This window comes from Astatotilapia calliptera, chromosome 16 (assembly GCF_900246225.1).
Source record: "Astatotilapia calliptera chromosome 16, fAstCal1.2, whole genome shotgun sequence".
Classification (NCBI taxonomy): Eukaryota; Metazoa; Chordata; class Actinopteri; order Cichliformes; family Cichlidae; genus Astatotilapia; species Astatotilapia calliptera.
Window position 1 is genome coordinate 6,603,068 of NC_039317.1, and position 288,358 is coordinate 6,891,425.

Below are 288,358 nucleotides of genomic sequence, written 5' to 3' on the forward strand. Positions count from 1 at the left end.
TCTCACTAACACCACGGTGCAGTAAATACACAATGTAACTGAAGAGTCAGTTGACAAATCTATTCACACAGAAAACCAAATTATGTTATGAGTGCCTCGTAATTAGGTTTAATGTGATATTACGGCTCTTGTGCCAAAGACAAATTCAAATGAAAAAGCGCCAATTCTTTGATAACAGATAAAACAGCAAATAAGCTAACGGCTCTTTTTTAGCATGTTACATGGCGGCACTTTAGACGTTTAACTACATTTGGCTGAAATATGGTAAATATTAATTCAAAAAATCAAGACATACCAAAAAACGTAGAGTTGGCTGCTCGACTTGACTGAGATGGATGCATTTTTTAAACCACGATCCAAAGCCCGCGAGATGAAATCACGCGTGGTTTCACGAGATTTAACGTTGCTATCTTATTGACTTACTTCACCTGAACATGATATAAACAATTTAATACACCCTTTCTGCATATCATGTAGTTTTTACACTATATAGTTACATTTATCTTTAAAACATGAGGCAATTGTGTTAAATACATGCAAGATGCTTACATAAATCCAAGAGATGGCCAGTCCCTTTTTTTCAGTGTATGAGTACCATAAAAAGCTGTAAAAACTAAACTAGTAAGTGTGTTCCCAACTAAATTTGCCCAAATTTGTAGATGCAGAAACACTTTATCATCTGTATCTTAAAGAGAAACTTAACAGAGATGCCACCTGTCAGAAAATTGAGCTCTTTCAAGGTTACTGCTGAATCTAATGAATCAAAAATTAATGCTATGATAAAGCCAGTTAGACTGGTTGTAGACCGGTGTATTGGTATACAATATACACAGAATAACAATAGATTTCTTATCCTTAAATGATTTATACTCCCTATTGAACTCCTGAAAATTAGGAATATCTTAGTAGGATGGCTCATATAAATGCCTTTATTTAAGATAAAAGTACTTATAATATATATGTTGTGGGTGGTTTTAATGCTCATCTTTCGCACAGCAATTCTCGGTCTGCTATCCACTTAATCTGGTTTGGGGAAGATAATGATCTTATTCTGTCAAGCGAAGAGTTACCACTCCAAGACAGCTACACATATGTAAGTGAAGCTTGGCATGCTACATTATGGCTAAATCACTGCATATGTACAGATGTTGGGCAGCATTAGGAAACATGACTATGAAGTATGGGCAGTGTTGGGAAGGTTACTTTTAAAATGTATTCCACTACAGATTACAGAATGCATGCCCTAAAATATATTCTGTAACGTATTCCGTTACGTTACTCAATGAGAGTAACGTATTCTGATTACTTAACATATTATCATGCATTTTACAACTACGTGAATGTACTATTGCTGTGATTTATTACTATTACTGAAGGTCCGCGGCTCCGAACCGTAGTAAAGGGACCTCTGACTAATACGGTTCCGTGTTGGGCTCGTAGCCGAAAAATAGCTTTACTTTGTTGTGAGGGTCAACTCTGCTTGCGAGAGACAGAGTTGCTCCAACGGAACTTATTGTTTCGGAGGAAAACACGAACACAGCGTACAGTCGAGTCTTAATAGCTTACTTACAACTGGGCTCGTCAGGCACTCTTCTTGGCTGAAGTGGTTATTATTATATTTACATGCTTCCAGCTCCCGTTTCTGCTCGATGACAGCTCGTACTTTTCCACTCTCATTTTTCTCCCTCCTCGCGCTCACAGACACATAACGAGTATGGCAGTCCATTCTCCCTACAGCACGGACTACACTGCCCATGATGCTACATTCTGAATTCTGCCTATTAGCTTAGCACAACAACAACAACAAAAAGGCGCTCTCTCACCCAGGAAACGCAGAGCGAGAGTGTCACCCTGTAACCATGGCAACTGCAACGCTGCCGCCTGGAACTACAGAACGTAGCTGTCAAACAAAAACCAAACAGTCCTGACCCGCCACAATATGAAACAGGAAAGTACCGCCGTGTAATCCACAAAGTAACTGTATTCCAAATACCACCTTTTTAAATGGTACCTGTAACGGAATACAGTTACTCATATTTTGTATTTTAAATACATAACAGTGGTACATGTATTCCGTTACTCCCCAACACTGAGTATGGGGTAGCTGTGTCAGACAATATACCTGTTACTTTTACTGTAAATGTGTAACAATTGCCAGCAACAATTGGAAATAATCATGTAACTAATAATGCTACCAGTGTAAAATGGTCAGAATTTAGTGAAGATGGCGTATTGGCCTATTATAATAATACAGATAAATATTTAAACAACATTTATTTGCCTAAAGAAGCTATTTTGTGCAAAGGTGTCAAATGTAAGAATCTTGAGCATAAACATAAACTTTGTTCCATGTATGATGATATTGTGACTGCTTTGTATGAAAGTGGTAAACCATTTGATGTACAATGCAAGGATAATATGAAACCTAATATCAGGCCTGGTTGGGAAGAACACGTAGCCATGTATCAGGATGAAGCGCATGTAGCTTAAAAACTTTTGGGCTGGAAGACCTAAGAAAGGCCCAGAGTTTGAACAGAAAAGGCTTGCAAATGCCAGATATAAGTATACTGTTTTTACACCTAAAGGTGAGCAGGTTGTGAAAGCAGATTTGAAAATGGAGAACAATAATGTCACAGATTTTTGGAAAGTGGTAAAAATTCTTAATAATTGTTAAATAACTCTCCCGTGCACAGTTGAAGGTTTTTCTTGGACAGATAATATAGCAGCATTATGGAGACAGCATTGCAGTACATTGTTCACTTGTATAAAAAGTGAACCATATGTGGATGATTCTGACATTGCTGATAAACCTATAAGGATACACATACACATGAGGTATATGAAACCATTCATAAATGATTTAATAATAAAGGCTGCAGTTTGGGTCACATTACTGCAGAACATCTAAAAAATGCTAGTTTAAGGCTAGCTCCTCTTTTAGTGCTCTGTTTCACTGGTTTTATCATCCATGTAATATTACCAGACTCGATGTTGTGTATTTTGCTTGTCCCAGTTATTAAGGACAAAGCTGGAAAAGTAAGCTGTTTGGATAATTATAAGCCAGTATTTCATCTAAGGTTCTAGAAAGAATCCTATTGGATAGAGTCAGTGTGTATATCTCTTCCCTGGGTAATCAGTTTGGCTTCAAGCGAAACATGGTATATACACACTTGAGGAAATGGTGAACTTGTATGGGGCAAAAATTCATCAGTCTTCATGTGTTTTATTGATGCTTCTGATCCAGTAAACCACAGGAAACTTTTTGTTAAATTAAAACGACAGTGACTTCCTGGGTACATTACTGGAATGCTCATCAGAAGATGCAGGTTAGATGGGAATGCAGTATTCCTGCCCCATTGGTGTTAGCAATGGTGTCAGACAGGGTGGGATTTTGTCTCCAGATTTATTTAATTTATATGTTGCAGATGACCTGGTGGTCTTCAGTCCAAGTAGTGCTGGTTTACAGCAGCTCCTTAATATATGCACTGAATAAGGTGTGCAATGTGGTATAAAGTACAATGCAGGTGAAAGTGCTATTTTGCTATGTAGAGCCAAGCAGGATTAAAAAAGTTACATTTTCCAGTGTTTAAACTGTCAAACAATGTTTTTGAAGTTTATAAAAAGGTGAAATACCCTGGTCGTTTTATTACTGATCAAATGAATGATGATGATGATGATGATGATATATACAGACAATGCTGTAAGCTCTATGCTCAGGCAAACACAACTGCACTGTTTCTGAACCAGTAAAAGTGGCATGTTTAAAGCATATTGCACACCGCTCTATGCTGCCCCCTGTGGTCATCTTAAAGAGGGGGAGTGCCAGTCAGATGTGTGTAACTGCAGGTATTTGTACTTTTAAAGCACTTTTAAGGAAGTTAATGTTCACTTTTTTCCTTTATATGCTGTGCTTTTTCTGTGCAATCGTGGAATTATGTGTGTTAATAAAGCTTGATTTCGATACAGCAGATGAACAGTATCTTAAAGTCATGTCCTTAAGAAATGAGAAGAAAGTCCCAGTCAGACCTGACACAGGACCTGAGAGTCAACTGCTCCTTCAGTTCATTCAGTGTTCATCACAAATATATTGAGCTATGATAAATGACATAAGAACTGGACTGAAAATCAGTGACAATGATGAATCCATATTTTACTTTTTTTTTTTACACAACAATGGATTTATGAATATAGAAGAGTACTATCAGTTTTTTTTTTATCTGAAAAACATCTGATTGGCAAGATAATCATTTTTCAGTATGATAATGACCCCAAACAGACTGCAATGCAGTAAAATTATTCATTTTTGAACTGTTAGCTTTTTACTCACAACTTAAGGGTGCATTGATCTGTTATTTGGATCTGATATCGACCCAGCACTGACCCAAAATCGGATACATTTCTTTAAAAAAACAAACAAAAAAAACCTACCCCTTAATATCTAATCTCTAAAAAAGGTCCATCTTTATTTTAGTTATTTTTTTTTTTACTTCATGATCCACCAGCCTAAGAACTAACAAAGCACAGAGAAAGCTTTGCAAGAATTTCAAGCTTTCTACTCCATCAGCTTTTCCAGGTATACTTGGGGTAGTTTTTTAATATATATTAGTATTCAGAAAAGACTCTCACACAGCTGAAATGAAACTAAAGTAAAGAAGGTGAATAAGTGTGAATACCTTCTTTCTCTCATTTTGATTTCATTTATGTTGGTCCTGTTGTCAGGTGTTATTTTACTATGACATACCAGTTCAGTACATTTATATCCTTGCACTGGGATAAACACCCCTCAACCATGCTACAAGTGTTGACATTGCATAGTTTGTCCATCAGGGGGCACATCCATCCATCCATCCATCTTCATCCGCTTTGTCCAGGGCCGGGTCGCGGGGCAGCAGCCTAAGCAAAGAGGCCCAGACCTCCCTCTCCCCAGCCACCTCCTCCAGCTTATCCGGGGGAATACCAAGGCGTTCCCAGGCCAGCCGAGAGATATAATCTCTCCAGCGTGTCCTGGGTCTGCCCCGGGGCCTCCTCCCGGTGGGACATGCCTGGAACACCTCACCCAGGAGGCGCCCAGGGGGCATCCTTGTCAGATGCCCGAACCACCTCAGCTGGCTCCTTTCGATGTGGAGCAGCAGCTGCTCTACTCTGAGCCCCTCCCGGATGGCCGAACTTCTCACCCTATCTCTAAGGGAGAGGCCAGCCACCCTTCGGAGGAAGCTCATTTCTGCCGCTTGTATCCGCGATCTCGTTCTTTCGGTCACTACCCACAGCTCGTGGCCATAGGTGAGGGTAGGGACTTAGATCGACCGGTAAATTGAGAGCTTCGCTTTTACACTCAGCTCCCTCTTCACCACGACGGACCGGTGCAGCGTCCGCATTACTGCAGCTGCAGCCCCAATCCGTCTGTCGATCTCCGGCTCCCTTCTCCCATCACTCGCGAACAAGACCCCGAAATACTTGAACTCCTCCACTTGGGGCAGGAACTCATCCCCGACCCGGAGTGGGCACTCCACCCTTTTCCGGCTGAGAACCATGGCCTCAGATTTGGAGGTGCTGATCCTCATTCCCGCTGCTTCACACTCGGCTGCGAACCGTTCCAGTGCGAGCTGGAGGCCCTCACCCGATGAAGCCAACAGAACCACATCATCTGCAAAAATCAGAGATGAGATTCTGAGGCCACCAAAGCGAAAGCCCTCCGCTACTTGGCTGCGCCTAGAAATCCTGTCCATAAAAATTATGAACAGAACCGATCAGGGGGCACATACTCCACAAATACAACAACCAGACCATTAATGAGTAATTGATGTTGCAATGATACAAAAAAATAAGTTTGTCCTAGTAAGGACTCATAAATAACTACATATAATGAATGCTATGGAAATCTATTTGTTTTGTGTGCCTAAAGAAAAAATATAGATTGATTTATCACCAAATATTGGCACCTATATAAGCTGGGCTATAATATTTTATTAAATACACTTATTTGTTATACTGTATTTGTTTAACTCAAGAAAACAGTGTTTAAATCAACCTTTGATTTTTCCTTAATACATAAATAAATGATTCTCCGTCTCTTGCCAAGAGTGACGAATACAGCATATTAATCTAATCAAAGGAGCTTGCAAAGAAAAGCGTCTGGACTTCTTTAAGTTACTTGAAGACGTTTCACCTCTCATCCGAGAAGCTTCTTCAGTTCTAAGGTCAAATGGTGGGGAGTCCCAGATATAAACCTAGTGGAAGTTTCCCCCCACAGAGGGACAAAAGGACCCCTGATGATCCTCTAATCGCCTGAGCCAAGGTGTGAAACTGGGCGTGGGTCCCAATCAGCCAGAGTTTCGGGTGTGTTCATTGTGAAACCTGGCCCCACCTTATCATGCAAATTCCTGAGATCAGATGGCCCAGGATGTGAGTGGGCGTTAAGGCGTCTGGGAAGGGATCTCAAAACTGGATTATAGATGGCAGAGAGTTGGTGTCATAAACCCCCGCCTCTGTTCAAAGATGGTCGCTCACAGTGGACATAGATGGCTTCTTTCACTCCTCTTTCAAACCATCTGTCCTCTCTGTCCAAAATGTGAACATTGGCATCCTCGAAAGAGTGTCCTTTATCCTTAAGATGCAGATGGACAGCTGAGTCTTGTCCTGTGGAGGTGGCTCTTCTGTGTTGTGCCATGCGCTTGTGAAGTGGCTGTTTGGTCTCTCCAATGTAGAGATCTGGGCATTCCTCGCTGCACTGTACAGCATACACCACATTGTTAAGTCTGTGTTTTGGCGTTTTGTCTTTCGGGTGAACCAGTTTTTGTCTGAGCGTGTTGCTGGGTCTGAAAAGCACCGGGATGTCATGCTTGGAGAAAACTCTCCTGAGTTTTTCTGATACACCGGCTACATAGGGGATGACAATGTTGTTGTAACAATGTGGTGTATGCTGTACAGTGCAGCGAGGAATGCCCAGACCTCTACATTGGAGAGACCAAACAGCCATTTCACAAGCGCATGGCACAACACAGAAGAGCCACCTCCACAGGACAAGACTCAGCTGTCCATCTGCATCTTAAGGATAAAGGACACTCTTTCGAGGATGCCAATGTTCACATTTTGGACAGAGAGGACAGATGGTTTGAAAGAGGAGTGAAAGAAACCATCTATGTCCACTGTGAGCGACCATCTTTGAACAGAGGCGGGGGTTTACGACACCAACTCTCTGCCATCTATAATCCAGTTTTGAGATCCCTTCCCAGACGCCTTAACGCCCACTCACATCCTGGGCCATCTGATCTCAGGAATTCGCATGATAAGGTGGGGCCAGGTTTCACAATGAACACACCCGAAACTCTGGCTGATTGGGACCCACACCCAGTTTCACACCTTGGCTCAGTGGATTAGAGGATCATCAGGGGGTCCTTTTGTCCCTCTGTGGGGGGAAACTCCCACTAGGTTTATATCTGGGACTCTCCACCATTTGACCTTAGAACTGAAGAAGCTTCTCGGATGAGAGGTGAAACGTCTTCAAGTAACTTAAAGAAGTCCAGACGCTTTTCTTTGCAAGCTCCTTTGACTACGATGACCTGGATGACTGAGAACCTTCACAGACATATTAATCTAACACTACAATAGAATCATCACATCTGTGCTGGAAAAGGGTGCATCTCTAATTTAAGTATATCAAACAAATGCTAAAAAAAAAAATTGAGGTGAAGGATTGGACCATAATTTGCACAAATGTAGTATCATGCACGCTGCAGCTGTTTTTCAGTTTTACAGAGGTGAATCATAGGGACGAAGAATCTAGCCCTCTAGCAGGCTGGGGTGTGTGCCATTGTTGGTGTGCCTTTTTTTTACATACAGAACAGTAATTCTGCCCAGCGAAATTGTCAGACGGTCCCTAACTCGGGTAGGCAGAGTAGTTGATGCTGAATCGCCGAGCAGCAGCAGCTCGCACTCAGTCCGTCGCTGCAGTCCAACAGAGCGACCGGTTATCAACATCCTCTCCGCGGAGCTGTAACGCTATGTGGGTCTGAGCTGATGGTCAGCGGTTCAGCCACGGCACGACACCACGGTGTTTCATTTGTGGACATGAGGACACCTGCTACAGCGACTCCTTTCAAAACGTGGACCGGGAATCCCGACAGGCATCGATTTTCGACGAGCATATGAGAAAGGTGGTGATGCAGCAGAGTGGCTTCCACACAAGAGACCGCCTCTGTCAATTCGCAGCCAGCCAGCTAGCTAGTGCTAGCCTTGTAGCCAAATAGCTAGCACCTGGGCAGGCTGAGGGTTTTAAAGCTCTGTCTTTACAACCTCCGGGGTAGCTCAAATGTCAACGGACCGAAACGCGTATGTCGGGCTATTTGTATTTATTGTGTGGGTTTCCCCCTGAGCGTTGACAGGAACTTTATTTTCCTTTTTTCTTTCCATTGCTAGCCAGTATTAGCCGGGTAAGTTAGCGCATTTGCTTGTTAGCTAGCGTTTTGTATTGGCTAATCACCTCACACAGGCTGGCACTGTCACAGAATGAACTTGGTATTCTGCGTGGAGACGCAGCTCCATACCAACATGATGGAAAAGTACAGGAAAAACAGGGCTCTGTTAACACTGTCTAGCGCCAACCCCGCAGGCTTTAGTACGAATAGCAATGTTTGTCTTTAAAGGGGTACTTGCTTCATTTCCATCCATCCTTTACATTCGCACTTGGAGCAGCTGCTGAGCCGAATGAGACATTTGCCCCACGTCTTCTTTCCACATCTGCCGGCACGAGGGAATAAAACCCTTATCTTTTCCAGTATAGCCCACGGGTGTTTAATAGGTGGGTTGATATTCAGATGTAGTACAGCACAGAAAACAGGCATGCAATGTACTTAGAAAGCGCGGCTTACTCCCTTTTTTTGGCTAGAGTTTGGAACACAACTGTGCATTGTGTGTTACTTTTGTGCTTTTTATCATGATACATGTGTGGTAGCAAGAAATACACCACTGCAATAAGATGAAACTGTAGAAAGAAAGCTGTGCTCACTCTGCGGTGGCACTAAAGCCAGTATGCGTAAAGGACACTTGATCGAACAGATACTACACAAACTCTTGATACCTTAAGCCTCTTGGAAAATCTATCATTTTTCTCATGGCCAAAGGATTAAGTCTTTTGTGTGTGTTTGTGGAAAGAGAAAGAGAGTGAGAGACTATTTTCCAGATGACATGTTGTTAAAATCACCATAGCAAGCCAAAAGGATTGTTTATTACTCTAATATATCAGCTCTTGCTTGATATAAGACATGCCATTTACTTGAGCTGTCACTTTGCTTTTGATTGTAATTCAGAGCTGTTTGGCTCAGAAGCCTGTCAGGGAGAGTGCATGGTGAGAGGATACTAGTGGTTACAAAAGACATGCTGCCAAGGTGGAGAAATGACAACTGAAGGAAAGACTATAAAGGACATCAACTCGTCTATCCTGCCAGTGCATAGAGAGCATTGACTATCTAAAAAAAATGGTAAAAAATGAAGGAAGGAAAAGGCAAGGTTTTTCTACAGTGGTGTTTAGTCTGTTAAATATGCTCTCATTTGATTTTTTTTGTCTCCTAACTGAATGCCTCTGTGTACTTTTTTTCAGAACTATCATGGCCATGTTCCTGCTGACAAGTCACCCTGTTACTGAGGGATCTCTGCCTCTTTTGGTTTCTGGACCTACCAAAGCAGGGATGAGATAATAAAGTTAACTAGTCGGTGCATGCCGCTACAGCAACCCGTGGCACCTGTGAAACCCACCTTACCCCATCCCTAGTAAAGTCAATTTCAAACGGTCAAAAGATGACAACGCCGGCTCTACTACCGCTGTCGGGCCGCAGGATACCCACTCTGTCGCCGGGTGCCTCCTCCTTCCCGCACCATAGGGCCACGTTGAGGCTCTCTGAGAAGTTCATCCTCCTCCTCATCCTCAGTGCCTTCATCACCTTATGCTTTGGGGCCTTCTTTTTCCTCCCAGATAATTCCAAGCACAAGCGCTTTGACCTGGGCTTGGAGGATGTGCTTATCCCTCATATTGACACACCCAAGGAGGGCAAGCACGCCTCAGGACAGGTGATCATACATGGACAGGGAGGACACGATGAGCACAGACACAGGTAAGGGCCCACAGATGTATTGTTAAGTGTAGAAAAGAAAGAGCTAGCGTGTCTTCATTTAAATAAGTATATGTATATATATATATATATATATATATATATATTCTGTGTGTATTTGACAGTGAATAAGGAGATCAGAAACAACTGGTTTTCTTACATATTAGTAAGTACTTAGTTTATCTTTGGTTCTTTACATAGCTTATGTCATTCAAACAGGTGTCTTGACACGTTTTTTCAAACAATCTGACGCCTCTGGATGTGTGTTACTGTTTGCCAAGTGATACACGTCAGCACAAATGCTCCTTTCATTTTGTTCCGTATTCCTTTGCACAGCTGAGTGTGCTCTGTGCTCTCTCGCCCTTTGTTTCTCCACTAGGTCTAATGGTTTTAGTTCTTTAACAGCAGGCATTTTATCACCTTGGCCTGAGTTTTGCTGTTTTGTCCCGCAGGCAGACATTGTTGAACTTGATGATCTAGAACACACAGGCTGTTTGAAAAGCCTTAGTGACTGCTTAAACAGGCTTGGAAATTAGTGTCAGCAGTGAGCTACATACTGGTCACTTTGGGCTTCAGTGTTGACATTTATCATTTGTTCTGTCCAGCTATCGTTCTGAGGCGCTTTCTCCCTCCTAAATCAGGGTCAGTGTTTGGTATCTCTAATAGTGTTGTGCCTTTTGGAATGCAGTGCTCTGCACAAGGTTCATGTGCATCTATCAAATGATATCTCAACTGACTCTGGAACACTGACAGAAACATTTACTTTTTTTAAAATCAGTATTTAAATGATAGAAAAGAAACTAAACCTTGTATTTACCTAATTTGTACTGCTGTGTTCATTTCAGAGCAGTGTGAGTGCCTCTGCTGCATTCATTTCTAGTCACGCCAGGTTCTCTCATAATTTCTCTCTGTTACCAGGCTGCAATCTGTGGGTTTCACTGTGTACGTGTACATATGAGGTGGGAAGGGTGGAGTAGAACACGTAGTGCAACACCAGAAGTGAAGATGGAGTTAGTCAGGTTAATGACAAGTGGTTTTCCAAGTGTTTCCCAACAAGTGTTCATCCAACTAACATGGAAAAACACCATAGAACACTAAATGTATGTAGATCTCATGGCAGGCTTGATCTCATGAGAGTACTAGCATTTCTTCTGCTGAGTTCCAGCTAAATTACCCAACAAGCACAGCTGTGATCCTCCTTTACTGAATAACATGCTAAAATGGACAGAAAACACAAGCTAGTGAAAATGCACAGATTCATTTTTAACATGCTGTTTCAAAATTACACTACACCGAACAACTGTCTAACAGTTGTAGGCAGTTTCCACTGCACATGCTGCAACGGTGCATTTTCACTGTTTCAATCAAAGTGGCTACACCGTGCGTAAGATTAGTGTGTAAGAAGTGGGAATATGCTGCGGAGATCTATTTAGCAATCACAAAATCAGACCGGTCTGAGGAATTGACACCAAAATCCAGTTAACAGCCAGTAGATAGTGACAGTTCCACAGTGCTGTGCTGTTTTCAAAAGCTAAAAACACAACAGAACCCATGAAATAAATCCTCAAGTCTTGTTTTCCTGTTAACTAACATAATCTTAAGTAGAACGTGCTCTTCAGGTGTATCTACTAACAAGCTCTGCTACACACATGTTCCACAAACATTACTGTGCTTTCAGTGTAGCCAAAGAACTAACAGTAGTTATTGTCCTTCTATTGGAGTGGTCTTTCGCTGGCATAACTCATTCACGTATGAATCATTCAAGCACATGCATATTATTTTGCAGCCACAAAATATTTATGACATGCATGAGTGCCAAAGGGCAGGTGAGAAGAACAATTTCATAGAAAAGGTCATCTGCAAGCTAGTAACGGACGTCATTAGTTTATCTGAAATCTTGGCAGGGTATTACCAAGCAGTTTCTCCCACAGTTTCAACGTTGCATTTTGCCTCCTTATTCCCTGTGATGCCCGTTCATATTTTCATTCTGAAAGCCTTTCTTTCAATGCTGCCTGCTTGAAATAACGTAATTGCTGTTGTCCAACGACTCAGACAAACAGAAGAGGCAGTGCTGGGCTCAAATGGTGCTGCGTATTATCAAGTTTTTTTTGTTTTTTTTAAATGTCGAGGTGGGAAACTTGGAGTTATTCTTGCTTCACCATAAGTGGCAGTCATGTTTTGCTTCAAATACTTCTACTCTACTCGTCACTGAGGTCTTCTCGACTCTACTCCTATATTTCATTTCTGGGCACGTCCAAAACAAAATGGTCCCCAGGATGTTCCTGGGGACTAATTTACAAGTCATTTGAACGAGACAGGAAAAAAAATCAGACTAGTTAACTAGTGTAAAAGGCAGAAGATGCTGGGCGCAATCTAACAGACAAGGATAAACACTGACCTTAGAATAGCTGTGTATGAATTTAGGAGTCATTTGAGACCATTAACGGATTCCTCAACATTCAAATCTTGTTATGAATGTTGGTGAAATGTGCAGCACTTTGTGCCGTGTGTACCGCTGGGGCCACACAGTGTCAGATTAGTTTGATAAATGTTTGCTAGCAGCAGTAGCCTCTTTCATGGCAGGCTAGCATCCACGTCTGTGCATAATGTGGTTACAAATTACTTGGACCACTTCAGTGTGGTTATATGCCAGTTTTCTCTCACACAGCCAACATACAAAAGTTCATTTTCTTCATCAATGTACTGCAGAGCTGTGGTGTTTCACGCAGCTGTCATCTTCTTACTTTCAATCTGTTTCATTTCAAGTTCCCTCACAGAGAGCGAGGGGGTCTCAGGCATTTGTCAGGGCTGCAGCACTAGTTGGTCTCAGGTGGCGTTGTAACATCTTTGAACCAACAGGTAACTTAGTAAAACAACAATAATAGATTTAACCGACTAGTATTTCTGGTGCCTACTAGCAAGAGTAGCAGTGTATAAATGTCTTGTTGACCGTGCACATGCCTAGTGTGAACGCAGTTAGTCTTGTGAACTGTGTCACTATAAAGCTGGAACATGGGAGTTTTACATATAATTAAACGTGCGTTACATTTAGGCCTTTCCTAATTTGAACTAGTAGATGGATAGTTCAAATTTCATCACCTTGGAGTATGTTATACATATCAGTATGTTTTAGTAAATCAGAATTTGAAATCTGATGTCTGCTTAAACACTTCCTCACTGGTGTGTCGAACTGGATGAATTTTAAATCAGCTGCGAGCGATTGGTTTTCCAGAGCTACAGAGGAACGTGACGTAGCATCAGACACACACAGCAGTATACTAACTGAGGTTATCGTCATGGGGGATAAACTTAGCTTCTGAGAAAGTCAGATAGAAAAAGAAACTTGACATTCGCAGGAAGAATTATAGCCTTCAAAAAATGGATTGATATGCATTACAAGGGCTCGGCAACATTGCTTTAAACTTCCATGCTGCAGGCTTGAAATAAATCCCATTCAACGTACTCTTCATGTTTTGGGTAAGCTGTTTAAATGAGATTCCAGTAGGTTCAGTGTGCAGTCACAGATGGCAGAAGGCATTTCTTCTTCTTCTTAATGAACTGAATACTTTTTTTTATATTTCTTTATTTTTTTATAGCCTTTTTCAGCTTTGTATTCAGATTCATGGATTTTTAATTGCTTAGTGAGCAACTCCTTGGAATTAATAACATGGCTGTGAGCGGGGGGGAAAAAAGCTACACAGTTATGAGCATCTTCACTGCCGTCCATTTTCAAGGATATACCAAGGACAGAAAAAATATAAATACGTTGCTTCACATTTGACGGAAATTAAGAGGAGTATATGAAATGTGATTAAAATACAGCCACTGAGATGTCACTGTGTTTTACAGAGGAAAAGTAATCGTAACCTTCCTGTCTGGAAATTAGTTTTATGCAAATTCAAAGTCAGGAATATGTGCTCCGTGTATTTTAACCTTACACAAGCATTCATGTGAGGTGTTTTTATCCTCTCCACCCCTTCTTATAACAGCTTATTGAAATCTGTTCAGTTTGCTTGTTGGTATAGCTGCCTCAGCTGTTCTTAAAGTGGTTATTGTGTGCTCCAGAGGACTCTGGGTTCAAACAGCCTCAGGAAAATGAGGTGTGCTAGCATTTAAAGAGACCCGCAGGAACCCAAACACGCTCATAATAATTTCACCTTTGCTTTATTCGGCCGCAGAAACCCCCACAGAACCAGTTCTTTGTTCACGAGCTCAACCTGTTAATAGTCCTGTAAAGCTTATGAGGGAGAAAAGGTTATTAATCTATGCTGGTATCCAGCCATTGAATTTTTGGAGAAACGAAATGTAACGGGGAAGAGGTATGTGTAGCCTTGCTCACATGGTGCCGGACTGAACATTGAGTGTTGGTTTTTGTAAACACCCAGGAGGAGTTGCGCTGCTTCCAGGGTTTCCCTTGGTTTCTGTGGGCTTATTCAAAAAGAAGTTAACTTTTAGTTTACTTGATGTTTTTCGCTTTGGTAGTTACATAGCATGACCAGTAGGTGGGTTTGCAGGTTAAATTGGTTTATCTGGACCCTTATGTGACTGATGAGCAATGACATGCCTGAGTTTATTGTAGAGACATAAGAAGAACTTGTTAAGCTTCTAACATTTTGAAAATAAAAACAGCCCATAATAAAATAACCCACTTAAGAGTTGAAAGTTGCCCTGTTGCTGTAAATACGTGTCACTGAATATAATGCAAGGCATCGTAACCTTCCTGTCTGCAAGGCATTATTTTCTGGTCAAGCATCTGTATTTTGGCTAGTATGATGCTTCGGTGATTATTTAGCATCTTTCAGCATAATTTTGAGTTTTCTACCTGAACAGTAGAGGGTGTTTCTCTGCTGAGGTTTTCAGATCAGCACTGAAATAGTTGGCTTTTAAAACTGAAGATATTTTAGATCTTCCACCCATTATCTTATTAAAACTATGCTGAAGACAAGTAACAAGATGCTTAACAGACATTAAAGAATGGAGTTGTTAGATTGGTGGAACATTCAAGGAAGTTCTTTGCATTTCTGTTCTGACTTATACCATGGCTGCTTATTATATTGGCTTATTATATTGATGCCATAATACCTGAGAATTAAATCTTTCGCCTTATGTAAAGATCCTTTTGGTAAATAGACATTTAAAATCAGAATGGATGTTTACAAGTTTAAGTCTTAGGCTTTGCTGTTTGAATGCTCGGCTATAAAGCCCAGTTGAGCTCAACATACTGTGAGGCCAGTAATGATCCTGCCTTGGGTTTGTTCTGTTCTGGCTCAAACAACATAGGACTAGCCAGGTGCAGCACTGTAATCTGTAAAAGGGGCAAGAGGGCATGTTGGCAGAAGCAGTGACATTTTATCAGCTACAGTAGAAATGTAGAAGTCAGAGAAAAATGATCCTTATTCTAACCCTTTATGATCACATATACAGACATCCTGGTTGGTATTTAGTGTTGACTGGATGGATAGTGGTTTTAGGTATTACAAGACAAATTTAAAATGTGTTTGGACTTTAAAGAGGTGGTTGAATAACAAAGCAGACTGAAAATATTGCAGAAGGGATCAAGAAACTGTGATGACATTTTAGATGAAACCATTTATAATGAAAAATAATGAATTGTCATTTTGTGCCTTATTGTTTTGTTGTTGTTGTTTTTTAGTTATTATTATTATTATTATTATTATTATTATTACATATGATCAGTTTAAACCTTATTGGCCATCCCAATCCAACAAATCTATTCATTTATTCTTGGTGTGAGTAATAATATAATTGTGTTGTCCTGGTTTGGACATGAACATTCATACTGGATACTTGCCAGGGTGTCCAGTGGGGTTTGACAGAAATGCCATCTGCCACCAATTTTAACCTCTATTTGGCTGTGGTCTTCTCCTTTTTAGTGACATTTATGAGGAAAAATGTTTATAATGTGTATCTATATTTTCTTAGAGCAACACATTTTCTTTCAACTGGACAAAAAGGCATCTTTTTATATTATAATGAAGATTTGAATTCTGCCTGGTCCATCCAGGCCTCCTGTAGTTTGGGAATTACCGAAGTCAATACTGCAATAACCTGTCCTCTGAATGATTATTTGCCTTTATTGTCCGGTAAATATCAGATCATCTATCAGTAGCTCCTTCTGTGGTTCAGTGAACCTGCCTCGGCATCCACATGCATTTTGGCACCTTCCTGTCTTTTTCCATAAAGTGTTATATAAAAACTAATAAAAAGGGCTTGTGTCTGGAGGTATTAGGTGCACCATCTGTGTAGACTATTTCAATCTCCCTCTCCCGCAGTGGAAGATGTCATTTCTTTACTAATCTCACATCATGAGTGTCATATCCCCATGTCACCAAACACGGTTGCAAGAAAAAGTTTCTGTACACTTTGGAATTATTGGGTTTTAAGATTTAATTTCTCTTAAATTGTGATGTAATCTTCACCTTCAAGTCTCAAATATAGACAGATGCAGTCAGACTGAATTCATAACACACTAATAGGGCACACTTCAAAACACTGATAAAATTATGCGACCTTGTTATGTGAATTTAGTAACTCACAGAACCTTCTGCAACACTTCTGGACCACTCCTTACAAAACTTACAAAACTTTATTATTAATATTACCGATTGAACAGCATTTTCAAACAATCGAAAAGCATCTCAGTTGGGTTAAATGGTATATCCAAAACATGAACTTTATTTTTTGTCCAATCATACCATTATTGTTGATGTCATTTTGTGCTTTGGATCATTGTACATTGCACCAAAGCTTTCCAGTTTATTAAATTTTGGACTGCTGCTTTGACATTCTGCTTTAAAATGTCTTCATACAGCTATGACCTGTTCATTTCTTTTTCTCAATGATTTTAAAATGTACTGGTCATGACATAACAAATCACCCACAAACCATGATGCTCCCTTCACCATGCTTTAGAGTTGGGTAACTGGGTGGGCTGAGGCCATTTGATCAAATTCGGTCCAGAAAAGGCTGTAGCTTGTTTAATTTAGTTTCTGAAAAGATAGGTTAAATAAAAATTTTTTACCTCAAAATCTGTAAATAATAAGGCTAAATGATGCTAAGAGGTTGGATACCCATATTAACAAAAGGTATTGAGATTACATTTTTTGCTATAATCGGCAGGCCTATTGGCAAGGATATTAAAAAACAAACAAAACAAAAATTATTTACAAAATGCAGAAGAGTCTTTGTACATTTCAGATGTATTGCCTTAAATCTTTAATATAAAGTATTTTTTTTCCATAGAGGACAGAAAACCAGTGGTTACAACGGCTGTAGAAGTTCCTGCAGGTGTTTGGCTCTTCTTCACCTCATTTAAGAGGTCAAATTGTTCTCTTCCTGTGATCTTTGCAGGACTCCGACCCCTGAGGAGAGCAGTGTGCCTGCTGATTTTCCTTTGTTTCCACAGTTTGTCTTATTGTGGCTTTATAAACACCTCATTGGTCAACTGTCATTCATTCCCTGTCAGCTTCATCCTCTTTTGTTTTGTTTTATTTTTCTGTTTTGGACTACAATTTACAATGTTCCTTTTTCAGTGAATAATCCCTTAAGGACATCAGGAAAGAGTTTATTAAAGTCACAGAGCAAAGGGAGCTGATGGTCATTTTCCCATAAACTTCTATACTGGAAGTCTCTTTTGCAGCCAGCAGAAGTAAAATGTAAGGTATTTCCTTATTAGATTCTGGAACTGGAAGCATTGTCTGTTCTTGTGCACTGTCTGAAATGATCAGGCTTTGTGAATAACCAAACTTTGTAGAAACAGGAGTACGTGCCTTCAACCTCAGAATCCCCACTTGTATCACTGAAGCTAACTTTCAGTGAAGTTGTACTTTCTGGAGTCAGGATTGTTTATTGATTAGAGTAAATACTTTTATTATACAACTACAATTATTAGTATATTATAGGTACATAAACCTTTTCATGCAACTGAAGCTAAAAGCAAAGTTCAGAATGATTTGTATTAGATCAGCGGTCTCCAACCCCCGGGCCTCGGACCGGTACCGGTCCGTGAGTCGTTTGGTACCAGGCCGCGAGAGTTGAGGTTTAGGTGTGAAATGTATAGTTTTCAGGGTTTTTATCGGTTTTCAGCGTTATTTTGTTATCGTTTACTCGGTTTTCCTGGGTCTTTTCACGTGTGTTATGAATAAATCTTCTTTTTTTCGGTACCGGTACTAGTAGGGATGGGTACTGGTTCTGACATAAACGGTAGTAACCAGATCGAAAAGCAGCGCACATTTTGGTGCTTTATTTCGGTGCTTTTTTTTCCTGAGCTGTGATACACTTCTAGCCAATCATTTTACGTTTCCGAGGATAGTAGGCGGGGTCAGGTACGTACGTTCTTTTAGAGCAGAGCTACAGATTAAAAATGCCCAAGGCGAAGCGGTCAAAAGTCTGGCTGTACTTCACAGCAAAAGATGCAAACTCAGCAGCCTGCAACAAGTGCTTTAAGCTGATACTGTGATACTGTCAAAGGAGGTAGCACCTCGAATCCGATGAAACACCTGGCGACGCATAGCGTTTGTTTTTTTTTTAAAAGCCGAGAAATGCGCCGTATTTGATAGCTTGCTGCGAGACCTCACACCGAGCACATCTACTGCGGGTGTGGTGTCTGTTATCGGACCCAGAGTTAGCAACATCCCCAAAAACACGAAGAGGAGAGTCCTGGCCCCTAGCCCTGCCAGTGTAGCAGAAATGATGAGGATGATGATGCAGCAGCAGCCGTTCTTCTCTGCGTGAGTAGCTTAATGTTGTTCGTGTGTAATTTACGTTGAGTAGGCTACCCACGTTATTACATTAATGCATGTAAGGTGAACTAGCAAACATCATCATAGGTACATGCGGCTGTCTTCTTGTTTGATGGCAGATACTCCCTTCACCCTGGCCAAAAAGGCTAAAATGACCAAAGAAAAAGAGGGAAACGGCTAAACATGAGAGGTATCGGATAAAACCTAAACGATACCCATCCCTAGGTACTAGTTTTATTTTGTTGTATTTATCCGCGACACCTTAAAGGCTGGTCCATGAAAATATTGTCGGGCATAAACCGGTCCGTGGCGCAAAAAAGGTTGGGGACCGCTGCTCTTAATTGTTGTGACACTTGTTCGAAATGCAGAGAGGTGCGCTGGATTTGCCACACAGAGCAGCGCGAGAGTAAAGCACGAGGGAGAGGCTAATAATCGGCTCAGTCATTTTAAATGATCGTTGAAAGCCCAGATCGTAATCGTGATTAAAATTCGATTAATTGAGCAGCCCTAGTGTTATGCATCAGTTTCTGTTTCAATTCTTCAAATGAAATAGTACAACAATACAAGTACAACACAAGTAGTTTAATTTTGAACAGTGTTATGAGACAAGTGAGTTTATGATTCAGACACACCTGTAAGTAGCAAAATCTACAGGTACAACCTTTTTGTACTGCATCCCTCCAATGGATTTTAGTCATGTGACCACTAGTACCTTGGTTTTGCTACTTATTACATTGCCAGTTATTGTTAGTGTTGCAGGGCCGTAACTTTGCTTTTGCACTATGATAGGGCCATAAATCAACATAGCAGCGCAGCAGATCATATTTAAGGTCCAAGCCAACATAGGAGCACCTTTATTTATCACATTTAGTGTGATATCATTCCTGTGTCTTCATGTTTAATTTCCCTGTCAGCTGCAAAGTAAATCTCTGTAGTTTTATTTATTAATTTTTCTTGTGTTTGTGTGTATGTGTGCGTGTGTTTATGCCTGGTGATAATCAAGGCGTGCTTGTTTGTATTTGCAGGCCCACCTATCACAGAAGCTCGTGAAACCATCCGTACTGTTTAGTGGATTTAACAGGGGTGAAGCTATTTAATAGTGGCTTCTGTTGTTCAGAGCTAAAAGGAAAGCAAAGTACCTTGCCAAGACAAAATGGGTTTTTTACGCGTCAGCAAACAATGTAGAACAGTTATAAAAGTTAGATCTAAAGCAAGTCGATGGGGCTTCAAGTTTTGAAGCTAAAAATGGATCTATAATGGCCTTAAGCCTTTAACAACAGTGTAATTTTCCAATATTTTGATTGCTTTAAGAAGTCTAACAACCGTAGCTGAATGATGGTCAGAAATTCAGCTGCAAACGGCCCTGCTTGTTTTGCAAATAGATGAAAGAATTGATTTTGTTTTGGCCTATCAGTTATGTTAGAAGCTGTTATATATGGTTAGAGCAGCTGCTAATTCTGCCTTTCTGTCTAAAATTATAGTTGTCAAAAAAAATGTCTCTCAGATACTATGTAAGCTGATGATAGCCACTTAAAACATTAGAAATTACGTGATAGTCACAACCCCAGCCTTAAGGGGTCACAGGCTAGTGTACTCCTAGTGCTATCTCAAGTCCAGACAATTGGAAGGTTTCTGTCAGGAAGTACATCTTTCTAATCTTTATTTTTTTTTTAAAGTCATTTGTTGGCCTCATTGTGGTCCCCCCCCAGGTGTTGGTATTAAGCTTTAACTCTAGTATTATTTAGTATACTGTAAACCAGTATATTAGGGTGTGAGTACCCTCTTGACTGTTTTCTCAGTCTAAGTGTGGTTGTGGTGTGTACTGCCTTTTTTAAAAGTAATGATCACTGCAGTAGCATTTGCCTTGCAGCCAGTATATTTGATTTCCAGTAACTCCAACATGCTCTCAAATTCCAGCTTGCTAGATTCAACATTTTCAAATACATTGACAATGTTTAATTTCCCTTATATAAAAAAAACTGTTGGTGCATATAAGATGAAATTAAAAATTAAAGTTACAATTAAATAACTGAATGTCTGAATTGTTTTACAGTATCAAATGTGCCTTCAAGAAAGTCAAGAAAATACTTTAAACCCATACACCCGTCTGCTTACAGGTTCTTGTTACTATTCCCCTTTAATGTTTTCACGCTGTTGCTTTCAGAATAGATTTCAAAACATGCAGAATACTTTATCAAATGTAAGTCCATCCTTGAGATCCATGTTGACGAATGCTGATGCCAAATGATTTGTCTGTTGTCCATAGATTTCATCTGCTAGTTGTATTAAGAAGTGACTAGACTGCAGAAATACAATGGACTTCCATCAAACATGACACTGTTGCTTTGGAAAAGGAAAACAGTCAGACTTGCTTAGTGTAAATTACATTTTCTGTCTTTGTTTCTTTTTTTAATTTTCCATTTTTCATATCATCGTAATGGTATTTTGTTTGTAGACGACAGCTGCAGCCCTTCAGATTGACTGAAGTGTAAAGTCTGGGTGTGTGAAACAGAGATTTCAGGCCTTGTTTCTGTATTGTTTGTTAAACCAGTTTTTCCATATAACTTTTTAGCAATACGTGCCAAAAACACAGCGTGTGGTTTCTTTGTGTAGTATCCCTTAAGTTAACAGGAGGAGCAAGTCGGTGAATACATGCATTTACTCACCGGCATAGGTTGAGTATTAAGAAATATGAAATAAATGGTTAGTCATATTAAAATGATTCCATCACGTATCACTCAATTGCAGTAACAAATGAGATGATTTTGCACTGTATTATTTATTTTATCTGGTGTTCAAAATGTCTGAATCCATAAACTTTGAACCTTTTATGTATTTTGTAATATTTAATAGTAATTTCTGAATGGAAAAAACAAGGCGTTTTTCTTGCTAAATTGAGCTTTTGATTTAAGCCTCATATTGGCAAGAGTAAGTCATACAAGGTGCATTTAAAAAAATGCACCTTTTAATAAATCAAAACAGAGGAATTCAGGAGAAGTAAGAAGTGTGTTTTAAGTTGGGGCTGAATGTCTCTTAGCTAACGGTAGACTGTTATACACCCCACATGGATGTTTATATGATTATTCTGTAATAACAGCATGGCATTAGCCTTTACGTGTGTGTGTGTCTCTGAATCACACACCAGGTAAAATTGATTTATAGTCTGACTGATACAGTCTAGTTGACTCACAAATGACAATTCTCTCTTCACCACCTCTGTTAGTGGCATTTTCAATGGATTGCATTTATATAGCGCTTTTCGAGAACCTCAAAGCGCTGTACAATTCCACTATTCATTCACTCTCACATTCACACACTGGTGGAGGCAAGCTACAGTTGTAGCCACAGCTGCCCTGGGGCAGGCTGACAGAAGCGAGGCTGCCATATCGCGGCATCGGCCCCTCTGGCCATCACCAGTAGGCGGTAGGTGAAGTGTCTTGCCCAAGGACACAACGACCAAGACTGTCCGAGTCGGGGCTCGAACCAGCAACCTTCCGGTTACAAGACGAACTGCCAACTCTTTGAGCCACGATCGTCCCATTTTCAACATTTCTTTAAGTGATACAGATAGTGTATGGGCTAGATTTTTTTTTTTTTCTTCTGTTTTTTTTTTTTCGACCAGTTTCTACATTTCTTGGTGGCTCTCATGTAGCCGATGCTGCACAAAGTCAACATGATAACAACGACATTTGATCACTAACAGGCAGTTCAACTGTTGATGGCTCTGTTCTAGATTTTTCCTGGAATAACTCCCAGACTGAATCTGGGAAATCACTGGAAATTAGCAGCAAGCCATCATCTTTGATAAGTGTGTGCATCCAGTGTAACTGCATGGCTCCCTACGTTAAGAAACGGGCTGCTTTACAAAGGGTGGATTAGGTGTCCTCTTAGAAAATCTCCGTATGGCAAGTATAGATCTGTGTGTGAGTGTACTTCTGGAGCTGGTTAGGTAAAAATGATAAATTTAATTATAAGCTTTTGGTTTTGAGTTTTGAATGTGTTTTTAAAAAAATGGAGAAAATGGGGGGGGTTGATGCCTAAAGACAGACTGGCGATTATTGCTGTTATTAATTGCAGCTCAGCATCACAGTGGGGCAGTGATTACTAGGGGTGGGAATTGATAAGAATCTATTTGGATTAAATTATCAATATCACTTATCAGTTCGATTTGGTATCGATTCTCACTGGCTCCGCTTTGAGAGTCATCGCTGAGTGAGGGAATCAAAGACATTACTTACTGCTAATTGATTGCATGATGTGTGGTCAAATGTTTGTGCATGTTGGAGGTCTTTCCAGATATTTCTTTGATGTGATCAGTGTTAATTGCTCAAAATAATTCAAGAGCTGCATTACTTCTTGGTAGGGGTGGGGGAAAAATCGATACTGTGTAGTATCGTGATATTTTGTTTGCTAATAATGTATCGATACAGGGACAGCAGAAATCGATATTTTGTTACAAAAAAGTTTTTGTGGGCTCTGACTTCAGAGCCTGTTGATCAGCTCCTTTTTCTGAGCAAGAATCCTGACATTCCTTCACTGTCAAAATGTGTTTAACTTTTTTTTTGGGCAGCAATAAACATGACAGTTAACTTATTTTAATTTAAGACATGTTTTATTTTAATTAAGTTTAAAACTTTTTTATTTAATGTAAAATTATATTTTGTTTTCATTTACTTTCAAATTCTTCAGTTGCTGAAGGGGCTGCATAGTTTTCACAAATTGCATAGTTCAGAATAGCTATAATTGTACCAGATGGTTGCATTCAGTTAAGTTGGACTAGACTGTAATACAAACCGTTCAGTTTGTCAACAATAAAACGGACTGAAACGAGAGAAAGACTGAGTGCGAGACTTTGACATTAGATAAAATGAATATTGATAAAGTTTACCTTTATGTACAGAATCTGAATATCGCAAAATATTTTAAAAAATTGCAATAATATCGTATCGTGCATTAAGTATTGTGATAATATCGTATTGTGGGATGTATGGTGATTCCCACCTCTACTTCTTGGGTCAGTTCCCCATCAATGGATATCAATTCAAGTTTGTTCTTAAATTACATTATTCGTGTGTCTTTTAATGATGTATTATAATGATTTACAAGTCTTCTCACCCCCGCCCCCTTAAAAAAACAAAACAAAACAACATCAATAAAAAGTTATATATATATATATATATATATAGTGGCAGTCAGACGTTGTGTTATTTTCCAGTGCTTGAAAGCCATCCCAAAGGTACAGCTTCTATTAAAAACATGTCTTTGACTTTGATCAGCAAGATCTTTAATGCAGTATTTATCACTGGGCAAGTATCACTGGTTCCAATAGCATCTTAATAATGCAGACACACTTTTCGTTCCCCAACTTCTTAGCTGCGCTGATATGTTTGTGGCCAGTGGACCTACATTTATGTCCTAACAGGGGAACTCTGCTACAGGTGCCGTCTTTCTTTTTGAATTAAAGGAGAGTTTGCAGTGACGAGTCAGATAGCTTCTAGGTTATCTGTTGCTGTGACATGAAAAGTTCTGCCTTCCTCCAGTAAACGTGGTACAAAAGCCTAAAATTTCCAGGCATCTGGGCTAAAGCTGGAGTGGCCATTTTAATGTTGTGGACATTATGTTGTAGTGATATAACTTAAACCTGTGCAGATAAGTTGTAATCTGACATATAGACTTCACATGGTTGGGCCTCATGAGTACAAGAATGGCCCATCAAGTACATTTGTGGACTTATTTTAGCCTTTAAAAAAAGAGAGAGAAGGAGAAGAGCGGTGTCTGTTAATTTGATTGTGAATGTTTCTTGTCACCTTTATTATAAAAGTTCAATCAGTGCTAATAACTAGCCCTGCCCATCTCATGTTAATTTTCCTGCCAGTTAATTTTCCTTTTGGCCAAGTTGCTGTTGTAGCTGTCCATTCAGCCGCTTTCTCAGTGTCTCTTCACACTCTCACATAGTCCCCCATTTTGGACTTAAACTGCTGACGGTAGTCCTCATTCCTCTCTGGAGAACTGTTGGGAGGAGCAGGATAGCCAGTCTTAAGGAGCACCCACATAGGAAGAGAGTAGCAGCAGTGTAACGATACGATACCACAGAGTGTCAGTGAAATTTTATACCTGTAGTGATGACGCAAGCGATAATGGGGTGGGTGGGTGCTGACGTAACTTTGAGGCTTTTTAATAATTCATTAAAGAAATCCTCCTGTTGTGAACACACACTAGTATACTTCCTTTTCCCAAACACAGATAGAATCCAAGTCGTTGGGAAAGCTATAGTTAGTAGCTGTTTGAGGTTGGTGTTTGTTTCTGGTTGTCAGTCTGTTGTGAATCCCCCCGCGAAATAATATTGTGTACCCACAAGATAAAGTCTGGATTGCTTACTGTATATTATGAGTCTAGACAGACCATAATATAAGCTACAACTTGACTAATGGGCAGGAGTATGCAACTGCAGGGAGGCATTTCTAGTTTATCCCTAATCTATACAGAAGTCATCGTTTTTGCACTGTCATTTCCCGAGACTCAGCAGAAGATCGCAAACACTCATCAATCATGCATGCATACCTTCCTGAAAAGAAATTAGGAGTTTAGTAATTTATTATTTATTTTTCCTCCTGTAACAGTTCAAAAAACAGCTTTAGTTTTTCTTTGTTAAAGAGTATGTTAACAGTGTGGGTTTTCACTGCTGTGACGCAGCAAACTGTAATGTGAACTCCTGACTTATAATTTCACCGTGTGTGTGTGAAAGAGATGTAGAAATGTCTTCTTGCAGTATCATTTACTCTTTGAAGCCACTCTGTGATCGCTCGGAGGCAATGCAACCGAGGGAGACCTTTTCAGATTTCTGAAAGTTATTGCGGATGTTGAAAGGCGTAACGGGAGAAAGCAAGCTGTTATGAATCACTACTCTGGGTAAAATTACTTTTCAGGACGAGGTACCTCTACTATAAATACCAATCTGCATGGATAGCAGCTTGGTATTTGTCTAAAGTGATGACTTTTACACATTGTTATTGATGTGTAGCATGAATAATATAATTTAAGAACAAACTTGAATTGATATCCACTGATGGGGAACAGACCCAAGAAGTAATACAGCTGTTGAGATGCATTGGTGTGCTGGTTGCTGTAGTTGCATGGTAACTTGTAAGTGAATGGAGGAAGTACTTTGGAATGAAAGGGGGACAAAATGTTAAAGTAGTGCTGAAAATAGGTAATTAAAATAAGAAAAAGTTAGATGAAGTGTTGTCTTTGTTGCCAAGGAATGCCAGTGGAGTGTGCCTAACTCTGTCTCACATTTATTGTCACTTTGGAGTGTGGCAGTGGTGACAAGCCCTCTTGAAAGACAAAAGAAAGACACTTGTTTGAATTGTTTTTCATGAGTGCAGCACAGCAGGTTAGTAAAGAGAGAGGAGGGGGAAAAAAACCCAAAATACAAAAGTACGTAAAGAGGGAGAATGAGTCCTTGTAGTTGTGGCCATGTTTACTACAAAGCTTCTCACCAAGTCCAATTCTTGCCAAACACTGGAGTGGCAGCCCTGTTCCACAATCCTTGTCAGTTTCAGCAATGCGATCAAAGTGGGATCACTTTATGCCAAATTAAGATTTGGCACTCAGGTTTCCAAAGGCTTGAATTTCAAAAAGACCGTTCTGAATTAAAATGTGATTTTAGCCCCCCCCCCCCCCCCAAAAAAAAAAACCCCTGCAAAACTCAGCTTGCTGTATCAAAACCGTACCAGCTTGATAATAATGTGCTGTGCCCTGTAACAGAGCTCCCGGATTTATGATCTGCCTCGGGATGGGGAATGTAATCTCTGCTCTAAAGGTGATTTCTGAGTCAGTGCAGATTTGCTGGAAAACCTTGATATTGTCCTAAATTTGGACAGAACCAGGAGCAATAAGGGAGCTTAGACCCCTCCTTTTTTATTTTTAACTTCTATTTTTTTTTTAAACTAGCACAGAGTCTTATAAGGGTTTGAAGTTGCATGGAAATTAGAAACATCTTTTTGTTTGTGCAGCGTGTATTTTTACAGCACGAAGAAGACCAAGGGAAAAATGGAGGCTGTAGCTGTTCCATAGCAGACCAATAATAAAATTAATTTGGCTCCCATTTTCTCTTACTGTAATGCTACTTTCAGATTGTCCTGATTTCATTTTATTATCATCTCTACCTTTTAGTGCACTGTAAACAGAATGACAGTAATGCAACACCATTTATCTGTTATTGTTGACAAAATTGCTGTTGTGCATTCGTTTTTACAGGAAAAATAAGAGTCCATGTTTTCAAAGGCTTGGTGATTGAACTTTGCATCACTTGCATCATCACACTTTTTCACACCAAAGAAGTCCGTGTCTCACAGGGCTCATGCAACCATTTGTAGTGTTTGCTTCCTGTGCAGCTGAGGTGGAGACGGGGACCTGTGTTTCATATAGCGATATGAGTCAGACAGACACAATGCAGGTCATCAAAGGTAGAGCTAGAGCGCCCAGGTGTTCACCTGATGCAGTTACTATCAAGAATACATCATAACTGCGCAGACATTTATGGGAGGGAGGGAGTTATGCAGAAATAAGACGACGAGAGAAAGGAGAATAAGAACATGCATTCAGGCAGATAAATGCCATAGCACGAACGTAACTGAACACTAATTGATACAACACTTGACACGGGGGAGGAAAATGAGGAGGATGGAAAAAAGGCTAGGATAGTCAAAGATGGCTGATATGAGCAAGAGCAGCAGAAAGAGAATATGAATATATTTAAGGAAATAAAGGCTGTGTGCGTGTGTGTGTGTGCTCACATGTTTGCAGCTGAGAGATTGTAGCTATTGTGATATGGTTGTTAGGGCAGAGAGAGAATTTGAAGAGTAAGAGAGGGAGAGGATGCTATTACAAACCCACAGTTAAGCTTAGGATAGCAGTTACATATACAGCCTCCATTTGAGCCAAGTGGGTCATGGGAAAAACCAGGACAAGTAAAGTGTGTATGTATGTTTATGTTGAAGGAAAACTGGGGAGAAACAAAAATTCAGCTGCCGTACCACAAGCTCCCAACAGCTGTCTCTCAGGTAGAAGTGTCATTTGAAGCTCACAGGCACTGTTCCCATGAGGACTCTGGTGTAGTAATACTTGAAAAGAAGTGTGTTCTCTATACTCTTGCGTCCAAGATGGACAAATGCTTTACTGGAGAAATGAAGAGATTCTTGACTTGAATTGCCCACACAAAGTGTTAACTTTGATCTAAGCCCACTGTTACTGTTTGTCCCGTGTAGGATGTGTTCAGTGGCAGGGATTCAGTCAAGCCTTTCCCTTGGATGGAGTAAAGCTTGGAAAACTACTTGCAGAGTTATAAAAATGCAGGGTTAAGGAAGCTGAAGTAACTATTTGAAATTCCTTCGGTCCGGACTTGTCTTAGTGCTGCTAATTGGATGCACTTTTCTATTCAGGGTGCATATCATGTGAAATGACTGCATATTATAAGATATGTGTTCTGAGTCGGTGTATCGCTTTAAGACTTTTTCTGCTTTTAAGTGAGCTCCTTGGTGAATGGCAAAAACGGATTTAGGTCTACTCCTATACACCCAGAGCAGATATTTGTTGGGTTAATACAAAAGGGAAACTAGAGGTTATTTGTTTGACTTACCTGGAAGTTGGTTGAAGTGAAATATCATATAATTTCTTCTTTTGAAACTTTCTGTCTGTAGATATGTGTGCACCTCTAGCTACCAGGGCATCTCAACATTTTTAAAAACATCCCTCCCCAAAACTGCTTCCTATTCATCTTCTCTCCTTTGATGAATAGATATGACTCTTAATATGTGCAGATGGCACTGACACCATTCTCTGTGCACACAGGAGACTGATGCAGATGAGTGACTAGCTTAGCTACTATTGTGGAATCTCTGATCTCTAGCAGCCAGCAGTTGATTTAGATTTTCCTTGGGTTGTCAGGTAGCTAACACCTATGTGAACAGAAGGGGGGCTTGTTAGATTGAATTATTCATCAGAGGCCTCGGCTCTGGTGTCTTTGTGATCCTCTGGGAGCACATTAGTGCATGTATCTTAGTAAGGCCAACATTTTGACAGGACTGTATTAACTGTAGATGCATGAAAATACTTTTGGTAAACTAGGTTAACTTTTTTGCAAAAAGGCCAGGAGGGAATGGTCACTTATTGACTTTATAAAGACTATTTCAGAAGTATTTCTTTTATGCTTATAGCGATGGGTGACAATTAAAAGGAAAAAACAGAACCATTGGTTTGGCTCAGCGTGACCCTTTAGAGGCATGGGTCCCTACAAATCAAAATAAAGTTGTTCTGAGTGATTACTTTTTATGATTTGAAATATTTCTATCCTGATGGGTGTGGTCTATTCCAGAACGACAGTATACCCTATCTGTAGAAAATGTCACTTCCCTGCTTTCATTGTAACAGACTGGCGACCTGTCCAGGATGTACTCCACCTCTCACCCTATGGCAGCTGAAATAGGCTCCAGCCCCTCTGCTATCCTGAATTTGATAAGTGGAAGAGGAGCGATGGATGGATAGATGGCACATCATATTCTCTTCTTTTCATGCTGTCTTATTTACAAGGGACTATGAAAACGTGATTAGCTCTGTGTTTGGTCTGGCAAAATGTGAGTGAGAACTCATTACTCATTGTCAGGTGACCTCTATAAGTCACATGATACGGAGACAAGGTCTCACACTGGTTTCACCCTAAACCTGTGTTGGTAATGACACATACCGCTTTTCCTTACTATGGCTTATATGATGTGGCACATGGTTAATAGTGGGTCAACGCTCACTTGGGTTTAAATTAGTGCTGTCAGCGTTAATCTTGTTAAAGTGACATTAACGCCATAACCGCATTAACGCGGCAAATCTCCATTAGCAAGGTAGTGCGGATCGCCCCGTGCGTGGGGCTGCACGGCGCTAACGCGTTAACAAGCTACCCGCTCTAATGAGTTAACTCGCTAACGGAGATTTGCTGTGTTAATGCGGTTATGGCGTTAATGTCACTTTAACGAGATTAACGTAATTTTAACGAGATTAACGCTGACAGCACTAGTTTAAATAGCTTAAACTCTCCACCATTTGGTTTCAGAACTTAACAATTAGAGACTAAGGATGAGAGGTGAAACATCTTTAAAAAAAAATAAAGATGTTCTGTGGCCTCCTTTCCCAAGCTCCTTAGTCTACCATGACCTGGATGACTGAGAACCTACACAAAGACCTTGTCTAAAAGAAATCAGGCAAGGTTTCACAACAAGGAATAAAGGTGATCGTACCAAATGTTGAATTTCAAGAATGTTAAAATTCTAAAAACTCACAATACTTTGCACATTACTGTACAGTCTCATTTAACTTTTTTATTGTAATAAAAAAGACTCATTTGATTCTCTGATTAACACAGGGCTCCCTGACTTTACTATATGGTCTATGGAAAGCTGACATAGTTTACCTAAGTGGAATCATGTATTGTTAGTGGAGTTGTGTGATAGTGCAGTTGTGCACACTCAGTGCTTTCTTTAGTTGTTTTTTCTCTAGCAATACAGAACTAGGCTTTCCAGGCAGTTGAACTTCCTGTGTGCTTTATTTGATATCTAATGCAGTGCAATATTTTTTATCAGTGATGTGTGTGGCACTAAAGGTGGAGCCTTCAGTTTCTGCACAGTGATTACTGAAGAGTTATCTGTGCTGCAGTCTCACATGAAAGGGATGAACTGTAGGATGAACACGAGCTGACATAGAGCAGGTCACGCTCGGTGAAAGAGGTCAAACTGTCTTCTCATAGACAGTTTGACCTCCTTCACAATGTCACTCTCTGGCTCCAGTGACAGAGATTCATTCAACACCATTAAATTAATCTCTGTCACTGTAGCCAGCTAAGAGGATTTCAGTTTTGCTTGTAGCGTTCTTGTTTTTCAGCAAGTGGCACACATACTGTTTGCATATTTTGCAGTTGCTGCTTTTTTGGGGGGGGAATTACTTGAATACATGTGATTTAACTAATTCATATTATCAATATACACGGCTAGGTGTGAGAGGGAAAAGTATCTGGGACTGTAAAGTCTAGTGTTGTGTGTGTGCTTTGCATTTTACAAAGGTGGCATAACTTCAGATGATAAAAAGTATTGTTTTTTGGTTTTCCTAATCAGGAAAAGAGATTTCATTATAATTATTTTTATTGTTTTATTGCCCAGACGTATCAATACATAATCTATTGCTCTGATAAGGTAAAATCTGACTTGATTATAAACAGTGTTGGGACTAACGCGTTATTAAGTAACGCGTTACGGTAACTACATTATTATTGTGGTAACGAGCACGGTAACTAGTTATTATGCCAAAATCAGGAACGCGTTACTCGTTACTGGGATTTAGATAGGGTCGTTACTCGTTACTTCGTGTGGTGGCATCGCGGAGTTTCCACAGATTCAGTAACATTAGCAAGTGGTGGAGGCAGCAGGTGGATGAAGGAAAAGGGACGCAGAAGGAAAAGAGACGCGAGGCAGCCGCCGGTCCAAGTGTGAACTGAACTTCAGGTAAGAAGTTATGACCTGCAGTCTCTCTGGGTCAGATATAAACCAAGCTTAGGTGGAGTTTATTTTTGTTATTCTGACTTTTTCCGTACTGCGTGCTAGCTAGCACGACAGAGTTTCTACACAGCTGGGTGGGTGCTATGAAGTTAATGATGTTGAACCTTATTTTGTTCATAAGTTATTAGAGTTGCCAGCCGTCCCGTCTGGTATTCAGAGAAAATATTACGCGTTTCTTATTGAGGTGAAAAGGAACAGTTTGTCCCGTAATTCAGCTACAATGGAAAAGACACAAAGCTGGAGTTATTCTGTGTTTACGCTGCACAGCTGCCTCTTCTTCTCTCATTCTCCCCCCTCCCTCTCCCGTTTCTACTTCAATCATGAAACTGATCAATGATCAGCTGATCGGCTCTCTTGTTTGTTTATCGCCCACTTTGCGCCAAAAGAGGAAACCAGCGGATGTCGCGCTAAACAACAGCAGCACGTTTAAGCTTGATCAGCTGTTGTTAGAATTTATTTAATATTAATTTCTAGTATCAGCTGATGTTTGCTGGAGCCACAGCTGTAAAAAAAAGCTGCTGGTCATGATATGGTTTGGTTATCTGGTGAGAGGGAAACATGAAGATGAAACCAGGAGATGTCCTTACTGGATCATCAGAGCTGAGCAGGTGATGGAGAAACAGGTTTATCTTTTAGGTGACATGAATGAGTTGAAGGGAAGTTATGAACTGTTTCTGAGAGACAAATAACCCCAGGATCCTTTTTTAGGTAGCTGACAGCTGGTAACTGTGCAGGGGCGGGTCTAGCAAAGTGTGGCCAAGGGGGCATGTAGGGCATTAACAGGGAGAGGGGGGCACAAAGAAATACTTTTCTTTCTTATTCTCATTTAAAATGTCTAGCTTTTAAAAAATAATTATCTGAATCTTACAACAAACGATTGATAGATTGATGCATATATACCATCAAAACAGTGCACATCACTGTCACAACAGTGTTTGTTTTCATTCAAAGGCTTTATGATTTTTCCTATAATGGTGGGCCAGTTTCTAGTCAAAATGCCCGGGCCAATTTTCTGTCCCAGTCCAGCCCTGTATGCAGCTCATCTGCAGTCTGGTGTTACCTACATCTTCCTATTCAGAAGGCAGAATTTCTGAGTTCTGAGTACAATCGACAGCACCACGACTGCAGTTTTTGTGTTGGATGTAAAAGGCGCACATGACGCTGTGACGTAGGCTAGAATCATGGCAGCAGTCAATGACGGTCCAGGCGTGGGATTTCACTCGTGGAAATATGCACGTTATCATATCCTTTCTATTGGTAGGTGGCACAGTGCACTTGTGGCAAGTAAGCAAGCTAGAAGACTGGCAAAGTTATGGAAGAAACACATTAACAAGAGAATTCTGAGTAAAACCAAAGTTACTTTCCCTAGTAACTAGTTACTTTGAAAGTAACGAGTAACTTGAAGTAACTGAGTTACTTTTGAGAGAAGTAACTAGTAATGTAACTAAGTTACTATTTTAAAGTAACTTACCCAACACTGATTATAAACCCCTGCAACTCTTAATTGTCCTTTTAAAAGCAGTCTTCATATTTATTTCTCCCCCTGCAGCTGCACAGACACTGTGCAGTCACTAATAGCCCAGCAGTCTTAGTCCCATGAATAAATGAGTCAATTAAGTAATTAAGTGTTGACTTGCTGTCTGTGGTGTGTGTGTGTGTTACTATGGAAACATGGCTTGTAGCCTGTACTGCTTTCCCCAGAACCTTGTCTTTCCTCAGTTTAAAAAGAAAATAAATAAAAAAACTTGTCCTAGATACCCCACCAGGCAGTTGGACAACTGCTGCTTCTCTTCAGTTGCCATGGAAAAGGATGCTGAGCAGCAGATTTCATGAAGCCACTGAAGATTAACTTTCAGTGACAGCAAGGAAGGTTGATGATATATGGAAGTGATTAGGCTGACATGAGCGCAACAGCTGATCAGGGAGGTGGGGCCTGCCTTCATTCATTCATATTTTAAGGCGTTGGGGTGAGAAACATGAGCAGATGAGTAAAACTATAGGCGAGGCACAGCACAGTCACTTGGGTACACAGTATCTTCAGTCCGTGCTTGTCTTTCTCAAGGTAATTGAGGTTATTGAGTCAGGCAGTTGTTGATTTGATCTTAATTGCATGTTTGACATTATATGAGACTCAAAGGGATTCACTCAGAACAAGTGAGTCTTGATAATGGCTCAGGAAGAGGAAAGAGTGGCGTGAGAGGAAATTTGGAGGAGAAGGAGGGGTATGCACAGGGAAGGAAAAGAGTTTGCAGGAGGCTTATGTCTGTGTTGGAGGAATTCAGCAGAAGTGGTGGTGTGCACTGGTCTGTAATTTTTGGTGTTTGTGCCTCAGGGGACAGCATTCTGACTTTCTGTGTTTGCAAATGCATGGAGCAGAATCTTACTCCAACAGATGTGGTGCCAGTTTAAACAGAGACTTATAGGAGGGAGATGTCTCATCAAAGAATGCTAAATAGAAACTGTATGGGTAATGGCAAAGATGATGGTTGTCCTGCCCCAGGTTCACACTGAGCCCTCGGCCTCTGATCCATGTGTACATCTGAAGTTCACAACAGATTCTTCTGTGAGGTAATTTCTTACCTACTAGTTATAGTAAAGAAGTAGGTATGTGTAGGTATTTTTTCTGGGCTAACTATGTCGATAACATGAGTTAGCATGTAGTGCTGTGGTTGGAGTAGTCAGAGACTGATCATGCTGCACTGAAATCGTAATGCTATGCAATTTTACATATGCGTGGTCGTAGAACATGCTAATGAACACATTTATTTTTGTCTTTTGTCTTATAGTCTTATTTTTGTCTTATTGGACAAATACATCTCAACAGTCTTACGTACAAGATTTTCCTCCCTCAAATTGCCTGCAGTTGGTACGTTTGAGAAGTCCCAAAATGATTCTTTACCGTAAAAACTTTTCTTTGACTTTGATGGAAAACATCATGAGATCAAGGAAAAGGAAAAATTATGAGGACTTAGGAAATGACAAATCTGATTCACAGAGAATCCAACTGTACTTGGAGAAAACTCCTTAACGCCACGCTTAAGCTTGTTGAAACTACAATGTCTAGAAGACGGAGTACAAAATGTGAAACTTACTTCACCTTAGCTTTATTTGACCTTGTTTTATGCAGAACAGAACAACTCGTTTAAAAAAAAAAAACATCTCATTGCAAAAGTTGGAATTTTAAAGGAGGAACATATTAGGTCTGTTCTCATTTTGAGTGTTTAGAGCTGAGATCTACATAATTCTGCTCCTCGATGATACTGGTGATGAAACAGGGCTGAACTGAACTCTTTTCTCATCAATATGTATGGACTGAATAAGTTTTCACCTGTTTCTGGTATCAGATCTGTTATAAACCAAATTGAAATGCCTCTCAAACCTCAGTGAGGACCACACAGTCTGCGGCAATTTCCTTATTAGCATGATTTTCATAGTTATCCTGTGTGTTTAATGGGTTTACAGTAGTAGTAGATGTGTAATATATTGCATGAAGTGGAAAATGCAAGTAGCATTTGCATGTCCTCGACTACTTTGTCAGTTATGTTGATGGTTTTCATGAATGTTCGGATAGTGCTTTGCTGTGAATTGAGGAATGGCATTATCTTGACTCTTTTCATAACGGATGGCACACTGTATCTTCAGCTAAAGAAGGCAATAAAGGAGCCACCGAAGCACTTTTCCTTATTATTTGGAGATTTTCTGGCCATTTGATACAAACACTTGAAAAAACCCATATAAAAAATGCTACCACAATCCTGAGAGAGAGGCAAACTTTTCTTTGTGTGCAGGAAAACCTTGTACTATTGACTATACTGTCATCCATTTGGCTGTACGTGCACTCAAAATCCAAATCCAAGAGTGCAGGCTCTGTAACACTGAGACCTAATCAAAGAGCCCAAAATAGAGGAAGCAGATGTGCACGCATACACCCACACAAATCACAGATAATATAGTGACACACAGGCAGGATTATAGTCTGTACAAGAACAATACATACATGAAATCCCTACAAAGCAAAAGCAGCACATTTGAAGCATCCCTAACGATGTGAACATTCACCTGCATTCACAGTAAATGCCATGTTGTTTCGAAATGTGTTTTCTATCAATTAAAGTCAAGACATGCTGAGTTGCAATAATGAATATTTATGAGTTGTTTCCAGGGCGATGTTGCATAACTTGGAGCTGTTTATTTTGGTCTCTGCTGGCCACACATCCAGCATCATGACAGACTTAGAAAATGGATGCACACTGTGCCGTTTGAAGGATAATTAGTATAAAACATATTCTTTTCTGTCACACACTCTTATGCTTTCCTTCACACTTTGTTTGCTTGTTATTGTTCTACATATCTTTTGCACCTTTTCCCCCTCCTACCCACACAGTGGGATATACTGAACTGGCCAGGGTTTAACCAGTCTGTTGTGCAGCTTCGGAAAGGTTGCACTTCCAGTCAAACATAAACAGGTTAAGTAGTGTAACGGGAAAAATGGGCGGTGATCAAACACAGCCCCTATCCAGCCTTGTCTTATAGCCCTGTTCTTTTTCCTATGTAATTTTTCACCTGCCTATTTTCTTAACTGTTTGTCCAATTAAGACTCCCTGGACAGGTCAGCAGTCCATCACAGGGTTAATACATTTGTTCTGTTTTTTGGCAGCTTTTTACTGCCTTTATTCCATGTCCATCTGATCTTTCAGCTTTGGCTCAATTTTGTTTTGTGTCCATAGATGTAGGCAGTCTATTCTCTTGCGTGCAGTGAGGCATGCAACTCGTATGTGCACATCCATATTTGACACTCAGTCTTTGAAGCAGCAGTTTATTTGCAGCGGGTAGCAGAGTCAAAAATTTGTTTAACATCTAGTTTAACAACCTGTGTATGCGCTGCTCTTGTTCATGTTTGTGCTGTTTTGGTCCTTTAGCTTAGCCCCAGAAACGGGGAAGACGGGGATCCCTTTGTAGTGGAGTGAAACCTAACGCTGAAAACAGTTAAAACGGTCAGCCACTGTCTGCACTTCTCATTAGGCATTGCATTCTGCACAGGTGGAGGAAAAAAGGCTGCTGGTGCTAGCACTGCTGACATTTGCCTCCTTAGCAGACTAATGTGACATTTGTGTGTCTGTGTGAGATTAATGCTTAGAAATAACCTAAGCTCATCCATGAAGCAACCCTACCACTTGTCAGTAGTTTTTTTCTTTTCTTTTTTTCTGTTCTTTTAAAATCTTTGGTATGGATGCAAAACAAGGAGCAGAAGTCTGGCTTCATGCAGTATGGCGGCTCTCATACAGGAGCAAAACCTAAACATTATTCTCTTTCCTTATATTGCTCTTGTGGGTCTGGACAGGCTTCCTCTCTTTGTGAAGTTAGCTCGCGTTATATCATCACCTTTTATCAACCAGGTGTACATAAAGACATCTGCTCTAATGCAGGCTGTCTCACACCTCACTCTGCTAACCATTTCGTTCTTTTCCTGATTAGCAGTAATTTTAGTCTCAGGCTGAGAATGGATGTACACGCCAGCATGTAAACGTGCATGAAAAACACCTGAACAGAGGGAAAAATACCCAAGTCATGACCGGATATTGATAACGAATAAGAAACCACACAGGCTAAGAACTGGACGCTGAAACATTACAAGTTAATAAATAAGTAAATTAATGAGCACACGCAGGTCTACAAGAACAAAACCGCATATAGAACATTTAGGTTTTTATTTTTCTCTTGTTCGTGACCTATTTGTATTCATGGCCTAACTGCTGATATAGAAAACACTAAAAATCATTCTACAAACACTTAAGAAAATTCTTTGGCATCCTCTGTGCTAAACGCTGTTCACCAGGATTTTAAGTAAAGTAACGTTGTCATTGTAGAATAGCTGCAGCACTTTACAGGATTATTGATTTTATTTGAAATTAAACTAATACATAGTGTAGTGTTGAAGGCTCAAGGTTTATTTTTTTTAATATGCATGTTTCAATGATAGGGAAACACACACATGGGCACGCACACACACACACACCCAGTGAGTTGTTTTTCTCATCTTCTTAGAGATGTTGAACTGTAACTCCGGGGAGACTTGCAGCTGAGTCCACATGGAGCTCAGCAGGTTATCAGTTCCTCCCACATTTCCTGTGTTTGTTACACTGTATGTAGTGTTCTGTTGCAGAGTGTAGCAACTCCGATCAAACACCAAGCTAAACCTCTGTCAATGAATACACGAGTACAAGTAGAGTTGACTTTTTACTCAGAATCTTCATTTGACAAGCGGTGAAAACTGTAGTTGAAAAGAAATACAGAATAGAAAAAATGATCGTTTACATAAATATTGCATCACGAAATAACTCAAAATGTGACCTTACACCTTCGTGTTAGCTTTAGCAACAGTAATGATCATCAAAACTGCCTTTTTTAACATGTACAAATCAACCTCCATGAATCACAAATAAAATATAATTTTTCACAAATACCACTATTTATGCCTTTTTAACACCTTCGTGAAATATATACACTTACGGCGTTGCCTGAACAATGTTCCCAAGTGGATGGCTGTGGATAAGCCTCAGAGCAAGACCACATGTCACTCTCCCTCTTAGAGAACCAGGAAGAGCAATTAAACAGGAAATGAAGCAATACAGGTAACCCACCAGGAAGTGAGTTTATTAGCAAGTTCACCTTCAAAATTAAAGCTTCTTAACATTTTTAACTCTTTTTACTGTTCTTTCTAACTTAAATACATACAAAAGAATTACTTTAAGCAAACATTAAAGATAAATGAAATAAATGCCTTTGAGGCATCACACTGTAGGTCATTAATAAACAGTCGCATGTGTTTGCAGTCAGATGAAGTGCAAGCTTGAAGATTCCTCATTTATTGTGTTTTTTTTTTTTTGTTTTTTTTAAAAAAGCATTTAGGACACTGACAACTAAAGCAGTGCATCAAGGAGTAATGAAAATATTAGAGACAAGTGTCAAGGCAGTGAGTCTGTAGTGTGTGTCCTATGTGCAGATATATATTTTTTTTAGTTTTGATTTAAAGATGGGTCAGATCTCTTTCATATTTGATAAGTAGTATGTAATTTGGTAAAATAAAAATCAAATAATGTAGCATATAAAGGGAAAAAGCTGTTTTTAAGCTAGAATTTACTGTAATGAAATTTGTTATTTCAAATGTAAGAAATATACTTTTGTATTCATAAATGTAATGGTGGTTAGTTATTTCCAGCTGAACTGGTCATTAATTTTGTCTTCATTTGTCAGCAGCTGAAAGAGCTAATCTCTGCTGCGTATCAGCTGACATGTGGCTGAAATTATATTTGTGCAAACCCGGATCAGGGCAGGGAGAGATTCAAAGAGATTCTTTCAGTTTCTCCTTACTTCAGTGACCACAGAAGAGCAGCAAAGTGTCGTCGGCCTCCTGTCACCTTTGCTTCAGCTCCCCACTATGTTTGTTTTTCATTACTGAAGCACATCCTCGCGGGGTAGAGCCTTGTCAACACCCCTAGGGTTTGTACCGTCATGTGGAACCACAGATGATGTTTGTCATTCTGCCATCGCTGGTCTCCTCATTGTGTTCCTCCACACCTGTCCCATTTCCTGGAGCTGATGTAACTGCAGATTAATGGGGTTGGGGTTAGGTTTCTCCTGAGAAAATGTTTTTTTTTGTGTTTTCATTATCATCTGAGTAAAATGGTTTCCTGCAGATGTTTGTTGCAGTGATCCTCAACCTGCTGACCTAAAGAAATTCAATAGTTTATTAAATATCAATGTAAAAAAGGTAAACAGTAAATATTTTAGTTTTATTTTCCAAAAATAATGAAATATCAACTTCCTAGTGGGTCAGAGTTTGTTTGTAATGCCCATCTTTAATTAATTTCAAGCACAAGTCTCTCTGTACACCTTTCTTCACCAAATGTTTTTTGTGTGCGTGTTAGCTATGGTTACAGTAACCCTTCTAATTTCACTGTGGGGATAAGCAACCGACTTGTGAGGTCTAATGGAAATCAAAGCAGAGCATAAAGAAGTAAAGCTTATCTTATTCCTTCCTCCTGTAGGGAAGAGGAGGAGAGCCTGCGGGATAAGATCCGTGCAGACCACGAGCGAGCACTGCAGGAGGCAAAGGAGAAGCTGCGAAAGTCACGTGAGGAGCTCAAGGCCGAGATTCAGACGGAGAAGAACAAAGTGATGGAGGACCTGAAAAAGAAGGACGTAGGGCCCAAACCGTTGCCGCCGGTACCCATGCCTAAGGTGGTGGGCGTGAGCGACGGCGAGCCCCCAGAACCCGACGTCAAAGAGAAACGAGACAAGATAAGAGAGGTAACGTGATCAGTCTCTTCTTGCTTTTCTTGATTTGATTCATTTTAAATAAGAAGTCAATCTCTGTTTGTCAACCCCCCAGTGAGGGCAAAAACAAAAATGGCCCTCCCACGCAGGAAAGGTGAAAAAAAAATTAAAGTGCACATCAGTGATCTAGAAATTCAGATGAAAACAATTTCAAGCCCTTTTGCTTTGATATGGTTATGTTAATGCAGCAAGAAGAAAGAGCTCGTTTTCATATTCATAGCTTATTAGACTCAGCTGTTACATACAGTTAGTGCTTGTTTTCAGTTCTTTGACAGCAGCGCTGCAAAACATTTGCACTTTTAATCACATATTACCATTTTAAGCAAATACATCTTATCTTAGTTTTTGCTAAAGATTTTATTTGCAGGAAATGGAGATTTGTTGGTGTGTTAAGAAACGCAGGTGCCATTGTATGCGTTTGCCAGCATGGGACCAACAGTATAATACCACTTATGATATTATATCCTTTCACTGTGGCAGCTTTGGTTAACATAGTTAAATCAGTGCCATTAAATCCCATGAAGCCCAGTCTTGCAGTAAAGTGCAGGATTGGTGTGTGGTGTATGTGCGGCCCAGTGAGTCCTCCTCTGTACTGTATATTTGAATACTTTTTCTGTTGCCTGTCTGCATGAGCTCCAGCTTTTATTGAAAGCAACAGCGAGCCAGACGGACAGTGCACGTGCAGAATGCAGATGGTGCTATCTGGTCCCGCTCTCTATGCCAGGCCCAGCGTATCTCCCTCTCCGTGCTCCTCTTCCTTTCTCACCCCCTGCAAGTTCTCCTGCATAATTGCCTCGTATCGTCTCCCATGAAACAGCACTTGGAGTCAAAACACTCATGGCGTATGGGAGCAGGGCCCATTCACTCCAAACCCGCCTTTGTCTGCAAAGGCCCCTTTTTGTTCCTTTCATAATTACCATTCAGAGAGAATGCCGAACACTCCCAAATGAGCAAGAAAGTAGCAGCTGTATGGGCTACGGCACAGTACACTACCCTTTTCCTGATTGCCTTGTGATTCCAAGGAGAAAGTCTAATCACACTCTGCAAAACAATTGCGGCTGCGAAGCTGGAGCTTTTTCTTTTTTCCTCTTTTAAATCCCGGCTAGAGGCAGCCTATTGGCCTGCATTTTGCTGCCATGAATTCAAGTCCAAAGGGATGTTTCAGCATCCATCTTCTTGTCATTGTTCATTTTGTATGTAGACAGTCAGCAGCCTGTTACCACCCAGATTACATGGCGTTATTTCAACCGCCTGACTTTTTTTCTGACAGTGTTTCTCCTGCATCAGTTTTGAAGTTATTTTGATTTGCTTCAAATTGACATCTGCGCTCAGTCCGTGGCTGCGAAGGATCACTGATTGCAAATGATTGTTTCCGGTTGTATAATCAGTTTGGATTGTTTGCTGGGTAAGAAGTTTTCTGGTGGTCTCAAAACTCAAGCAACCACTTGTAAGAAAATAAAAGTTTCTTATTTTGTAGTTTAAATATATATTTGTTGAAAATGTTACGTAAAGAAGTTTTACCCCGGTTCTTTTTTTATTCCTCAGGCCTCCAGAGACTGCACCGGACTCAGTAGTCATTTCACAAAACCTTTATTCATCTTCAGTTGCACATGCACCTTCTAAAGGGGAGATGTGCAAGGCCAGTGTCCCTCTGCAGATCTTCACTTCTTTGTTTGTTACAACCAGTTTTATAGAAGCGACCCCATCGTAAAACCCACATGGTGTGTTGTAAACCCTGTGTTTGTGCGTACCTGTGTGTGTATGTGAGTGAGTGTGAGTGTGTGACTTCTTGTCGGTCATAAAAGTCCATCTCCCCTCACCCAAGCTACACCAAATTCCTCTGCAAAACATAGAAAACATATTACAAGCACTGAGACCCCCACTGAGACCCCCACAAGAGGCCAATGGCCACTGGGCCATTGGCCTCTTGTCATCTTACTTTTACAGCTAAGCATGTGGACAGTCTCCTGCAAACCTACTTCTAAGTTATGACAGTTATTAGGGCAGGGCGATATGGCCAAAAATATTTATCACGATATATATTTGAAAATTTGCGATAACGATATAATTTCTGCGAGACAAAATACAACTCCACAACTTTACTAGCGCAAAAAAAACCCCCATCCATTTATTTTCACTTAAAACAAGCAGCTGTTTTTTTTTATTTTTATGTGCATTAAAGTTATATAAACATTTAACAGTGCAAATGCAAATTCCTTGCTGAAAGTTTAACCAAAGGGCATCTCTAGTAGAAATGGGCTGACATATCCTGAGCATAACCATGTATAATATCCACTGAAGTTAAAAAGAGGTGCTTTGCTACATTAAACTGCAGTGTGCCAAATAAAAAAGTCAAATATGTATTTTTTGGACCATAAGGTGCACAGGATTATAAGGCAACAAAACACTCAGATAAATCAAACTTCATTCAACTCATTCTTCTTTCTTCCTCCACTTCTGTATCATTGATTCATTAATGCTGTATTCTATCACAGATGCTCTATTCCCATGTTGTTGCAGTATATTAATGACTAACCTTGTATTGTGGATGGATTTTCTCAGTTGTTCTCCTGACTGAAGTTTGGTCCATTTACAGCATCCTGCCATGCGATTGCATTTGTCTCTAACCATCAGGAACCCTCACGTTAACTTTTATCGAGGGGGAAAGTGTTACCGTTCATCCTCCAGCTTCACAGTTTATGTTATGCTAACATAGCTGTGTCGCTAGCGATCATGTAGCACATCATTATATACCAGATAGCCCGAAAAAAATATTGTAACTGAATTTCAGTTACAAAATATTGTAACTGAATTTCAGTTACAATATTTTTTTTCGGTTTCAATATTTTTTTTCGGTTTCGTTTCAAGGTGGCATCGTTCTGATTCCATATTTAACTCTCAGTGATGCTGCAGTGTTGTTTGACCTGAAGAATACAGAGTTTAGGACCCAGATTACGCCCAGATTTACGAGCACCTTAGTCCGACAAATACGACAATAATGACGGCCGCTTGCATGTTCTACAAAAAAATGTGCTTTGTTGTGTATCTGACGGACAAACACCAAACCAGTTAAGTTGCACCATTTTTTACCTATTCACCGGTTATCTGTCCACTTATAAAAGTAAACTAAATCATTTGCTGTATTTAAATGTACTTATAGGTTGCAGTGCTCTCCCTCTGCTCTATATTGACAGGCGACAGCTTTCCTAGATGGAACGTGCTCATTTTCAGTTTTTTGTTGTTTTTGGCTCTCCATAGCTGTTGCCACACTTATAATTCATCAGCAGGTGCTGTATTATGGATTTGTGTTTTGTTAATTGCTGGTCTTGACAAAAATGTTTAAGATTTAAGACAGACTAAAGCTGAAGGTTAATATTATTTGGTGCTTCATTGCACAGGAATACCTGATTATCAAAACCAAATCTAATAGACGAGAAAGGGTACTTTTTAAAAATGCAAATAATGGATCTTTATAATTTCCATGAGCACTGCAATTTGGAAATGACATGGTGTTTACTGGGACCTTACTGCTAAAGACTACAATTTTGAGCTTTTGCTATATCTATAGTATAATCTATAGTACTGTAGATGAGAGATGGGCACAGATGTGAGTTCCAGTTGTTAAGTGATGTTAACATGTTGTCACAGTGTCTATGTGCTGAGATGTTACTGTTAAAGAGTTGCTAACACATTGCTCAACATACAAAGGCTTTACAGTATCTTACATTTAGGCCTGTAAGTATTTGGACAATGGATTTGATATCAAAAAATTAAAATGTGATTGAAGCGCAGACATCCAGGCTTGAAGTCCAGTGCAAAGCGTTTAGGAATTCTGCCCATTTTAATACAGGTTCTATATTCAGAAGCTCTAATTTAAGTGGACAATAGATTAAACATGAAAACGTTCAGTCAATAATGCAGTATTTTTGGATCATCAGCATACACTGTACTGTCTGAGGGGCACAGAAGCGATTGGCGACTTGGCTTAGCAGTCGCTCAAATGTGACTGCAGAGCAAAAGCAAACGATTACAGATTTGTAGCTGATATTGGAGGTAGCACCTGTGTGTGTTTCCCTACAGAGCTATGGACTGCGGCTGTAAAGCCCAGATAAATCAATGACCAAAGCAGCCCTCTTTAAGTGCTGTCTAAAAGGTGCCGCTATCCAGGTGCATCGGCCCATAAAGACACAGAAAAGGTTTCCGATGGAGATGTGAAAAATCTGCAATTGAACCCATGAGTGTCCTCTCCTCCATCTCTTGTGTCAAATCTTTCTTTCTCACAGGTGTCCTCCCCCAGTCGTGTTTTCGAAGGCCTGATAGTGTTTGGCAGATGGCCTCATATGTTGTCTGCACACCGGGTCTATACTGCAAGTGTGTGTGTTTGTAGCACAGTTGCCTCCGGGGTAGGGCACAGCTTAGCTTTCATCATTCTGTTTCACACTCTCTCTGGCTCTCCAAGTCTTCCCCTCCTCTTGCTCTTAGCCCTCATTCTCTCTTTCTATTTTGATCTTATCATTCTTTTCAATTATTTTTGTTTCCACCTCAGTCTCTTTCTTACTATTAAATCCTTCCCCTCAACTCTCAGCTCCTTTATTCAGCATTATTTAAAAGTCGCCTCGAAGGATTCTCCCTCATTGGTAGCTACAAGTCTTAATAAAATCATAAGGATTTCCATATTGATTTGCTGAACAACGGGCACTTCTCATCTTCAGACAACACTGTGTATTATTTGTATCTAACACAACAAGTAGGCTACAGGGAAAGAGAATCTACACAATATAAACAGGCTTTGTGTTATCTGAGTTTTACTTCCTTTAGAGCATGTATTGTGTATTGGGGCTGAGCTACAAGCGTTGTTTTTTTGTTTGTTTGTTTGTTTTCTTTGAGGCAATCATGTTTGGTTGTGTAAGGCTTAATGCTTTCTTGTAACCAGCCTTTTGCAGCACGAGGTTAAGTGGTGACATTTGACAATCCATCCCTTCAGGAGAAGGCAACAATATCCACACGATATGTGCGAGCAAATAATAAGGGCAGAAGAAAGGTTCTGAAAAACAGAACACTAATCCAGAGGGGAGAGTGTTGATCATTAAAGCCATTTGTCTTCTATAAATGAAACATAGTAAAACATAAAATCTAAATTCCCCAGTCGCAGAATCATCTCCTGTCAGGACAATGGAAGCAAGCGTCTGGAAAGCAGAGCTCATTAGCAAGAAACATTTATATTATAAGTCACAGCATAGATTATTTCAACAGCACAATGTTAGCACTGGAGGTAACCATCTTGGAATATAGACGAATGCTCCCAGGCTGGAATAATTAGAGCTTTTTCCCTGCTTCGTTATCTGGATGTTACTGCGATGAACCTTATTAGCAGTAAGTGTTGGAGGTCATAGCTGAAGGCAACTCTAAACACGCAGGTGGACATGCCTTTGAGAAATAGAAATGGAGGAAAGGTTCTGCCTATTTTTATTTTTTTTATTTTTTTATTTAAGGCCAAAGATTCTGTCAAACTGTTTCAGGGACAGGGGAGTGTGCATGTCTCAGCATTCTGACTTTTGTCTCAGCATTCTGGAAAAGAAGAAAAAAAGACATGCCCACTTTTTTCTTCAGTGGCTCTAATCCTCTTCCATATATTTCTGATGTTTTATCCTGGAAAAAAGTCCTCCTTCCTATCTCATGTCTTCATAGTATTTGCTTACATAAAGTTCCTCAATCACATGAGAAGTTCAAGTTCTCAAACTTTGTCTGTTGTGCTTCATTTTGAAGCACGCTAAAAGGTAATACCCTCAACACAATTTGTTTTAGTCTATTATTAAAAATAAAAAAAGGCTCTGAAATGTATGTCTGCACAATAGTGTCCTTCAGTTTAGTTTCACTCCATGTTTTCTGTTGGTAGTCCATGCTCCACCATGGGGCTCTATTCTCCACCAACGGGACCCTCTCCTAGTTTGAGGAACAGAGATCTGATGAGACAGCAGTATTTTATCACAGCTTGTGTCAAATGTGTTGAGGTCCAGTCACTGATATCACAGTGCAACAATGCAAGTAAAGGTTTAGTCTTAAATATTAATACTGGTTGAATTGCTTTTCCGCCCCATTAGTAGAGAAAATGCTTTGTTTGCTCGCAGTATGCCGTAATGTTTTTACATATTAATAAATACTAACCATGATAGGAGAGCTGTAATGGCGTATCAGTGTTAGATTACTCAAAGCATTTGAATATCATTACAAGTCACCATTGAAGTTTGGAAAAAGACAACTTTCTTTATTAGAGGTAGAAATCAGAGTAACTCGATGATGATAACTACACAGTGATTTTGTCGTACATTGCAGAACAGTCATCTATCATACATTAGAGTGTCTGTAAATTGGAATTGATTGTCTGTTACATTTAAAGCCCTTCATGACTTGGCTCCAGGTTGCCTATAGGAATTGCTATGTTGTCACACCTAGATCATCAAGTTACAAACCCCTGACCACAAACCTTTGTTGGGTACTAGCCAACGTTTGTTTTTCAAAGGCTTTTCTTTCTTCAGTAATTAAAAATATCATACAGGTATGTCTACATACTGTGCATGTACACAGAATAGTTTAGAGTACTGTACCTTACTGAAAAAATGAAGAGTAACCATGACGATCCCTGACGATGTCCTTGTTTTCTTCCTTCCAGCTCCACTTGTCAGTATTGCTTTGCTCTAACTTGTACGTGTTCACTGTCCTACTACCAGATGAGTGTGAAAAGAATAATTTAAAGTAGTAAGATAAAGCTCAGAGAGTTTTTGTCAAGAAAGTGTACTTTTGAGATTTGTTCACATATAGAAAAGGAAAAAAAATCTACCGGTACTGCTGCACCACATCTATGTTGCTACTTCATAACTAAAGTTTCCACTCACCAGTAATAGTCTTTTATCGCAAAGCAGTTGTAGCCTTAACCTACAGAGTGAACATTCAGAACATTCAGATGTTGTCTCAACAGCTTTAAAGTTATTGGCCATGTTGTCATGTGCCCTGTCATCCTAAACTGGTTGAATAAAAATTAAGTGTGTGTGTTTGTGTTTTCCTCTGTCATTTGTTAATCTCACTTGTACTTGTTTTTTGGTAAGTTCTGGTAAATTGTTTGTTCCCTCCTCTACCCTCCATTCCCTCTCCATCCTATTGGATGGAGACCCAACAGTGCGTCCCAGTGCATTGCCTGAGCTCCTCGGACAGGAACCTGATAACTTACACTTAAAATCTAAACACAACCAGGCTTTTGCAGTTTGGGCTCCTCGGTTTTGGTCTGTTATTTACCTTACACGGAGTTTTTCGTTCTTTCTTTTGGGTTGCTAATCTGCTATAAACTGTTTTGCTGAAGAAGGTTAAATGGAAGTGTAGGAGTAGCCAATGCTGGTAGTGTATGTTCCGCGTTGCTGATTCATTAGCTGATACCTCTGGAAATATCTGATGGTAGAGCATGTCTGTCAGCCAAAACTAAGAGCTTAACTGCACTTTGCTGGAGAGCTGGTGTCGAATACCTTTATCGGGTGAAAGGCAGAGAGCGTCCTGATTGTTTTAAGTACAGGACAGGCATAATGAGCCTCAATTACACCTCAGGTGATGGAGAGAGAGAGACATTGAAAGTGGCAGAGGACAGGCTCGACTTACAATGGTCATCTATCCCTTTGGGCTGCTGCCACAGTACAACAGCTCTATCTCTAATATTTTTTTCCTGTCATTTAAACAATAGAAAAGTCTAAATGACAGCAGTTTAATCTTTTCATCTCTTCCCTTCCAGTAAAATCACAGGGCTGACAGTGAAATCTGTTTTTCACTGTCAGTCATGTGATTTTCCCCCCTCCTTATCTTGTCTGTTTACAAAATATCTGCCTGCCTTGTGTATGTGTGTAACTCTGTTTGATCACTTGTCTTTGTGTGGATATCTTGTGCTTTTACGGATGAGCGTCATACATCAAACTGTATTTCCCTCCCTAAGAGTGAGCAAGAATGGCAAAAAACTTTTTTTTGTACTTTCAGGAAACTGTCTGACATTTCAGAGCTGGCTCAATTGACGAAAGAGAGAAAGCTGCAATTGGACTGCAGTTTCTGTCTCAAAGTGCTTTCTCATGGTGGAATTATGTGGTTCTCCTCTATGTAAAAGATTGAATTCGGTTGTGTTTCTTCAGTCCTTCTCCAAGCTTAGCAATCAGAGAAACATGAATGGAAAAATCAGACTGTTTTCCTTCAAGCTCCGGTGTCAGCTGTAATCAAGTGTGCACCTGAATCCAGGGCAAACTACCACATCTATGTTGCTACTTCATAATTAAAGTTTCCACTCACCAGTAATTGTCTTTTATCGCAAAGCAATTGTAGTCTTATATTGGCTTTGTTCACAATAATATTGACTTCATACTCTCTTGGGGATAGAAATAGCACTACAAGGTTGCTAGTACACATCAAACCTATAACATAAATTTACAGCAAGTGGCATTTTATGGATTTTTTTCCCCAAGAAATATTAGATCTTTCTTACTGCTCAAGCGAAGGAAAGTATGTTTTTTCCCAAAACAACCTTTCTGCAGTGGATGCTTTATTTGATGAATATTTTATATAAACTTTGCACAAAAAGTAAGAAAATTTGTGTTTGGATAACTTCTGTGTTACTTCTGTAACAATGCTTCTTCTCCTTAATTGGTGCCACATTTGTAAGAAAAATGCATTTGTGGGGTAGTTAACAGATTATTCTGTCATTGACTCTTGTTTTGATTTTCTATATCCCAGGTGCTGACTATTAGGTGCCTGATTAGCGCCTGATTAGCAGCACCTGTGAGCATGAACCCTGCCACGTTTGACTGATCTTAATATGGCCCATAGGGCAACTTCAGCCCGGAGTTTTGCAAAACCAAGACACGCAGCATTATTTGGAGTGAGAGCTAGTATCATCTACAAATTGAAAGCCAAGTTCCATATAATGGAGGATCTACAATAAGTTGACAACATAAGAAAACAGTTTCCTCATTCTGTCTGCACTTAAGAAGTGTAGGTAGTCGTCTACAGATCTACTATCAAGGTTTGCAGGATGATATGGCTCTCTACCCAGAGAATCCAGAACAGACTGCACACAGCCAGGGCTACCAGGAGGCCTGGCATGACTTTCTGTTCACCGTCAGACCCAATTGCGCTTGTTTCAGCAACATGTGCACTGGAATCTGAACATGTGGAGGAACATTATGTTCGGTGATTTGTCCAAATTCTGCCTACAGCAGATGGCTTGTAAGAGTGGCTTAAACACAAGTATGGAGACAGCACAGAGAACGCCATGCTGTTTGCTGCACCATTAGGGTAACGGCTTGGTGGAGGCAGCATGATGGTGTGGAGCAGCATCTCAGTCATGGGAAAAACGAGGCCTGTCATCATTGGAGACAATCTCAATGCTGAGAGAGATCAGAATGAGATTCCACAAAGAGTGGCAGTCCCATATCTCCACAGTCTGGGGCCAAACTCTGTCCTTCAAGATGAAAACGTTTGCTTACACACAACAGGGTTTATCGGAGACTACCTCCAGAATTTGGGAGTGGAAAGGATGGAACGGCCTGCCTGCAGTCCTGACCTCAGCCCCATTGAACTCTTGTGGGATCAGCCGGATTGTTCTGTTCGTGCCAGCGTGACCAGAACAATCACATTGGCATACTTGTGACAAATGCCAGGCTGTTGTGGCTGTGGATGATTCTGGTTATCAAATAAATAAACTGTTAAATTGCCAATTGTTTTTTTTTTTTTTTCAATCTTTAATCATTCAGTCCAGTAAATGGCACCAAACAAGAGCCAATAGCAGAATAAGCTGTTTGGCATCGAAAGAGAAGATTTGGCAAGTTTTTCTTGGGCACAACTTGCATACTCAACTCTGTTGCTCAACCCACAAATGCAAATGTGACACCATTTAAGGGGAGATGACAGGCTTTCCAGCGCTACAACATTTATTGCCAAGGATTGTTACAGCAAAGAAATAGTCAATAAAACACAAATTTCCTTACTTTTTGTGCTAAGTTTAGTAGTTGTGCTTATCACAGCAGCTACAAATCACTCAGTAGACAGATGAAATACAGATTGAAAGCCATTATCCAAGTCATTGTTACAATACACTATGCAGATCATTATACATTCAAGGGCCTCGCTGCATTGGGTGTGCAGACATCTGCTTACATGGACAAAGCTCCAGAGTGCAAGTGATTACCTGAACTTTCATATTTATTCAGCAGTTCTGCTCTTTAAGAACACTTTGTAAGCACTGCATTTAAATGTGAACAGGATGATGATTCAACATTTCCAGTGCAAAGTGCATTCTTGCCCATAACACTAAACCAAAACAGAGCCCACTTTAAAAGACTTTCAGCCACCTGCTCCCAAAACCATGATGAGTAATGAATCACCAGGTTTCGAGTCGCAAGGAAATGAAATTCTAAGTCAATACAAAAACACAAAGCAGAGATATTAAAATGCTGTGAACTGGTATTGAATCATGAGCAACAAGTCCATGACTGACCTTCTGTGTGATGTACATTCAAGTTGATTAGTCTGAATCAAATCAAATCACTTTTATTGTCACATCACATGTGCAGGTACATTGGTACAGCACATGCGAGTGAAATTCTTGTGTGCGAGCTTCACAAGCAACAGAGTCTGAGATACTGATTGCAGGCTTTTTATTCTTGCTAAAGACACTCTTAAATAAAGAGTGTCTTTTCACTGTATTTTCATACATTTATTCAGAGACTGAAGGCTACAGCTCGATTTCATGTATCCACCTGGAAAACACTTTATGTCAGCAGCAATGTTCCCTCTAATTTTTCATGTGTCTGAGCGAACGCACAAACTCCCTGAGCGATCCCTCGGACCACTGTGAGCAGCAGCAGACGTGTGCACTGTGGTCACGCTGGCCAGCATCAAGTCCATCCAAGTTACATGGTTTATTAAAATAATCAAATTACAGCATTTACATTTATGTTAGATGACTTTTAATTAACTGCTTTAGCCCACTTACAATGAAAATTTAAAAAAATTGTTCATGACCTGTGTAGTATGTTCACACTATTGGAAGTAAAAATAACATGAAGTCCAATTTTGAAAACACAACTTTCTTTCTTTTTTTAAAATAAAGCTCTGACTTGTCTTATGAGTCTGTGGTCTGGGAGTCCTGTAACTCTGTCTGAATAAAATGCAGTATATAAAGACCAATGTTGGGCAAAGAATTATATAGTTACTTCTTCAAAAAAGTAACTGAGTTTAGCAAAGAACAGGTTTTTGTTTTTTTTCAACATTTCAAACTATTTACAGAACAATCAGCTGTTCTGCATCAAATTTGATGCCACACAAATTATTTGTGCCACTCCAAAAAATAATTTGTCCACTAAGAGATAAAGGAGAACAACAGCCTGATACCTGCAGGCCTGACAACATGAGATGTATCACTCCTGTAACACCTGTAACATTCAGTAGTCGCCTCATTGTTCTGACACACACAACAAAACTATTGACTACACTACACACTAACTACACAAGATTTGCGCTAAACGTCGCAAATCTCTCACATCTCGGAGATGTGTCACTCCCAAAACTTCCCCCTTGATTGGTTGACATGGTACATTTTTCCACCAATAGGAAAGGCTGGGTTTTTTGGTGTTGTTTTTGCTTGTGTTGAGTGCTTTCAAGCGTTTTCTTTATAAAATGCAGTTTTTACCGTTTCTTCCTGCAGTAAATATAAACAACGACAGTATTCAGGAAGAAAACCAAAGATTGCAGATATTTTTATCATAACTGTGGTTTTACGTGGCCTATCAGCACAATTTAAAAACTGGTGTAAAGTCCACACTTTTTCAATTGTTCCGTCTGTCCTGCTCACATCTCCAATGATTCTACACGTTGTCATTAACGTGGCTTCACTCCACATCAGCCACGCCGCTTTGCTAGCTAAAACAACGGTGTCGGCACATAAGGACGCTGTCATAGTCTGTCAACGACGTTGATTAGCTGCGTATATGTGAATCGCATCATTGGCTGGACTATGAGATAAGGTGGTATCGTTCTAATCCCATACGGGAGCAGCCAGTCACTCACTGACTAACACTGCAAAACAGAATTGTTAAAGTTTTAATTTTAATTTCAATTCAGGTTAGATTTTTTTGGGGGCACAATGCAGATTTTCTGTGCGCAGAGACAGTGCCAGCAGTGTGCAATCGCAAACGTGCGCAGCTTAGAGGGAACATTGGTCAGCAGTATGTAGTAAATATTTTGGATGTGAAAACAAGCTGCATGTTCAAATAGTGAAAAATGTTTACCTACAAGTTTATTATAAATGGTCACAGTGTCAAGTTCACTTACAGTTCTTTTCCAAGTTTGATGCGGTAAAGCTTAGGCTTGTTTAGCTTGTGTACTTAGTTGATTTAAAAAAAAAAATGCAAAAATGGTTAGATAATGTAAAAAGTCCTGATTTATTTGTCTAATATTTACTCTATTCTGCACTTATGGGTGAGTCATCCTCTCCCCTTTAAAACATCTCACTGGAAAATATAGTCTTCTTGGTTCTCACTTCTAATCTTAGTCATTTTCTTCTAGTTCAGCTTTGATAAAAATTATCAGTATAAAATCCATAAGCATTGCAGCTTCTTTATGACTTGAAAATGTCAATATGATGCATTACCTTTGAAACTGTGAGTTCTTTCATATGTTTAGTTATTTATAGGCCATTACTCATTGGTAGTTTCATATGCAATTGTTAGTCACAACATTAAAACTAGCTGCCTAATAATTTGTACTTTGCTATTATGTCTTGAAACTACAACTCGTGGACAAAGAACCTTTGTGGTTAACCTGAGGTGCTGAGCCTCTGTGATTTGGACTTTTCTAGTGTATTTTTTGGATGTTTGCTTAGATCCAGATGTTTGGAGTTTGGCAAGATCAGCACCTTAATCTGTTCAGGAAAAGCTTTTGGATTGTCGCTTGTTGTTCTGTTGAGGGAGGCTGCTGCTGTGAGAGGGTGCCATTGTCTTCCCGGTGGACCTGGAAGCCTTACTCTCGCTGATAGTCATTTAATTCACTATAATAAGAGTTTAGTAATCTCTACTTGTTGATAAATGCCTTTAATAACTTGCAATCACCATTTGGATTAAAATCTGGCTTCTGAGACATGCTCATTGTCTCCTGGAAACATGGCGCCCGTTGATTTTTGTCCAGAGATTGATAGGATTGTCGTCATGATGGGGGGAATTGTTTGATTTGGATGGAGGTTCCATACATAACACAGAGGTAACCATATTATGAGCCACCATCTCTTGAACTCTTGGCTTCAGAGCTGCTTGAAAACAGCCTATCTTGACTTTTTTACTGCCTCAATTTCATGGGGAATTTATTGCCACCCTCTGCTTAAGTGCCATGAATGTATTTACTGCAAGAGGCAATTCAGATGTCACACTCTTACCACCCTAATGCGTCTTCTGAAAGGACTTCCGTTAAGCCAGATACGAGGCCTCCATGGGGTGAGTTGGAAGGAGATGAGAAAGATGAGGGCAGGCAGACGGGTGCTTTAAATCAGTCAGACTGACTCTGGAGGTCACTCTAAGCAGCACATAACTCTCCAGCTCCCCAAACCTCCAAAAGCTTGTCATTGTGTCCCACTTCTGTGTGAGCTGAGCTGATTTTTTTTTTTAAAATAATTTATTTTGTATTATTTTTTTAATATACATTATTTTTTTCTCGAGTAATGGCCTTGGTTGCAGCCGCTGGCTAGAGAGAGATTTACGAATATTTCATTGCCCTGTGGTTGTCCATGACTGTACATTGTAATTGTGTTTGTGTGTATGAGACTGCGGCACATGAGCCATAAAGGGTGTCTGAATGATGGCTGCTGGTACTTTGGGTAAGAAATGGCCACGGGCACATTGTGCTTCTTGTGTAGGGCAGGCACAAACAGCCTACCAGGTTGCCATTGTGAAGGTCATAGTTTTTAACACATTGTGTAGACCCATGAAGATGGAGCCAAACCTGCCTTTTTGACTAAGACAGCTAATTGTCTTGATTTAGGGAGTTGGATTCTGTGAATAAAGAACATTTAAGAAGACATCGTGTCTTTGGGATAAATTTACAATTTTATGTCTATGTAAGAATACAGATTGGTTGCCGACTGTTTTCACACATTTCAGTCTTAATAATGCCCATTTACCATGAGATCAGGGTTTTATTTTGCATTCTTGACTCTGGAGCAGCATTAAATGCATTACATATTGAGAGATTCATACAAAGCTGCAGTAATTTATTACATACACTACCAGTCAAATGTTTGGACAGACTTTCTCATTTAATGGTTTCCCTTTATTTTTATGACTATTTACATTGTAGATTCTCACTGAAGGCATCAAAACTATGAATGAATACATACAGAATTATGTAGTGAAAAAAGTGGGACATTTCTCCAAACATGTTTTATATTTTAGATTCTTCAAAATAGCCACCCTTTGCTTTGTTTACTGCTTTGCACACTCTTGGCATTCTCTTGATGACCTTCATGAGGTCGTCGCCTGAAATAGTTTTCAACAGTCTTGAAGGAGTTCGCAGGGATGCTGAGCACTTGTCGGCCCTTTTGCCTTCACTCTGTGGTCCATCTCATCCCAAACCATCTTGTTTAGGTCAGGTGACTGTGGAGGCCACTCTCCTTCTTGGTCAAATAGCCCTTACACAGTCTGGAGGTGTGTTTGGGGTTATTGTCGTATTGAAAATAAATGTTGGTCCAACTAAACGCAAACCGGATGGGATGGCATGTCGCTGCAGGATGCTGTTGTAGCCATGCTGTATAAATCCCCAACAGTGTCACTAGCAAAGCACCCCCACACCATCACACGTCCTCATCCATTCTTCACGGTGGGAACCATGCGTGTAGAGAGTATCCGTTCACCTTTTCTGCGTCCCACAAAGGCAGCTGGAACCAAAGATCTCAAATTTGGACTCATCAGACCAAAGCACAGGTCTTCCATCAGGTTTTCATCACATGTCCATTCCTCATGTTTCTTGGTCCAAACAAACTCTTCTGCTTGTTGCTTTTCCTTAGTCGTGGTTTATTAGCAGCTGTTTGAACATAAAGGCCTGATTTGCACCAGTCTCCTCATTCAAAGTTTTAGCAATTTTCCAGACTGACTGACCTTCATTTCCTAAAGTAATGATGGACTGTTGTTTCTCTTTACTTAGCTGATTGGTTTTTGCCATAATATGAAATCTAACATTCGTCAAAAAGGGCTGTTAGCTGTGCACCAACCTGACTTCTGCACAACACAACTGATGCTCCCAACCCCATTAAGAAGGCAAGAAATAAGCTCTGACAAGGCACACCTGTGAAGTGAAACCATTTCAGGTGACTACATCATGAAGCTTACTGACAGAAGGCCAAGGGTTTGCAGCGCTGTCAACAAAGCAAAGGGTGGCTACTTTCAGGAATCTAAAACATAGGACATATTGAGAGTTATTTAGCATTTTTTTCTTTGCATATATCTTTCTTCTTATACTTGATGTCTTCAGTATGTATCTACAATGTAGAAAGTAGTAAAAATAAAGAAAAACCATTAAATTAGAAGGTTTTGACTGGTAGTGTATCTCACAGTGGAACATTTTCTCACTATTTGCTTTAACCTTATACTTTTACACTTCGGACTGCTTTTTACATTTTTTTTTTTCCTCAACCAAAATGGAAAGACAAATCTTTTTTGTGGGCTGGCCAAATAAATTCCTCAAATGAGAAATACCACTGCCTTTTCCATTGGACCCTGCACCGTGTGTGAGACTTCACTTTTTACTTTCAAGCTCATCAGTTGATAAGGTGTGGGAGGGAAAGAGAGGTTTTTAATCTCTCTCTGGCTCTGACCTTAATAACACAGGGCCACTCTTGGGCTGCCAGTTCATTCCAGAGTGAGCTGGAGTGTATAATGTTGCATGATTAATACTTTTGCAGTTGCAGTATAGAAACTGGGAAGCATGAAAATAAGCAAAACACTGTAGAGGGCGATAATAAAAACCTTCAGTCACAGGTTTCCCGATCCTTAGGCACAGAACACACAACAAGACACGATTTTATTAAGTTGGTCTTCAGACACTGAAACCATGTGTGAATGTGTTTCATTATGCAGTTGAAATGGGGACAGGCTGCCTTACTGAGACGAGTGTGCTGATTGATGATGATCCAGTTTATGACTAATGACTTTTTAATTTTTAAAAAATGGCCTGGATTTGGAAAAATAAGGAGAAATTCCCAGGAGATTGTTTCTAAAAATTCTCTATACTACAAGTGAGCGCTTCGATCACTGGCTAATGTAGCCATTCAGAAATAATGGTTACAAAACAAAAGATGCCTATGAACATACAGACATATTCATATTTCTTGACAGTGCTACTGTCTCCCTTTATTGGTGTTCTGGATTGACGTGCCATATCTTGATACATGTCAAGGGATGCTGATACACCAAATATCAGTATTTCAAAAAATACATTTAAATAGTTGAATGAATACTATGAACAAGAGGGCTCATCCCATGCACAGTCATCCTGAGATGACGTTAGTTGAACAGACTTGCATGAAACCGGCTCGACTCAAAGAGCATCCAACACTGGGCACACTTAGCTTCAACGAGTTATCAGTTAATTGCTGCATTATCAGAAACAGATTGCACATAATTCCCAGCTTGACCTCATTAGTTGCAGACTGTGACAAACATTTATGGCAGGTTTTGGTTGCAGTATTGGTATACTTGCTAATGCCATTTTGTTGCAAAAAAAATAACCAAGTAAGATAACATTATGTTTATTTTATCGGATAAACAAAATTTTGACAGTCTAACTTTGAGGACATAATTTACAGCTTAAAAAGATGATAAATGTATGTTGTTGCAATACTCAGCATTTCGCCAAAATCGCAATAATAATTCATCGTGAGTGAAGACATTTTCTGATGAGCTGTTTCCAAACGCGAAACATTTTCCTCCTCGTCTCTAAACTCTCTTAGAAAAAGAGATTTTTAATCTGTGAGATGTATACTTGGACAGATAACGGATATAAATAAATAAATAAAACGCTTATGTACTACCTCTTGCATCATATTGCAGCTTTCAGTTTTCGGTCTTCAGCAGAAAAAAGAAAAAACAATGCAACAACAAACACATCAGGCTGTTATACCTGGATAAATGCTATATTTTTCTGCATTTTCTGAAGTAGTTTGTTCTTCAGACCTGGCAGAACAAAAAAGCAGTAGGATGTTTACCAAGTCATGACAAGTACTAATGAGGCAGGATCTGGTAGACTTGCAGATAGTAAGATTCAGCCTAGACTCCAAATGAGAAAGCTACAAATTTATACTTTTTTTTAGGGGGAAAAATCCTCTTATCTTGTAAGTAATGGTTTAAACAAATTGCCATTGTCCAACAAAAAAAACTTAGGAAAACATTAGCTTGTCCATTCGTTGCAGTTCAAATCGAAGGGTTGGAGGGGGGGAAAATGCAAAATAGCATAGAAGTGGGATTTTAAAACTAAAAGTATATGCAAGATAATAGTATAAGTATAAGCAGCTGCCACAGAAAAGATGAATCATGTGAAACGACAGCGTTGTGTTTCTACTGGTGCTTCTCTGAAGAGTTGAACAGGCTCCCCTTATCCTACACCACAAGCTGTTGGATGTCTCCACACTCCGAGATGTAGTAATTCACAGTGGGTACTAACTGAAAAGAGAAGTAATCACCAGCAGCACTGACTAGAGGTAAAGGCGTGTGTCACGGCACGTTTTGTGGAGGAATCTTTGGTGCAGTGTGGGTGGGAACACGGTTTATTAACTTAAACATACCCTTTGTTGCACAGTTTATCACGGTGTTAGATGCTTTGTGTTCAGTTTGGCTTAAACACAAAACGTTTTCATTTTTTCCGTTATGAAATTGGTATTTCAAGTTCTTATGAAGGTGTCCATGAACAGATTAATTCCAGCAACACTTGAAGTGTGGAACAAGAACATGGATAATTTAACAGAATTTCCTGCTCCCTACTCTGAACTACATAGTACAACATAAAGCCAAATAATAATAATAATAATATCTTTGGTGCTAATAGCCACCTTCTAGCATCCTGCAGTGCCCTTTCATAGGGATATTGATGAATACAGGTCACAGGAGTGTTCATTTTGGCTGCTATTTCCTCTCTGCAGCAAATTACTGAGGAGCTTTACTTCTGATTGTAGAGTGCATCAGCCACTGGGTCAGTGCAAGCCCATCCACCCCCTTCCCCCCAATCCTTTGCATGTATCTCCCAAGATACTGTGATGGCAAGCGGTAGCTGTCAGAATCAATCACTGAATTTTGTAGCCTAATGTCCAATTAGTATTCCAAGGTCCTTTAAATAAGCAGTTTGTCAACATTGTCAAGCTCCCCGCACTGCAGCGCTTGTCCTTGGCATATGAGCCAATCAGAATTTGATGAAGCGTCCAATCAACACATATCAGAGGGAGTCAGCCAACGTTTAAGTGTCCATGTCCCGGTGCGTATTAATTTGATTTATAATCCTCGGTGCGTGAACAGAGTGCGTCATGGAAAGCCACGAAGCCAAGAACACAATGAAACTTCTGGCCCTTGTCTTTATTAGCTTGGCTGCATGCCTGCTCCAAGGAGAGAGAAAGTTGGAAGAGGATTTGGATGCTCATGGTGGCATAAAGAGGCAGGCTGTTGGACAGAGAGGGAAACTGGTGTAGCTTGGTGGCCGTAAAATGACAGGTCTATATTTTATGGGCCAGAGATGCACTTTGTCATTTTTGTAAATTTTGTAGCTTGTAGTTGGGGAAACCCCAACTTTCAATTGGTATTGGGAAGAGCTCTACATCTTAGTCACTTTGTCAAAACCGAGATCATCATTAACCAGAAATGATGATGAGGTAACAGTCATGTAGACAGACTGCAACAGAGGGCAAGAAATCAGCAGATATCCATATAAATGAGACTGTGATATACAATACACGGCCACATGAACAGGAAATGTGCCTTCTTCTTTTTTCTGTTGTCGATGCCACATGTGTAAGAGTTGCGAAGGGGAGGAGGTGTTTTGAAATGGATAGAGAGCAGCACTGATTCAGTAAAAGCTGGCACTCTTTCCTCCCTTGGCTGTGTCATCTTCTCTGTTTGCCCTGGAGCGCCTCTTCACAGCATCAGCCTCCATGTCAGGGCTCATCTCCCAATCTCTTGCTCTTTTTATCCTCCTTCCCTCCCCGAGTCTCCTCTTTTCCAGCCTCTTTTCAAAGCTCATATGAAAAGTAGAGTCTTATTCTTCTCTGTTCAGTGGACCGATGTCTGTATGATTGGTTGAAAGGAAGTAATGCAATATAATGATATATATAGAGAGAAGACGAGGCTTTGCCATTGGGCCTGTGTGTAGAAAAACACTATTGTTTTGCATTGAATTGATTGGTGGATTTCACGTTCCTATGACAACTAACCCAGGCTACAACAGCTGCTGTAAATAAACCAATGTAATGCTCAAATGAAAATTATATCAGTGCAACTTGAAATCATACCACCATGATGACTGTATGATTGTGTCCCTTTTGTTTTTTCTGACAGTGATGTCACACGTGTCAAAGGACTTTGCTTCTTCTAACATACTGTTTTTTTTGTTTGTTTGTTTTTTTTAGATGATGAAACATGCCTGGGACAGCTACAGACAGTACGGCTGGGGTCACAACGAGCTAAAGCCCATCGCCAAGAAAGGACATTCCACAAATATCTTTGGTAAGCCAGATACTGCCGCCTTTACCCATCGGCAGTTTGCTCACACACTCATAAGTCGCACTTGGATGCATGCGTGATGTGCACACACACACACCATCTTCCTAACACTCAGACAAACACACACGGCTCCTTCTCTTGTGGACAAGGTCATGCGATAGTGCCTCCAGCAGGATGCATATCACATTAGGGGAAAAAAATGTTTGCAAACACGAGCATAGGCTCGCTGAGGCTGCAACAAGAGGATGCACGTGACGAACAGGAGAAATCTAAATGTATTTGAGATACTGCAGATATTTAACAAGTCTTTATTTAGTGCATAGATCTGCACTTTGTTAGTGAGCAATAAACACTCAAATAATCTCACTGTTGGGCTAACACTCCAATGTGTCAGCCTTATCACAGTAAAGTTGTAGTGTTAGGTTTAAAATTAGACAGTGTAGCTGATAATGCTTGGTGAGAAATTATTTTTTGTACAAGGAGAGACAATCGGGAATTGTTTATTGGTATGCACCTCTTTATCTGCCATCTATGATGATCACAATGATCCAGCCACTACACTCGTTGTAGTTGAACATTTTGTACATTTTCAAAACATTAACAACATTACCTGCTGTTCAAATTAAATATGTTTTACAGAAACGATTCATATAAAATGTTAAAATGACTGAATTATAGCTTAAACTATCTATCTCTATCTATATATCTATATGTTTGGAAGTCTGTGAAGTCTTTCTTTTTTGGTCTCTGCCAGCACTTGTACAAAACTATCTGGCTCTTCAGCAGCTGATGCTCCACTCTGCCTGTCTGCTGCTTGCTGTGTAGTCTGAAGTGTACAGAGGCTTTTTAGAACTTATTGACTGAGAAGGACCGCCCACTAAGAACTGCGCCAATTAACCAAAACACTAAAGTTGCAGGCTAGACAGGCTATGCAGGGGGCTAAAACTCACTGCAAAGCTCCTTTGGGCAAATGGGAGCTGATAAATTTTGGCTGTGAATAGTCTGCAAGTTCATAACTATGCAAACTTTAAGTGCTCGTATTATGCTCAGTTGCAGATTTATCATTTTATTTTGGGATATGTTTGGATGCTTGTTCAGAATTTTTTTTTTTTTTTTTTACTTCTGTTATCTGTTGCAATAGCTCTTCATATCCTGTACCAGAAATGCTCAGTTTTAGCTTCTGTCTCTTAAAAACCTCCCCCCTAAAAGCACAGATTGCTTTGATTGGCCGGGTTGCCTGGCTAATTTGACCTGTTGGTTATACACTGTAAATCTATTAGTACGAGTGCAGCCCAGCTAACTGAGTCCTCAGTTCCCCGAGAGCTCAGAGAGCACAAAGGTTCTTGAGTTCATTCTTGTAACAAATACAATATTTATACCTGGCTTAGCTCGTGCCTGAGGCATTTTAAAAAACAGAAGCTGCTGAAGTGAAGAAATAATAGTAGTTTTAAATAACCAGTGCCCAGTTAAGACGGAATTTTTGTCAGCAAGGTTGTCCAAATTTCTGATATAGAAAATGTTACTGGTATCTTTATGAACCAAAAGTTCTGAAAATAGTTCTCTTAATTGATAAATGGGCAAAATGATTGCGCTAGCAAAGCTGTTTTTCATACGTGCTCATGTTTGATGTTGCTGTAAGGCATTTGTACATTTGTGAATCCTTTGGAGCTATGAAGATCTCTCATTTTATTACGTATAAAAATGGTCAGATCTTCATGTGAGTCAGATCATGGTGGATCCCGGAAAAGTAGTTTGTGTACTATGGGTGCCCCCGAGCTTTTTTGATGCAGTGTGTAATTCAGTGTTCTCTTCAGTGCTGAAAGCCAACCAAGCTCAGAGTCAGCAAATCAAACCCAAGCCTCTGCCATGCTTTAGAAATGAAATATGCTTCTGTTGCAGCCAGAATGTTAGAAATATACGTGTAGCATTTTCAGGCTTCTTGCATCTCTACAGTTTTGCTTTGGCCACTTCAAACTGCCTGTGTGCTATTAGTTCAGATGGTGCATATCCACAGTTGTCTTAGGTGGTCACATTCTGTCAGTAATCAATAGAGAAATCCAGGTTATTTCAAAGCGTTCCCAAGCTTTTTCTTGTACCTCCTTGTGTTATTAGTCAATTGCATGTCTTCATCTGTGGTCTATGGCTTTCAGAGTTGATGAAGTAGGCACACAGCTATCCAGAGCTATCCAGCCCTCTGTCACAGCTTTGTAAAGAAGACGCAATTAGCACATAACCTGCTAAACAATAGCTGGATGGAATGACTGTGTAGGCTGCAGCCTTTGCCTTTGTGTCGTGTTTGATTCATTTGAATTACGAAAGTAAATGGTGAAAAGATGAGGAGAGCTATGGTTAATATCGATAGATGTGTTAGTAATAATCACTGCCAATAATGATTTAACTCATTGGATACTGTGAGCTTATACCTGTGAAAATGTGGCTTTGTGCTTGTTTATCTGTTTGAGTTGCCAGCTTGACTTGTGTGTTTATGCTAATGTTGCTGGATGTGTGCGTTTATGTGCGTGTGTGTGTGGTGTGAGGGTGCATGCTTATGAGGCGTTTGTGTCAAATTGGAACGTTCCGTCTGGCAAATTGGCCGGAGGCGCCTCTGTTATTTTATGAGCTGCTGCTAAATGGTAGATAGATGCTGCTTGTGTGTGTGTGCGCACTTCCATTTGTTAGTATTCATGTGTGTCTGACTGTTCATCTGCAGCATGTCCTTTTGTGTTTTATCATTGTGTCTGTCTGGGTGGTTTTCCCCTGCCGCCTTGTAATAGCTGACTCTGGATAGATGCTGTTATTATTCACTGGGTGGCCAATAAAATACAAGCAAGACACAAGGCAAAATCAAGCATTGCGCTCCTCACAAAACACACTTCCATTATTGATGAGGCGTATCCTGTCTTCTTACAGGCGGTATTGATTGTGTTTTGGTGTGATTTGGAGAGAGTGCAGAATGCAGAAAGAAAAAGCAGTATTTGAGAGATGCAGTGGACCTCCTGCTGTGTTAGCTATTACTGACATTGACTGCTTTTAACACGGGGGACTCAGACATCCAAAAGTCTGGCTGACTGGATGAAAATAGTGCGAGTTATGGATTTAAACCACGTTCATATTTTGCTAGACCCTGATGCACTGCACGTTGGGATAAAAAGTATCCCTTTGCATTTCTTTAAACTTGAATTCTGAACCTGACTTCTTGACTGGAGGGCAATGTGGAAAGATTTCTCATCTCCGACCAAGCGAGCGCGGCATCGTCCCGTTTCAGGCTAGAACTGAGAAGCGTTCTGTTCCCGACAAAAGCATTACATACATAACAGTTTGTATACAGCTAGCTTCTATTTAACATGCCCTCCATGCAGCTGTTAAAAAAGAAAATGCGTAAAGCTCTTTGTGCTCACTGCATGCCTTCCAGCTCAGCCTTAATCTGTCCTGAGAGAAGAGGGCTGGCCAGAATGGTAACAAGTGGACCAGGGCTCCCATTGTGCCTCAGATAACCTTGTCTCCTCTGCCTCGCGCTGATGCCGATGCATTTATTTTTCCACCCTATTCTGTTGAGATGAGCTGAGTTGATTTTTGACTTCAGATCCAAACACATCCTTTGTCTACACAGTTCAAGCCACTATAACTCATGACCTTTCTGTAAGACAAAAGTAGCAAATACACTGGATTTTTTTAAAACTAGTATATGCCTGTGCCTAATACTACTAAAACAGAACAAAACAGAATTAGAAATGATGATGCGGTAACAGTCATGTAGACAATTAATTTTTTTTCCGTCCTCGTGCTTTGCGTTTGCAGTGCGATCTTTTTCATTCGTTTTGACTCCAGTCTTGGCAGACGATGGAGGCGATACTGCCCCCATAGCTTCCTGTAGTGTATTGCAGTTACAAACATGCATTTACGTGGTATTAGTATACGACACATTGACAATGTAAATGTCGACTATTTGTTGTAGTCGACGTCATCGATGATGCCAGCGAATCGTTGTAGCCCTACTTGCAGTAGAAATTGAGGAGTGTTGTTTCTTAGGGTTGCTACTTTCTATAGATTTAATTTGTGGCTTTTTGAAGTAATTTCAGCGGCTTTAGTCTCGTTTCGCGACACGCGAGGGAGTTCAGTGGTGAGTCTGAGGCCTGCCATCCATACTCTGTCTAGTGGCTGTTATTGCTTTATTGGTTTTGCAGTCCAGCGATTTTCATCTAAACCTGCAAGTGGAGATTTGCTCATATCTCATCCCCATGGCTTTTCCCCAGCGGCAGTTTGACACGCTCACAGTAAATGATATTACAGACAGCCTCAGGCATGTTGTTGCTAGAGGCCTGTTAGGTTGGAGGCGATGGGGATGATGCAAAGCGGGGATGAGGCTTGGACACCTGGATCCACTGTCAGCTCAGTACTGGAGAGAGCTGCCTCATTATTCATAGCATGCTTTTTCCATTACAAGATTACTTTGGTTGTTTGCCCACAGAGATGATCTGTCACTTTAAACTCAGTTTTCAACAACACATTCTCGGTTGTAATCTCAAAAGCATTTGATGCTGTTTCTTTGTTTTGCTGCTTTTCTTAATGGCATTAAAGCTCATAAATTACTGCATTCAAGTAAAGCAAAAAGAATTATTACAGGATTTTCAGTATACGAGTCATTTGGGGGTGGGGGGTTTAGAAGACTATCTACAGGCCCTCTGTGTACCAGTAGGTTCTCTTTGGCTTCAGTCACTTTCAGAGTCCTGTAAAAATACCAGATCAAACCCTACTTTGATTTCAAGCTTTGCTAATCAGTAGACTCAGCCATGTAATCTTCTGTAGAGCTACTGGATTTTCATTCCTTCTCACATTATCTCTGCTGGGTTTGTGTGGATGATGTAATGACCACTTTCACTCAGTGTCATGTAACTTTACTTGACCCTGTTGCTTACATGCCTTTATGTGATGGCTTCATGATCAGTAAGCAAAATAACATGTTTATGTGCAGATATTAAATAAGTAATATCTAGTGCCATAAACTGAGTTCTTGTACCAAAGTGTGCCTTGACTGTTTGGCTATGAGGTCAGTTCCTTGATCATTAATATGGAAATTGTCATGACCATTGATCAACCACCAATCAAAGTGCGTTGATCATTAATCAAAGATCATTGATCAGCGGCCATGAGTACTGTTTATAAGGTTGGGGAAGCCTGCAGTCAGCTGAACGTTTCTCCCACTATAAACACTACGTCCAAATGAACTGAATACACCTTTTGGGGTATTCGTGATATGTTAGAGTATTTGTGCATGTCCATAAAGTCTCTGTATACAAACAAAAGCAATGCGATGCATCTTGTGCTGCTCTGGGTGTATTGTCAGCATTGATCGCAAGATATTGAATAACCCACAGAGCCTACTTCTAGTACTTCCTTAGTTATCTTTTTATGGATGCAGCATGCTGTCAGCTGTAAGCTATTATCCAAAACTCCTCACTGTTGTTGCCTTTTTCATGAGGGTTGATTCCAGAAATCTTATGGCACTATTACCATGGTCTTAGTTTGGTGCTCGTAAGTGTAAAACGGTGTCAGCCAAACCCTTACTGTTCATAGGCGAGTCGCCGAACTTAGATCTGTTTTGCATACATAAATACCTTCCTAACATTTCACCTGACAGGGTGTCATTATCACTCACCTTCTACATTTTATTTGCAGACACATCTCTCGTGTACAGGTAAAACTGATGAGACACTATCAGTTTTACCTCCAAACAACCACAGTTTAGCTAGGTTACTTTGTTCACGGGCATGTGTGCTTCAAGTAGGAAAATTTACTTGACAGTGCCGAGAGTTTATAACACAAGCTTTTTAAAAAAAAAATTATTCTGTTTGTTTGTAAAAGGAAACTCTTACTCATCTCATATTTTGGAAATAATGGGAAACTAATATTCTGTTGGTTAATACTTAGTAACAGAAGTGATTTTCCATGTTGGATGAGAAGCCATGCATGTTTAACTGAAGGCATTTCACTCCCAAAGCTTGCACGTTGTATGCTTGGATGTGTTGATGACTGAGACAGTAAGAAAGAGTGGAGTGGGGTGAAAGGTTTGCCTGATGATTGCTTCCTAATGATGGCCCAAAGACTCGAGACTGCTTTCTGCAGCAGAATAGGAAGCAGAGGAAGAGCGTGAAGCAGAGATCAGGGATTGTGGAGGGGAAGACAGAGAGAAATCCAGCTGATGCTTCACTAAGCTCCATGCCTCTTAGTTACTGTTGCCATGCTTGTCTGCACATTTCAGGTTCACAGTGGTAACGGTGGCAAATTTGCTCACTGAAATTCTTAGTGTTTCTGGAATCACAGGTTCATGATGTCAGGCTGTAGTTAGAGCAGTAACCATCACTATATTCCATTGCCGAGTTGGAAGTAAGTTATTAGTAAGTTATTGGATATATTGTAATCTGATAGCAGTGAAACATAACCATGAAAACAAATGGAAATTCTTACATTAGTGGTTAAGGTTAAATGCATTTTTTATGGCTTCTAAAAATGTATTATTAGTAATTGTAACCTCTTGACACCACTTCAGATCTGATCTGTACCTGCTAGAATTAATTGGTACTTCTATTTATGACTGAGCTTGTTACATAATTCCTACCCTGACAGGCTTTGGAACAGTTACAATGTGAAAAGAGAGTGAAGAGTAAGACCTGAATTCTGCTCCCAAACAAGGCATCAAATCTTCTTCAGAACATTAATGTGAGCCTCCCTTTCAGATTAAACTTTCAGCAGGGCTGCCAGTGCCGAGTTGGACAGCAGGAAACAGAAGGATTTGCCTGCTGCTGAGTCCAGCAGGAATGTGCATAAGCCTCTCAAACAGAGAAGAAAAAGGGGAAGGTTCTTAAACAAAACATCACCTTGTAGGTTTGTACCCACAGGCTTTGGCATTTTTATTGTCTGCCATCAATGTGAGCAGATGATGATCAAGGTTGTATAACTGCTGCTGAATAATTGGTTTGGGCTCATTGGAACCAGTCGGGTTGTTACTTTTTGTTAAAGGGATCTGATTCAGTACAGTGCAGGGAGGTTTGGTGGCAGTGCAAAGCTGTGAAAAAGTTGTACTCGGCGGCCCAGTTGTTTTGATGTGAATTTGTTTCAGATAAATTGGTTGTATAGTTCTGTCTCCCAGAAAATTTCATGTGCATACCATTTAGATTTTGTAGGAGTTGCTGACCTTTTATTTAACTAAAATACTTCAGGAAAGGTCACACTCCTCTTTCCTCCCCATTGCCCACACTTACACATCTTGGCCAACGTTCTCTTTTCATACAGATGACTTTCCTCAGCTTTGTTGGGGTTTTTTTTGTTTTTTTTTGTCTGTCAGTGACAAAGACCCACATTTGACATTATGCTTTGTGTTTTAAACAAAGGAGACTTTGACTCACGAAACATAAATTGAGCTTTTGAAAGGCTAGATTGCAGTAACTTTGTACAAGAAAGGCTGCGATAATTGCCCTAGTAACCCGCTTAACGCCCATATCAGAATCAGAATCAGAATACTTTATTGATCCCTGGGGGAAATTATTTTTTGTTACAGTGCTCCATTTTAAACCAACATTAAGACAAGACAGACAATACGCTAACTAAGAATAGTACAATATATACATATATATACATACATACATAAGTCACTTATAAATAAATAGCTGGAAAAGAAACATGTGTAGTTGTAGCAGCAAACAGTGTGTTAAGTGGATGCGTTGTACAGGGAGATGGCCACAGGCAGGAATGATTTCCTGTGTCGTTCAGTGGTGCTTTTCGGTAATCTCAGTCTCTCACTGAACGAGCTCCTGTGACTGACCAACATGTCATGGAGTGGGTGGGAGGTGTTATCCAACATTGTCTTTATCTTGGACAGCATCCGCCTCTCCGACACCACCTTGAGGGAGTCCAGCTCCATCCCCACAACATTGCTGGCCTTACGGATCAGTTTATTAAGTCTGTTGGCATCTGCGACCCTCAGCCTGCTCCCCCAGCATGCAACAGCATAGAGGATCGCACTGGCCACCACAGACTCATAGAAAATCCTCAGCATTTTCTGGCAGATGTTGAAGGACCTCAGTCGCCTCAAAAAATAGAGACGACTCTGGCCCTTCCTGTAAAGTGCTGTGGTGTTTTTAGCCCAGTCCAGTTTATTGTCAATGTGTACTCCAAGGTATTTATAGTCCTCCACAATGTCAACACTGACCCCCTGGATTGAAACAGGGGTCAAGTGTTTCCTGGTCTTCCTGAAGTCCACGATCAGTTCCTTGGTCTTTGCCACGTTGAGCTGCAGATGATTCTGCTCACACCACGTGACAAAGGAGTCGACCACAGCCCGGTACTCTGTCTCATCATCCCTGCTGATGCATCCAACCACCGCAGAGTCATCAGAAAACTTCTGAAGATGGCAGGTCTCTGTGCAGTGGCTGAAGTCTGTGGTGTAGAGGGTTGAGCAGATGGATCATTTAGATGACCTTTTTAGTCATTAAGATTTAATAAAATGGAGTGATGAAAAATACGCTTTGCAGATGTTTTTCTGGTTCCATTGTCCTTGTGGGCGATTATTACCTCTTGACAAGAAGACATTTTTTTTTAACTTGATTGCAGTGCTAAGGAACATTGTTCACATCTCACATCTCTTATTTTATTACCTTTTTAAATTATTTTTCACAAAGATTAGCACAGTCACCAAAAGAGCATAGACACCTATCTAAACTTTGTATAACTTGTCTGTTGGATATGGAAAATGTAGTGTAGATCAAATTTGCTGAATCTGTTTTCTTCTTTCTTCTGAGTTAATATTCAGTTCTGAGTCGTGTTCTTTTAGACAGACCTGTAGTGTTCTGTCCATGACAGGCCAGGCCAAATTACAGAAAATAATACCAGCAATTTTATTACAACTTTGTATTCAAACTAGGCTCAAGGGTGGAAAAACAAACACTCACAGTAGCCATGTGGGGATATATATGTGATATAGGGATTCACAGTAACCCTATAATCCTAGCTCCGCCCGTAGTGCAGGAGAGTTGCACATATTGTCATATAATCACATAATGGTGGCCTATCTAATTCGATTGTGTCATCATTAACTGAGCTGAAATCCTTTGACCATTCAACTCTTCATTTGCAAACACAAGCGACACTGTTGTCAAAGCTATTTGTTTAATTTTCTTTGCACATGGGGCAAGGGGATGCCAGCAAATACCTTTACACTCAGACCAGTGCCGACTGAGGCTCTTTGGCACCGAGCCTGGAAACGGGCATCCGGGCTGAGGTTTAGCCAGGGAGCTCATGTAGAGCTGAAAAGCCCAGACTGACCAGTAACACTCTGAGGCAGAAAACAGAACACAGCAGATGTTTAATTCTGCTGCCAAATAAGTTGGTAACCAGTTACTCATCGCCAGCCAGGCTAGTCTGAATTGTCTTGGGGAGTTTGATTTGGCTTCATTAATTGCCACTGGGTATATTACAGGACAGGCTGCAGGGCCACACAGGACCTGGGTCCATAGAAGAGGACAAACGGTCCAGAACTGTGCAGGACGCTTTAACTGTGCTTGCTAAATTTGTTGGAACAAAGGTTCACTTTAAAGCAAAAGGCATCATGGTAATCTTGACTTTGGTGACTCCAGCTCATTTTATTTCACGTCTCCCAAAATTGCACCACATATATGTTAGGAATTATTTTTTCTGCTGGTAACAGCTGCAGCATTTGTGAAGAAACGATGCCATTTATGATCGAGTTAGATAGTAGATTAAATCCCTGTGACACTAATAGAGATGGCACGATACCACTTTTTTATGTCCGATACCGATACCGATATCATAAATTTGGATATCTGCCGATACCGATATGAATCCGATATAGTGTTTTTTAATCAACAAAACTGTTTTTTAAAATATCTTGCTGCATTTTGCAAGTCTGCAAGTTCATACTCAAGTTTAAAACAACAACTACACTAAAGCTATTCTGTTATACCTGTATACAAAAAAAATATTTCATAGTTCAGCAATACTGATCAATCTAATAAACTTAGACCTACACCATCCTCCCTATTCTGGTATTTTAAAGAGTACTTAGCGTAAATATTAAGCAACCTAACTAATAGGGTTCCAACTCCCAGCAACAACAAAAATAAATAAATAAAAAATAGGGAACCACCCCTCACGCTCCACCTCATGATGCTTAATCAACGTAATCAACCTTAATTTGATGCAGTGTGAAAAAAAATGCACAGAAATCAATTATTTTTCAAGAAATATTAAATAGATTCAACATCTTTCTTCAACAAAATTGCAGACTGCACAGATGGTACCTTCCCAAAGGAAAAAGTACTATAGCTTACTAGGGTATATATATTAGACTTAATAGTCACTATATACAGTAATTGACTTCTATTCATTTTACATCAAATTAAAACTTTGGGTGTCAGATAATTATTTATTAAAAGCTAGACATTTTAAATGAGAATAAGAAAGAAAAGTATGTCTTTGTGCCCCCTTTTCCCAGTTAATGCCCTATCGGCCCCCCTGGCTAAACTTTGCTAGATCCGCCCCTGCACAGTTACCAGCCGTCAGCTACGTAGAAAAAGATCCTCGAGTAGAAAGTAATATTAAATAAATTGTAACAACAGCTGATCAAGCTTAAACGTGCTGCTGTTGTTCAGCCGCTGGTTTCCTCTTTCTGGCGCAAAGTGGACCAAAAACAAACAAGAGAGACTCACAACAGAAAAGCCGATCAGCTGATCATTTAAGCAGTTTCACGATTGAAGTAGCAGCCGGAGAGCGAGAGGCAGTCGCTCGTTAAGCTTAACGTGGGAATGCTTTACAAACATTCAGAGATGGACTTACACACTTGCTTTACTTCTCTCGGGATAACTTTGTCGGAGATGAAATGCCAGGTTGCTAGCGAAGCTCCAAATGCTGACACTGAACCGCTGCAACTCGCTTACGTTCATGCTTCGACATAGGCGAACTGAGTTTTCCATATTTTGGTATCCTGCCGAACGACTCCAGATTGTAAATCACGCGATAGATTATATCGGATTTCTTAGACACTAACTGAACTCGGCTACTTTGTTAAAGTCGAACTGGAGTATTTCCAGGTATCCTGAACACTCCAGAGAAAATACTGTTTCTTTAAATGGAGCAGGGTTGTCATGATACTTTCAAATTCAATACTGATACCCAGGAAAATGCTTGATTTTCAATATCATTTTTTAAACCACTGGAAAGATTTTGGCCCCATCCTGCAACAACAGACGTAGTGGCAACAAAAGGCATTTCCTGTAAATGTAAAATTGTTCATTTTACATAACTTTTTACAATAATTTCCAAATTATAAGTTAGATTTAAAACACTGGTATTTAAGATTAAGTTTAGAGGATTTATTCATTTTACAAATCAGAAAAGTTAAAGTTTCTGATTTTGTCTACGTCTGCCTGCAACCTCTCACTGTTCACACTGATCCACCTCATTCTGCAGCTCTTCACATCTTCATCTCTGCTCTTCAGTCCTGAAACCGGCATAATCCTGCTGCTCTGCTCTTAATTTTACTCTTTATTTGCTCGGATTAGTTCTCCACACTCTAGACTCTCTATTCAGTTCACCCATAGTTCCCCCAGTGCTCTGTTTGCACAGCCTGCCTCGTTCTACATGTGGCTGCATTCGGCACTTCCACGGCTTAATATTTCATGACCTGCACTTCTCTAGCTGCAATGTTAATTAAAATAGATGGCTGATGTGTCCATCTATCTTAATGAGTTCCTGGAATAACAAGCACCTATAACACGTGTTATTTAGATTCAGCAGTGTGGAACACTAGACACATTTCCTGTTTGTTGTAGTAGTAGGAGTAGCTCTTCCTCAGTTTGCATTTAGAATTTTAAAAACTTTTTCCGACATTTAAATGTACCAGGCTTCGAGCAGCATGGTACGTTGTCAGCTTGTTCTGTTTGGATCAGCTCTTCTCTACTGAAGGGAGGAAGGGTCTCATAATTTGGCAAGAACCAGACCCTTATTTACTTTCTTGTAGGTCAGTAAACGCAGCATCATACAGAGATTTGTTAAAGGGAACGGCTCTTCTGGTAACACTTAAACCTCAGATTTCAGCTTCATCACACGTCCTCAAACACACTGCAACTTAAATGTGGGATCTCTGACTTCAGCTTTCGGAGGGCAGCCCTGGATGTTAGGGAGAAATAGTCTGTACAGGAGTAAGAAGAGTAGACTTGCAACTAGACCTGCATGTCCACAGAGTTGTGTAGAGGTCATGATAAGAAACACAAGGCACGACACGGACGCTTGAAACACAAATGCTTTGTATGTATCTCCACACATCACCTCTACACTTTCTTCCATTTTCATTCGATTCAGAGCCAAACCAAGCGAATTTATGCATGACACGCACAAACACACACACCTGAGCTCTCAATCATCTCCCACTCTCCCTGAGCCGACAGTTTACAAGACAGGGAGAATGGAGACTGAATAATGGCATCACGTTTTCGTGCCTCGTGTGAATTCATGCCTCTGAAACCTGTCGTCTAATGAAACCGGCACGGAGCCTGGGACGGAGAGTGTGAGTGTTCGAGAGAGGGAGAGAGAGATAATGGAGGGGGAGAGGGAGAGAGAGGTGTGTGAAATTGTGATAGATGGAGAGAGCATGTTGAAGAGTGGGGGGTGGAGTTCAGTTGAAGTAGTGAGAAGCTGTGTGGTGTATCAAAGGGAAGGGAGAGTACATGAATCTATGTTAAAAGAGCAGGAGACCTGATGAGAGTGTGTGTTGGTTTGCAGCTGGCGAGGTCTGTGTGCACGAGGCAGTGGCAATAATTCCCTGAATAAATAAACGTCATCCCGGCCAATTTGTCTCTGATAAGCAGCGCCTGGCAACCCTAAAATCAACTCCTGGAAGCACCAATTCAACTTCATGTGATGCCTTTGGTGTTGTTTATATCAAGGCTGCAGAGCAGTCAGGTCGTGAAAACCCATGGCAACAGGACATGACAGAGATGATACAGGAAGATGCATGGTGACCGTTCGTAGGGAAAGATGTTGAGTCAAATTAACAAAAAATAAATTTTTTAATGAGATGTATATGTAAAAAAGCGTGAATGGATTGTTCGCGAATCTGGGTTCTGAATGGAGCGATCAAGGAAAGATTAGGGAGAACGCAGCAAGACAGTGATGAATGAGCACAAGCAGATGGTTCGGTATACGAGGGAGGGGCAGACGAAAAGATGGAGGCTGAGCTGGAGAGAGAAACTTTCCAGGTGTGATAACAAGGTTATTTCCAAAGATGAGAGCGAGCAGAATTTCTCAAGGTTAGAGAAACGCACCCAGAAGAGTCCGGCGGATACGCATAAGTAATCTGCACATTTAAATTTTCTTTTGCTTTGAATTTGGAGTTGGGATTAGAAGATGGAGGGTGATTCATTTGATGAGCTTGTTGCTAGATTGGATTGGCCAAAGAAATGCTCCGCTGTCATTGGTTTTCATGTTGGCGGACGAGGTGAAAAACCCAGAGAACACCTTCACTACGTGAGAAGTTGGAGTTTTTAAAAATGAACAAAGAAAAAAGCCTTTCGCTAAGATCTTCTGCTCTACATACAGAAGGGCAATTTGTCCCCAATCAGTTAATCCAGTCCAATCCTTTTTGTTTATATGTTACCAATTCACAGCAACAGTCACCTCAAGGTGCTTTATATTGTAAGGTAAAGACTCTACAGTATTTCCAGTTCTTTGAAGTATCACTTGCAGGTTTTGTCATGAACATAAGGATTGAATAATCACTTACAGAGGATTTTAAGGGCTATTTTATTTCTATTTGGATCAATACCCAAATTGTTATCTTCAAATCCAAGACATTTTAACACAACATACGTTGTCTGGGATGTCTTCTGTTCAAGATGTTTGATAAACACCAAAACTCCTTTTGGTATTAAAATCCTCTTTTCTGGACCATAGACAAGAGGTTTGATACCCTTTTGTTGTTTTAGAAGAAAACAGGTCCGTATATAAAATGTTAGTGTCACATTTCATTTGCTTCACAACACAACAGTGTTAATGATTGACAGAGCAGAGGTGTCATTGTTGTGAACACATAGGAAGCACTGCATTTAGGAGCTATTGCACAAGACCTTTAGAGGAGTATTCTGAGACGGTATCTTTGACAGGCCTCTGTCTTTGCGTCAGCAGTGTCACATTGCTATGGGAGCCTCAAGCGTACCTGTAGGTGATGAAAGTGACAGAAGGGAGGGAGATGGGGGTTGTGTGGTGCAGCAGAGGGGCTCTGCTATACCAACGGTCGCGCCAATCTGTCAAGATCCGGCAGGCAGCCAGGGCATCTTGCTATCAGCTCCGCCCGCCTGACTGCAGTGTATTTTTAGAGTGATTTAGAGGTTCCTGTCTATGATGATAATAACACTGCAGCTCCTGCATGAAGCCAGACACTCTCCTTTTGAATGGATTCATAGATAAGAAGGGATGGCGAGCAGACTCAGGAATTCTAGCTGTTCACGCAGCTTCTGATATGAAATGGGGACGGCTTTAAAGGGCAGTGCCACTGACTTTTACCTCTGAAATATGGTGGTAATGTATGCAAACCGAACTAAAGCAAACTGGAAGGCAATAGTAGAAAGGGTGTAGATGATCTGATGAAATAGTCATTTTGATGATATTTCCTATAATATCCTATAACTCCTTTTTTCACTTTAATTTCTAAGGAGGGTTTTGATTTACATAAAGTTGAACCTTATAGGCACAAAGTCAGTTTTAATAACTTATAATAAGCAGTTCCCTGTTCCTGTAATGTCTTATGATTACTAGTCTCCTCCTCAGAATGGAAAAGGCAATGAAATGTGGCAATGTGTTTGAATTAGTCCTACTGTGACATGCTTTATATGAACACACATTAGCAAAGGAAAAACATTTTAAAATGTCACTGAATAACAGACAAACACACAGAGCTGCTCCTGTGGCTGCAAACTGATCATTTTTTATGGTTGCTACCATTCGCCTTGGCTGAATGCTTTTGCCCATTGATTGGCCACTCCATATCTTTCTGAAAATATTAATTCAACAGTTTTAAGTTCTGTTTTTTTTATTTTCCTTCTTTCTTTTCTTTTTTTTATTAGAAATGCACTGATTGCAGCTTCCTTGGCTTCTTGGTATTTTTTTTTTTTTAACTGTCTACTTTTTGCTGATTTCAATGATCTGAGTTCTGATTAGCTTTAAAAGATCCATCTTGAACTGCGTGAGAGGGATTTTTTTTTTATTGGTTTGTTGTTCAGAATGTTTATGTGGTGGTGTGTCAATGTCACAAGCTATTGTCATGTTAGCTTGTGGCTGTAAATGCGCATCCGACTATTTATTTGAAGTATTATAAACATTTTAAATGTAACTGCTGTCTGGGTTGATGTAATTATGTCCAATGATTTGATTTAAAGCTGTACATTTACAGCAGCAGCAAGCCTGTTCTGTATTCACAGTAAATTGAGCAAAAATGTAAGCATACTTTAAGTAATAAATTAATTATATTAAAGTTAAACACACTAATTTACAGTATAAGTAACGTAAGCGAGAGTAGAGTGTGTAATTGTAGCTATATTTGACAAATTTCAGTTAACGCCACACACACAGTTTTTCTAAAAGCCACCAGACACACAAATTGTTAGTACTTTGGAAAAAGGAAAGCTACAGGGTTTGGTGCTAATAAAGACAAACCCATTGAGCGAGCCTGAAGAACAATGCTAATGCCAAATGAGACGGTGGCTAATCAGAGAGAAAATTATCTTGACCATGTGATCAGTGAATGTCCTGTCAAAGACGTACACAGGCTTACACTCCAAAAACACAAAATAATCAGTAAAGCAAGTTTAAAGTGGACTGGATGAACTGTTGTCAACAGAGGCAAAGAACAGCAACACACATGCAGGCCTCTTGGACTGAGTAGTGCGATATGTGACGTGCTTATCCTCAGGTTAGGGGTAAATCATCGTTGTTGGAGCGATAACGCTGCACAGACTAAATCTTTGTAGAAAATAGATCCAACTGTTATCTGCACTGACTTTTCACTTTCTCTTAATAAGTTCAGTGCATCTCTTGCACTGTGTACAGTTTGCAGCTTTTTCCATGCATGCGTCTTTGGGAGAGCCTCTGATGGATGTAAAACCAATGTCACTGTTAATTGCATAAATAAATATTCATATGAGCAATAACTGATGGAAGAATTTCAATTGTTTGATCTTGTGTGTTGTACAGGTAGTTCTCAACTGGGGGCAACCATCGTGGATGCAGTAGATACTCTGTACATCATGGGTCTGCACGAGGAGTTCAAGGATGGCCAGGAGTGGATTGAACAGAATCTGGACTTCAGTGTGGTGTGTACCCACCTTCCCTCTCTACACATAAAATACCCAAGAACACTTGGGTATAATTAAGCCTTCCATTAATATCTTAATGATGGTCTCCAGCTTGTCCACATAATGCTCTTAATGTGCTGCTGTCATAAGAGATGACTTGCACTTAAATAAATATCACCGGAGTGCTCATTGATCTGATGCATGCTTTCTTGACATGATTTTTCATCAGCCCATCAGCACTATTAGACCATAAATAATATGCAAACATTACTCAAAATCCCTGTGAATGTTGGCACTGAATTGTCACCAATTAATTCATCTAGATTGTATCGCTCCAGTGTTGCTGTTGGAAACTATTAGACTAGAGAATATTTTCAGTATTTATCCTCATATCGAGCATTATAGTAATAATGATTTCAAACATTGCTTCATTCAGGCTGTGTTTTGCAGTCACAATCGTGACTTTGTCCTCTCTATCCATTTTCTTCTCCCTTCCTGTCCTCACAGCCTTTTCTGTTGAGTGTTTCTCATTTCCATGTCTTGTCCATCAGTTCAGCAGCTCCCCTCATTTATTTCCTCTGCTTCAGTCTCCCATCACCAGCTTTTCTTTCCTTCCTTTCAGATGTCAATCACCTCTTTTTTTTTTAAATAATAATAATAATAATAATAATAATAATAATAATAATAATAATAATAATAATAATAATAATGGATTGCATTTATATAGCACTTTTCGGGGCCCTCAAAGCGCTTTACAATTCCATTATTCATTCACTCTCACATTCACACACTCTTGGAGGCAGCTACAGTTGTAGCCACAGCTGCCCTGGGCCAGACTGACAGAAGCGAGGCTGCCATATCGCACCATCGCCCCCTCTGGCCATCACCAGTAGGCGGTAGGTGAAGTGTCTTGCCCAAGGACACAACGACCGAGACTGTGCTGCTTGCTAGGGCCGCAGCTGTTGATTATTTTAGTAATTAAGTAATGTATCGATAATTCCATCGATTAACCGAGTAATCGGATAAGAAATGCTGTTCTCTTATTAATGAACACACAGGTTTTTCAAAATGAACTACTCGTTGGTTTCCATTTTTAGAAATTGCAGTTTTTTAGAGCAAACAGCTGTCGAAAACAAAAAGAAAACAACTTAACCCTTTAAAATGGCACGTAAATACAATCAAATTACATTTTTTAAAGAAAATATTTTCTTAAATGCAAAAATATATAAATAATCTCAAATAGAGCCAAAGTCAAAATAAAATAAGATATACATGGAATCTAACCTAAGGCATATCAATTGACCTTCAGTGGTGATCACAGGAACAGTGCTGCTGTTTAGGACGCTAGAACCATGTTTTCTTTCACTCAGTCTTGGTGATGGCGCCGCCGCCGCCGCCGCTTTGCTCTTCACGGTGTGTAAACAGACTCTGGCTCCACGTTAAACTTTGACACCATCATCATCATCATCTCTGCTGTTGTGTTATCAGTGTGTTTGCCCTTAATGTCAAAGTTTTATTGTCACGCTGCTCCTAAATGCGTTTATATTGCAGGGGTGTTTTAGCTGCAAACGTGTCTCCATGGTGACGCTACGGAGCCATGTGTTAAAGGAAGCATCGAAGCAGAGAATTTGTGTTGAGAATTATTTTGCAATTGAAGTATTCAAATTATGCAATGAATTGTTGCAGCCCTTCTCCTCCTATATACTCCATTATTAGCATTTTCTGCTCTTAAGCGTGCTTCATACAACTCGCCTCATTCACCCATTTACACACATTGACATAAACACTTTTTTTCTATGCTTTCCTACCTAAGTGTTTACTATCTAACATTCGTACATAACCCCCGAAGTTGGAAAACAACTTGGGAGTTAGTATCTTGCTGAAGATATTTGGCATGCAGCCTGAAGCAGGAATTGACCAACCTTCCGATTAGTAGATGAGCTGCTCTACCTCCTGAGCCAAAGCAGCTCACTCATTCCCCATCTTTCACTACTCACTCGCTCCTCAGTGCATTCTCAGCCTTTAAAAGTGCCTCTGTATTTCTAAATAATGTGGCTTTACATGTAGTCTTGTTTATTCTAATCAGTTTTCCCTAAATTCAATTCAGTTCTTCTGTCCACATTCTGGCAATCCTCTTCTCTTTTTATTCCTGTCTTTATACCGGCACCAAACTCTGGTGCCCAAGCTTCTTACTACACCTACTGAGCCAATCACAGGACACCAAGCAGGGGATCTAACAGCCTGACACTTGGAGGGCTAATTAACCTCGGGATCACTGGGGTTCTGCAGAGAAGAGGAATGGAGAGAGTGAGAGGAGAAAGGAGTGAGAGGAGAAAGGCTTAGATTGCATGGAGGACATGGGTGAAATTGGGTTAGGAGAAATGCAACTGGGAGAGAAACTGAAACTGGTCAAGATCAGTCACAGTTTAGTTGAATGGAAGGAGGAAGATTAGGGGGGAGGGCAAAATGGCAAAATGGCCGCAATATGGGTAAAATAGATGGGCAAGGGAAAGAGGAAAAATAAAGGTTAAGAAAAGAAAAGATGGGGAGAAAAGACAATTATACATACAGTGGGGCAAAAAAGTATTTAGTCAGCCACCGATTGTGCAAGTTCCCCCACCTAAAATGATGACAGAGGTCAGTAATTTGCACCAGAGGTACACTTCAACTGTGAGAGACAGAATGTGAAAAAAAAATCCATGAATCCACATGGTAGGATTTGTAAAGAATTTATTCGTAAATCAGGGTGGAAAATAAGTATTTGGTCAATAACAAAAACACAACTCAATACTTTGTAACATAACCTTTGTTGGCAATAACAGAGGTCAAACGTTTACTATAGGTCTTTACCAGGTTTGCACACACAGTAGCTGGTATTTTGGCCCATTCCTCCATGCAGATCTTCTCGAGAGCAGTGATGTTTTGGGGCTGTCGCCGAGCAACACGGACTTTCAACTCCCGCCACAGATTTTCTATGGGGTTGAGGTCTGGAGACTGGCTAGGCCACTCCAGGACTTTCAAATGCTTCTTACGGAGCCACTCCTTTGTTGCCCGGGCGGTGTGTTTTGGATCATTGTCATGTTGGAAGACCCAGCCTCGTTTCATCTTCAAAGTTCTCACTGATGGAAGGAGGTTTTGGCTCAAAATCTCACGATACATGGCCCCATTCATTCTGTCCTTAACACGGATCAGTCGTCCTGTCCCCTTGGCAGAAAAACAGCCCCATAGCATGATGTTTCCACCCCCATGCTTCACAGTAGGTATGGTGTTCTTGGGATGCAACTCAGTATTCTTCTTCCTCCAAACACGACGAGTTGAGTTTATACCAAAAAGTTCTACTTTGGTTTCATCTGACCACATGACATTCTCCCAATCCTCTGCTGTATCATCCATGTGCTCTCTGGCAAACTTCAGACGGGCCTGGACATGCACTGGCTTCAGCAGCGGAACACGTCTGGCACTGCGGGATTTGATTCCCTGCCGTTGTAGTGTGTTACTGATGGTGACCTTTGTTACTTTGGTCCCAGCTCTGGTGCAAATTACTGACCTCTGTCATCATTTTAGGTGGGGGAACTTGCACAATCGGTGGCTGACTAAATACTTTTTTGCCCCACTGTAAAGATATAGTAGTGACTCTGTACAAGTAAATACAAATCAGACCCGTATAAAACAAACTATTTCAAGCTCTATGGATAGGCGTTGGGTTGAGAGTCACTTGGCCTCACCTCTGCTAAATTAAATGACTGAACTGGGCCTGTTCACTGTGCTGTTGCCTTTTGGACCATATTTAATGGAACTACATAGTACAATTTATTTACAGTCCATGAGGGCAACTCGTTTATATAAAGCATTTTTAAGAGAATTTAGAGACATTCATCAGCAGTTGACATGGCAGGTACGTGATAGAAGTATGAATGATTAAATATAGGCATCATATACAGGAATAAGAAGGGTGGATATTTGTGAAGTGAAAAGGACAGAGGAAAAGAGAGAGAGATACACCGGAAGATTTTATAGTTTTTAACCCTGAGAAAACAGTAAAAGGATACAGAAAGAGATGAAAATTGGCACAGTCATCTTACAATTGTCCCATTTGGATTCATTAAATAAAAGTAGCAGTGTCTTCTCCAGCACAGTGATATCCAAAATACCCACTGGAGCAGCTAATGTAATAAAAGTTCCCTTAGCAGCATGAGTATGAGATTTGTGCCTTACGAAAAAGATGGAGAATTATTAAATGTAAAACAAATGCAATGACAGTGACATGGAGATAAGAGCGTGAGGAAACAAAATTGCGAATATGCTCGTGTGAAGTAATAAAAATCAGGCAGGAGAGGAGAGCCCTCTGGTTACTTAGGAGGGAGAGGAGAGTGGAGATTAGAGGGAGGAGAAGAAGAGAGAGGATGAGATTTGAAGCTGCTGTTAACAAGTGAGAGGAGGAGGGAGGCGTGTCGCTGTGTTTTCATTAATAGCCTGGTTTGATGCTCTTATACCTGTGTGCATTAGGCAGGGGATTCAGGCATAAGCTTCCAGCTATACTATAACATTCAGGAAAGGTTTAGCTAGCTTAGGCTAAACCTTAGAAATATGGTCATGGCATTACTCTGGCTTTTGCATGGGCCTTTTACAAAACAGGTAATATCCCAGCTTGGAGTGAGCCATATTTTTCTTCCTGGCAGTGTAATTGGCAGCAAAAGTGTTATTAAACTTGGCCCTTGTGAATATCAAAGATTTGTTCAACCTAAAGAGAGCAGCTGTACCCAGCTTCCCCAGTCAGAGCACTGAGGCTGGAACCAGGCCATAGTCTGCATTTCCATTTGGGAGATTAAATACATCACTCTTAGTCGAGTTTAATCACTTTCCGGTGCATATAGGAGTGCAAGTTGCCCAATATTACATTGAGGTTAGCTGCTTCTGTGTGTGCACCATCATTGTACTATAGTACTACAAGTACTATAAGCTACTTGTAGACGTGTGCACATCCTTAAACCAGTATTTTATTGAGGCACCTTTTGGTTTAATCTCGGCATTCAGTCTTCTTGGATAGGTGTGTGTGTGTGTGTGTGTGTGTGTGTGTGTGTGTGTGTGTGTGTGTGTGTGTGTGTGTGTGTGTGTGTGTGTGTGTGTGTGTGTGTGTGTGTGTGTGTGTGTGTGTGTGTGTGTGTGTACACACAGTATTTATTGGCTTGGCAATATTTGGCCACTCTTCCTCGCAGAAGCACTCCAAATCTGTCAGCTACAGAGGGCATCTTCTGTGCACAGTCCTGTGCAGGTCAGTCCACAGATTGTTCTGCTGGATTTAGGTCTGATCCAAATGACTGATTTGGATGTGTACTCTGTGTCATTGTCCTGTTGGATGGTATAAGTCCTCTTCATCTGCAGCATTCTGGCACTTTTGCTGTTTGATTGGTATTTGACTGGTATAATTTCATCCACTTAAGGAGGGGATTATATGGGACTAAAGCCCCAGTTCCAGCTGAAGAAGAGCATCCTGAAAGTGTAAGAACAAAAAGTGTTGTTTTTGGACAAAAGTACCTTTTGGAATTGTGGCCAAAAATTCAGTCTCACACATTTTCCTTCATGCTTTTGGGAGAATTTATGCTTACGTTTGTTTGTTTTGGGGGTTTGGGTTTTTTTGTTTTGTTTTTTTTGCAAATTGTACTTGGGTTTGGATTAGAGCTGGGCAATAGAACGATAGCGATATGTATTGTGAAATAACTTTTTCTCGATAGAAAAATTAAACTATTGTGATAGGCCTCATCGCTCTTGTCCTCTTAAAAAAAACAACAGCCAATCCAAATTAAGTAGTGCAGAGCCGAACCAATCACAGCCGCAGCGTCGCGTCACGTGACTTGTTACGTACAGCACAAGTGCCAAGCCGCACATGTGTATTTGTTTTGGGAAGCAGCCAGCCGCCGTGCCGCCCGGTAATGGAGGAAATGAGTGTGCCGACTAGAGAAAAATCGACCGAGAGCGTGACCGAAGGTTACCGAAGAGAAAACAGATGATGGTTCCAATGCCGGAGAGATTGTTGAGCGGAAGAGCCATAGAAGTTCCGTAATGTGAAGGTATTTCAGCTATTTCAAGTCTGACAAAAAACAGAGTAGCGTGCACTGTAAATTGTGCCGAAAGCAAGTCTGGTAATACAATAAAGCGGCGCAGCTCAATCTCTGACTGGAAGCGCTAATTCGTCATTCGGCTTTTGTCAGACTAAAGTAACTGTTAAAACCGTTTGAAAAGCTCAGCTATACAACAAGGAGAGATTGAGAATTTCCTTTTAGTTCTCAGTTTATTTGATATTGACAAAAGTTAGTCAGTTTTGTCTGTTATTCTGTAAAACAAACTAAGATTTATTTTTAGAATTAATATTTTGTTTCTAAGTGGAATTGACAATTTAGTCTGTTTCGTTTATTCTATTTTGAAACTTAAACGCTTTAGCGGCTGCCTTTTGTGTAGTTTGCAATATTTGCCTTTATTTATCTGAAAAAGTCTCATGTTCCTTAAGTACATCTACCCTGTTGAACTTATTATGGGAAATAAATATTTAAATAAAAACAAGCTGCTGATTATTTCACATTTTACTTGTGAGCAACGGCACATTTAAATCTTACAAATATAGTTATTTGGCTTATATCGTGATAGATATCGTTATCGACTGAAATGAAAAAAAACATATCGTGATATGAAAAAATCTTATATCGCCCAGCTCTAGTTTGGATGCTTTTCTTTGCCAGAAAGGCTTCCGTCTTGCAATCCTGCCCCATAGTCCAGACAAATGGAAAATACATATTGAGATTGTTGTTACATAGTACACAACTGGTGCTTTCCAGAAATTCCTGCAGCTCCTTTAGTGTTACTCTAGATCCTCTGATAGGCTCCCGAGCTAGTTTTCACCTTGTCTTTTCATCAGTTTTTGGGGGACATCCAGTTCTTTGCGGTGTCAGTTTTTGATGACTGTCTTCACTGTGTTCCTGGTATATTCAGTGCAGTGGAAACTTTGGTACCTTTCTTCTGACTGATACCTTTCAACAGTGAAATCTCTTTGATGCTTTGTAAGCGGTCTGTGAACCAAAGCTTTTGATGCAGCAGGCAACTAAGTAAATGTCAGGAAGGTCCTGCTAGGACCGCTGAACTGTATTTGGGGTTAATCAGTCTCTTTAATTGATAGCAGGTGTGTACACAAGAAGACAGAACGCTGTCTGCTGCTTCAACAGCGTATTCCTTTAAAGGTGTGCCGACTAACAGATTTGTTTGTTGAAATAATTGAATTGCTTTGAAATCATTGTCAGTGAGTTATTGTGGTCTCATTTTTTTTTTAACCTCACTAAAACCTGGTATTTAAAGAGGTATGTGTACACCCTTTATAGCCACTGTACTAAGAATAGTTGCTATTCATCATTCCATAGCATTCATTAAAGTAGTTCCTGCAACTCCAAATTCATCCGAATATGTTGTCTTCCATTTTTTCTTAGTTTAGTTTGATATGCGGGGGAGAAGAATTCAGTGCATCATGCAACAATACACAGGAACATGTGCCTGTGGCATCAAAGCTAGTGGATGGTTCAGTTCTAACTGTAATCTTTAGTCTTTTAGAAATATGTAGAGTGTAATTTACCATTTTGTTTCTTGTTGAATGACCTGACATCTTTGTAGCATGTTGCCCCGTTCCTAGAACCCAGTTAGTTGAGTGAGCAATAAAGTCATTAGCCTAAACAATGAAAATAAGATCCAAGTTATCAAAAACTCCAGCTGAATTGTGCTGTAAGCTGTTTTGAAGTGGACTGCGAACCATACATGAGAAAATAACAAGTATTTTTGAAATATGTGATTGCAGAGTCGTGACATTATTTCCCTCGTCTTCATCTTGCATAAACATAGTAAATTGGTCTCTCTCTCTGTGTGTACACACAGTATTTATTGCTTAAAAGTAACTGTGCGGTTCTTGTGTGCTTTTAGCAAATTTATGCACATTTTTATTGCATATGTTACACCTGCGCTCGTCTACCTCTCAATTCAGCCACCCACTTGCCACCAACACATCCTCCAGCTCCAGCTTTACCACTAATGAATGATTAAATAGCTGCCATGTCAGTTTGAGCCAAGCAGTGAGTCATTGTTGGACTCTCTAGTGTCCTGGTTAGACCCCCGCATTGCAGCTTGCCCTCAGATGATGGATGTGTCGGCATGCGAACTGCATCTATGCTAGGCCCAAACATCCAGCAAACTAATAGACTTTGTTAACTAATGCATTAATGACCCCAATCAAAATGAGGATTTGATCTGATCCCATGCAGCAAGGAGATTGAAATACTGATTAATTCTAGCTGTTGTTTGAGCCCAGTCTGATTTCCTGGATTCATTTGAGTTCTTTATTCAGATTTCTTTCCTAGCATATGATGTTTCTGGCAATAAGAAATGCAGACACATGATTCACAGTCTTTGACAAGGTAGAAAAGGCCATTCTGCTGTTAAAATTTTTATACCATTGCTGAGCTTTTGTGGTCCTGCTCACTTTAAGCTGTCATGTTTGGCATGATTAGACACATCTTCTCCCATCAGTTTCCTTCTTCTAGAAGCCTTTTTACTGAAGGTGAAAGCAGTGACTTACTGTGTTGGCTCCTCTCGTGTCATTTCCAATGACAGACGTTAATATTTTAACTGAATCGTCTGGATGACATGTTTATCAAATTTGAAGGTCTGTCATCAGATTTGTTGGGATACTTCAGTGAAATCACACACTGTGAACCAAACAAACAAAAAGATGCATTCTCACCAGCTGTTGAGATCCCAGGTTTTAATATGAATATTCTTTTGTAAATTGATTTTTTTTTAAAATTACATTGTAAAATGTTATTGTTGAGCTTTTAAAACATAATGTTTTCAAATATGTTGTTTCATGCAAGTATCTTACACCAGGGATGTTTTAACATCATATAAAGCTCTGGGAATAAACAGCAATTAGGGTTGGGAGAGATGTTAAAATCGACAGTCTACAAATATACATTCAAGGAGGTGTGAAACATTAACCTGTGTGTCTCTTACCTTTTATTGTTAACATAATGATTAAAATCCAGCTAACACAGAACCTTTCAGAATCAGCTTTATTGACAAGTATGTGTGAACTGGGCTCCGGCTATTTCTTTGCTTTCAGTGTACAGAACAGAGTAGACGGCAGACAATACTGAGAACATGACACCAACACGTGTAGCATGTTCATGTTGCGTTTACAGAGTTGATGGCACTGTTGATTATAAAGGGTTTAATAATTCCCATATTGACACATGTGGGCACACATGCCTATTCGCTTTAATGTACAGTTAGGTCAGTAAATATTTGGACACAGACAATATTTTTTCTAATTTTGATTCCATACATTACCACAATGAATTTTAAAGGAAATAACTTCAATGCGGTTGAAGTGCAGGCTTTGAGTAGGTTGAAAAAGATTGCATAAAAATGTGATGAACTAAAGCATTTTTACCACAATACCTTTAATTCAGGGGCTCAAATGTCATTGGAAAAATTCAGTAACTAAAAATAAAATCTTCATTTCTAATATTTGGTTGAAACCTTTTGCTGGCAATGGGTCTAGTCTTCAACAAGCGAAATGCATGCTATATTATGTATCTGTATTATGAAACACTGCCCAATAAATTTGACTGCATTTAGCTGGATTTGAGCTGACAGTACGTCTCTGACCACCTCAGATTTCATTCGACTCCTTCTGTCCTGTGTCACATCATCAAGTACTAGCGTCCCAGTGCCACTGGCAGCCATGCACGCCCAAGCCATCACACGGCTTCCACTGTGTTTTATAGTTGATTTGGTACGCTTTGGATCAGGAGCTGTTCTGCGCCTTTTCCATAGGTTGATCTTGGTTTTATCTTTCCAAAGAATGTTTTCTCCAGAGCTGTGCTGGCTTTTTGATTTTCTTTTCTTTTTTTCTTTGTTTTTTCTTTTTTTTGAATAGAAAGTCCAATCTAACCTTTCTATTCTTGAGGCTTATCAGTGGCTTGCACTCATTTAAAACAAACCTTCATTATCAATAACAGAAAATGGCACAAAAAATAAATGCTGACAGAGAGCTGACAGATCTGTTTGTACTGATACATGTTGGATATAAATAGAGGGGGGAGTGAGTGTTGTTAAGAGTGTTAAAATAGAAGATCATATAATGAAGTGACCCTGATGTTCTGTTTAGTAGCTCCATGACAAAATACATGATTTCAGTCCAACCGTATATTCCTGTGCTGCTCTCAAGCCTCACTGCACAACCTGTGTAACTCCGGCTACGTCCACACGTACACGGGTATTTTTTGAAAGCGGAGATTTTCTGTTTTCGTTTGTAAAAAAAAATCCCGTCCACACGTAAAAGCCAAAAACGAAGGAAAACGCTGCCGGGAACATGCCAAAGCAGCAGGTAGCGATATATTCCTGACCGTGTAGAAATGTTGGCCAATCAGAAGTCTAGAAGCCTGGGTGGGAAAGAGTAAACAAAGATGGCGCATAGAAGCAGCACTGAGTCCTATGTGTGGAGGACTCAGTGCTGTGTGTGTATATGTAAGCATTTAAACACTGCAGAGAGGAAAAATGAACAGTAACGTTATTTTGTCTAAGTCCGCCATGGTAGAAATTCATTTCACCGAAACAATAACCTAGCGCACAGTGTGACGTCAAACTGTAGAAACAGTCATTGGTCCACACGTAAACGCAAAAACTGAGTTTTCGAAAATATCCACCCTGGCAGGAGTTTTTAAAAAATCTCCATTTTCAGTGACCGAAAACGCTGTTTACATGTGGACAAAAGGTGCAAACGCATAGAAAAATCTGCGTTTTCAAAAATACCCGGGTACGTGCGGACGTAGCCTCCCACTTCCCCCTCTGTGCTCACCTCAGGCTTTTTTGTTTTTGTTTTGTTTTTGTTTGTTTTTTTTAAATCAGGGTTGTTTTGTCCCTGCTTTTCATTGGGCTTAGTACTTCTAAACTGCAGCTGTAAATGGCTAACAAGTAAAGGCTGACTCATGCTGTAGACCATAGGTGTCAAACTCTGGCCCCCGGGCCAAATTTGGCCCGCAGCCTAATTACATGTGGCCCGCGAAGCCATACCAAATTATTATTAGAGCTGGCCTACTGGTATTATACAGCTAATATATATATTGCTTAGTATTAAGCTTTGCTTGTTCCATATTCAGTTTTTTAGCAAAACTTGTTTGAGTCCATAAGAAAAGATTCATTCTTATATCTGGAGGAAGATTTTTTTTTCCAATAAATATTAATGTTAGCCCAGTTTTGAATTTTGGCCCACTGTGTATTTGAGTTTTACACAATCCTGCTTTAGACGGATGCCAGCCTTCGGCTGGATGAGAGCTTCCCAGTCGCCACCTTTCATCAGGTTTAACACAAACCTGTAGCTCGTCTTGCCTTTCAGTGGGTTTTGTTGAAGTGCTGATTGTGTGCCGGTAAAAATGAAAACCTTTTTAGTTGGGCTTAGTCTGAAAACTTTGGGTGCAGAGAGAAAATATGTGCAAGTTGAAAATAGGTTTATGCAGGCAGTATTCAACACTTTCCCCTTCCAGCACTAATCCACACATGGGATCTGAGGCAGGAAGCAACTCTGGTACTTTAAGACACATTCAAACAGCTTGCAAAATAAAAATTAACTCAACATCGAGTGTACGGCTGCTACATTCTCTCGCTCTCTCTCCTTTTTTTTTTTTGCTTATACTCAAGTGAAAGCCTCAACAATGATAGGGCTTCACTATTTCAGGAGCAAATCAGACCTGTTATATCTGAGAGGTCAAAATCCACCCTGCTGCGAACAGCCCATAGATCAAGAGATACTATAGAGATTGTGGGGTTTACCTTCAAAAGATGCTCAGATTTTCAGACATGAACCACAGTATTGTACAGCTAGATGTAACACTGTATGCCTCTGTAGATAAGAAAAGCATTCTTTAGGGAAATGTGCCTGTGGGGGAAGGCATGCCAAGAAGGCTCACTGTTCCCTGTATAGCTCTATTGAAAAGACTTCCCAGCAGAAGCATTATCTGACAGGTTATGGCAGCTCTTTGCACTGAAGGAAATGCAAGAAGCCAAGAGAGGCTCTTGAATGAATTAAGTGGATTAGATGAAGCTAGACTGACATCAGGGCCAGGTTTGCGCTAATGTGAGTACCGGTGCTGACCAGTGTTCAGGCCTGAGCATCACAACCAGTCTTTGAATGTTCTTGTTCACATGTGCTCCTGACTCCAGGTTAGAGTTACCTCATCAGGTTACAGAAGAGAGTGCTGTAAACTGTGAGTACTGTAATCAGTAAGGCTCAATCATAAATATTTGATGTATTTATTTGAACCATGCTGTGGCTGATCTTAACATGTTATAGCCACACAATGTTCCTGCACTCCTCCGCTTCTTTCTCCTATTCATTTACTGTAAACAGAGGTCATTCAGCCTGCACTTTAAAAAATGTGTAGGCAGAGTTCTCTCATCTTTGGTACGTTTTCATTTCTAATGTGAAAATATCAGCGCAAGGTCATGTTGTAAATTGCAAGAAGCTCTCAGCATTTGAATGTACGGGACCAAAAAGGCGTTCCAGGTGAATAACATTTCTGCATCACAGTCGCTGTGTCATCAACCATGTTGTCAGTCACAGTCTTCCAATTTCCCAAACACGAGGAATGCTGTGGTTTGAAGGAAGCTGCAAGGCCAGCAGTACAAGCATTGCACAGAGTGAAATCAGTCAAGTGTGCACATGAAAGTCTTAATTAGGTTCTCCTTTGGAGGCACATTAATTGGGATGAGCAGCCAACTAATTCGAATTAGCAAACAATAACCATGGTAACAACTTTAGACCCAAATAATGTGCGAAATCACCTTAACCACTTCGTGTACTCGTGGTGGCTTTAGTTCAGTGTTTAATCCTCAAGACGTCTTTTCTCTCCTGTCGCTCTCACACGTTCCACTTCATATCTGCTGGCAGGTTACTGCCTTGTTGCTCAGCGCTAATGATTCAAAGATTTTTGTTTCACTTGGACAGCTTTTACTGTCTGATCTGTCTGAAAGTACCTTTCCACTTTGCATCTTTTCCTGCGTGACATGCAAATCAGCAATAACATTAAGAAGCCATTGATCTTAGTGTTTTGTTATACAGCACCACTGGGCTTCACCAAAGCCAGAAATTAATACTGTTCACAGTTATGTATCCAGTGTCACCAGAGAATAGAGCCAATAGGGGAGTGCTGTTTTGCCTGTTCTGTTTAGATATTGGGTATTAGTGATTACTTTGTAGCAAGCTGCTTTATTTAATGATTTTTGTGCTGTCTTAATTTTCCAGAATGCTGAGGTGTCAGTGTTTGAGGTCAACATTCGGTTCATAGGAGGATTGCTGGCTGCCTACTACCTCTCTGGACAGGAAGTAAGTACTTATTTGCTTGTGTGTGTTGTATATGAGAGTGTAAGAATTTTTTAGTGTTATTTTTTTCTACATTGGACAGAAAATTGATGAAAAATAGATGTTAGTTCAAATCACCTGGGCTATAATCCTCAAAAATGATCTTCATGTCTCCTTGTTTCATCTCTCCTCTCCTCTCCTATTAAATCCAACAGGCAAATTTTGCTTCTTGGTTTAAGGAGCTGGTGAACATTAAATCCAACCATCCATATTTCTTTTTCTGTTCTTTCCCACCTCTTCTCTGTCCATCCAATCCGCTCCAACTTTCATGCCCAGCCGAGCAGTGCTCCCTCTATAATAGGAGCAAATACATCAAACTCGCCCAGCACAACCTCCACGACTACTGTGCTCCCAAGAATTTATATGGGGGGGGGGGGTTACTGCCCGCCAACAGATCTCGAAAGAAATCAGTGCTTTTCTTAGCCTTTTCACTTCACCACAAATACAGCTCTGACACAGTTGCTAACTTTCAATATTGTCTCCTGTAAATCCTGATTTCCCTTCCTTTAGTCTTTGTTTCTCAAACCACAGCTGTCAGAAATGCCTACAAGTACACCCTGAAGATACAGAAATCAAGCGGTGTTTTTTGCGAGTAGACAGCCAGTGAAGTTCTCAAAATAAACCACGATGGGCTGAGTAGGCATTTTGCTTTGATTATAGGGCCACACCTTTAGATGAAGGCTGCTGTGGTTCATCTAAAGGTGAAGGTTGTTTTTGTAAAGACAAATCTATTGTCTTGTCCTGTCACTAATATTGTTCTCTTCATACCTTTCATGTACATCAAGAAGTAGTCTGAAAAAAAAAAATTTCCGGTCTTTTAAGTGACATTTGTGAAAAATATGATCAGTTTAGTAGCAGACACCCCATTCACATTAACTTGATGCTAGTGGTCAAGACTTTTGTGGCATTTTCTTGCCCTTTATGCTTTGCTCATTCTGGGAAACCATCAGCTTATTCTGCTGTCCTAATGTCTAAAGAGCACATTTTTGCAGTGAAGCCATCTGGTCAGAGAATGTGTGTGGGGTGAGCCAGTCATTTAACTGCTAAGACGAAAGCTCAATCGGATGATAGCCAGTGGTTTTAAAATGCATTTAAATAACCGCAGTTATTCATTTGCTCTTGATAAAGGCTTTGTACCTGCTATAGATTGCATATAAATGATAGATCAGAGGCAGGGTTGCTAATTTGTCAGCTAGTTAAATTGTTTTTAAACTGTATGGCTCTAATAAACATAATCATTAACTGTACCATGTAGCAGAGACATCAGAACTATTGTTTGTACCAGGCTGTTAGTGGACTTTTTAATGCTGCAAGGTTGGGCTTTTGTATTATGGGAGGCTGTGCACATGGACTCACTTTTAGAGCTGGACTCAAGTAGCGATTTAAAAAGTGATGGCAGTTCCACATTGGCCTCATTTCAGACATGGAGTCTTTGACTTGGTTGCTTGCATGTCGCCAAGCGTCCTTACATAAGTTCAATAGATGAAGATAATATCACAGAGGTAAGGCAGCAGGCCCACTTAAGTTTAAAGTGGGCTGTATGTCACATCCCTGCTATAAGGGGAAGCTGTGGCTGAATTAAAAAGAGGGTAAATATAGACGTGAGTGTCTCAAAGTTCAAGTTTTGTATTTCTTTTTTAGTGGAGAGAGTAGAAAGCATAAGCATAAACTAACCATTTATTTACAATTAGATTTTGGTTAACAGCTGAGGAGAAATCCAAAAAACTTATTTGAAAATTGGAATGAAAGACCGTTAAACACCCTAAAAGTAACACGTTTGTTTTGTTGGGTAATTAAAGCCATGAAGAGAACAGATTAGTCATTTGCAATGTTTCAGAAGCAGATTTTAAAAAAACCAAAAAACAATCTTGTTCTGCCCACTCACTGAAAAATGCTCAACAAACTTTACTCAGTCACACTGAGTGTCCAGAGGTTGTGGGTTGGATTTATGGAACCGATAAACATTGTGATAATTTACTGCGAATAACAACAGAAGCCCAAGTGGCTCACAAGCAAAACTTAATGCCACTCTTGTTCCCCACACTGCACTTCACCTCCTATTCCCTTGCTCAATTTCACTTCCCCCACCCAAATCAAACTCAGTCATTCATCAGAGCCCACTGGAGTGATAATAGAAGCAGTGGGAGGTGGAAAAAGAGGGAGATCGAGCATGGGAGGGCTTAGAGGAGAGACAGTGATGGAGGGAACAGAGGAGAGGGTGGAGAAACCTGTGCGATGGGACAGTGAAGATGAGTGGAGGGTGTTTGGAGGTGATTGTTACAGATAAAGAGATGTGAGTGGGGAGTGAGGATGATGAATGACTCTGGAGGGGAAAAAGCAAGTCAGATTCATTCTTCACTCTCACTGAACATGTCCTTGAGCAAGGCATTTAACCCTCCTACTGTTCAGGCAGCAGTAGAATAAATACAGATTGTTATAAAAAAAAAAAAAAAGTGGTAACAGATGATTGAAAAAAACAACAGCTTAGGATTGGTGATGAACTGGGCGTTAAAGGTCTGTCCCATGTTGGATGTTAGTGAATCCTTGTAGCTGTATGTGTGTGGGACAGTCACAGATAGTGATGGATTGATTTAGAGTTAACGCAAGAAAACACATGGCCCCAAACAAATGCACAGAAACACTAATGCTCTGGTTTTGTATACATTTTGCTCGTGTTCTAATCTGAGCCCACATGTATAGATAAATAAGCATTAATTAAAGCCCAGAAGTACTCATCTTCTAGAGGTGGGAATCACCATACATCCCATGATACGATATTATCACAATACTTAACGCATGATACGATATTATTGCAATTTTTAAAAATATTTTGCGATATTCAGATTCTGTACATAAAGGTAAACTTTATCAATATTCATTTTATCTAATATCAAAGTCTCGCACTCAGTCTTTTTCTCATTTCAGTCAGTTTTATTGTTGACAAACTGAACGGTTTGTATTACAGTCTAGTCCAACTTAACTGAATGGTACGATTATAGCTATTCTGAACTATGCAATTTATGAAAACTATGCAGCCCCTTCAGCAACTGAAGAATTTGAAAGTAAATGAAAACAAAATATAATTTTACATTAAATAAAAAAGTTTTAAACTTAACTAAAATAAAACGTGTCTTAAATTAAAACAGGTAAACTGTCATGTTTATTGCTGCCCAAAAAAAAGTTAAACACATTTGGACAGTGAAGGAATGTCAGGGTTCTTGCTCAGAAAAAGGATCAACAGGCTCTGAAGTCAGAGCATGTTCCATTCCACGAAAAATTGTTTGTAACAAAATATCGATTTCTGCTGTCCCTGTATCGATACATTATTTATCGATACTATACAGAAATGGGAACTTGCATAGTTCCCATTTCTGTATAGCTGTATATCCCAGATTCTGTAAAGTTATTTATTTCATATTCTGTATAGTTTTTCATATTTATATCCTGTTCATATCCTGTACATAGCTTGTACTCACTACAGCCTGTACATACTTATAGTTATAGAATATTCACAACATACTTCATACCGTGTACATTATAACATACCATAATAGACCCATTTCTGTAATATACTCACATATCTATATTATTGCTAATATATATTGTAATATATCTATATCACTAAAGCACTTCTGGATGGATGCAAACTGCATTTCGTTGCCCTGTACCTGTGCATGTGCAATGACAATAAAGTTGAATTCTATTCTATTCTATTCTATTCTATTCTATTCTATTATTAGCAAACAAAATATCACGATACTACATAGTATCGATTTTTTCCCCCACCCCTATCATCTTCCAAATCAGCGTTTACAGAGCTCACTGCCTCTATAATGGCTCTTTAACTATACAAAACTGAGCTATTTTCACTTTAAATAAAAACTTTTTTGTTTTAATTTCAACTTCCGTGAATACGCAAACATGGACACTAGTACCTCAGTTATTATTTTTCCCCTTTTTGATTATATTAAGAATTTTTTTCACATACTGTATATTCCTGCACAGAATACAGCTTCACAACATATATATATTTACTGTTATAGAGAGTTAATGCTATTTTTTTTATTTGTCTGTACACACTTTCATCTCGCTCTTTGCAAATTTCAGACTTTAATATTACCACAGCTTCTAACGCAGAATTTGAATACTCAAACTCTGTTTTCATATACGATACAATTCTTACTGGACGTTAAACCAGTGCTTGTTGTTCAGTTCCTCATACTGTTTATAAATGATGGCTATAGCCACTGGGACATCATCTGGTTTGCGTCTTGTTTTTGAAGCTTTGAGCGTCTGCTGTTGCCATCTTAGCTTTTTGGAAACCTTGGTTTGGGGTGGCAGTGAGGATTATTATCACTTTGGACACCAGTGGGGACTGTAATTTACAAAAAAACCCATTGAGTATGGCTGTAATAGCGATTAAGATCATGAGCGCTTTGGCTTTTTTCAGGACATAGATCAGGGCATCTAAGGAGTCATTTTTTCCTGTTGACTTCTATACATTCAGACATTTGAAACCACAGCAGTCCCCCCGGCCATTAAAAAACAGATTTAAAGCATGCTCACTTTGGCTTTATTTTCAGACCAGTAAGTTATGAAGACTCGCAGCTTCAGGTTGAGTCTGCCTTGCATCACAGAACGGCAAGACTGGGCCATACAGGAAATGAGAGGGTAATGATATTAGAAACGCATGCTGCTGCTTGGGACAGCTGGCAAGAATGTAAGACATTGCTGAGCTGAATTTGGCTTTGTCGCGTTGCAGAAGCTTCCTGTCACGTTGAGAGCTTTGAAGTTTCCTCAGAAGCCACTATGCTTGCTCTTTTTTTCTTTGGGTAACCTCAATGTGCAAATTTCTGATCTCTAAATTTCCAAGAAGCTCAAGTAGGGAAAGCCAAAACAATACAAGCAATTTACAAAACAAACCCACCGATGTAATCTGTGTGGAAGAGGACCAAGGGCAGCCTCGTCAGATAAGGCTTCCTAGTTATTATTGGTTGTATTTGTCAGTCTCCAACAGTGCAGTCCCAAAAGATATAAACACAGACAAGGTAACGAGAAAGACAAAACGAGAATCTGAGAAAACACTCAGGAAGATTGAATAAAGGACAGAAAGCAAAACCAAAGTGATAAAAGCCAGCCAGGGAGAAACAGATAAAGACAGAAATGAAGGTGCAGCAGACAAATGTAGAAGAACAAAGAGCAGGAGGGTTGGAGATCAACATTCAGAAGGTGTTTGCCTGAGAGAGTGGAAACAGTGCAGCAGTGATGGATTGTGTTTACTCCTCGTCTGTCCCCAGCTTTATTCTTTTAGACTCTCCTTTCTACTCCTTTTCTCTTATGTCCTCCAAACTTCTCCTCTCCTGTCTTTAGTCACTCTTTTTGTCCTACTCTACTCAACGCCTGTCTGCACTAGTCTCCACAATCTTTCGCTTCTCTCTTGTTTGTCTGTTCTTCTAAAGGAATTTGATATAAATTATATTTTGTGTACACTTTCATTTAGAATTGGCTGCAATTAGAGCCATTTTCCATTAGTACCTGCTCAGGTTGGCTCGGTGCGGCCCGACACTCATTTTAGAGTTTTCTATTAGGTCATAGTACCTGGCACAAGGTACTTTTTTTTTTAGTGCCTACTCAACAGGATTTCCAAGCAATCCAAATGTCCCCAAGTCTGACTAAAAGCCACAAACCGAGCAGCAGGTATAAAATGGCCTCAACTGCCACTGTAGCTGCCGTCATAGGCAACTCTCGCATTTAAGTTCATTTTATTAGATATGTAAGGTTGAAACAATTAGTAGTTGAAATATTAAGAAATAAATCAATAGTAATTCATGTTTTGTTCATTGGATTTATATGTTTAAATGTGTTATTTTTGCTAATTGTGCAATTAGATAGGAACCTTTTCTATAGTTCAGTCTGTTGTTGCTAAGAGGGTATTTTTTGGCTGGCACACTCAGCAAGCTAATTGAGAGACGAGCCACGAGGTTTGCAGGTCCACAGTAAGATAAATAAAAGAGTGCCTTTTTATGGACCTCCCCACGATGTAAGGATTAAAGTTTTATTCCCTTGGAGTGAGGCCAATGAGGTAAATGTTTTCTTTTGTTTATTTTCGTTGTATGTAAATACGCTAGTGTTGCGTGATATTCTCGTGCAATTACCGCAGTGTGAGGTGTAATGTGTATTTTATTGATTGTTTTGTTGGAATGTTTCGCCATATATAATGCTTAAGGGCTTTATTAAGAATATTCATTTAAGTTTGTATTTCTTTTTAGTTCTGACGGCATTGTATCGGCTGTGGTTGGACATCATTACATGTTAAGGCATGTCGAAGAATCCTCCTGTCCGAAATAAATGTCAGTTAAAACATAAAGAACAAGTTGAGCTTTATTACGACTCGAGGGGAGTAACAGCCACCTTTGTTTTAGTGTTCATGTCGCGTACAAATGATGTCAGTTTGGCTACATTGATATAGTGAGTTAAACACATTCATCGGTACTCAATTGTAATGGAAAACGAGCCGTACTGCCTCACGTTGTGTCGAGCAGGTCCGAGTAGGTACTAATAGAAAAAGGGCTTTAGTGAGGCAACCAAGCATCCCTTGGTGACCATGGTATCTAAGGATGTTGCTGAGACTGGACACTGCCCCATCCTTATGTATCCAGCAATACCCCAGCCCAGTGTAAAAACAATTGAATCAGCGGTTTTCACATAGACTCCTTTTATAATTGGATATAAATTTGAAACATTTTCAGCTCAAGAAAGAGGAGAAAAATAAATTTTAGTATTTATGGTGGTTTTTACCCTTCAGCTATAAAAGGCTCGTGGCTATAGTCATCACCCCACCAGGCAGGCAGTTTGGACACCCAAGTTTGTGAATGCAATAACTCGAGAAAGTAGGATTAAAATTGCTACCATAGGTGTTACCACTAAGATAACTTGGACAAATTTGAATCACAGTGAACTTTAAGTCGACCTCAAGGTCAAGGTGTCTTTACTAAGAGGCTGAAGGGCGGCACTGGCGGCCGCCAGTATTTTTCAATACTAAGGTTGAAGGAATTGTTTGGGGGGAATAGATCAATTACTAAAATAATCTATGGCTGCAGCCCTGCTGACAGTTGGAGGACGGCTTCTTCCTCTGCTGTGTGAAGTTGCTAATAAATCTGCAAAGTCATCAGTTACTTTCACTGGCAAGTAGTATGAAAATAAAATGCTCCAACACAAGAACAAAGATATGGCTGTATGGCTGAGTTATTTTTATGTATGATATATTTATTTTTTTAGGTTTTTCTCAAACTTGCCTCTTGCACTGGCAGTTTTACTGTACAGAAGAAAACAAACCACTGAAACATAGTATCTATACTCACACTAAAATGACAATTGCCTGGTATTATACCTGCCAAAAAACACCGTGTCTGGTTGTTACAGTGGATATGTAAGGCTTTAGAGACCGTGTATGGCGTAACAGAGTGCTGGCCTCTGCTGTCAGTTAAATAAACTGTGTAGTGTATGTGTTATAGTGGTGTTGAAGCAGGTCAGTGGTTTTCTCTGCATTTATGCAAAGTTGTTTCCCATTGCTCCTGTAGTGAGTGTTGCAACAATTTTTTGCACCTGATTTAGCGAGGGGAACTTAACAGGCCAGTTCACCTTAAAATCAAATGTTTGTTTTCCCCTTTGGCCTGTAATGATGTTTATTCCTCTGGATTTTCTTTGTGAGGGTGTAAATATACAGCCTGCAGGCCCAGTCCAACAAACAGTCCAGTGTGACCCACTGGATGGTGAAGTCATTCATAGTTTAGTAACATGCACTCCTCGTCCTGTCTCTAAGTGTAGTTCAGGGAAGGTTAAAATTATTAAATATGATCATCTGATCATTTTTACAAACACCCAAAGTAAAGATAAAAATCGTTATTAAAACGGAGTATTCCCTGACTATAGTTGCAAGTTGCTCGTGGTTGCTAACAGACGCTAGGTGAAATTGATCGCTAAGCCCCAGTCATGTAGGTCTAGAGACCAGTCAGTGACCTCACTGGTCAGGCATTGTTAGGGAGTAAGTGGTTGCTGGGTGAAATGGGTCACAAAGATGTATCCAGTGGTGCACTGAGAGAAATCCTTGCAATTACATGCTCTCAAGTAGATTTCTGTGGTTGCCAGTCATTGTTTGAAAACACTTGCAGAGTACTCGCTAAGTGGTGGATGATATAGCCTCAAAACTACATTACGCTGTTTCAAGTGAGTAATTTCTGCTGACTTAGAAAAACTGTTGCCCAGTGCATTCACATGTTTATTTTCTGGGGTTGCACATCACCAGCTGCTAGCATCTCCTTCATAGGCTGGTGTGTTTTGTTTTTTGCTTAAATGGTGAAACAAGTTTGTCGTTTCCACTTTATGCAGGAAGCGTTTTCCTGCATCAAAAACCTTTAAAAGTAGAAGTAGTCTGCAGAGTAGTAGCAGCAGTAGTAGTAGTCTGTCTGTAGACTGTAGTCTGCAGTAACGCACAATTTTCTCTTTGAAGGTGACCATTGTCTATTTCCTGTCATAACCGGTTGCCAACTGTTCTCTATGCGATTGAGGCCTTAGCTAACATCTTTTAGTTGGTGGGTGTAACTTAAGTGTGGTAGTAGAAAAAATAGATTTTAGAAAACTATTCATTTATGTGACTAAATCGCTCATGATGTCTGAAGACAGATATTTTTAGCTAAATGCCAAGCGTCTTTCAATTCTGTTATAGTTAAGAGAAGGCAGACATTTTTACAGCTGGTATCTCCTAGACGGGGCAATTTTTCCCAACTGCTCCCTTATTCGTCAGGGTTTGCCACAGTGTGTAGCTTCATATATATTTGATTTGGCAGATTTTTAGGTTGGATGCCCTTCCTGATGAATGCCCAAAGGGATTTATGCCTCCTCCCGGGATCGAACCAGAGATCCTTTGCTTGTTAGGCAAGATTAGATCAAAGATTTTATCGATGAAAGTGATATCTGCCATGGAGACTCCAATGCTCTTTACAACTGTACAAGTTCTGTCATGTCTTTGAGTTTCTTTAGAACTTTGAGAATATAGCCCTCATGAAATAGTGGAGTTGTAGTTCTAGATTGCTTCTTTATGTTGCTAATCATTTAACAGGTTGAAGCACCAAAGCAGGGAAAGGACTTAGAAGTTAACTGCCTTTACCTGTGCCTTCAATAGGATATATCTTTGTTGTTGTAAAACAAAATTAAATGCAGTACTTTACTGTGTTTAAAAGGATGCAAATAATTTGCCCATGTGTGCTTCTTTATAAACCCATTAAGCTTTCTAAATCTGTCCTCTTAAAGAAAACTTTTTCCCTCTTACTTACTCTCTCTTGTCCCTTTGAAGCTAGGTAGCAAGAGTTTCAGTTAAACAAGCATACGTTACAAAAACCAACATGAAGTCATATGGAAGAAAAATGGGAATTAACAGGAAAGAGGTAAAGATTAGATGTTATTGAAAAGTGGAGGCGATATAGGTATAAAGGAATGTAGTGGGAGAGGGTGGAGGGAAAAGTCCAATGACGGGAATGATTTGAGCAAGGAACACCAGATTGCACAGAGAAGGGAGAAGGTCAGGGGGAGCAAGCAAAACACTGTAATGTAGGATAATGAGATGAGAGCATCCAAAAGAAAAGTTGAAGTCTCTGCAGGCATAAACGGCCATAGCCACCCTGTGGACAAGCGAATGGGTGGAGGGAGGGGAAAGAGATGGAGAATGACAGCAGTGGAACATGAAATGAAGCTGAGGGTGGTGGAGACAGAAGAGGGGCTGAGATAATGATGGTAAGGGCAGAAAAAGCAGGGAAGAGAAGAAGAAAATTGAAGAAGGGAAGAAGCTTAGGAAAGGAGAAATGGTTGGTTTTTGGGCAAATGATAAATCTAACACACAAGCAAAAAAGAAGGAAGAAGGCAGATGAGATCGAATGGAGAGAGATCACAAATGAAGAAGAAATGCTAGAATGGAGGCAGAAAGAAGATGGCAAGAAAAAAACAGGCAAAAGAAGTGTGGAGGGGACAGAAACTTAAATATGGATGGGAGACAAGTAAATGTGCCTACATACATGCTGTTTATTTTGTATCTGCAACCAAGACACATTAGTTTAAACCTAATAAGACGTCATCCCTGAAAGATTCCTCCTTCATCCAGTTTTTTCACATTTCTCCATCATTGCCCCAGTCTTCACCTCTTTCCTGCTCACTCTCTGTTTGCACACTGATGTAGAGCTAAGCTGCGTCTTGTCCAGGCTCTGCAGACTCCAGTATTCATAGGCTGCCTATTTGACCTCATTTAACCCATCAAACAAATTGGGGGCATCTCTCTCTCCGTGAATGGCTGCTGTTGCTGTGCTGCCCAGCAGGAGGGGGGTTGGTTACACAGGGGGTCAACTGGAGAGGGAGGTTTTGTTTGACTGTAGGAACGAGCTGCCCTGATCTTAGTACTTGGCACTAAGATGCACAAATGGAGCAAACTTGAAATCAGGTGAGTCTAAGATTAAAAAAAAAAACACTCATTAACAACAACCTCCTTTCATTAATGTTGAATATTAGGCGTTGCAGATGATGTGGTAAAAATAGAAAAAGAGCTTATTAGGACAGCCACATTTAATATAATGAGGTTGTTGTGGTTTTGTCAATAACACATTAGTTTTGCTTGGCGTTAAGAGACAAGGTATGGTACAACACCATGCTAACCTTGTACAACACAGTAGGTCAATCAAAATCTAAATTTCAGATTTAGTTAAAAACAACTACACAATTACAAGTTCAGTGTGTTTTTGCACTTGCTGTTAGGGGGAGTCACTTTTGCATCTGGTTGCTGGTTTTTAAATTGAGAGGAACATTGCTTTTAAATGTGATTTGAGTGCACTGTTCAAACGGTGACATACTGAAAGAACAGTTTTGAGACTAATGGAGACGCACAGACTTACACAGAAGAATTGACCAGTACGTGTATGTATGTGTGCTGTAACCGTGAGATTTGGAAGTTTCATCTCCGTGTCAAACTGGGATAAATATGTTTACCAAACTAACTTGTACACTTATAACATGGTTTTAGCCTCGATGAGGTCACTCAGTCCCATTAGGTGTCAGGTAGGCAGGCCCAGAGCCTGGTTAGCGACCATTTGGATGGAAATGCATAGTCACAGTCAATGTTGTGAAATTGATCACAAATAGGTGTACAGCGCTGCACTGAAAACTTGCTTGTGGTTACTTTAGGTTGGTAGGTTGCCGTGCTTGGCCGTAGTTTTATAGAAGACACCAACTTGACTGCAAACTGCTCATCAAGTGGTCATGAGACTGTGAAGTGCAATGCAAATCAGAAACAGAGAATTTTCACCTGAACGTAAAAGCTTCCCTTTTGAAATGTGTTGGTTGCAGCTGCAAGGACATGTTCCACTTGACCAAATTTCATTACAGCTCAGAGAGTACAGTAGTGAGTGTTTGCAAACAAATCACCATTTTACATGCAAACCACTGCAATTTGTTTGTGTCCAAAGCAATTACAATCAGTTTTTTAGTGCAGCACACTCTTTACAGGTGATTTCACCCAGCGTCAGCATCTTTTTACAACCTGAAGAGTCGCCCTCTGCTGGTCATTACAAGCAAAGCCAACTTTCAGGCACTTCTCACCAGCTTTATTTTTCAAACCAAGTAGCTGTAGCCATCTTTCATTTACAGACTTTGATCTATAACTATGTCATAATGCCATACAGTTTTCATTATTATTGGACAGCACATGTATGGACATTATTGGGGCTCATAATGCACTCTGCACAAAATCACATGGAATACACATTTATATGATAAGAAATAGTAAAACACTGAAAAAAGGTTGATTTAAAAAATGATTACAATATGTATATTTTGCAGATATACTGGATTCAAGTTAAGTAGCATCAATATTGACGTTCGGTACCATAAGATAGCAGTGCATATCGAGGCCACCCCAGCTGTTTCTAGCAGCAGTTGTCTAGCTTCCCCCAAGAATCCTTTTCTCCGTTGCAGATATTGCTGTGATGACATGCTCAGTAACTGGCTGCTGTTGTGCCAGCAGGCACGCACACTTTCAGGGGAGGGGAAGGGAAACCAAGATGGTGTAACAAACAGGAGAGAAATTTAAATTTGAATACAGCTTCACGCATTTCTCTCTGCAAACAAAACTTGCAAATCAGTGAGGGGGAAAAGCGCAACCTCAAACAGAGGAGGGAGCTAGAAGGAGAACAAGGTTGGCCCAAATGAGATTAAACCAGAGAGCTGTGGAGACATGAGAGAAATGGGTGCAAAGAGGGGTGGAGGACAGAAAAAGAGTGAGAGATTTTGGTAGCAGAGATGACAAGCAGAAAGATGTGGGGAAATGGACCATGCTGTGAAGACAGGAAAAGAAAGAGGATAGAGGCTAAAAGAATTAAGTTAATGAGGGAAAGAAGAGAAGGATGTAGAATGGGGAAATGGGGGGGAAAGATATGTCTGTATGAATTAATAGTGAAGACTTGCAGGTGTACAGTTCATATGAAAGTTGTGCTTCAGTTTCACGAGAAGCTTATCTGAAATTTTGCTTTATTTAAACATCACATAACCATAACATCCAGTTACAGCTATTTGTGGCTGTCTGACATTTTGATTTTCATTCAGTCGTTTCCTGTATAGGAAAAACAAGTCAGCTTTGTTCTATTTTTAGCTGTCCTCCAGGAAAATATGGCAACATTTGACAAAGAATTGCCTTTTGAGCTAAATACTAAATACAGTGGAGACTATTTAAATGCGTCAGGTGGGACGACACACCAGAACAAGACCCGATGAAGGCAGAGTAACTCATCAGTTATAGCTTCTTTTTAAAGGCATTAGTGCAGCATTTCAGTTAATGCTCAATGGATAATGTGTCACATTTGACGGCAGTCTGTTTGATTCACTCCGATGGCAACAAATGAAGTTGTCACGGAGCCAGTTTGATGATGGCCTTTGAGTTTTTCTCTGCAGCAGCTCATCTTTGTGCCTTCTGCCTTTGATCCTGGCCCATTGGGTGCAAAACAATATAAGCAAATGGATCAAGTGATGGCAAAGTGGCAAGACAAAGTATGGAAATGACACTGTAACCATTCACACACGCACACGGGGGGTGGGGGTGACTTAATCCTGTCTCTCCTGCTGGCCCCCAGGGCCCTTCTTACCAAGCAGGCACATTCAGCACATTTCACAGTCTACCCCTTAATCCCTTTAGGAGGCTCCATTACATGTCAACTGTGGCCCACTGCTTACACCAGAGACTGTGTGCATCTTCTTGCATATAGCGAGTGTGTGTCTGTATGTATCGCAGTATGAGAAATGTTGATCTTATTAAGTCATTTAGGCAAGCGCTTAATTGTACAGCAGCTCTTTTCAGAGAGTGACCTCTGGGGAATGAGTTGGTGCTTAATATAATTAATCATACCTGTACCTGCTGAATGATACAAATTAGAGTTTTATTTTACTTTGTTATAATAGCATTAGTATTGTAAGTGATGCGTAGTTATTCTTTTACCGAAGGACCTAAATGAAGAGTTAATCTTCACAGGGCAGTTTGATCATTTATTTTTTGCAGTGGAATTTCCCATATATCACATTTAAGTGGGCAAGTATCACTGGTTCATATTTATGGGGAACATATAGGAAAGAGGAATGCAGAGAGACCCTGCTGTGATGTAGGGCAGTTACTTCAGAGGCAATGCTCATGTACCAGCTGCTACAACATTGCATGCAGTGGAACATTTAGCTTTTTTCACTTAGCCTTATTGATATCGCCAGGAGGAGGACTGGGTCAAAGCCTGTCCTCCTGTGCTTTTCAGGCAGTGCAGGGGTGATTTTCATCAGCAGGAGAATTGTTTGTGTAAGACTAGCTTCCCTGCCATCAGGAGCTTTCATTGCACTCATAGTAATGTGACAGATTGTCTCCTTCAAAATGCTTGGACACAAAGTGAAGGTCCTTTTTCATCAGATTAAAGACTTTTATGTTGAGAGCAAAGATTGTTCCACCAGCACAGATGTCTAACTTAGCGTTTTCCTTTGCAGTGGATAGAAAGTCTAGCAGGAATACTGCACAAATATTAGCATCGTTTTATTATTCTCAATGGATGGGCTACTGTCATCAATCTGAACTGCTTAACCACTTTATGGTCTGTGAATATAGCCTATGCCAGTGGTTATAGGGCGAGGGGCAGGGTTAGAGGTGGAGAGGTCGCCACATCCAATCCCACATCCACACTTATGGCCAGCTCAGAGTCACCAATTAACCTAACAAGCATGTCTCCAGGCTGTGTGGGGTAACCAGCTCCTATGGGGAGTACATGTAAATTCTGCACAGAAAGGCCTCGGCCAAGTGGGAGGTTCCAGTTTTTTCTAATGGCTTAACTGTTGGTTCTAGATGTTATTCTGCCACCTGTTGGTGACAGCTGCATTTTTTAAATTGCAAATATAAAAGTTAAAGCTATACGTTGTGTATTTGTTCATGGTTTTTGTGTATATGTTTTATATTTTTTCCTTTTTGTACTTGTGCACACTGTGCTTCTGTATCATACTCTGACATCTCCTATCAGAGTGCTTTGCAGTGATGCTAGTCTCTTCCAGCTGCCTGCAGCTTACAACTGATATCCCCATGTGCAATAACTGGATCACTGACCGAGTTCAAGACGTGTTTGAGTGGTGGAAGCAGCTTTCCAAGTCCCTAGGATGTAACATAGATGCCCCATTTGGCAGGTAGTTTCATTCAAATGGGCATACAGGACCATTGTACACATGCTTAGCACAGCTGGTCCCAGTAAGAATGAAACCTCTCGTACCAGCAGCATTAATGTCTATCACGAGGACCACAAAACCAGCTGGTGTCCCCCTATAAACCTCCAGCCTTTCCTGCCATACCGTGAACCTGCTCTCTGTGAATTTGACCCACTGAAACAAACATGCGCACATCCTCAGGGCACTACTAACCCAGCAAGTATTTTTAAGGATCCCCAGGATTTATTACCTAACTATGTAATGGCATCACTGTCTCCACATTGTCCCATATCTTTGCTGTACAACAATGCCTTGTTACTTGGCAACTAACATACAGCAAAGGCTCATAGTGATATATCAGTGATAAGTTCAAATTAGCATAGTGCCATTCCAGCTTTTTATTCAGGTACAAAATATATGTGCCAGACCTAAATTCACTGCCTGACCTTGGCGCTTTTTTCCCCTATAGATTGTGTGTTTCACATCTGCGTGTGTGCGTGTGTGTTCATTGGGTGAGTACATCCTTCAGTGGTCGATTTTCGAGGCGTTCTGTAATGCATTTTAAAAGGCCGGACCCTAAAGCTGTCAGCCCTGGAGGGAGAATGACAGAAACAAGTTGGGAAACACCAGAGAACACACTGTCTGGGTTCATCCTCCCCAAGGATTTTACCTCACAGCTCTCAATATCCTAATCTTGTCTCCTTGCTACAGTAAATATGATGTCAACAGAATAGATACTGTAGAGTAATGCCACTGTTTTGCACATGTCTCAACTCTGTATATTTTTATATATTTTATTTATTGTTTACTCTATTTAATTTGTAAAATATGTGTACACACACACACACACACACACGTAGAAAAATATTTAGTATACACATCCAGAAATGCATATACTATTATATATTGTACATATATTTATTAGTTTCAGATGTAGCCATTCTTGTATTTTGCTTGTTTACATTATTGTATTTTGCACAACTCTGTTGCTTGTGAAGCTCGCACACAAGAATTTCACTCACATGTGCTGTACCAATGTACCTGCACATGTGATGTGACAATAAAAGTGATATGATTTGATTTGATTAGATACACATAGGCCTTCTGGGTACTCCGCTGCAGTGAGGACGCAGGGTTCTCTTTTTGGTTTGTTGATGATGTAACAGTGGTACATTTCACAATTAAGTAATCATTTGGAGAATAGGACAGAATGTCAAAGTTGAGGTTGAATAACTTTCAGTAGACATGAAGAATACGAAATGAGGACGCGCTCTTGGAGCTACTTAATGCCAAATCTCTCAGCAACCTGTTCGAGGGCAGTTAAATGTTGAGGCTTTTTGTTCTGTTGCTCTGTTGAAGAGGACCTGTTATTATGCTCTCTATTTTCTGTACTGCGCAAAGGTCTTGAGTCACATCTCATTGTTTTGTTTTGTTTTGTATTTTGCTAGGAAAATGGCAACTATGTGTGAATAAATGAGACATGCAAGCAAAACTGGAAATGCAGTATATAAGGCAGAAGCAAGCAAGCATTCTGTTCATCTGGACGTAGCATTTTGTGGGAGAAACGTTTCACGGATCACATTAACTCAGTGGACTGACACATCAAATTCACCAGGGAGGATACGAAAAGTCTCAGGTTAGCCTTCTTAGACTGTGAGATTTCCATAAGTAATGGGGGACATCTAAAAGCTGACATGTACCGTAAACCTACACATATCTAAGGTTTGACTCTCATCATCCACTGGAGCACAAACTGGGTGTCATCAGGACGCTACAACACAGAGCAAACACCATCCCCACAGACACAGCAGCCAGGGAAGCAGAAGAACAGCACATCAAGAGGGCCCTGAGTAAATGTGGTTATCCCAGCTGGACTTTTGTCAAAGCTGGAAAGGCACCTAGAAAAAGCTCCAGCCGATCCAGGAGAGAAGGACAACCGCTGCCCAAGCGAAAACCTGTAGTGATCCCATATGTGTCAGGAGTATCGGAGCAGTTGAGATACATTTTTTGTAAACACCAGGTCTCTGTGGCTTTCAAACCCCAAAACACGCTGCACCAAAAATTGGTCCACCCCAAGGATCGAGTCCCCCGACACAAACAAAGTAACATAGTGTACGTTGTTAAGTGCCAGGAGGATTGCCAGGATTTATACATCGGGGAAACCAAACAACCTCTAGCGAAGCGGATGGCACAACACAGAAGAGCTCGTCAGGCCAGGACGCCGCAGTCTATTTACACCTACAGGCCAGTGGACACTCTTTCAAGGATGAGGACACAGTGACAGGGAGGAACGCTGGTTTGAGCGTGGAGTCAAGGAGGCAATATACGTGAAAAGGGAAAGACCATCTCTGAATCGAGGAGGGGGCCTAAGGGTACATCTGTGACCATCTTACAATGCTGTGATTGTAGCCATTCCCCAACTCTCTGTGAATGGTACTCATGGCCATTGATCAGTGGGTTTTGGTCAGTGGGCTTTGATCAGTGGTTGTTGATCAATGGTCATGAGAAGTTGCATAATTAAGATTAAGGAACTGACCTCCCAGCTAGGGCTGGGCCATATTATACCGTTCACGGTAATACCGGTATAATGTTAGGCAACGATAGGAAAATGAAATATCGCGATAGAATGGGAGTAAAACGCGCATGCGCAGTGCCTTTGTTTTCATACGCACATGGCCGATTGTTGAGTGAAACAGATGAACCAGAATTGGTTTGTAAAAATGGTGCAACTTCCGTGATGTGGAACTGGTTTGGTGTTTGTCCGTCAGATACACGACAAAGCACATTTTTTTGCAGAACATGCAAGCGGCCGTTGTTATTGTCATATTTGTCGGACTAAGATGCTCTTAAATCTGGGAGTAATCTGGGTCCTAAACTCCGTTTCTTCAGGTCAAACAACACTGCAGCATCACTTAGAGTTAAAAACTGTCTAAATTCTTTCATCTTTAATAAAACGATCAGCATTGCTGCTTTACCAGGTGTAACTATAAAGTTTAACTTCCAGGCATCCATGAAAACAAAAGTTATTACATTTAACGGAGTTAGAAGTTAGCAGGAAGCTAGCGGAAGTTAGCTCGCTAGTTTCGCTAGTTACCTAAGCATGATATAGCATGTTCTGACTGAGAGATTTCTGAAAAAAATCAAACGTACAGCTCTGCTATCACTTCCAACATAAATGAAGACTAAACAGCAGTGACGTTTGTAGGGTTACTGAAGTTGGGCTAGCTGGTATATAATGATGTGCTACGTGATCGCTAGCGACACAGCTATGTTAGCATAACATAAACAGTGAAGCTGAAGGACGAACACTAACACTTTTCCACTTATAAAAGTTAACGTGAAGGTTCTTCATGGTTAGAGACAAATGCAATCGCATGGCAGGATGCTGTAAACGGACCAAACTTCAGTCAGGAGAACAACTGAGATAATCCATCCACAATACGAGGTTAGTCATTAATATACTGCAACAACATGGGAATAGAGCAGCTGCCAGAGAATTCAACATTAATGAATCAATGGTACAGAAGTGGAGGAAGCAAGAAGAATGAGTTTAATAAAGTTTGATTTATCTGACTGCTTTGTTTCGCTTAATGTGCCTTATAATCCCGTGCACCTTATGGTCCGAAAAATGCGTACTGCACACTGCAGTTTAATGTAGCAAAGCACCTCTTTTTAACTTCAGTGGATATTATACATGGTTATGCTCAGGATATGTCAGCCCATTTCTACTGGAAATGCCTTTTGGTTAAACTTTCAGCAAGGAATTTGCATTTGCACTGTTACATTTTTATAAAGCTTTAATGTACATAAAAACCAGCTTCTTGTTTAAGTGAAAATAAATGGAAGGTTGTCTTTTTGCGCTAGTAATGTTGTGGAGTTGTATTTTGTCTCGCGTCGGTTATATCGTTATCGCAAATTTTCAAATATATATCGTGATAAATATTTTTGGCCATATCGCCCTGCTCTACTCCCAGCCCATTGTCCCTTCAGTGGGCTGGTTTCAGTCATTATGCAAATGTACTGTTTATAAGATTGGGGAAACCTGCAGTCAGCTGAGACTGAAGAAGTCACCTGGATGAGTGACGAAACGTTTCTCCCACAAAACGCTGCATCCAGATGAACAGAATCAACTTTTGGAGATTTACTTACCTAGATGATTGAGCATACATCAAGAAGTTTGGAAGTCATGCAGTATTTAGTATGATAATTTTTACTAACTCTGGGAGAACCTTAGGTTAAAAATATGAAGCTGGGAAAGAGCAAAACAGGCCCCATTTATGTAATCTGATGGTACAACAACAACCTTTCATATACTGTAAGTGATAAATGGATAATCAAGCTACACTTGTCATACTTTTCTACAAATTTAGTACCAAAAATGTCCACATGACTTTCACTAAATAATGCAGTCATTGACAAAGTTTGATTCAAATCAGGCTTAATTGCCTCAAAACAAGTAAAATGGCTCAAACATTACATGTATTAAGTGTAGCAATGCATCAGTCAGGCAAATGTACGGATAGTTATTAAGCAGAAACACTACATCTGTCTCTGATTCTCTTTGGTGCTGTCTGTTAGAAAAGTAAACCTATCTGGTTTCTGGCTGCTTTTCCTTAACATTTTTTTTCCTTGTAGCTCTGCATGTAAATGGAGGCAGTGGAGGGAAATGATTATCATAAAGAGTCCAATTTTATCTGTGAACGCGGCTGACTGTTTCCCCGGTGGGTCGTTTGGCTCCTGTTCCTGCTTGATGGCATCAGCAGCAAGATTGCCAATAAAAGTTTGTCAAGGGCCTCGGTGCACCCAGCCAACAGGCCACGGATAGATGGAAAGGTTTATGACGGCTGAGTACATGCACAGTGCAACTTTCACAACCTGACACAAAAAAAAGTCAGTCGGGTGCAGAAGGTAAAGGCAAATCTCTCCATAGGAATTGCTAATATAGGCGTGCCATTATCACTGCGTGAAGAAACAGCTTTTCAGCTCCACATACGCCCACAGTTCTGTAAGTGATCCCCAGCAGTTAACCGGCTGTTTACACACCGTGCACAGTGAAACAACACTGCCATCATTTTCTGCTAGTGTCATAGGTTTCCTAAAGCGTACAGTGTACCTGCTTGAAATTATAGTTTTATTTGGTGTTTTAAAAATAAACCAGTATGACTATAAAATATTAATGTGTGTAGAAGAGGCATAGAATAGCAAAGTTGCCCTTAATAGTCTTTATTGTTGTGGAAGGTAAAAGTCACATTTACAGTGTGCAATGTCTCTGAAGAAAGCTTTCAAACACACAGAACAAACATGGTTCAGTTGTACAGTTTCTCACTCCCCTCTAAGTACTTAAGTTGCTACTTGTACTGTGAGACAATCTTAAATCTGCACACATTTATAAGTGTTGCTCAGCTGGGTCTCAGTTTATTTTGTCAGCCGTCCTCCTTTACTTTGTAGTGTGTGTGTTTGGTTTGAGATAATTCAGCCTGTTTGATAAAAATCCCACCAGTACTGGTTGGACAGCATCTGCCCTCAGATGAGATGTGATAGTCTTGTCCTGGGTGTGGTCCCGTCTATACCAGCCTACTTTTTCATCATTCTTTTCCTCTCTGCCTCTTTCATCCCTTCTCAGCCTTCTGAGTAAATTTTCTTCATTTCCTTTCATGCAATTCATATCTTGTTCATATGCAGGCCTATTTTGCATCGGCTTGACGGCGTCATTCCCACTCTCCCTCCCCTTGTCTCTATTTGTTTCATGTTTAACTCCACAGTTTGACCTCCAAGTCTTCTGTACAGTGTCCCCCTGGCTGCTTAAGTATTCTGCAAACACCAGCATGTGTTATTGCTCCCTCTTACTTTGTGAGACAGCAGGAATTTTCCATAGATCTGGTCTCTCTATAAAACTGTTCAGCCCTGACAGATTGTGTTGATGAATCAGCCTCCGTCTGCCCTGTGCTGAACCACTTCTCTCAGTGGCACTGCTGTCTACTAGTTATATAAAGGCCTCTTTGGGCATTTGTCCCACAACTGTCCTCCATGAGTGAAATACACATTGCAAAACTGGAAATTGAAATTTTTTACAGGCCTGGCATTCTTGAACCATTTTCTTTTTACTGGCAACATGTTTGCCATTCACACTTCACTAAAGTGCTGCAGTGAGATCAGATTTGAGTCGGTCCATATCAGCTCACCCAGACCTCCCAGTTTCTGTTGATTATTGTGGAAACTTCTGTTAAGTTCATAGGATTTCTTTGGTGCAAATACTCCATGAACTTCATTGATTTATTAATTAATTTATTGACTCTGTGATGATATTTTTCCCACCTCCTATAAGCACACATGTTCAATAATCATGTTTTTTTGATTAACTGTTTTAACTTTGCACGATTTTATATTCTGAATGTTGTATAATTGGCTTACTGTGCTCAGATCAGCCAATAAATACGTAGCAGTTCAATTTGAATGGACCAGTAGGTGGAAGCTCTACACCTGGAAGACAAGAGAAAAAGAACAGCAGCAGTGCCACTTATCATGGCATGTAACAGTGAATGATAGTTTTCGTATAAGACTGTAACCATGCAGATGCTATTAACAATTAACAATATGAGGTTAAAAAAAAAAAGAAGAACAAAGCACAACAGTTCATTTTTGTTATACAGCATTTTTAATGTAGCTTACCATAAGTAGTGGGCATATCAACTGAAAATATAATATTGTATTAAGTCCTTACATTTACTGTATCTTTTCAACTCAGACCATAAGCTCTACAATATTGTCCACTTTGTTTGTTTTCTTCTATATTAATTTAACCTGTGTCTCCTGACTCTTCAAACGTGTCTTCCTTACACGCAGCCAAGATTTCGGCCATAGACTCTATAAGACATGGATGTAGGTAGCATGATCACTCACTGGTTTCTCAAGGCTCCGTTTGAAGCCTGGAGATGAGCGTTTCCACAGTCGCCATCTTGGTTGCAAAAAGCAGACATGATCAGTGTCGCCTCAAGAATTATTTCTTTTCTTTTTTTTCCTCTTTATTTATAAAGTTTTGCACATGTAATTTGACATATCAGGCCCAATGCAGAAAGTACCAACGGATATAAAGACATATATCAAAACAAATTATGCCTTTAAAATTCGGATGATAACAAGAAAAAAGAAAAAAGAAAGAAAAAACAACAACCCACGCACAGAAAACAACAAAAAACAAACAAAAAACAAAAAATTATTTAAAAAATCAACTCCCTCCCAAAACCATAACAAAAGGGAACCCTGTGGTACAAAAGTTCAGTCTGTTGTAAGTGTTTTCAACGAATTAAAGTAAATGATAAAAGGCTGCCACATCTGTGAGAACTTATTAACATTTCCTCTGAGTCTAAATTTTATTTTCTCCATTTTTAAAAAGAACATAACATCTTCCAGCCAAAGTGATCGGGCTGGAGGGTGAGAAGCTTTCCAAGACAGCAAAATGCGACGCCGTGCCAGCAGTGAAGTGAAAGCGATAATATCCAGTTGCTTACGACTAAGGTTCAGGGTGGCGTCCTCAGAAACACCAAAAATGGCAACTAGTGGACATGGTTTGAGAGTAACGCTCAAAACATGAGAGAGCACTTCAGAGTAAAAAGTCCAGTATAATTGAAGTGACGGGCAGGCAAAAAACATATGAGTTAAATCACAGGGGGAGGTGTTGCATCTGTTGCACAGGTCAGGAATGCTGGGGTATATTTTAGATAATCTAGATGTTGAGAAGTGTAATCTGTATACCGTCTTAAACTGAATAAGGGAGAGTCTTGCACATGAGGCTGAAGAATGAATTCTGTCAATTACTTTGTCCCAGTAACCTTCAACAAACTGAAGACCCAGTTCCTGTTCCCAACTCGAGGCAATTTTCTTGGTTGAGTAATTGCCCGATGCCGTAATTAAAGTATATATTTGTGATATTAGAGCCTTACTGTGAGGCTTCAACTGGAATAAGTCTTCCCACCAAGGCTTGAGAGGCTGATTTGGAAACTCTGGCAAGATAGAAGATGCACAGTGTCTTATTTGAAAGTAGCGGAACAAATGATACGAGGGCAAATCATACAAAGAACAAAGGTCACTAAAGCTGAGAAAAATGTTATCTTTGAAGAAGTCATAAAAACATTTGATACCTTTTCTTGCCCATATACGGAAGGAGGAGTCCACCAGGGACGGGGGGAAGAGGTGGTTTTTGCAGATTGGGGTCAGAGCAGAAGCAGAGACAGAATTGACGTGACGCCGGAATTGATACCATATTTTTAGAGAGCCAATTAGAACAGGGGTTGTCTGTGAATCGTAACAGGGAAACGGGAAGGGATGAAAATAATAGTGCTGGGAGTGAGGAAGAGAAACATGATTGAGCCTCAAGGCAACACCAAGATGCCTGAGGATCAGGCAGCCAATAGGTATACTTCTGAATGTTGGCTGCCCAATAATAAAACATCAAGTTGGGCAGAGCAAGACCCCCACTGAGCTTACCCTGTTGTAGTGAGGACATACTAATCCTGGGGGTCTTATTTGCCCATATAAATGATGAAATCATTTGATTCACAGATTTGAAAAAGGACTTGGGTAGAAACAATGGGATACACTGAAAAAGATAGAGGAATTTAGGTAGGATATTCATTTTTATAATATTAATCCTGCCAAGAAGTGATACAGGAAGATTTGCCCACCTTTGAAAAGCCAACCTTACATAGGTCAGCAAAGGGTTAAGATTTGCTGTTCGCAAAGCTTTAAATGAACTGGTAATATGCACTCCTAGATATCTAAAACCTGAAGAAGCTAAATGGAAATTAAAATCTGTCTGTCTAAGCTCTTTTACAACTGGGTTTATAGGAAAACATTCACTTTTTTGTATATTAATCTTATACCCAGAGAAAGAGCCAAAACTCAGAAGTATTTTCATTATAGAGGAAATACTTGAATTGTTGGATTTGTAACATATAGTAATAAGTCATCTGCATACAGAGCAACCCTATATTCCGTACCACCACGAATAACCCCTTGAAACAGAGGTGAGGTTCTGAGAGTCACAGAGAGAAGTTCTATTGCTAAAGTGAAAAGTAAAGGTGAGAGTGGGCAACCTTGACGTGTACCACGTGATAGAGTAAAATACTCAGAATTCACATCATTAGTACAAACAGATGCCAGTGGCGTAGTATATAAAAGATGAATCCAAGATATAAAACTGTCACCAAAACCAAATTTCCTCAAGACTGCAAAAAGATACCCCCATTCCACTCGATCGAATGCTTTTTCAGCATCCAGTGAGATCACCACCTCAGGGACAGTGCTATGATTTTTGGAGTATATTATATTAAGAAGGGACCGTATATTAAATAAGGAATGTCTTCCTTTAATAAAGCCTGTCTGTTCGTCTGATATAATAGAAGGGAGAACTCTTTCCAAACGGGTTGCTAGCAGTTTGGATAAGATTTTAAAGTCTACATTAAGAAGGCTTATTGGTCGATAGGAGCCACAACAGGTAGGATCCTTTCCTTCTTTATGCAGTAATGAGACCGAAGCCTGTCTTAGTGTCTGAGGGAGAGAATTATTTAAGAATGATTTCTTAGGGGTTCCCATATGGGGGGGCACTAAAATATTGGGGTGGCACGCCAAAAACAGAATTTCGCGTTTTATTATGCAGTTGTCAGATATAGGTTTCTTAAAAAATATGGAAAAGAGAGAGACAAAGGAATTATAAGCCTAGTTAATTTCCTGCTATTAAAGTAGATATCACTGAAAATGGGTAGATATGAAAACCAAATAAGATTTTGAAGCAGTAATAAGTAACAAGTTCATGTTTTAACTCATTGTAGGGTGTCTTCTTCTCTTGTGTTAATGTTTATTAGAGTTATTACCAACCACTGGGGGTTGGTAATAACTGTTATTGACATGTGGTGGTTTTCAGATAGAATGCAGGTTTTTAGGCACTTATGCATTGGCTTAATTTTTTCAACCCAGAAGCTACATCCATGTTTAATGTTGCCTTACAAAAATGGCTGTTGGAAACTTTTTTTAAAAGTAGCTTAAAAATCAGGCAGGACACGAGATTGAACTTGTGTGCATAAAGCCGTGCACACCAAAACATGTCTGTCTTCCTAGTGTCAGTTATATGTGGACATACAACATGATGTAAAACTATTGCAAGGCAGATTAAATTTATTATGACTCTTATAATAAAATATATAAAGAGGCTACATTTGGCTCCTCCCTGCCACAGGAGGTCACCTCAGTGGGTTGCATGTTTGATTTAGCAGAGTTTTACACTGAATACCCTTACTGACGCAACCCCCAAAGAGGATTTGTAATTGTACTATTTTAATTGCATAAAAGAGAAAATTAGAGTAAAAAATAAATCGCTTTCACTCTTTACTTTGACTATTGAAAGGCCATAACATCGGCATTCACTGGCATTCCTGCAACACTACACCACTTTCCCCCCCACACTCCCACCACAACCACCCACCCGTTCTGCAGGTGTGCTTCTGTTCTCACAGCTGGATCTGTGTCCTTTAGATGACCATATTAAGAATATCCCATCTCACTGACATCAAACAGAAACAAAAGCAAAATAAAGGTCCTGTGCAATTTAGAATGGAAACAAAAGCCATCTTCTTTCTGTTCTATTCAAATATGATGTAAAATGTGTAAGATAGTTTATTAGAATGTCAACTGACCGCAGATGAAAGTAAACGCCTGCTGCTGGAAAAAGGTCTTTTCAGTAGATGTTGTCGTCTCAGTCGCTGCTGAGCTGACTCACAACATCCACAGTGGCATTTTCAGCTTTCAGCATTTACTGGTATTCAGTTAGTTCAGCAGTAGAATAACCTTAGTTTCCTTTTATCTCTTTGATTGGCAAGCTGAGAAAAGAACAAGCGCTGCAGCAAGGGCTTCTGAGCCTTCATCTGTCAAACTAGCAGCAGAACTTGTGTAATCTCCAAACGAACACATGTCCATTTCTCTGCATCAGTCTGTAGAAATTAGACGCCAGTCATGATAATAGAAATCTAGACTGTGTCCTATGCCCTGCAAGGTTTTCTCCCTAGAGATATCGGTATTTCTCTCAAACTGCAGCACAGTTTGAAGGGAGGTTTTGCATATATTAAGATTTCTGTATTCTCCAAAAATCTGCTCAGCTCTGTGGCCGTCATTTAGCACTCATGTCTCTCCCAGTATCCAACATTCTGCATTTGTTTGGTCGTTGGCAGTTGTTTTATGCTTGTGTTTGTCAGGTTTTTGAGTCGAACATTTAGCCGGGCAAATGAATGAAGTGTATATGTTTAACGTGAACCCTTTCTCTCACACTCTCTAGGTTTTCAAACTGAAGGCAGTCCAGCTAGCTGAGAAGCTGCTTCCTGCCTTCAACACCCCCACTGGTATCCCCTGGGCCATGGTCAACCTTAAGAGGTTAGTGACACTACCACTAAAAACCATCCCATCATCTGTTAGGTTCTCTTAAATGCTGAAATGAGTATGAAATAAATTCCACACGGTCAGAAATGCCAGTTTTCTTTTGAGACTACACAAGATTTAACAGATTTCACCAGAATACTAATGAAGAGTTTACAGATATAAGTTTGCTTTACTTAACTACAGTTGTGGTTGGAAGTTTACATCCACTCATCACGAGCACGAATGTCATGGTCACGTGTTTTATTGATTACTTTGAAGTGTTCTTTTTCTAGGGCAGCATACATCTCTAATGAATTTAAAAAACAAGAATAAAGCACATACATTTGAGTTTGTTTTGGATTATCTCTAATTGATACATGTAACCTCACTAATATCTGGTTAAAAACCACTCTGGAAGTTGAATCTTGACCAGATAGCCATCAACAAGTTTGTGGCATAATTCTGTCTGGATATTTGACACTCTTCTTGGCAGAATGGGTGGAGTTCAATGGTTGGTGTCTTGGCACTGACCCGTCATTTAAGCGTAGTCCAAACATTTTCAATATGGTTGAGTTTGGGGCTTTAGAAACACCACTCCAGAAGCTTGATGGAGTAATTTGTAAACAACTACAGACACTGAGCATCAGTTCAAACAACTAAGTACGTGTTACTTAGATGTATCACCACTTTGTCTGAAAGAAGAGCCAGACTTTCACCCTCAGATCAGAGGAAATTAGTTAAGATGTTCAAGGAACAACCTAGAAGCTATGAAGACTCAAGCCTGTCATGACCTTGAACACCAACGTCAAAGTTCAGAGGGAAGCCAGTTTGTCACCTTCAGCTGAGAGGGTGTTCTGATAGGACAATAATCCCAAACAAGCATTAGCACGCACTGGTTCTGGAATGGATAAAGCAGGCTAATAATAAACTTCTCGCCTTCCCTATTGAGCACCCGATTGAACACTTAAAATCCAGGGAAACCATTTAATTTAATCTTATGTTTTATTGATATATTTTTCTCTTTGTAAGGTGACCTTGGGTTTTAGAAAGGTGCCCTCAAATAAAATGTATTATTATAATTATTATTATTATTAATTTAAACCTTGATAAATTGATAAATAACTCTCAATTACATTACATTTTTGATTCCTGAAAGTAGCCACCCTTTGCTTTGACAGCGCTGCAAACCCTTGGCCTTCTCTCAGTGAGCTTCATGATGTAGCCACCTGAAATGGTTTATACATAATGGTTATACACTAGACTTTTTAGTCTCCCTGTCTCTCGGTTTAGGTCAGCTTTGCTGTGATTTACAGTTCCTTGCAGACAGAAGGTTTGACCAGCAGGTAGACAGTGCACACAGCCAGAGCTGTGTGTCTATGTTAACTGTATTAGCAATATCCCCTGTGAGCGATATCATACAGAATCAGAATCAGAATCAGAATGGGTTTATTGCCAGATGTTGAGGTTTACAACATTAGGAAATTGCTGCGGTGCTTCAGTGCAAACAATAAGAATTAAAGTGCTATGTAGAAAGAAAGATATGTGCATGAGATATACATGAGATATATACATGAGAATAAGAATTATGAGTGCTACGTAGAAAGATATATACATGAGTGCAGGTGGTGATCAGTGCCAGACATGAAATGATGCAGTGACACAGCGTAGGGTCATGTGTTAGTGGCGGGGACAGTCATGTGGTTATTGTTCATGTGTCCAACAGCAGAGGGGAAGAAACTGTTCTTGTGGCGAGAGGTTCTGGTGCGAATGGACCGGAGCCTCCTGCCTGAGGGGAGCAGGTCAAACAGACTGTGTCCAGGGTGAGAAGGGTCAGCTGAGATCCGGGCTGCACGCCGCAGTGTCCTGGAGGTGTCCTGGAGGTGTACAGGTCCTGCAGAGATGGGAGTCTGCAGCCAATCACCTTCTCAGCAGAGCGCACAACACGCTGCAGTCTCTGTTTGTCCCTGATAGTGGCTCCAGCGTACCACACGGTGATGGAGGAGGTGAGGATGGACTCGATTGCAGTGTAGAATTGCATCATCGTCCGTGTTGGCAGGTTGAATTTCTTCAGCTGCCTCAGGAAGTACATCCTCTGCTGGGCTTTCTTGATGACGGAGGTGATGGTGGGCTCCCACTTCAGGTCCTGGGTGATGGTGGTACCCAGGAAGCGGAATGAGTCCACAGAGGTGATGGGGGTGTCAGTCAGGATGATGGGGGGGAGTGGGGCTGTGTGCTTCCTGAAGTCCACAATAATCTCCACTGTCTTCTGGGCATTCAGCACCAGGTTGTTGTGGCTGCACCAGGACACCAGACGTTCAACCTCCCTCCTGTAGGCAGACTCGTCCCCGTCCGAGATGAGCCCAATGACGGTGGTGTCATCTGCGAACTTGATTAGCTTGACAGACTGGTGGGTGGAGGTGCAGCAGTTGGTGTACAGGGAGAAGAGCAGAGGAGAAAGAACACAGCCCTGAGGGGAGCCGGTGCTGATGGTCCGGGAGTCCGAGACATTCTTCCCCAGCCTCACGTGCTGCTTCCTGTCCGTCAGGAAGTCAGTGATCCACCGGCAGATGGGATCAGGCACATTCATCTGGGAAAGCTTGTCTCGGAGATGGTCTGGAAGGATGGTGTTGAAGGCAGAGCTGAAGTCCACAAACAGGATCCTGGCGTAGGTTCCTGGGGAGTCCAGATGCTGCAGGATGAAGTGTAGGGCCATGTTGATGGCGTCGTCTACAGACCTGTTGGCTCTATATGCAAACTGCAGGGGGTCCAGGAGGGGGGCCGTGAGGGTCTTGAGATGGGAGAGAACTAGGCGCTCAAATGACTTCATGACCACAGATGTCAGAGCCACGGGTCTGTAGTCATTTAGTCCAGTGATCCTAGGTTTCTTGGGGACAGGGATTATGGTAGAGGACTTGAAGCAGGCAGGCACATGACATGCCATACAGATGTAAGAATAGAAAAAATACCATCTGACACTGAGTATTTAGTGCAGTGTTTTATCAGAATCAGAATCAGAAAGGGTTTCATTGCCAAATGTTGAGCAGGTTTACAACATTAGGAAATTGCTGCGGTCCTTCAGTGCAAACATACTGTCATAAATTACGCTAAAATAGACATGAAAATAAAAATAAGAATAAGAATTAAAAGTGCTAAGTAGATAGATATATACATGAGTGCAGGTGGTGATCAGTGCCGAACATGGAATGCTGCAGTGAACACAGCGTAGGGTCATGTGTTAGTGGTGGGAACAGTCATACGGTTATTGTTCATGTGTCCAACAGCAGAGGGGAAGGAACCGTTCTTATGGCGAGAGGTTCTGGTGCGAATGGACCGGAGCCTCCTGCCTGAGGGGAGCAGGTCAAACAGACTGTGTCCAGGGTGAGAAGGGTCAGCTGAGATCCGAGCTGCACGCCCCAGTGTCCTGGAGGTGTCCTGGAGGTGTCCTGGAGGTGTCCTGGAGGTGTCCTGGAGGTGTACAGGTCCTGCAGAGATGGGAGTCTGCAGCCAATCACCTTCTCAGCAGAGCGCACAACACGCTGCAGTCTCTGTGTGTCCCTGATAGTGGCTCCAGCGTACCACACGGTAGGTGGTACGCTGGAGGTGAGGATGGACTCGATGATTGCAGTGTAGAATTGCATCATCATCCGTGTTGGCAGGTTGAATTTCTTCAGCTGCCTCAGGAAGTACATCCTCTGCTGGGCTTTCTTAATGACGGAGGTGATGGTGGGCTCCCACTTCAGGTCCTGGGTGATGGTGGTACCCAGGAAGCGGAATGAGTCCACAGAGGTGATGGGGGTGTCAGTCAGGATGATGGGGGGAGTGGGGCTGTGTGCTTCCTGAAGTCCACAATAATCTCCACTGTCTTCTGGGCATTCAGCACCAGGTTGTTGTGGCTGCACCAGGACACCAGACGTTCAAGGCAGAGCTGAAGTCCACAAACAGGATCCTGGCGTAGGTTCCTGGGGAGTCCAGATGCTGCAGGATGAAGTGTAGAGCCATGTTGATGGCGTCATCTACAGACCTGTTGGTTCTGTATGCAAACTGCAGGGGGTCCAGGAGGGGGGCCGTGAGGGTCTTGAGATAGGAGAGAACCAGGCGCTCAAATGACTTCATGACCACAGATGTCAGAGCCACGGGTCTGTAGTCATTTAGTCCAGTGATCCTAGGTTTCTTGGGGACAGGGATTATGGCATTGCTGCATTTGGGAAGTGTCGATGTTCTTGTGAGCTTGAAATGATCATGGAATCAGGAGAGCAATGAAGAGAATGAGAACAGATTATCACTAAGTGAAGAAAAGATGAAAAGCATAATGGATCTTGTTTAATGAGAACAAATTGAATGGAGTAGAAGAAAATGGAATAAAGGGAATGAAGCAGGCAGCTTCATGAATATGAAGAGTTGTGGTGGGAGGAGGTGGTGTGAAATCCTCCTTTGTGTGGGGTGAGGAGGGGGGTGTTGTAGGTGAAGTGTTTGAAGGTGGTGATGGCTCTATGGAGGGGGGAGAGGTGGGGGAAGGAGTGTCCAAAGTGTCTCTATTGTTGGGGCCGTTGGAGGTGTGAAGGCTGCCTGATGGCTCGTCAAAACGGCAGTAAAAGTCGTTAAGGGTGTTGGCCAAGAGCAAGTCGTCAGTGGAGTGGGGGGTTTTAGGCTTGTAGTTGGTGATATTCCTAAAACCTTTCCACACAGAGGCCGAGTCATTCTCTGAGATCTGCTGCTGCATCTTCTCAGAGTGCTGATGTTTAGCAACGTCCACTTCTTTAGTGAACCTGTACTTGGCCTCTCTGTAGCAGTCCCTGTCTCCACTTCTGAACGCCTTTCTCTTTTCCAGCCACAGCTTTTTGAGTTTAGGAGTAAACCAGGGTTTGTCATTGTTATAACTCACCCTGGTGCGTGATGGCACAATGCTGTCCTCACAGAAGTGGATATAGGAGGTGACAGTGTCCGTAAACTCGTCCAAGCTGTTAGAAGCAGCCTTCATTGTGTCCCAGTCTGTAGACTCCAAACACGTGCGAAGCTCCTCCACAGCCTCGTTGCTCCACAGTTTTTTAGTCCTCACGACAGGTTTGGAGAGCTTCAGCCTCTGTCTGTACGCGGGGATCAGGTGGATCATGACGTGGTCAGAAAGTCCGAGTGAAGCGCGCGGCACCGCGCGATAGGCCCCGCTGATCGTGCTGTAGCAGTGGTCTAATGTCCTCTCCTCTCTGGTCGGGCATTTAATATACTGCTTGTATTTGGGAAGCTCATGGCTCAGATTGGCTTTGTTAAAGTCCCCAAGAGCAATGATGAGAGAGTCCGGGAATGTCCGCTCCATGTGCAGTATCTGCTCCGCGAGTGCGCACTGAGCTGCCTGCACATCCGGATCTGGCGGGATGTAAACAGCGGCCAGGATGAATGAAGCAAACTCCCGCGGAGAATAAAACGGTTTGCAGTGAATAAAAAGATATTCCAGAGAGGAAGAGCAGTGCTGAGCAATCACTGTTACATCTGTGCACCAGCCACTATTAATGTAGAAGCAGACACCTCCACCTTTGGTCTTACCACAGAGAGAGAGGCCTGCTGGTCCGCGCGCAGCAGATGAAAGCCCTCCAGCTTGAGCGCGCAGTCCGGGATGTCCTCACTGAGCCACGACTCCGTAAAACATAAGACACAGGAGGAGGCAAAGTCTCTGTTCATGCTTCTCATCAGGGCCAGCTCGTCTATCTTATTCCTGAGTGAGCGTACGTTGGAAAGGAAGATCCCAGGAAGAGCAGTTCGCAGTCCGCGTCTCCTCAGACGCACGAGTGCGCCGGCTCGCTTACCTCTCTTTCGGCGTCTCACTTTCCTGATCACAGTCTGCAGTAAATCTGCCGCAGATGCGACAAATATTGGAAGTAAATCCACAGGTGTTGTAGTCCTGTAGTTAAGAAGCTCTTCTCTGGTGTAAGAATATCCAGAGGAGTGCCCAGACACAGAAGTTATGCACAAAAACAAAACAGAAGTAACGCACTGAAGCACCAGGGCATCCATACGCGGCGCCATCTTGCTTACCAACATACACATTTTTAAGGTGCTGTTGAATCCACTGAAAGAGTTAATAAAAGGTAGAAACACATTCACAGTTTTGCTGCTTGGACCTCACAAGTAAAATCATTGCTTTTAATGTATTTAAAAGTTGGCTTTGACTTTTCTTTTTAGGTCTTCCAAACTCAGAAAGTGTGTGTGTGTGTGTGTGTGTGTGTGTGTGTGTGTGTGTGTGTGTGTGTGTGTGTGTGTGTGTGTGTGTGTGTGTGTGTGTGTGTGTGTGTGTGTGTGTGTGTGTGCATCTCAATAAAGCCAAGCCCAAGTGTTGAGGGAATTTTTTGGAAGTTGTGCTAATTAGTTTTATAAAAAGCTGCAAAAAAATCCAGAACCAGTGTTAAATTCAACTTTTAGAAACATGTAGCCATCCTGTTTGTAATGCAGGTTCTAACAGTGCTCTGCTTGCCTGATGTATAATCTTACTCTAACATTCATCTCTTTCTGTTCTTGTTAGTGTTTTCTATTCTCATTTTCTTTCCTCCTCCCTTTCATTTCACCCATGCACAGAATGAGAAACTTTGTGCAGTTTTATGCCTCATGTGTACGCTCTCTCCTGTCCTAGCCTGCCCTCTCTATTATTAGTTTACATTTTCTTATTCAGCATGAAACAATGAAATCAAATTACATCATTGCTGGTCGCTACATATTCAGTTATTATGTGTGTGTGTATGTGTACGTGTACACAGATCACCATCCATAGCTACACAGTCACACGCACCACAAATACCCTTGGGAACAACTGTACACAGAGGAATTTAAACCAGAAAAAACAATAAGTGACAAACCTGTTTATATAAGGTGCTTTACACACAAACACACAAGTCACAGCCTATTAATGTTGCATCCTGTCATGTAAAGCTGAAGATGATGTTTTACTGGCTGCAACTCTTACTTCAGAGCATATGAACAGCCTGAAGCTCTGCTGTGTTTCTCTAGACCAAAAGATATTTAAATTGATTATATACCATATTAGCACATTTATATGGTTGTTATGAAGATGAAAAATTTAAAACATGCCATTAAAAAAGTTTATTTCTTTTGCATTCCTGTTAAATTTTTATTAGGTTCCTATTAAACTTGACACAGGTCCTTAAAAAAGTCTGAAATACACCTGCATTTAAAAGACTTAAAATAGTATCAAACTTTCTTAAAGTTAGTTTGCATGGTTTCTAATTTTAAGTAAAAGTGCAACATGACTGATTAACACTTTAGTTTAACAGTGACAAAAGTAATGTAACCTTGTAGCTTTTAAAAAGGTTGCAACATAATAAAATTGAAAATGAAAATGTTTTTTCTGGCATGTTGTATCTTTAAACCCTTCTTTACTTCAGTGTAACCGCATCAGTACCGGTAATTTCCATGAACCATGTGCTCTTCCTGTCTTATGGAGTGCAGCTAGCGAGAGCTCCAAGGATGAGCGGAGTCATTTGCTAACGTTTATTGCAGCTGCTGGTATTATGCATGCCTTCACAGTGTGGTTGTGCTTGACTGTGTTTTTGCCTCAAGTAGTAAAATAAGTTGTTTTCACCTTTAGAAGAAACTGTTTTCTTACGTATTATGTTGGAGATAGTTTAAGTAGCTTCCTTTTTAAATACTAAATCCTTAACAGAGGCTGAAATGTGGCTCTTGCTCTCACATGTTCCTGGGAGTTTCGTCTTGTGTGCACAGCGTGGAATTAAAATGTGTGGCATTTATCTGTGATATCACAACATGATACTTTTATATCATGTTTAATTTAATCTGGTGTTGCCATTGATGATATGATGTGGTGCAGTCCTGGTCATGACAAATGTGTTTGTCTTTTTTTCGCATTGTTAAAGGCAACAGTAGGGAAATGGTTAGCATATGTCTTGGTTATACAAATTCCTTGATAGATCCAAGATAAGAAACATTAGAGGAAACCATGATGATGATAAGAATGAAGGCCTGCTAGCCTTGTTGGGCTCTGATAATGTGAATAAGGCAGGTATCTGAAAATCCTTGCCCTAAAAACTGACACGTAAATCCTTATTCAAACTGTCCATCCATCATTGGTTTAAGTTGAAACCTAACCCTTTGCCACCATGACCAAGTGTAATTTCTTTGTTCTTGTTTGTTCTTGTTTTCTTCAGTGGGGTCGGCCGTAACTGGGGTTGGGCGTCAGCAGGCAGTAGCATCCTGGCTGAGTTTGGGACCCTCCACATGGAGTTTGTTCACCTCACCTACCTGACAGGAAACCCAGCCTACTATCAGAAGGTAATAGTATGAATGTACACTATATGTCCTAATTTTCATGCTGGCGTGCTGATTTGTTATTTAACTGCGGATAACGGTCTAGAAAATGCCAACAGTTTTTTGAGAAAAAAAATATAGCCTTTTATCTTAAATAAGAGAAACCACATTCAAAATAGAAGTGCTGAAATATTTAGATTAAAAAGGAGAACATTTCCTGTTTGGATTAAAACCGATCCGACTGGTGTTCCTCTCAGGTGATGCACATCCGAAAGCTACTAGCCAAAATGGACCGACCCAACGGGCTCTACCCAAACTACCTGAACCCCCGGACGGGCCGCTGGGGCCAGCGTAAGTACATGTATTTGTGTTGACATTATCGCATAGCTCCAGGGCTCTCATTAAAGCATTGTAGTTGTTAGCATTAATTTATGACTTTTTTGATGTTTTACTTTTTCATGATTAGACATTAGCTTAAATCCTGCATTTGCTGAACTGTTCATACATTTCAGTGTTCCATTTGTTGGGGTGAAATGGCTTTTCCAGTGTTGTAATGAAGCATTTCTTTTAAGCATTAAATATGATTTAATGCTCGAGTTCCTGCATTGCTGCATTTGGGAAGTGTCGATGTTCTTGTGAGCTTGAAATGATCATGGAATCAGGAGAGCAATGAAGAGAATGAGAACAGATTATCACTAAGTGAAGAAAAGATGAAAAGCATAATGGATCTTGTTTAATGAGAACAAATTGAATGGAGTAGAAGAAAATGGAATAAGGGGAATGTAGTATTCCCAGTATATCGATTACACTCGGCAGTCAGCCAGCGGAAATGAAGAACTCTTGAAGTAAAGTTAGGCATGCAGTGGCAAACTATTCTTTCTCTGAAAGCAGTCATTTCTTTAATTATATCTCTGCTGAAAAAATGATCTGCAGAGACAGCAAGCATTAGTCAGGGGTACATCAAGTTTTGAATTATACATTGGAAAACACAAATAATAATAGAAAGAATGATTGCTGTTGTATTGAGGCAAAGTCAATGCTAACTCAAATGTGGGTTTGGACACAAAGTGCGTCACTGGACCGTTTTCTGTTGCTTTTTTCCTTTATATAAGCAAGCAGTAAGGAGAAGTGTTTTTTAGCTGGACAGAAGGCCAACAGAGTGTTGTAGTAAATGAAACTTTTGTATATAATATAATCAGTAACTCTGCAGATTGTAAATGTAATGCTGGTTAAAACACACACACACACACACAGACACACACACACACACACACACACACACACACAGACACACACACACACACTCCTTTTCATATCTTAGTGAGGACATCTCATTGACATAACGCTTTCCCTAGCCGCTTACCCTAGCCATCAAAAATGAATGCCTAATCCTAATCCTCAGCCTAAACCCAACTTTAACCCTGACACTAAAACAACATTTGGTCCCCACAAGTATAGTAGTGTGCAAATTTTCTGCCCTCACAAAGATGTCTAAACATATACACACCCACACACACACAGAGCCCTGAATGTATGCTCGTTGACCCCTAACAGTACTTAAGAGTATTTCAGTTTATTGTCCAATCTTTCATAGGGGCTACTAAATATTTCTCTTTGTTTATTTATCTGTTCATTCATTTTTTAAGCATGTCTTTCACATCAGAGACTTAGATGCTAGTTGACTGATATGTGGTTATATATGGGTCTGGTGTTTGTTATCTAGGAATTCCAACAGAATATTAAAGCATTGTGGTTTTTAAAATATACCCTTTCAGTGTGCACACTTTTTTCATGGAGCACCATAGTTTTTGCCTGAAGATCAGATATGACAATCTGCTTGGGGTTTGCTCTTTAGTTCAGTGAGAGGAAATGAAAAGATGAAATCTGTTTCAAATTGAATATATAGTGTTTGAGGTTTTTTTGTCCTAGGTATAGTTGCCATGGTAAGAGAGTGCCATATTCAGCCTGTTCAGTTTTACAGCACCCAAAGTAAGATGGAGAAACTGGGGAAAAAAGAGAAGCAGATGAGGTGATGGTGCCACTCTTAAGTCTCCATTTTATTAGTTTTACTTGACAAAACAAATGAAGAGCACTCAGGGACAGATAGATAAATGGAGAGGCTCATTAATGGATGGATAGGTGGCTTGGCAGTCAGACTGATGCACTTGTAAGTGCACAGACTATGAGCCAAAAGCAGGGAGAAATAAATGGTTTGAAGATGGAGGGTGGGCAGATTGATTGATGGATGAATGAATGCATTAACAGATGGATAGTCAACTGGCAAGCTGGAGGACTAGGCAGGTGATGATGGATGTTTTATGTTTGCTTATGTGCATGCATGAGTCAGGAAATGAGCCTTTCTTTACCTTCCTGCGAAATAAAATGTTTAAAATAACTTTTTCTGCGCATGTGTATTTCTGTGCCTTCAGTGTAGATCAGTCTGCATATATGAGCAGAGTTTGTTTCCTGCTCACACTTGCATGCTGCTCCTTGAGTGTCTGCATCGTGATTTTTATGGCCAGGCCACATTAATTTGCTGCTATTTGACCTTGTTGCCTTAGCAGTGTTATTGATTATAGGGAGTTATGTGAGAGCAGTGTAATTAATATGAAACTTCAGGTAGATCAAAGTAGTTTTGAGCAGCAACATCCTTAAATGGTGATTTTTTTTTTTGTTGCAAAGTAATAATAATAATAATAATAGTAATAATGATGATGATGAAACATTTTGTTTATAGACACTTTTAAGACCGTCAAGGTCACCTTACAGTAGTACAAACAGCAGCAACAATACAATATAATAGAATATAGGAAAATAAAATTTAAAAAGAAGTGAGTGATTTCACTGTATTTTCACTTCAGTCATCATTTTCCATGAAGCTATAAAATGTTGCTGTCCAGTCATCTATAGCAGGAATTTGAAACCTTTTGGGACTGAGGAGCACTTGCAGGAAAGAAAACTTTCCAATGACCTCCTCATAATCCTAACAGGGATTTAGCTGGCTGCGGCTTAGTGTCACTTCACAATGTAACTGAAATATTTTCATGTCTCACCTGATATCTAGCTGGCTAATAAGCCACGCTATGTAACAGCAGGCTCAGCGAACCGTGAGGGGAAGTGAGCAAAGTCGTTATAACATGATATAATGTGTTACCGTCATACCAGGGTTTCTAATGGCCCAGACAATGTGTAGGAGGGACTGATAGACAAACTAAGCATATTTTATTGGTCTTAGCATTTTTCTAATTGTATCAATGCTAATCCAATTTCCCCTCATGGGACAATTAAGTATTGAATTAATTAAATGCACTTTAAAATGCACAGTTCAGTTTTATGATTTATAGCATATTATTGGCGAGGCTTAGCTATGGCTCAGAGATTGATAAACACTAACTGTAGATAAATAAGTGGTTATCAACAGTGGAATATTTGTGGGTACCTGTAAGGAAATGTAGAGCCACCAGTCTCAGCTCAATCATCCAATAAAAGCCTCTCTCACACACAAACTCTTAAACATGATCGATCTTTAATGATCACTGTTACAATAAAATTACTGTCACTTTCAAACTTTGGAAGCAAACACTTATTGTTTATTAAATGTGTATTTATTGATAGGTACAACAAAGGCAAAATTTGCCTCTAGTTAATTAAGTTAAACTGATTATTAAACAACTCCTTGGTGGCAGAGCCCCTGGTGTTGATGAGGTCCGCCCCGAGTTCCTGAAGGCTCTGGACGTTGTAGGGCTGTCCTGGTTGACACGCCTCTGCAATGTTGCGTGGAGATCAGGGGCAGTACCCGTGGACTGGCAGACCGGGGTGGTAGTCCCCATCTTTAAGAAGGGGGATCGGAGGGTGTGTTCCAACTACAGGGGGATCACACTCCTCAGCCTCCCTGGGAAAGTCTATGCCAGGGTGCTGGAAAGGAGAGTTCGTCCGCTAGTCGAACCTCGGATACAGGAGGAACAATGCGGTTTTCGTCCTGGTCGCGGAACACTGGACCAGCTCTTTATCCTCTCGAGGATACTTGAGGGTGCATGGGAGTTTGCCCAACCAGTCTACATGTGTTTTGTGGACTTGGAGAAGGCATTCGACCGTGTCCCTCGGGGTGTCCTGTGGGAGGTGTTGCGGGAGTATGGGGTGTCTGGCCCATTGCTACGGGCCATTCGATCCCTATACAACCGTTGCAGGAGCTTGGTTAAAAGTAGATGCAGGTTCGCATTGCCGGCAATAAGTCAGACTCGTTCCCGGTGGGTGATGGGCTCCGCCAGGGCTGCCCTTTGTCTCCGGTTCTGTTCATAATTTTTATGGACAGGATTTCTAGGCGCAGCCAAGTGGCGGAGGGCTTTCGCTTTGGTGGCCTCAGAATCTCATCTCTGATTTTTGCGGATGATGTGGTTCTGTTGGCTTCATCGGGTGAGGGCCTCCAGCTCGCACTGGAACGGTTCGCAGCCGAGTGTGAAGCAGCGGGAATGAGGATCAGCACCTCCAAATCTGAGGCCATGGTTCTCAGCCGGAAAAGGGTGGAGTGCCCACTCCGGGTCGGGGATGAGTTCCTGCCCCAAGTGGAGGAGTTCAAGTATCTCGGGGTCTTGTTCTCGAGTGATGGGAGAAGGGAGCCGGAGATCGACAGACGGATTGGGGCTGCGGCTGCAGTAATGCGGACGCTGCACCGGTCCGTCGTGGTGAAGAGGGAGCTGAGTGTAAAAGCGAAGCTCTCAATTTACCGGTCGATCTACGTCCCTACCCTCACCTATGGCCACGAGCTGTGGGTAGTGACCGAAAGAACGAGATCGCGGATACAAGCGGCAGAAATGAGCTTCCTCCGAAGGGTGGCTGGCCTCTCCCTTAGAGATAGGGTGAGAAGTTCGGCCATCCGGGAGGGGCTCAGAGTAGAGCAGCTGCTGCTCCACATCGAAAGGAGCCAGCTGAGGTGGTTCGGGCATCTGATAAGGATGCCCCCTGGGCGCCTCCTGGGTGAGGTGTTCCAGGCATGTCCCGGGGCAGACCCAGGACACGCTGGAGAGATTATATCTCTCGGCTTGCCTGGGAACGCCTTGGTATTCCCCCGGATAAGCTGGAGGAGGTGGCTGGGGAGAGGGAGGTCTGGGCCTCTTTGCTTAGGCTGCTGCCCCCGCGACCCGGCCTCGGATAAAGCGGATGAGGATGGATGGATGGATGGATGGATGGATGGATGGATGGATGATTATTATCCAGTCTTCTGTTTTGGAGTGAGTGTGTAACTCTTTTCTTTACAGCAGTGGGGTTTTTTTTTAAACCTATTGAATTATGTTTAAGGTTAAATTAAAGTAAATTGCCATAAAGTTAAATATGGTTGTTCTTTGTGTAATTTAGAAGACCTGTAAGATAAACAGAACACGGTGACAGAAAATGTCAAATCGAGACGAGATACATTTGTTTAAATTCATTACGAGGATGAGCTTTTCAGAACAGAGAGGCAGTGAGGCTGTCTCTCTCTCTCTTTAGTACCGTATCAGCAAACAAACCTAACAGAGACCATGAGTTAAAATCTGTGCAGCTGCAGGGTTTTCTTACCGTATTAACTTCTGTGACAAGTAGACAACCACTATTTGGAGGCTCTGTTATCTTCCTAAAAAGCTTAATTGGTTTGTACTTATTTCAGGGTGAAACTAACTGTAACAGACAGGATGAAAAACACCTTTCTTTTCTGTGATGGGGGTTTATTTGCAATAACTCTGTGTTTGAATTATGAATACTGCCAATGTTGGCATTGGATGAGACCGTTTGAAGATTGGAAGCGTGTGTTGACAGCGTGTGCAGCGTTGCCCCGTGTATGTTAATGTGTAGGTGTGTAGACAGTAGTTAAGCCAGACTAATGAGGAATGAGTCTGAGCTCCCCTTTCTTAATGAGATCCAGCTGTGACTGACAGTGTTATTACCACACACTGTTCTGTCTTAGCGTAACACAGTGCTACCTATCTACACACAGCACCCACTCCCTCTTTGGAACCTCGCAGTGACTCTTCTTTGCTCCTGTGTATACAGTCCTTGTCTTTCATCTCTAGATGTTCATGTATCAGAGTTAAATATAGCCCAGACAGAATAGTGTTTTACATAGGTTCAGTATCTACAGGCTGTACACACTGCTACAGGTAAAAGTTTATTATTCAGTCCTTACTCTTTTCTCCCAAAGGATGGAGTGTAGGCAAGAAACAACCTGAAGATTAAGAGAACTGCCTTTACACCTATAAAGATTTTTTTTTACCAACAGTATCGGTGTCTTTCTGCAGCTTGATAAAAGTTTTAAAACTCTTTTATTACTTATTTTGGCTGGCATTTTGCCAGACTACTCTTTATTCGGAGCTCTTTATAAATTGTTTTTTAAAAAGTTATTATTTATGCAGTGTACAGCAGCTTGGATAAAGCAGCTATGTTGACTGCTTCTGCACTTGTTGCCAGTTTTTTTTGCAACTTTTCTGGCTCGTGTACAAGACAATAACGTTCCCGTTCTCAATGATGTCATCTTGAATTGACATCGAGTCACTGAAAGAAGCCCAATTATGTTTTGTAATTTTTTTTCCTTTCTCCTCCTTTCAATAGGACTAAATGTTGAGTGAAAACATTTTATTCTTTGCCCAAATGGTTATTCATTGAATTTTTTAGAAAAATCGCCACCTCGATTTTGACTAATATATTCTTTATTTGATCGAAATAGTCTAGTCTATGAACAGGTTACCTCTTGTAAGAGTAGTTATATTGTATCAGCTTAATGTCTCTGTTACGTGAAAATGTTTACACACAATATAATGCTGGAAAACCTGTTTGGGATCATCCAGTTGTGTGGCTCCAGCTCCATTGTTTCTGATGCTGTCACTACTGCTTAAAGAACTTGGAGCTGAGTGTATATCATGTAAACTGTGGTGCCGAGCCCAACAGTGTTCTAATGGAACTTTGCCGACTAGTTTGTGAACTGCATTTCTTTGAAGTCTATAACGTGGCCACAATTTATCCATTATTTTCGGTATAACTCGACCATATTTTATATACAGTTTATGTACAATTACAGAGAATTCCAGGATGTACTGTGGTGTAATTTAAATCTGGCTCACAATTATAGACACAACCTGACATAACAAATCGATATACTTTATTTCACCTTCTTAAAAATACAGAGGAGTCTCTCACGATGCTGAATGGGGGGTGTACCTCTGTGCTGCTTTGCAGGAGTAGCACGTGGAGTGGGTCAAAAACTCGCTCCGATGGGAAGTTTGTGGTAAATCTGTAACACAGGTGTCCTATGGTGAGCTAAGGAGGACAGAACCCTCTGGGGAGGAGAAGGGTAAACACTTGCTTGGTCTTGATTTTCAGACTGTGAGAGGTTTCTTCCTGTTAAAAGGGAGTTTTTCCTTCCCACTCTCGCCAAGTGCTTGCTCAAAGAGGGGGCTATTTGATTGTTGGGGTTTTCTGTATTATTGTAGGGTCTGCCTGACAATATAAACCACCTTGAGGGGACTGCTATGATTTGGCGCTCCATAATTTAAAAAAATTAATTGAATTAAATTGAAATGGTAAAGAAGACATTAAAGGATGCTAAATTAAAGAGTGCACTAACAGCCTGCACGATAAGTGAGCACTCTGTGTTCAATAAAGTCATGAAAAGTACAACAGTTTCCAGACAACAGTGTGTAATTGTGAAATAAATAATGATCAGTCACTCTGTATGAGAAATTAGTACAGAAATCCTGGTGATCCTAAAGAGTTCCCACTTTTCATTTTGCTGTATATGCAAAGACAGTTGTTCGTTTTTAAAAACTGCAATAACAATATGTCAATCTCTGCTGGTTCGGGTCCTTCACATAAAATCATTATACTGTCTCTTTTGATAAGATGCAAAGATGTTGTGTTTTCCAGGCAGCCTGTGTCCTTGACCTCTGCTTTGAAACAGAACGTGTGTGAAGCTTTGTGAAGGCGTCTTTTTACACATGCGTCTTTGTCTGTGTGTTTGAAGCTGCCACCTCAGCAGACCCTGCCTTTGATTGGCAGGTGCTCTCTGCATGACCCAGATGCTTTGATTGACAGAAAATAATGGAGACAGGAGCTTAGGGAGTATATGTGGGTGGATGCTAAGTTAAAACTGTGAGAGGTGACAGTAAAACAGAGTATGAGTAAAGAGTTGTAATAAAACTACCAAAACAGAAAAAGACTGTTAGAGCTTGGCATGTTTTCATTTGTACAACGCTTTTCCAAGAAAATTAAGTTCATAAAAGATGTTATTTTTTTTGTTTTTTTCCCTTGAAAGTAGATAAGTAGATGGTAATTTATTTGATACCATACCTCAGGGTCAAGGTCAAGTTTTCTGAAAATATAAAGTTATGGATTAACTTGCTTAATCTCTCCCCAGAGCTGCTTGATTCAGCTGATTGTTGTGTTTGTAGCATGTCAAATATGTGTTACCAACAAGGAAATGGAAATGCATCTGGTGAAGAAACTATGCAACATCACCAAAAACCTGCAATCTGCAAATATTTAATAACGAATGATATATCAGTCGGGTTCTAATTACAGCAGATGAAAAGGTTTGGCTCATCATTCACCAAACTTCCGAACAGCTCAGCTCTTTATTTAGAGTCTTAAAAACAAAAAAAGTGTAAGAAAAACAATAGTTGCTCCTAGGACAGTGAGACCGATGTTTTCGTGAAGATATCACATGTCAATTATCTCAAACGCACACACAGTGAGTTAAATGGATTGACCTTGGCACACACTGTATGTTTCTGGGTAGTGCCCAGTTTTGTTTGGGTTTTTTTTTCCAGACAGCCTAACCCTCCGAATATCAAAGTAATTCAAATAGTCACAAAATTAAAAAAGTGGAAAACGTGATAATTAGACAATAATTATTTAGTGATTAATAATTAACAGTGAAATAGCAGTTAATTGAGAAGTCCTATATTTGCAGAATCTGGCAATTTCCATCATTTGTCCACATAGTTTGTTAAAGCTATCAGTAGTTTAGGATTAATCAATAACCACATTTTTTAAAAATGGGGTCTTTGCATTAAAAAAGAAAAGAGAGGACTTGTTTCAACCATCTCAAATGCCTCTTTTCTAAGCAAAATACCACAAATACATCGATCGTTTACTTTATCTGAGGTTCATTTTCCTAAAGGTCAGACATGCTGTTTGTTATGCCCCCAAACAAGAACGCTAGAACATAAAGTGGACTTGCTTGTAATGTGAGTCCACTTTGTTTCCCCTGGCTCCAGTCTCCATTTTGCACCCTGTCATGTACGTTAGAGTGCCCAGACTCTTTGGGGGATCAGAGTAGTTGTCATCTAACCCTCCAAATGATCCTCCACGCTCTGACTACCTCACTGTGCTCATTTTTAAGTAGTTTCATAGACACAGGCTCTCAGCTGTTTGCTGTCATTTTTGTGTAAATACTGACTCAAGCACACACGTGTGAAATCCAGACAAAAACTCATGCGTCAGCCCACACTGGCCTCGGCAATGTCTTCAAGGTTGTTTGTGAGATTTGCGCACTCTTTGGGACTAAAGATGAATAATTCATTGCTTAGATTGCTTTTTCATCTTCCTTGTTCCCCGTCTTTTGTGCATCCCTCCATTTACCTGCGGGCATGTTAATCACATAAAGAAAAGAATCTCCTTGATGATGAGACAAAAAGCATCTGCTCAAATATCAGCTATGATTACACAGAGCTGAAGGATGAAGAATATTCTAGTTTTTCCCCGAGTGAAGGCAGAGCTGAATAAACATTTCATCTGTGCAAAAGTGGTTGAGGCACCAATTCATTTGCAGTATTATCACTCACAAAACCAAATGTAAAAAAGGTCAGTATATATGGGATCATTTACAGTCATTCAAGCCCTGTGGGGTTTTTTTAAGTAATATTTTGTGGGTCAGTAAAATTGCCTTTGAAACTGACCAAAGTGCCATCAGAGTGGGCCCTGAGTGCTCTCAGGGGTTTATTTTCTTATTGCGATCCCAGACTGCCAGATTCTGGCATCCTATTTTCATTTTGTGGTGTCCTGCAAATTAGGGCAGACATGAAAGCTGTGTAAACTTTGACAAGGACGATTGGGGACACTGAAATGTGAGCGCACACATCAGGGAGAGGGTAAACAAAATGGGACGAGAGAGGATGCACACTGCTGATATATTGTGGATGTAGAGAAGAAAAATGCCCAAGGTTTTGATTAAAAAAAATGCTTTTGATGCCATATGCTACACTCTGCCAAGGACTTTGAGGCAAAGTCAAAAAATAAATAATTCACTTTGGCTTTCTCATTTGTTTGGCTCTTGCTGCTTTTCCTCTTTCGCTCACGCGGTGACACTTGGAGCTTTCTTTGTGTCTCTCTCTCTGCAGATCACACGTCTGTTGGAGGACTCGGGGACAGTTTTTATGAGTACCTGCTGAAGGCTTGGCTCATGTCAGACAAGACTGACACAGAGGCTCGCAAGACCTACGATGACGCCATCGAGGTACAGCGTAGTGACTTATGCTGCAAAGTTAAAATACAGATTGTTTTCTTTTATGAAGAATCGTATACTGCATGCAGATGAGTCAGAGCTGTAACTGGAAATGTCAGCAGTTATTCTTTTTTAATAACCACAGAATCCCCGCTGACCAGCTTCAGTATCCACCTTTGCAAAGGGAAGACATTGCTTTGTTTTCAAGTAAACTAGGAGTGGATTTAGTAGAAAGCAGATGTTAATGAAGCTGTCTACTCATCATTAAGAGTGTCAGAGACTGAGCAGAGCAGATGCTGCGGAGCAAAGGGTGAAGGATGTGGCTGGATTTCAAATGTGACCGTCACTGCTGCTTTAGTTTTCTTCTGTTTGACCCTCCACACCCTCAAGCAGTTGCCCTCAGTGTCAATGCCCCATTCAAACGGTGTAACCTTTTTCTGTCCACATACCAGTATTAATATTGTAATTCCTGTTTCCCACCTTATCTTGTTAAACACACTCATACACAGGCATGTTGTTACTGAAAACAAGCTGCTATATTCTACTTTTCTGGGTCTTCATCTTCTCTGAAATGTTGACACTTCCCATTAGAGCCTTTGCTGTTTCCACAATTGCACGCTCTCTCTTCCTGTAGGCCATCGAGCGCCACCTCGTACGCAAATCCAACGGTGGCCTAACATTCATTGGCGAGTGGAAGAATGGCCACTTGGAGAGGAAGATGGGCCACCTGGCCTGCTTCGCCGGAGGCATGTTTGCACTGGGCGCCGATGGCTCACCTGACGACAAGGCCGGACACTATTTGCAGCTAGGAGCTGAGATCGCGCACACCTGCCACGAATCCTATGACAGGACAGGTGAGGAAGCAGTGTGCTGCATACACAAACACAATATACACAAGCATACATGCTAGAGAAAAGTGATCACTGTCACTGTCTTTTTTTTTTTAATGACTTTCTAATATCCTAAACATTTAATGTTGGTGTGGATCAGATGCTGACAGGTAGTGTTAAATAGTCTTAACTATATACGTTAGGAAAATGTTGAATGGGTGTCGTTATCCTCTACAGTAGATGTCAGAGGACACAGTCAGTTTCCCTCTTAGCACAGCCTGGTAGTGCTAGCATCACTGTCACTTGTCTCAAAGCTCCAGTTCTCCTGTAAACTCAGGCTAGCAGCATTAGCATTCAGGTCACCCACTGGAGGCAGGACTATAGCTCGGAAAATCACCCACTCCTGCTAGCAGATTGACAATTTCCATTTGACTTGATCCAATCGTTATTTATGGTTTAAGCAACTAATTTACAAATTGTTTAAAATATTTTACATACGTTCTGTATTTTAAGATCCAGTTACTCAAATGTTTTATATACACTGATACATTTTACACATAAAAAAAAAATCTTATCACCAGGCCCTGAGATTGCCCATGCAGTAAATCCATCTATAAAATCCTCCCAGTGACTCAACCAACAATTAATTCTGCTTGTCCTAATTGGAAACTATGCAGTTAGTAAAGTACCTGTTTTTCAGCTCTTTTTTTATTATTAATGCTTTATTTATTGCCATTTCCTGCGAGCATAATAAATATACTATTTACTTGACAGAGAGGAGAGGAGGGATTACCATGGCAACAAATGAAGATGGAGAAAGAGACAAATAAAGAATAGAAAGGGAGAGAGTCAGAATTTGATAGCTGTGGTCAGGCTGTCTAAAGTTGGCCTGTTTCTTAATAAGCAGCCATTAAATGTGTGTATCAACACATACGTATGCATGTCAGTGTGTTTAATCCGTTCAGGGACAGTCCTGTCACTATTTTGTCAGCCTCTGTAATTTTCCACTCAGGCTGTTAATGCCTATCACACTTCATTGGCAGAAAGCAGTGGTTGTAAAAAGAAGAAAAGCCTGTAAAATCAGTGGGTTGGGATGCTTTTTATTGCTTACACACAGGCACTATTTCATATTAAGACAAGCACGGAGCAAAAGATAATCTTTATCTCCTCTCTGTTTTTTTCATCCATTAATTATTTGATCACTCTTTTCCTTCCTCTCTCTGTTCTATCACATCCTTGATTCATTCCACTATTTTCTGGCTTTTTCTTCTTGTCCCTTTTGCCTCTTTTTCTTCTTCCAATGTTACCTTTACTCCCTTCTCTTCTACCTCCTGGCCTTTCCTTTACATTTCACCTTTCTTTCTCTGTCTTAAGTGCTGAAGCTCGGCCCAGAGGCCTTCAAGTTCGACAGCGGCCTGGAGGCGGTGGCTGTTCGGCAGAATGAGAAGTACTACATCCTGCGGCCGGAGGTCATCGAGACCTACTGGTACATGTGGAGGTTCACCCATGACCCCAAGTACCGACAGTGGGGCTGGGAAGCAGTACAGGTAAAGAGATTAGACTTTGTATAAATCTTAGTCTTGATTATCATTTTGATTAGATTTTAATACCTGCGGGCAGTTTTTAAAGACTTACTGGAGAGGATGTGGAACAAAATGTTTTTGCATTTTTAAATTGAGGCTTATCCTTGAAACAGGAATACAGTGAAAACGTGGAGTCCACATAGACACACAAACGTGCAAACAATTAGAAACGCTGTCCCTCAGGATTCATGCACGTGTTATTAATTTGAGAAGAGTCCTTTGTAGTGCATAGCGTGGTTCCTAATAAAAGACAACGGAAGACAAAATGAAACTCATTTTTTCTGTATCTGTTTGACTATACCAAAGATTTATGCAGCTTTCTCTTCCCGTTCTCATCTCAGGGGGACTAAATATTTTTGTTTTGTCAGCGTTTATTTTGCTCATGTCTCTGATAAGCACAAGGTGTCCTTTGGCACTGGTGCCTCGCAGCACTGTTCACAGCTCTGTTGGATGCAGACAATTAACAGCCAACTTTTGAAAATTGCTTTCAAAGTTGGACAAGTGGTTGAGTAACAGGTTTCCCAGCCAGAGGACAGCTTGTCTCGTTAACTGTCTTATTTGGAGCTGGAGCTGCTTTTCTTTTTCTTCTTTCTTCTTGTTTTTCATTTGCTCATTCATTACTGTCACCTTGTTTTTCTAGTTTAGTTCTCACTAATTTGGTGTCCTGGTCAGTAAGATTAGACTCTATTCTAGGCTTACTGATGACTCAAGCACTTTATCTGTCTCACATCTCTGGCCAATTTAGAATCACCACTTAACTGATCATGGACTGTGGAAAGTTAAGCGGTGCTAACGACTGCACCACTGTGCCGTTTATCTTTACAGGAGCATTTTGGGTCATTTATATAACATCAGTCTAATCAAAACGTATTTCCATGTCACTTTATTGACCTGCCATTGTCAGCCCTGTTTGTTGTGGAGACGGTGGTTACTGAACAGGCCAATCACAATAGTTGCTGCGTCTGCGCAATATGTAGTTACAGTTCAAGGGAGGTGACGTTGTAGGGCATGCCTATTCAACTACAAAGTTAGTTGGGCCAGATTTTCAAACCGAGGAATTTATCTGGGCCAGATATTTTTTTTTGAAGCCAGTAAGCAGCAGATCATGATCAATTTCAAACCCACACAACCGTACTGAAAAACAAGTATTTTTTTTATTCCTTTTCCCCTATTGATCTGGTGGTGACCTCTCACAAATGCACAGCAAAAGGTCCATTTAAAAAAAAGGGAGCTATAACTAAACTATTTTTTGCACATTTGAAATAATAATAACAAAAAACATTTTGATAATTCCCTTTCAAATTAAAATAAATATTTCGCTGACCACTCACTTTTCCTGCCATGGATGGAGCCCCATCGGTCACAAGTATACAGACACGCTTCATATCCAGACCATTTTCCTCAAAAAGAGCTGAAATCTTCTCAAACATTATTTCGCCAGCTGTGTGTCCCTCTAACGGTAGTAAACCGAGCAATTTCCCATCCAAAAAACGGACATATACGCACAACTGTGCATTATCAGTTCTGTCTGTGATCTCCTGCTATAGACATTACATCAGTTTTCTTCAGGTCATCTAACAGCATTTCAAACTCGTCTGACGCCAGAACTTCAATTCTACGAATATTTGAACTGTCCTACAGGAGTACGTTTTTAATAGCAGATGTCACACTCACTTTTCACCGCATCCACCACGGCCAGCATGCATTATTTCACCGTTTCAGAATCTGTGAAAGGCCTTTTCTTCTTCGCCAAGAAGCAAACACGAAGGGAAGATGCTGCAGCTCTCTCTTGGGCTGTACAGGACCCTCACCATGGTAGTACAACTCCGGTTGTAAGATTATTAAACTCGGTAAAATGAATAAGTATTTGTCAGTCCTGGCAGGGTTAAACCGACAGTTTTCATTGTCAATTTTGCGCTTTTGGACTGAGAAAGACATGCTGTTGTCGCATCATATATTACGATGATTGTTTAATATGTTTACATCACGGTGCATTGTGGGTTAAATATTGCTAGGCTACTAGGAGTGTTGCATTCACAGTCTACACTACGCTGTAGGAATTTTTACTTTTTTTAAAAATTAATTAATGAATTCATTTTTTGGGTTTTCTGTGTTTCTGCCAGGACCACAGGCAGGGCCACTCGCAGGTTGCTTCTGGGCCGCATTTGGCCCGCGGGCCGCCATTTGAATAGGCTTGTTGTAGGGTCTCAGATGGCTTGTGGTTGTGACATAGTTATGGTGTAGATTTCCCGCTGAAGCAAAAATCCCCAGTCAGGATGGGTGTTGTTACACACAGTGCCATACTTAATGCTTTGCTAGCAACCGTAAATTCTGGTGAAACAAACTTGGTAAAAATTACTGGAAGTTACCAGAGAAGAGTCTTGTTTCTCCTTTTACTGGTGGGCTCGCCAATAATGATGTCATGTGAAAGCTAATTGATGAAAATGAAAATGGACAAGAAAAGGAGTTGGTGGGAAGATGCAAGTTTACCAGCAACCGGTGTGAGAAGAACCGTGAGTGTCAGTGGTTGAGGCAGGTGACTGCAAATACTCATGAAGCAAACGGTACTGATTATCAAAGATGTTTCAAAGTTAGTTTTTAGTTAGGTTTGTTGAATTATTTTACGTTATTACGTTATTAACCAGATCTTTAATCTCAACTAAATGCTCCATTTTTCTCCAACTGTCTAGCTGTTCATTATGAACTAACAGTGCTCCCATTGCAGGGTTTTTTTTCTCCAGTTTTCTTTCTTTACTTAAATATTCTTTGCTTTGCGTCCATTAGAAAGTAAATAGCACATTGAAACAGTAAACAGAGCTTGTTTTTTGCAGTAGAAACCATATTTAACATCGACTTTTGAGTCAGAAGGTCAGACTGTGCTTTAGTATTAGTAGTAATTTGCCTCTCATCTAAAAGCAGGTAACCGACAGAATAAATGCGTCTTTTCAAACCATTTTCACCATGCCTGTGCTTTTAACAGAGCATCATCAGCAACCTATGGTAGACTGTTCTTTTAAGCTTTAAATATGTGAAATGAAAGCAGTGCAGGTCTCACCAAACTTCAAAGAGCACAATGAAGGGATTTAAATTGACATCTTGCAATTTTTGTACTGGTGGGATGTTTTGATATGTTATTAGATCTTCTTCCTTTGGTGCTTCAATATGGAAATGTGAGAGAAATGAAAGTGTCTCTATACATTTCACCCCTCTGTTCCACTTCTTCTGACAGAGGATTAAAGAGTTCACCCGCTATACGGGACTCGGTGCGTCTTCTATGTATAAATCTCTATTGGCCTGCTTGTCATCTTCAGCTACTGCTTTTTTCCCTCTTTACTTTTCTCTTTTGTCCTGCCAATCTTCTTGTCACCTTTTCTTTGTTTTTCTGACTGGGAGGAATTGTGTTCGAGCTCATGTTTCAGACAAATCTATTAGCAGGTGTGTTTATGAAGTGTGATTGTATTCAGTGTGTCTGACACTAAAGAGCTGGTGCTGAAAGGCTCATCTTTGCCTCTCTTTTAATAATGCATATACACCCTGCAATGCTAATAAATATGACAGCTTATTTACGTCGTACTGCCCTTGATCAAGAAGTTTTATTGATTCAAATATCCTGAAGTTTCAGTTAAGTTTTTGGTAACAGGTAAATAAACAGTTTAAACAGTGTTTTTGGTTAATTAGATTGTTTTGATTCGGTCTTGTGGTTGTGTCATATTTTAGATGAAAGGGGGGAAACTACAAACAAGCATGTAACAGCTTTCAGATATTGTGTAGCTTAAACCGAATTTCCCAGAGGAACCCACCCGAGGGATTAATAAAGTTTTATCTTATCTTAAAAAGTAGTTGAGCTGAAGTGTTCCTTGCCAATGGCAGGCTGGCGAACAGTTGGGGTTAGATCTGGAAATTGTGAATGCCAAAACATCATCATCCTCATCAAACCGCGACCCCCTCAAACTCTCTGGAGAAGACCATTGTTGTCCTGGAAGAGACCACTCCCACAAGATGGAAATGTGTCATCTTAAGATAAAAGTGATCACTCTGAACAAACTTGTGTTGATTTGCTGTGTCCCTTCCCACTAATGGGTTAAGTGAGTGTCAGACATTAAGTGGGGAGAAACAGAACAACTGGGGGAACAACATTATTGCTCCTAATATGGTTTGTCTGAGAAGTGCACAGACCTGACAAAAACCAGTTATTTCCAAGGACAAACTATCCTAACTCAAGATGAGCTGTGCAAAATGTGCAGTGCAGTGGAGCCTTTATGTAAGAAAGGCCACACAGCCACTCCAAAAACACGTGGCCCAGTGTAGTAAAGCCAGGAAAGACTCAGCTGCACATCTACACTTAAAAGAGAAAGGACATGAAAACCGATGACAGAGGGGTAAAGGAGACATCTTTGTCCAGTGTAAACAACCATCAGTGAACAGTGTTGTGGTACCTATGACACCAGTTAGCAGCCACTATTGCCCAGTCTTGTGACTCCTTCCAAAGCAATTGAACCTCCCTTTACACTTTGACCCATGTGACCTTACTGACTGACACGATGACAGCATATGTCACTGACTCTCAGCACTACCCTCCAAGGTGACAACCCCACTTGGGATTAAAGACCTGGGATTGCCCATCAGCTGCCAGAACAGAAGAAGAGGTAAAACATCTTTTTGAATCTGAAAAAGAAGAAGAATCAAGTACTTAAGATCACCGTGACCTGGATGATTGAGAACCTGCACGGATAAGTGGACATGCAGCAAAAGAGAGCTGCCATCCCCTTTCTTTGTGTAGTGGTCAAGGATTTTCTCTGTATGTGGAACAAAATACTTTTACTTTGACAGATTTAAGCCTAATCATGAATGGTGATGTTTAGCAAGTGTTTTTAAACTATGTGTTGACTTTCTGCATGAAGTTTTTATGCTCTAAATTGCTCATTTTTATACGGTGTTGTGTTTTATACGTTGTTTTGGTTGTCATATCCTTTGCCCTTAGAGGCATCAGAAGTGTAATGAACTCTAAATATTATACACAGGCATTAACTTAGGCAACCAGCGCACATAGTGAGAGAGTCCTCAGTTTCTTTTCTGTTTGCATACTGAAACTCTTCCACTCTGTGTCAGCCCCATTCACTCAACCATACTTATCTGTTATTTCATGCTGCATGTTAATTGAGTATGTTAAATATGCACCTTCATAATAAACCTGAATCAATGCTTGTTAACAAAATACTGGAGTTTTCAGAACTACTTTCCACTCTCACTTTTCCTGTGTAAAAGCACCGCATGCTTAACACCTGTCTGGATTTTTTATGTAGGGTGGTTTAAGAGCCATCTTTTATATCTAGTTTCTTTTTCATTTCGTGCTGACTTTTTGAGTTTCCGTTTCTTAGGCTACGTCCACACTAGCCCGGTCTGAAAACGCTCCGCGTCCACATTATCGTTTCAGTCGTTTTCACAGAGTTGTGCGTCCACATTGAAACGGCCGAAAACGCTTACATTCCAGTACTGCGCATGCGTGAAACGCAAGCAGATTCGGCCTGCCTCATTCCTGTCTGCCCTTTATTTACTTTCCGGCCCTTTGAAACGTTGCGGCAAAATGTGGAGGAAAAGCAGTTTTTTAAATGGACTAACAATGAGGTGGAGTTGTTGCTGCGAGTAACACAAAAGTACAAAGTTGCAAAAGCGAGTGAGAGTTAAAGAATTTGAAGAAAAGCTACCTGGAGCATGTACAGACTGATATTAATCTTTAATAGGGCTGTCAAAATTGAAAGCAAACAAAACAACTGCTGTATAACGCCCTCCGCTATCTTAGTTTAATTGGTCACTTGATTGCATCACATGACTAAATTGTGTCATCGTTTTCAAAAAGTCTCCGTTTTCGCTGTCCACACTGCGACGCGAAAGCACCGTTTTCAAATGTATGCGCTTTCGAGAGCCTTTTCAAAATGCTGCGTTCTCCTTGAGTGTCTCAGTGTGGACGGGAGGCCAAAACGGAGAAAGAACGATGCGTTTTCAAACGAAAACACACTAGTGTGGACGTAGCCTTAATATTTACACGTTGCCTGTATTTAACCATGTGTGTATCTTATTGCTTTTCTCACCTGTTTCTTTCTGACGTAACACCCCAGGCTTTCTCCTTCCTCACTCACCTTACTCTGTTCTTGTATTGCTCTCTTAATCCCAGCAACCACTCTTCACAAACACCTTTTCTGCTTGTTGCCTTAAAGTTCAGCTCCTCCTTTCCTCTTGCTCTGTCTCTCGCTCACATGCACACACACAGGCACACACACAGACACACACCCGTACCCCAGCTGCATCCATCTGGTACACCAAACCTGCCTCTGTTTGTCACGCTTCCTCTATTCACAGCAGCTATTAACATTGGCTGGCTTGTACATGTGTATGCGTGTGTGTGTTTGTGCATGCGTGTGCATGCAGAGGTGAAGCCCAGCTGCTGTTATGTGCAGTGTGTCCTCACTTGGCTGTGGCAGGAACACTGCTCCGCCTTGCACTCCATTCCCTACAGGTAGACTTTTTATCGGATAATTTATATAGCACAGATGGTGCTGAGGTACGTGTGTGTGTGTGTGTTGTGTGTGTGTGTTGTGTGTGTGTGTGTGTGTGTGCGCGCGCGCATGTGTCTTTTATGTTTGTGGGTGCAGATACCCCTACCATTGTGTAAAATATGAAAGAAAATTTCCAGACTGTTGAGTTTTAGCTCAAGTGTTTATGTGACTTGTGTTAAAATGTCTCTTTTAAGTGCCTGGACCTAATCTATGATACACTCTGGTTGTTATTATTGTGTTCGTGTGCCACACTGGCTGTTGCAGGGCACTGCAGTGCAGATCAGGAAGGGCAAAGTTTGCCGGACGCAGCAGCCCGTGAAAATCTGGAATTATGGTCCAAACTGACAGTGAAACGGTCACTCGAGGACAGGATAGAGAAACGTGTGTGTGTAGGTGAGAGTGAGAGAGGGGGGCAAACTGAAAGACAAGGACAGATATCACACTTTGAATTCCATGCACTGTCTGTGTCAATAAGACATGAGCAGAAGCACCAATTTTCAGTGTCACAAATCAGTAGAGCGCGCAGGTAAGAATGGACTGTGTGTCGCCAGCTGGGTGATTGCTGCATTTCTAATGAGCTATTTCTGGTTTGTGTGTGCAGGCAGGGAAAGCACCTGCTCGCAAATGAGCCAAAACTGTTTGTAGTAGGGAATCATCCAGGAAAGCTGCCTGGAAAAGCATTGTGATACGTGGAATATGTGTTAGTCGCTGTTGTTTCGCGTCAATAGATGTGAATATTGAGAAGCAGGATTACAAAAGTGTGCTCTGTTTTCTAATCTGGATCGCTTTGTTCGATAGAAGGAATGAAAAGGAATTGACTTGCTGAGCGTGCTTGCTGAATCCACAAAAACAGGACTCATTAATAGCCCTGCGCTCAAGAGATTGATTTATAAATGCATAACTTGTGTAAGTTGAGCGTGATTAGAATGGAAATCAGAATCTGGCGACAGTTTAAACTCAAAGCGTTGACTGACTCAGCTGTCTGTGTGAGTCGCAGTGCACAATGCTCAGGTGTCAGATCATTTAATAGACCCGGTTCTCCTGCTGCTGTCGGCCCGGCTGCTCTCCGTGTTTGTTGTTTTGCGCTTGTTGAAACACTGACACATCACATCGTTCACAGTTGAAGAATCAGCGATAAACCCTCGAAAGTGAGCAAACGGGGGATTTACATCCCAACCACCTACGATTGTGCTGTCATTTTGTCCTGAAAGAACCGTGTGTCTCGAAAGGAATCGTGCACAAGCAAAAAAGAGAACAAAGACGTTTTTACCCCCCAAAAAAGAAAAAATATCTCCAGTTGAAACAGTAAATCTGCCTTCAGTAGAAATGTGCAGATGAAGGTGAAAAGAGCCTGATTAGAAGATTGTAAATACCCCTGTGGGATGGCCACGGGCTTTACTTCACCTTAAGAAAGCGTTTACTTTGTCATTGCACTCCAGCTCCCCACGGGTGAAGGATAACAGGAGCCAAATGAGTGTGTACCTTCATTATGAAACTGCTTTGTAAAAACAAAACACAAAAGTTGAATGAAGTATAAAGAACAGAAAGGCAGCAGTTGTGGTAATCTGTTTTTTCCTCACATTTTGTGCAGCCGCTGCTTCCTGTATGTCACCGCAGGACACTCTCTAATCTGTCACACGCAAAGAAATTAATTACACCATGCTTTTTATAAGCATATTAAAATTGTACTCCCCTCCCCCCACCTTTCCTCCACTCTAATGCTTTCTCCTCATTTTGCTTTTCTGTCATGTAAACCTTCCCTCTACCATTTTCTCATTTCTGTCCACTTTTTTTCCTCTTTGTTCTGCCTTCATTTGTTTTCTGTCTCCTCAACTTCCTTGTTTCTGCTCTACACTTCATCCTACAACTTGCCTTCCATCTCTTTCTCATTCCTCTTCTGTTCCCCCTTCTACCTCTCATCCTCCCCCTGTCTCCCCGTCTTCTCCAGGCCATTGATAAGTACTGCAGGGTGAGTGGAGGTTTCTCGGGGGTGAAGGACGTCTACTCATCCAATCCAACCTATGACGACGTGCAGCAGAGCTTCTTCCTGGCTGAGACACTCAAGTAAGTTTGTCTTAATGGATCGATCAATTGGCAGAAGCTGTGAATAGTCAATATGCTTTTTAATTAATGATTCTTATGATTAATTCAGTGTGGGTGTGTGGGTGCTGACTGAGGGGGTTTACCAGAGAAAAGCGTTTGCAGTTATTTCAAACTATCTGTTAAACAGAAGTGGAAGAAGACAAAAGCAGTCAGTTTCTAACCCGATGTTTGTTTATTTATTTATTAAAGTTTGCCCTAACAGAGCACTCATACATATTTGTAGATTAAGTATGTGGTCATTGTAGAAACATGTGGTGAGTGTTCATTCTCAGTTGCATCAACAGTCGCAATCACATTGAGTGAAGCTGCTGCAAAGTTTGCAGCATTTGTACAAACTCTTGTATTTGTGTTGCCTCAGAAATAGTTTGGTGCAGTGACTTGTCAATAACAATTTGCTGGCCAATGAGCATACCGTTAATAATGCTTCTTACTGATACTTTTAGTGCATCTGAAAAGTATTTGCATCACTTGTTCCACATTTGTCATGTAACGTCCTTATTCCAAAATGGATTCAATTCATTTTTCACCTCAAACTTCTACACAATATCCCATAATGACAGTGAAAAAGTTTGCTTGAAATTCTTGCAAACCTTTGCCCAATGTTTTATTGAACCACCTTTGGCACCAATTACAGCCTGAAGTCTTTTTGAGTATGATACACAAAGACATGCTGTAATAAGCTTAACACACCTATTTTTTGGCCAGTTTTGGGTTTTTTTTGTTTTTTTGGCCCATTTTTTTTTTGGGGGGGGGGCTATTTTCTCCCAGTCTTCTTTGCAGAACCGGTCAAGCTCCATCAGATTGGATGGGGAGCATCAATGCACAGCTATTTTTAGTTCCCCAAGAAGTTCAAGTCTGGGTTCTGGCTGGGCCACTCTGGGATATTCACAGAGTGCTCCTGATGCCACTCCTTTGTTATCTTGTCTGTGGGCTTAGGTCATTGTCCTGTTGGAAGATGAACCTTTGCCCCAGTCAGAGCGCTCTAGAGCAGGTTATCATCAAGGATTTGTTTGCACTCATCTTTCCCTCGACTTCAACTAATCTCTCAGTTCCTGCTGCTGAAAAACATCCCAGCATGATGCTGTCACCACCATGCGTCACTGTAGGGATGGTATTGGCCAGGTGATGGGCAGTTATGAGCGTTTGATCTTTGTTTCCTCAGACCAGATGATTTTGTTTCTCGTGGTCTGAATCTTTCAGGTGACTTTTGGCAAACTCCAGGGGGGCTGTCATGTGGCTTTTACTGAGGAGTGGCTTCTGTCTGGCCACTCTACCATGCAGCACTGATTGGTGTAGTCCTCAGAAATGACTGTCCTTCTGGAAGGTTCTCCTCGCTTCACAGAAAAATGCTGGAGCTTTGTTAGAGAAACCATCAGGTTATTGGTCAGCTCCCTGACTAAGGCCCATCTACCCTGGTGGCTCAGATTAGTCAGGCGGCCAATTATTTAATTGTTTTTTATTTTAAATACATTTAAAAGATATTCAAGCAAACTTTTTTTCATCTTCTCAATAATGGGGATTTGTGTAGAATTTTGAGGTGAAAAATGAATTTTGGCGTGAGGCTGTAACATGAGAAAATGTGCAACAAGTGAGGCGCTGTGAATGCTTTCCAAATGCACTGCAGAGTGACCACTGAGGGCATGAACTCAACAGCAAAGTGTTTACAGAGGTCCAGGCAAACGGACACGTTCCCATAGACAGACGTCTTTTTGCAGCTACAGGTATTTATGCAGGTTAAAGGCACTAATTAGCTGGCTTCACTTTTCAGACTCAGAGGCTTCATCCAACGTTTGTTTACTGTCTATAGTGTGGACAAGAGAGACTCGCTGTTTTTGTTTGTTTGTTTTGCTCGTACACAAAGAACCAGTCATTTCACCAGGTTATTGTTGTGATTTCTTTTCTCTGGGGACAGTGAACAGGTGTCAGGATATTTTTACAGCCATACAAATAAATAAAGTCAGCTAACGTGAAGGGAAGCTGCCATGGCTCTGTGGCACATCATGGTCACTGATGGATGAAGGGAGAAGAGGCTCTCACTGAAGGCTCGTACGCAGTGGGAGAACTGAATACTGATGTAGCTCTCTGGTTCCCTCTGCTGGCTGCTCTTTGAATGCCATCTCCTCCTGACAATGTTCAGTATTTATAACCTGATGTAATTCAGTTGTGACTGTCACTCAGACAGCCTGACAGGCCAAAGAAAATCATAAAACAAAGCAAGCTCAGTTTTACTGCCGGTCCTGTCAGCTCTCGTGTTTACACGAAGCTATTTATCAGCTCTTCATTTGCAAGTATAACGGGTTTAAAATTAACACCCACAAAGCATCAGATGCCAATAAAATCCGTCTTTGGTATTGAAGTCGTTAAAGGTCGCACGCCACACTGTCTGCTAACTCTCTGAGAGGATGACATTTGAATGGCTCAGTGTTATGCAGACTTTGGTGTCTGTCTCTTCTCAATCTTTGTCTCTGCTGGCTTCAAGCCAGTCGCGTCAAAGCAATACAGCAGCTAAGTGTCAGCTAAGGCTGCTGATCGGCTGCCAGTCACGCTGATCGTCACACATATCCAGCGTCTGAGTTTATGTCAAGAATTTAGGAGCTAAGAAGTGAACAAGCAAGTTGAAATCTTTAAAAAAAATTAGATGAGAATTTAATTAATCTTAGATGTTAATGAAATTGAGAGCTTCTCAGTCACGGTGTAAACTGTGTTTAGGACGAGTTCCCGGCCTCCTGCAGTAAACTCTTATACTGCATATAGAGTTGTTCTGTGTATTTATTCAGGTTTCTCTCGCAACATGTGGAGCAGTTTGTGCTGTTCGGGTGTGATAATCATAATAATTGTTTTGGTTTTGTGGCTGTTTTTTGTCATGACAACAGATGTGAATCAACAGCTGTAAAAACACTAAATTAAACAGAGGTTTAGGATTTAAATTGTTGGTTTAAGCTGACACTTCCCACTTTGATATGACGAAGCTGTTGACATTATATTCACCCAACTCATGCAATTCTTTCTTCTTCCTCACCCCGTTACCCACCACCCCTCACACGTCCTTCCCCTTACCCGCATCCTCTCTCTCAGGTATCTGTACCTGCTGTTCTCCAGCGATGACCTGTTGCCCTTGGAGAACTGGGTTTTCAACACGGAGGCTCACCCACTGCCAGTCCTCCACCTGGGAAACATCACCCTGCCCGGCAGCGAGCCCGCTCAGCGGTAAACGGGCTGGCACTTTTTTTGTGCACCACGGCACCAGGGGCCTGTTTGCCTGCCTACCCAGAAAAACCCACCCACGAACACCAGACAAACTTACAATTCAGACTCTCAACTGATTTCTAACTGAGACCATCAACCCGGGGGGTGGGGAGAGACCACTACAGAGCGAGAGGACCTGTTACTTTACTCGCTCTACTTCTATGTTTTACTCTTTGACTCTGTCGATCTGTCTTCTCTGCTCGAATCTTAAGGATGGTGGGTGTGCTGCTCAGCCTCGTGTTTGGCTTGAATCGACTCTTTTTACTGAAGGACAGAGCTCCAAACCAGAGGCGTGATTAGCTTTTTTTTGTTATCACTTTTAGTCTTTATTTGAAGAAACTCCAATGCAGACTCAAGCTGACACGCTGACAGCTGACTATGAAGGATTACAAAAACACTTTGACACTTAAACTGATGAAAGTGTCATGTTTTGTTTTGTTTTGTTTTGTTTTGTTTCCAAGCAGACAGACTTCAGGACTTTACAGGGTCTGTTAACACAACCGTTTTTTTCTTTCTTTTCCTTTTGGACAAATCAATATTGGGGACACAGGGTTGAATCACAGCCCTCAGCTTCTCCCACCCAAATCCACTTCCTGTTTAACCTCCATCGGATGAACTTCAACCTGGAACTGCTAGCAGATGGACACATCATCAAAGCGAGGGCAGTTTGTGGCAGTGGTCACCGCCTCCTCTGATCCTCGGTTTTCAGAAAAACTGGCCATCATAAGTGGAAGAGTAATTAGACGGGGACTACAGGAGGCCTCCCCTTTTCTCACCACTCCACATGAGTCCTGATCCTCTTCCATGTAGAGACACAGCCGCAGCTTTCCCCTCCTTAAAAAAACGTTCTGCTGCTATAGGATTCAATGCTGCTTTTTCTTCTTTTTAAATCTCTGTCCTTCACATTTTCCCCCATCATCTCACAGCTTCTGTAAACCTTTGTCTCATCTTATTTTCCAGCTTTTCATCAATCAGGCACATTATGTTCAGGCCCTTACGTTTTGTGATGGGGTAACCATGCTTTATGTATAGGAATGTTTGTTTTGTGGTTAATATGAAACCTGGTGAAAATCATTTATTTGCATTTTTAATGGGAAGACTATGAAGAAGAGGTTGGTAGAGGAGTGGCACTGAGAAGGGTGAATAAATTTAGAATACCTTATGGTCTCCTGCTGGCATCCTATATCTACACCCACCCCACCTCATAAGTCGGATGCATCATTTGCCACCTAAATCTTTGCTTCAGTTTCATACTTAAAGCACATGTTTTGGTCGGACTCTTAAAAACATACATTTTTAAGGAATCAAACATGTTCCACTTGAGTTATTACACTACATGCACAATAAGCTATTCAGTTAATATTAGATCATAATACTTTCTGTATGCAGCTGCAGTTGTGTTACTTTATCAGAGTCAAACTTGTAAGTGCTGCCTGAGGTCAGGGACAAGCCTGAAGTTCCAGTATAGGGATGCGTTTGATTCCAGATGCACATCTTTTGCCCAGATTTTCGAGCCATTTTTCTCTGAGGTTTGAAAGTCACAGCAGGGCTCGTTCCGTACTCTGACTCGCGTCAAGATCTTGACCTTGTTTATGGAAGTTTGTGCAGCTCCGTTAGCAGCACAGCAGTGCCTCCAGTTATCACTCTTAACACAGCTCCTCGTGGTACATCTAATGCAGCGTGATGGATTTACTGCTCGGGTTGCTCAGATAATGTAATGCAGTCTGCAAAATAAAAAATAAATAAATAAAATGATATGTTGGGGGGAAAAAAGAATGATACAGTTCTCCCATGTGAATCTGACTAAAGGCTTTAAACGTTTGATGTGATCTGCTACTTTTAAGGGCCGTTCTCTGACTCATTAAAAAGTCCCAAAGGGCAGCAGACATGTGAGTAAGCTTGTCTCATATCATAGCAATGTTAGTGCAAGCGATTATCCGACACACAAGAACCAGATACCGCTCCTGCTTTGGTTCATATGCGGAGCGTCTTAAAGACAACAGCAGTATTAAACATCACAGATTTGTTTAGATGCTTTAAAGAAAACTCATTTTACATGGTGGGCCACATGCAGCCCACTGTGATCTTAAGTGGGCTGGACTCAGTCAGTGTAAAGACGTTTACCTGCACAGTTAATCCCAGAGATATCTTAATATAAGAAAGGAAGTTCACTCACGAAAGTTTGTCATTGATCTACATGGTAAAAAGTGCAGCTGTAGTAAATGAAGGAAACCTAAGAAATGAATGACACAAAATTCTTTTACTGTAGACTCAAGTGAAAGAAAACATTCTGTCATTTCATTGTTTATCTATTACTTAATTACTTTGGTGTTGTATGAATGGCCATGAAGGAATGTCAGCAGGAAAAGGTGTGAAACTTGTGAAAATATAGTTAAAAGTCCAAAATGTGTGTCTGCCATTTTCCAAAGCAGTCCAGCAGGCCAGATTGGAGTCTTTGTTGGTGTGATTCTGGTCCCTGGGCCTTATGTCTGACTCCCCTGCTCTAAGTCTTTACATAAACATCAGACATAACATACCAGCAAGACAAGCCAAGCACCATACAGAAACAGGAAACACTGGCTAACACGTCATTTTGTGTTAGCCAGGAGCTCTTCATGTTTTGCATTTATGCTTTCGTCTTGTGTTTTGTAGTAGGTCAGTAGGTTTTGTAATTGCACACACATTATGGAGACTTAGAGAAATCACCCTGAACTGCTGGGACACAAAGATAACAGCACAAAAAGAGCCACATTTATTAAATGCTGTGACAGCTTTGCGTATTCCTTCCTGTCCTCTCGCCAAAATGTAAGAAACAAACATTTCCTTTTATGAAAGTAGGATTTGCAGACTAGATCTGCTGGTCGTCTGTCAGTAAAGCCATACTGTGTGATGCGGGGCTGCTAACCAACAGCTCCTGCTGCTTTTACAGCACAAACACAGACAGATGTCGGCTGAAGGAGTCGATTAGCATCACTAACTCCAACACTGGGAGTGGAAGCAGACAACGGGGGTTACATTAATGTGATGTCAGACAGTCATAGCCGATCTTCTTCGTAACGCTGCTCATGTTTGATCGATCTAGAAAATTGTATTTGTTTGTTTGTTTTTGGACAAAATGTAACGCAGAAGTAGAAATGTTGGTAACTTTTATTCTGGTTTATTTTATTTATGCAGCAAAATTTCAGCTGTGGTGTTTTTTTTCCCCCTTTAAAATTTCAGAGAGGCTCTCAGAGCATTCCTGTGTTGATCAGGTCGTAGGACTGTTTCATTCCTCCTGCGTTTTATTTCCTCCGTGTTATTTTCCTTCATTCAACAATCGTGTCCATTAAGAGTCCGTAGTTACAGCGCAGTCGCTGACATCACACTGACATCATCACCGCCTACATGTCACGAGGAGGAAGCCCGAGTTGAAACCTGCACGGCCATCGAGTCGCTGGGAGCGGCGCTGATTTTGAAAACTGAGTGTTCTGTATTTGTATTTTTACTGAACTAAAAAACGAAAAAACGAAATGAAATGAAACTATCTGTAAATATGTTTAAAACTGAGACACAGATTCAATAAAGATGTTATGAAAAGTGATCAGAAACCAGGAGCACATTTATTCTTTTGCTTTAACTCGATCATGTTGTCATGATGCTTTAAGCACCAGTTGCTTTTAGAAAGTAAAATACCACAGCCGTGTATTTTTCACTTTGGTTAAACATACAGGATATTTCATTAATGACTGTCTCTTTGTTGACCCCAGAAATGTAGCTGCTGGGGTGGAAGTTTAAAGGCCAGTTCAGTTTCTCCTGACAGTCACTTTGATCTTCTGAGTTTTCCAAAAAGTTGAATTTGATCATTGTTTAAGAATAAATACCTACAAAGACAACACCATTGTCAGTGGTTGGAGCTGTGCTTGATTATAGATGCACAGATGAGTGTGTAATTCTGCCATGTAGGTGGAAACATTAAATATTTTCTTCAAAGTTTAGTGTCTATAACCAAGAACCCGTCACTGGGGGCCAGCTGCTCGACTCCAACTATGGCTCTTATAAAGCTAATAAGATGCTGAAGCATCAGTGTCATTAACATGAACTAATCTACAGTAAATGTGTGAGTGAAGAGTGAAGAGTTGGCTTCCTTCACATGGTTCACTGTGGCAGCGTCCAAGCTGTCCCCTCATACACAGTGAGGGAAATAATTTTTTGATCCTCTGCTGAATTTGTAGGTTTGCTCACTGTTTAATGGAGACAGAACATCAGCCAGAAGTAATGCAGAAAAAAATTAGATGAACATGTGAAATGACCATCGGTTGTCCTCAGCCTGGAGCTCACGCCTCATGGTAAGGGATTGATAGATGGTACTCTGTGGGAGCCAGAATCCTGCCTGGGTTGGGATCAAATACTTATTTCACTCTGTGACATGCAAATCAAATTATATGTGATGTGTTCTTTCTAGATTTTTGTCTAACATTCACATTCAGAGAAACTTGGGGATATTTGGAAGCTGACTGGAGTATCCACCGATCGAACCACCAACCTTCTGATTAGCAGATGATTTGCTTTACCCCCTGAACAGCAGCCACCTGTGGCAGAGGTCAATGTTTTTAACCTGTTTTCAAGTAATACATTTCACTTTGAATATAGAGATATAGAAGTGTTTACATCATAGTCATTGGTTTGAGAGAAAGATGTTGCAAAAGCACGCAGGTTACATTGTTCACTTATTGTTCACTAAGTAATAATGAGCCTTCATCATCCCCATATATCACAGCCATGTGTTCTCTGACTTTTCTTCTAGTGATGATGTGAAGCTCATATTTCTGGTTTGACTGAAATATCTCAACTTCTGCACTGATGCTTTAAAACTACACTTAAAATTATTATTATTATTTTTTTATACACATGTAGTGCTTAGCACATTTATTAGATCTCCCCTAACCCTCAACTCGTCACAGGCCAAGGGTGTCCAACTCCAGGCCTCGAGAGCCGGTGTCCTGCAGGTCTTAGATGTGTCCTTGATCCAACACAGCTGTTCTAAATGGCAAACTGACCTCCTCAACATGTCTTGACGTTCTCCAGAGGCCTGGTAATGAACTAATCATCTGATTCATGTGTGTTGACCCAGGGTGAGATCTAAAACCTGCAGGACACCGGCCCTTGAGGCCTGGCGTTGGACACTCCTGAGGTTAATGAGCTCAGTCACTGGTTTCAGTTCATATTAAATACAAAACTGTATGGTGAATGATGAAGAGTCAGCGAGGATTATCCAGGATATGCTTACTAAGGACTTGTCACTCGTCAGTAGTAGGCGGTGTGTTTGGGTTAACACTCATATCTGGCCTTTTCTCTTCAAATCCAGAACAAAAACGCTCAGCTCAGGACTTTAAAACCTTTGATTTTATTAACCAAACATCACAGTCACTGTCTCCATCTTTTATACTGTCTATATTTCAGACGTAGTATTAACTAATGGGACACATCAAGGCCCAGTATAAAGCTTTGGAAGGGTCATTTCTGTTCCTCTCACGTTGGTGATCCCTGAACTATTCCTTTGGCACCATCATCAGATCAAAATGTGAATGTAATCAATAGAAAGTCACCAGAAACCTGCAGACCGATGAGACTGTAGTCTCAGCTGCACTTGTTTAGCACGACCTCACGGTGACAAGTAGAAACCTGTCCTGTCAGCATAGTGGCATCAACTTTTAGCTCAGATCACCACCTTGCCAATACGGCAACTGAAAGCACGCTCATCTTCTTTTTTTTTTTTTATAATACCGGTAAGCTCACAATAAAAAATGTTCAAAAACTGAAAATCAAATCAGTTGTGAAATGAGAAAATGAAATGGTTCACATGAAAAGTCAGATTCAATCATCTCAAGAAGAAAAGCAGAAAGTGAAAGCTTTAACTGGAAGTGGAGAGCAACGCTGTGTTATTTCCTCTTTTCCTTTTCCAATTAGCTTTTAGGAATCATATGAAGCAGGTGGTAGTAGTGCATGGCTGACTGGTTGCTATCTGAGTCTGAGCACAAAGAGAAATCAGACCTTTGTAACAGGGAAGTCGGGGCTAATGTTGTATTTCTAAATGACCAGCGACAATAGCAACAACACTCACTCCATCTTGCAAAACTGTGAATCTGCTTTTGTAAGTCAAAAAAGGAAGTTGGTTCATACAGCACACAGTTCTTATGAACAGAGGATTACAATAAAAGCCCGTACCACAATGCTGAGACAGAAGATCCCTGCACTGCAGAACAAACATCAAAGTGGACTTCTTAGCTTTCAACATCCCAGAGCTTGTGTGCATGCTGAACGTGCACAGCAACTCAGACGTGCTTTTGTTTTTGGTTACTGTGGCCAGCGTCGAGTATGTGTCATCACAGATAAACCACTCCGTGTTGATTGACTGTTACTCTGAATTTCCTTGGTACATTGATTCTGTTGCATATTGGCACAAGCCTGCATTCATCCACATGTTTGTCCTGGAAAGTCAAATTGATTTCATATTCACAAGAAACCAGCGGTTGGGAGTCTAAATGGCTGAATGGGAATTTCTTCCCTTGTTAAAACAAAGCAAATACCATAGAGAAGTCAAGTGTAATTTCTTTATTCCAACGTGTATAGCTTGGAGAAGAGTTTTGTTTGGGTTTTGAAACACTCTCTGTTTTGCATGTGCAGAAAACGAAATCTTTCTATTGAGTTACTGATGGCGTGACACAACCAGCTGGCAAAAGTTGAAACTGTTTGGAGCTTTTGACAGAAAATTGAACACATCCAATTAGACATAAATGAACGTTCAAAGCAAAAGAGGGTGAGTGGACAATATTACAGGTTGTGCTTTCCTTAACACTGAATCTGCAGAATTGATCCAGATCTTATGGCTGCCACTCAGATTCCCCGGTTGGGAGCCTTCCCGAGGAGGTAAAACTGACTATTTGACTGCAACCTTGGGTGGAAATAATACTTTGTGAGTGTTTCTGAGGTCAAGATAACACGGAGTACAATGCTTCACATTACTTTTGGCTGTTGTTACATGTGGAACAATGACAGCACATACAAACTGTGCAGTCAGATGTGAAAGAGGAGCTCAAACGGTGCACAGGGAAGAAATATTTTTTAGAAGTTAGTGGTTTTTGTCATATTTCAGGCCGCCTTATAGAACAAAATAACTGGGCGTCCATCATCAATTGAGGGAGGCCTCTTCTTGTGCAGCTTCCTGGGCCTAAAACACAGAACCCATTCTAATGTTTGTCAACCGGCATCTTTATCGATACATATCAGATGTCAGAGATACAGAGGACGCCATCAAATGTCACCTTAGATATGTCTGTGGATATACATTAGCAGATAGTTTCTGACCAGACAAAATATTCTTACTGTGCCAAGAAATTGCACAACTAAGTGTCTTTTCTGCCATTAAATCTTGCAACACTTCAGATTGTTCCTTCTGTTAGGCAAAAATCTAAGTCATATCCAAAACCTTGTTATGACACATTTTTTATTGATCTTAAGTTAAGTTAATACTTAACTGCCTGAGCTGGTTACTAGCTTGAGCTTGACAGCTGACAGGATCATTACTGAGATCTGAACTTGTCAAAACTTGACTCAACAACATTTCCAAACATCTGTTGAATATATGTGGGTGTTTGGAAACAGTACGATCATCCCCGTTTGTTTGTTTTTCATTAAAATGTATTTTATGGTTGACTTGTTCGACACTCGACGTGTGGGTGTTCAGTGATTCCTAGGTAAGGATCAATGGGACGGTCAGATATCTGAGTTGGGGAAGAAGACAGGTCTTCTCTGTTGTGTTTTGTTGGTTGTAAGCATAAACATGAAATGGGGTAGTGGGGGTTCATACAGTAAGTCATGTATATTTGTCAGCTGTGTGTCCTGTGGCCTGCATTCACAGACAAACCAATTAAATTAGTTTTGATTAAAGGAAAGTCAGTAAATTCAGGGGGTAGACTGAGGCTATGTCCAAACTAGCCGGATAAATTTGAAAGCGGCATTTTTGTCTGAAAACGCTCCGCGTCCACGCTATCATTTTCAGTCGTTCACATCGAACAACCTGCCTCATTTCTGTCTGCCGTTTATTTACTTTCCGACTCTTTGAAACGTCGCGACAAAATGTCGAGGAAAAGCCATTTTTTTAAATGGACTAATGAGCTGCTGTATAATGCCCTCCGCTATCTTAGTTTAATTGGACACATGACTGCATCACATGACTAAAATGTGTCATCATTTTCAAAAAGGCTGTCCACACTGTGACGTGAAAACGGTGTTTTCAAATGTATCCGCTTTGGAGAGTGTTTTCAAAACGCTGCATTTTCCTCTCAGTGTGGTAAGAAGGCCAGAACGAAGAGAAAAAGATGCGTTTTCAAATGAAAATGTCTCAGTGTGGCAACTTCCATGCAAACCACTAGCAACCAAAGCATTAACGTGTAGGTTTTTAGAGAAGCACCCTCTTTGTGACTGACAGTGACTGCTAGCAGCTTCTAACAACCACTTGGGGAATACAGATTTTTCCCTAACGACTGTTAGCAGTGTGTCACCAACCAGTCTGCACTCCTGTGGGACTGAAGCATGATGAGATGAAGGAGAGTTCATAAAGACTCAGGGAAAGAGCACTCCTGTCCTCACATAATTGCTACAATTTCCTCATTGGACTACAAAAAAGTGCATCTTAAATTCTTTACCCAATGAGTTCTTGCCATGCTGTTTCATATAACTTGTATAAGTTTTAACCATCAAGGAGAAAAATGACTTTAGTGCCATCTTGATGCATTCTCGATCATCCAGGAAAGTAAATCTCCAAAAGTTGATTCTGTTCATCTGGACGTAGCGTTTTGTGGGAGATCACTTGGACGAGTGATGAAACGTTTCTCCCACAAAACGCTACGTCCAGATGAACAGAATCAACTTTTGGAGACTTTAGCACCAGTGTTGCATTTTATTAAAGCAAAGGGCTCACAGTCTCAACAATGAAATGAATCCTTAACAAATGTTGCTCATCCTGCTGTCCACTCCTGTTTTTTCCCACTGAAGACATAATCCACTTTCAGCATCTCTGACATCTAAGAATTAAAGATTATCCTAAAAGCTGGAACACCCAAAATGAGGAAATAACCAAGCTAACCAAGTTACACACCCTTCACTTAACTTTGATCATTGATGAATCATATAGAGCTCAACCCACATTTCCAAATGTACTGCATTTCATGGCAGAATAGTTTAAAACATGTAAATGACCTGGTTCTTGTGTTGCACTTTTTTAGTCTATCCAAGTGCTTTATACAACATGCCTCATGCACCAGTTTCTATTTAACATCCACAGTCCAATAGCATGCAGACTGAAGCAGCCAGGCATCAAAACATCAATGTTCCAGTTAACCTGAGCTACAGTCACCTCAAGTTTACAGCCTCTGATATTCACAGGCTGTCTCCGAGCCAACTGCTAACCAGGCCTGACCCTGCTTAGCTTCTGAGAGCACACAAGATTGGATCTACCAACTTACAATGTAGAATTTAACCACATTTAAATAGTTCTTTGTATGCCCTGGTATGGCTGTATACTCTGTAGACATATAAGCATGTTTAGATGTTATCAAGTTATGGCATAAGATACAGCAGAAGCAATGACTCACATTAGAGCTGTTGATTGTTTTCGTAAGCAATCAGATTATAGGTGACTTCAAGTTTTTTTGAAGCACCTTTCTGTAGCAGAGAATCCACTGAGCTCTTATCAGGGCTGCAACTCAAAAACCTCAGTTAGGAGCCTCCCCGAGGAGGTAAAACTGACTATTTGACTGCAACCTTGGGTGGAAATGATGCATTGTGGGTGTTTTCAGAGCTCAAGGATACACAGAGAGCACAATGCATCACATTACTCATGCCTGTTGTTACACTTGCAACAGCACATGTAAACCATGGAGTCAGATGTGAAAGAGGAGCGCAAACACTGCAGAGTAAACAGTTTGTTTGCATGCATTCGCTGACAGCTGCTTTTGACTGTGAGAACTTCAGATGTCCTTACTGTGCCAAGATATTTCACAAATAAGTGTTTTTTTTTTCTGCCATGAAGTTTCGCAACACTTTAGATTGTTCCCTGTAACTCCTTTTGTTGTTGTTGTTAAGCTAAATGTGCTTTCTTGCTATGAGCCCAAATCATGCCAAAACCGTGTAACCACCAAAGCAGTTTGTAGCTTTGGCAGGTGGCATGTGAATCAACATTTAGGTCTGAACTTGTCAAAGCCTGACTGCAATATTTTCACCTGTTGCATGTCTGCAGGTGTGTGGTAACAACCGGATGATCCACGCTTTGTTGTTCTTCGACTGTAAGGCTGTATGTGTGGGTGTTCAGTGATTAACAGATAACGATTGATGGGACTGACAGCTTCTTTTTAAGTGACGTTCAGATATTTTTAACTTAGAAAATCCCAAAGGTTGTCCACAAGCTGTGTGAATGGAAATCAGTAATCTCAGCACATTTACACATCTTTGATGAAGAATCCTTAAACATCGTTTTGATCATTAATTAGGCTATTTTACCTCAGGTTTCTGAATAAAAAAATGTAAAAAGACTTTGAATCTCTCATCTGCACAGCATATAATATCAAAGGATTCTGAAACTGGAGAAATCTCTGCACAAAAGGACACGCTGAAAATCATTTGGACTGTGGGTGTGGGGAACTCCAGTTCTCAAGGGCCGGTGTCCTGCAGGTGTCCTTGATCCAACACATCTGATCTAAATGGCTAAATTACCTCCTCTACATGTCTTGAAGTTCTCCAGAGGCCTAGTAATGAACCAGTTTTGATTCAGGTGTGCTGACCCAGGGTGAGATCTAAAACCTGTTCCCCCGTGTTAGACCCTGAAATCAGGCATGATTTTGTTGTGGAAAATGGTGCATGGGCACTTCCAGAAACCACAGTTTGCAGTGCCATCCAAAAATGCAGGTCTATCATAGAAAGAGGTCTTATGTGACTTCATCTTAAGGGACCACAGCTCATTTAAAATGGACTGAAGAACAGTGGAAAACTGTTCTGTGGTCAGATAAATCAAAATGTAAAAAGTATTTTTTTTAAAAACATGGACGCCACATCCTCTGAACTAAAGAAGAGAGGAAGCACTCAGTTCAAAAGCCTCCAACTCTGATGATATGGGGGTTCATCAGTATTGGCAGTATGTCTGGAAAGGAGCATCAGTGCTGTCAGATACATAGAGCTTTCAGACATGCTCCCATCCAGATTTTTTGCATATTTCAACAAGGACGTGCATAACTGCATCTATAACAGTAGCATGACTTTGTAGTAGAAAAGTCTGGGTGCTGAACTCACCTGCAGTCCACAGTTTTCACCCAATAAAATCATGTATTTGGCACGTCATGAAATGAGGACTATGACAAGGAGACACAGGACTGTTGAGCAGTTCTTGGAACAGTGCTCTTCTCCCTGAGGTCCAGCAGCGGGTCTCCTCAGATCCCAGACTTTTATGGCCTGAGTGAAGCTGATGCTGCATAGTAGCAAACATGGCCCTGATCTGTTGCTGCCATTAAAATCTTTCTTAAAATAGTAATTTTTAATGCTGTAGTTCACAAAACTCCATTTTTTCATATAAATTTAAGATAAGAATCAGATCACTGTAGCAGCACATTTAATTAAATTCACCAGCAGGAAACAGGCACTGTACGTATGACAAACAATGCAAACAGAGTGCAGGGAGTACTGTGTTAACTGGATGTGACACATGCAATAAAACAACACGGGCAAGTCAAGATAGTGATGTAAACAAGCATGTAGTTAAGTGTTGCTGGTGGCATTTTGCTGTAATGGAAAATGAACAAACATGACTCACCGCTGCTATTTGCACAGTTTAACTTTCCCGTAGCTCCTCAGCTGGCAGCGCCACAACATTCAATGCTTTGCAAAAGAATTGTTTTGTTTTCTCACATTTATCTTTACGATACAGCTGTAAATTGTCCGAGCAATAACAGAAGAAAGGTTTTTTTAAACATTGTTTATGTGGACTGACTTGCTTTTGGAATCAGCACTCTTGAGAAACAACAGTTGTCAGTTCCCTTTTAGCCTTGAGCTCGATGCCTAATTCAATTATGATTCTAATGCTCATCTTTACTGATGTATGCGAAAGTGTCAGAACCTGTCATCAGGGGTACAGAGGAGGCCATCTAATGTCTTTGTGGAGGAAGAAGTTGATGCTTAAATGTAAAAAAGCTTTCTTTAGCCCTTTTATCGTCTAGCTAGCATTTACTACTTTTTGTGTAGCTAGCTCATGTTGGATTTTGACTTTGCTTTGGATGATAGTTCTGTTGTGGCTCTTCTTCAGTGTGCCTCTCTTGACTGACAGTCTGTTGTAGATTTTTGGTGTTCAGTATCAGTGGCTGCCTCCCTTAAAGGTGAACTGTTGTTTGTGTTAACGCTTTATGAAAACATTGCAGTCTTAGATTTCACTCTGAAGTCTCTTCCTTGTAGACGTTGTTTGTGCAGGAACTACACCGGAGCACGCCACCATGTCAGCGCAGCGCTCGTTTGCTTTTCTGCCCGTGTGAGCATGAATCAACTTGGGGGAAAAAAAAACAACCCAAAAAGACTTTAAACTGGCAGCAAGTGAGACAATGTGTCATTCATATGTGGGAGGAGTGGTTGGTGAAAATGGGCCTCTGCCACTTTCATCCCATTAAAAACCAATAATCCATCAGTCTTTGTCATTTACAGCACTGATGATCCAAACAAATATGCTTTTTCTTTTTTTAGACTCCTTGATGAAAACAATGATGAGTGTAAAAAGTGCTAAAACAAAGATATGATTTATATCTGTCAGTCTGCCCCAGGGCAGCTGTGGCTACAACTGTAGCTGCCTCCACCAGTGTGTGAATGTGTGTGTGAATGGGTGGATGACTGGGTGTGTAAAGCGCCCTAGAAGGGACTAGCAAAAGCACTATACAAATACAGGCCATTTACCATTTATGCAAACATGCATGAGAACAGTTATCAGAGCATCTTTATTTTTTTATGTCACATGTTCAGACTGTTTTCTACTGAATGAGATGAGTAAAGTATAAAAGTCCTTTTGTGATTTTGTGATGCCTCACAACATGACCCATTCTAATTAGGATTATTTTAAATAATTTATAACAATTTCAAGGTGGAAACCAGTTGATGAAGTGATTAGGGTGTTGATTTTATGGGGTTATTGCAGTGTGGCAGATTTCAGTTCTGCCCTACCTCATTCACTGTAGCATTGAAGCAGTGAAACACACCCAGATACTAATAATACCTACGCTCTGCTCCAGACAGGGCAGGCTGGAGTTCATTCAGTCAACTGTGAGCGAGCTGACGCCGAGTGTGTGCATGAGCAATGAAAGACACCATCAGTGGAGCTCTGACACAAGTATTAACCACAGAAATGAGGAAACAGAGAGCAGATCCTCTGTTTTAATCCACACATGAATGAGGATTAAAATGTGGACAGTGACGTTTATCTTGAAAAACAGGAGGGGAAGAAAAGAGTCACGTAAATTAGTGACATGGTCACTCCTTAAAAGAAAAAACTGGATTTTTATCTTTAAGGACAAAAATATGAATCAGAATCAGGCATGTTTTACTCAGTGAGAGCCAGGAAGACTGATTTACAGGCTTGGGTCCAAACTTTAAATGCTTAGACGTCCGTCACACCGTTCTCAACAATGTTGCTCAACAGCCTTCAATATGTCAACACAATGCCACTAGAATGCAATCAACCTGCAGCCTGATTTCAGAAACACTCTGCAACTCACATTTAGTCCATTTAAATTGCCAGCGATTAGTTTTAGTGCGTCTAAAGCTACATACAGATTAGTACAACCATAAAAAGGGATGTAATAAATGTTTTAGTGCAGGTGAGGGGACGATCACTACAGACTGAACTTACATTATCCAGGGATCATTGTCTCTGTCAAAAGTTAAACATGGCTTCAGTGTTAGTAAAAACATGAGCTTACACAGCAACTGCATGAATAAGGAAGTAAAACAGAGTTTTAGCTTCAGGTGCAGCAGGAGATGAGGCGTAGAAGGAAATCTGCCACTGAGATTGTTGGCTTCACAGAAGTAATCAGTTACATTTCTGGAACAGAAAACCGAAAGTTTCCCTCATCAGTGTGTCAGTGATCTCAGGTATTACTAAACCAGGCCCGGGTTCCCCAGGCTTCAGTCTCCCTTGGCATTAAATCAGACAAGATAAAGTTCAGGTATAACTCGAACAGTCTTAAAAATGAGGAAATTATCAAACTATAACACAAATTGTCATCAGTGTGTTAAGTGGCAAAGAAGAAGCTGTGCAGCCTGGGCATGAAGTGATAAATAGTGATCAAATTCTCTAAAAATAACCAACAATATCATTTGTTTTGGAAAGATTCAAAAGTGTGAGCAGTGTCATCAGCCAGCAAAGCATAACAGTGTTGTTGACCAGCTCAGACATCATGCAGTTTCTAAATGCCTCTGCTCGTTCTGGCAGTACGTCATCACAGAGACGTCTTCATGTCGCCAATTATCCCCACAGCCATCATCACACCACACAGTTCTACAGACACTACATAATACTTACTTGTCCAACTGTCCTTTACTTGTGCAAAAAAGAAAATAAAACAAAATCAAATATAGTAGTTTTTCTCGTTTACAAATTAGAGGAGCAAAAATGCTGAAGCCTATACAGACATCCTTTCACATCACTTTAAATGAAGATTTTCCTTCAGCTGTGTCTTCTTAGTAACACTTACTCTTCAAGCCTTTGCAAATCTTTGGATTCTTTTTTTATTTACATTTCATACATCTTATTGTTGAAACTGGGATCATGATTCATAAATTATGCCTTTATTTGGTGTCATTTTTTTGCTGTTTGCAGGAACGTGCAAAATGTTGTGTTCTTCTTATAAAACAGTCAGATTTATTGTGGTTAAATGACTTGTTTGGAATCGTAAGACAGGTCAAGGATTGTTTTCAGTAATTTCCTGCTGATGATGATTCTCTGGCCCTTCGGCCGTTAAGGAAACACTCAGCAACCACATGTTCCTCTGATCAACTGCCTGATGTCTACTAAGCAGGAGGAGGCTATAAAAAGATTTCAGAGTGCAGCAATCGCAGCTTGCAGTTTCTACTGACTGAGATGTCATTAAGGAATGGCAGCTAAAGGGAGAAGGCCAAGAAACTGCAGGTCTGCAAGGCAGGGAAGCAAAGCAAACACCCTTTATGACTGCACTGGAGCTACTTCAAGAGCATGGAGGGGTTTCACTGAACTAATATGGTCTATGTGAAAAAGTAATAACGAGTAAAATCGTTCATCACACAGAGAGTGGTGTCCAAGCTGCAGTCATTTTGAGAACAAAGGCAAAGAAAAGAAGCCAGAAAACATTAAATATAATAAAAAATATATTAGTAAAATCCAGGAACAAACTTTAGTGTACTGTCAGTCAAGAGAGGAGAACTGAAAAGAGTCAAAACAAAGATATAAATAAAACCCTCGAAATCAATACAATGACTTAATTTAGTTTCTAACGAAAACAAGACAATAACGAAATAGAAGTTCATGGATGACGAAAACAATGATAAAAAGTGACTGAGACTTTCATCGAGGATAAAAAAGAGATGAAAATGTTCTAGAAGACGAGATCCAATCAGAGTGAATGACGTGCCCAGTTTTGCTGTCAAATGTCTTCAAGTAAAGACTAAAATAAGCAATACCCTGTTGTTGTAGGGTCTACCTTACAATATAAAGTGATTTGAGGCGGCTGATGTTGTGATTTGGTGCTAGATAAATAAAATCGAATTGAACTTAAAAATTTAAATAAATAAATAAATAAAATATTAATAATTAAAAAAAATGCTAAATGCTAGCTTCACAAACAATGCTTGTCCATCTATTCCTTCTTTTATATACAGACTTTGTGTAGTAATACTTTAGGTTGTGTGTGTGTGTGTGTGTGTGTGTGTTGATGCTGTTCAGAGTGTAGTTTCTTGTTATGTTGAGGGAAAGCTATCTGCAGCACTCTGACATGAAGCTTATGTTATATTAGTACAACACGTACTGTAGTGTCACAATGTGACATTTCACACTTACAGCATCGGCCACAGACATCCATGTAGTCATGCCTTCATAGGAAATTCACTGCCATGAGTTATATTTCCTGTAAATTTTTCTTTTCTTTTCTTTTCTTTTCTTTTCTTTTCTTTTCTTTTCACATAAACAAGACTAATTTGGGTCAATACTTTTCTAATCTGCGGGTTTATGTACAGACATATCTGCAATTTATGTTGGACCTGCAGCAGCTTACAGTGAATGTCTTTAGTATGCTCCGGCAGTGAGATAATGCGGATGACAGAAGGGGAGACGTTGATCATAATCCTGGATGAACTGAATGTAAGAAGAAAACAGAAAAGGAAGTCAGTGTCTGTGTGATGCTGAGTCAGGAGCACCTGTAAGAAGTCTGAATCAAATTGGCAACAAAAATAGGTCATGATCTCATTACTGGCAGGAAGATATTCTTCCAAAACAAGGCACCGACAGGACCTTTTGTTTTTTCATTCATTAAAAATGTCATATGTTATTCATATGATGGAGTTCAGTGTTTGGCTTCGTTTGGTTTGAAGTTTTTTGTTGCCTCTTATTACCTATTACCTTATCTTGGACTGTAATCCTCTTTTGTCTTTTTGTGTTTTAAGCAGAATTCTGTCCACTGATGTAATAATTTGGGTCTTGTACTACAGCCATGTAAAAAATAAAGTTTTCCAAGGATTCAGTCCTGAGATCTGGACTTTGACTGGGACATCGCTGCACTTGGATTCTTTTCTGTTTGAGTCATTCAGTTGTAGATTTACTGTTGTGCTTGGAATCATTGTTCTGTTGCACGAACCGATTTCAGTCAAGTTTGAGCTATCAGACAGGTGGCCTCACATTGGAATATTTTGGTATACAAATGAGTTAATGGTAAACTCAGTGACTTTAAGGTGATCAGATCCTATGTCCTCAGTCCTCCACCACCTTATGGCTCTGTGGGATGACGTTTTTGGATGTTTTTCTAGGCTGTATTGCCACATTCTTCTAGAGAGAGCAGACTTCCTCCTGGTAACCCTTCCAAATAAGCCATTTTAGTTCAGTCTTATTCTGTTTGCACCGTCATGAGCTTTTAACATGCTAACTGAGGCTAATCAGACCTGAAGGCTGGAAGATTCTGGGAAGATAGCGGCATTGTGTTAACACACTCCTGAATGCTGCACACCAGCCAACAGCCCAAACTTCTGCTTTTACAGATTTGCTCACACTGCTCGCAATTAATTCATTAAGTGCAGTTAATTAGCAACACCTAGCTGCTACTTACCCTATTCCTGTAGATGAGTAATGGTGCTCTTAGTTTACTTAGTTCTCTGTTTGGTTACTTAGTTTACTTAGTCATGTGAAAACTTTCTGTTTATGTAGTTTGACGATACTCAGCTGTCCATTTAGTGTATTTGCTTTAGCACTTGGTTATTTTTAGTCTCATATTTTCCAGGTACACGGTGAATAAACCTGCTTTTTCCCGTAAAGAGTGTTGGACAGCCTCCATAAATTTTAAACGGCATATAACAGATGGACACAGCCACTGTGATATCACCCACTGCTTTTGGGCTCTGCGTTTTGCACTCATCACATCTAAAGTAGAAACTTCTTGGATGGTCACTACACAAAGAGTCATATTAATGCCATAAAATGCTCAAAAAGGACTAAACAACAGAAGCATCGCTGAGATCTACCAGACAGCTAGCGGCTGATGCTGCCTGTATCAATAAAAAAAAACCCAATTCAATGTGATGAATTCATGAAATATTTACAAAGTCCAATACTGTTTTTTAAGTTGTTAAGGGAAGCACTTTAACAACCCATCTTTGGAGACAGCCTCAAGTGGCCACTGGAGGGACTGCATTCTTTGGCGTGGAGAGATTGAGCATCTATTCTGGGAACAGATCTCTGCCTCTGTCATCCAGACAGACTATTGTTCTAAGTGCTGCTAACACTGCATTGAGACCATTAAAAGTTCTCCTGCCTTTCTTTTTGTCATGTGTCCTCTTTGCCAATTTCATCCTGAGCCAGTCTCTCTGCTCTGCTGTTGTTTCAATATACAAATGTTCTCTTACACAGATGGGCTTTGGCCTCAGGAAAGTGATGTTACAACTCTGAAGAGATTTCTTTGTCCTATAAAATGGACAAAAACAACTGAACTGCCCAAGATGTTTCTTAGCTGGCTCTAACATATTCCATTTAACAGTCAATTTCTTTTGTGCTCAGACGCCAAGGATCATTCAGATGTCTTTCCACAGTTGTATCACTCTTAAAATATGTTTTATTATTCTCTCTTGCATGCAATAAATATCTGGAAGCGACTTTTTGGGGTAAAATAAATCAATTTCATGGCGATTAGGAAGAAAGGGACACTGTTTCTTTTCATCTGCGGAAAGATATCTGAGTGCAGCAGACATTCATGGAGAACATGTTGGCTTTAAGATGAACACTGATCCTGTAATAATGGGCACATAGGGGGGGCAGAGGAAGCCCAGTGCGTTTATGGCCAGACTGAGTCATTCAGAAAAGGTTAGCGCATGTTTACGTCAGCGGACATCGTGGAACCTTTAATGGCACTCTCGTGTGACAGCTTGTTTGCTTGCACGGGTGCGCACAAAGGTACATGCAAATGAACTGTGTTGTGCCTTTGTGTGTTTAATGTGTTAATGGCCAATGCTGCTTAACCACCCATGGACTGGACACACTGAGTCACCTCTCAGATGGCACAGCACCTAACACTCGTGGGTAGGAGGATGCACATATAAGTGACTTAGGTAGTCTAGTCAGAGAAAGTGCAGACCTCTGTCCCTTCAGAGATGTTCTATTCAAGTTGCCTATGTATGCAGCTCCATTCATGCTGCATATTTTCATATTTAGGAGGCAGATGGCTTGGCATAAACAGCTGAAATAACAGGAGTGATGCTCAGATGTTTTGTTCTGTCAGCACAGGCCTTTGCATTTACAACAGAAACACACCAGCAAACACAAACTGCTTGGTGAGAAACGTCCAGAGGAGGGCTGTTTTTACAGTGCTCGAGTTATTTAGAAAAGCAAGCGAGATCTGAGAATCCAGAAATAATCACAAATAAATACCAAATGACTTTGACATTGGTTGAAATCCTGTTGTTTAAATTATTTAAACTGCAGCTCGAACTCTGTAATCATATATTATGAACCTTGGCTGCTCTGTAATAATACAGTGGAGGAAATCATTATTTGATCCTAAGCTCATGTTTTGTGGCAGTTTTGTTTTAATTGAGAGTTTTGATGTAAAGAGACAGAATATCAACCAAATATCCCCCCAAAAAAACACATTGCACAAAAGTGAGGAATTGACTTGTATTTCATGGAGTGAAGTACGTGTTTGATTCCCAAGCCAAACATGGCTTAGTACTTGGTGGGAAAATCCTTGTTGGCAATCACAGCAGAAGGATATTTTTTGTAATTGGTCACCAACCTTGCGGACATTTTAATCCACTCCTCTTTACAGAAACTCCCTAAATCCTTTAGATTTCTTGGCTGAAGCTTGGCAGCTTGAAGCTTCGGCTCCCTCCACAGATTTTCTGTAGGACTGAAGTCTGGAGACTGACTAAACCACTCCATGACCTTCTCCATGTGCTTCTTCTTTAGGCACTCCTTTGTTGCCTTGATGATATGTTTTGGGTCATTGTCATACTGGAAGACCCATCTATGACCTTGTCCAAGGTGTTATTGTATGACTTAAGACTCTGTCCATAGGCCACTCAAACAATCCAAAGCATAATGTTTCCACCTCCGTGCTTGACAGGCGTAGTGTCCTTTGGGTCATGTTAAGCATTTCATTTTTTTTGGAAAGGTCAAGTTGGCAGATGCAAGAGAGCTGTTGATGCAAGTTGATGCAAAAGAGCTCGACTGTGGTTGCATCTGACCGCAGCACTTTCTCTCAAAGCTTCTCTGAGTCATTTAGATTTTGGCAAACAGGCCTGTACATGTGCCTTCTTGAGCAGGGGGACCTTGTGGGCACTCCAAGATTTCAGTCAGTTACAGTGTAATGTAATACCAATGGTGTTCTTGGTGACTGTGCTCCCAGTTGTGGCCTGATCCACCAAATACCTCATGATCATCCTCACCCGGCGAGGCAAGATCTTGCATGGAGCTCCATTTAGTTGATATTTTGTCTCTACTATTCCCACCTGTTTTATACTGGGTGAAGCTCAGGATTCAACCACAAGGAACTGGGAGCTAACAAAACAAAGTCTGCTATTAAGTTCTAGAAGTAAAGAACCATATCTTAGTTCCCCCTTACCAGGTAAAGGAGTTAGAAATGTATTACTTTACATTCATTATTCGAGTAGGGGAGACCGGGGATAGTTGTAACGTGGGTCAGTTGTAACACTTCCAATTTCTCCAATCAGGGCTAAGTTTCAAATGATGTGACTCATCCTGTGCATGCCCAATTCAGTTCTGCTATCACATGTGAAAAATCAGCACATTTTGTCAAACACAGACAATTTAACATGAAAAAAAGTAATTTATATGCCAAAAAGTAAGTTTTTCTACTTTATTTCAATTTCTAATAGCATTATCTGCTTTGCAGTTAAACTCATCAAACTTAAATTATGTTATTTGTATGTCTATGGGGATATATTCTGTGTAGGTCTTTAGTGCTAATGTTTTAGCCGTTGGCTGTAATGTTAGCTAGTTCATGGCTATAGGAGTCTGGGTCAGTTGTAACAGCAACAGTCTGGGTTAGTTGTAACAATAATGCAGATGTTAAAACTTACCACACTATTACTTTAACTTATATTAAACAAGTTGGGGCAACGACATCAGCAGAGAGAGGTTCACTGGTCGCTTTTGTATATGCGGTAATGCCATTGGCAACACAATTCCTCCACTGTTTGTGTTCCCACACATACATTATGCAGACCACTGTGTCAGAGATGGACCAGTAGGAAGTACTGGTAGTGGAAATAAATCAGGATGGGTGCAAGAAACAGATTTCCTCATCTTTCTGAAGCACTTTGCAAACCACACCAAGGTAAGCCATGATAAAAAGTAATGGAATTGCGATGCTGGTGAACAACTACATTTTTTCAGCTTCATTGTTATGTTCAAAATTGGTGCAAGAGTTGTAGGTTATGATGCCCACTGAGCCAATGAGGCCAACCTCGAGGAAGACCAACCAAAATTAATGAAATATTCAGTTGCAGAAAATTCCATAACTTGTCTTGTTTGGGGGGGTTGGAATATGTTCAAAAGCTAGATGTCTGCATTCTGTCACACACACACACAGCTACATAAATGGCTCTAAGTACAGTCATGTGTTGAATAAACAAAGATTACATGCTAATGTTTTGTTAGTACCCTTATTTCATTGTGTTACATTTCACCCCAGGGATATGTTACAACTAACCCAGACTATGGGGTTAATTGTAACATTTCACTCTTCGTGTTTGAGACCATACCATGCAATGGGTAACTGTGCTGCAGAGAAAATAGCTGCACTATTTAATAGCAGAGACATGTAAATACTTTGCATTACATTTTGAATCCACTACCTTAAAAGAGCTCCAATTTACAGACAGAAATGTCAAAAATGTTACAACTATCCCCGGTCTCCCCTACATGTTATTAAATTAACTCACAATATATAGTTATTTTTACAGTACTCCTCTGAGAAGGACAACTGTAATTAATCGCTGTTGATCTGGTTGAGAAATTACCTGGGTCCCAAACACACAGCTCATTCGGCCCTCTTAAGACCACTGAATGTGCCATGTGGCCCATTTGTAGCTTAGAGATTAAAGTAACTCAATCTTCTAGATCTTACCTCGCACAATAATAGCAGTACTACCTGTGCCTTCCTAAAACAAATGTAAACGATATGTTGGTGGACGTGTAAACCGGAGGTGCAGAGAACATGAAACACGATGTACTCGGAACATTAACGCGTTTGTTTAATTTAAGCAGATGTTTCTGCCTGGTCTTTAAAACCCTAGTGTGTTAAATTTCAGCTGCACTAATCAATATTGTACATTAACAATGGATCAAGTGACTGTTTGTCATGAAAGCTCTTTAAATGTCCCTTTTTTCAGCATCGTTGGACAATAACATTCAACATTTTACAAAACCTGTTACGAAACAACTTATTGCTTTCATGTTTGTTTTTCTAAGTCCATAGAGTCTCACTTGTATGTTTATAGCCTGTCGAATTGCTTAAATCCTTTATAGAAGCATAAAGTTTATCACTGCAGTGAAACCAGTTTGTGTGCACTTTGAATCTTCAAGCTGTTAAAGCGAACAACACTGATCAGATCACATGACCACTGGATTCTAGGCAAGGTGAGAGATGACGCGTAGGAGTTCTTACAGGAAATCCAGCCTTGTTGATGTTTTTCACTGCGACCTGGTAATAACACAGAGCGTGGTCTATTTCCTGCATAGCTGTGTCTTTGTGTTACAGAGTATTGGAGGAGTGTTTCTTCAGAGACAGATAATGAGTAGCTCAACACGCTGTCATTTCTGCGTTGGTACTTTCCTGTCAGCAGCGGCTAACCACCTAGCTCATCTTCAGTCTTAGTGCCTAGTTATCTTTGTGTCGTCTGTATCCAGACTCCCACTGTCTGTCATTATAGATCCTCAAATTAAACAAAAACATTTCTGTAAACCTCCGGGTGGTTTTCATCTTCAAGTAGGTTGCCTGATGAGGATTTGTGTTGTCTGCTTCCACCCTAGTACGGCTAAGGTTAATGGACTTTTAAAGGACTCGGCAACATCTCTTCTAGGTCAGGATAATAACGAGCCTCATCGTGAACTACTTTGTTGTAAGAAATAGCCTCAGTGAAACCTGTCGGCACCATCTTCTGTAGACTATAATTGTGATTTTTATCTTTTGAATGAAAGGACTCTCTGCTCTTAAGATGTTCATTTCCACGCTTTAAGCATTATTGTTTTGTGGAAGAGCAGTGTGTTTCAGATTCAGGCATTTTTAAACCCCAGTCTACCTGCCTGACCCCATACAACCACCCTGGTTAAAGCCTGCCAGTCAGCCCTATACTGTGTAGTATAGTTGGCTGCTGAAAGTTTGCACAAGCCTTCAATAAAAACCAATTTTTGTATTAAATAAAAAGTAATTTTGTAGATGACAGTGACTGTGACTTTCCATTTACCAGATTATTGTGCATCCTTCAAATCTAACCGGAGACCGTTCATTTACAGTATATGTAAATGTATATGTGGCAGTTTAATCCTGTCCAATTTCTCTGAAAGTGAGTGTGTTGATGTGACCTTTACCTTATCTTGTGACAGAACTGGAAAAAATTCCTACAGCCAGCTCATGCAGGCTTGAAGAAAGCTGAGACCAGTCAGGTTCAAGCTTTCATAGCAATATTTTAATCATCACAATTCTGGAGGTGTATTTCTTCAGGTGTGACACCAGCAGAGGCTACTTTTTATTTCGGTAAACTTTTCTGTGCTCTCCAGAATATAAATCATTATTTATAAAAATGCTTATCTATAAAAGCAAGTTTCTACAATCTAAGAAGCACAGACTGTACACAAAAGATGGGCATAACAAGTATGGGGCAGTAAGGACTCTTCACACTTGTGTGAATGTAAGAGAAAATCAATCACTGGTAACATCAGCTAAGCACTGTGCTAGTAATTGCTATATACATACCATCTATTTATAGTTATAAGAAACTGCAGTTTAAATTAAGATTACCTGATGTTCAGAGTCTTCAGTTCTTGAGCTTAAGGAAGAGTATGGTTGGTTGCACCCAGTGACACAACATTTGGTTTTCTTTCCTCATTGCTGAGAAAGCACATTAAGTAGCTGCAAGACAGGTATTATATTAGTGTACTGACCAGACAAGTAGGCAAACAGGTATACAAAGACATGCAAATAGTGCATTACAGACATTCTAGCAGCGGTCGTTTGTGTGCGAAAGAACAACTCTGTCAGGTGCATTTCTGTCCCTTTTGTAACTCTGTAGACCCTTCACATGGATATGAAGGGTATAATAAAAATAATAAAAAATATAAAATATAATAAAAACTTGTATAATAGACCAAAGGATAGGAAAAATAATAGGGGCCCTTTATAGTCACATGGTGTGTGTTTTCTTTTTAGTACAGTCCTCTGAGAGAGCGCCAGAAAGTCAGTTTTTAATGAAGTGCACAAGTTCACTTACATCCATTAACATTCTTCCCTCAATAGATGAACAAACGTTTTGTTACAATACCACGAGGGATCACCTGAAAAAAACACTGGCAGTAGCTGGGCGATGAGCATCTGTGTATGCATCCAAGCTATCGGCTCACTCATGTCAGCTAAGCTTTAAAGGTCAAAGTTCTGAACACACCCAGACTACTCACCAGCCGCCTGAGGCCTTGTGGTGTCATCTGCCATCAGGCTTAGACAATTCTGCATGAAGTCAGGACCAAAACCACAGGCAGACACACTGTAGCAGATCTTTGACTGACACATAGATAACTGACATATACTATATATGCAAATCATTTGATAAGGAGTCCATTATTGTTGTATTTGTTTTTACTATTTTCAAAGATGAGAAAGAAACTGAAAACATAGCCTTATAACTATTTCTAAAGTATCCCAAATCAGTGTAAAGGTGCTTCAGTTACCAATAAGGCATATGATAAAATGTTATCTTACTGATTAACTGAAAAATTTCCGGGATCAGATTAATTTGAGTCTAAAACCCACAAATGGTAGCATTTTATAAGTGACTTCCCCCGGTGTACTTCCCCCTGAAATTAAATGGAATTTCAGTGAATTTTATTTGAAATTATAACTTAATTATATTTATTTAAACATCCTTCGAGGTAGGTACACTAGAGTAAGGGTAATACATCAGGTTTTACAGGAAAAAAGAAATAGTTATACTGGAAGTAAGTTTAAATGCTTAGTAATAAATCGTGATTTGTTAGGCAAGAAAATAATCCACTCCAAAATTGGACCTGTGCCCCAAAAAGTACAAGGTATGGAAATATTGTTTGTTTTTCTGGAAAATTATCAGGAAATTAGCCATTAATTAAAATTACCTATGTAGTATTTAACATTGCATAGAGTCTAATTTTTGTCTCCTTTCCAGCACTATACACAGAAATCAGGCACTATTTGCGATTACTTTTCCACTACTACTTACAATCTAATTATTTCTTCTTTCCTGTGACATACAACTTCTTGTGACCTACTTAATATGACTTTTACAGTACTTGAAATTGCTTATGTAATAAATTGTATCTTCCAGTTAAATACCCAAAGTTGTTAAATATTTAGAATTACTCACTTTCACACACAGGTTTTTTTTTCATGTAAAAACCCAAATTGTTACCTCCCTATTCTACTACAACTACCTGTAAGTATGTGTAGGTAAATACATTGTAACTTTAAATAAAATAGAGAGAAATTCCATTTAATTACAGAGAAATACATCCTTAGTTGCAAGTGGTATTATAAAGTGTTACCAACAAAATATTTAGTTATTTATTCTTTCATTTATTATTGTATTGAACATATTCTTATTACACTTTTATTCAAGTAGTGTGACTGTTTGTTTGTCTCTATACACCAGGTTCAGCAGTGCTTCCAATTTTTTTGTATACTTGTGCTTACATAACAATAAGGGTTGTCTTATCTTATCCTATCTTATCTTATATAGTTAAATTCAAAGCCAAGTGATTCTGAGACATCATCTTGTGTTCTGGAAAATTCATAGGGTTGTTTTTCAAACATTTTCATTTTTACAAACGCTGATAACCAACATTATAGCTGCAGCCTGTCAGTTTTACTGCCCAATTGCCCCAAAACAAGTTCCTCTTTCATCTGATCTTTGTGATTACTTCATCACATAAAAGGGGAAAGTAAACCTCCTCATCCTTATCAGCTTACAATCTTCCCTTTGTTCGCTTAAATGAAATATCATTTAAAACTGTATTAAAGTGAAATCTGAAAATGACATCAAAGTTTCTGTCATCACAAGTTAGAATTTTTTTAAAAAAATCTTAAATGAGAAGCTAAGGCAGACAGGAGGAGGGAATCCCCCTGCTGATCGGCTAGTTTCCTATCAGTGTTCCTGATGCTGACTCACTGACGCTGGTGTGCAGCCTGGCTCCCTTAGGGGCTCCACGCTACCCACAATCCACAACCACGCAGCTGACACAGCTTAAACGTCACACTGCTGATCGGTGGTTTCATCTCACCTCCCGGTCTTATCGTCGTGGACAACACAGAGGAAAGGAAATGGTTCTTACTCGTGAAACCGAATCTTAAGTCACCTATTCCCTGACTCATTCACTGATGTGTTTATGTGTAAGGGTGAGCAATGTGGAAGGGGATTCGTTTTTGACACGAGGAAAATAAATCTCACATCAGTTTTTTATATATAATGATGTTGAATGGGGATGTAATTAGTTTTGTATACTGTACTTTTCACTTTGTTCAGTTTGCAATTTTCTCCCTTTTTTGTTATGGATTTTGCTGCAATTCCTTAATAAATTGCTTTATTTTTTGTCTTTAAGTCTGTTCATTTTTATATGTTCTCATTCAGTCCTCTCACAGTGTCAGGGGATTCTGCAGTTTATTTCTAAAGAATCATTAACAATAATTCATGTTTGAGAGTGAGCGAAAAGCTTTCTTGTGGATACTTAGCATGAAATTCTTGTGAGGATTCTTCCACAGAAATCCATGAGGTAGGTACAGCAGCTGGGGAAAATATCTACCAGACACTACATAGTCCGAGGAAATGTGTCGTGCCACGGCGGTGTATGTGTTTCAGTGGATAGTACTTTGTCTATATAAAACAGGCTTGTCTTAAGGGGGGTTAGTGGTTCGAATGCTGTCTTTTAAATGGTGGCTGTGTGTCTCCCAAGCAGTGGGTTATGTGGAGGCGTGTGCGTGACAGCCAACTTCATATCTCATATTTTGGACTTTGAATGCTTACAGAACAGCTCTTTGGAAGTGTGTGTAACTGTGTGGGAGGGTATTCATTTTTTAAATCCCACATCAGTTTAGAACAGTTTTATGATGTTGAATGGGGATGTCTGTACTGTACTTTTGTATACTGTACTTTTCACTTTGTTCGGTTTGCAATAATTTCACTTTTTTTTGTTATTGATTTTGCTGCAAATCCTTAATAAATTCAGACTCAATCAAAATCAGAGTACTTTAATAGTCCCTAAGGAAATTATGTAATTGTTTCATTTTGTTCTTTAAGTCTGTTCATTTTTATGTGTTCTCATTCAGGATACAGTTGTCTTTTCAGTCCTCTCACAGTGTCAGGGGATTCTGCAGTTTATTTCTAAAGAATCATTAACAATAATTCATTGTTAAGGGAAAACCTTTCTTGGGGATACTTAGCATGCAGATGTGGTGATTATCAATGTGGGTGTGATCTAAAGAGGATTTTTAAGTTTGTGTTCTAGTGAAATTCTAGTGAGGTTTCTTACATTGAAATCTATGAGGTAGGTTCAGCAGCTGGGGAAAGTATCGGCCATCATTGCTTCCTGTATAACTTCCTGTATTGCTGTTAACAGTTAGTAGAAGGCCAAGTATTTTGCCCACTTATCTATTAAACAACACACTTTTCTTCAAGACATACAGAAGATTAACTGTACTCACTGCAAATGACCACTGGTTACTGTTTGACAGATTTAGACAGACATTTGTCCTGGTGTAAGATGATCACACTAAGCCCATGGAATTTGTGAATTGATTGGTCACTAGTAATTGCAAAAAAATAAAAAAAGAAGAAAAAAATCAAATACCCTCTAATTCAGAACAAGATTAAGAGTTTTCATTTAAGCATTTTTAAAGAGATTTAAGACACTGCTTTTGTTTGACCTCTGATTTGCATTCTATTACTCAGATACAGGGGTATTTCCAGGATTATTAATTTATGAATTTATTGATTTAAGTGCAGAAGAAGAATAAGGCCGTGGGGTGTCCACAGGAACTCGGAATATCTAATGAGGAATAAATGGATTGTGAAAAACACAGGGCACAATTTTCTGGTTTCAGTGGAGCCCTATGTCATCATAGAGGTGGTGTTACATGACTGTTTAGTGAAATTGATGAAATGAGTATTTAGGTCTTTTATTTAAGTAATAGAACAAGTGTTTTAAGCTCAAACAATACTTACAGCTGAAGGACATTTTAATTAGTTACACACTGATAGGTAGTTTTATAATATTAACAATAAAAAAATAATAAGTCACTGGAGGCTTAAAGAGTATTGACTACAAAGTGCAATGATTGCACATAAAATACAGTGGAGTGGAAGTAGAAAGTTGTAAAAGTAAAGTATAAGTACATTTACTCTGTACTTCAGCGGCTACTTATCCATATTCTAGCTCATTCAATGGCTTTGAGAATAGCTGCATTCTTAGTACTTTAATCAAATGTCAGTGGTAATAATTACTATTTTTTTAAACAAACAGTTACGTACTAGCAATGCAATATTATGCACAGGATAAATATTTTGGGTCAGAATTACTGTGAACACACACACAAACACATAAATGCTAATAATTAACAGTAGCTATCGCTGAAACATAGATGGTACTTTTAGCTTCCCTGTTTTAAATAAATATGTATCCGGAGTATATATGAATCTTTTTTGTTTTGAAGTAACACGAATTAGTAGATTTTATTATAACAGTCAAAATATCAGCAAATATCAGCAAAGTTAAATTAAATTATGAAATCTTTGCTTACCAACAGTTAAATTCTACTCTTAAACTAGACGCTCCTGGTTACTTGGCAACGCATAAACCTCATTGGCCAATCAGATACTTAGCAAAGGGCATTGATACAGTCTGACGCGACCATTATTATGTGATCTGCAGATGATGAAAACTGAGGTTTGGAGTTAATATTTAAAGTTAGCATTTTATTTTAACTATCCTCGCTGTATTTCTCACATTGTACTTTCTAAGTGTAAACGGCACATTACATAGTCCGAGGAACTGTGTCGTGCCACGGCGGTGCATGTGTTTCGGAAAGGTCGTACTTCGGCTATATAAAACAGGCGTGTCTTCAGTGGGTTTGTGGTTCTAACGCTGTCTTTTAAACGGTGGCTGTGTCTCTCTGTCGGGCAGTGGATTATGTGGAGGCGTGTGCGTGACAGCAAACTTCACATCTCACGTTTCGGGCTTTGAATGCTTACAGAACAGCCTTTTGGAAATGTATGTATCTTTTAAAACCCTCCTCAGTTTCTTACGCAAATCTGTGTTTTATTTTCGTAGTTGGGGAAAGTGGTGCGTTCGCTAAGTTTGAATTGCTAAATTTAAAGTTTGCCGTGCTGTAGCCACGATTCAAAAACGTGTCGCCGGTTGCGCTATTTTAACGTGAGACGTAGATACCTAAAGTGTGTTGCTTGAGGATATTCTAACTTTGCATAACCGCTGAATTCACAAAGGGTTTTATGGCCATATGGCTAAGCTAACCATAATACTATCTTGCTAGTGTAGTGATAAAGCATTCTTATCGTCAGTTTCAGAGCAGAGTTTGGTACGCGTTTTAAATGCTGTTAGCACTGAGCCTTATTTGCTGTACATAGAGTAAAACTTGATTTTGACCTCCGCACGGCTAAATTGACAAGTCAGCTGGAACAAATAACTGCTGTTTAAAATTTTGCCCAACGTGTGTCGCGGCGACTTTTGTCGCTCCATGTAGTGGGGAATAACTATTAGTAGTACCGGTTGTTTATTCGGGAGACCCCCGGCTTTACTGGACTTGAAGCTAGCTCGGTGTTTGTCTCTCAGCGGTTCTGGAATAAAAGGCAGGCTTGCGCAGTGAGCTGTTCTAGAAACCTCACGGGCTCTGTCCTTTTACTGTGTGTAGCGTGCAGGTTGTCTCGTGCTCGCGTTCTCCTGTGCTCGTGCTGAACGCTCCTGTTGCTGCTCCTGTTTCACGGCAAGAAAATGGTTCTTGATTACATTTAACTGCGCCCCCCCACCTCCTTTAGACACTCATTACTACAGCTAGACCAAATTTGGTAAAATTAAGAGAAAATGATTTTGTTTCCTTTAAAGAATTGGCTAATATTTTCACATGGTAGACTTTATTTGGTATGTGTCACACTTGAGGGCTGTCACTAACATTTTGTTTTTTCTGTCCTGCCTCCTTAGTCAATCTAAACTTTTTGAGAAGATGGATAACAAGGAGGAATCAAACAGTTGTCCCTTCAGCGTCTTGACTTGGGAGCAGGTGAGCCGGCTCAATGAAGTTCTGACTGAGGTCGTGCCCGTTCATGGACGGGGGAACTTTCCTACTTTGGAGGTGCAGCTGAATGATATTGTGGCTCGGGTGCGCTCCCGCCTTGAGCTCAGCGGCATTAAGGTGAAGGACGTACGGCTTAATGGCTCCACAGCCAGCCACGTGCTGGTGCAAGATATTGCCTGGAGCTACAAGGACCTGGACGTCATCTTCAGGGTGGACTTGCCACGTGAGGCTGAGTTCAAGCTCATCAAGGATGTTGTGCTCAGTACCCTGCTGGACTTTCTGCCTGAGGGTGTGAACAAAGAGAAAATTACACCGATGACCCTCAAAGAGGCCTACGTGCAGAAGCTAGTCAAAGTGAACACAGAGCAGGACCGCTGGAGCCTCATCTCCCTCTCCAACAATAATGGCCGTAACGTGGAGCTGAAGTTTGTGGACTCAATACGTCGGCAGTTTGAGTTCAGTGTGGACTCTTTTCAGATTGTGCTGGACTCCATGCTCTCCTTCTATGAGGTGGAGCAGGCACCCATGTCAGAGGCCTTTCACCCCACTGTTGGCGGGGAAAGCATGTATGGAGACTTCAACACTGCGCTGAGCCACCTGCGAAACAAGCTCATTGCCACCAAGCGGCCTGAGGAGATCCGAGGCGGTGGCCTGCTGAAGTACTGCAACCTGCTGGTGAGGGACTTCCAGCCTGCCAGCGAGGAGGAATTCAAGGGCCTGGAGCGATATATGTGCTCACGCTTCTTCATTGACTTTCCTGACATAGGAGAGCAGCAGCGTAAGGTGGAATCCTACCTCCAGAGCCACTTTGTTGGCGAGGAGAAGAGCAAATACGACTACCTCATGATTCTCCGGCGAGTGGTTAACGAGAGCACGGTGTGCCTCATGGGTCACGAGCGACGGCAGACCCTTCACCTCATCTCGCTGATGGCCTTCCGAGTCCTGGCGGAGCAGAACGCGATCCCCGACGCGTCCTGTGTCACCTGCTATTACCAGCCAGCGCCTTATGTCCGGGACCACAACTTCAGCAACTACTATGTGGCCAACCAGAACATTCCAACATGGCTGCCGTGTAACTGACGAGACAAACGACTTGGGATGAGCAAGATGGCGTCGCTGCTGCTTTTGAGAAGAGAAGGAATGAAATTAAGAAAAAAAAAAAAAAAACATAAAAAATGTTTGGCAATAAATAATTTGTTCCTCTCAAGGCACAATTATATTTAATTGGACGAGCGTTTTGCTTTTGTTTTCTCATTCCTTTACCGACAGAAGTGTCTAGGTCATTGAATAGAAAGTGATATTTTTAAGTGTTTTGATTTTGTTTTTTCTTTTTCTCTCATGTTTGGTTGTTTCACTGTTTATCAATCCCATTCTTAATGGAGTTGCATTTTGTGCCTTAACCTCCAGGTTTATCCCATCAGTAATTTAAGTATGGGCTGTGATTTGGAGAAAGGAAAGAGGAGCTAATGCCGTAGCCTTACATTTGGTTTTCATCTTGATTTAAAAAGAAAAAGGTTGGAAAAAAAGTTGATAAAAAATGCATAAAATATTGAAAAATAGTATTATTGTATTATTGGGGAAAAAGTAACAATGGGTGACTGCCAAAAAAAAAAAGGGGGGGGGGAGAGAAAGCTCATCACCGGTGTTAAAGTTTACTGTGGAGGGAGAAAAGGTGGTACACTAATATCCTGTCAGAAATCAGCGGGAAGCGAGGAGTCGATTTGTTTTAATTCATTTTGACATGTAAATATTTCCGAGACATCTGTGCCAGCGGTGCCTGTGATTTGTAAATGATGCAAAAGAGAAAAAAAAAATAGAAGTATTTTTTTATTTTTCCACTGTGAATTTCAACATAAGATTGGCTCCCCTCCCTCCCCCTTGTTTCCTCAGCCTTGTACCTTTCAGTCGAGACTGGCTTCGAGTGGAACTCTCAGACAGCGTAGGCCTCAAATACATGACCTCACTACTTTCCCTGTCTTTTAAGTCCGAAAGCCTTGCCATTGACCTCAGCATGCCACGGCCCCTGGGTTATTGTGGGAGGCAAATGGACAGGACTGAGCCTGGTGGGGGGGGTTTAGAGAATGTGCTTGGCTGGGAGTCCCGGATTGACAGGCTAGTTGTCTCTTCCCTTAAAAGGAGCAGCACATGGAGGGGCCCGAAGGGTTGTCCCTCACAGCTACTGCATGCTCGACAGCAGCCCTGAAATGGGAGCCACCTCTGACGCAGCTCGGTGCCTCTCCAATTACTCTTAGTCTATAATTATCATCCTTCTCTTTTTTTTGTCCTGGGGTTAGCTACCTTTGAAGCAGGGAGCTGGAGCCTGGTTGTGTGATCTGCAGCAGCCCTACCACCTTACATATGTGGCAGCTGAATCACTTCCTGTCCTCATCTGTTGCCTGATGGGACACGGAGCGTTTTGAACCCCTTTTGTGGTCATGGGGAGGGCAGACAACATGCCTGCTAGTGGGATACCATTCCCCCTCTCAGACCTGGAATTTCATCAGTGTGGAAGCTACGACCAAAACGGCAGCAGAGATGAAGTCGCCGCTCCAAACCTATGAATTTCTATTTGTAGCCAAGCCTAATATTAGCTGTTAATTTCTGAACACCTGAACACACTGATGACCTAAGCTGGAAGTATTTCTGGCCACCACTGCTCCTGTTGGTTTTCCTGACATCACAGCAGCCAAGTTTGAGAGGATTTCCTCATGAATTTGTTCCCCCAAATGCACTGAGTTTCTCAGAAGTTCGGCTCCCTGTATTGCTGCTGCTGATCTCACTGTGGCTTGTGTTGGTACGAGATAACCACAGACTTATCTGGTTGGCTCATAATGTCGGGGTTGATAGAACAATTGAGGGAGATCAGTTTGGTCTGGCTGCAGGTCACATTTGAGGGGCAGGTTGTGCCGTGTCAGCTTAGCTGCAGCGTGTTTTTGTTTTTTGTTTTTTTAAACTTCTTTTAAGAACATGCTCTTGGACCAAAAGTCTGCTTTACAACCAGCAACTGAAGCACTCAAGTGCCTGTCACTTTGTGGAGAGTTGATCTTTTTAAAAGGTTTTTTAATGGTGGTCATAAAGGGGGAAAGGTTAGCAAAAGTTTTCTTTCAGCCTGTGAAGCTTTGATATAAAACTGTCTGTATTAGATAAAAGTTTATAAGGTGAATGCGCATATTTTTGGTTGAGGAGCAAAGTAATTTTGTTTTGACTTTAAAATTTGAGGGATTTTTTTTTTCCTATTAAGATTATTTTTCTTTAACATTAGTTTGTCCCAAACCTTATTTTGTCTTTAAAATCTGCAGTCATTCCCATGACAGCCATCTGAGCCTCTTGATCTTAGGTTTTTTTTTTTTTTTTTTTTTTGTTATAAGTTTGGGCCGTCACGTCGCTGTAGTCATGTTGACCTCTGTCTTGCCCAAATGCATTCTGTAATCTGACATTTTGAGATTTTTTTTTTTTTTTTTTTTTTTTTCCTAACAGGTGCTGTATATTTACACCTTTCAACTGAATAATCTTTCCAGCATTTGCCTAGGACTGTATTCTCTAAAACAGCTGGGCTAATTCAGTTTGTCTGACTGTTCTGTTCCCCATCTGAAGCACGAAATACTTAAAGTGCACTGACGATCTGTACGGTGGCACAGTAGCTGGAGGTCACAGAGTAAAGACCCCCTCCCACACTGGTGGAACACTTTAAAGAGGCCTTGGTCAGTTGCTGTGTGAGCCGTGCTGGTCCTCAGGGACTGCATGTTTTTGAAGACAGTTTTGTCCCCTTCATATTTTGTTTTTCTTTTAAATTTATGAGAGCAAATTGGTTTAATCTGCCCTTGATCCTGAGATGCCCCCTCCCACCTCTCTTCATTTTTCGTCTTTCCTTTGTTGTAATCCTGACTCTCCCTCTGCTCACCCTTACTACAGGCTCTTCCTAGATAAGGTGGAGGTAGGCTGCAGACTTCAGCTCGTTACACCCCGACAGCAGCCCTGCTTTTTATCTTTACACCCATTCGCTCCAAAATGTTATCGTTACTCAGAGGCTCTCCTAGGTTTGTGCCAAAAGCTGTATTTTTAGTGGTGTTCTCCTAACCCTGAGACGTCGTCTCTGAAAGCTCGGGGACAGAACATTGACTCTCAGGCTAAAATCCTTTTTTTCCTAGTGGATTATGGTCTTTGAAGTAATGATGAGGCTTGGAGCAACATGCAGAGCCAGCTGCTGCTCACAGTTGGAGTTTGAAGCCTGCTGTGGTGAAAACCAGCCTCTTAGGCTTTTTGTTGATGTCGCTCACCAACAGCTGTTAAGAGCGAGGTCAAAGAGACTGCGAGCAAATTTGCATTTTCCTAGAAAGTTGATAGCAGTCTGGAATACTAGTCCAGTCCCTTTTTTTTTTTTTTTTTTTTTTTTTCTTCTTTTTTTTTTTTTTTTTCTTCCCCCCCCCAATCCTCCTTTGCCCCACCCTGCTTTCACATGTTTACGGTTATTGTGGCTTTCTCTGATGACTATGCCCGAGCTTTTGCGGGGCTTGTGTCTAACCCTTTCCTTTACTGGGCTGACGTATGTCTGAACTCTGTGAATGGAAAGGGAATATTGTAGTTTGCATTTATTTTCTGGCCACTTTTTTCTGCTGTAAACTTGCCAGTGTTTCTTTCACACCACCTTGAGTTGGCTCACATGTTTGGGCTGCTGTTAATTGGTACAGCGTTTTTCTTTTCCCCCCCTTATGACACCTGTAGCTGTATCCTTTGCTAGAGGGGAGATGCAGATGAGCTATTTAGTGGTTATGCTTGTATAAAGTGCAAGTCTTATGCCATAGGAATGTGATAGAAGCTGTCCTACAGTTTCTGTATGACGATGATTTATTTTGTTTGCAGCAGAAACAGATGTGTGTTTACGTTAACATGTGGTGGAGCGTGTTTGTTTGCGCCTGTGTGAAGGGATGCCTGTGGTAACACAAGTTGAATGGGGGGGGGGGGGGAAGTGGGGAAAATATGAACTTTGTCGCACTATATATATATATTTTTGGAAATAGTTAATGCAGAAGAGCTTTTGTCAGCTTCGTGATTGTGACTTTGATGGTTACAACCATTAAACTATTTCATTTTTCAGCACTTTTACCTCACTAGAGTTTTTTTTTTTTTTTTCTCCTTTGAATGGAAATGTACATGTACATCAGGAAAATGTGTTTGAAGAAGAAATAATGAATAAAGAGTATTCAATGCAATATGTGCCTCATTTGTTTGTTGCTTGAAAGCTTGCATGTAAAACTGACAATGTTTTAGCATGACAGTCAAGTGATTTAGACTTAAGAAAATGGGAGTTTAGCAGAATTTTACTTAATGTGACTAAAAAATTTTGGAAGCAAGACTAGAAGTGTGGAGAAATACGAGCTTTGACTAAAGAACCGAGGCGGTCCTTTATTGTGAACCTGCTGTTGTGCTCTGTAAACTTTAAATTTCCTTTCTTTATACGATAAAGCATCACATCATGGGAGGATTATGGTCGAGTAAAATGACTCGGCAATACACATTATAGCAGCTAGAACAAATGCAGGCGTGAAGCAAAGTTCGTGATGCTACGTTAAGAGTTCACAGCAGGAATACACTAGAAAATATGACGGGGTTTCAAAAGTTGACCTGAAACTGACATTTAAACTGAAGTTTTAAGTACAAGCACAGTAAATGATCCTGAGTTTTTGTGTCATGTTACAGTAGAGATCATTACATAACCTAAATTAAAAAAAAAAAAAGAAAAAAAAAAAATGCAGAAAGTTGTTAAAAATTACAATTTCAAGCGATTCTGACATGGATAAAAGGATAAGCAGTACATAGGCTCTTCTCTTCAAATGACTTAAGCTCATGTATACCTGTGGTGTGTTGCCAGCTTGTTCTGGTTGATTTTGTTCCTCTTAAGCCACCTGCTTTGTGGAGCCATAACTTTATCCTTCTATCAATTATTTATTTTGATTAAATCAGAGATGGGTTATTTCAGTATTCCAGTGTTAGCAACTTGAAGCCTTTTCCCCCTTACTCTTTTTTTTTTCCCTTTTCACCACCATTTAGCTGAGACTGGTGGTGAAAGCACTTCTGATCATTTTGAGGCTCAACACCTGCTGCAGATCCACACTTTAGGTCTTCGTGATATTTGGGCCAGTTCTCCTCAGCAGATTATTAGATTAGACTTTGGGCTTGTGGTGACTGCAATGCCAGCTCAGTCCAGATTCTCTCAGAAGACGACATCCTGTAAAACAAGAAGGAACCATGTGCTGCGCAGTGGTGAACGGGCCACTGTCGAACATCTGATGACATTGTGTTTAACCAATCCTCTGGTAACATCCATCTTCTCTTAAAATTCCTAGAAGGTTCTTCCCTTGAACCTTTACCTGAACCGCTGCCATCAATAACTACCATCTAGTGAAATGATTGCTGCCAACTTTACTTCGCTTTGTCAGGTAATTACAGAGATTAGAACCAGGTGCTAGATTAGCACCATCAACTGTTAAAGTATCTAAAGTATTCTTAATTTGGATGAGTGTTATTTATTTATATATATATATATATATATATATATATATATATTTTTTTTTTAAATAAAAGTATGTCCTCACATGGGGACGTTGGATTTATTTTACAGGATGACACAAAGTTGCCATTATTTAACAAAGTTTAAAACATGTTACTGAGCAGAATGAAGCATAATCAGCAGAAATGTCTTAGTGTAGTGTCCCACCGTGAGGACGCAGGGTCTCAGGAGGATGTAAAGGAGATTTAGGAAAACATAAGGTAGATCCTTTGTGAGTATTTGTTTGGGCACGGCAGTCCAACGTGCATTTGCAAAGTGGGATCTGCTGTACTTTCAAACAGCGAGTGCTCGGGTCTGATTGCGTGCTGCTGGTAGGTGTTATTTATCATTAACTTTATTTAAAGTAAACATGAATCAGCATTTAACATATAATAATACTTGGTGTGGGGTTTTCTGATGTGTGCGTGGGGGGTACTTGGCAAACTGGTTATTCCAGTCAACTTTCCAGAGTTCCTCTGTGGGTTTAGGCTGTCTCAGCTGTTCTCTGATATTGAGATCAGGGCTCTGTGGGGACCGTGCCATCTGTCACAAGACTTTTTGTTCCCCTGCACAGTGAAGGTGCCTCTCTGACATTATGTTTAGTCATGCTGCACAGATAATTATGAGAGACATCTGACACCTCCTTGATGAAAAAAATAATTAAAAAACAAAATACTCAAGCAGCGAAACAGTGTCCTAATTGCTGCCTCTTACTTAAAAAGGGATGAATGCACTTAAAGAAAGTGGTACTGATGTATTTCTGATCTTGTACCGTTTGGATTTTTATAGACTCCTTCATTTCAGCCCTGCGGGCGTCCTACTCACTTTAACCAGAGATGTTTTTCCGTCTCCATCACTGAGGGAAGCGGTTTAGTGGGAAGATCCGTCAGCTCAGCATTCAGACCTTTAAATCCCTCCGTCGCTGATCTGAGTGCAGTGGAAAGCACTCCTCCCCCTGCCAGGGGTTTTATTGGGTAATAACAGCCTGGACATTGCTTTTGTGACAGTGTGCTTTAGTGGAGGACTGAGCAGAATCGGTGCTTGAAGGGAACATGAAAAGGAAGCAGGTTTGCCATGTGTGTTTTGTCTGTTTCTCCTCTTTAGTCCTCTCCGCTATGCTCACACATCCTCTGGTGTAGCTTCACTATCTGCTGTTATTTTCCGCTCAGGCCAGACGCCCCCATCTGCCTGCCACCCCCAGCCCACACTCACCAACTGCCATTCATAAAAGCAGTGACTTATCTGCAGGCAGTGACTCACTGTGTGGACTTAGGTGACGCAGTTATCTGCCCTAACTAACCTCTTTTTCCATTCCCCCTCTGTCCTTTCGCTGATGCTGCTTTATAGGCCCTGTTAACCTTTAATTTTGATAATTCAGCTCGGACTTCTTTTCCTCCTCCACTGCGGTTTGTGGTTTCACGTGAATGAAGATCACGCTGGTAAACCCACACAGTCTTTCAGAGCGTCCTGTTGTAAAGTCCAGTGTACTCATTTGAATTTAATCCTAAAGTACAGTTCACTAAGCCTGCATCAAGGCCTTGTTAACAGCTTGCAGCTGTGGCAGACAGCTGAAATCACACTTTTTTTTCCCAACTACAAGTTATTAATATCGCTTTGCAAAGCAGCACCTGCCCTGCACTCTGGCATGGATGAGATTTTTTATGCGCCGCACAAACCAAAGTTTGTTTTTTATGAAACTGGTTTTCAGAGTCGGTGCGGCGATGTTTTCTCTTGTATGGTCAGACCCCTGACAGCAACAGTCCTTTTCCTGGCTGCTCTGGTGAACTCTGGCATGATCTATATGTTTGCTCCTGAAATGGAAAGCAGCTAATACTGAACTCATGCAAACTCATGCTGGTTCTGTTTGTTCTAGCCATGTCTTCACTTGACTTTTGCTCTGTTGCATGGATTTCCCCTCGCAGGAGCATCTCTCCATCAGATTCCATTCATTCGAGAGAGTTTGGTCTGTGTGAAGTTGCTGCCTCTGCCAAGGAAGTTATGCGTTTGGAAGGGTTTGCGTGCATGCGTGTCATTCTGTCTGTAAACACGACAGCACGAAAAGTTTCGAATGAATTCTGATAAAACTTTGTAGGGGTTTGTAGGTCAGGTTAACAATCCATTCAAATCTGGCTTATATCCACCAAGGTCTTCAAGATCAACTTAATGATTTGTTGATCAATAATTGGCAAAACACATTATAACTTAGACACTGTGACTCCTACAAGTGTGGTGTGCAATGTCAGCAACTAGAAAGTACCATATGAGTTTAAAAAACATGTCACATTTGACCTCTGACCTCTTCTTTAAGGTCAGAAAATTAATCTAAAGGTCAAAGTCATGATAATGCCACATAGAACTCTGTTTCTTACATTGTTCGTATTGACATCATATAGGTATATGAGGAATGATATATGGGGATTTTAAATATCTCATTACTTTGACCTCTTCTTCAAGGTCAGATGTGACTTTTTTCTTTAAAACTTTGATTAAAACTCTGCTGCTATTGTCTGTATTTCATTTAGGAAATGATTCTGGTATATGGGCATTTAAAATATCACATTATTGTCTGCATTCACTTTTACATTTCACATCTGCTTTTCTTTTAAGTTGACCCAATTATGTTTTATATCTTTAAAGTAAGAGAAAGAGAATTAGCTGCCAAGTTAGTTCAAATACATTCTGCAGTATAATATTATATAATCAAATAAAATTATTCATGTCCAGGTATTTACTGATCAGCATCTATTATCCATTACCTAGTCCTACATAACGTTTCTGTAATCAAAGCAGAACTGTATGCTGCCCTTATCTGATTTTTACTGCACTACAAACTTCTTAAAGTACCTTTAAAAAAGCAAAGAAGATGAATATTCAAAACACAGTACTGTTCCTTTAAAAGTAAATACTGCTCAGAGAGTGAGCTGCCTCTGTAGAGGTGTGTGCTCTCTGAGCGCTTCTTGTTTTTCAATGTAAAGGGTGCTGTTGATGGTACTGACTTACTCACTGCTATTCTCTCTACTGCCCTTTCAGAAGAGAAATGCACTGTTCTGGTTACTCTGGATCTTATGGAAATAAAGAAACACAAGTACTCTATCTTAAGAGTAAAGTAATTCAGTGACTTGACTATTTGTTTGACTATTTGAGGGTTTGACTGTTGTACTCTTATATATCGAAGTCATGATCCACCACAAACATGCTGAATGTTTCAGCCATGACTTGTTGAACGCCCTGCCTGCTGAAAATGCCCGGTATGTGGCAATAACCCGCCGCTTTCCCACATGTTTGAATATTATCATAATGTACTTGTTTTTATATAGCATCTTTCAAATCGTACTTACCACTTAAGGTGCTTTAGACTACATTAAAGGTCCCTTCTAAAAACACTGCCGTAATTGAAGTGGAGTTGTTTATTTATGAGCTAGTTTTAGTTTGTGTGCCAAACACATGCACTCCAACGTGGTCGACGTGCACGCCATGTGTGAGTGAACACATGGTTGACATAATAAGCAGTCCAGCTGGCAGGGCTGCGTGGTGCAGAGTGCAAGCTAATGAATTTAGATCCAAACAATACAAACATTGTTTTGTGTTTTTATTCCTGTTTTATTATTTCTTTAGAAAGTCACCAATTAGTTTGGTGGTTATCTACAATAAAACTACAGAGCCATGGCTGTTTCCATGACGTTTAAAGAATACTTGACTAATACACTGTGGAAGATACAGATGGTATCACGTGAATAGTGGCACTATGAGTTAAAGCATTGAATAACTTTGTTTCTTCGGTCATATTTTTGGGGTGCCTGGTGCCACCTGATGCCCCCCTTGTGAACACACCTCTGCATAAAACGAATGTTTAGGGTTTCTGAGATATATTAATAGTAATGATTCTATATTCATTCTGATTATCATTGTTGTTATTATTATAATACAATCGATACAAAACTATTGCTCTAATTCGCATAAACAAACAGTAATGCAGATCAACTCTGGAAAAACACGACCCTTTTCTTTTTAACTTTTTAATTTTCTTTCTTCTTTTTGCGGAGCTGTCACCTTTTTCCTACTCGCAGCAGAGTGTCTGTTGCAGAAGCGGAAATGCACGGTGAGTTACAACTTCTCTCCACGAGGGAGTTCCAGGCCTACAAAAAAACCCCACACAACCTCAGCCTTTGCCTCCACCCCTCCCCCGTACGTGCAGCTACATCTCCACGTGCCCCCGCTACACACACTGACACAAAAAACCCCTCTGACTGTGTTTGGCCGGGCCAAACAATGCACAATTTCTGGAAAAATACTGATACAAGTAAGCAGGGAGAGGGAGAAAGAGACACAATGGAGAGTTACCACAGAGCAGGGCAGAGAGGATGAGATCATGGTGGGTCACCCAGCTGCTACTGTTCTTCTTTCCAGTTTTTATTGTTTTACTACAGTCTGTTTTAGTCCAAGTTCTTACCACACCTATTGCATGCTTCATGTCAGCTTACCAAAGCATTAAAAAACCAGACTGGAGTATCCTTGTTATTTTAAGTAGCTAAACTCAAAGGCTGAAAAATGAATTGCCAACAATTGAAGTTTCTTGAATGTCCACTTGAGGCTAGCTCCAAAAGTAAGCCAGTCTCCACAGACTCCATAGATGTTAAATTTCCAAATCCTAACAATAATCGCCCCAAGGCAATATCAGGGAGGAAACCACAACAATCAGACAACACGACTCTCTTTGAGCAAACACTTGGCCAACAGTGGGAGGGAAAAATTCCCTTTTAACAGGAAGAGACCTCCAGCAGAACCAGGCTTAGGGAGGGACAGCCATCTGCTGTGACTGGTTGGGGGTGACAAGAAGAGAGCAAAGGAAGACAGGACACAACAAGACCCACAATAGATATGAACATGGTTACAGGCTGGTAGAAAAACATTCGGTATCTGTAGTTTATCTCCGTCTTCATAGCAAGTGAACAGGAGGATGAATCGTCCTTCATTAAAAAAACGTAACTCAACATAGTGTTTACGTTATATTAAGGCTTAAAGTTTGCATATTTATGGGTGGGGCCAAGTGTGCTAGGCTTCAGTATTTTTTGCACAGTTGAAAATCATTAATAAACATTTGGTTGAATGCACAACTTTTCTCAGATTTTTATGAAGCATCTTCTTAGGGAACAAGGTGCAGACTGCTAGGAGGGGCCATGAATTTCACCAGCATAGCATGGGGATACAATAACTATATGCAGTTTGTAATATAGACATTTAGCAATCTTTAATTTATGGATAAAGTTCATCCTATACAGAACCCATATTGATAAGGCAGGAAGTAGTTTTAGTATTCCTATCTGCAAGTTTTCTTCTTTCCAAAACCAAATAGTTCATCCAAGTAAATAAATTCTGTAGGGTATTGTGTGTCCTGCTGTACCACCTTTCTAATTCAGTTTTCCCAAGTTTGCATCCAGGCATTATGGTGCACATGTGTTTCTCTCTTCTCTTATTTTCTGTCTTCTATTATGACAGCATTGGAGAAGCCTGCAGGGCAAGATAATAAACTTACATTTCCTAAAATGTGCTTTGTTTCTCTTTCTGTCAACTGACATTTTTTATTTCCTCGACCTTTAGGAATGCAAGAATCCAGGGACGGGAGGGAATAGGTGCGAAGCCTGCTGCAGATACTTGGCCTTAGTTTGCCCTTATTGATTTGGTGTTAGGACAGAGGCCTGCAACTAGGCCTGTTTCTTTTAATTACCTCCATCCCTGAGGACACTTCAGGGCCAAGTGCACCAGTGGGTGATCAAGAGGAGGAGAACAAGGAAGAGAAAAGGTAAAAGAGGGACAGAGAGAATAAACTTTTGGAGCTAATCAGAGAAGACATGAGGCTACAGAGAAAGGCAGAGAGAGCACAAGAGAGCAGGAAGAGAATGGAGACAATATGTCATAGTCTTGCTTCATGCTAATAAGCTAACTAGCGTTAGCTGGTCACTTAGCACTGCAGCTACTTGTGTAATGGTCACTAAATTCAATGTAGTTTTATTTATATGGCATCAAATAAAAATCTCAAGACACTTTATATTGTAAGATACAGACACTACAATATTACAGAGAAAACCACAACAACCAGACGATCCCTATGAGCAAACACTTGGAGACTGTGGGAAGGAAAAACTCCCTTTTGATTGGATGAAACCTCTGGCAGAACCAGGCTCAGGGAGGGGCAGCCATCTGTTATGACCAGCTGTGGGTGAGGAAAGGGAGACAGGGCAAAAACCCCCACCACACTATATTGAGCTAATTTGACAACTTCTGTTTCAAGAAACCAAAGTGCTGAAACCGAGAACAGGACCTTACAAAATTATGGTTAGCTTCTCGGCGTGTTCTCTTTTTTTGGAAGCGTTCTACTAATTAATGTTTTTTTTCTGTCTTTTAACCCTCAGCCTTGAAAAATAGAAACATGTTTCTTGCTCAGTGCTGCTTTGCATGTTATTCATCCCTGTTTGAGATCTTTGCCTTCAGTTCACTCCCGATCTTTCCATGAGTGTGCCTCCGTACTGTGTAGCCACATAAACTTCCTGAATTTGTAACTTAAACGCTGTCCGAACTTTCATTCATGATTCACAAAGCAGTCCTCCAGAACAGAAAGAGGTAAGAAAGTGACTGACATCACAGAGATGTGATAGAAGAAGAGAGTCTCACATGGTTAATATTATCACAGAAACTCTGTGTTTGGCAGAGTGCGGTAGGTGATGTACTGTGGCATCTTATTCCAAATTCCAGACGTGGTAGATTTGGATGATTATGATGGCAGATGACCTTCATGATTGTTACAAATTACTAGAGGTTCTCAGGTTAATACAAGTCCTGAGCAAATAGGGCTTTTAACTCTGCTTAACTGCTTAAGTAAAGTACATTTTATTAGGTGGCTTTTCAATTTGTGTTTAGTAATCTTGCAATTATTGTTATTTTAGTTTTCTTGGTTTCGTTTATTTATTGTGGAACAAAGCGGCATTCTTACTGTTTCTGTGAAGTCTTTAACTAAAACTGTTTTGTGTTAACTGGTTACTAGAGAAACTTAGCTCTTCGATGGATCAAGTGCATGTACAGACGAAGCTTATCTATTATATTTTTTTAACGGAGATTTATTAAAAGAATAAGATCAACTTTTTTTTATCTCCCAAAGGTCAAAAGTGACATTTAGCTACTCTATGGCAAACAGCATTATTTACAGAAGAGGGGTTTTTTTGTTCTTTCACAACGCCCACCACTGTTTGACTGTGGGCAGAATAAAGTTAGCATGATTAGTCATTACCAGAATCAACAATGTTGCAGGAATCATCAGACTGTGAGACAATTGTAAGATGACAGAAAGGGCGGGGAGTAGTTCAGCAGGGTGCTTTGTTTAGAGTCACTTGAACCGTCTAAATGTTTTACAGCTGCTTCCCGCACATGTGGCACGTTTGTGGCACATCAGAGCTCGTTTGGTGGTAATTAATCCTAAAAATGTTTTCGCATCCCCTCTGTGCCTTTCTGTTTTCAGTGCTTGGTCCTTGGGGTCAGCGTGGATTAATTAATGCCTGGCTGACACGCTGTAGATCTCTCATCAGAAACCTCATCAGCATCCATGCAAAAGAGGTGCAAGTAATGAGCTGTGGAAGTGATAGCATCTGTTTTCTGGGATGATGGTTTTGCTGATTACTGTGTGTGTTTTGCTTGTTCGTGATGGATTTGAGTGCAGGAGAGACTTAATGTTGTCAAACCTGACTCCTCATGTCTGCTTCTGCTGGCGTAGGATGAGCTGTTGTAATGTCAGGAGTGCTTTTGGCTTAGCAGGAACGGGCTCGTGCACTCAGATCGGTAAGCACAGCTGTTTCTGCCCACAACATCCATGGTATCCATTTGTGCTTTTGGCAGCTTTGATCTATTCAACGACTAATGACTTCATGATATTTAAATATACATGAAACAACACAAAGCGTCTGGAAGGCTTAGCTTTTCTGGGGGTATGAACAGCTTTTTAACAAAATATATCCCTTTACTGGATGTTTTTCACTTCATATTTTTAATTGGATTGGGTCATAGGATCATATTTCTTCTCAATGAACCATTCAAAAAATCCAATGTTCAGGGTAACTGCATTTGTTCTGCATATTCGCTTGTGTATTTATATATTTGTTGTGTTGTAAGCAATCAAGTCCTTACAGAATCTTTCAAACCCTATAAAGTTTTTTATTGAGTGGATTTATCGAGAGTGTGGTGTTGACCTTGTACAACCACATTTATTTCTACCATTTTCTAGAGGCGACTCTTTTAATCACTTTTTATCAAGATCTTTTTCTTTCAGGTAGACACAGGCCTGGTTATGCAGTCCTATAGAATGTGTGAAGCAAATGAGTAGTAGTAGTGGCAGCTGTGTGTGATATTGTGACTACTTATGACCACATTTATAGTGGTGTTTACATATTGCTCAATATGGGGAGGTGGAGCAGCTTCTCTGCTGATCAGAAAGTTAGTGGTTCAAACCACTTTGGCGTTTGGACTGGCCGCTCTAGTCCAAGATATGTAGGAAAAGGAACCATATGCACCAGAGATCACACCATCTGTTGGTTTGGGAAGTACCACATTAAGGTCTAAATGACCTCACTAACACTGATCTAGAGACCAGACAGTGACCATTTGGCAGCCGCTGGTTGAAAGGGAAAAATGTAAATTCCATAACTGGTTGCAAGTGGTTGCTGACAGTTACTGTGAAATTCACTGATGCAGGTCTAAAGACAAATCACTGACCCCCTGGCAACCAGTGGTTGCTAGGTAAATGTATATATTCCAACAGTTGGCAACTGGTTGTTGGGGATCGCTTGTTGTTGGAAGCAACAAAGAGGTTTAAAGTGCTGCAACGAAAACAACTTTGCAATTGTTTTGGTAGCTACTAGGTTGCCATGGTCACCAGCTGTTTGTGTGGAATATGCTGATTTCTCCCCAAACACTCGTCAGCTGCTCACCAACCAGTAGGGAAACTCGGATAAGTGGGATGCAAACCAGAAATGAAGACCATGTGCTTCCAAAGTAAAAGCTTTGCCTTCGGCATGTGTTGGCTGAACTGGTGAGACTGAACTTTTAGTTTGAAGGAGAGCCGTTTCCTGTGTGTCTCACTTTTTTAGGTTGTACTGCAGCTCAGAGAGGCTGGTGTGCTCAGGTGTCCAATGGGGGAAATGCAGTTTTTGGCACTTTGTTTTTGTTTTTTGCAGTTTTTAGTTCAGTCTTGAGCCCCTGAGGCTGCAGCTCAGTGCGCTCTATGATGATGATGATGATGATCAGATGGTTGTTTGGGAGGGATTCAGCTCTCAGTGTTGAAATGTAGATGTTTATTCTTGTTTTAGTTTATTTTATTATCAGGTGGAAGTATTTATGGTGTGAACCTGAACTCTTGACATCCTGTTTTAGCACAGAAAATATCATCATGCTTCAGTTTACCCAGCTGTTGCTGAAAAAGTGACGTTATTGCTAAGGTGCCAGACCATTTTAATCCTTTTTTTAATCTGAAAAACAAAAACTATCTTTGGCTCCACTCCAGTTTTTGGTTTCCCCAGATCACAAACCCCTACAAGATGCGGAAATTGCCCAAGCTCACCTTATAACAATTATCTCATGGTTTGTTGTTTCACTCCCAGTAGAGCAGACACATTAAGTACAGAGTGCACTTGCTCACGCTGATTCTCTCTCAGCCAGATACTCACTGTAATTTTTTTTTATTTAACCTCAACATTTATGGCAATTTAATGATGATCCAGGGTATAATCTGCTAAGATGAATGCAATGACTCTTAATGGAGCAAAGCCTGCAGGCTAGCTCAAGCAGTTAACTCAAATTGCACATTTGCATTCATACATGACATGCCCTCCAGCTCTGGCTCTCCTCTGTCGGTGCTGTCATCACTCTGATCAACCTTAAACTCTTACTCTTACTGCAGGCTGTAAGAAGAAGTTATTCACCATCGGTGCTGCTCGTTTGGCTGGAATGGTGCTGAAAAGAAGCCCATCATGAACATTTAAATCTAATAATACTGGTAATATTATTAGATTTAATTTATGGCAGAATTTTTCACATTTTGTTTGGAACAAACATGCTGATTTAATCTCTCTCTCTCTCTCTCTCTCTCTCTCTCTCTCTCTCTCTCTCTCTCTCTCTCTCTCTCTCTATATATATATATATATATATATATATATATATATATATGTATGTATGTATGTATATATATTTATATACATACATACATACATATATATATATATATATATATATATATATATATATGTATGTATGTATGTATGTATATAAATATATATACATACATACATACATATATATATTGCAAGGTTTGCAGTTTTTGATCTGTGTTGTAAGATCCAGTTCACCTGTGTAATCTCTTGCAGTGGTGTCCAACTAGAAATATTCTTCTTTGATTTCTTCTTTGCAAACTTCAAGGATTTAAAATCCTCCCCCGGCTAATAATTATTTGTCAGCCTGCAGGTCTATTAACGCTGTTAAACTTCCTCTCCATGTATGGTGGCTGTCTGGACTCTGGACCTGTGAAATAAACACATGAACATAAAAAAAACAAGTGTGTGAAGTTTGGCAGCTTGTGTAAACTGTCCATGATTCTTCAGGAATCATGCAAGCTGCACAAACACCATGAACCACTGCCCCATCACGCAGAGCCCCTGAGGAGCGCCATATATAGGAGGACGTCAAGGTCCTGAGAAACAGGTGATAGAGGGGGGGAGCAACCTGTGGCTGAAACAGAAAAAGAGACAGAGGCTACAGAGCGTTCTCATGTACCTTTCCACGCATTGATGGTTTCTTTCCCAGAAATACAATCAACCCCTTCAGCACACACACCCCACCAGCATGCTATGTAAAATATAGCCCCGCAGATCTCGCATCATGAGGCAGCTCACATATCATATGTGAGCACTGCTTAACCCCCAACTTCCTCCACACCGCCCCCAAATGAATTCAAAAAGATGAGTTTGCAGTGCCAGTTAATCTGTGTTGGAAGATAAATCCAACTAATAAAATCACCAGATGCGCACTTGAATTCTACATATTTTCAGCGTAGCGAGGAGAGTGCAGCATGAGGCCGGCTGTAAATCCTGAAGAACCTCAGGCTGAATGTGCGTCCACGTGTGTGAGGTGATTTGGATCCTTCCTAGGAACCCTAATGCACGCTGACACACTGTTCTTATTAAAGCTTTGTGTTTTCAAGGCGTCTGTTCTTCTTCCAGCTTCAGTCTGTTTAACAGTATATTTCTAACTTTGAGCACAGACTTAAGACAGAAGAGCAGATGTGAACCAAGCCGATGACTGCCTTTAATGAGTGGTCAGAGCTCGTGTTTGAAACAAACGTCTAAAATTTCGTGTCAGTCAACTCCGAGAAGTGGATTTGAAAACCTACTAAATAAGCAGGGGTTAGTAGTGAAGTAGACCGCTGTACCTTCATGGGATGATAACTATTTACTTACCATACAATGTCAACTTTATTTATAAAACACCTAAAAAAAAAACAGCCACAGCAGATATAAAGTGCGGTACATTTTTTTTTTTTTTATTAATCCTTTATTTATCCAGGTAAAAAAAATCTCATTGAGATTAAAAATCTCATTTCCAAGAGAGACCTGGCATCATGGCAACAATATGATTGTTCAATCAGTGCCTGATGTTGAAGCAAAGGCCAAGGAGTATAAATGTAATTATACTTTTCATTGTAATTATTCTGAGTAAAATAATATCTGAGTTCTGATTTATGCTAATGAGTATTAAATTGTTCAAAAAGAGAGAAAGAAAGATTCAAAAGTAAAGCGGCGCCTTGTAACAGTAAAATCTTGACATTATTAGATGGTTAATGCACTGATGCACCAACTGAGTGTAACTGTTGTAGCTGGTCATGATTCGTTTTAACTACTGAGTAAACTTTCAAACAGCTGCTGATAACAGAGAAGTTCAGAAGAGACTTTGTAACAGCTAATGTCAAACACAGTGAGGAGAGAACTTTTATAAAAATGTGAAATGTAAAACTATGAAGTAACTGTTTGCAATTGTTGTCTGCTGTAAAAGAAAAAAAAATCTTTTTGTAATATAAGTATATATCATAAAAAATAAAAGCTAATACCTTTGTGCAAGTAACTCCAAGCTGCACTTAAGCACAGTACTTGAGTGACTGTATCCTTTCTACACTGGTGATAATAAGCGTCTGGGCAACTGAGCAAAACATTTTCCCAAACTCTTATTTGGTTAAAGATCCAGATGCTTTGTGTCCTCTTGATTTCACAGCTGCATCTGCCGAGCGCAGGTTCAGTACCAGGCACACAGGAAACCTCGCGCGCCAGCTGCTGTTCACAGTTTCTGTCCGTCACTGATTAGTTGCTTGTTGCTAAACTTAAAACTGAACTGCAATGACAGGCATGTTTCTCTGTTTGGGAGTTTCTTTTCATCTTTCCTCTGCTCGTTTGTGGTTGTCGACAGTTACATGTGAAAAACCACTGAAGTAAAACGACTGTCTTAACAAAGCTCAGATGTTTGTTTTTTCTTTCTTTCTTTCTTCTTCTGTTTTTTAAAAAGAAAAGCTAGGGTTGAAATAGAGCCACTGTGTTTTTTGTGGACTGTAAACACACTTTATTCCACCCTCCACAGCACAACATGGTTTATAATTCCTGTCATATGTTAGCAGGAGGAAGCTGAAACCGTTTTTCTCCCTGTGACCTATGTCTCAGTTAAGTCACAGTGACCATTCATGCAAGCATAGGATATGAAGCAATGAAACTTAAGCCAGGGGTGTCAAACATAAGGCCCGGGGACCAGAATCGGCCCGACAAAGACTCCAATCTGGCTCATTGGACAACTTGGAGGGCAAAAACTTTGGACTTAAAAGTAAGAGTTTAAAGCAGCCTGGGATATCATGACTTAAGTGAGCAAAAACCACATGGACCAAAACTTAAGTACAGTTAAAACATTTGGGAGGAGGGCTGTGAGAAATGTGTGACCAAAGTAGAAGCAAGAACAGAGCAGTCAAGCTCCCGAAACACAAAGTTTCCCACATTCCCCAGGTTAGCCGCTGTTTTCCATCAAACTGCCTGACAAAAACACACCATTACCTTAAACTCCCCACCTCTGGAGACTGTAAATAATAGATTTCGCAATAACTTTTCAACCTAAATTACCCAAAATAAGTACAGCTTTTTGTTTTCAAGGGCTGAAATGAGCAAACTGAGCTCAGTATGTGCAAATATATGGATTATTAGAATGCAATTTTTCTCAGTTTCAAGCCTGAAAGTGAGATGCACAAAGAGCACAGTCTGTAACTGTGTGACATGCCATTTGGCACTTTTTCTGTACTGTAAGAACAGGCTGCATTCATTTAGCAGAGAAATTATCACACCATAAACTGCGATCTTTTTGAACTGCTCGGTCGTTCAGCACGCAGCAGGACTCACTGTCCAACAGCCGGTGCTGTTAATATCTGCTAGATCAGTCACTTATGGGAAGAAGCAGCGCATCACCATTGTCCCTGCTACCAGTCTCAACTGTTTAAGCCCTATAAAACAACAGTTGGGAACAGAGCTTGCTCCAATCAATGTTTTTGCAAACATAAAAATGTAATGTTTTCCATTTCAAACACGAGATACTCTTTCCTGATGTTACTGCAATAAAGACATATGACACAAATAATGAAATGTGGCACCAATGGCAAATTTTCATCATGCTTTGAGTTGTTTTGTGATGGCACTGGAGTTCTGAAAACCTTCTCTTGCTAAAGCCACACTGTTTTAATCCTAGATTTGAGTTCCTGCTTTTTGGTCTTCTGAGGAAGGACGGATTGAAATGAAAACAGGACTTTAGAAGGGCACTTCTATGGCGCTGTCGTCTGCCAAGGTCAATGCTCAAACAACTTGAGCAAGTGATGAGGATCGGCACCAAAATGTCTTTCCCCAGCCGCCCCTGTTTCTCCTGCTCAGCGTCTGCTCGTCAGGGGAACAGCGTCTGTGCGCCTGTGCTCCTATAATTGCAGTTGTCATCTTTCAGATATGCAGATTATAATTTTAGAGGAATGTGTCCTTTAAATCATGTTTATGTTTTGTTTTGTTGGCCATGACTTAAACAACTATTGAGGCTATTTAGAGCATGTCTGTCTGTGATCTTTTTTAAGATTCTCATGTTACAATCAACAAATGCTGGGTGTCCTGATCTGACATCCACACACAAATGTAGCGATTCATTGCCTTTTATATGAGAACATCTGTAACCCGAGAAACTTTAAAGTCGCTGCTGGAGGCTCACCTCTTTTTATTGGCATTCATTTCGAGTGGTGTTTTAAATGTGTCTTTAAATTTTGAGAGTGCGTTAAAGCTAAAGAACCATCTGTTTCAGGAATGGAACAAGGAACGGACCCACCAAAGACTAGACCCGATCATAGCGTTGAATATAGACACCAGTGGCGGCTCCTGAAAAAAATCTCAGGGGGGGCAATTTTTATGATATCGACTAAAATGACCCATTTAATGAGTACATCAAACAACACAATTTTAATTTAAATTTAAAATGAACAACCATATTCTGGCCATTTGTATAGATTTGTAAAAATGAACAACCATATTCTGGCCATTTGTATAGATTTGTAAAAATGAACATGAACAGATTTTTTTTTTTTTTTTTGAATGAATGAAAAATAACTATTGAAAACAACAACTGTAAACTGATTGGGGGGGTGGGCTAAAGAGAGAAAGAGAGAGGGATGGAGAAAGAGAGTAAATATGGTTAAGGGTTCTTATTTGTACAAGAACTTTGCTCGTCTGTCTTTCTGAGTGGCAAATTTCTCGATGACCCTGGTGTTGAAATCAGGAAGTTCTTGTGTGAGTTTTTTCTCTATGGACAGCATAGCCAGAGCGTTGAGCCGATCCTGAGCCATATTGTTTCTCAGGAAAGTTTTTATCCTCTTTAAAGTAGAGAAACACCTCTCCGATTCTGATGTTGTCATTGGTGTGGTGATGAGGATGTTAAGAAGACTTACAGTTTCGGTGAATGTGTCTTGAAGGTTGTTTTCCATCAGAACCTGATAGAGCGCCAGCGCACCACTACAACTCTGAAACTCCTCGTTGTCGTAGATCAGGGACAGTTCTGTTTTAAGTCTGGCTTTGTCCAATGAGGGATAGGCTTCCACTGTGGTTTGTAGTGCTGCATCTGGAAAATTTTTGCTGTGTTGTTGGAACAAGTCTCCTTGCAACAGAGTGGCGCTGACAAGGTGCTTGGTGAAAGAAAACCTCTCCTTGGCATGGCTCATAATGGTGTCGCACACCTATCCAATAATATATAATTGGTAAGAGTTAGATTCAGTGGTAAGACTTTGGCACATGTCTCATGTTAATCATTATTCTGAAAAAAAAAATCTGTCCATAACAAAACAAAACAGTCATGACCACTATATCAAATGACATCTGACAGCATCGTCATTAGATTTTATCTGATGATCCGATTTAAATCAGACCAAGCAGCTAGTGCTTACCTCCAGTGCCAAATGGTGTTGCCTGTCTTCCCCCAATGTTCTCCGTCTCTTTGTGGGTGGGTCTTGAACAGGTCCCCTGTACTCCTCATCCACAACCAGATTAGGAAGTGCCTCCCTGATCCAATACATAAGTTTCATTAATGGCTTCTGAAAACTGAATAGGGATATATTAACCAAACACAAACCAAACAAAGGTTGTGTTCTAATTACCGGGAATTACCGGATTTAATTAATAACCGGACCTGGTTTAATGGCTGGGGGAAAACCAGTGCAAGTAAATAAAGGCCCTGGCCATAATTTCAGGAAATAGCCTATGGTATAGGCTACATCAAATCATTACTGGGAATATACTTCATCAAATATACTTAATCAAATATTTTTCATAAAATTACTTCAAAGGCTGATATAAATCAAAATTATCTGAATTCCATTAAACATTTAAGTCACAGAACACAGAATATATGCAGAGAATTTGATAGAATCTATGCATAGATAATTAACATTTATTCTAGGTTACATATTTATGCTTTTATGCCTACCTGATAGCCTGCATGCGGCTGATGAATGTCTGGGTGATCCCTGCGATGGTGACAGAATCGATGTTTCTCTTCTGTAGGTGGTTATACAGCATGTCTACATGTGGCATTATCTTGTGAAACAAGGCCAGGAAAAAACAGAAAGCTTCGTCTTCCAGCATTCTCACGAAACCACCGGCATCTCTCTTTGTAGGGGCATCAAATCCTTCACTGTTACGGATGGTCTGAAAACACCTCACCAGATCGTCTTTATGTTCATACACTGTATTCACAGCACGACTGTTGAAGTTCCAACGGGTTGCCGATGCACTTGGAAGTCGGTGCGCCACCACCTCGTCAAGCACTGCAGTCCTCTTGCTCGATTTAGTAAAAAAAGAAGCGAATCCTGCTATGTCGGAAAAAAAGTGACTGATTTGAGGGATGTGGGAGGTTGCTTGTTGCATTACCAGGTTTAACTGATGGGCATAACAATGTACGTAGTGAGCGTTAGCATAAATGTCCTGTATCTTACGCTGCACTCCTCCAGTGGTACCCCTCATTACAGCGGCCCCATCGTAGGCCTGGGCGATCAACTTTCTCTCTTGTCCCTGGGGGAGGATGAAGCGCAGCCTCTCCGATAAGGCACTGGCTATTGCATCTGCACAAGCATTGGGTAGCTTGATGAATTCAAAAAAACGCTCTTGAATACGGTTTCGTTGGTCAATGTATCTTAGCACCATGACTAACTGACAGTGTGTAGAAATGTCAGTGGTTTCATCAGCTTGAATGGCTAAAAACTTCGCTGCCTTTACTTCTTCCACGATCCTTTCTCTCAGAACTGCCAACATGCAATCCAGGATCTCGTTCTGGACTGTTTTCGAGGTGCCTTTAAATACAGTAGCATTTTCAAGGTGTTGCCTCAAGTCGTGATCAATTGATGCCATCAAGTCGACTAAACCTCTAAAAATCCCTGGATTGTCTGAGGAATCACTTTCATCATGTCCCCGCATTGCTAGCTCAAAAGCACCACAAAACTTAATACAATCGATGATTTTAGATAAAATATGACGGTTTTTATCTACCTCTTCGTTGTGCCTTCTTAAAGCAATCCGATGTCCATCATCTAGCTGCGCCGCTATGCTAGTTTTCCCTAGCACAGCTAGCTTTACACTGTTGTCCATATGAACTCGTGAGCTTTCATGTTTCTTGATTCGTTCGGAGAGGTGCTTTAAGTCGGTTTGTCCAGATTGTGTCCACGTCAAATCACACTTGTCACTTTTGAACAGTATGCACGGGAAACAAAAAAGTGCATTAGCTGTTCCACAGCCTGTCAGCCACGACTTGCGCTGGAACCAACTCCGACAAAAAGTCCTGTTGTATGCTTTTGACTTCTCCTTCGTTGCCTGGGTTAGTTGAATTTCGGGCTTGTCAGGTCCCAACTCTTTAACTTGCAGTTTTTCTGCCATTGTCCTTCTGGCAAAAGGGTAGGTTAGAAGCGATCTAACCGAATTTGGGGGAGGCTGTGCCTCAACCGTTAACAATACCGCTGCCATCGTCTCTCTCTGACCTTATAGCTCACTTAGGCTACTGACTGAGGTAAAATTCTAGAACAGCAAATCTTCGCGCGTTTTCTGCAGGGGCGCAATTTTAAGCGCCCCCAAACCATTTAATTCAGCGACGCTGATAGGTCAAATATTTATTATTTTCCCCTGGCAACCATTTAATGATAGGCTATTTCGCTGCATATCAAGGGCGCTTTGACGAGCGCCCCAGAAGAAGAAAAACACCGTTTGTTGGTTGAACTTTAATGAGTCAGCTGGTGAAAATGTTAAAATACGCCTGGCTGTATATGGGCACACACATAGTAAAACTATCATTGATGAATTTTTTAAAAATATATATTTTTACTCCTCCACATTTGGGGGGGCGGAGCCCGAGCGCCCCCTATGGGCCAGCCGCCACTGATAGACACATTTTTAGCCCAAGCTGTTTAATTCTATGCGACAGATTTTATAAATCACACAAATAACTGCAAACGTGTAACACGCAAACCGAAGGTCTATAGACTGTATTGAAGTTAACATAACTTTATTTGATCTCACATTAGGTCCCAGAAATTTACCTGTTACATGAGCACAGGGGTCAAAATGAAAACGTGAATCTGTGTATAATTGTACTATATACACTCAAATACATATAAGACACATTACTTTATGTTTTAAAGTTCACTGGGAATGGTAATATCCAGCACAAAAAAGCAGGATGCAAGATGCTAGCAGGCAGGGCATACATGGAGTGTCATAACCAAATGGCTGGCTTGGTATGGCCCCGAAGTCCCAAGGTCAAAGTGGGCTACAACGCCAAGAGTGGTTGAGAACAACCAAGCTGAGATCCTGTTGGATCTTCCAGATACAGACGGATAAACTGGTGATGGCTAACAGTGTTGGGGAGTAACGGAATACATGTACCGCCGTTACGTATTTAAAATACAAAAAAAGAGTAACTGTATTCCATTACAGTTACTGTTTAAAAGGGTGGTATTTAGAATACAGTTACTTTGTTGAAATAAACGGATTACACGGCGGTCTTTTCCTGTTTCACATGTTAGGCTATGCCCTCTCTATTTTTGGTAATTCCACGCCGGTGGAAACCAAAACAAAACACGCACTAAGAGGCTCTAATGTCTGTCTCAATCTCGCGTCTCATAATGACGTGAAGAAATATTTTTAAAAATGATTTAATATGAAGTGTGGAGATACAGAAATTCTTTTATTGCTGCCATATAATCTGCATCATTATAACTGCATTAATAACATTCTTTACAGCATTATTCCATCTAACAATATTTCTCACAGTATTGATATTGCATTAACGTTGTCTATTGAAGATGTTCATTTGAGGATCCTTCCATTATGTTAACTTTTATTACAGGTACAGCCAGAAGTATTTCATACACATTGCATATTTGTGCTTATTTCAAGTTGATGTTCGGTTCATTAAGGGTCTTAAGCTTCGCTGGCGTGACTGTCCAGGTGATACATGCTGAGGGAAACTAGAACATAGAAGGATAACCGCAATGCATGCTTACAATACATATAACACATATAATCTAGGAATGTGTCAGGCCTGAGGCCTTAACTCATTTGGTGTCTTACTATGTTTTACTCTACTTGGCAACAGATGACCAGAGTCAATAATTAGCCCCAGAGACTCTGAGGGCTTGAAGTTTATTACCTTGTATGGAAGGTGTTATAGAAAAGAGAAGTTCTATGTCTGCTTATAGCCATTAAAAATGTACAAGATGTACCATTAACTGTGACTAATGTCTGGAACGTATTTTAATCTGTAATTGACGCCATGGGGGGGCGTGTACCCCACTGCTTTATAAGTGTCCACAACATGTATTTTGGTCAGAGGACATATGCTGATGTTTTCTCCTGTGTGTTAATAAACTCATCGTTTGATTGCACTTTTCTGGGGCCTCCGTGGTTTGTCTCACTGCTCTACATTGATCGATTTCGCAACAGAAGGCAATAGCATATTGTTAGAGGCATAGCCCTAAAGAATGTAGCCTCATGGGCAGTGTAGTCCGTGCTGCAGGGAGAATGGACTGCCATACCCGTTATGTGTCTGTGAGCGCGAGGAGGGAGAAAAAGGCGAGTGGAAAAGTACGAGCTGTCATCGAGCAGAAACGGGAGCTGGAAGCATGTAAATATAATAATAACCACTGCAGCCAAGAAGAGTGCCTGACGAGCCCAGTTGTAAGTAAGCTATTACGACTTGACTGTACGCTTTGTTCGTGTTTTCCTCCGAAACAATAAGTTCCGTTGGAGCAGCCTTTCAACGCCTCTCTCTGTCTCTCGCTAGCAAACTTGACCCAGACAACAAAGTAAAGCTATTTTTCAGCTACGAGCCCGACACGAATCCGACGTATTAGCCAGAGGTCCCTTTACTACGGTTCGGAGCCGCGGACATGTTTTATATACGCGCAGAATAGTTTTCTATACGAGATCACTGCAAAAAGTGCAGCCTTGCCTAATGTCCACCTACTGTTACTCATTTTATATTAAGATTTAAAAATGTAGTTGCTATTGATATGGTGAGTAACCTTCAGTAATAGTAATGAATCACACAGCAATAGTACATTCACGTAGTTGTAAACAGCTTGATAATATATTAAGTAATCCAAAGTATTCAGAATACGTTACTGTCATTGAGTAACGTAACGGAATATGTTACAGAATACATTTTGGGGCATGTAATCTGTAATCTGTAGTGGAATACATTTCAAAAATAACCTTCCCAACACTGATAGCTAACCAACCGGACGTAGTTGTGTTGGACAAGCAGAGCAAGATGGCCGTAGTGATCAGTGTGGCGATACCAAGTGACGGCAACATCAGGAAGAAGCGACACAAGTAGCTTGAGAAATACCAATGACTGAGAGAGGCGTTCGAAAACACGTGGAAGCTGAAAGTAACAATGATCCCCCTGGTAGCTGAAGCACTCAAAGTGGGCGAGTGGCTCCAGCAGATACAAGGACAACAGACAAGAGCTCTGTTCAGAAGAGCGCAGTCCTAGGAACAGCAAAGGACCCCAAAAAGACTGGACCGAAGCTTGGTGCGCCTGGGCACACATGGACATTTAAATTTTTTAAGCAGGTATTTAACCTGTGCACAGTCAAGAGTTTGACTGCTCTTGGGATGAAGGACCTGCCATTGCACTTCTCCTGCTGAAGGAGCTCAGGGTCTCCACAGTCTAATGCACGTCGCCAGGCTAACACAGAGAGGCAGACAGCAATTCACACTCACATTCTCACCTATGGGCAAATAAGAATTACCAATTAACCTAACCCTGCAACTGTGTATTTCTGGGAGGAAGCTGGAGTACCCAGGGATAACCCACGTAAACACGGGAAGAACATGCAAACTCCACACAGACTGTACTTCTGGTGAAAAGTACAGAGTATTTCACACAAACATACTAAATCGTAAAGTGAAAAAAAGTATGATTGTTATGTAGTAAAACGTACTATACTTCCCATTTAAATGTTGTAAAGCTGAGGTATGAAGAAGCATCAAATGGAAATGACCAAAATCAGTTTGGATAAAAATGCAAAGGAGAGACAGAATAAAATAAAAAATAAAAAATAAATAAATAAATGTAAAAAAGAAAATACATTCAGAAATTAAAAAAAATGTGCATCTTGTTGTATTTGTAATTCTTGTATTTGAAATTGGTTTTAAATGTGTTTTATTTTTTAAATTTTGACATTCTTTGTCTTCCATAATGCATGGGCTGCAATACGACAACATTAAGAAGACCCGTGACTTTGGGCCACAGACAGACTGTTTACAGTCTGAACCTCTGTTTGTGAAGGTTGTGCCTGTTAGATGGAACAAGCTGTGTTTCCTCCCTGAGAAACATGCAAGCGCTAAACAAATGCATCATTTAAATGTTCCAAATATAACTGCGAGGAGTTACTTTCTTAACACCAGGGTGCATTAACTGGGATAATGTGTTTACATAACTCAGTGTCCCAGCTAGTATCAATACACCCCAGATGTTGGACCGAGTTTCATATAACCAACACAAGAGCTTATCTGCACCACTGATACTGTTACTGTATGTGTGCTGCATCCTGATAGAGCATGCCTGGGTATCCTGACACAACAAATGCTACATAAAAGCAAAGCAAACACAATAAATAGGCTAATAATGACACTTTAAAGTGGTAGGCATAATGCTTAGAAATGACACTAACTTAGTGGAATATACAAAGTTAGACAAGGCAAAATGAAGCAGGGGTTAGTAAACATCCTTTTCCCTGATCTGAAGCTCAAACCAGCCCTTCTCACAGTACCTCAGCCTGACTTGTCCCCCCTAGTGGCCTAATCCCTTCACTGCACTCTGTCCTCCTCTTGCCCCCTCGTCCCAGAGAATTGAGAAAGGCAGACCCAAGGACCCGCGTACAGTTTTAATCAAGTGAGCACATGCTCATTTTGAAACATCGCCACAAGTCTGGGTCGTGATATAAGACAGACCGGACAACTCTATGGACTGAAGCGCGCTGACACAAAGGGATGCCTAAATGAAGTTATTTTCTTTGATAAATGCAGCTGAAAAACAGCCATCTGGTTTACTTTATTTTGCCATGATTGATATATGAGATGATATGAGTTGTGCAGTATATTGTGCCTTTGGAGGCTGAACTGAGATGTAAAGGCACGTTGGACGTGCTGTTTCTGCTATGTCACTGTTTTCCTGCCATGGAAGTGCAGCCAGCTTATCAGCTCCTCTGTTTTAGTCTAGACTGAAACGTCTCAACGAGTTGTGGATGAATTATCGCAAAAGCTGGCAAACACATTTATGGTCTGTCTGTGGTTTTGTGGTTTAGGATGAAGTACTGTATCTCACCAGCTTTTTGATGCATCCACATTAAAAATTCTATGCAGATATTCATGTGCTCGAAAGAATCCTTCTGTTTCTGGTTTTCCCCGGACTTTTCTACTCCTCGATGTGCACGATGGGGACGTGTTTGTTTCTGTTGAAAACTCTTCAAAGGTCAATTATCTTTCGCAGCATCAATAACAGGTCTTTCATCCAGTTCTTATTTTGGGGATCAAACATATAAAAATCAAACAAGATCCTTATCTGCCACGTTGTGTTTAGCACTAATTAACAAAGGCTTGCGTGAAAAAAAAGTGTTATCATGTTGTTATTGAAACAACATGATGCTAATTTTCTGGACTTTAATACTCATTAGAATCAAAAAAGGGATGATATACAGGTTCAGTGCATGCTCTAGTTAGCAGGACGCCACACACACCGAGCCGACAGGCTAGCAGATGACTCCGGCAAGACCAGAGGTGGAGGTTTGTGCATTTATATTAACAATGCTTGGTGCATGAACTCCACTACTACTGAGAGTCACTGCTCACCTAATGCGGAGTTTTTAATGGTCAAATGCAGACCTTATTATCTCCCCAGAGAATTCACTTCGATCATACTCACTGCCGTGTATATACCCCCCGACGCTAATGCTAGGTTGGCCACGAAAGAACTTTCTGCAGCCATTAACAAACACCAGAATAAACACCCCGAGGCTGCTTTTATTGTTGCTGGCGACTTCAACCACACCAGCTTAAAGACAGTCCTCCCCAGATTCCACCAACATGTCTCCTGCCACACCAGAGGAGACAAGACTTTAGACCATGTGTATTCCAACCTGGCTGGAGCCTACAAAGCCACACCCCTCCCCCACATTGGACAATCGGACCATCTCTCCCTGTTCCTCACACCTCGGTATTCACCACTCATCCAACGTGTGAAACCTGCTGTGAGGACAATTAAAGTGTGGCCAGAGGGGACAGACGCAGTGCTCCAGGACAGATTTAAAAACACAGACTGGAATATGTTCACCCACACAGACCTGGACCAGTACGCCTCATCTGTACTGGATTACATCTCCAAAACCACAGACAGTGTCACCACCCAGAAACGGATCACCATGTACCCCAACCAGAAGCCTTGGATGAACCGGGATGTTCGTCTCCTCCTGAAGGCCCGCAACACCGCCTTTAGGTCAGGAGATGCACACGCCTACAGTACAGCCAGGGCTAATCTAAAGAAGGGCATCAAAAAAGCCAAACACCATTACAAAAAGAAGGTAGAAGAACACTTCTCCAACTCCAACCCCCGACGCATGTGGCAAGGACTCCAGACCATCACAGACTACAGGACCACCAAACCCTCCCCCGCATCCTCTGATGTCTCCTTCCTCAACGAGCTCAACAACTTTTATGCTCGTTTTGAGCGAGGGAACCCCACAACCACAACCAAAGCAGACATGACGCCAGACCACCAACCTATGACTCTCTCCCCCACCGATGTAGGAGCGGTGCTGAGCAGGATCAATGTCCACAAGGCTGCAGGCCCTGATGGCATCCCCGGGCGTGTTCTCAGAGCGTGTTCTGGGGAGCTTGCAGGAGTGCTCACAGACATATTCAATCTGTCCTTGGCCCACGCTGTGGTACCGCCCTGCTTCAAATCCACCTCCATCGTCCCGATACCCAAAAACTCCAACCCATCTTGCCTCAATGACTACCGCCCAGTAGCACTCACCCCCATCATCACTAAGTGCTTAGAGCGACTGGTCCTAGCACACTTCAAATCCTGTCTCCCCCCCACCCTGGACCCCCACCAATTCGCATACCGCCGGAACAGGAGCACAGAGGATGCAGTCTCCATCGCAATGCACTCTGTCCTCTCACACCTGGACAACAACAACACCTACGCCAGAATGCTGTTTATAGACTTCAGTTCAGCATTCAATACAATCCACCCCTCACAACTCATCAGGAAACTGACAGACCTGGGCATCAGTTCCCTCATCTGCAAATGGTTACTGGACTTCCTGACCAACCGCCCCCAACATGTCCGGCTGGATAACCGCTGTTCATCTACAATCACAATGAACACCGGTGTACCACAAGGCTGTGTGATGAGCCCTTTCCTCTACTCCCTCTTCACCCACGACTGCAGACCTGCTGATGGTTCCAACACCATCATTAAGTTTGCAGATGACACCACGGTGATTGGCCTCATCAGTGACAACGATGAGGCCGCCTACAGGGAGGAGGTGGATCGTCTGGCTGAGTGGTGCGACAGAAACAACCTGCTGCTTAACACCGAGAAGACCAAGGAGCTCATCGTGGACTACAGGAGGAATGCTGACCCACATCCACCCATCCACATTAAGGGGACGGCTGTGGAGCGTGTGAGCAGCTTCAAGTTCCTGGGAGTCCACATCTCCGAGGATCTCACCTGGACGACCAACTGCTCCAAGCTGGTCAAGAAGGCTCACCAGCGCCTCTTCTTCTTGAGGACTCTGAGGAAGAACCACCTGTCCTCAGACATCCTGGTGAACTTCTATCGCTGCACCATCGAGAGCATCCTGACCAACTGTATAACAGTCTGGTACGGGAACTGCTCTGCCTCGGACCGGAAGGCGTTGCAGAGGGTCGTGAAAACTGCCCAGCGCATCGCCGGAGCACCACTTCCTGCCATAAAAGACATCTACAGGAAGCGGTGTCTGAAAAGGGCTGGGAAAATCATCAGAGACCCCAGTCACCCATCACATGGACTCTTCACCCTCCTGCCCTCTGGGAGGCGCCACAGGAGCCTCCGGACTAAGACCACCAGGTACCGGAACAGCTTCTTCCCCACAGCTGTCAGACTCCTGAACTCTGCCTCCTGACATCTGACCCACGTTAACACATGGACTGAACATACACACACACACAATGGACAACTGTACCCTCAAACACAATAATAACATGGACTGAACCACCACTCACAACCACTAGCACTTTATATAGCCTCTGTAGAAACTATCTACACCCTCACTTATCTTAACTGCACTACTGTATAGCTCTGTGTAAATAATCATTCTGTACATTCAATAATCTTTAATCCTACAACTGTTTACAACTTGCATAGTTCCCATTTCTGTATAGCTGTATATCTCAGATTCTGTAAAGTTATTTATTTCATTTCATATTCTGTATAGTTTTTCATATTTATATCCTGTTCATATCCTGTACATAGCTTGTGCTCACTACAGCCTGTACATACTTATAGTTATAGAATATTCACAACATACTTCATACCGTGTACATTATAACATACCATAATAGACCCATTTCTGTAATATACTCACATATCTATATTATTGCTAATATATATTGTAATATATCTATATCACTAAAGCACTTCTGGATGGATGCAAACTGCATTTCGTTGCCCTGTACCTGTGCATGTGCAATGACAATAAAGTTGAATTCTATTCTATTCTATTCTATTCTATTCTATTCTATTCTATTCTATTCTATCAGCTCAGTGGATCACAAAGAAACTCATTAGCCAGCCGGTGATAACACGGTGGCTACATCCATCTTTATATACAGTCTGTGAGACCTTAAGGACATTAAGGAAAAAGCAAAATTAGATGTGCAGCTATCATCCTCGTTTACTGTCCAATGAAAAAGATGGATCCACGTACCACAACTGAGTTTGATCTCCTGTCCTGATTAGACATACACGCATCATCCCCCAATCGGTCGGGGCAGATGGCCGCCCCTCCCTAGGCTGGACAAAATTTTACTTTACTGGGTTTTTTTATTTTACTTTTTTTTTACCATGCTATGAATGTTTTCAAAGATTTTCGAAGCCCTTGAATGGGATGAGTGAAAATTTTGAAATGTGTAATTTCAGCTGAACGACATGTGTGGTAACTAATCCAGGAACCCTTTTTCACATTTGACTCATTCAGCATCTGTTCTGTTTAGCGCTGCCTCACAGAGCCACTAACATGGCTGCAGACCCGACGGCTTGTTGTTTTGTTTTCGTGCACTCCGGTATCATGTCAGCGTTCCGTGCATCAGATTTTCCTTTGGTTTTCATGCCTCTGTGAACATGTTGTGCTTTTTCTGTTTTTTCTTCTAACTTTGCATTCTTCTTCCCTTTTATTATACTGAGGACCAGACATGTTCCAGCAAGCAGACTCAACTTGGGGTCAGAAATGTTTGCAGTGTGGTTGTAAGTAGTTAAAAGGGACAAACCACACTGGCCTGGGGATAGAAAATAAAATCCACAATCTAAGAAAATGCTCCTTGATCAAATCTTATCATAAAGCAGGGAAATCTATCAGCATGACCGGAGGTAATAACACTGGAAACAAGTTAAAATATTCAGTTTTCTCTATTTAGCATTCCACTGCCTTCACACTCTCTGGTAGTCTGGCTGTGATTCTGATCAAACACATATTTGATAAACACGTTGCACAGCTTCCACATGCACTTAAAGCCTCCATTTGTTCTGTGAAATGTTAACAATTACTAGTATGGACAAGACGGGAAATCGGTCCTGTGTTTTATTGATTGAGGATTCACACAGCACTGCTTCAAAGGAAATGCTGAGGCTTACAGTCTAAACCTCATTTAATTCTGCAGGTTTAGCTCGTCTGTCAATAGTTTGTCTTTTTTGGGTACCTGCATGTATCTTCCAAACCTGAAGACAAGTCCTTCTGATTCACAGCTTTTTATTTTCTGTCATATTCCCCTGGTGTGAGAAGTAACAGTGGATTTTAATAATGGGTTTCACTTGTTGTCATGTAAAACAGATTCACACCAATCTGTGCTACAGTTGGCCTCAAAGCTGAGATGAGTCATCAGGTTGTGTGGTGGCATCTGCATTAAGCGTGCTTGGTGAGATTTTAATAAAATGGGTAGAAAAGTTCAGCATAGCCCCAATCAGAAATAATGGCTGTCACAACTTAACTTGTCATCTTGCTTTGTTAACACAGGCGTTCTGCTTTAAGTGCACTCATACAATGGACTGAGTGCAGAGACATTATCATAAAAACATAAGATCCATCCTCTTCTGCTTGTCAGGGTCGCAGGGTGCTGGAACCTATTTCAGCTACCATGGGGCGAGAGGTAGGGCACACCCTGGACAGGTCGCCAGCCTAACACAGGGCTGACAAAGGAAGACAGACAACCACTCGCACCTATGGGCAATTACATTCTCCAATTAACCCAACCCCACTAACTGCATGTCTTTGGACTGTGGGAGGAAGCCACCGTGCAGTGAAAAACAAATTCCATCACAAATTTTTGTTACAGTTTTTTTGAAATTGTGATTTCATCTATTAAATCTAAAAACTTATCCAAACTACCTGGACCTGTGTGAAAAAGTAATTGTCCCCTAAACTTAGCAAGAACTGCAAATGTGAGTGAAGGTTCTCAGCCATTCAGGTCATCGTAGTCTATGGAGCTTGGAAAGAAAAGCATCTGGACTTCTTTGAGTTACCTCGAGGACGTTTCACCTCCTAACCCTAAGAGAAATTGGTGGAGTCCCAGATTTTAAGCCCTATAGGAGTGCCCCCAAGAGGGTCATGGACCCCTTGTTGATCCTCTACCTAATCACATGAGCCAAGGTGTGAAAACGGGTGTGGGTCACAATCAGCCAGGGTTTTGGGTGAGCTCATTGTGAAGCCTAGCCCCACCCTATCACGAGGTCGAGAGGTGAAACATCAGGTCCAGCTAGGCTTGTATAACTTTTCCCCCTAATAAACGAAATAATTTAAAACATTTTGTATGTACGCTGCTTATACTTGTGCAATATTAAAATTTGTTTGATGACTTGAAATGTGACAAATATGCAAAAGCGATGTTTTTTCATTCTTTGCAATTTCAAACAGACTTGGCAGCAAAATCATGACCAAGCATAAAAATGTGTTCAAATATATATTTTCTGAATTGCCTACTGAATGCAAAAGTCCCCCCACACACACAGCTTGGCTGTGACTTTATAAAAGAGCTTAATTTGTGGGGTTAGCAAGGCTCAACAGGTTGTGAGAATAAAATATTTTCTGTAGAGCAAGTTGTTGTTATTCTATTGTTAGAATTAATAAAAATATGGCAGTTAAAGTCACCTTTAAACCCAAACTGTGTATATACGTTGGAGCAGAAATTACACATAGTTATCTAGCCTGTGAGCAAGAGAACCACCTTCATGACAATCAACACTCTGACTTTAGGCTAAACATATATCACATATTGGACACCCCTCAGGAAGTCTCTTTGTCTTCCCTGGAATGAAACTCAAGTTAAAACCACAGAGGTGCTGGTACACATATGATTACTTGCTGCTGTTAAAGTCTATGTGACAAACTGCTTTCTCATCTCAGTAAAAACTTAGATGAGAAAGCAGTAAGCAAATATTTTCAAATGAAAACGACTATTTTTTTATAATGAGTAATAACAGCGCTCAAACCTGTTGAGCTTCACTTTTTTCACACACTTTATAAACACTAGACTTTGACAGTGACAGGATGACATGAAACTCAACTAGTGAAATCAAAAGCAGCCTAATGTCTCACAGCAGTTGAGGTGAAATAGCACCTTTAAATAGTGCTTTATTCACTCTGTGTGTCAATGACAGGCTAAATTGCCAGGTAAACTGTGATATCTCTTTGAATTGCAGTTAAAGTAACACGTTTTAGTCGTTGGTGTGCTGTGAGAAGCAACTGATGCTTTCCTGTGTTTTCCTGCTCTTCTCTTTGTCTGTGTTTTGGCCGGCTAATCCCCAGCTTGTCACGGAGAGAGGCCTACAAAAGATAGATTTGGTCCTGTGCTCTCCGCAGCTCTTCATTTACAGAATAGACAGCAACATCCTTCCACCCCCCCCCCCCCCCCCCCAGCACTTTAATCCAGAACGAATAGAGAGACTTTAAAAAAAACTGAAAAAGAGATGAAAGAGGGTCAACGTGGTCAGCAGGATGTTGGCAGGTGAGGGGATGGGAGGTGCTGAGGGCAATGTGCAGGTTGGATGTGCGGTGGGGGTTGTGTATGTGTGTGTGTGTGTGTGTGGGGGGGGTAATCAGGAAAGGGGCCACTTCTTCTTCACTTCCTGGAAAATGATGCTGTTTTCTGCAAAGGGAAGATGAGACGGTGGAAAAAGCCACACTGACTGCAACACCTGCTGTTTAGCCATCTTATTCAGCCACTTATGCGTCTCCATCTTTCCTGTTTTCTTAAAGAGAAACACACCAGAGGGCTTTGACATCTCCTGCGGGTCAGTCACTCGCAGCAGTATGTACACATGAGCTACGAAATAATACTAAAATATATTTGACTATACAAACACATGGCTGACATGTTGGTCCAGTTTCCTTCTCCATTCCTCAAAAAAACAGAACTGTGTGCAAGACAGTATCCTGGTTATTACACGACACGGAAAAAAGGAAGGGGGAAAATATCCTCATGATAAGCATCGCCTCGTCCCGTCTGCCTTATGCTGACAGCTCTCTATAAAACGACTTTTGTTTGATGTAATGTTTATTTGTTTATTTGTTTATTTATAAGGAACCCCATTAGCTTCCACAACAGTGCTTGCTCCTCCTGGGGCCCAAACCATCAAATACAATCAAATAGAATATTACACAATAAAGTGGATGCAAAATATCTGCATAATTTGGCTCTTCCATCCACAGTAAGGTTTTACAATATTTTGTGAAAATATAAGCATATAAATATCAATAACACTAAGACAAAATACACAAATTTCCATTACAAATGACTAGAGATGGACCGATCCGATATTACGTATCGGTATCGGTCCGATACTGACCTAAATTACTGGATCGGATATCCGAGAAAAATAAAAAATGTAATCCGATCCATTAAATATCACGAAAGCACCTCACAAAACTTGCAACACGCCGTAACTCACCTCAGAACGTTAGCACATCGGAGCAGTATGCATCACGTGATAGAGCGGCTGTGGCATGCAGGACCTGTCGGTGGTCTGGATAGCATGTGGAGCTTCGCTAGCAACCCGGCATTTCATCTCCGACAAAGTTATCCCCGAGAGAAGTAAAGCAAGTGTGTAAGTCCATCTCTGAATGTTTGTAAAGCATTCCTGCATTAAGCTTAACAAGCGATATATGGAGCGACTGCCTCTCGCTCTCCGGCTGCTACTTCAATCATGAAACTGCTTAACGATCAGCTGATCGGCTTTTCTGTCGCGAGTCTGTCTCTCGTTTGTTTTTGGTCCACTTTGCACCAGAAAGAGGAAACCAGCGGCTGAACAACAGCAGCACGTTTAAGCTTGATAAGCTGTTGTTAGAATTTATTTAATATTACTTTCTACTCAAGGGGGCGGATCTAGCAAAGTTTAGCCAGGGGGGCCGATAGGGCATGAACAGGGAAAAGGGGCACAAAGACACACTTTTCTTTATTCTCATTTAAAATGTCTAGCTTTTAATAAATAATTATCCGAATCTTACACCCAAAGTTTTAATTTGATGTAAAAGGAATAGAAGTCCATTACTGTATATAGTAACTATTAAGTCTAATATATATACCCTAGTAAGCTATAGTACATTTTCCTTTGGGAAGGTACCATCTGTGCAGTCTGCAATTTTGCTGAAGAAAGATGTTGAATCTATTTAATATTTCTTGAAAAATAATTGATTTCTGTGCATTTTTTTTCACACTGCATCAAATTAAGGTTGATTACGTCGATTAAGCATCATGAGGTGGAGCGTGAGGGGTGGTTCCCTATTTTTTATTTATTTATTTTTGTTGTTGCTGGGAGTTGGAACCCTATTAGTTAGGTTGCTTAATATTTATGCTAAGTACTCTTTAAAATACCAGAATAGGGAGGATGGTGTAGGTTTAAGTTTATTAGATTGATCAGTATTGCTGAACTATGAAACATTTTTTTTTGCATACAGGTATAACAGAATAGCTTTAGTGTAGTTGTTGTTTTAAACTTGAGTATGAACTTATACAAAATTCAGCAAGATATTTAAAAAAAAAACAGTTTTGTTGATTAAAAAACACTATATCGGATTCATATCGGTATCGGCAGATATCCAAATTTATGATATCGGTATCGGTATCGGACATAAAAAAGTGGTATCGTGCCATCTCTACAAATGACATTGCCCTCTTACAATATTTACAATAAATTAAAAGCTGCCTAAATAGGCTTTTAAGTGATTTTTAAAATTATGAATAGAAGCCAGTTCTGTAATTGCACAAGGCAACTTATTCCGCTGAAAAGATGCTCTAAATATAACAGAGTTTTTCAAAAAGTTGCTTTTAACTCGAGGAGTTACTAAATTACGGTTTGCTGAAAACAGTGTAGCATGATTATGTTTTTCATCTGGATGCTGCGACTGAGCAGAAAAAAATATGGTGTGTTTAACAGTATTGCTTTCTTTAAAAATACAAGTAAGCCATAGTATAATCCAGCTTGTACAGAAAGCCAAGAAAGTTTATTGTGCATTTTATCGATATTTGTATAATATGAACACCTTAACACTAATCTGGCCGCTTTGTTCTGGACTAACTGAAGTCTGTCCAGATCTGTCTTATTAGCTGCTGACCAAATGATTGAGCAGTACTCTAGACGAGATAATACTAGTGCATTAATGACACCTTTCATAATTGAAGAAGTAATATAATAGGAGCCTTTCCTAGCCATAGCTATGTCCTGTCCCATTTCCTTAATAACATAGTCGATATGCTGAGACCATGAAAGGTGGTGGTTTATGCTAACACCAAGTAATTTAATCTGGCAGACCTGTTCTAATCCAGCTATCAAATCAAATGCAGCACTAAAGTCCAAGAATACCACCCCGACCAAATTCCCATCATCTAGATGTTTATACCAGTTATCGGTCATATGAATGGCTCTCATTCATATGACCGATAACTGGTAGCTGGTGGAGTGACCCGGTTTGTAAGCATGTTGAAACTGAGTGAGTAGATGATTTTCTGTTAAGCAATGTTGAATTTGTTCATAGACAATCCTCTCCATAATTTTACTCAGAACAGGGAGTAGACTAATAGGTCTGCTATTGACACCATTAAAAATGTCATTCTTGTTTTTAGGAATAGGAATTATTTTCGATTCTTTCCACTGCAATGGAAATAAGCTGGATGCCAGAGATCTATTAAATATGTGACATATAGGAAGGGACACAAACTTGGCTGCAACTTTGAGCAGTTTACTGTCTATGTTATCAGAGCCGGAGCATGTATCATCAGGAAGTGATATTAATAAACGCTCCACCATCTCAACATTTACTGTCTCAAACTTAAACTGGCATTGCTTATTATTCATGATAACATCCTGTATAAGGTGGCGTGACAGGGTGGTGATAGGGTATATCCTTAGCTTAATATCCTTTCTTCTTGCATCTATTCAATTTAGTTACTTGATTTCTTAACTCACGATATGTTGCCCACTCTTGTGGACTGACAGACTTATGTGCTTTTACTTTTGCTATATCCTTTTCTGAGATTGCAGCCTTAAGTTCATTATCTAGCCAAGGTGCGTAGTTCTTTTTAACAGTACATCTTCTTTGATGATGTGACTTCTCTAACTACAAATGCCAGTTAGGCTCCACAGCACTGTGCAGTGAGTACAGGACCCACAAGCCCATGTGGGGCCCTCAGGCCACCATCATGAAATCTGTTTCTGATTGTTTGGTCAGAGACATTCACACCAGTGGCCTGCTGGAGGTCAATTTGTAACTCTGGCAGTGCTTACACTGTTCCTCCTCAGACATAGGAGTAGATACCGGTTCTGCTGATTGCTTAAGGACCTTCTGTGGTCCTCGTCAGCTCTCCTAGAGCAACTGCTGTCTCCTGGAATCTCCTCAATGCTTTTGAGACCGAGCTGAGAGACACAGCAAACCTTTTAATGTGTCGCCCTGGAGGATCTAAGCCATGGACTGGGATTTAATCATGAATCCCTTTATTTTAAGATAATTATTTTACACTATACGATCTTTACACTGTGTTAAAATATAAATGAGCCAAATTACAGTGCCATCTGTGTGGCTGTTACTCCCTTTGTGTCCTGACATTTCTTATGCAGATAGACTCACAAGCCTCTAAAACGCCCCGTTGATCCCAGCAGTCTTTTGTTCTTCTGCTACACCAGAACTTAAGCACAGTATTCCTCTCTGTCATCAAGGCTGTAGTGCTGTCCCAAAAACACAGTCACAGAGTGGGCCTTGTGGACATGTTCCTCCATTATCACAAACATGCCCACACGAGTTTATTTTCCGGCTGCCACTAGAGTACTAAATCTGTATTAGCGCACATATCTGGAAACAGCCTCTGAAAATGAGACTTCTTTCTTGTTTGTGCAAACAGCCGTTTCAGCTGATTACCTAAAACTCAAAATTCAAGAGTTGTTTACTGGACAATTTGAAATAAATAAACACAAGACAGACATCTCATTTATCTCTTTATTACAAAGAGTACAAGAATATAAGAGCCAAAATCAAATCAAATCTCTGCAACCAGGAAAAGTTGTTGGTTTACTGGTGATAGTTTTTTTTTCTGCTGCTGGAGACTGATTGTAAGCGTTTACAGCAACTAGCTTGCCAGCAAGAGGTTGAAGGTGTTGCACATCCATGCAAACGCCCACAGATTGGCTAAGGTTAGCAAACAATTGCCATCTAATTTATACACAGAGACAGACGCCTAACAGTCTGTGCTGATGAGTACAAATCACCTGCGGTGCGTCTCTCTGTAATAGGGGACACGACTCAACTGGTTCTATTTGTGGTTCTATTCCTATATGAAAGCAGGGTTGCTGAGCGCTTACGTCATTTTGTGAAAGAATTTCTATTTTTAAGCAACGCAGCTCTGGCTGGACTCTGAATGTAAGTATAATGGATGGGAATTTCCGTTTGTGGAGATGTCAACAGACTTGCAATTTTCTCCGATTTCTCACAGTTCAATTCAACTTAATTTAAATAGCGTCAAATTAAAACAGCTGCATCAAAGTTCTTTATATTGTAAGGTTAAGACCCGACAATAATACAGAGAAACCTGAGAAAACCCCAACAATCACACGACCCCGTTTAAACAACAGTGGAAGGAAAAACTGTGGCAGAGCCACAAAAAGAATGAATTATCTTACTTTTATTTAGTGTCACGTTCTGCTTTATGTTAAACACAAGCACGAAGAATTTTCAATTTTGTGAAATGTATAAAAATAAATGTATCACAGTGTTGTAACATTAATACTTACTGTATGGACTTTTTCAGTCTGAAAGGTAAGAAGTTAAAAAGCCGTCCTTCGTTCAGCCGTACCTCACTGTTTAGTCAAGCCAAACCACATGTGTTGGAATGTGGGTTTAAACTGCTTGAACTCAAAGCAACATGGAGTTCTCCGAAATGCTAAGAGTTGCATAAATACCTTTCATGTAAACCGTGTGAGGAATTTTCATTTCACAGAACTAAGTTGCTGCAGAGCACACATCACAAGCTTAGCACCAAATCTCTCCTCATCCATTAGCTGCGAGGTAAATGGAATATTATGATGCACCTGAATAATAATAATGATGATTGTAAGAATTCAGAGTTGCGTTAGAAATTAAACTTTACACTTTTTTCCAAATTGGAGCAAAACCTTGAGGCGCTATTAAGAAAACTGAGACTAAGCAGAAAAGTCACTTTGAAAACATAACAAACGTTTCTACAGCACCAAAATCAATCTTTATTCTTCATCAGGTATTAAATACTTTCCACAATACAACCAGCTCTTTTCTAAAAGGATAGTCTAAGCCCGTTATTATCAAGAAAAAAAACTTCTTGTGATCAAAGTGTTTAAAAAAAAAAAAAAAAGAACAGGAAATTTAAACATGAATGACATCATTTCCTGTAAAGCTCAGAGGATGTCAAACAGCAGGCCCTCCACATATCACTTTAAAATGATAAAAAACTCCCCCAAACAGGACACATCTACACACAGATATTTTGGCTCATTGATGCACATTCTGATATAATCACAGTTCTAACAGCAAGTCTGTGCTGACCGATTCAGCTGAAGGTAAAACAGTGACAGCACATTTCATTTTGTCAAAGGAGGGAACACTAACCTCATTTCACTGGATGGAACTCAAAGCACTGAGGAAAACAACAAAAGACATTAAATAGCTCAATCTGACTGCGCATGCTTTCCTCACAAGGGCATTTATTATTGATTTTAGAAGGAGCCCTACAAACACAGTAAACAGAAGCTCCTGGAGTAAGTGACACGAGATATATACCCCCCACCAGTGTGCACATCACATTATCTGAAACCTCAAAAGTTAGAAGCTGAACTCTGTGTGCTAGTGTTAAATAACATCCCCGCTTTCATTTCAAGGTTAAAGAGTTTCCATGCAGCCAACACAGTTCAAATGCAATCATGCAGAGTTCCTGATGTTTGGCCTGGATGAACGCAGAACTACACACAGGTGAACCCCCCCCGATTTATGGTGATAGTGTCAGTGTTGGGCTACCACACATGCGGGGGTCCTGCTACATCATGACTGATCGAAGGTTCAGACAATCAGAAATGCTTTCAGAGTTTACTTCACTCCATTTGACCTGGACACCCACACATGTGGCAGTCCAAGATAAATCAAACTACAGACGACAACGTAAAGTGAAGCGAGCTGTGCAAACAAAGGAGTTAGTGACTGAGTAACAGAGCGATTTGACACAAAAGCACAAAAAAATAGTTAATCACTTTCCTTCACGGCGCTTGTGAGAATGAGGACTCCTCATGACTTGACTTGTGTAATTTAGGTTCACTTGTACATCATGTTTCCACTGTTGTGGGTTACAGAGGCACTGCCTTATTAGAACTGTATCACTGTTTAGTGGCCAATTTCTTTTAATGATTCCAGTTACTGCTTCAAGAAACAGTTACAAATGTTCCATCTCCAGAAACAGGAAAATTAACGTGTTTTATAGTATTTAAGTTAGAACTGTCAAAGATCGGAAGCAGTTAATGTTAGGCATATGTTGTTAAATGTGTGAGGTTAAATATGCGTTTCAGTGACACGGTGCTAACAAGTTTGGTAGAGGCACACATGCCCTGCTTCCTTTCAGGCCCACCATAAAGCTACTGGAAAACAAACAGGGCTTTTTACATTGTTAATGCTAAGCAGAAGTACTTCAGCACTGCCTCTAGTAACAGATCTACATATCTGGGAAATGGTGACGATAAGAGGCATCTCCCTGTAATATTTGTGAATTTAACTTAATGTATGATGCTACAGCTGAAGTGACTCTGACACCTTAAGCTGAGCCTTTCTGCTTCCTCTTTCAGTCTCTGTGCCAAGCTAAGCTAACTTCACATGTTCACACAATATGAAGATGACCTTGTGATGTAAATTGAATGTTAGCCAGCTGACGTGTGCTTTTAATCAAAGAAAATCTCCCCGGCATTAATGTTTGTCTGGAATTTTCCGGTTTGGACTGCTGGCGCTCACGGTCTCATATTACGCTGAAACAGGTGGAGAAAAACTTCCGGCTGAGCAAAACCCAATGTTTGTCTTTACTGCAGACTTTCTGCTGCTCCGTGTGGTGTAGAAATCCAAACAGGCACTCCCCGTATCACTCCAGCATTTGAAAAGCCATCTTCTGAGACATGGGCGAGGATGTCTGATACGACCACATCACAGGGAAGCCTTTGAGTTAAGTGCCAGCTATGATGTGATACTTCATATTTTGGGCAGTATGACAAAACTGCTGAGTAAGTCTCTCAGTATAAGGCATAATCCAGGAGCCATGCCAGATCCAAAAATAGTCTGTGGTGAGTAACAATGATTGCTCACCAGACCGCGCCGTGCTATATGTGCACTGCGACTCTTAATTTGGTCTTTTTTGGCAGGAACAGAACAAAAGAAGAGTTTCCTCAACTGAGGTTCAAAGCCTTAAAGAGGAGGTTGGAGGTCAGACCACACAGAAAACTTCATGTCCAGAAAAGACATCCACCACTTCGCCACTTGGGACAGAAAGATTCGATTGGACTCGTGTCACAGACCGGAAGCCTCTGAATGATGGTAGGGTCCGTTCACCTGTTATAGATGAGAATAAAACAAACACCTGGGTTAGCACAGATCGCTTGAGCCAAAGCTGGTAACAATAAAGTGATTATTGCCAACACAAAGAGAATTTGACTTATACTACGGTGGCCCTGAGACGTCAAATGCACTGCAACAAAGAAATAAACAAAGCCTTACAAAACACAACAGAAGTGTTTTGGGGAGACAATAATGTGATGGAGCAGCTGCAGAAAGGACATGCTAACAGGAAGTAAATTATTCATGAATCACAACCCACCCTCGCTTTCATTCAGGTCTATTGTGCTGTTTTCTTGATATAGCAAAGTGTCAGGAAGCTGTATTCCTCGTACCAGGAGGGGCAGGCTGTCCTGTTAGCTGCTGTACGTGTTTTAATAATGCAGAAAAAAATTTGTGGGCAGTAATCTGACTACACCTGTCAGAGCCTTTCACAACTTCAAAGTGTTCTACTGTCAGAAGAGACGGCAGCAGTGTTGGGTGTGGCATGACTGCTTTGTTCTGCTGGTAGAATAATTACACTGATAAGCTAAAGATTATGTCAACACGCTAACATTAAGAAAGATTCAAGTTTTAGTTAAGCAAAAGATCTTCTTACTGAATATACAAGCACAAAAACATGAGTGTGAATCAAGGTGTGAGTGTGCAGCCGAGTTAAGTAAAGGATACTGGTTTTTCAGAATGTGTCTGCTTTGAAATTTTATATTCGGGCTCCATGTATGACAGTGAAATAGCTGATTGGCTACTGTTTTTAAGTTTTCTATTTTTTTACATTTATGTGTTATTATTAAATGCTGAGCTTGTAAACTTTTCACAAAAACTTTAATTAGAAACATCACATAAAAAGGACAGCACGGTTATTGAACGTTAATGATGATTTAAAAAAATAATACATTTATTCAGAGTCTAGAATGTCAGACCAAGATGTTGTGTCTACGTGGGGTGTTGTAACAGGGAGAAACATCTGTTTCATCAATTGACCAGAATATTACGCCATGTAGACGTGTTGGTTCATCCCTCGGCTACATGTCGACAGCATATTGAGAAAGAAAATTAAAAGTGGTTTTGAGGCACATTTTGATCCACTTAAAAAAAACAAAAAAACAAAAAAACAAAAAAAAACATGCAGCTTTAGATTTAGGTAGCTCAAGTCCAAGCTCAGAGTAGAGGTCAGCAGATATTCATGTGCAAAAGAAGGTTTTCACAGGACCATGTAGTTCTGTGAAAAACCTTTACTGCTTCCATATGAATTTAGAGGGTAAGCAGCAGCCAGATGGTGCTAATCAGACGCTTGTGATGAGTTGATTTGCAGTAACTGTGAGCACTTTATAAATGAAGACATTCTGGCAGTTTGCTGTTCCGGTGCGTTCAGTTGTGCATCTCAGGAATGAACATCGCAGCATTCGGTCTAAAGTCAAACTGTGCAATGCTCAGAGAAATAACAAAGAGAGCTGCATCTCAGACTCTATAATGTAAAAGTTGGTGATGACGGTACAGTTAGAAAAAGACTAAAAACTACTATAGCTTGTTTGGGGAGATGCTGGGCGACAGCCTCTTCTCTGTAAAAAGACCACGGCTGCACAGCTTAGATTTGCAAAGCTGCATGTAAACAGAGCAAAACACCTGTAGAACAGATGAGACTCAAGTGGAGATGTTTGGCCATAATGGACAGCGAAACATTTGACGAAAACCAAAACCTCTCATACCAACTGTCAAGGATGGTTGTAGACAGGTATCGATTTGGATGATGATTCGGCCCTCAGGACCTGAGCACCTTACAGTCACTGAGTGGATGATGGACTCCTCTGTATATAGAAATATGATAGAGGCCATCTGTCTGACAGCTACAGCGTGGCTGAAAATGGATCATACAACAGGACAATGATCCCAAGCATATAAAACGAGCACATATCCACATTTGAGCCATTTTTACCAAAGTAGCTGTCTAAGAACTAACAGCACCTCATGACAACAAGAGCCAGAAAACAAATAAAGGCATAAAAAGGCCAAAAATTAATGAAGTTAGATTATGTTTACTCAGAAGGATTTTAGCTGTAGACCAGTGGGGGAAAGACCCCCACCCCACAAATTTCCACACAGATTGTCAAAAAAAGTAATAAAAAATTTTTGAGAGAAAAAAAAACAACTCCTTTTGGATGTGAAAATACGCCATTTAAACTTGTAATCAAACAAGTTCTGTGCAAGAAGAATATTTACATAATTACATTTACACAACAGCTCATCTATTGTAGGCAGTGTGCCTTGAAAAGGCTTATTAGAGCATTAAAAAGAAATAATAGATTCCACTTTGTCAAACTCTGACAAGCAAAGCTAAAATAAATGTGGCCAAATGTGAGAAATGTGAAAACAGCCAACAGTACTAAAGACAAGTCGATCCGAGGCCATTTTGAGAGCCAATGGTGAAATGCCAGCAGGTGTTGTGAAATGAAATAAGTCTACCAACAAAGAATGAGGCAAGTTTCACTTTTTTGTTTTCTAATAAAGGAAAATGGACGGCTGGTGAGTGGTTACATGAGCGATACCATCTCAATTTCCCTTTTGAGAAAATCTACAATTATCTAAGCTCAGTGGTAACTGTAGCCAACTTTCTTTCACACGTCATATCATCCTTACCATTCTGGTGTAGGCTCTGGAACACGGCGCACTTTAACCCCCATTAGAAGCTTCAAACCTGCAATACGGGGTTTATTTGACTGCTACGAAAAAAAACTGTGGCATCATCTTATGAGTTTAAGGACACAACCTCTGTAGTTAGTAACAGCGCAAATAGAGTTTTAGTGAAAGCCCTGGTTCCTACTTTTAGGTATAAACGAATGCCAATTCTGTTCTGAGTCTGCTGTGAGAGTTAACGACTGATCAAACTGGCCGAGGATTCCAAAGAGATTCCGTTTAAGAATTTACCTCCTGGTTAGGTTCAATTTCAGCAAACAAACAGAGCAATTACTTCCTGGACTCCATCAGCACTGTAATTAAGCTCAGCAGGACAAGTGTTTCTGGGTAGGTGTCAATATAAACAATGTTGCCCAGGTTGTTGGCTGTGCTGAAAGTGGAAAATACATTGTTGTTCCAAAAAATTGATTCTGTGTCTTGATGCATCAGGACACTGTTGGAGTTACATTCCCTGCAAAATGCTGAATCTGAAACGATGATACTTTATTGTACAGGTAACCTCATGTACAAGTGCATTTTCTCATCTACCAGTAATTATTACAGCTCCGTGACCTCGTGTCTTTATTCATAACTACCCCGAGTAACAAAATATGAAAACAAGCTTGTTACTGCTGCAATCCAACATCAATAAGTGGATATCCACAGTGGTTTACAAACATATCAGCTATTCAAAAAAAACAAAGAAAAAGTGAATTATTCCAAAGAAACGGAGGATGCAAGAACGTTTTTTTAAGTTCGAACTGCATCAAACTAACAAACTAGACGTTGTTTTTGATTCTAACTATGCTTCCTCAGGGTTTGACATTTCCTCAGTACTCAAAATAGGGGCAACGCTGACGTTCTACTCTGACAGTCTGTTTTAGCTGATGCCACTAAAGAACATCCAAATGTTTACGTCGTTTCATGGCAACTCAGTGAATGCCAAAAGGAAACACGCTTAAACATGTGCCATCAATCTGTCATGTTTCCCCATATTTTAGCTCCGAGTATAAACAGACACCCACAGTTAATAATAAAAATATTATTAATAACACTTTTTATTTATTACAAGGTAAACAAATAAAAAAAACAACTATAAAAGCTAATCAAGGTAAACATCGACAAGACCAAGTCAAAATGAAGGGTATGCAGTTCTGAATAGATGGGTTTTAAAACGCGATTTGAAAGTAGAGAGAGAGATTGTAGTCCCGAAGCAGGATCTGAAATTGACACGTAGGTGAACTGGAAGCCAGTGGAGTTAATAACAGGTGATATACGTTCATTAGATCCAATTCTGGATACAATACAAGCAGCTGGATTTTGAGCTAACTGCAGTTTATGAAGAGATTTATGAGGTAGACCACAGAGAACTGCAGTAATCTAAACGAGATGTGACAAGAGCACTGTATGGCGGTGCTGTTTGGAGTAAGTGAAGGATGAAGGCGGGTAACGTTACCAAGATGAAAACAAGAAGAGCGACTGATATTATTTACTGATATTACACTCTTAACCTGAGGGGAAGGTGTGATGGCAGAGTTATCAGTGGATAATCAAAAACTCCTCACCTGCTTTTCTTCAAACATGCCAGTAAAAAAAATACATCAGCTAACTTTTCTTAAAACGATAAAAATCTTGATTAATCAAAGTTATTGATAATTATTTTGTCCATTTAGTAATCACAAAGCATGCTGGGCATTTTAATTGAGGTTATAGTCAACGGTTTAACAGGTGAAATTAAACCTGGAGATGAAAATAAAAGACAAAGAACAACAGAAATCATTTCCACCATCTCTGGTTTACATCAGGAAGAGGAGAATAGAAAAGGGAAAGTCTAGAGATTTTTCTCGTCTGTTGATCCCTCAAATACAACTGATGAAAAAAGAACGTGAATAGAAACACACAAAGGTTTGTGTGATTTCAGGTTTATTCGAGACATCAACAGGAACATAGCCTACCTAAATATTTCTACTAAAACACCATCAGCCAGAGAGCTGACGTGAGGCTAAACAGGGTTACGGTCCGTCCTTCGGCATCTGAAAATGCAAAACCGATGCTTACAGGGAGGTGGAGACACACAAACTCTAATTTATCAAAGGAAGTCAGTTACTGGCTCCAAACATCAGCGCTCCAAATGTAGTGACATATTTTCCAAGTTAAGATATATTAACTGGGATAATCTGCTGCAACTTCCAGATGTTTCTGACACATCAAATTATTTTGGCAGGTCGCTTGTAACTTTAAACCACATGCTTCAGCACCTGACCTATATTTTAGTCATCTAGAGAAAGTGGGACCAACTTTCTGGTGTCTACATTAGAATTTCTAGCCACTACTTCAAATGAACCCTAACTCTTACAGAGGAAGGCGGAGGGGTTACCACAGCTGCACCCAACTGACATACTTTGCCTGTCACAGTAAAGTCAGAAAGCTAAAAAAAAAGAAAAACTGGCCCAAATTAGATGTTTTACAAAGTACTTTAGTAATGGTCAGACTATAACCACATATGGCTAAACTATAAAATGTTAAAAAGTTTTTAAAGTGGCAAAAGCTGAACCACTTTCCAGTATTAAAACACTCTGTTCTAATATCACATTAGGTAGGCAGGTAGTAAAAATAAGAATAATTAGGGAAAATAATAACTGAATGTCACTTCTGAACCTCTGCAAATCGTTGAGCTCCTACCGCTGAGTGAATCAGCCTACAACATTATCTGATGTGCTTTCATTTCCTGTCTATTTAATGGTTGACCTTCCGTGCAGTTAGCCACAACAAGGTAGCAGGATGAAAAAACAAAACAAAAAACCTTCAGCATTACTCAGTGGCTGATTTACACCATTCATTTCTACTAGGTTAATGTAGCTCTATCCATCTGCAATAACATACTGTGTGGCAAAGGCAGAACACCTGCTGCTTTATACTTCAGATGCATTGCTGCTGGTGAAGGAGAGCTAATTAGATGAGCAATAATTGGATGGACGTCAGCTTGATTATGTTAAAATAAATAGTTCCAACCTGTGTGGGGTTTTTGGAACAAACGTTTGGGCTAGTTTTGAGAGCTTTATCAAATCCTTTACGTATTTTAGCAGTTACCTTTCCAAAATGATTCAAATCACTTTGAAAGATATCCGTGGATCATGTGCAAACAACATAGGACTGAGTTATGGATCTCTCTGTTATTGTGTTCTTACTCGTGCATCGTACTCCAAGACAAATGGAGGGATATCGAGCTGCTCAGGCTTGATGCAGGTGAAGAGCTGTTGCAGATTGTCGAGGTAGCGGACCTTTTCCTTCATGCCAGATACACTGAAAGTGGTGAAGAACCATGTTGAAACCTTGATTGAGACAAGTGAAGAAAGAGAATGGATGTGTGTAAAGAACCGTTCATCAGTTTTTAAAAACATTCAAGCTTGATTTTACATTGCCAGGACACCAGTCATGCAATAATCAAAGAATAACTGAACACAACAAAAACAGAAAACTGAGCAAGACTGAACTTTAATGAATAAAGAAAAAGTTATCAAGAAACCAGATAAACCAGAAGTTACCTAAAGAGGAAAATATTTTCTGGATCAGTGTGGTAGGAATGTAAGGACTTAGATTAATAAGAAAAGCAAAACGCTCCTGGTTGTCTGCCTTTTACAGATGTGTGGTTCTGAGGCAGTGACCTCGAGCTTGCACTTTAGTGGTTTGCAGCTGGGATGAAAACTAGCACAAATCTCCAAATCTGAGGCCATGTTTTTTTTGACGGCAAAACGGTGGAGTCCCAACTTTGTGTCAGGATGAGTTGCTGATCCAAGTGGAGGAGTTTAAGCATCTCATGGTGTTGTTTGTGAATGAGGGGTGAGGGGAGCAGGAGACTGACAGGCAGACTGGTGCGTATGTGTCGGTGTGCTGTAGTGAAGAAAGAGCTGAGCATGAAAGCAACGCTATCAATCTACAGGTCAGTCTAGATTCTTACTATCACCTGTGGTCACGAGCTCCGGCTAGTGAACAAAAGAATGAGGCAAGCAGTGGAAATAAGTTTCCACTGAAGGGTGTAAGGCACAGCATTTTAATCTTAAATGTATAAATATGGCTTTTTAATGTCTTGTGCTCACTCGTTTTCTTACAAAAAAAGGATAAAAACTTGATCAAAATCATCTGAAATACAATAAACAACACAGACAAGGTTTGTTTTCATACATTTATACATTATCAACTGAAATATAAATGTTTTACACAGGCCTGTATATTAAATAAGCTTTGCAGAAACTGTAAATAAAACCATCCCTTACCTTCGAGCGGAATGTTGGATGTACAAAGTAGAAAGCCATCAAATTTTTTTTATACCTGCAAGAAATAAAGCAGAACATTAGTGGAATAATACTTCTCAGCAACCCTATGACTCATTATTCTGGAAATCAAACATAAAATTAAAAAAACCTGTATTATGAAATGAAAATGATTGATGTTCTGAAAGAGGAGACACAATGTTTCTGTGGCCGTTTCCAAAGCCACACATTTACTGTCCCACAAAAACACCACTTTACAATCAGCTCCATCCTGTACATTAGCATGGACACATTTACCACATGGAAGTGCCAAATGTTTTTCCAATGCTTGGTTATTTATTTGATTGAACAGACAGGTAATTAGACAATTACCGGTAATCGACAGTGTCAGCTACAGCAGCTGTCATACTACAATGCTGCTTTACGCTGCTTTGATCAGACAACTTTAGCCATAAAACTGTGCCAAACTGTCTACAGAAGGAAGCTAATTTTAGACACTTGTCTCCATCTACTCGTATCTGAAGCTCAGTCAAAGCAGCCAAAACCACAGATGGCTCACCAGTCTGTCAGTCTCACGCAACCAACTCTCCCTGATGGAAGAGGGGCCCGAGAGGCATCTACATTTGGGAGGAACTCAATTTCAATCACCATTATTTAACTACAGACCATGCTCCAATGAAGCAACAGAGCCACATCACTGGCAAAAACATGACATGTAAACTTGAGGTTACCAACCCGGTATAAGCCTGTTATGTCTGCCATTCCTAAGTTGCTGGAGTCAACTCCCGCATCTCTGTTTTCAAGACAGAAGCAAACAAACAGACTGTGAGACTAACAAACAAATCAGGGGTATATCCCAGAGTAAGAGAGCGCCAACTAAAACTGTGGGTCAGTTACTAGTTACATGTGTTTAGAGCCAAATTCTTCGTATTTCTGATATTCACTAATTCAGATGATATTTTAAATTAATGTGCTGCATCTGGAAGTTCTTCTTGATATTGTAGGAATCAACCATCACACACAGATGTTGAGTCTTCAGGGTGAGGTTCAGATTCAGATTTATCCAGAGAGAACACGTTTGTCCACACAGTCCATGCACTTTAACTTTACACTCAACATTTCCACTTTACTCTTAAAATAAAAACACATAAATTAAATAATAATAGTAAGCTCTTTCCCTTTAACCCCGGCCCCTTTGGATGCTGCCAAAAAGTTCTTGCATTCTGGAAAACTCTGGAAATAGTGCCGACCTGAACTTCCATCCATACTAAATTTGCTTGTGTTAAGAAAAACCAAAACATTTGTCCATCAGAGGAACACACAGGAACTTTTAGTTATCCAAATAATTCAAACGTACAAAACCGTGACTTGTGGCCTTCTGCACTGGTCCAGAGCCGGACCCGAGGATATTTAAAAATAATCACTCTCGAGTCCATCGGTCTCCTGCTAAATGCAGACAACATATACGCTTCCAAAACTGTGGATATGTTCAATCTGGCGAGAGTCTGTTGGTTAGGTAATTTGAAGCTAACATGCATCTGCAGTCAATCAATAGCCAAATAGCCAGACCAGGGTTCAATATCACGATGCCAAACCAAAAAACCCCAAAACAAAGCAACTGCTTGAGAAATGTTGCAGAGAAAGAAAAATACTCCTAAATGAAAACAGCTAGAACAGAAACTGTAACTGTTTAGAAGTAAAGTGATCCCTGAACGTGATGTGCGTGTGTTCCTCGCCCTGCAGAAGAATGAGGACACAAAGTTCCCTGAAAAAAGGCTTTGATTGTCTCTGTGACTGACAGGCAGCACAGTTCTTGTGCTTTAAACACAGAGCTCTGCCAGACCCACGCCCCTGCTAAATGACAAACTTGTTAGCAGTCATCATTTTCTACTGCAGCCAAAGTACAATATCCAAGTCAGAAAGTGTACAAGCAAACAGATAACCTCAGCGTTTTTTGTTTCACATTAAATGAGCCTTTAGTAGAGGGCAGACTGTTGTCTGGGTTTCGTTAGGTCCAGCTAAAAGTTTGCAGAGGTGGTGGAGCCTAAACATCCCTAACATTTTAAGGCTGCACTGATGAATCAGCAGAACACAAACGTTCGCCCTCGTCACTTATGACTGAATGGGGGTTTCCTGTTCCGATGAAAGGGGAAGCTGAATGAAGGCGTCTTCATTCGCATTTAAAGACTCTGTGAAAGCAAGGTTTGCTTTTTTTTAAATTCCCTTTTCCTGCCTCACTGAAATATATCACGTAACCTGCATCTGACACCCTTAGGGTAAATTTATCACACAACATAAAGGATAAACATCAGGAATGTGCTACAGTTTCAGTTTTCTTTATGAAGGTTAAGAAAGGTGTTGTGAAACCGACAGAATAGACAGTAAGAAAGCAATGAAACCTGAGAAAGACAAGCGTGGAAAGGTACGTCTTGACTGCATGGAGTTTCCCACTGACACAGGAAGCAAGTTTGGTTTCTAGTAACCAAAACTAAAAAGAGATGACAACTATAAACGCTTCTCCTACCCACCGAGTACCTGAGTTTCTCTAGGTTTTTCCTTTGGTGGCTTCCAGTTAACAAAATTTCAACCCCTTCTTTTTTTCCAGTTACGTTTAGATATTGTGTGGGTTTCATGTGTGTGTTGATGTTTATGGACACTAGAAATTTGTTTAATCTAGTTTCAAGTGCTAGTTTTAAATCAGTAGTAGTAGGATGATTAAGACGTACACTTAAACCTAACTCTAATAATATCTACTGTATGACCACTCATGTCTGTCTTTATTAATTTTGGACACATAACATTCCAAAACTCTATCCGCAGATAGAGGAGTCAGATAGAGTGACTCCTCTATCTGCGTGGATAGAGGAGTCACTTCAGAACAGTGAAGCTGTAGGTCTACTCTGATCTCTGAATAGAAGTCTAGATCTTTCTGGTTTCCATTTGGAAGATGTGGCTACGATTAAGCACGACGAAAATATTCATAAATGGTGAACTTTTCAGGAGATCTCAAAGAGATCAAACAGCATCTGCCTCCATGTGTATCGAGTTCCAATGTGATGGTACACAATGGACACGTCATTGCTCAACAGAATGACCGATTCAGGTCCAAATCCATTCTGCAACCTCAGTTATCACAAAGTCATGTCTGACAACAACTTTTCAGAGCGCTGTCTTTGAAAGGTTTATCCGGTCTCAGTTTAGAACTCGTTTGAACTCTTTGAGGCCAAGTCAGAGCCAAGTTGCTTGGCCTCAAGTCACCGCGAGACTTCGCGCCAACGCCAACAATGAAACAAATGTGTTTCACAGCTTGTTTGGCTTTTCCAATCATCTAAACACTGTAACCTTGGTGGTATTGTACTGTGGCACGACCAATGTTTCTCAACTTTAATGCAGCTGCAGAGGCTAAGAGCAAGAGCCAACGAACACCAAATAGGTCAAATGAAAGTCAACTCTAAATGTTTGTATGACCTAATATACAAAATGTTAAACACCTTGATTTAGTTCGAAAAGTGGACCCTTTGTCATGTTGATACAAAATGACCGTTAGATTGATTTAAAATCCAGTAAGCACTATGCTGCATGGAAGAAAATATGAAAGCGGCTACTATAATGACTCAATCATAGTATCGTCATGGCCTTTGAGAGAGAAAAGGAGTGAATGAGAGGGGAATTCCCAAAGACCGTCTTTTTTACACAACCTCTCTCTGTCTGATTCTTTTTTAAGTTTTGGTTAGTTAAGACTGGAGAAGTAGTTGGCCAACAATGTCAGCCAAATCTAATTCTACTTTAAACATATATTGTAAACCCAGATGACAACAGTTCTGGATGGAAAGCTGAAGCAGACTGTTCTTACTCAGTGACTCAATGCCAGAGGAATAAGACAAAAACTGGAACTAAGTTAATGCCTTATCTATTCAATGTTCTCTTCCACTTCATATCTGATTTAATGTTGGTTTTCCAATATACTTGACATGTTTTAATTTAAAAGATGGAAGGCAAATACTTAAAAAAATTGCAGTCATGCCTTCAGCTCAAGGTTTAGATTAGCCACAGGCTCAGTGTAATCAGGTGAGTAAAATGTCAGACTGACTTGACGTCAACGATGTCGTAGAGTTTCTTCAGGAAGTCGGTGTCCAGATGGTTATGCTCTCCGGTCAGCGTGTGAAAGTAAACCATAACATACTCCTTCACTGTGATGTGGTCCATTACATGGATGAAGTACAACAGCGCCTACAGCACACGGGCAGAGGAAACAAAGACACAGGATTACTGTGAGTATTTATTTACTTACAGTTCTGTTAAAAACCAGATCACCCACATCTGATACATTTTCTTTTATAGTTGCAGCTTTTCCTATTTAAAAACAGATATATTGCATTTTGCAACAGGTACTGAGGAGTAAAATCAAACGTGCAGTGAACAAGGTTAAAAGCAGATCAATGTGACCTGTGCTTGCTCACACGTATTGCATTATTACGAGTACACAAAAAAATAAATCTGCACCATCTGTTACGGTGAGGTCCGACATGACTAAGATCACTAAAAGTGCTTCACTTTGACATACTGGCACACGTTACCTTTTCAAGGTCAATGAGGGTCACGGGGATGTTTCGTCCAACCACGACCATCACCGTCCTGCCACATATATCCACGCCTGGACAAATACACAGTAAAGTGTAAAGACACTCAGACCCTGCAATTTTGTATTCATTTAAATATAGTATCACAGTATTGAAACAGAGCTGCAGATGTAGTAAGTGAGAAGTGTGGAGATACAGTCTGTGTTTGGCCCTCTGCCTACAGATGAGGCCAACACTGAGTAATAGTTTTCCAGCAGTTCAGCCTCTGTGTCTGTGACTATGATCTGGACTTTTCGCTTGTAATCTGCAGTGATTTGGAAAGCTGACTTTTGGATAAAACACTCCAACTGTAATGTGCATTAGTGGCTGTATGACAGCCTTTGTTTCTTACTTGAATGCATACAGACCTTCTACTTGTGTAGCATCACTACAAAATGTAAAATGTTTCTTTTGCATATTTCCCTAAGACAGTCAACAACATAAAGAACATTTTTTTTGGAAAGACTTTTCTTGTGATACAAGTAAAATACATTAAATATATAGTTTTAAATTAAATATTCTTTCATTTAAAACTATATATTTAATGTTAAAGCTTAAATGTACCCACCTCAAAACACGGCCTGAAAGTTCAAATAGGTTCAACCTTTGCCTCACTTGACATCGGCTGAGCTAATTGGTGCTCAACCTCGTCCTGGACTGTGTGCAACAACACTGCCTCCTACTGGTGATGACAGTCAATTGTGCCTTAGAGAGGATGAATTGCCTTCGCTCTTCATGCAGAGGCGAAACAGAAACTCTCAGGCGAGCACCCTTACAATACACATGTCTGAAAATTGTCTTTTGGTTCCTGGTTTTGTTTCAGATCTACATTCAGACGTTGAAAGACTCCTTCAAAGATCTAATATGCACGTCCCATGCTCAAACACCTACCAGTCTGGTACAACGCTTTCAGCGCGGCGATGTCTGACAGGTCCTCTGCTCTCGCTCGACACAGCCAGCGACCGTAGCTGCAGGATTAAAACAGAAAGAGTATCTTAAATATATGGAACAATTAGCGGTTACACACATGCTATAACTACTGCCTCTGTAAATTACTGCCAAAACATCTACTAAAAACCTATAAAAAAAACCCCCAAAAAAACTAAAAAGAACTTTAAGTGTGATCATGAAAGCAGCCAAAACGTAGCCGTTCAGAAATGTTTCAGTAAAATTTTAAGTGACAAACACTTACAGTGCAAACTGAAACAGCATTAGATAGAAATACTTCATAAATAGAGTAATTCAAATTGTACTTATTTACAGTTTAGTAACTGAAGAAAATACTGCACTTGATTTTGCACGTGAAAACTTTAATACAGGCAACGTCAATGTTAATACAAGTGGAAAACACTTGAAGTATTATGTTATTACATTTATTTAAAGAAAAACATTTGAAAGCATCATCGAGTTATCTCACAGTTTGCTTGGACTCTTACTTTCTCTGGTGTTGCTTCTGCATGGCTGCCTCAGACATCTGTCCCTGTAAAATCAGTTTCCGCTGTTTGTCTACGTCGCCCTCCATCCGGGCGAAGGCGTGAGTCCCAACCTGACCCAGATCCAACTCCAGGCTGTCCTCTTCACATTCATCTAGACAAGCCAACAGATAAGACATCGTAATGAAATGCTGAACTTGTATCCGATACTACTTACAAAAAATAATTAATCCAGTTAACTCTGGCTTTTTTAAACGATCGTTTCCCCTCAAAACACTATCTGTGTACAAGTTTTAGCAAATTATAAATGCAGCAACATTCTCATGGGTTTGCTTGTTTGTCCGTATTTATTTTATTACACAGATTCCAATTCATCTGCAAGGATGCCGTTACACGTGTGTGAAAGCGCTGCTATGAAGTCATAAACTCAGCTGACAGATTCCAGGCTCGGGTTCAAGTCTGTTTCATTCCTTGTTTCTCCAAGACCACATGCACTGCTGCATGCATGTCTGTGCATTTTATCAACATCCAAACGGACATGTGCATCTGTCAGTGTGTATACATCAGCCTGTTGTTATTGGGTTTCACTCTCAGGCAGCCTGCTTGCTTTGGATCAACACCCCAAAGCCACATGTCGATGCTTTGAAGCATCAGGCCAGCAGGCACCACACTTGAGGTCAATGGAGGCAAGAGGCTCAAAATGGAAACCACAAACACTCACTAACACATGGGCTGGTGTTACTTTCACAGGCCTCTTCACCAAAACCTAACATTTAGGGTGCAAGCAAAGGCTTAGCTGAGGTAAACTAAAGAGGTCATACAAAATCCAGTTTATGTGGAGGGTTTAAAAACTCAAAATTTCTGTTTGTCCTTTGTGTTTTTATTATTTTGCTATTTCTACAGAACTGTTGGGCCTCGATTACTTTCAATAAAGACTACTTGGTCTGCATTTAGCTAGAGGACAAATACAAATGTTGGGAGACTAGAAAAGCTTTGATGTGCTTCAAAACAGTTTCCCTATTTAGAATTCTGAAAGTTTCTCGAATCTTCCTTTGTTTGATAGTCGTGTGCTGATCACATCAAACTCTTTCTTTTAGGAGAACACTTTTGTTCAAGGGCTTTGAGACAATCATTGTGACGAGGCATTATGTTGGTTAAAATCTGTCTGCGATACTTCTCATGTCCTGTCAGTGCTTTACTACAAATAAAACAATCATGTCCTGACACTTCAGGAGCCTGAAGGCAGATGCAGTCTGACTGACTCACAAAAACAACCTGAGCTCTAAGTTAATCATTATCCAGTGTCATCTTCACACTGTATTTAATGATTGAGCTCAGATGTTTTATGGTTCCGTTGGTGAGTGAGTGACAAACAACATGAATGGCTGACAGCCTAAAAAGCCAAACGGCTGACTGCTCGGTCAGACTATTTCAACTTGACAATTAAGTCTTTCAAGTGAAAAGAAAAGCTTTTATTCTACAAATTCAAACTACAGGGAAGAAATGTTTTGTTTCTTTTCGACTGAAATGAAAGTGAAGCATGTTGTGTGTCCCTTTCCGATTTCAGGAAATTGTTCATCACATTACTGAGAAAAAAAAAAAAGAAGAAGGCTGCACCTTCAATGCTTCCTGGTTTCTCTGTGATGCGGATCCGTCTTTCTGGAACCACTGGTTCACCCTCAGAATTGCCGATGTCAGCTGGGATGAGAGGTAGGCAAGCCTTTTCTTCTCCCTCAGAGCGTGGGTAGTACAGAGGGAGTAACTTCTTGAACACAGACTGAAAGAGCACAAATATGAATATATATCTATTAGTGATTAATATGCACATGGCTAACTTAATACAGCTGGTTTTAAATAAGAGGAACATGCAGGTTCAGTGTTTCCTGTTGGTCTAAACTAAAGACAAGAAGTCACACAAACCTCCTCTGTGTCTGAAACCGCAAACACCACCGTTTCTATGCTGTTTCCATGATTCTCCAAGAACCGCCGCACTGTCCCTACAAACACATTTGTTTTGGTTTATTACAAGATAACACAGACAAATAACAGCAAATCTGTAGTTTACAGAGAACTGCAATTTTTCTAAGACTAAGAAGAGGATGAAACCAACTGAGATGCGTCCTTTTCTGTGGTGTGGACCTGTAGTCGTGTATTTAAGTGAACAAACCTGAGCAAACATTTTGCAAACAAGCAGAATATTTGCCACATATGGTTCTCTTTGGGTGTTCACTGAACTAATACACTCAACTATGCCCCGTGTATATCCAGTCTTACATTCAGTTTAGGTTTTGTGGTTATTTTACAGCCAGTAGTAGCTTTAACTCCAGAGGTGAGTAAGACTTCTGTTTGAGTGGATCTGAGTGATTTCAGGGTGGCAATCTAACCTCTTAGATTAAATTCCACTGTTTTGAATTTGGGCCGATTACAAGCTTGGGGAGTTCAATTTTCCAAAGGGGTCACATGAGAAATCGGGATTTTGGTGGAGGGCTGCACCAATAAACTTACAAAGAGAGATAAAAAAATAAGAAAATATGACTAAAGTGTCACTCCAATAAAAACCTGTGTGTGTCTGTGTGTCTTACTCAAAGCAATGTGTGTTGCATCCTCCGGAGGATAACCTCTTTTGATTGTGGTCACCACACAGAAGCCAACTGATGCCATTGACTGCTCTCTGTGGTGAAAAATGAAGAAATACAGTCTCACATACTGCACATCACATCTACAGTACACACTGACTATACAATGTCAAATGTGACATACATCATTCCCAATATGTCTACATGTTGTCAATACAAACAATGGTTCAATATAGCACCTTCAGATCCCTCTATTGACCTTGAAGAAAGGTCAGAGGTCAAATGTGACATGATATTTTAAACCTTCATATGGCACTTTCTATATGCTGACAATACACACCAACTTGTAACAATCGTAGTTTTGAAGTTCTCAGGCTTTTCATCAGTTTTTGACTAATAAGTCATTGAGTTGACCTTGAAGATCTTGGTGGAGACAAATTTAAGACAAATTTGAAGGGATTATTATGGACCCCACTCTACACACCTACAAAGTTTTCAGAGTTCATCCAGAACTTACTGAGCTGTTGTGTTTATAAACAGAATGACACTACCAAAAACATAACATCCTTGATGGAGGTAAAAATGTAATTCCATGTAAAGAAAATGCTGGCAGCCGTCAGTGCTTCCCCTCAGTTTTCTAGTAGACAAACCTATTATATCAATTCGAAAGTCCTAGGTGACCTACGCGAGTTATCGCATTTGCAAGATTTTCAGAAAACTTGTCCTCTGACCTTGAGTTTGAGATTCAAATTTCCCCAAGATTCTTAGTACATACATGTATGGTATTCATTTAAAACTCCTGCCATGTTCTGGATTTATCGCATTCACAAACTCAGGTGTCCATGCTGCCTGCCCACCTGAGGGAGGCGTGACAACAATCTCTGACCAGCCTTTTTACAGCTGAGGGGTAAAAACAAAACACTAAATACCTCCAGTACTACGTCTGTGAAGGTTCTCAGTCATCCAGGTCATTGTAGTCAAAGGAGCTTGCAAAGAAAAGCGTCTGGACTTCTTTAAGTTACTTGAAGACGTTTCACCTCTCATCCGAGAAGCTTCTTCAGTTCTAAGGTCAAATGGTGGAGAGTCCCAGATATAAACCTAGTGGGAGTTTCCCCCCACAGAGGGACAAAAGGACCCCCTGATGATCCTCTAATCGCCTGAGCCAAGGTGTGAAACTGGGTGTGGGTCCCAATCAGCCAGTTTCACACTTTGCAAGCTCCTTTGACCTCCAGTACTACTATTTAAATTTTGCCAGTCTGACTTTTTCCTTTCTTTTTTATGTCTTAGTGGGTTCAGCCTTCTCCCTTAAATCATCATCACTGCTCTCTCCACTTCATCATATACTGCAAACATCTATATCACCAAGTAGATCAGGACAGAAACGGCACAATCTGGTCTGTGAAATATTGATTAGGAAATTGTGGATTTTAATCTGAAACACTGTTTTTTGGGGGGGGTTGTTTTTAATTTATCCAATGAGTTCATATTTTACAGATGGATTTAATGTTTTTCCATCAACTTTTAAAACAGATCCAACTTTTCTAAAATCAGTGTTTCTGTAATCTGAAAAGCTGGAAAGCTCAGTCACTTTCATTCAGTGACTGTTTGCTGGTGCTTTCTGACAGAGAATGAAACAGATTAAATTTGTGAAAGTCCGATTACTGCCAAGTTTAGCACGTGGGCTGAATTATAAGTTGCTGATTCTTACGCAGCCAGCTGCATGATGTTTCTGTAGCAGCTGTATAGTGAACTCTCTGCTGCCGTCCTGTATTTGGCTTTGTACTTTGGCCCCACGGTGTGGATGATGAACCGCGCTGCTAGGTTGAAGCCCTTGGTCAGCTTTGCCTCCCCGGTGCGACATCCTGGACACAAACACACAAAAAGATTATTATATTTATTATTACATGTTAAAAATAAACTCTCATGACTGTTGATCCAGCAAATACACATGTGAATCAGAGAGCTGACAACTGAGTTCATGAAAGGGAAAACTGTTTTCTTTTGACAATTAAATTTGCTGATTAAATTTTCTGGTATGCTAACCACACAGAGGTTTTTATTTTGAGCACCAGCTTCTTCAAATACTGCATCTTAAAGCATCAATATATATATATAATAATGTAGATATTTTTAGGTGACGTTTTTTGATGAAAAGACACTTCCAGTGTGTCGGGGTAAAAACCAGTAACTAGACCTTTTTTTGTACTTGGGACGTCTGAAAAGCCAATCTCAAAAACACTGTCACACATCCACAGTGATGCAGATGATTGAATAACAAACCCAGACATCTTTGCAGGGTTCAAGAACATCTGTATTTGTTCCTTGAAATTGGAGCTCAAAGTTCAAAGCATATTACTGGAAGCAATTCTGCAGAAAGTAGTTCCAGTGAAAACTGGGCTCCTGCCAGAACAGAAGCCAGAACATACTTATTTGTGTGTTATCAGTACTTTCAGCAGCTGTAGAGACTTGATAAAAGTTACTCTGTATTAAAGTGCCAGCGGTAGTGCCAGCGTGATATCAGGTGACTGGTTATATTTAACACTCCCAGTGATATCTCTGAGAAGACCAAAGTGAAATCAAGCTCATTTCAGCAGTTTAACCTTCCATGTCTACCTTTGAGTTTAAGCAGCTCGTCTCGGAGCTCGGGTCCTGCCAGCTGATGGATGCTGTCAGACGTGGGGTTCTTGTCGTTTAGCGACTCGTTGCTGGTGTTCACGACGGCGGTGCAATTCAGCAGAGCAATGTCACCAACACTGTGGGGAAAGAAAAACAATCTATTAAAACTATACAGAGTAAATACGAATGATATGGCGTATAAAAAAAATGTTGTGATGTCATTTTGCCAAAGGTGTTGTAAAGGTTTTTTTTGCCATAAAACAATGTTTTGTATGAGTTTGTTATTCTGTATTTTCTAGGTGTGGAAATGTTTTGGACAAGGACGCAATTTTTGAATAGTTTGATGCTCTATGCAGCTACAGCAGATTTACAATGAAACAATAAAGATGCAATCTAAATGCAAACTTTGAGCTTCAATTCATGCGGCTGAAGAAAACTCAGTCAAAGTGTTTAATGTGCCCACATTCACTGAAGGGTTTCTTTTATGAATATCGGATAAAAGCACCGAACAGTATGTATGTCCTACACATACACATTAACTGGAGCAGGTATACTGGACTATAGCATGCATTATATTTTTAATCTCATCTCTCTCTAACAATATTTTGTATGGACAATCATGTTTGAGTCATCATACGTTTCCAACATCACCCCTTTTGGGAACACCGTTGTAGCTACATGGTTAAACAGAAGGCTAGTCTATCGTTGTTTTTGGTCTGAATTAGTATAAGTGAAACAAAGATATCCTGGGTATGTTGAAAGTGTTTCACGCTACAGGCTCCAGAGGTGCCAACATCAAAGGATCAGAAAGAGGAAATCTGCTATTTGGTAATGTCTGTGGGTTTGAAACTTTTTACAAAGAACAAAAAGAAAAAACTAATTCACTGGGTTTTTGAAAAAGTATTATTTGGGTAACTCATCCATTTGAGTACTGTGAGAATGATGTTTTTGCACAGTCACTTGGAAATAGAAGCTAAAAATCTGCACTTTATTGTTGCATTTTAAAAACTATTGTGTTGACACAGAGAGTTAAAATTATGAAAACTGTGCCACTGTCCGAACATTTCAACACCCAATTGAACTTCTACTGATGTTCATTATCCAAGTTGCTTTTTGTGACTTTTATTGACAGTCATCACCAGGCCCCAGTCACAGCACAGTGGTAACCAAAGACTTTTTCTTTACCTCTAACAGTAACAGTGACCGACGGATCAAACATACTGCAAACATTTAGACCTTGAAGACATTTGGCGAAACTTTAATGCTTATTTTAATACCTGAAGTCAACTCTTTGTTCAGAAGCCCTTCAGGTTGTGTTAGGAAAAAACAATGAGGAAATGCATGTGTTGACAGTGTTTGATCACAAGACATATTCAGCAACCAGGACCACGGAGGAAGAGTTGTGTATTTTTTTTGTTCAGCTCATTCCTCCTAGCTCAATTACAGATGAGTCACCAAATCAAGTCAAGCAGGATGCCTGCAAACAACAGTGAAACAGATCTCGTGCAAATCCCCTGTTCCTGTTTTGTCAAATGCTAGCTTCTGTATTAAGTCGTAGAGCAGATATATCCCAAACTAATGAAACGTCCTCTCCCCATTTATGAACAAAGTCATTTAACAACATATAGTACCAGGTGTGCGCTATCAGAGTATCCACGAAAAGCACAAGTTCATTTTAAAACAATAAAAATAGCAACACATTGACAGAGTTATATCATGACTATCACATAAATCAACAAACATTACTTACAGGAAGAGTAACATTGCTACAAGATTCTGTGAAGAACTTCAGTGTGATGATGCTTTGAGGTCCAATGACATTGACTCTGACATTTAAAACAACCATAAAGTAAATAAAATAGAATAATTTTTTCTTAATTACTCTATAAATGACTTTCTGTCAAAAGAAATGAGCCAACAGCTCTTTATCTATTTAATGAGACACTATTAAGACTTTCAATACCTTCAGATACCTTGCTTGAACTTTACTTTTTAACCACCATGGGTTTAAAAGTAAGTTTGAAAAAGTAGTGAAAGAATGAAAATCTAAGCTGTAGTCATATGGAACCTCTGATATTAGCTCAAAAATAGACCCCTTTGTAATTCTAGCTGCTGGAAGGTTTAAAAGCACCACTGCTCGAGGGTCAATTGCGCTCAAATCCTGGTCATGCTATTGTGGCAGGAATGTGCGTGCTCTTGATGACTGCTCAGGGGAAGGCTGGCACCACAACAAGGCTCCTAAAGAAAAACTGCTGCCAAGTCGGGCTCCACATAATCATGCGTTTCTCTACAAAGAAGATTTACGAGGTTATGGACTCTGAACAGGTTTGTATGAGCACATGGACACACAAGCAGCATTTACTACTACTACTATATGATACTGCTAATATCAATACATTAATATTACTGCCCTTTTTTAGGATGTATCTAGGATCACACACTTTGCTTAAATGACAGATGATTGATAGCGATTACCAGAATACACAGATATGCATCCAAAAGTGTGTTTAGATTAAGCAGCCAAGTGCTCAAAGTCAATCACTGTGAGTTGGGTTCTCTTTGGTTAAGGTGGGCGGGAATACACACTCTGACAGGTAAAAAGTGAAACTTTTGTGGGCATTGATCTGATTTACTGATAGTTTCGGTATGATTGGTCACTTTCACAAAAGCAATGACACACACAGCAGCTGTATCTTACTGCAAAGAGCAGATGTTAAAAAAAGAAGAAATTTAGTATGACATAGTTACAAAAAATACATCATATAGACCACCAAAACCAGTTAAAGCTACAAGTTAAATATACTTTCAAACTTTAGTTATTTCATTGTGACATTTTTGCTTGAATGACTATATGATTCTGTGTCTAAATGTGTAGGAAGAAACCGTGGCTGACGTTGTGACCTCTTATGAAAAAGACAGATTTCTACAGAGCAGCAACAATGTGAAGAAACAGCGTGACTCACAAGAGGATGATCTTGCGGTTGATATCTGGTCTGTAGGGGAAGGGTGAGGGGAAACTCTGGCTGAGCATGCTGTGGCTCCGGACCAGCCGTTTCTCCTCGCCATCATTGTCCAGCTGCTGCTGCCATGTGGGAAGAGTCTGGATATCCACAAACTGGGAGCGAGCACCCAGAGGATCCATCCCCATCTGGCACTACAAGCCTCGAGAGGATCACCAACTAGCTGGGCTGCAAGTACAAGATAAAGTCATTTGCCTATTTCCAGTGTCTCCCTGTGGCTTTGACAGACAAAAAAATAAAATAAAAATCTAGATGATTGTGGAAATGAACAGTGCTCGTTTGCTGTGCTTTTGAGAAGATCTGCATTTTGGTTTATTTTCACAGGTAATCAGTCTATCCTAGCTGTGATCGGGCCACAGGTCACCAGTATGTTGCAAGGCTAACACAGAAAACCTGACAACCCATTTATGTTCACATTTATGGCCACGTTAGGATCACTGATTGGCCTTAACCCCATAAATGACTCGGGGAGTAAGCTGGAGCACCCACACAAACACAAGGAGAACACAGAAAGGTGCAGGCAGGGAGAACTGGCAAAAATGACATTATCTTTGAAAGCTTGAAGGGTAAAAACAAAACCTATGATTTTGTTAAACATTTTTCAAGTATTGGATCTTTGTGCAAAACCCAGTTCAAGGGTGTTCCAGTCTCCTGGAGGTGGCTCTGGCCTCCAGAGACCTGTTTGGTGGCTATGAGGAGGACATTAGATCATCAAGAAGACCTAATAAGATCACTTAACAGAGCAGTTACCTAGCACATGAAAAATACATTCAGGTCTGAAATAAACTGTTTAGAATAAAGAAGTGTTTAAAAATTCAAACCTATAAGACTGAGATGTTATTTTTTTCTATGCAAATACATATGTAACATGCATCCTGTTAATCTATCTAATAAACTGATCTGTAGGAGTCTGTAATGGAGCCACATTTTTACTATGTCAGTGACCTACATAGGTTTTACTTATCTCCGGGTCTTCAGACAGTACAAAATATGCACGTGACTCTGAGTTCAACCTCACCGTTTGCAATACACAACTGTCAGACAGACAGCACTGCTGAGCTCGGCCAGCTGTTTTAACAGCACACATTTCAACCTGGCTTACTGAAACACTTACTGAACTCAGGAATCATTATTACAAATAAGCTTTCCCTGCAATGAAAAGTCAAGATGTTTGTCATGAAGCAGGTCTACGGATTAGAGAGTAGAAAACCAGCTGTCGATTCCCATTCCTAATAACGACCTGGAGTAAAGACGGACCTTACAAACTACCTGCACGGCTGCCACCAGTCTGATTCCAGACACACATATCAGACTGTCTCTGATTTACGGCGGCAAACTCAACAAGAAACCCTCATGTAATAACATTATCACCAGATAAAAGCTGGGCGCTTCATTGAATACACGTATGACAGTAGTCCCTTTGTTCACACATGTAACACCATATAAACCCCAGCTCGAGATAAAACCATGTCATGAGCACGACAAAACTCATAAGCCTTAAATAAGTTCGGTGTAACGCAGAAAGTTATTTTTAGTAAGCTGGTCGAGCTGTTTTTGTTTGTAATTGGCTGCTTTTCTTGCTGTTAATTTGTGGCAAATTGGATACTTTTACTTACTTTTTGTAAATTAAATAAGCAGTTTGAAGACATGGCATTTGGCATGTTACTACTCCATTAGCTCTGTAACAGCTGCATTTCATTAAAATAATCAAACACATGTGTGATAAGCATCCGTCACAAGAAATTAATCGTCTGTCTCTTACCAGGTAAACTTCTTTCTCTTCCGAAGCATTTCTATGTCAGGCCAGAAAAGCAATAGTCTCTTTATAAATCGATAAATAGTGCACTTTGGTCAGAGTGTTTCAGAAACCAAACAGACAGTTACCCACCTAGCAATGTATTTCCTTTACAGGGGTGATGTCACGCCAAAATTATAAAAGGAACAATTAATAAATCTTGACACGACACCATATAAAATCAAGACGTGATGTTCATCCTCAGGGTCCTCATACTAACAAGCACAAATACTGCAAATGCAGTCAAAAAGTAAGTTTCAAAGTGCCAATTACAAGGATTTGCACATTTAGCAACCATGCTAAGAGCTGATTGTTGCGGCGTAAAGTCTGGAGTATTAAAAGAAATCAACATCCCGTTAGGCATTTCAAAATAAACTTCTAGAAATGTTTTCATTTAACTACATTTCATATAAGCATGACAACTACATTTTCCCATTTTCTTTGACCTAATTCGTTAATTTCTGAACATAAACGTGTCTGCTTCCATGTTTTTGATCTCACTTATTACATTTATTTCTCAAGTTTCATTAATAAAGTGCTGTGGATGATTAAAAAACGTTTCTGCTAGGTGCTTGGATTAAACAAATCGAGTGACCTCCTGCATTTAAAAAAACCACCCAAAACATATACATATACCTTTCCTTTAATAGTGTACAAATGCACCTTGTTAAAGAATTTCTTCTGTTTTAGTCCCTCCTTTAGAAAAAGCCAGTTAGGACTCCATTAATTATGTGTTTCATTAATTTTATCATTATCAAGTAGTTAGTGAAAGTCTGTTCTCCCTCTCTCTATAGTGGCGGTCCCATGTATGTGTTACATGTTGGAATTACAAACGAAATACAATGCCATGTGACTATGATTATTCTGACCTTTCAACTATTTTTTAGAGTATGTTTAATGTACTTTTACTCTGTTCTTTATAGTTTTCTGTCATGTCTATACTCTCCTATTAAAATAGCACACGCTTTTGTTTTGTATAGGTTAGACAAACACTTTTCCGGTGCTATTCACGAGATCATTTTATTTTTCCGGTGCTAGTCAGCTGACTTAAAAAACACTTCCGGTATGGTTGCTTAGGGATCACTGTGGAGTCACTTTATTGATGTAAACCGCAAAAATCATTGGCTCTAAGCCAGACGTCTCTGTCCAAAAATTAAACAAACAAAAACGAGTATCTGTAAAGACCTAATATATTATTTTATTTTGGACTGTACATTCAAAAATGTATAAAATGTCTTTTTTTGGTATTGCAGTCAAAAGCAATAGAAAGAGCGCAATCGAGAAAACAGAGAAACAGAAAGGTTTCTTTGACTCGCAGTTCACTGCTAAAATCCTATCTAAATATTTTAAAAATATATATATTTCCAATAGACTGTATCTGTGTGCATAGTTTTATAGGCAAACTAGCACTGCATGGTATTGTTTTAGTAACGATTTGTGATAGATTGGTTGGGTCTGAAACAGCAGCCGAAGTCAGGCACTTCAAGGTAGTTGCTAGTTGTCACACTTCAAAGGTAAGAGGACCAACATAGACGCTTTACATTGACGAAACAAACGCAAATGTTGTATATAACGTTTAGAGATATACATTTATGTCATGGTTACTTTTATTAAGTACAATTATCCAAGAATTGTTTTACCACGTGGGTCTAGTAACTGAGTATCATGCTTAGGCACACTCGATTTGGGTCAAATTTGTCTCCGGGCGGGCGGAGGTTGACGTTGTCGTGTTGAGTCAAATGCCAGAAGCGTAAACCGGCAACTCTGCCTGCAGTTTTGTGTACTAAAACGAACGTACCCGTATCTGCGAGGACTGATGTGCTATACCTTGCTACACGTTTACTAAGTAGTACGTATTTTTGGTGTATTATTTTAAAGCAGGATTTGCAAATTATGAGGAAAGGACATAAAACGAAGGAATAGACCAACAACACTGAATCGACACTGCAGAAATAAAGGCCGTAGTTCGACACATTATAAACAATACGAAAATACTTTACACCTCATTAATACGGAATAGCATACTAAGATCAGACATGTATTAAGTATGTAGTGTCTTATGCTGGTATAAAACAGAAAACCTTATTTTTGAAAACTGTGATATATTTAATACGCATACGTGGTAGAGTATATATTCTAGATAGCAGGGACAAATTACAAATTAAACTATGCTATATAGATAAAGATTCGTCATTTTATTGCTGTAAATATCTATTAATATGTGGACTCTTGGGTACATTTGATATACAATGTATTTCGTCTTTGTTGTCATGATGGAAAGCATGCATTGTCAACGATGTTTCCATTTTTGTGGCAACATTTGCCAACAGTTGCACAAACAGAAAGCCAGGTCCTTAAAAAAGAGAGGGGTGCCCTGATTGTGCAAATGTGGTTTAGTACCAAAGTTTAAAATGGTTCATGTTTACAGCAGTGTTTATGTGTTTATGCCTCCTGTTGTATCTGGAAACTGGTTTTTCATATAAAAACTATTCACGATCTTCCCCACACTATATTGGAACATTTAGCACAGGAGGCGTCAAAGCCACTTTAGGATGACATGATAACTAATAACATGTGGGTGTAATGTTCAACTTTTCAAACAGTGTTATAAAGATAATAAAACAGTTTTCTGTATTATCTTCATGAAAATGTAGACTTCAATATCTAGCAGAACATGCTGAACTCTGAACTTGTCTTAAATTTATTCAGACATTATGTAGAATCAGGTGGAGCCAATCAAGGACCGAGTCTTTGTTTTTCTTCCGTAAAAGGTGTGCACAGTAAATTTTTCTCCTGTGCTCTGGTGTGAAACAGGATTCAGCATCACCTTAGCTGCTGGTCATGGGTTTGACCAAGCAGTACCTGCGCTATGTTGCCAGCGCCGTTTTTGGGGTCATTGGCAGCCAAAAAGCCAACATCACGTATGTGACCCTTCGAGGAGGGGAGAAGGGGCGCTATGTGGCTGTGGCTGCATGTGAACATGTTTTCATCTGGGATGTTCGAAAAGGAGAGAAGGTGAGGTTCAAGTGTGATTATAGCAATGCGACAACTCATATCCAGGTACACTTCCCTTCAGATTTTATCTGTTCTTATCTTTATTCTTGTCATCTCTGTGTGTGTAGGTCCTGATCCTGCAGGGTCAGAAACATGAGGTGACCTTTCTCTGCCCTTCACCTGATGGAGTTCATATTGCCGTGGGTTACGAAGATGGTGCAGTAAGAATCTTCAGCCTGCTGAACGGTGAGAGCAACGTCTCCTTCAACGGCCACAAGTCTGCAGTCAGCGTCATACACTATGATGCACTCGGGGCGAGACTTGTTACTGGCTCAAAGGTGAGTGTGGCAGGTTGTTCCTTGGTTTTGTTAAGTGTTGACGTGTTTCTAAACTCAACATCAAAGTGACAACAGTTACACGAAAATAAAGGTGTTAATATAAATGGAAGATAAATTGGAGGTTTGTTTGTTGAGTGGTTTACTTTGCCTTTAAAAATGCTTTTTTATTTTACAAGACGGACTGTGAGTTGCAAGGAATCACCTCAGTTAACTGTTTACTCCTCTCTTAGGACACAGATGTGATCGTGTGGGACATCATCAATGAGTGTGGGCTGTACAGGCTGAGAGGCCATAAAGATGTCATCACGCAGGCCCTGTTCCTGAGAGACAAGAACCTCCTCGTCACATGGTAGGACACCGTGATGTTTACATTGTGTCTCGTCTACTGGATTGTATATTTGAAATGGAGGTTTGAAAAGCTAATTGTGTGCTCTGCCCACCGTATAGCTCCAAAGACAGTTTTGTCAAGTGGTGGGACTTGGACACACAGCACTGCTTTAAGACTATGGTGGGCCATCGCAGTGAGGTGAGATGCTTCTTTCTCTGCATTTAGTCCAAGTCCGTTTGTGGAATTTCTTCCCTTCTACATATTCCACACATGTATGACTAGGGCTGGGCCAGATATTGTTCACAATAAAACCCCAACAATCAGACAACCTCCTCTGAACTTGCCAAGAATGGAAAGAAAAAAACTCCCTTTTAATAGGAAGAAGGTTGCAGCAGAATCATATTCTAGCCTTCTGCCACGATTAAGATTTTGTAAAAGGGAGCTACTTCAGCAACCTCTAACAAAGTGTGATGCTTTACAAAATGTGCAAGAAAACGCTTCCTGGTGACGATGGAAACAACAAACTTGAGGCAAAAACACACCATCAAGTACAACCAGGCTATGAAGGAGGAGATGCTAACAGCTGATGATGTGCAACCCAACATTAAACAAATGACTCACCTGAGCAACACTGGAGCACTTGCTACTTACACTCCATATAACAAGAAGCACAAACAGTGGATGGAAATTACTGATGCAATCTCCTGGTGCTAAAGGAGGAATTTAAGTAACTGGTTAAAAAGGTCGACCACATAGTACCAGAGAAAACACTAGCTGGCCTGCTTTTGTGCTTACATTGGACTTATGCTGCGTCACTGCATGTAATGCTGTGTCACTGCTATTGGGCTATAATGTGGCTGCTGCTGGCAGTAGATTCACATTTTGAATTGGGTAGTCTATCTCTAATGACAGTAACTCATCACAAGAACAGCATGTTTAATACCTTTTCTTTTGTTTGCACTAATAAACACTGCTGGCTGCAAGCTGCACTCATTGATACAGCATTTATTGAGTATTTTTTGTTCTTTAGTGTCAGAAATATCATTATTGCACATTTCCTTGACATCTTGTGATAGCATTTTGAGGTAATATCACCCACACTGAAGCTGCAGCGCACAGTGTGGTTCCAAACCTGCTCTGGCATTAACCTCAGGACAAAAACTGTGAACTGGGAGCTTGATGGCAGGATTTTCCATGGCCAAGCAGTTCCTGTAGGTGTACTGTGCAGTACTTTGGTCCATATAGTGGAGCTCTTGTGACTAGCTGCTTTCACTGGAAGGAAATGGGGATTATAAGAGACTTTCCACTGGAATTTTAATGTTTTTCCTAGATTATTAAGATGACTCGATGGTTTTGTTTTAAATGTGTGTGTGTATGTTAGGTTTGGGGTATGGTGTTGCTGAGCCAGGAGAGTAGGCTGTTGACGGGCTCTGCAGACAGTGAGCTTCGAGCCTGGGACATCAACTACCTGGAGGAGGTGAGAAAGGACTCAGCTGAGCACTTTTTTCTCTTCCTCCCCCAACTGCCCTTTACTGAAAAAAGACAATCAGAGAGAAAGCAAGCAGTTTTTCTTGAGATCCTGGAGTCTCTCCCCTAATGTGCGATGCTTTACTTTCTATGAAGATGTCATGTTTTGCTTTTAGTAGTCTTTCATTTCCCTTTTGTATTATTTTGCCTGTAATTTTACACAACACGGGCACTTTTTTTTTCAATTACATTAAATTTGTTATTGAAGTTAATCAGATCCTTATTAACTGTAGGTTTTGGTTCTAAAAACGATCTTAATGGAGTTGTTGTAAGGTCGTAAAACTCTGTCTGGTCGCGTCCTGCGCAGGCAAAAGCTGAGGGTGAGCCTACGGTGAAGAAGGGAAAAACTCTGTTGGTTGATGATGATGAAGAAGACAATAAAGAAGACGTGGATGAAAGCCTTGAAGAGGTAAAGTAGCATTCATTGCAGTGAGGGTAAAATGATTCAAATGCTCTGCATGCATCAACTTTGTAGTGGAACGTCATTCTTTATTAAGCAGTGTAGGTCTCAGAAGGATAAAGTCAGTGCACTGCCACATTTTTGTGCTGTTGATTCTTTTTTTTCTAATGTTTCACAGTTGTTAATAGTTCCAATTATTCAACACCATCTTCAACTAGAGTATTTTTGTAAATTAAACCAAATTCTCTCTTTAACATTTATTCTTTCTTTTTCTTTTTGGGCAGCGCATCCTATCTTGTGAAAAGGCCGGCTCCATCCTGAGAGAAGCTAGAGATCGCGTCGTCTCACTGACAGCAGACCGCCACGCCAGAGTCATCGCCTGCCACGTTAGTACTGAAGCATCTTACAGCTCCTTGTGACTCTGCATGATGTCTGGAATACACAGTATTTATATGTGGGTTGAATGTAATGCTTGCTCGGTGCAGTTTGAGCCCACTGAGACCTGCTGTAGTCATGCTGTAGTATGTGTTTCTTCTTTCACTGGTAGCTTTTAGGCACTCATCAGTAGTAAGGTCGTCTTGTGGCTTTTAGTCAGTGTCGCTAATGTAATGTGAAAGAGATCATTCTGACATCACTAATGTATGTCAGTTCACAACCTGCTGTAATTGTCTGTATATTCATTTGTTTTCTGATCACATGACCTGATGGTTAAATGCGATTAAGAATAGTTTCAATGGTTTGGTTTTGTTGGTCAGACTGATTGCTGAGTTATTTCCTCCTATACAGTCACACTGCCCGTCAGCATTTGCCTGACAATCAGCTGTAATTTAAACATTGCACATACTAGTTTAAATGCCTTTGTGTTTGTAAACTAATTTTCTAGCCAAAAGCGATTGATGACACACATTTTGCCGTCTATGTCTTTCAGGGCAACGACTCAGTCCTGGAGCTCTTCACTGTGCTGTCAGAGGAAGAAGTGCAGAAAAAAATGACAAAGAAGCTGAAGAAAGCCAAAAAGAAGGCCACCAAGTAAGCGCACATGTATTCTGTTCTTTGGAATATTTGCACATTGACTGTTACTGTTACCACCGCACAACCAGCGCTAGTTTTATTAGCCAGACATTCAGATACTGAGGTGGACAAATTTACCAAAGACAATTAAACGCGTGTATTTCTGCTCTCTTCTGAGAAAGCTTCATATGAATGTCGCTAATATAACTCCAGTACTGACACCACCTATCTTGACTACTTCTAACACACTGATGTCAGTGGAGGTGGAAGGACAAGTGCTAGTGCTGCTGCCTAAATGATTAGTTTCAGCTTTTTTGTTATTGTTGATCTCCCTTTGAACTGATGATTATTATCCCTGCTCTCTGCAGAGCTCAGGAAGCTTCAGGTGAGGAGACAGAGGAGCCCGTGGTGAAGAGGATGCTGAAGGACGAGATCATCAGACTAACAAACATCAAGGCATCTTCCAAGATCAGGTCAGTGCAGCGAATTATGCTCTCTCTAAGATTTTGAAACTTAGGTCCAGATAGCATCCGAATAAATGTTAAAATGAATTTTCTTGTTTCAAATCTAACTTTTCAAACATTTTGAATTCACTTTGCTGCCGCTGTTTGTCTCTTTATCTGTGTTGATCCAGTGACCCTATTTCTAAACATTAAGCCACAGTTACCTGTAGGAGATCATGAATTTCCTCTGATCATGGTTGTTGTGTGCATTGCCACCACCTGCTGGACATTGAAGTAAAAGCGGAGCATGCAGGAATGAAGTATTATAAACTGCTCTAATCGGCCTTACATTGCAGTACAATTCCAGACAACTAACAGTCTTTAGTTCCTTGAATAATTTCATAGGATGAAATAAGGCTAATTCATGTAGAAAAATAACAAAATGAAGATTCATGTCATTTAAAAGCACAAGTTCTTACCACCTGACAATAGTGGTGCTGCACAAGATTTACAAATAGAAATAAATATAAAATATAAATTTTGCAAAGTGGAAAAAAAAACATTTAGACTTCTTATTCAAGTAAGTACAGATCAGGACACAATTATTAACCCCCCTATGAAAACAGCAAGTTTTTAAGTTAAACAGGGCAAAGAGTATTTAACATAGCTTTTTCAAACATCAACATAATTTTGTCCTTATATGTAAATAGCTCAAATTGTGTACAAGTTGTTGATCTAAATATATCTGAAGTACCTGAATTATGTAGGATGGCACTTTCCAGAATTAGAAAGGTTGTGTCTGGCTCCTCTCTTATTTACACAAGGGGGCGCCACAATAAATGGAACCACATATTTGACCTGATGCATCCCTCCCAGGTACTTGTGTCACAAGTCAGGGATCTTCGCTAGCCACGCTCTTCGGAATCAGGGGTCTGTTCACATGTACACACCATCCATGTCCTCTGTCCCCTCTCAGGTGGGTGGACTGCCTGTCATGTGCAGGTGGTGAGCTGAAGGTGGCTCTGCTGCTCCAGAATAACACAGTTGAGACCTACAGCCTGAAGACCTCACACAAGACCCCCGTAGCCGATAAAACGGCTCGCCTCACACTCGGGGGACACCGCACAGATGTGCGCACACTGGCCTTCAGCTCAGACAACCTGGCTGTCCTCTCCGCCTCCGGAGACACCGTCAAAGTTTGGAACAGGTAACACCAGTTTAGATGCAGCACGTCCTGAAAGGGTCTTATAATTAGATTCATTTTGCTGCATTCAGTGAAAAAGCTCTTGCTTCATTGGTCATTGTCTTCTAACTGTCCTGCCCACTGTGACAGATCCACTCTGCAGGTGATTCGCACCATGGCCTGCGAATACGCCCTCTGCTCCCTCTTTGTGCCTGGAGACCGACAGATAATCCTGGGAACGAAGGTATGTGGACACACTGAGTCATTCAGACACTCTGTCCAAGGCTTACAGTCAGTTTCAACCACTGTTCTCTATAAGTTATTGATGTGTCGGTGATTTAGTGGATTTGAGCGTGTAGAGTGTATTTCTTTCTGAATCCTGTAATCTAATGGCAACCATTTGGAAGAGAGAATATTGCTCCTTACAAAGTTGTAGACTTTCTTGTAGTCAAGATTGTGTTTTGTTCTTATTAGAGTGGGAAGCTGCAGATCTTTGAGCTGGGTTCAGGAAGCCTTCTGGAAACTGTAGATGCCCATGATGGAGCTGTGTGGTCAATTTGCCTGGCCCCAGATCAGGTAAACCTCACTGTACTCAGCTTGTGTGTCTGAGTGTTTTTCACACCCAACTTATCCTTTCCATAAACTGATTTTTTTTTTTAAAAATCGAAGTCCGAAGACTGATTTGATTTGTTTTTTATTTCCTTTAGAGGGGGATTATCTCAGGAAGTGCAGATAAGACTGTGAAGTTCTGGGAGTTTGAGCTGGTAAAGGACAAGGAGACGAGCCAGAAGTGAGTTTCTTTTGTTCAATGTTCAGGATCGATGTGGTAGATTTTCAATGATCTCATAGGACCCTTAACACCTGGAATAAAGTGGTCAGGTTCAGCATAAGCTTGAAACTACTGAGGAGCTACATGTGTATATATAGGATCAATTAACATAATAAATAAAATGCTTATTTTTAATATTTTTTAAGCGTTTGCAGACAGTGACTGCCTGATGGCCAAAACTCACCAAACAAATCCTCTCTAAATACTTTGTCAGCGCTATTAACACAACTGCCTGTGGTTGTGGTTCCAGTCATCTTTGTAGAAATAGACCAAGTCTGAGCAGACCTGATCGGGACATTCCCATACATTACATGGCCTCTGTTTCAATCAACTCTCCATATTGTCAATCTGGTTGATCTTAATATTTAAATAGACTTTGCAGTGAATCTGCTGTGTGTGCGTTTTTTTTTTTTGTTGTTGGTTTTTTCCATGAAGTCTTCTCTTTAACATAATCTCACAGCAGTTTGTAGCCACAGCCTTCATGCTACTGCTTAATGTTACTGGACACAAGTTTTACATTTTTTTCTTGTCTCTGAACACGACTTCTCGTCATGTCCACTCTTATCAGTTCTGATTTGTGTTCATGTACATTAAATTAATATTTTCAGCCTTTAAAAGGGGGGGAAAGGTCCACATTTGGATGCTGAAGAGGAGATGGATGAGTGAATGTGTAGTTTTGCAGACTCAGGAGGTCCCTGAGACTGTGTCAGAAAAGGCGTCCTGTCTAAATCAGTCCCAATTAGAGTACGCAGATCCATCTGCTGCGTTGAGCCCTTGGAAAGTAAGGGAAGAGCCCAAAGTATTGTGTGTCATTATTGTGTGTCAACATAGCTGACACACAGTTAATGCAATAGTTTTCTTCAACTCAAGACTCCTGCTATAACCTGGAAATGCTGGAGATGCTCTTTTGGACGGTGTGCATGTAAAACAATAAGAATGTGTCCAGTAATATCTGGCCCTAACTGCCTAATTTACTATTCCTGTTATTTGCAGTAGGTGCAATATGAAACATTGCTATATATGGTGAAAGCAGTGATGTTGAAAACTGTGTTATTGCATCACGACTTACCTGCAGAGTTGTTGTGTGTGTGTGTTTGTGACTCAGACGGCTGACAGTGAAGCACAAACGCACTCTGCAGTTGGAGGAAGACGTTCTCTGTGTGAAGTTTTCTCCTGACCACAGACTGCTGGCTGTCTCTTTGTTAGACTGCACAGTCAAGATCTTCTACACAGACACACTTAAGGTAGGCTCGACATACAAGATTCGACTTAAATTTATATTTACCGCACACTGGCTTCATGTCACTGTTTACATCATATCTACACATTCTTCCTTTTGCTGCTCCAGTTCTTCTTGTCTCTGTATGGACATAAGCTGCCTGTACTTTGTCTGGACATCTCACACGTGAGTACTGTTGAGATATTAAAATTATTAGCTGCAAGACTCACTTCAGCCCAGAGTCTTCCTGACTCTGACCTTGTGTGTCTCTTAACCAGGATAGCACAATTATTGCCACTGGCTCCGCCGACAGAAACGTGAAGATCTGGGGTTTGGATTTTGGCGACTGTCACCGCTCCATGTTTGCTCATGACGACAGGTACTGGCCAGCACAGACCCAAACCAAACAGTCAGAGGTTCAACTGGAAATAAAAGAGATTTTTACTCAGTGATGAAGTCATCTACGGGGCAGTTTAGCTTCCAACCGTGACTTCATCTCTGTGGTTAGAGACTCTGATCTGTGTCCTGTTAACTCACACTGACCCGTGACTTCACACCAGCTGCTCTTTCATCTGCACGCTCCTCTGGTTTCTCATGGACCATCTCAGTTTCTGTGCTTGATGATTTCTTTTCGTTTGTTAATTAATTTTTGATTAAATGTGATTTTTCTTTCACTTTTTTTCTAATTTCCTTTGAAATGTGTTGTTGTGTAATATTCTTTCCTGTCTCCTTGTTTGAAATTGATCTAAGTCTGCTTTGTCTCATAATTTCTTTCCTCTGTTTTCTCTTTGCAGTGTCATGTTCCTTCAGTTTGTTCCCAAGACTCATTTGTTCTTCACAGCAGGGAAGGACAAGAAGATCAAACAGTGGGACGCAGACAAGTTTGAGAACATCCAGACACTTGAGGTAACAGCTTTCCCCACGCCCACCGCTCGAAAAATGAAAAGAACATTTTTTTATTCAGAGTGAAGTCAGTTAAACTTCTACGATATTAATCTGGTCGGTTAATTTAATTGTTAATTAGTTTCAGCTCCTTTGGTGTTAATGAAATTGACAGAAGATGCACTAGAGGGGTAACAATGAGACAATCCCCAAAACAGGAATGGTTTGGCAGGTGGAGGCCGCTCACATCTTTCCCTTTTCATCTTTTCTGACTGTTTCTTTTCACTAGTTTTGCATTTGGCTGGTTGTCAGTGTCACTGCCGGTAGCATGAGGTGATACCTGGACCCTATCAGATCCTCCAGGATGCCACATCAATACGTTTGTGATGCGCAAATGAAGCAGTGTTTAACCATGTCATCAGCTGTTTTAAAAATAGGTTAATTCATTCAAAGCTTTGTTTCAGTGACATCTGGTGGTGAAATAGGAGACAGCAAAACAATGTCTCAGTCGTGCAGCTGAGTAACGAGGGTTTGTATGAATGATAGAAATACAATTTGGGGAAGATGGATTGATTGGGAAGATGATTCTGTAAACTGATGTAGGAGTTGGAAGTAGGTGTGCCTGTGTAACTAGGGTAACTAATCCAAACTACACCTCATTCATGAGCTACGCAGAGAATGGCATTGGATTTATTCCTCACAGAAACACACAGATCAATTCTGGGTGATCAATTTTCTACTTAGATTAAGTTCACACTTCTTATTTATTTATTTTTTACTTTTCAAATACCAGACTGTCATAGAACACATAGGTACACAGAAATGATAATCTTTTCTTTTTTCTGTTTTATAGCATACAAAAACATAGATGGCATGAATACCCCCCACTCCCTCCCAATAATGTTACAGAAAAATGAATTAACCCATCCAAAAAATAAATAAATAAATTAAAATAAATAAATAAATTTATATAGACTTCAGCTGGAAATCTAATTTGTAACCTACGATGTAACCGGAAACGGGTTATAACCCTACGCCATAACCAGACAACGAGTGTTATGCCGTAGGGTTCAAAGGGGTTTTATCTTAAATCAGGAATTAATTCATAATCTAATTTTTATAGCACTCCACCCAGTAGCTGTTGATACTTGGTCTTTCCTATTTGATTTTGTTTTTGTAGCTGCCCCACATTTCTTACTGCTCAGCTTCATCATTTTACATTTTGAACGTTGCCACTACGCTACGTTGTAACACTGAACGTCCTCTTTGAATCACAGGGCCACCATCGGGAGGTTTGGTGTCTGGCCATCAGCCCAAACGGAGACCACCTCGTGTCGTCATCTCACGACAAGTCCCTGCGTCTCTGGGAGAGGACGAGGGAGCCCATCATCCTGGAGGAAGAAAGGGAGATGGTGAGGTGGAGGACAGGGCCCACAAAGATGATGTTACAGTGGTTGACATAAACACCTAAACACCGCCTCCTTTTTGTGTCGATAGGAGCGAGAGGCAGAGTTTGAGGAGAGCTTGGCTAAAGGAGATGCACCTGTGGTGAGTGCTTAGTTTTCAGCTTCTACACTTAGTTGCTGTTATGTTGGATGAGTGATGCATTTATACGTTCTGCTTCTCAGGTACCGGGAGAAACGCAAGGAGAGGCAGCACCTGCTGGCAAGAAGACTGTGGAGACAGTCAAAGCTGTGAGTTCTCTTCAGTAATTAGCTGAGTTATTATCTGCACTCAAAAAGTATTTATGGCCAAAATGAAAACTTTAAGTAATCTGATTACATGTAAATTTTCTGTGTAATTGTATTCCATAAGTAGGATTGTAAAGTGTTCAATTTAACGGACTTTGGTCAAATGAAATTTACTTGATTGGTACACATTCAGTTTTTATCAAGCATATTTTCTTTAATAATTAATTAATTGAATAAATCCTTGATGATTTTCTATATTTCAGTTGCCTTTTACTAAGAATTATTCTTCATATTTATGAGGGTCAAAAATCAGAAGCCTTCTTTGTTGATCTTTTCCCTGTTTGTGCGATTTTTTTTTTTTCGATTTTTTTTGCAGGCTGAGCGAATCATGGAGGCTCTGGAGCTTTATAAAGGGGAAACAAGGAAGATGGAAGAGCACAGATATGCCTGTGAGAGCGCAGGCAAAGAGGTTGAGTCATGATTTCAGTTATTCTACTTTTGCTGTGGGGTAGTGCAGTAAAAAGGCATTTTTTTGTTTTATCAATGCTCAGCTGATTCTGAGCAGAAATCATTTTTCCAGCAGCTGCAAATGCAGTGATGTGAGGAAGAGGTCAAACACCATTACCTTAGTTTTTAAGTTCCTCCCTTCAAGGTCATCTTCCTGTGCACTTCTGGACCACCCTGAGTGGTGATGCTGTTTTTGGAAGGCTCCACTGGAAGTCCTGCTCTGTCCACTTACAATAGGGCATTTGAAAAATCACCATGGAAACTACCCTACTTGCTAAATTTAGCTCTGTGCGCTTACCAGAGTGTAGTTTAAATTGATGAGTCACATAGTTGTGACCGGGCACCTGTGGCAGATCCACAATGACTTTCAGGGAGTCATGTAAATACTGGCAGAAGCACAGACTTGGGTCCAGATGTGCAGGAGAAGATCAAAGGGCACATCAGAGAAGTTTAAATCAGGTTTTTTGTTTTTTAAAAAGCATCACAGGTCACATTAAACAGTTCATCCTCTTTTGCAGCTTCCTCCACCGCAACCCAACCCTATCCTCGTGGCCTTTGGAAATGTTTCGGTAAGAGAAACAGAGTTATGAACAATAAATGTCTTCATACTGAGATCACAAATAAACCTTGTTTTCAGCTCAAGCTATAAACTCAATCTGTCTCTGCCCCTCTTTAAGCCCTCCCGCTACGTTTTAGATGTGATAAAGAAGGTCAGATCGAGGTAAGATTCAAGCGAATGATGTGAAGCTGATTACCATCTGCCTACACTGTCCTGTGCATTTAAATACACTCAGATTTTTTTCTTTTTTACGTTTTTTTGTGATCATCAGTGAGCTGGAGGTTTCTCTGCTGGTGCTGCCTTTTCCTTATGTCCCCGAGCTCCTGAAACTCTTCAACAGTTACATCCAGCAGGGCCTGGAGGTGGAGCTGGTCTGCCGCTGCCTGTTTTTCCTTCTCAAGTGAGACGTGCTTTATTATGGTTGTCTGTTTTATAGTCAGATTTAATCTTTGGGCAGTTGAGTGGTGACTCAGGAGTCTGGGATCTGCATGAAAATTTTAAACAACAAAAGATTTAAAACATAAATTTAAAAAACGAATTAACATAAGAATGGTGGGTTTTTTAGGTGTTATGAAGCTCATTTCAATGATCAAACGTTTTAACGAAACTAAAATGTTGAGAAAATGCAGATTATTCAAAGGCGCTATAAGAACAGGAAGCCGAGGCTACAAATTTGAATGGGCTCAACAAAAATGAATAATTAAAGATTGGAAAACATCGCCCGATGAGATGAGGATCAGGTTCTTCTGTGACACATGGATGAAACGGACATGAAAACGTGGATCCATATGTCCTTCTTTCAACAGTTCAGGTTGCAGGTAGTGGATGGAGGATATTTTCATGGCACACTTAAAAGCACAGCCTACCTGAGTATTGTTGCTCACCGTTAACATCACTTTATAACTGCAAGTGATGATCTTCTGATGGCTGCTTCCAGCAGGATAGCACACCATGAATAACACTCGCAAGGTGCACCTAATAAAAGTGTTTTGTTTATTTCTAGGATCCATTTTGGTCAGATCTCCAGTAACCAGATGCTGCTGTCTGTCATCGATGAACTACGGACCAATACACTCTCAAAAGTGCGGGAAATCAGAGTAAGTGACATCTGAGTGGAAGGGAGCGGGACCGAGCAAAGCTTTTTGGCGTTTAACCGATTGTTGCTTCTATTCTCTCTCCACTTTCCTTCTTTCAGGATGTGATGGGTTTTAACAGTGCAGCCCTGCAGTTCCTCCAGCGGGAGATCGAGAGCAAAGAGGACGTCATGTTCTTTGCCGACGCTACAGGTCGCCTGGAGGAGAAGAAGAAAAAGAGGAGGAAGAGGGAGAGGGCCGTCTTGACCATTGCTTGAATTATAATGAACATTTTGGATTGTTTTCGTATAAACGTCCACTCTCCACCCCATTCTGCTTTATTCCAGGAGTGGACTAGATGCCTCACACTGTTGCTTTTTATATGTTATTAAATCCTGAACTAATGTAACAAAGTGTTATTCAGTGGCAAGCTTCTTTTCCCAAATAAACTACGAGGTTTTCTCACAGTACTTGGAAGTTTTATGGGCGGGGGGGCTTTCAAAACAAATAAATCCTTGGTGGCAAAGAGAAACGTAGCGTGGATTCTCAGCATTTCCTTGTGTTTCCTCAGGTTTCTATAAAATTCATTCAAATATAGTTAAACTTTAAATAGATTCAGGTTTAAAGTAGCACTAGTACTCCATTCATGCTCGCCACAAACACAAAAGGACATGTATGATTTAAGCTGGTTTCTGATCTACAAGCCCAAGGGGAGCAATTCAGGCCCGGAGCCAAAACAAGGCCAAAGATTGTCTGGACGTGGCAGTCGTTTTGAAAGATGTCAGAGACTACCTGAGCTCCAGACCACCTGGGTGTTACCACCCTGCCCCACAGAGCAAGTCCCCTGATTCCAGTTGGCCTCAGTGCAGCCAGCCACTACTGAAATTAGGGAGATGTGGCTTGACTTTATAGCCCCAGTAACCTATCCTTGATTTATTACCCCAAGGCCTGGTAGATGGGGTAAGTATAATTCATAGCATGGGAGAAAAATCTTGGTTTCCAGTTCTGTGAGCTGCACAAATGTGAACAGCGTAGGTTTGTTGAATGCTTTCTAATCTCCTGGCCTTTAGAAAAGTTTCACACCCACATCAGACACTTCATTTTCCACAAGTGTGTTTATTTCCTGACGGTAGGGTGCTTTTTGGAATAATGAAATGAACCCTTTAAAACACCTCACACTCACTGTTCATGTACTAATGTCACAGAGGACAAAAAAAGCAAATTAACTCTGTATTTAGAGGCATGTAAAAAAAAAAGTGTGTGTGTTTTTATGGGTCTGGATTTGGTCTCAAAGCTGTAAATATCTCACCTACCAAAATTAAAAATTCTTCAGGAAAATCCCAGGCTGCACTCTCACACACACTCAAACGACACCGGCAGCGCATTAGCACCCAACTGTGGTTTAGATTAATCATCGCAGACTGATTAAAATGGGAAAAATTCAAAGGCCTTAAATCTACAAGCATCTTTCGCCTCAAACTGAGCCAAAGTGTGTGACATTTCACTGAACCTACAGTGAGGTAACAGCATAAAATAGAGTTTTAATGGTCTGTGCAGAATATGAAACCCCAAAGCACCATTTTTCAGGGTATTTTCCTTTTTTTCTTCCTCAGTAACAGAATGTTCTGCTGACTTTCTCCCTCTTTCTTCACTCATCCTCACTGTTCCTGCAAGCAAGCCTGGCTTTATTGTTTATTAGAGCCTTTATTACAGCACCTTGCATCCCCGTGTACCTGCAAGCCGATTATTCCAAAGCTCATGTTCAGTGTTTGCAGGAGGATCCAAAAAATTAATCCAAAGATTTATTTGGGTCCTGCCCTCACAATAATCTGTAAGTTTATTGTCATTAGCGTGGAACAAGAAGGTACATCAATCTTTTTTGCCACTATGATGTCACTTTTGTATTCTTTTTGCCTTACGACCTTGAATATTCCTTAAAAAGGCAGCAGTGACTCCTTTTTTAATGGATGAAAGCCCAGGGAACAGAATGACATGTTTCATTCACTAGATGGCAGTCTTGGCTTTGCTTAAACCGGCTTTAGCGCGCCCGTTTTGGTGTCTGATCTAATGCATTAGTCCATGTTAGGATATCTCACAACTCCTGTTGCAGCTCAGGCCATAATAGTAGATAGCGGAATAAAACTAAAGCAGTGGCCCCAGATCTGAGATATTCAGGCTAAGCAGCTTCATTGGTGCTCGTACACATTTGCGACACCCATCTGTTAGTGAAAGAAGCACAAAAAACTCTGGATTAGTGTTGGATGATGCTGAGCTTTAGTTGTCGCAGGTGATCCACTTCTCTACTTAGTTCTTCTGTAATCTAAAGTGATGTCTAAACAACGTTTCTTCTCTGTAACTTATTATTTTTCCTTTCTTCCAGGCAGTGAGTATTAGCTCTCTAACACTATGTGTTCTTTAACAGTCTGTATTTACATTAGAAATTGATGGACAGGAGATTGTGTTACTTTATGCAGTCTACATTGCTATAGTCTGTTATTGTATACTCTGCATGAAATTATGTACAGCAGGATACGATCTACTCACAAATGCTGACTTGATCTGCTGCTGTCTATAGCCAGTGAATGTGATATGAGCTATAAATGTGTATGACCCATAGTTGAGATAGGTGCTGTCGGCAGTGACAGGCCTCCTGTTACAGCAGCGCTGCTCCTCTGTTGAACAGTTCACACAGCAACTCTTGAGCAGTGTGACTGAAGAAGAGCATAACAAGCTTGAGATGTTGGCACTTGAATATCTTTGTGTCCATTCTTTGTTAATGTATTTAATTTGATCGGTTAATGCTTTTAAAGTGAAACATATCCAGCAAAGGAAATGACATTTTTGTCTGGTGTAATTACATGCTGTGCTACAGTAAAGTGTAAATGAGTGTGACTCTGTAAAATTTAAATGAACAAAAAAGCAGAACAAATAATTTACAAAGGATTTTCTCCCTGAATTTAATTAAAATAAATTGTTAAAATATAGATAAAAATAAAGTGTGCCTACATTTTAAAAAAAAAGTATGATTTTTGCAAATCTTAAGCCACAAATGCACTGAAAACAAAACCCTGGTGCAACGTCACTGACAGCTAAACAGGTAAATTAGTAACACAACATCCAGAACACACAGTCACAATCTAACATTCTTATTAGAAAACCTGACAATGATACACTGGTGAATGTGGTGTGGATGGCATGACGTATGAAGGACACTCAGATGACATCTTTTTCAGGAAAGACCTTTTTCAGCAAGATGTTGCTAAAATATATTTTGCATGTATTACAAAGTCTTCTATAGATATTAAAGGAGAAGTGTATTTTTCATTCTAAGTACTCACAAGGTACCAAGTACATAATGATCCACTGCTGAAAGTAATCCAAACTACAAGCTAGAATTCAAAGACTGCAGTAGGAAATTCCTGAGATTTCAATTTATTTATTTTTTTACATTTGTAATCTGTTTGCAAATATTTTTTAGAGTAATTTTTGTTATTTTTTGGCATAAACGATTTCCACAGATATAGCAGATATCCACCTCCAGGTTCTGCTCGAGGTTTCTTCCTGTTAAAAGGAAGTTTTTCCTCCCCACTGTCTCCAAGTCCTTGCTCATAGAGGATTGTCTAATTGTAGGATTTTGAGCACTTTGAGGGGACTGTTGTTGTGATATGGTGCTATATAAATAAAACTGAATAGTTGTTTCACTGGCCTTTTTATCCTTTAGATGATTATTATTGAGCATGTTTATAGCAGATTTTTGAGTCTCTAACTAATGTACTTCTGGAGATATGAGACCTGACAAGAGTAGATAACATTAAAAAAAATAACATAGGTTGGAAAAAGTTTATTGTTTTATTAAAAATATTTACAGTCTGAAGCCTCTTTAAAGGTTAATCACATTGCATTGCCCTCTGCTGTGTTAGGTGTGTGTGTGAAGCACTCCAGGCATTTTGTGGAACCACTGAGGTATAGAGCAGTTACTGACCTGCAGACCATGTAACGTTTACACAAACTTTGCAACTCCAAATGTGATTTCATTTTGTTTTGTTTCTAATTAAACAAGTCAGCCAGCTCATTATTATAATATCTGATGTCTAAAACGATTCACCCGCAGCCTGTTTTGGTTCATCCGTCTGCAATGACCTCAGCACAGTCATCGTGGCGTCCAGTCAGACAGCAGCACAACTTCAACCATACAGACAGGCCATCCATCAGCCTGCCAGGCCACCAGTCATCCCAGCGACTGGCCTCGTGTTAAATCTGTGTCCAGCACTCATGAATGAGCCCATACCTGCACTGAGATATGAGGTGACGGCTCATTCTGCTGGGACGCAGTTGTAATGTGGCTGCTTCAGCAGCAGCAGCAGGAGGGGAGGACTGGGCGGCGGCCGCTGAGCGTCCAGGCAGGTTGCTGAGTGATGAGGTGATGGTGCACGCAGAGGCGGCCAACGGGGCCGACTGGCCACTAACTGCATAGCTGTGCACATACAGCCATGAATGTTTCCTTTCTTTGCATCCTCTCGGCTCTCCCCCTCATCCCTCAGCTGTCCTCAGACTCTCTACACTTCTTTCCTTGATGCTTGCATGTCTGGGTGTCTCTTCTCTTGCAGCAGATCTTTTAATATGTGCAGCACAACTGTAATATGTAGCAAAAAATGCATTAAGTAATTGATATATTGTTAATAATTATTATTAATAACAAGAAAGTTAAAAATAGAAAAAATGCAACTGTAGGATTTAAAAAACTACTTCTAATCAAACCCACGAAGTGGGATCAATAATAAATCCATCAAGTTATCAAAAAAATGGCTTTATCCATTCCTGTTTCAGCGTGCTCTCGTTACTGCCTCCAGGTTTTAATGGTGCTGCACATGTTGATGGGGTCGGCAGCTCACCTTCCTTCATTTCAGCGGAAGGGGGAAACATGTTTTAATAACCAGAGTCTGCAGAGATCAGGGGAAAGGAAACCGTTTTTTCCCTCCCGCCCTGCATCGAGGTCAGCCCCCCGAATGCCCTTACCAAACCACACACAAACGCACAACCTTCTGTAGAACACACGTAACAAGCTCGTAATACTGGAGCGCACACACAGGCACAGAGCCGAAACTCAACAAACGGATCTATGTCTTTTAGAAAAGGCCAGAGTTTTCACTAAAGGCACGAGGCCGCCATCGGCCCACAAAACTCATTGGACTTAATTTTAAAAGCCTCCTCCACACACACACACACACACACACACACACACACACACACACACACACACACACACACACACACACACACACACACACACACACACACACACACACACACGTGCATAGCCGCTCTTTAAGAACTCTCCCCAGAAATCCACATAGCTGATGTAATTAGTGATTTTAGAGCTCTGCACTTCATATTACAAGTCATAAACAGACATTCAATACTGGGCTTTGAGAGTGCTGTTTATTCTGGAGTTTTATAGTCCACACAGGACCCCTCTGTGTTTATTCTCAGAGAACAATAATGCTACTATGCTCTTAGGCTGGAATGCTATTCATTTGTCCAATTAAACACAGAAAATAAATAATAAGAAAAATAAAAGGTCCAGCCAACTCGTTCTACCCCGATTCCGCTCCAAAAGTAGTTTAACAATACTTTCACTCTGCTGGGGGATTTACGGGGTGGTGCTGGCTGATCGATGGAATGACACGGAGCAGAGTGTTTGCAGAAGGCTTAATCTGCGTTATTATCTTAGTATACGGTGGCATGAATGTGGATAAAGCAAAGCACAACACAGATTGTCTGCTGAATCGGAAAGGCCTAGAGGAATTTTGTTGTTCAATTTCACACGAAAAGCCTAAATCCAGTGAAAATCTAACATGTCCTATTCCTATAAACAGCAGGTAAGCTAAGCTAAGCAGCTCGGGCTAACCGTGAATGTTGCTGGAAATAAGTTCAGAGAGTTTTTAAATCAAATATGGCACCATTTACCGAAAATGAGAGTTTAGGTACAAATTGAGGGCAGCAGAGTGATTTTGTGTAACATGAAGTTAGTATGTGGTCACTGTTAGAGAGATGATTTATGAAGAGGACGCTGACCCACAATCCTCCCGACAGACATGCAATTTCCTGTGTGAGAAAACACTAACTTAATCCATAAGGTAAAAAGAAAAAAAAAGCCACGGACAGAAACTATTTGTACATGAAAAACAGTCAAACCGCTAGCAGGGAATGCTAGACGAGACAGTGTGGGACTGTCGCTGGGCACTTAAGAGCTTCAGCTCATATTTTCCTATGAAAACTCTGACTATATTCTTTTACTGTATTTCCTGAGAAAAATCCATAAACACCAACAGCACAATTAGCCCGCAAACTTCACTCAATTTATGTAATTCCACAAATCTGGTGGCACACATCATAAATACTCTTCCAGAGCTCTTCCAGAAAGTCATTTTACAAAATACTTTATGAGTTTTGAAGCAGTACGGTTTAAATCGCATGAGCCAAGATGCGAGCGGCTGCTCTGAGCCATTAGCATCTCAGAAAACCACAATGGTGTTTTGAGTGCAAACAAACACGGGCAACATTTTCTTTCTTATTCTTCCCGAGGGAAAACTGGCAATAAATCTTTTTTTAGCTTCCTGTATAACACAAGCAAGAGTCATCTGCCGTTTGAACAACTCACTGAAGTGCATCCATTTCAAACAACCAGTTTGAGCGTGTGCATACACACAACCGCAGGCTAAAAATACAAAATGAAAAACGATTTAATGGCGGGGAGGATAAACGGCCTGTCGGCGCTGTTGCCGTTGTGTGCAAGCATTCTTTCAGCGCTTGGTACACCTGTTTTAAAAATCCCACCTGTCCACAAAAATCACTCTTTGTTTCACTGAGCGGACCACATGTTGTATTCCTTGGTAATTCAGCAGAAACCCAAACACACAGCCAATTATAAAGTCCGTTCACATGACTGACCCAAACATCCACTGAGGTATTAAGACAGACGCGATCAGTGGTCCATACTTGCTGCCGTGTCTTAAGCTCTGTTTGGTCTAGCATTGGATCAAGGTGTCAAAACTTTGGCAGACTCGGGGGAAACGAGGAATAATCGGCCAAAATGAGAAGAAATCTGAAGAATGCCTGTGAAGTGTGGTCGGTGGTAAAGCCCTTACATCTGGATAAGGTATGACACTCAAAGGGCAAAGGGCAAATGGCTGCTTGGAGCCTGTAGTGAGGATATGATAATTAGCCCAGAGCAGGAAGCAAGCTTGTTAAAAATCAACAATGGAGTCATAAAATATGAAGAGAAAGCATCATATCCTCCTCTTTGAACAGCTGCAGATGAGGTGAATGTGCACAAGTGTAAAGTTTCAGTGACAATGAAAAAAGTGAAGATGCTCCTTACATGGCTGATGATCTGCAGGTACTTCCTGTGAATATAAACACTGTATTTTAGTGTAAATGAGAAAAGTTTAAAAAAAAGCTTTTTTAATGAGGATTTCATTTCGATATGACAATGTCAAGCACCTTGAGGCAGCTGTTGTTGTGATTTGGCGCAATATAAATAAAACTGAATTGAAAACATTGAAATCAAGTGGAAAAAGTTATTCAAACCTACCTGTTTTTGTGTAAATTCATTTTCTAAGACTTTCTAAGACTGCGTTCACGCTTTAAAAATCATCCAAAGTGTTTGAATTTAACACATTCTGCAAAGAAAGTGGAGCAAATCTCCTCCACAGTGATGTGAAAGATACATTTCCATTTACCGCAGACACTCGACTGCACAACCACATATTAGGTTTAGGGGCATTTACCTTCTTTACACAGAGTCAGGGAGGTTTGGATAACTTTTACCCCTTAGTAATGTTATCTTTGTCTAATATTAAAATTAGTTTGATGATCTGAAACATGCAAGTATGACAAATATGCAGAAAACTAAGAAGTCAGAAAGGGTTCCAATACTTTTTCACAGCACTGTAGGTATGCAAAAAAAAAGTCCAGTAGTTCAGCGGTCCCCAACCTTTTTTGTGCCTTTTATGCCCGACAATATTTTCACGGACCGGCCTTTAAGGTGTCGCGGATAAATACAACAAAATAAAACTAGTACCAGTACCGAAAACAAGAAAATTTATTCATAACACACCTGAAAAGACCCAGGGACACCGAGTAAACGATAAAAACGATAACAAAATAACGCTGAAAACCAATAAAAACCCTGAAAACTACACATTTCACACCTGAGCCTCAACTCTCGTGTCCCGGTACCAAACGACTCACGGACCGGTACCGGTCCGAGGCCCGGGGGTTGGGGACCGCTGCAGTAGTTGATCAGTTCAAATGGGTGTGGTAGCTCAGTAAAGAGAACAAAAGACAAATGAAGACAAATGCCCATAAACATGAGGCAGAAACAGCTCTGGAGGATGTGGTAGATCAAATATGTGGGGCTGGCTGGGAGGTGGAAAAGCTGAGGAATTAGAAAAACCAGAGAAAAAGGTTGGAAGAGGTGAAAGGGTCTAAACAGGAGGCTCTGTAAACAATTAAAGAATTGAGGGTAATGGAATGGACAAAGAACAAAATGAAGTTATTTGAAAATTATGTGGCAACAATGTGTGTGCTATTAAATGAATCTATAGCTAATTTGAGCTAATCATTCATTAGGAACATGGGTTTGGCAGTCGCTGGACTGTATCAGATATCTGCAGCTGAGTCCACTGGCACTTGGAATTTGTGGGTTTAAGCTTTGTGTGTTTTATTCTATTCTGCATGCCTGTTTCAGTTTTGGAGTCACAAACACATATTTAAAAAGTAATTGATTGTTGGGGGACTGTTTTTTTTCTGTTGGATGACAGAATCAAACTTTTTTAAAGCCACATTCTTATACTATCCCGCATAACCTGCAAAAGCGGCTTCCAAGCCAGATGAAAATAATGTTAAACTACATTAGAGCCCTGAGTGATTTTAGCGACCCAAGCAGTCTCTGTTTGTTTGAAATGATTCTGGCCTCTCATCTCATTTGAGAAGTGACATAAGGTTTTCTGTGACTCCAGAGTGAACTGTTTTAAAAGCTGTGTTAATATCCCAAGCGGGGGAAAGAGTCTTGAAATCCTTAAAGAGGACAGAGTGTCTCTTAAAGGGAGGTGCTATGGATCTGTGAATAAGATGTCAGAATTGCCTTTGGGACTAAGAAACAGACACGTGACGAGGGTTATGTGGTTACTTCCATTAAAGATTTATGTGGGGAAAAAGTAGGAATGAAAAATAGCTGAGAGGGTCAAAAACCCCTCCGCTACCATCACTGCGAGCGACCTCCAAAGACCACCCAGAAAGAATAGTGAGCTGTCAGTCATTTCATTTAGGGGGTAAACCCTGCAGTATAAGGTTTCTTGGCGAGATATCGCTCCATATTTCTCTTTAATTGATTTAATGGTCGCTGATGTATTCTGCTGCCATGTCTGTGACTGCACACTTCTGGTTGTTCCTGATTTTGTTTCATCTGATTCCATTTCCTTGCCCACACAGCGGCCTTTGGACTGTGCTGCAGGCAAATGTCAATATTAAACTCAAAGACGTGCGAATCATCCATAAATGTCGTTTCATCAAAGCAGACAGGTTTCCTTAAAATAAAGGAAAACTTATGTCGATAGAGACCGTAGTGAAACACTCACTAATCCTTCCCCCGATGAACCCACACACATGCACACACACATCGGGGTCAGGCGCGGGTGCAGGTGGAGTGTGTCTCCAGAGTGTGTGTTGACTCTCGGGGGCAAGATGTCTGTCAGCGCAGAGGCTTGAACTCCGAGCTTGCCGTAATCCCTCTGTCAGTGAATGGACCTCCTGCCAGCAACATACACACCAACCACTGACCAACCAATAAACCAACCGAGTCTTCTAACATCAGTCCAAACATAACCTGCAGCCTCAGTCCAGACCACCATACAGCCTCCTGGCATCTGGCTAATCTAGGGAGATTTAAGAGAAGTCGATGGAAACACTGCTCCTTTCATGTAATGACTGACAGAATGATATGAGATTACATATCATTCTGTCACAACAAAACACCCAGGACCACTCGAGATTGAGCTGTTAGACAGGCACTGTTTAAACCTGACATGAGACATTGTCTGTCTAATAGCGGCTGGGTGATCCATCTGCATTAAAGGGCTCGGTTGAGCAAAGATAAAGCAACCTCCAGTCCAGTTTAAAGGACCCATCTGTTGAATAAAGACTTCACACATTCTGCTTTTTACTGCTGTTTGTCGAATGTGATATGCACAAAAGCTGGAAGATAAGAAAAGCACATACCGCTCCGCAAATGTTCAGTTATTAGATTTGCAAGACTGAAAACATCCAATAAGTATGACTGAGACTTACAAGCATATACTGCTCACAGTTATATGTCACCTTATTACTCAGCTTCTAATGGGTCAGTTGTTTATAACTTTAAATTCCTGCTGAAGTTCTGCAATTTAACTCTACTAAAAGCAAGAAATGAAAAATGGGGTTAAAACATGCTAAAAGTGTAAAAAAACACTAGACTGCATGACAAGCAAGCAGTATGTGCATGAACGTGAAAAAAACATACTCCAAATTGATTAAATATGTGTATAATAATTCTATATGATCGTCTGTTCTCTTGGTTTTATACTTTCCAACAGATTTTTTTTAAGTTGCTGCAGGCATTTGCTCTCATTCAGCCACAAGAGGATTAGTGAATTTTATACTGATTTTGGCTGCAAAGCCTGGCCCGTTGCTGGCATTCCTGTTCATCCCAAAGGTGTTGGAACTGGAGTTAGAATCGGGGTTCTGTGCATGCCAGTTAAGTTCTTCCCTAATAAACCAGAGAAGCTGTTCTTTTCACGGATCTGACTTTGTGCATGAGGTTGTGTTTATATTGAAACAGAGAATACTGCTACAGAACTGGAGGCACGCTTTTGTCTAAAAGTGTTTTGTGTAGTATTAATGTGAAAAAGCATTTATAAAATCTGCTGAATGCGGCAATAGACAGAGCTGACCTAGGGGAGCCATATTGGTCAATCCCATATGTACAGAAATGGTCTATAATTCAGGTGGGGGTCGAACACAGAACATGCACAAAATAGTCCTCGGTTAATTCATTTGTATTCAAGTGCAGTCTTTTGAGAGGGGCTCATAGTAGAGCTGATACCCTTCCACACTGAAAAGAGCCAGTTGAGGTGGTTCTACCATCTAATGAGGATGCCTCATGAGTGAGATGTCCTAGGCCTTGGGGGAGGCCCAGGACACCGTGGAGAGATTACATCTTTCAGCCCGACGACTGGGATAAGCTGGAGGAGATAGTTGGGGAATGAGAGGTCTGGGTTTCCTGGTTCAGGGGGCCCCCTGCAACCAAGGCCCGGATAAGTGGAACAAAATTGACTGATGAATGAAAATGTTAAAAATCACATTTTACTTTAGTTTTTGGAAATACTGCAAATACAATATGTACAAAAATGCCAACATTTCATGGGAAAAATTGTCCTCCGTGGATGCCAGTTGTGCCTATGAAATACTGCTAATGCAGGCTGGTTTTAGAAGCACACACTTGCAAGATGGTACCTGTTTCAAGGTGGTTAAACCACAACAGAAACATATCTGGTTGTGGTAGCTGAAGGTGGCTGCTGTCAGATGGCCACTATAGAAATTCTCTTTTGTTGTCTTCATATAGGGGTATAATTCAAGCTTGGACTGTGAGCGGTCCTGGGTTTCAATCCTGGAAGAGCCCCCAAATAAAGCTCAAAGGAACCTGACATAAAAGATGCCACAATGCTGCTGCTATTAAACAAACTTTTATAATCAAAATATTTACGTACAATTGAAAAACTGAAACAAAAAGGGAAGCGCCCCGGCTAAAACAATCAAAAGAGGAAGACGACCTCGAACCAGTCACATAATGGCCTGTCGGATTCATGCTTCTCCACTGAAATTGTTCTTGTAAACTCAGCTAACGGATAATAAACTGAAGCCAGAATTGCTGGTGACTCCTAACTCAGCCTGTACCTAATAAATAAAGTTGTAAAAGCAACAGAAACTTATGGGTGCTGATGAAGGTGAAGGAGGAGGAGGAGAGAGAGACCGAGAAGCTAGCTCTGTGGGTTCATATTCATGTGGCAAGCCCTCAGCAACTAATCAGCACTAATCAGTTGGTCCAACTGATTGGACCACCGCTCTGAGGTCATGTGTAACAATACATAAAATCAAAATGGCAGAATAAATTGGCTCGTTTAGCTTTCTGTAATGAACGTTAGTTTGTTTGATTTTTACCAAAATCAAAACCACTGAACAAACTGAACTATAAGCTAAACTGGAACTTTATTTAATGAAATGCATCCACTTTATTTTGATTCATCTTCTGTCCTTCCATTTGTCTCACAGTATTCAATACTGAATTATTAGCATTAAGAGTCTGCTTCTGAGGTCAGGTTTTTTTTTAAAATCACCAGCGGATGGTTTGTTATCTTGCTTCAGTTGTTGTTTGCATTTTCCAAAGGGCTGAGGATTGTTTTTCCTTTTAGAGAGTGAAAAGGTTGTTTGGACTAGGTCTGATACCTACAGTCGATTTAATTTTTAAAAACCCCTGTAACCCCCACAAAACAAGCAAACCACTCAGCTACACACACACACACACACACACACACACACACACACACACACACACACGCACACGCACACGCACACACACACACACACACACACACACACACACACACACACACACACACACACACACACACACACACACACACACGTGCTTGTCCAACATTACCTCTATGGCCTCTGACTAATCCTATAATACTAATGCTGTCAAAACATACAATCTCACACACTGCCACATGCATTCACACACAAAAATGCACATGCTAATCTGCCTAACCTAACCTAATAACACCACTGGCTTGTGCAGTATAGGGGACTGCGGGGGGGAGGGGGTCCAAGCTCACAAACTTCTGTCAAAGCCTTCATTTCAAGCCAGACGCACACACACATGAAAGCTTGCTTTAAAAAGGAGGACAGGCACCGACTGCTTCATATTAGTGTTTAATGAAGTTAAAAGACCTCTCCCCACCTCTCTCACTCCGCAATCCAATAACTCAATTGAAGTCGTCTTTCCTTTCATGGCTCAGAGATGGTGTTCCTGCGGCCTGGGACCACAGGCCATAAAAACAGATTGTGCCATCACCGTCACAGCCCTGATAGCTGCCTCTGGCCATCACTGATGCCTCACTCACATGAGATTGACTCAATGAAATTATTAAGCAGACCTCCATCTATAAGCACACATTTCTCTAGCTTTGTTTTCTATGCCCCAACTTATTGTTTTCTTTTCATACTACCTGCCCTCTCTCATCTCAGCCCTCTCCTCTCGGGCAGTCCAGGCTTCGCTTTCTGTGGTTCGGATTTTACCCTCCGGCCAAGGGTTCAGCCGCACCGATGCCAAGACAAGCACGTCGGGTGCTTTTATCTTCACGGCGTACCAAAATGTTGGTGGGAGCAGGGAGCTGATTCCAAATCTGATCTTAAAGGCTGACTGTCAAAATAGTACCACACAGACTAATGTGCAGGGGAACGTTTGGAGATTATTTTATTTTCTGTAACCCTCTTCGGCTTTTTAGACGCTAGAAAAAAATCGAGAGGTCGTTTTTCTTTGAAGATTTTCAAGATAAAATGCAATGCAAGTAATTCAAACAATTACCAGTGTAGGACTGTTTTAATGGACCTGCATTGACTCACATAAGCATTATGCTGAGTTTGTCCAACCCAGACTGCGCTCTTTATGACAGCAAGGCTCTGCGACTATGTCCCTGTAAGCTGGATCTGGATAAGTGGCAGAAAATGGATGGAGAAATAAATAAGAGAAGGTGGACATGCATCTTTACCTCAGCTGCTTTGTTTAAGGTATTTCATCCAAAGTGAAATATTCATCAGCCACAGAGACCAGATTTGAGGTTGTAAAGTTGCTTTTTCCTACCTTCAAATGGGTGAAATGTCTAAATAACAGAAAAAGTCTTCTGTAAAGTCAAAGGTTTGCTCTGTATTTTCTGTTAATGTTAAACAGAAGTTAAATTCTTCATGACTTCAGAAACTCTCTGATGGTTTAATAACCCCACAGTGTATACGACCAAAAACCTTTATATAGTTTATTATAGTATTGGCTGCCTACATCACATGTAGGACCCTTATTTTACATGTTGGAGATTCAATCACAATCTCAGTCACACTACCTTTTTGAGTGAAACATTTTAGCTTGACTTCTTTCCTTACTCCTGTGTTTTTCCACCTTGTCTTCCTGCCTTGTTCAACACTTCTCCATTTTCTGCACCATTACTCCCTCCCACTCTCTAACACATCATCTCTTTCCTCCTCCACAGTGACAGATCTCTGCTTAGCACCTTCACAAGTTGCTGATAACTTTTTTAGCACCAAATAAACCCTCCTACATCTGGTCTCCAGAGCCTGCCGCCGTGCTTCCGATCAGATGACAGGGAGGGATAGAAAAACAGATGAAATCTCCTCTTCTTTCAACACTTGTTTTTGTGCAGCGCTGAATAGAGGGAAAGCCATATGAGATACGCTGCAGGGAATTTTAGTATTAATAATTCATAATAATTATTACTAAACAGGCTAGTACCTATTTGGACCCCTGTTTGGAAACTGGCTTAATTCTTTATGGCATAGATTCAACAAGGAGCTGGAAACATTCCTCAGAGATTTTAAACCATGTTGACATATCTCAGCTGTCATAGGGCAAGAGGTGGGGTACACGCTGGCCGCGAAAGGTTTAGCGTCTGTAGCTGGGCTAAAAGAGAGACAGACAATCATTCTCATCAAAAACCAATTCAGAATCACCAGTTAGCTTAACATGCCTCTCTTTGGTCTGTAGAGAAGCCAGTCAGCCAAGGAGAGGACATGCAAACTCCCCACACAAAGGCCCCAGCCAGCCAATGGATTCAAACTCATAGCCATCTTATTGTACGGTGACAGTGCTGCAACTACAACTATTGCACAATGCTACCCAAGTATGACACTACATCTGATGTATAAATATTTCTATAATGTCTAAATAAACACATGCACAGATCTCTCAATGACACTGTTTATTCCCCAACTTTATGAATAATTTAATATATAGTCCAGTTCAACCTGGTGTTATCCCAGTGTCAAATACTGCTGCTCTGGCAGATGCTACTTGTTTCTGAGAGATGTGTCCTCTGAAACAAGTAGCATGGTGATTTGACTTAAAACAGAAGTATTAACAACACTTCAGGCTGGAAATAATCCTTACTCAGTGAATTAAAATGAGATGCTACCAAGTGTCTGCATGTGAATCTCACTATTGTCCTGACCTACAGCGTGCAAAACCACAAACGCCAATCGACGCCTCATTCATATCTGTGAAACAGCTGTGACAAAGCATTTGAAACACTAATCTATAATGATGAGCTGTCTAACTGGATTCAACAAAGAAAGCTGGTATTTTAGTTTGGTTCCTTTAGGTTTATTCACTATGGTCGATGTTTAATTTTCCAAGACATTAATGTGATGGGTCCACAGGACTACTGTCATGGTCCTGGGTTTTGGACCCTGGGTTTTGGGTTTGTGGACTGAATTCTTATTCATTATTTATTGTTCCAATTGGTTCTTCATTTGATTGTGTCTGTTATAACAGTATGTTATTTATTTGTTTCCGTTCTATAGGTTTTTTGGGAAGGTATAAAGTTGTGGAGCCACTTCCTGCTTTATTTTGATAGTATTTTGTCTATTGTGCTTTGTATTTAATTTTACTTCCCTTGTTTTGTGATTAGTTTCAGCTGTGTTCTCCACCTGTTTCCACTTCTCTCATTACCTTTTGTATTTCTCAGTTTCCCCTTATCCATTGGGGAGTTGTCTCTCTAACTGTGGATCATCTAGTGCCAGGTTCTCTTGTAGATGTAAGTTTATGCATTTATAATTTTTAGCATTTGCTGATCTATGGACTCCTTGTTTTCTGTAAACTACATCGCGGATTCTGCACTTTATAACCTGGGAAATCAACATTAAAGATCGCTTTAGCTTCACTTCCTACCTCCGGCATCCTGTGTTTGGGTCCGTAAATATCTCGCCAATCCACAGCAAATTATGGCAAACCTTACAGACCTCACTTGATCAGACTTTCAAAAGAATGAAAAGAATCAATCTGTGGAGGAAGGTGATAGAAGACTTAAGTACGGCTCTGGGTTTCTTATGATGGTGCTTTTCTGTCTTTATTCCCTTCCTTGCTTTATCTGTCTACATTTGATATTTTAACTATCGCACACCAGCCACTCAGAGTCAGTGTCTTTTATTATTAAACACCTGCAGCAGGGGTTTTAAATTCTCTCAAGTAACATTTTATCTGGCTAACATGCTGCTTTGAGGGTGATAAATCTTCCTTTATGCTCACAGCGACTCCCACGGTTCGATTACACCACCTTGGCAGTACATTTTATTTCATATCCCCAAATTACTGTCTTAAAAAATATCTACGAGGCTGCATAAATCCTTCAATCATCACGCCGTTGTTAAAGTCCAGTGAAAGTCCATGTTGATTCAAGCCCCCTGCATTTCATCCTTCACCTTAGCTAAAAAAGCAGCAGCAGCCAATGATGTAACTCCTGTGTTGAGACTTGCTTTACGCTCAGATAAATCAAAGCGATTTCAGATCAGACTGCTGCTGAATTCCGGTTCTATGGGGTGTTGAGAAGGATAAGGAGCTCTATCCACTGATGATAGAGGTGGTAGAGGTCTCCCAGGCAGAATGCCACTGACTGGTAGGGGGCCTCATATTAAAGCGGTCTCATTCTCTGCTTGAATTGAATATAAATTTACACTGAAGGAGATTAAGCGCCCGTATCACATGAGAGCATTGTGTGTCCAAACTGTAAAAATAAAGTGCGTGTGACGCCACCGCTGCTTTCACTTCCTCTTACTGCACACTTGTGGCACATTTTTGTTAGGTTGGGTAAGAGTATCTTGTTCAGCGCCTGCGGAGATACCGGCAATGGATAAATCTACCGACTGCACAAATAGAACAGACGGGAGGAGAGAGACAGAAGGTGGGAGACAGGGATGTCCAGTCCTAACGAGAGGCCGTAACTCATGTCAGAGGGGAGAGCTGTGAGTTATGACCTTTTAAGCCACAGTGGGGTTAAATGTTTTCATTTCCAAACCAGCTGACACTCGACCTAAAGAGTGCGTGGACAGCTTGATGTGTCGGCGGCATAATTTACGACCGTGATCACTGTCTTTGTTATTTTTGCCCTCTGAACTCCTCCCTGCTGCGTGCCTGCCTCCCACCTCATCTCCAAACTGTGCATTTCTCGCTCGCTAGCCTGTAGCTCGATAGTCTCTGACTTTCTTCGACCAAATCTGGTCTCAGGCTAGAAGTGTAGGTGCAAATGAGAGGAGAAGGATGCTTGAACTGGAGTCACTCGGACTCTTGGCTGACATTTGGGATTTTATTTAACTTGAGAGAAACTGTTTGAAACATGAACCCTCATCTGCAGGAGTGGGTTTCACTTTGACGTAAGGAACCGAGGAACTTGTTTTTGATCAGACTGATAAGATGCTCATGTAATCCTTGTGAATGTCTTGCCTCTAAGTAAGAAGATTCTTACTTAGAAGCAGGACCTTTCTGTACACATACATGTTTTCCCAACGGTTGCGGGAGTTTCCAAAAAACTTCCAAATTTGCCTTTGGCTGAGGCACTGATTTACAAATAGATGTGGTAGCTGGGAAGCCCTGGCTGCCCTCTTTTCTTAGTCCCTAGGATGGTTTAAAAGGAGAGTGCAAATTTCCTTATGGGAATCATGAGCTTTTCTTTTTTTCATTCCCCCTCATCCATCTCCAGCACAACAGTGGGTCATACACCCTGGCTGAGCTTAATTTGCTTGGGTGACTCTTTTTCCATAAGCGTTCACTGTGGCTTCACACCGAGTCAGGACATCCAAATTTCCACCAGCCTCTCCTATAAAATATTGATCTCATCACCGTGTAAATAAACACGATGATGGATGGCAGAGGTCATTTTTTCTGTTGCCCAGAGTCCCTGCTTTGTGTGAATCCATCTCCCTTTGAAGGCAGCATGTGGTAGCTGTCTGACAGAATTGGGCAAAACACAACTTTGAGTCTTTGAAATATGTGAGGAAAAACATGAGGTTCAAATGAGTCGCAGCTCTGTGGCAAGTGGTGTTTCCATTAAATGGTGTGTGGGTGGTTCAGGGATGTACTAGAGGGTAACTCGCTTTATTGACCATTTGTGGAATTGAAATAGTTATAAATCTTACTCTGAACAGGGCATAAACGTTTATAAAGTATATGAAAATGAGTGAAAAAATTAGAGCAAATACAAAAGTAATTTCTTCATATTATGTCTTTGAAAGATATTTGCTGAGCAGTATGCAGTATTTTCCACTGAAGCGCATCCTGATGCTGGCTCGTGCTCTGGAATGTATACTTTATATACACCCTCCCTCATCTTGGTGAATAATATCGTGTTTCCAACATGCAAATGTTGAATCTCTTTGAACCAGGTCCTGCTGGACTGTCCTGCTCTGATACCCAACTTCACTCATTTTTTTTCAAAGCAAGTTTAAAGTAAGTAAATCCTTTAAAGTATTTTTTAAAATAATCATTTAATATGATACTTTTTCACTGCATGTTTCTTCTAATGTGGGGATCTTAAGTTTAAGAAGTATTCCCGAAGAGCTTCTTAACCTTTGCATTGAAATCATAAGGTAACACAAGAGTAGTGTTGGGTATACTGTATTGTACTGTAATTGCATTCCATTTTTCAGTAACACAGTGATGTAATGCATTACTCTACTTTACATTGCAGCTATGATTATGCCATTACTTGCCTTACAAAGGTTCAGGATAGAGAGACAACAAAAGCATCAAATTAACAGCTTTTTTTCTCCCTGCGTGCTTGTTGTACAACCAGATGATTTCAGTTGTCTGGAAAGGAGGAAAATGGTGGGGCAGTCTGCAGCTTTGGCAGTCGAGATATGAAATGACTTTTTACTGTTACTGTTTGAAAGGACAAGACCGCTATGGTACACAGGAAACAGAAATAGTGCATCCAAGACAGAAATATCTGCTTTATGTATGAGATCTTTGCGAGCATCTGCACAGACAGCAACACAATGCTAGAAAAGAGCCCTGGTTCTCTTCCATAGTGTGTTTTGTGTCCCGCCTCACTGCCCTCACCCCCAACCAGTCACAGCAGATGGTTGCCCCTCCCTGAGCCTGAGTCTTCTGTAGGTTTCTTCCTGTTAAAGGGAGTTTTTCCTTCCCACAGTTGCCAAAGTTCTTGCTGATAGGGAGTCATTTCATTGTTGGGGTTTTCTCTCTATTATTGGAGGGTTTCCCTTTACAATATAAAACACCTTGAGGCGACTGTGTTTTGATTTGAAAGCTGAATGTATGCCAACCCCAGACAGCAGGGTGGCTGTAGCTCAGGAGGTTGAGCAGGTCACCTACTAATCGGGAGGTTGGTGGTTCGAACTCCTCCAGTCTGCTTGCCAAGTATCCTTGGGCAAGGTACTAACCTCAAGTATCGGAGTATGAATGTGTGTGAATTTAGACACCACTAAGTTTAGAGAAAGCGCTTTGAGTACTCTAGAAGAGTAGAAAATCACTATAATTGAATCAGTCCGTTTACCAACCGGAGCCTGATCTTCAGCAGGTAACAAAGGCTGTGATGAGCAGCATTATAGCTCTATTTTGACCTGTTCATGTTTCTACAGTGAAATCATTGAGATGATCATCACAGTGAAGCCTTTGGACTGGTTGTCATCTTTGCTTTGTGTTGTCAGTCTGTTTGTACATGTTGTTGTCATATTGTTGATAATGCATTTCAAGTCATTTTATTGAGTAACATGATAATAATGTCACAAGCAGAGGTGTGGACTCGAGTCACATGACTTGGACTCGAGTCAGACTCGAGTCATTAATTTTATGACTTTAGACTTGACTTGAAAAAATGTTGTAAGACTTGTGACTTGACTTGGACTTTTACACCAATGACTTGGGACTTGAATTGGACTTGAACCGGTTTACTTGAAAAGACTTGATATTTTACCCAAAATATAAAATTTAACATGCATATTATATAGAGATTGAAAATGTGACGTCATTCAGGGGTAAACCGCAAAGGATTCTGGGAACTCGTGGCAAGAGGTACTAGCGCACGCAGGCTTTCAATTGAAATCAGTTACACAGCGATAAAAAGAAACACAAAAATGTCAAGAAGCCGTTGTATTATTAACTGCAATAGCCGGTCGCATGACAGCCACGGGAAGCCGACGGGTAAAGAGATCGGTTGTTATCGGATTACGTCGTTGAAGAGAAATTGTTCGAGCCATGTTTCCGAAGTAACAAAGATGCGACGGGTGGCCTGGATTGCAGCCATTCAAAGACCAAATATAACGTCCCAGAACACTCCAGCTCACAGGTTAGTCTGCTCCAAGCATTTACACGAAGGTCAGTGTTTTTTAGTAGTTAATACGTCATTTTCATAACATAATTGGTGATATAGGTTACAAGCAAGTCTGGCGCTGAACAGAAATTGTCGCGCTATGCTCCTTTATTTATTGTGCATAAATAGTGAATTGTCCTGACACAATATTGTGTTTCGCTTCTGTTATTATGGTACATTGACAAAAACATATACTTTTATTCACAGGATAAAACAGGTTTTTTGTATCACTAATTGCCCAGTACGATTACAGCATACAATATTGTTGTCACTGCTACATTTCTGTGATGCTACCAGAAATTATTTCCACTGCTAATTAATTACCGCTGAGCTCAAAGGTCCTATTAATAAACTGTTAATGAATGTGTATTTATGACGACGATTTGTGAGACTGGTAAACTTATGATACGTACGATGGTCTTTCGTTCTACACGGTGCATTTCAAGGTCCTGCACCCATCCGGCGGTAAACTGTACCTGGGCTTGTTGCAGTGACCTGAAGTTACTAAACTTCATGAGTGTATGCACTCACTCCAAGAACCGTATGATTATAAATATGCATATAAATATGCTACGATGAGATAGCTGACTTCATCTAACTAGCAAATGTTTTCAAGGCTACGTTGGTGATACAGTTTTTTTTTAATATGTATGATATTTTTGTCATGCGATTTTAAAGCCGGTCCTACAACCGCATCCAAGAATAACATGCAGCTTATCTCAGAACTGTTGGTGAAAATTATTCTTGGAGCTAAGTTTAATTGAGCTGCATTTTAAAGAGGTGCAATTTCACAATTTGTGTATATTTTCTAAGTTCACTATTTTGTCATGTGTTGAGAAAAACACAGATTTTAAAATTACATGGTCTAATATTTACATTTAGCATAACTGCAACATTATTTTTTCGTTTTTTTTTTTTTTAAAGACTCGAAAGGACTTGAAATTCAAAGTTTCAGACTTGTGACTTGACTCGGACTTTTACACCAGTGACTTGAGACTCGACTCTGACTTGCCTGACATTACTTGAGACTTGACTTGAGACTTGAGGATAAAGACTTGAGACTTGCAAAACAATGACTTGGTCCCACCTCTGGTCACAAGTAATATAACAAATGTTTACCACATTACTTTTTTTTGAGTAACAGCCGCAACACGGCTGCAGAGTGCTTATGTTATATTTCCCTACATATTATAGTGTCTCGTCTGGTGTGGAGGTTTTTTGTAATTAACAGCTGTCTGACGATTAGTAATGGAAGATTTTAATTTAAGCTTTTCATGGACCAAGTCACATTTATGATTGGTCCAGACCAGTTAAGTGTTTGACCTTTAATCTTCAAACATAAAAAAGGTTGAATTACCCCTGTGACTCACCGATGAGTGCAAATTCATATGTGACATATTTAAGTAGCCTTGTCTTGATTTCCATACTAAAAGCTTGTCATTTTTAGTTTTGTGTCACATCTCGCAGCAGCGTTAGTTATTTCTTTCGCCTTGTCATCACTTTTTTCCATCTCGCTAACAACAATTCCTGCTTCTTCTACGTCTACATTTCAGTTCTCCTTCCTCTCCTACATGGCGTTCTCTGAATCTCGCTGCGTCTCAACATGAGAGCAGAGATGCTGAGTGGCAAGCTCATAAATTTTGCCTGGTGTGAAACAGAAGATGACCTCCCTGGAAGGCTGAGAGGTTTTTCATCACTGGAACCTTTTTAGTGCCCTCCACCGCCACTACCACATGTCACCAAATCCATGCTCCACTACGTGTTTATGTGTTTGCATTTGGGATGTCAGAGTGCAGAAGAGGAGTGCTTGAGTTAAAAGTGCCAGAAGAAAAGGGGTGGGTGAAGAAGAAAACAATAAAGAGGAGTAATTCGTATTTGGATCCAAAGTAAAGAATAAAAAGACTTTACTTGACAAGATTAACATGCAGTTGAAGCTGAGGTTTTTTACGACAGGGTGCCAACGAATAAACGCAATTCAGAGATGACACCGCCTCTGCGGGCATTTGCATGGCAAGGGGACAGCGCCGTTCTCTAAATTCCACCAGGCTGATCTGGTGTCAGATAGTTCAAGCATTTTAGCCTTGCCCCCCCTCCCCCCTCCCTCAAGGGGAGGAAAGAATATCCTATTCTGCAAGAAACACGAACATGGCAGGACGATAAGGTTCTCCGGGACAGCTGTGGCCTAATCTCAAATCCATAGCAGCCGTTACCCAACGCTAGCCGTCAGAGTCAGTTATCTGATAGCTCTGTGGAAATGACAGAATATGTTTTAACATACATAAAAATCAATTTTCTTGTGCTAGTGGTATCTAATTACTTCTATGAAGCTTGACAGTTTGGTTGAACATAACAAATACATTTTGTATCAAACATCCATTATTTGTTTTTACTGATGTCTTTAATTCACTTTTATGAATTCAAATGATTCATGATTATGTTGACAACTTCAATAATCCATTATGCTTGTGCTCTCTTAAAACGTTATCCAGGAGTCAATGGAAAATCTTAGGTCCTGTATTTCCTCATATTACAAGCTCATTTTATAAATGGTGGATGACAGCATCAAACAAGCAAACAGGGTGTTGTGCACGCTGAAGTTGGCTGAGTGTAAAAGTAAAGCTGTTGATCTACCAGCCACTATATATTCTTAGCCTCACCTATGATCGCGAGTTCTAGGTAGGGACCAAAAGAATGAGATCACAGATACAACTGGGCTTCCTCTGAAGGGTGAGGAGGAGGAGGTTGGTCATCCAGAAGTATAGCCACTGCTTTTCCACAAAGAAAGGACCCAGTAAGGGTGTATTGGGAATGCCTTAATCGACTTAGATTCCTGCCTCTGCAACCTGGACTGGCAAAAGAGGTAGAAAATGCCATTGCAATGTGCCCATCCATGGATGGATAGATGGCTGGATGGATGGCCACTCTTCAATCAAGCACCTAGAGGTATTTTTTAAAGTTAAAAGTACTGGCACTGTACAGAATGACTGTGCAAAAGCGCTGTAACAGATCACTAATGAAATAAAAAGAAAAACAAAACAAACAAACACCAAAACAGGCAGCCAGCAGCAGGAAATAAAAGTGAGGATTTAGGGTGGAGTTAAAGATACAGTTTCTAAAATCTCACCACTAGATGTCAGTAGAATGCAGATTGCAGTTAACTGATTTCTGTTTTCTTACCACTCCCAATTCTACCAATCTTAGCTATGGTTGTCTGTCCTACAGACAACCCCAGCTGACGTTTTTCTGTAGTGAATATAGGGTGTGAATCTGCTGCTTACCTTAGCTGGTTTCCACATCCGTTTTCCACTGTACAATTTGAGAAAGAAGTCCAGTACAAGTGGTTGAGTCAGTGAAGCTGACTTCTGCCCAGTAACAGCAATAGTTAGGTTAGTTAGTACTTTTCTTTTGGTAAGTTCTGCTATTGTTATTGCTGCTGTTAGCCTCCGTTAGCTGCTGTTAACTGTTTTTAGTTAACTTTCTTTGAAGTGGATGTAACATTATTGGATTCGGCAGTTAATAAACTCTCATATGATGTAAGGATTTAATCAAACTGAATATCAGAGGGAAAGTGTGATATTCAACACACTCAAGCCTAACTTGAGCTGCCATTATGCTAGCTTATAACCAGCTGCTGTTGTTTAGATGGCTTGCTGTCCAGAGACAGGAGCTTTGCATATCTAATCTGCTATCAGTATCAGAAATAAATAAACATGTTTATGCACGTTTAAACCAGTACTCATGATTATGTGTTTTTAATGGCTTCATGAGAACGCATCATTTGGTTGGATAATGTAATTGCACACTGATCAATATATTTTTGAGTACACTGAGTAGGCTGACGTTACCTTTAAGATAACAACCTGGGTGGACACGCAGACTTCATTTAGGGATGGATAATTGGGCACAGGTTAATCAAGAGAATAACAAGGGTGGGAAAGGAGGAAAGATGGATTGTAAATACACAAAAAGCAGTGATCATAACATGAGACTGTGACAAACATTCATTCAGGCATGTAGTACTGAGACGGACTGCAACAAACCAGCTAAATATCGAACTTAATCCATCTGTGAAATTTAAAAGCTCTGTAAATGTCTTGTCTGAAAGCTCTTTCTGAAGTCAGAAACAAACATGCACTATAGAAATGAGACCTTTTATGGCTATCATCACAATAACATTTACCAAATGTAAAAACCATTTCAGAATGCTTATTTCAAAAATACTTTGTACTGCTTTTTCACATATGGTGCGACAGATATTTAAAGCACAACCTCCAAGAGCAACTGGAGGCACTAATTTGAGAAACAAGAGGAAGCAGAACACGATGCAAGCGAAGCTATGATCCCTCCCCAGAGGTATGAAGTGTCTCACTTCATCAGCTTGTCCCGTCCTGTGCCAAGTTAAACCTTTACCCCCTCATCTCTGTCTGTTACCGTCTCAGCACACTGTGGGCTCACAAAAAGACTGCGATCGAAATAACGCGAAAGAACAGATGGTGTTAGCACTGCGCGCATGCTAAAAATATAAGAAATACTTAAGATCCAACAAAGCAAATGTTATATTTTGCTCTTTTTTTCTCATCTTGAATGAACTTTAGGAGTGGCAGGCAGGTGTGCAATTCAGTCATTAGTCTCACGAGTCCTCAAGAGAGGCTCAGCACTCATCCAAATTCATAGAGTCACTCAAACACCCACTTAGGATTTGTGTACATGTGAGGAGAATGCTGGCAAGACACAGATGGAGGAATGCAAACAGACAAGCATGGAGAACAGACAGAAGGGTTGATAGATAGAAAGCGATGCCAGCCAGCTACCCCAGGGTGTCGGTGCGTCTGAATACACTGTATGATTTATGTGCTGCTTGAGATGTGGACAGTAGAGGGGGACAGAAAGTCAAGATCATTACCGATCCAGTGTGGGATCTCTGGAATACTCAAGACCTTCCCCCCTATTCCTGCCTTAGCTGTGTTTTCTCATCAAACTGGTTGCACGATTACTTTTATCTTGGAGGCAACAGCTGGAAAATGGAATAAAGCATCATTTGCATAACAGGCTTGCAAAAACAACAATTTGAAGCACTCGATACATTTAGTGAAATTCAATGAGTTGTTATGATGACAGGTAAAATGACCTTTGGCAGCTTGATGTGCACAAGTCTGGAGTTATCTCAGGTTTGAGGTGAGCCAGTGAAGTGTCTACCCGTGGGTTGTTCAAGGCTAACAATAGGGAGGACAGCTTCTTTCCTTATTAGGTGACCTGATGAAACATAACCTACAATTCATGGTCAGGTGCATCATGTTCATATACTGTGGTCACAGTGTTTTAGACACGGGTTAAAAAAAAAAAAGGTTTCACAGTGTTCTTGTTAATGTTCATGTTCGTAAACCCACAGGCCCTAATAGAGAAAGGATGAACATGCGGACAGATGCACAAGAATGCGAGTTATCTCAGTGACAGGTCTGGAAGGCACATCCAATCCTCAGCTTTAAATTTATCCCAGCATTTGAAAGACTGGACGTAGTGTCAGAGCTGTCACCATCCTCCTGCCCTTGTCTCTGTCTCTTCTTCTTTCGCCTCCTCATCCCTTTCACTTGTCCAGTCCTTCATCACCATCTGAGCACCTTCTCCATCTCCACTTCATCTTCTCACATAGCAGTTTCTTCTCACATGTCCTGTTTGGTGGATACATTTAACCCAAGATCCTTGCGCACACCATGGCTGTGTACGCTTTTAGCAATTTTTTTTTTTTTTACATTTCCAAAGAAACAGATGAGTGGGAAAATGAGGGCAATACACACGTCCTCCTCTGAATGGTTACTTTACCTTGCCGAAATCTGAAGTAGCAGAGAAATTATATCTTGCCTGGTTCTGTCAGAGCTTTCTTCCTGTCAAAAGCGAGTTTTTTCTTCCCACTGTTGCCAAAGTACTTGCTGATAGGGGGTCTGATTGTTGAGGCTTTCTCTACTTTACAATATAGCACACTTTAAGGTGACTGTTGCTATGGTTTGGTACTATATAAATAAAATTTACAGTATTGATTCCTCATTGAGGATGGGGCTTCGTTAAATAATTATTAAATAACTGAGAGGTTATTTGTCAGCTGCCTCAAAAATAAATATTTTTCCTTTCATGGTAAATGCAGTAATGAGCTTTTCCGGATTATAAACATCTGGATTATTTGATTTTGTTCACGTCTTTTGTCTTGGGATTTTTTTCTGCTAACCAGTCCATTGCAGTTGTGGGTGTTCTGCATGGGATTGGCAGATGCGGACTGTTCATCTTCCTCAGGGATTTTTCCTGTGAGTGTTGGCAACAGTGGCACATCCTGTGACAGTAACTCACTGTGCATGCTGAGAGATGCAAAAGATATGCCGCTCAACCTGTCCACTCTGTGACCTGCGCCAAATAACCCTCAGAAGGCCACCTCTGACCCTTAACCTCAACAATTGCTCATATGCATGCGAAAAGGAACCCTTTCTATGCAGTGCAAAACACGAGCTAACTCAGACTCACACAGTTGAACACAATGGCAGGAGAATCGGTATATTCTAGCATGCCTGTGAGACTACAGCAGATACAAAATATCTCTCTCTCACCCTCTCTCTCTGTCACACACACACACACACACCTGCTAGTGCGGCTAACCCCTAGAAGCCAAGGATCACAGAGTCCCTTTGTCAAACAGGGAAATTAGCGCTGGCTCTCACTCGTTAGAGACCCATTGTAGCATTAGCACATTGTCATGGTCACTGAGCCTTTTCACTTTAGCGCTGTGGCACTTCAGCTCAAACGTTTCCCTTAAGGGAAAGCACTTTTAAATATTTTTAGCAAAAGTAAGGAAGCAGTTTTACTTGACTTCAGTGTAAAGGCTACAATATAGCCTTGCAGAAATTCCAGTCTAATTTTTCTCAACAAAAACCTTTGCTCTTAGGCAGTGACTAAAGACTTGGGAAAGAAGTGTCACCAATA

At 40.5% G+C, this 288,358-nt stretch overlaps 5 protein-coding genes and 1 long non-coding RNA gene across 16 annotated transcripts; 4 read left to right on the plus strand and 2 right to left on the minus strand.

The window, feature by feature from the left end:
- Positions 1 to 7,802: 7,802 nt before the first annotated feature.
- Positions 7,803 to 152,164, plus strand: man1a2 (mannosidase, alpha, class 1A, member 2). Of its 4 annotated transcripts, XM_026145362.1 has the most exons (15): positions 8,162 to 8,328; positions 9,306 to 9,476; positions 9,596 to 10,106; positions 39,513 to 39,774; positions 59,474 to 59,570; positions 75,825 to 75,943; positions 89,259 to 89,339; positions 115,453 to 115,547; positions 123,701 to 123,824; positions 124,058 to 124,151; positions 134,165 to 134,280; positions 134,903 to 135,122; positions 136,473 to 136,645; positions 145,184 to 145,299; positions 148,414 to 152,164. In XM_026145362.1, the coding sequence occupies exons 3-15, from the start codon at positions 9,793 to 9,795 to the stop codon at positions 148,547 to 148,549; spliced, it is 1,947 nt and encodes a 648-aa protein (XP_026001147.1). In that variant the 5' UTR covers positions 8,162 to 8,328; positions 9,306 to 9,476; positions 9,596 to 9,792; the 3' UTR covers positions 148,550 to 152,164. The 4 variants fall into 4 exon arrangements, with proteins under 4 accessions (XP_026001145.1, XP_026001147.1, XP_026001148.1 ...); XM_026145360.1 differs by lacking the exons at positions 8,162 to 8,328; positions 9,306 to 9,476 and adding an exon at positions 7,803 to 8,153; XM_026145363.1 differs by lacking the exon at positions 9,306 to 9,476.
- A 25,279-nt stretch (positions 152,165 to 177,443) lies between these two features.
- On the plus strand, positions 177,444 to 180,697 carry tent5c (terminal nucleotidyltransferase 5C). Of its 2 annotated transcripts, none has more exons than XM_026145474.1 (2): positions 177,444 to 177,520; positions 178,790 to 180,697. In XM_026145474.1, exon 2 carries the CDS (start codon positions 178,812 to 178,814, stop codon positions 179,961 to 179,963), a length of 1,152 nt encoding a protein of 383 aa, XP_026001259.1. In that variant the 5' UTR covers positions 177,444 to 177,520; positions 178,790 to 178,811; the 3' UTR covers positions 179,964 to 180,697. The 2 variants fall into 2 exon arrangements, with proteins under 2 accessions (XP_026001259.1, XP_026001260.1); XM_026145475.1 differs by lacking the exon at positions 177,444 to 177,520 and adding an exon at positions 177,736 to 177,844.
- Positions 180,698 to 200,161: 19,464 nt separating this feature from the next.
- Positions 200,162 to 203,452, minus strand: LOC113007724 (zinc finger MYM-type protein 1-like). The gene is made up of 3 exons (XM_026144599.1): positions 201,496 to 203,452; positions 200,957 to 201,071; positions 200,162 to 200,749 (listed from the first exon to the last, which is right to left on the minus strand). The coding sequence occupies exons 1-3, from the start codon at positions 203,022 to 203,024 to the stop codon at positions 200,222 to 200,224; spliced, it is 2,172 nt and encodes a 723-aa protein (XP_026000384.1). The 5' UTR covers positions 203,025 to 203,452; the 3' UTR covers positions 200,162 to 200,221.
- A 17,083-nt stretch (positions 203,453 to 220,535) lies between these two features.
- Positions 220,536 to 246,281, minus strand: gdap2 (ganglioside induced differentiation associated protein 2). 5 transcript variants are annotated; one of them, XM_026144607.1, is made up of 15 exons: positions 246,013 to 246,280; positions 245,887 to 245,917; positions 244,068 to 244,292; positions 241,102 to 241,241; positions 240,197 to 240,350; positions 238,495 to 238,583; positions 237,833 to 237,909; positions 237,530 to 237,689; positions 235,916 to 236,066; positions 235,371 to 235,447; positions 234,438 to 234,514; positions 233,951 to 234,090; positions 229,864 to 229,918; positions 228,778 to 228,921; positions 220,536 to 222,916 (listed from the first exon to the last, which is right to left on the minus strand). In XM_026144607.1, the coding sequence occupies exons 3-15, from the start codon at positions 244,250 to 244,252 to the stop codon at positions 222,875 to 222,877; spliced, it is 1,491 nt and encodes a 496-aa protein (XP_026000392.1). In that variant the 5' UTR covers positions 244,253 to 244,292; positions 245,887 to 245,917; positions 246,013 to 246,280; the 3' UTR covers positions 220,536 to 222,874. The 5 variants fall into 5 exon arrangements, with proteins under 5 accessions (XP_026000392.1, XP_026000393.1, XP_026000394.1 ...); XM_026144608.1 differs by lacking the exon at positions 245,887 to 245,917; XM_026144609.1 differs by lacking the exons at positions 245,887 to 245,917; positions 246,013 to 246,280 and adding an exon at positions 245,741 to 245,802.
- Positions 245,833 to 261,373, plus strand: wdr3 (WD repeat domain 3). 3 transcript variants are annotated; one of them, XM_026144591.1, is made up of 27 exons: positions 245,833 to 245,889; positions 248,734 to 248,934; positions 249,042 to 249,251; positions 249,482 to 249,600; positions 249,699 to 249,777; positions 250,961 to 251,056; positions 251,414 to 251,515; positions 251,791 to 251,892; positions 252,435 to 252,535; positions 252,886 to 252,990; positions 253,937 to 254,167; positions 254,294 to 254,387; positions 254,618 to 254,719; positions 254,851 to 254,933; positions 256,078 to 256,216; positions 256,321 to 256,377; positions 256,470 to 256,570; positions 256,986 to 257,097; positions 258,351 to 258,485; positions 258,571 to 258,621; positions 258,702 to 258,767; positions 259,141 to 259,233; positions 259,790 to 259,840; positions 259,949 to 259,992; positions 260,102 to 260,230; positions 260,834 to 260,927; positions 261,026 to 261,373. In XM_026144591.1, exons 2-27 carry the CDS (start codon positions 248,761 to 248,763, stop codon positions 261,179 to 261,181), a joined length of 2,826 nt encoding a protein of 941 aa, XP_026000376.1. In that variant the 5' UTR covers positions 245,833 to 245,889; positions 248,734 to 248,760; the 3' UTR covers positions 261,182 to 261,373. The 3 variants fall into 3 exon arrangements, with proteins under 3 accessions (XP_026000376.1, XP_026000375.1, XP_026000377.1); XM_026144590.1 differs by lacking the exon at positions 245,833 to 245,889 and adding an exon at positions 247,290 to 247,433; XM_026144592.1 differs by lacking the exon at positions 245,833 to 245,889 and adding an exon at positions 247,449 to 247,768.
- A 15,374-nt stretch (positions 261,374 to 276,747) lies between these two features.
- Positions 276,748 to 283,641, plus strand: LOC113007748 (uncharacterized). The gene is made up of 3 exons (XR_003269939.1): positions 276,748 to 276,826; positions 279,447 to 279,510; positions 282,946 to 283,641. It is a non-coding gene; the product is annotated as an uncharacterized LOC113007748 (long non-coding RNA).
- The last annotated feature ends 4,717 nt before the right edge of the window (positions 283,642 to 288,358 follow it).

Bases quoted from the DNA above. Each gene is read 5' to 3' on its own strand.
- wdr3 (XM_026144591.1), top strand. From the start codon at position 248,761: ATGGGTTTGACCAAGCAGTACCTGCGCTATGTTGCCAGCGCCGTTTTT. The intron at 249,778-250,960 runs GTGAGATGCTTC...TGTGTATGTTAG, and splicing joins TGGTGGGCCATCGCAGTGAG to GTTTGGGGTATGGTGTTGCT. The intron at 259,993-260,101 runs GTAAGATTCAAG...TGTGATCATCAG, and splicing joins ATAAAGAAGGTCAGATCGAG to TGAGCTGGAGGTTTCTCTGC.
- tent5c (XM_026145474.1), top strand. From the start codon at position 178,812: ATGGATAACAAGGAGGAATCAAACAGTTGTCCCTTCAGCGTCTTGACT.
- LOC113007724 (XM_026144599.1), bottom strand. From the start codon at position 203,024: ATGGCAGCGGTATTGTTAACGGTTGAGGCACAGCCTCCCCCAAATTCG. The intron at 201,072-201,495 runs GTAGGCATAAAA...GTATTGGATCAG, and splicing joins AGCCGCATGCAGGCTATCAG to GGAGGCACTTCCTAATCTGG. The intron at 200,750-200,956 runs GTAAGCACTAGC...ATTATTGGATAG, and splicing joins AACACCATTTGGCACTGGAG to GTGTGCGACACCATTATGAG.
- man1a2 (XM_026145360.1), top strand. From the start codon at position 9,793: ATGACAACGCCGGCTCTACTACCGCTGTCGGGCCGCAGGATACCCACT. The intron at 10,107-39,512 runs GTAAGGGCCCAC...TTCCTCCTGTAG, and splicing joins CACGATGAGCACAGACACAG to GGAAGAGGAGGAGAGCCTGC. The intron at 134,281-134,902 runs GTACAGCGTAGT...CTCTTCCTGTAG, and splicing joins CCTACGATGACGCCATCGAG to GCCATCGAGCGCCACCTCGT.
- gdap2 (XM_026144608.1), bottom strand. From the start codon at position 244,252: ATGGGGATGGATCCTCTGGGTGCTCGCTCCCAGTTTGTGGATATCCAG. The intron at 235,448-235,915 runs GTAAGAGTCCAA...TTAATCCTGCAG, and splicing joins CAGAAGCAACACCAGAGAAA to CTACGGTCGCTGGCTGTGTC. The intron at 222,917-228,777 runs GTAAGAACACAA...CATCTATAACAG, and splicing joins TCTTGGAGTACGATGCACGA to GTGAACGGACCCTACCATCA.